This window comes from Delphinus delphis, chromosome X (assembly GCF_949987515.2).
Source record: "Delphinus delphis chromosome X, mDelDel1.2, whole genome shotgun sequence".
In the NCBI taxonomy this organism is placed as follows: Eukaryota; Metazoa; Chordata; class Mammalia; order Artiodactyla; family Delphinidae; genus Delphinus; species Delphinus delphis.
This window is the reverse complement of record NC_082704.1, coordinates 3,491,925-3,779,181: the sequence shown is the minus strand read 5'-3', so window position 1 is coordinate 3,779,181 and position 287,257 is coordinate 3,491,925. Positions and strand designations below refer to the sequence as shown.

Genomic DNA, 287,257 nt, shown 5'->3' with positions numbered 1-287,257 from the left:
TGGAGAGCATTTCTGGAGCCAACCGCTGAGCTCCGTGCAGCTGTGAGGGGTTTGTATCATTTGTAAAGGGAACGGCCATGTTGGAAAAGTAAGCATGAAGCCCAAAGAAGCAAATATTCCTACGTCTACAGCACCGCTTATATATGCCCAGGCACGGGGCCCCTTATACCGATTCCGTCTTTCAAGCAAATGAATGCCCAGGTACCACCTGCCTGTCTTAACCTCTAAAGAGTGGGCTCCATTGTCAATTCCCATCTCCAAAGTCTTTACACTTCAGTGACATCTCCCTTTGTCCAGTGCCACTGGAAAGCCCCTTGAGACGCTTGCTTTTTCGTCCACGTTGCATTTGGCGCAATCATTTACCAGTTTGCTAACAAACTTGTGACCCCGCTGCACCACTGCAAATGATCACATCGCTATCTCTGCTTGAAACAGATTATCCTCCTTCAAACTGTGCACATGCTTCATTGAAATGCTTCATGTGGTTCTGGGTTCTGCCTGTGTATGTATAAGTATGTATCTGTGTATATATACGGATACATATATACGATATACAATATATATATTGAAAGAGAGAGTGAGAGAGTTGAGATTGTTTGGTAGAAACAATCATGGTCCATTAGCAAGTAGAGCTCCTTTGGGCTGGAGTGCCTTGGGAGTGTCTTTTAGGTGCCCATGATTTCCCCCCCACTCTTCTCATTCCTCCTCCTATCTTGCCATCAAAAGTGTTAAGACAGAGCTATCTGCTCACAGAGAATCAGGCTATGTCTCTACAGGTGAGATTGATGGGGAAGAAGCAAAGGTCATATTTAATATGTCACAATTAAAACTGAGACCATTTAAAAATATTTATCAACTCATTAACAAATTTTTAAAAAATCTACTTGTTAACTCGTTGAGTGCCCGCACATTTGGTCAAACGTTATTCTGAGTGTTTCTGTGAGGGTAGTTTTGGATGAGATTAACATTTAAATTGACAGACTGAGTAAAGCAGATTGCTTGCTCCGATGTGGGTGGGCCTCATCCACTCAGTTGAAGGCCTGAAGAGAACAAAAAGCTGACCCTTTCCCAAGTAAGAGGATTCCTCCTGCCCGATGTCTTCCCACTAGGATAGAGGCTTTTTCCTGCCTTCAAACTTGAACTGAAACATTGGTAACCATGGCTAACAATCTAGAGAGATATAACCACCAACTGACAAGGATGGAGGAGAGAGAAAGGAATAGTAAAAACAATTCATCTGAAAGAAGGCAAGAAAGACAGAGAGGACTTGTGAGACTTCTTTATATATTTTAGATATGAATCCCTTATCAGACAAAGGATTTGCAAATATTTTCTCCCAGTGTGGGATTTGTCTTTGCTTCTCTTAGCAGTGTCTTCTGAAAAATAGAACTTTTAATTTTGAGCCTGCTGGCCTTCACAGTAGAACCACACCATCATTTGTCCTATTTCTCCAGCCTTCAGACTCAGACCGGAACTACACCTGGGTCTCCAGCTTGCCTACTCCCCCTGTAGACTTTGGGACTTGTTGGCCTCCATAATCGTAAGACCGTGTGAGCCAATTCCTTATGATAAATCTCTCTGTCTCTGTCTCTCTGTCTCTGTCCTCTCTCTCTGTCTGTCTCTCTCTCTCTCTCTATATATATATCCTATTGGTTCTGTTTCTCTGGAGAACCCTGACTAATACACGATTACGTGTCAACACAACATTTGTCTTATGAAAAATAACTGTATTTTTCTAAACAAAAAATGTAATGAGAAGAGTGGTATTGCTTTACATTTTTGCAAAACTCTTTACTGTCTGGCTGTTGTGTATTGGTTTGATGTGATTTCAAATCCACTTGTTTATGACCTAAGTGAAGTTTTTTTTATTGAAGTATAGCTGATTTACAATATTATGTTCATTTCAGGTGTACAGCATAGTGATTCAGCATTTTTGCAGATTATACTTCATTATGGGTTATTACAAGGTAATAGGTATAATTTCCTGTGCCATACAGTACATCCTCGTTGCTTATCTGGTTTATATAAGGTAGTTTGTATCTGTTAATCCCATATCCCGAATTTTCCCTCCCCTTTCCCTCTCCCCTTTGGTAACAAGTTTGTTTTCTATGTCTGTGAGTCTGTTTCTGTTCTGCACATATATCCATGTGCATTATTTTTTAGATTCCACATATAAGTGATATTATGCAGTATTTGTCTTTCTCTGTCTGACTTATTTCACTTAGTACAATACCCTCCAAGTCCATCCATGTTGCTGCAAATGGCAAAATTTCATTGTTTGTTTTATGGTTAATATTCCATTGTATATATGTACCCCATCTTAATCCAATCATCTGTTGATGGGAACTTGAGTTGCTTCCGTGTCTTGGCTATTGTATGGCCAACCAGACACATGAAGAAAATGCTCAACCGCTAATTACCAGAGAAATGCAAATCAAAACTACGAGATATCACCTCACACCTGTCAGAATGGCCATCACTAAAAAGTCTACAAATAACCAATGTTAGTGGATATGGAGAATAGGGAACCCTGGTACACTGTTTGTTGGAGTGTAAGTTGGCACAGCCACTATGGAAAAGCATATGGAGGGTCCTCAAAAAACTAAAAATAGAGCTACCCTGTGATCCAGCAATTCCACTCCTGAGTATATACCCGAAAAACACAAAAACTCTAATTTGAAAAGATACATGCACCCCAATGTTCACAGCGGCACTGTTTACAATAGTCAAGACATGGAAGCAAGCTAAGTGAAGTTGTTTTAATTCACTTGTTTATAACAAAGACCCCCCCCCCTAAAAAAAAGTTGTTTTTAGAAGTAGAGTTGTTTTGATATCAGAAGGAAGTAAGCCGTGTCAGGATGTCATCATGTCATCTGTTGCCGTTGATAAGCGCTCAGGAGCTCAGCTGCTGAGGGGCCCCGCTGGGGGCTCATCCCTAAGCACAGATGAACTGGCAGCTATGGCTAGGGGGCATGTAGACTATAAACACAAGAGTTTGTGAGGACAAGCCAGAGTTTCAGTCTGGGCAATGCTACCCTTTGCTAATCTACCTCTCCGAAGACCTTGGGACATTAGCTCCTGCCCTGGTAAAGGCAACTACTTTCCTGAAGTGGTTACAAACCAAGCAGTGCCCCTGGAAAGAGATCAGCCCGCTGGTCAACACCACCACGTTGTTCCCTAGCAACATGCTCTAGCAACGAGCGACTTTTATTTTTGTGCTGGAAGCTGGATGTAAACTCTGTTGGCAAAGCCACCCCTCCCAAGAAACCAAAACTCGTAGAAAAGGTACACCTCAACCGGCTTTTGACTTTCTTCCTTTCACCTCCCCTTGCCTGGAACAATGGTGTGATTAATCTATCATTGGATTGGAGTATGTTATTTCTTTTCTGGCTTATTAGGAGACATTATCCTGTATGTTATTGGCTTGTGAAATTACAGTTCCCGCAGTGAATCTGTGTGGGCAAAGACAATCTCAGTCCCTGGGCATAATTTGCTGTCCCCAAAATGAAACACTGGCTTGACAGTAGAAAGCTGGATTCTCCTATCTGCTCCTGCATTCAACCTGTTGTGATCTCACTCATCACGTAGCCTCTGGAAAACTCCACTGTACGGGTGTGAGAGGAGAGTGAAAAAGGCAACTAGCATCTTAGTATCATTGTGAAAATAGTTTCAATCTTTTCAGACCCACTGAAATGTTCTTGGAGACTCCAGGGGTCCCCAGACCACATTTTGAAAACCATTGCCCTAGAGATTATAACACTCATCCTTGACTTATGAAAGTTGGATGTTCATTTGTACCTTTACTCTCTTCCCAGACAATGCAAGGACCTTAAAATGCTTTAATTCTACTTGTCCTCTTCCGTTTCCTATGCTATTGTACTAGCGTACTTTAATTCCGTATATACTTTAAATCCCCCATAATATTAAGATCTCATTCTTATTGTTTTATACAGCCTGTGTTCGTTTACATTTGCCCATCAATTCACCCTTTTACCCACCTTTTCTAGTTGTTCTCATTGAGAAGAATGACCCACATTCCCTAGTCCACCCTTATCAGAAATAGAAACCAAATAAAACTTTAGGTATATCGTGCCTTCCACCTGGAATGATGTTTGCTCCATTGACTCTGTAGCAAAGTCAGAGCCTTCCAAGTCCTTTTATTCATTCCACATTCAGAAGAGATCTATTCAGTGCCTACTGTGCTCCAGGCATTGTTCTAGAAACTTCTGTAATGAGACCAGTACAACTGAGGAACTCAATTCTTAATTTTGTTTAATTTCAATGAATTTAGATCCAGTAGCTACTGGACTGAGCAGCACAGTTTTAGATACTAGAGAGTGAAAATGAGCAAAACGGACAGAGATGCCTGTGGTCCTGGGGCTTATATTCTAGTGGAGGAAGAAGTCCTACCACGAAGAAGTCCTCATCTGAGGCTGTGCCCCCGGACATCTGCCTGAACAGCAGCGGCTCAGGAAATGCAGCTTGACTTGAAGGTGTTAAATGGGTGCAGACTCCCAGAGGAACTTTGATGGGGAGGATCTGAATTATCCACCCAGGAGCATTGGGTAGAGCAGTGGGAAGAGCACACGCTTTTGAAGTTGATGGTCTGCATTAGAATCCAGCCAATGGCCACTTACTAGCTCTGTGACTTTGGGCAAGTGGCTCAACCTCAGTGAGCTTCAGAAATTCCATTTGGGAAGAGGCGTTAACGATGCCCACCTCTCGGAGTGGGTGTGAGAACTGAATGCAGTGCTGGGCACTCAAAAGTGGTTCGAATGTCCATAGACCTTCCCCTCCCCCAAGCCCGTTCTGTTACTTGTGGCCCCTGGACTGCCCAGGCCGCTGATCCTCCAAGGCCTTAAATCTGCAGGTCATTAACACCCCCAGGGAAACCCACATTAGCTGCTTCAAAGGCACAGGGACAAGTCAGGGAGGAGACGGGGCCACTCTGGGACAAAGGGTGCAAATGACAATGAGAGGAGTGTGAGGACTTCCCTGGTGGAGCAGTGGTTAAGAATCCACCTGCTAATGCAGGGGACACGGGTTCGATCCCTGGTCCAGGAAGATCCCACATGCCATGGAGCAACTAAGCCGGCGCGCCACAACTACTGAGCCTGCGCTCTAGAGCCCACAAGCCACAACTACTGAGCCCGTGCGCCACAACTACTGAAGCCCACGTGCCTAGAGCCCGTGCTCCGCAACGAAGAGTAGCCCCCCGCTCGCCGCAACTAGAGAGAAAGCCCACGCGCGGCAATGAAGACCCAAAGCAAAGATAAATAAATAAATACAAAATAATTTAAAAAAAAGAATGTGTCTTTTTTCTGGCCTGAACTCTTGCCCTGGGCATTGGCCCCCTGACCCAGTCGCCCAAAGCAGTGTGGAGACCCCAGAGCAAGCCAGGAGGCAGCCGGGGGAGAGGCCAGCTCCTCCCTGCGTCGTCGGTGTGGAGGGTGCGTGGGCCGGCCAGACCTTGTGGTGGACACTCCTTTCCTCATGTCTACAAAGTAGGATTTCCAGGGAAAGAAAAGTGTCAGCCCTTCTTGTGGGTGCAACTTTGGGCCCAGGAACTTGCCTGTGGTCTGGGGGTGCAGCTCCACATTAGTCCCGCAGGCTGGGGCAGCTGCCCCTGCTCCTTCCTGAGGCCTTCCTTGGACTGGGGACTTGCTATCCCAAAGGATTCCCTGTGATAGTCAGGCCAGGCCCAGAGGAAGGCAGTGAGCCAGGCTTCCCCAGCTGCTGGAGGGAGAGCAGCTGCTAAGCATGCTGGGAAGGGGATCAGACAGGCGCTGGTAGAAATACCCAGCAAAGAAAACAGGAGAGCTGGCTTCAAAATCTGTGAGTTCCAAGAACGAGAAGAACAGCTTGCATTTTGTGTGGGCCTGTGACCGTGACCTCCTCCTACCTCTGGGTCCCCCTCCTCCCTGTGAAACTCAGAACATCTGGATCACCCACCCACCCCGGCCCCCAGTGCCCGCCCCCGCCACTGCCTCGATGGCCCTGTGTTGGTGCCGCTGCTGGCAGGCCCTCTGCTGGGCCTGTACTTCTGTCTGCTTCCCCCCTGCCCCGCTAGCTTGCCACCCGGGTGCGGACAAGGCATGGGTGCTCGCTGTGTTTTTCGTCTCTGGAAAACATCTGGAGCCCACATCTGGTGGCCAGCCCCGAGTCTGCCAAGAACAAGGGCTCAGTGGCTGCCTTCAAGGGCATCCGGTGTGTCCTGCCTCTCTACACGGGAGTAGGTACCACTTCCCTCCAATTCCCCGGGGCAGTCAGAGCCCTGGGAGGACCCAGCAAGTGCCTAGGGAGGGGGTGTGCAGTGAGATGGGTGGAGACATTTGAGGGGGCCTAGCACCCACTCCTTCTTACTGCTCATCATTAGAGCTAGCTTTCTAGCTGCTTCCTCAGTTAAGAAGCAAAGTACCCGCAAGCCCCTCCTCTCCTGGTGAATCATGAGGCCATGTGACCCCCTGGACCGCATTTTATTCATGAAGCCCAGGGTGAGGTCCAGTTTGGAGCCAAGCATCACGGGGTCACATACTGGGCAAAACAGGGAAGATGAAATCGTTTGGGGACAGAAAGCTGGGGTGTAAGTGCGTCTCCTCCTCGCGCTGTGACCTTGAGCAAGGTGGTCTGAACTTGATATTCCTGGCCCGAACTTTGTCCGTGGCCCTGCTCCGTTGGAGATGCGGGAGTTTAGGGATGAGTTCTTGGGTTCTTGAAGAACAGAAACTAGATCCTGCTTCCCACTATGCCACGGAGAGGGCCAAGCAGCTCTGGGTGCCCTCTGCCAGCTCACCTGAGGGCTGCTGTGACTTGAATGCCCACAGACAAACTAGCCCGCTCACCGCACCCGAAGCCACCGTCACCCACCGGCTCTGTAGTGAAGGCCAGGCAGCTTTGGGTGTCTGAGGTACCGGCCCTCTGGCAGGGGCAGGTCCAGGTGACTGCCGTGCCCAGGACAAGGATGCTTCCGGCTGGCAGAACTTCCTGTGGGCGGAGTCTCTCCCCCTCCCCCGGGGTGCCCAGTGCGCAGGGCTTTCAAGAGGAGCAGAATTGGCGCCCCCAAAATATGCGTCCTTGGCATAAGGATTATCTTGACCAGGTTATTTTTAAGAAACGGCGGACCTAGGAGAAACTCTGTCTTACATTTACATTTATAAGAGAAATCTCCACCTGTAAGGGCGTCTCCCTCTCCAGACTGGGAAGAGAAGGAAAACTCTCAAACTCTAAAAACTCTTATCAGTGGATTTAAGACTGAAATCTGCATAACAACCATACCCTTGTTTACCGAGCTTTGCCTGATAACCTCGCGTAACTGGCTCCCTCCGCCCACCGACATCTTCTTTTGTCTTTAGCTGGAGATGATATTTCAGGTGGCAGCTCGGGCCCTTTGTGGGAGTTACTCAGTTTTCCTGGGTCTCTCCCATGTATACAGGAGGAAAAGAAGATATGACACTTCTGCTTGTTTTCCTTCTGTTACGGGGGCGTCTCAGTCAAGAACCTGGAAGGGTAGAGGGAAAATTATTTTTCCTCTCCCATGGCGGGCACGAGAAGCACTGAGAGCTTCGGTGTGAGGACCAAGGCCTTCCCCAAGAGGCCCATCTCCCCTGCTCTCTCATCCCCGGCTTCCCTGGTGCTTCCCCTGCGCCCAGCGCAAAACCTTGACTAAAATCAAGTTCTCCTGTCTGGTGTTGGGGCAATCTGGCTTTCCAGCCACTCATTTTATTTGTATCGCAAATGTTTCTTTTATGGGACCTGATATGTGGAGTTGGGATTGATGAGGGTGCAAGCTGACATTTGATGTATAGACAGGGAACAGAACACACTGGATAAATAACTAACTGAAGTTACAGGGAACCGCTGGCTTAGGGTCCTGGGCTAGCTGTAGGGGGACAGCGGTCAGAGTGGGTTGCTTGTAGCCCAACATCTCTAAGCAACGGTTTTTGTTTGTTTGTTTTTAATGAAGTATAGTTGATTTACAATGTTATGTTAGTTTCAGGTGTACAGCAAACTGATTATGTATATATCCCTTTTCAGATTCTTTTCCATTATAGGTTATCACAAGATATCGAATGCAGTTCCCTGTGCTATACAGTAAGTCCTTGTTGATTATTTTATATACAGGAGTGTGTATCTGTTAATCCCAAACTCCTAATTTATCTCCCTCCCCCCACCTTCCCCTTTGGTAACCATAAATTTGTCTTCTATGTCTGTGAGTCTGTTTCTGCTTTGTAAATAAGTTCATTTGTATCATGTTTTAGATTCCACATATAAGTGATAACATTTGGTATTTGTCTTTCCCTGTCTGGCTTACTTCACTTAGTAAAATGATCTCTAGGTCCATCCATGTTGCTGCAAATGGCATTATCTCATTCTTCTTAATGGCTGAGAAATAGTCCATTGTATATATGCACCACATCTTTATCCATTCATCTGTCGACGGACCTTAAGGGGCAGTTTTTTAAAAAGTGTCTAACGTATTGCACTTTCACAACGCTTCTTCCTTCTCACTGTGGGATGATGAGTGTGTTTGTGCAGGAATTTAACAAGCTGGGGACCACTCCACTGCCTTGTGTCTCATTACAGAAGATCTACAGCTTGGACCAATGGGAATTTCTCCAAGCAGGGCAGTGCACCTCTTTGCTACCCTGGACTTTAATCAGTAAAGGGAAAACTATTGTAAAGCGATGCAAGTTAATTTACCGATGTGCATTGATTTCATGATCATAATCTTCTGCTTCTGCAAGTAAGGGGTTAACTCTACAGGTCAGATGGGTTGGTGCCTGGTGATAATTCAGAGTGTGCTTCACCCGTCTCTCATCTGCACACATCGCCTTTGCTGTCCCTACAGTTTGGACACGCAGCTGACCGGCCCAGAAGCCACAAGGCTGAAGTTCATCTCATCAGTTCAGGAGATGAGCTGATGAGATGCCAAACACTTTTCACTTTTTTGAAGGTCAGTGAAATAACTTATACAGAACACAATTGTTGGGGACTTCCCTGGTGGCACAGTGGATAAGACTCCGCACTCTCAATGCAGGGAGCCCGGGTTCGATTCCTGGTCAGGGACCTAGATCCCACATGCATGCTGCAACTAAGAGTTTGCATGCCACAACTAAGGAGTCCGCCTGCCACGATTAAGACCTAGTGCAACCAAATAAATAAATATTAACACACACACACACACAATTGTTGCTTCTTTTGCTTGTCCCCGAGTCGCTTCATATAGCAAGTTAGTACTCTTTTATTTTATTGGCCTGGGATAAATGGTAACAACAGGTGTCTTGCGGATCCCCTCTCATTGTGGGCTGGGTGCAGAGGCAAAGTAGGGTGGTGGCTCATGGACCTTCCCGACTGTTAACCGCAAATCGGACCTCGACCAAACCTTCCCTTGGAGTGTCCACTCAAGGTAAGGAGGCGTAGGGCTGCTCTTTGCTGTGGGATTCCCAGGAAGGTAGAGGCAGAGACAGGGTGGAACCAAAACCAGCCCAAATTGGAGCAGGCAGCGGACTGCCAGTGCCCAATACACATGCCCAGATGCCAGGGCCAACCAGGAGAAACCAAAGATGGGCTTTCAACACAATGCGGAAAGCCAAGAGGTGCAGCCTGGCGACCTCAGGTGCCAGGGGCATAGGGAGCACTGGAAGAAGGAGAGAAATGGCTGCTGCAGAAGGGATCTAAGGTGAAGAAGTAAAGTGTAGTCAAGAACTAGAGTGCTTTATTCTGTCTGAGGGATCTGTGCCCTCCTTTGGATGGTTGACCCCAAGGCCCCCCAAGATTTCTCATGTTACTTTGGTGGAAGCTGTGGAGCCGATCTGTGTGGGGACCTCACGGCTGGGAGCCAGAGTGATGCCACTTCTAGAGCCACCCATATTTCTGGGCATCCAGATGGTGTGTTCTGTTGGGGAGACAGGTTTGGGGGATGAGGGGCCACATGCGTGTGAGTAGTGCTAGAATTTTCTGAAGGAAATAAGAATGCCTTTCCCATTATGAGTGTGCCTGGTTCTGAAATCTGTTTTCCCCACTTTCAATATAAACTTTGACAGAAAGATTTGTTCATGCTTTCACAAGACTCAGTCCCAGTGAATTCCACCTGTCAAAGTGACTTTTTCAGCACAATAGAGTTTGCTGTATTTTTGACACCTGTTCTGTAGGGGCACTGTCGTATGTAAATTGCTGGAAAAGCCAGTTAATAAAACAATATGATCATTGCTGTCTTTCAGGTGGCATTTGATCTTGTGGGCAGAGGGTTTCCTGTGGGGGCTGGAGACTGGATTCTCCCTACACCTTCTGCCGCCAGCCCCCCACTAGCTCTTGCCTCTCCAGTCCTCCAGCCTCCTCGCTGGTCTCCGTGGGTCCAGACTGGCACTCAGCGGGCAAGGTTCCTTGAGCCCACATCTGCCTGTGATGCTCCCCTGCCTGTAGCCCTTCCATTGCGTCCCACTATTTGGGATAAAGGCCAAACCGGCCACAAAGGGTCCTCCGTGCCCCAGTCTGGCCACACCTCGCTGCTTCCCCAAGTTAATGGCGATGGAGGTGGGTCTTATAGGTGCCTTGGCCACACCCACTCTCAGAGCTGGCCCACTGAGCATCACCTGTCACCATGCACCCCACAGGAGCATCGGGACCAGGACCATTCCTTCATCTCGCCCCCCAGGGAGGCCTGAGGCCAGGAGCCAAGCTGCATGGTCCCTCTCAGCTCTTTCAGGATAACCCCTCTACCTACCACTGCAATATCGTTTACAAGTGTGTGACGGTCCCGAAGCAATGGGGATAGAGAAGAGAACTGTGGTGTAGAAGTCAGAAGTCCTGGGTTCTAATCCCCTCTCAGCAAGTAACTCCCGGGGAGTCAGGGTAGGGGGCGACACTGGTCAGGTTAATTCCCTTCCCTGTGCCTCTGTTTCATCATCTGTGAAATCGGAATACAGTAACAGTACTTAACCTACAGGGGTAGTTGACCTCTCCTCTTCCCGGACCGACTGGGCGAATAAGCACTGAGACTCAGGGCTTTTCTTTTTCATTCACTTTATACTCAATTTTTAATTCAGCTTCTGCCTGTGCACACAGTCAGACCTTCTTGTTTCATTGCAAATCCTTTTAATTCACCACACTCTTCACTGGACCCTACAGCATCACCAGCAGGAGAACTGGCTCTCTCTCATGACCCAGCAACCTCTGGGCCACTAAGGAAGGTCCTTTCTTCAGGATGTAACTGATGGCCTGCTCCATGGGGGTGGGGGGGTGGTGGCTGGGGGGTGTGAGGTCTCCTGGGACAATGCAGGCACATGTGTGAATACGGCTTTGCTCCCTTCCTTTTCCAAGCCCTCTGGCACCACTAGCAGGGAATTGTCTAGAAGACACTGAACTGAACTGGTGAGACAGACCCAGCCTGCTTGGTGGAACCTTCCCAAGCCAGGCTCATGGTCAATTGCTGCTGGGACCGTGGACTCTGGGCCATTCCCGTTCCTGTCTTGCATCCTGCCTCCTTGCTGCCTACTTCCTCCGCCCTCCTCAGGGCCGCCCCACTACCTTCTAGTATCTCCCTTGGTCCAGTGGTGGGAAGCCAGGTCAGGTGGAAACTGCAGCATTGGAAAGAGGAACCCAGGGAACCCAGGGAAGCCTTCACTGGTGGAATATATATGATGACACACACACACACACACACACACACACACACACGTGCACATACATGCACACACGTGCTCACACACACAGCCAGCCTTGTCTTTGCATCTCTGGTCCCCGCGGGCTGGCGGCGGCTGCCCTCCCCGCCTCCAGTCCACCATCCCCCGCTACAGCCCTGCAATCTGTAGGCAAGACTGCTGTGGTGGCCTCCTCTGCCTCTTGGCACGTCCACTGCACAAGACCCTGACCTTGGGATTGACTCCTCCCTGCTTTCCCTTTGATAATTTGTGTTGTTCTCCTTCTGCCATCAAGTGGGGCCCCACTGGGCAAGATGAGGGGCTGCTTGGATGGGCTGACATCATCCCACAGCCTCATTGGCCACCTGACCCTGTCAGTTCATCATTTAGGGCCCCCGTGGAGCCTGGACCCTGGTGGTTGCTACAGGGAAGCCTCAGGCCGCACCCCCAGCCTTGCCGCCTGTTGTCCAGGCAAATGGCTGGACATGGCGGCTGCTTCCCGCTCACTGCTGGCCACCCAGGGAAGCCAAAAAGAGGAAAACAATTCAGCCATTCCGAAAGCATTGTGTCACTCTTGGAAACGTAGTCAACATGCCCATTTGAACCCTCCATGCTTGGGCTTTTCCTTTTCGTAGCTTGGAAAAACATTTCCGTTTCCAAGCCAAACATTTCTCCCCCAGCCCTCTTTGCGAAGCATATGTGGCATTCGGTTTTGGGGTTTTGTTTTGATTACTTTGTTCTAGTTTGTTTTCCAATCTCACAGCAACATCCTCCACTGACTTGGCTCAGATGAACGTCCTGACATCCCAAACTTGAGGCCATTTTTGCAGGGTGCAGTGAGATGGTGAGTCTGCCGTACCAGTTGGTGCTTAACCGGTTCCCATCCACATACCGTGATCCCCATAGGGCTTTCAGGGGGATCTGGGACACGCACCCTGAAGCCCCAGGCCAACCCAGCAGCCATCTGAGAAGACTGGCTTTGCCCAGAGTGGCTCTGACTCTAGGGGCTGAGCCCCTATCATGAGTTTTGTTTTATTCTCAGGCTCCTGTGCTAGTTTCCCCTAACCCTCAGCCCCAAACGCTCAGAGCCAGCAGGGCCCTGGCCGGGAGCGCTCGTGTCAGGCTCGTCACCCACAGAGGGGCGGTACCCGTTCCTTGCTTGCCTCGGCCTTCAGTCCGGCTTGCCGTGTACCGCGATGGATACACAGCTCTCGTTTTTCCTTATTTCTTTTTTGAAAAAGTGGCAAATGGTTTCAGATGTCTTTTAAAAGAGAATACAGGAGGAGAATTGGGTTTTGCTATATTGTGTATTTGAGAGGCATTTTGACATTTATTCAGGAAGAACCCTTTGGATGTTTAGTACCCATCGTCTGGCTATCTTAGCAAGGTGGCTGTATTGGTTTTGCCGGGGCTGTTGTAACAAAGTCCCACAAGCTGGGAGGCTTAGAAAAACAGAAATGTATCGTCTTACAGTTCTGGAGGCCAGAAGTCCAGGATCGAGGTGTCAGCAGGGTTGGCTCCTTCTATAAACTGTGAGGATAGGACCAATTTCAGGCCTCTCTCCATGGCATGCAGACGGCCGTCTTCTCCCTGTGTCTTCACATGGTTGTTCCTCTGTGTGTGTCCCAATCTCCTCTTCCCATAAGGACACCAGTCGTATTGGATTAGACCCACCCTAATGATTTTACTTTGGATTTCCTCTGTAAAGACACTATCTCCAAGTAAGGTCACATTCTGAGGTACTGAGGGGTAGGACTCCAACAAATCCGTTTGGGGGGAAGAGGGGACACAACTGAGCCCCTAACAGTGGCACCCAGAGCCTGGGCACCCTTCGCGGGGGTGGAGTCTTCCTGGGCTCAGGAGCGAGAGGCTCACTCCGTCCCCGGAGCTGCTGTGCTGCCGATTGAGCGGTCACTCCAGAAAAGAGAAGGACATTACTGCCCTCTAGGCCCAAGGGGAGGCTTGGGAGGTAGCCCTGAGGAAAGCGCAGAGGTTCAACAAGGGGCTGATGCCTCAGACGGCAGGGGCCTCTGTCTCTCCTCGCGGACCCGGGAGCAGCTCTGAGCGAGGACTCGGGGCAGGGACTCAGTCTGTGGGCGGCGCAAGAGGGGGCCTGGGACCAGGAGAAAGATGGGGGATAGTGGTTCAAACGTGGGAATTGTGGAAAATCAAAACTGGGGACTCCAGTGTTTTTCATGGCACTGACTTTCCCAAGGTGAGGCTACAAAGCGAGTTGCCACGTGATCCCTTCAGATCGAAATGCTTTGCACACATGGGAAGGAAAGCTCTGAACAGCTTGTGGGGCGTCTGTGCTCTGAGGCCGTGGTGGATGGATTTGGCCTGAGTGAGAAATAGCCGGGCTGAGAGAGCCGCTAGTGCAGTGTCTGCCTATTGGCAGGGCTGCTCCCCCTGTTAGCACACTGGGTCTCCAGCTTGCTTGAGGAGAAGTAGTTGGCCGGAACCTCCGAGTGGTCCAGAGAAACGAGGAAACACATGCTCTCCGCGACGGGCCCCGGCACAGTTAGCCCTACTTCCTTGGAGAAAATGGCTTCTTTCTGGGACTTGAGCTCTTCTGAGTTAAGTTTATAGTGTTGCTAGATCCTTCTGCCCATATGATAGGACCCAACCCCCAGAGGTAGCAACAGTGAAATGGGTTTTTTATGTACTGCAAACAAATTTGGAAATAAATTGAAAATGCTTTTTCCGAACCATTCCGCAGTGGTCGAGGTGACAGCGCTTTGTTTTTTCCCTTCACCAATAACAGTGCTGAGATCTCCTCGCTGGCGAGGATTTGATCTAAATTCAGAAGACAGCCAGCCTCGGTAACAGCTTAGCTCTCACGTTCCTGTGTCTCGTGTTTTTGGTGCTTCTCCTACTGGGGGGGAGGCGCGCGAGGAAGAGCTCCTTGTCTCATGGCCATTCGGCATGGCACGGGGTGCGCAAGGCCCCTCCATCACGTGTCCAAGCCAGACCAGCGAGTGCAGCCTCAAGGCGGCAAAGGGATGGCTCCGGAAGGCGGATCAACGGCACATCTTGGGCGCCACCCCAGCTGTGTTGTGTCTTCACATCTGGCTGAGATGGGGTGTCCCGACAACATCTTCAGACCACAAACCCCTACTTGGGCACACTCCAGAGGCGGAGCCAGGTCACAGCAGGGTCTGTGGTGGCCAAAGGCCCAAGTCCCTGACCGATGTGAATGCTGGCTTCAAAATCTTATCCTTAGGCAGGGAGCTCTGGCTAAAGGCAAGTGTGGGCAAGAAGCCGCAGTGCCCGAGGTCGACAGGGATGTCCCAGGTACAGACTGCAGCACGAGCCTGAGAGAGGCGTGCTCATTCTCCCAGTATCTAGTACCATTTGCTAGCTAACCTTGACACTGACCAAAGTCTGGGCTTGGGGCACAGCTGGGTGGGATCTTGTTCTCCTCAGTGTACCACTGTGGGTTCTCAACTCAGGGGCTGGTGTGGTGCCTGTTTTCCAGCAGGCTCCATCGCAGCCTGGCCGTTTTCCTACCGAGCAACCAAGTCACCCTGTCCAGAGCCGCTCCCTACCACGGGGCCTATTGGAGTGAACTCTGGGCGGACACCCACCCAGCTGGAGCCGACACTCTGTTTAAAGGGACTAAGCTACTTTGTTGGGGCTTTGCTGTGATTGGACACGTGTATTTTGCATGAGATTTGATTTAAATTTAAATCTCATTTGTAATGCCTCAGGGGTAAGGCTTTCCCAACTAAGGAGAAAAAGAAGGCAGTTCTTACCCCTTGGGAGGAATGGAATTGCTGCTTTGAGTGTTGCTGACCTGGGTAGGTTGTTGGTTTGTTTGTTGAAGGTGGCTGTCTGGATGGTTCATTTGTCTTGTTTTAATCTATTTTACTTAGCAGATTGGGGAGAGGTTACTTTTTTAGTTTTACATTTTTTTTAAAGAACAAATTACTTTGGCCATCAGTCTGCGCCCTGCTTCCACCTGGTTGCCATGACAGCAGCTGGGATTCTTGAAGGGCCATTCAGGTACAGGGGGATCCAGAGACCAAGTGACCCCAAAGAATCCTCCCAGCTCTGATGTTTCTGAACTGTATGAACCAAAGGTCAGTTAGTGGAGAAAATGTTTGCAAATCATATATTTGATAGGGTCTTATATCTAGAATATATAAAGAACTCAACGATGAAAAGGCAAATGACCCAATTAAAAACGGGCAAAAGACCTAAATAGACGTCTCTCCAAAGATGATACGCATGTAGCCAATGAGCACGTGAAAACATGTTCCACACCATTAGTCATGAGGAAAAAGCAAGTGCAAATCAAAATCACAATGAGAGGATACTTCACAGCCACTAGGAAGGCTGTCATTTTTTAAAAAGGAAAATAAGTGGCATGAGGATGTGGAGAAATGGAACCTTCACACACCGTTGGTGGGAATGTAAACTGCTGCAGCCACTTTGGAAAACAGTTTGGCAGCTCCTCAAAAAGTTAAACACAGGGCTTCCCTGGTGGCGCAGTGGTTGAGAGTCCGCCTGCCGATGCAGGGGACACGGGTTCGTGCCCCGGTCCGGGAAGATCCCACATGCCGCGGAGCGGCTGGGCCCGTGAGCCATGGCCGCTGAGCCTGCGTGTCCGGAGCCTGTGCTCTGCAACGGGAGAGGCCACAACAGTGAGAGGCCTGCGTACCAATAAAAAAAAAAAAAAAAATTTAAACACAGAGCTACCATATGACCCGGCAATTCCACTCCTAGGTGCATACCCCAAATAACTGAAAACCCGCGGAACCAAGGGGGGCCGACCGTATCTGCGAATTTCTTCTTAGGGTGACAGAGATATTCTGAAAGTAGATAGCGGCGATGATTGCACAACCTTGGGAATACACTAACCACTGTACAGTTTCAAAGGGTGAGTTTTATGGTATGTGAATTATTTCACAAATTTTTTAAATGCAATAAACAAAGTAAAAAAATAAATCAGTTAAGGGTCTTCACTGCCTATCAAAGAAATGCGTGTTTGGTGTTAACTTCAGTGAGATCTGGAATCGGTACCTTTTGGCATCTGTTCTTTTCCAGCTTCTAAAGCTGCCTAACTTCATGGTTAAGAATATATGTTCTGGAGCTAAACAGTCTGTGGTTGGAATTTCAGCGTCCCACTTTATGGCTGTGTGACTTGGGCATGTCAGTTAACCTCTCTGAGCCACCATATCCTCTTGTGTAAAATCAGGGTAATCCTAGCACCCACCTCCCCAGTATTGTTGTGAGGATTAAATACATACAAAAAACCTTCACACAGTGCCTGCTGTACGATTAATACTTAATAAATGGTCACCTCCAGATGACCGGGTTCTGGGGAGGGTACCACAGTGGGCAGTAAACCGGAGCCCTTGATTTGGGGGGGTTCCGGTCCTTTCTATGTCACTTACTAGCTACGACCTTGGGCAATCACCTCCCCTCACTGATCCTCAGTTTCTTCATTTGTAAAAATAGATCAACTCATCCTGCTTTCCCACCTATAATCAGCCTGCTTCTGGGGCCTTTTTAATGAGGAAAAAGTATCTGTCTAGACTGTCTAGTCCGGGATTTCTGTTTCAGAGATCTCGGTTCCATATGTCTCAAAACGGCACCTCCTGGGCCAGCATCTGCCCTCTGTTCTAGCTCAGCTCTGGTCCACTGGAGCCTGGCATGGCCCACATGCCCAAGGAAGGGCTCTCTACCCAAGCAAGGCTACACCCCGTCCTGGGGTGTAGACCAGGGTCCCGGTCCTGACTCTGCCACGGACCCTGTGGGGCGGGGCATGGTCTCGACTCTCCTTTCTGGCCAGACAGGAGCCTGGGCTGGCCGCTGTCTCGGGCCCTTGAGGCTCCCCATCCCTGGCCTTGTTGCTTGTTTTGATCCCCAGTCCGTGCTGACGAGCCCACTCGTGCAGCTCTCATCCGAGCACTCACCATTTCACCCGGCTCCCCAGGTGCTGAAACCTCTACACCGCCGTCAAAGAGTGCTTTTTGCCCTGGCTCAAAGTGCTTCAGAAAACAGTGGTCCCCGGCTGAAGCAAGTGTGAATGGGGGGGTTGACCTAAATGTGACTGGATTTGCGAGTCCCTCCTTGTTGCCTACAAGCCGATCCGAGTGGGGCTCTTGCTTTAAAATTGTTTATTGTGGTAAAATTACATAACATCACATTTAGCATTTTAACCATTGTCCAGCCATCACCACCATCCATCTGCAGAATTCTTTTCATCTTGCGCAACAAAACTCTGTCCCCATGAAACATTAACTCCCCTTTCCCCCTCCCCCAGCCCCTGGCAACCACCCTTCTACTTTCCGTCTCTATGAATCTGACTACTTTAGGGACCTCACAGAAGTGGAATTATACAGTATTTGTCTTTTTGTGACTGACTTCTATCACTTAACAGAAAGTCTTCAAGGTTCATCCATGTTGCAGCAGGTGTCAGAATTTCCTTCCTTTTTTAAGGCTGAATAATATTCCGCTATAGGCACGGAGCACATTTGGTTTATCCATTCGTCCATCAACGGACATTTGGGTTGTTTCCCAAGTGGGACTCTTTTATATAAGGAGTCCAATGGTGCGAGGAGAGAGGGCAAGGGAAAGGGTAGGAAATAGGGTGTCAGCCTATCCCAGGCCTCATCTCTCTTCCGTGCCTCTTGGTCACCTGGCAAAAGCTGGCTCTGGCTGAGGAGGAAAGAAGGCAAAGGAGCCCTTGTGAGAGAAAGATGCTGTGCTAAGAGGCGAGGGGCCCTGTCCCGTCTCTCCTCAGCCAGGCAGCAGTGACTGACATGAGCAACCTTCTAGGATCCTTACTGAAAGAGGGCTGCTGTGATCCTCCCTGTTCTGGAAGCGATTCCACCAACACCCAGCCTTCAACCCTTGATCTAGAAGCTTGCAGGGGAGTGGCCTGCCTGCCAATCAGAGAGCAACTCTGTAGGACAGGAAGGCTTGCATCTGTCTACAAAAGTCTTTAATGCTTAGCATCTGCCAGGCTGATGCTGAGGCTAAAAAGATAAGAACAACGGTACCCGGGTTGGTGCATGTTAAATATGTCACAGCCACGACACAATTTGCAACGGACTTTGAGAGCCCATTGACCAAATCTGAAACTTCTGCTTATATCCAGGATCTTGACTGTACACGTATTTGTGGAGTCACAAAACGTCCTCTCCTTTCTTGTATCCCTGTCCATCTCCAGCATAAGACCCTGACCCCCACGTCCACATCGACGATTGATGGGTTTTCTGAAGCCTTGGCTGACGATTCCCGAACTAAAGGAGTATGCCCTCAGCGGGTCTGTCCGCCGTCCTATGGCCCCCGTCCCCATGTTCAAGACAGATGGGGAAGTGATGGCCCGAATGTCCCAGAGTGACAGCCCATGATTCACAAAGCACGATTATTCTCCCTCGGGTATTTCAGTTGGTCTGGGAAGCCTTTCCATCACAGACTGTGAGTGGCACGAGCATTCTGCCTGATGCGCCCAAATCCAGACACAAACTGCTAATCTTCTGATGAAACTGACCACGTGGAGAGCTCTCTCAGCTCTCAGAGTCCCCACCTGGGGTTCTTCAAGTTAATCACATTTGAAAAAGAGGGTTCAAGACACAAATTTGACCAATTGAGGCTGGGCTGGGCCTCTGGGTGTATAAAGCAAAATGCTGCTCTTTTTCAGAGAAAATGTTTGACGGCTGTGCCCATACACTTCTCCCATGGCTAGCGGTCCAGATGGCTCGGGCTCCTCTAGTCTAGAAGGGCTAGAAGGTGGGCGATGCACTAAGGGTCAGAGAGCAGGGAGCCAGGTCTCCGGATGTGCTCCATAAGGAGTGGGCCCTGGGATTCAGTAACATTTCCTGAGATCCTCCAGCAGGCCTTGTGGGGGGCAAGGTCACCAAGACGAGTTGGGTGAAAATTGGGAAACAGACCAAGGCTGAGCAAGTGAGGCAGGCCCCCGGGGCTGTAACAGGCCAGGGACTCTGAAGACGGCCCCAGCCGGCCCAAAGGTGGGACCGGGACGCCTGGAGATTTGATTCCAGCTTTCCTTTGAGGTCAGCCACTTTTATTTTTCCTGGCCCAGGGCCAGCCCAGGGACAAGGATGGGTGACATGACTGTGCCCTCACCTTTTCCCTCCCCGCCTCTGGTCTAGGACCCTTTCTATAGGCGCCTGAGAGGCAAGTCTACAACGTGGCTTTTTCAGCTGGCCACTCTCCGGGGAGGCTGATGGGGTGAGGGAACAGGAAACACAATTTCTATGGCTGCACAGAGTCTTTTAAGACATTTAAAAAACTATTGAGAAGTGCTGGGAGGGGGCTAGCGGTTCAATGGGCCAGGCAGATAAGGGGACCCCTAAAAGGAGTAAAAAACACCCTGTTAGGTTGAAATGTAAATACAAACTTTTGCATGAATAAAGCACTCAATGAAATGAATAATTTAGTCTAGCCGCGTCTTTTGTTTTGATCCTAAGTGAGAAGACGGTGGCAACTCTTAACAAATGGCCCCCGGTGACTTCCTCGGAGGCCAGGACGTGCCCAAGTGGTGGACTCAGCCCCTCCCCGAGCTTACTGCATTCCCAATTAACACTTTTCAAAATGAAATTTAGGCTGCTTTTTTGCCCTTCTTCCTAATGAGGTTTCTTCCTTCCCCGCTGCCTTGCTACAGAGCGTGATGCTGTCTGAGTGTGTTCATATGGTGCTAGAGTGTGTTATCTGACCTTGATTGGTGTTTGGGGAGCCGATTAAATAGATTACATGGGGGTTACCTTGGCAACCGTCTTCGCTGATTTAGCAATGCGGTTCATTCTTGGACACAGGACTCTCGGCAACTCTGTGATCCCACCGCTGCGCGTTAATCATTAACACCAAGTTGGACATCGGCTCTGCCAGACAGCAGCCAGGAGGAGGCTGGGGAAGGGCTGGACAGTCTTTTTAGCTACGATTGAGGTGGTCACCTCTGGGGGCCCTAAATATGGTGCCACCGGGAAGAGGGTGGCCAGCAACCATCCTGGGATCTGTCTGTCCCTTTGCCCACGGTCCTCAAGGGGGTTGACAAAGATCACATAGTTTGGTCCATTGGGCTACAGATGGGCTTGTCGTGGAGATGCCACCCACGCCCACTTCCGCCCTAAGCTGGCACGGCAGCCATGCTGGTGGTGACCGGTGGCCAGTTTGCCCCTCCGTCATCCCCACGGTACAGCAGGAAAGCAGAGACTGAGGCTCTGTGGTGTGGAGGTTCTGGTCCCGCTCTGCCACTCCATTCATGGTGTGACTTTGGGCAAGTGTCCTCGCCTCCCTCCTAGCACTAGTGTGGACACAGAAAGTGCCTGGTACCCAACCAATGCTAGTGATGATTATTACCCGGCTCCGTGGCTAGCAGAGCGCGTGCCTGTCATTGTATTTTGAGATCATTTTAATTACTTACACTGAAGCCAAAACTCAGTCTGGACCAAAATAATTCTTGTCTATTCGATGGATGTGGCTGAAGCTCTGAGTGGCTAAGGAGTCCGGGTGGCACAGCGGGTAAGTGACAGAGCTGGGAGCAGAACTCAGGATAGGCTGATCCCCATCTTGGGCTCTGGAGCGGTGTCTGCCCGGGAGCAGACAGTTGGCAGGGTCAGAGGTACCCACTGCTCCCCTGTCGTGCATCAGAGAAGTGGCCCCTCCCTGATCTGGTGGCTTGAGGCCCGGGGCAGAGAGCAACCAGAAAAGGAGCCCACAGCCCACCTGAGCCGATAAACGTCAGATGACGAGGGACCGTGCCGCACAGCCAGCTCTCCGGCTCTACGGGACCACTGCTGTCTACTCAGCAGCAACAGGAAAACAAGAGGATTCTGCCCAAAAAACTAGGAAACCCACACACCCATGAAGCACTGCAGGGTTTGCAAAGCATGTTCATGTCCACCTTTATCCTTGACCGATGCAACAACCAGGGCAGGGAATGGAGCAGGGAATCATCTTTCCATTTCATTCCTGAGGGGGCTGAGGGCGAGAGAAGTTACCTCCTAGGCTGTGGACTTTCCGTACGTGCGCTCAGGTTTCATTTTGAAGAGCTGATGCCTCAGTGTTAGCGGAGCTGAAAATGGGCCTCAAGGAGGACAAAGTGCTGGACAAATGGCCCCCAAGTCTTGGAGTTTGTGACTGTCCAAGCTGGGAGCACCCTTGGAGCCCCATCTAAGCCCCGGGTTCTCTTCCTTGTTTACCTGCCCCCCAATCCATGTGGAAGGGGGAAAGAGCGTGGGTTTTATTTTCATTCATTCATTTATTTATTTGGCCGCGCCTCGCAGCTTGCGGGATCTTAGTTCCCCGACCAGTGATTGAACCCGGGCCCCAGCAGTGAGAACGCCGAGTCCTAGCCCCCGGACCGCCAGGGAACTCCCAAGAGCGTGGGCTTTAGAGTCAAGCAAAGTTGAATTTAAACCCTGACTTCGCTGGGCACTCACTTTATTGTTTCCTCCCTGGGAATCAGTTTCCTGGGCTAACAGCTATTTTCATGGGTTGTTATAAAGACTGGAGATAATACATGCAAATTATTTTATCATGTAGGTAATGGAATACTCTGGAACTTTTTTTAAGCAAAAGTTTTCAATAGCATGAGATCTGTGTTTTGAGAGCACGTGAACTTCTATGAAGAAGATAGAATTGGGGGGGGCGGAGTTTAGAATAATCCAGGCAAAAATGATGATGGATTGGACCAGGAGAGTAGCAGTGGAGATGGAGGGAACTGGGTGTATTCTGGACATTTTTAGGTTAGAGAATGGAAAAGACCAGATGAAGGAGGGATAGAAGTCAACAACGACTTGGCTTTCTGACTTGAGCCACTGGGGGTTGGTAGTGTGATGGTATCCCGTGCTAAGATGGGCAGCACTGGGGAAGAGGCAGGTTTGAGGAAAGGGAGAGGAGATGATGCGTTCCGTTTGGGGCAAGTTGATTTGAAGAATCTGTAGCACGTTCGGGGATGACGTCTAGGGGACCACTGGTTCTACAGCCTCTGAGGCTTAGAGCTGGAGATGAAGATGTGGGGACCGTCAGTGAGCAGAGAAATGTAAATTGAAATCATGGAACTGGGTGAACTTGCTCAGGGAGATGAGAGCAGCTGGGAGCCCCAGAAGAGTTGCAGGCCAGGGAGTAACGTGATTGTATGTGCAATTTAGAAAGGTCATGTCATGAGATGTGGAGGCTGAATTGGAGGGAGAGAGATCAGAGGCAGGGCACCACTCCAGAGTTTACTGCCAGTAGAACTGGTCCCAGAGCCAGAACTCCTGCCTCCCGGTCTGATTCAGGTTCCACTTTATCGTTTGGCCACAGGCAGTGGTGTGCTGGAAATGGTTTGTACTGGTTCTCAAAGATGATCAATCCATTTTCTGAACGTTTGGAGCCAGCTGTCAGATGACATCACATTGGTAGTTTGAATCAGCCATGATGGGAGTATTTACACCACGGACATTAACTGTTATGAGCAACCACAAGCCCCAGGTCACTGCAGACACATCTTCCAGGACCTAAGGCTGTGCCCACCGCCGGGGGCTGTGACTTATGGTTTGGTAGCTGCGTGTGAAGAACGTCTGCTTTAGAATTAGACGTTAAAGGGATTTCGGGGCCAGCACTCAGGCCTGAGCCTTAAAAAATTGTTTATAGCACCTGCCCCAGGGATACCCAACTGGTTATGTTGATTTACTGCTGAGATCAATAACCCAAAGAGAATTTCCACTTCCCCCACTTGCCACACCAAGTCTTAAATTATGAGTTAGGGCAAAGGGGGACTCTGTGACATGGGGTCTCATTTCACCTCCACTGTATTACTTTGGATATGGAAGACATTTATCTTGGCCTTTTAACCTGGCTTAGATCATCATGGAAAAGGAGAAACATTGCAACACAAATCCCAAGGAGGAAGATTCAGGGATGTGAGAATTCCAAGCAGTGAAAGACACCATTTAAGAAGGAGAGCAGGGGGGATTCCCTGGCGGTCCAGTGGTTAGGATTCCGCGCTTCCACCGCAGGGGGCACGGGGTGGATCCCTGGTCGGGGAACTAAGATCCCACATGCCTCGTGGAGCGGCAGGAGGAAAAACAAAAAACAAAAGAGAGAGAGAGAGAGAGCAGAGCTCCACAAAAAAATGGTAGATTATTTGCCGTACATCATCTTATTTTGTATGTAAAAGCCAAATGAATTGGGAGGTTTGCAGCCTCTTGGAGTGAAAGGAGTTACAGAGAAGACAGTTTCTGCTGTTCACCCTTAAATAAATAGCTGCTGTTCTTGCTTGTTAAAATGTAAAATTTCCAGATCTAAATGTCAGAGAATTCTAGGAAAAATTGCAAAACCATTACTTCATAAACATGTAATTGTGCTATTACTGGTAAATGTGATGACATTCTATAAATATCACAGTCCAGCCCTCAGAGTCTATAAATAGACCCAGTTAATCACCGGAAATACATTTGATTTTTTGAATTATAATGGAGTCAATAACAGTCTCCATTTTCCAGTGGCAGAGTGCACTCCCAGTCTTGGCAGTACCTTTCCCTCTGCTCGGGCTCCTCCGTGAGATGTAAATGTTCTCCAGCGAGTATTAGGAAGAGGACAGTGGGGGGAGGGGAATCAGAGCCTCAACCCAGAACGCTGGGAAGTGTTTAGACTACGCCACTGAGGCCTGTCGCCCAACACTGGGATAGACGGGTGTTGGCACGGCTGACCGCCCTGCTCAGAGTGCCATTGTTAGGGGTGCGTGGACAGCTGATTAGATAAGCATGGGATGCTGCGGACTCAGAAGTGGATGGAAGGGCCATCTGGAATGCCTTCTATTCAGCGCCAAGCCAGGCCATTGAAACTGAGGGTCCTCAGTGTGTCGCTGATGCTTTCCCAGAATCCCCTGCTATAAACACCTCACTAGGCCACAGACTTGGCTATTTCATAGCTTCACCCATGTCCCCACTTACACAGTAAAGAACGGTGCATGGCTCACTGGAGAAAAGCACGATTCTCCCCTTGCAATACACACATCAGTCCCATCACGCGGTTAGATCAAGAAGTTGGATTGGGAATTCCCTGGTGGTCCAGTGGTTAAGACTCCATGCTTTCACTGCCATGGCCCAGGTTCGATCCCTGGTCGGGGAACTAAGATCCCATAAGCCGTGCGGTGCGCCCCCGCCCCAAGAAAAGAAGTTGGGCATCTTTGGGGGGTCTCAGGGATTCTGTGACCAAAGAGAGTTATAAGCTACTTGTTTTCTGAGTCTCAGTTTCCCCATTTGTAACACTGGAGGGCAGGAGGGCCGTGGTAAGACAGAGCAGTAACTGAGATGGGAGAGTTTTGTTCCAATTCTGACATCACCTTGGGCCATGACCTTGGGCAAGTGTTCTCCTTTCTCTTGGGCTCAGTTTCCCCAACGAGGTTGGAGAAAGGAAGAGGGAGACTCTCAGCCCTTTGACCAATGATTCAGGCCTGTCGGGTGGCTTGGTCAGTCAGCCACCTTTGCTAAGGGAGTCCCTGGAATCTCTTACATTCTGAACACACAGATGAGTTATGATTATTGTTCTAGAAAGACTTTCCTTTGTATATCCCTACCCTTGACTCTATAAAGGATTGGGGGTGGGGCAGGCATTGTCCTATATTAATAAAATAGGAATATTGAGAAAAAGTAAAGAATTAGAGGGAAAGGGAGAAGCAAACCTGATCATTCCAAGAAGTAACATAATTTGGGGACTAAGCATAAAATTTAGCCAGGAGCTTACTGGCAACCAGAGTAAAAAGAGAGAAAACATGGAGAATTCCAGAATTTTCATTATCACAAAAAAAGAAAGCACCTTTTTCCCTTCAAAGGGACATCTTTTTCCCCAATAGCCCCAAGCTCAGAAAGAAAAGCATTTTTTAAAGACCCAGGATTTAGAGTAAAGATACCCGGTGGAACACTAGTCAAGAGTTTCATAACAAACACAGAAGACGTTCATGAGGCTGCTTTGGAGACCGACTTTTTGTCCAGCCTAGGGCTCCGTATTCAAGCAGACCTTCACGGGTGCAGTCGCAGCGGGGGCTGAGTTGGTGGGGTCCCCTGCCTTTTTGGCTCAGGGTCAAAGGTGTTGAGATATGATTGTCTTTTCATGGTGCGCCCCAAGTAAGGTAATTACTTCCCCTTGACAAACATATCCCCTTCACTCTGGGCTGGTAATTGGAAGACGGGTAGGAGACACGGGGTCAGGTCGCAAGGGACTGTACTCAAGTAGAGAGAGAGAGGACTTCTTCCACGGAGCTGCCACATGGGGTCCCAGAGGCACCAGACCTCTTGGAAGAAGGTCCTGCTCTCACTACCCAACGCTGACCAAAGTCAGAGGGGAAAGGAAAGGCCGGCGGAGGCGTCAACAGTGCTCAGCACTCCATGCAGTGCGCTGGTGAGTAAGGACTCGTGCCTTCAGGGCTGGCACCATTCTGCAGGCCATGGGAGTTGGCCTCTTCCCGGGATACTCACAGGGCCCGGGGAGTCCAGGCTCCAGGGGTCTGAATTTCACGTGTCTCAGTGAGGTCCTGAGCCCATTGGGTCGGGAGGTGGTGGGAATGGCAGGCTCTTGGTGACACGGGCCTGTAATGGGTGTTTTGCCTGTGTCACTCAACCTGTGTCCACACAGAAACACGGTCCCTGAGATCCATTCCACAAAGCTATTCTGAGTCCTTACTCCATTTCTGTGCCAGGCAAAGAGGGGCCCGGCTACAAATGAAGCCAGTCATCGCCATGAGTGCACAGCCTAACGGGGGGGACAGCTACGGGAGCAGATCATTCCAACAGGGCAGTGGACAACAGAGAAGAATCCTAAAGAAAGAGTGTGAACCAGTTGACGAGGGGAGCTTGGTGGCCCATGAGGGCCAAGTTGGTGCAGCGCCTTTCAGGCCATTCTAAGGGACTTGGAATTTACCTTGAGGACAATGGGAACCCAAGGAAAGGTTTGGAGCAGAGAAGGGCTAGGTGGAGTTCAAAGCAGAGGTCAAGGACCCGACCAAAGTCACCCGGCTAGTCAGGACAGGGGAAGGGATGGAGGGGCCAGGGCTCACCTCCAGGCCCTTATGCCCCAGCTGGGTCTCTGGGCCACTTTGCCCTGACACTAGCTGCCTGTGCCAGTGAACCTAGAAAAGCTGGGAAGGAATTCTTTAGAAGATATTTAGAACATACACAGTTCTTAAAGGCACACATATTACTGACAATGGCTTCCCCGCCCCGCCGGTCCCCCGCCTCGCACCTCGCTCATGGACGGCCATGCTGCGGCGGGGTTCTGTTTACTCTCATCCAACCTGATGCGCTTTTCAGTTAGAAAATATGAGTGTCCACGGAGACCCAGCTGGCTCTTTGCTCTCTTTGTTTGGAAATTAGAGATATCAGCTAGCAGACTGAAAAGCCCACATCAGATCTACTAAAATCTCTTCCCTTCCAGATTTCATTTTTGCTCCTCAGGAAAGGAGGAGCTGTTCTTTTAGAATGATGGATTTTCTTCCTTTTCAACTCTGGGAGAAGATGGTTCTTCTTACAGAGGCACCTGGTGGGCTCTGTGCTGGGGGGCGCTGAGGGGTGCTGGCAGGACTCACCTTGCCCTCCAGGCCTGGGGCCCCGCAGGTTGCATCTCTGAGGGGCCGCGGTCCCTCCCACCCTCCACCGCCCTTCTCAGTTTGCTCTGTTTCCCAGCAAGGCTGTCCCTGTCTCCTCCCATCCTCTCTACCCGTGCCTGCCCCTACCAAGCCCTCCAGGCATGGCACAGGATCTCAGTGCCTTTCCCCTGGGAAACCTGGGAGGCAATCTGGACCTCTCCTGGGATCATCACCCATGGTGCCTGAAGCGGAAAGGATGAGCGGGATGAAGGCTGCTGTCGATGCCTTTGAGCAAACTCAATTCATGATGCCCCAGCACACACTGGCATGTCCCCGCTCGGCTGATTTCTGGGGATGGCGGTGGAACAAGGCCTCACCGGCCACAGCTGCTTCTCCCATCAGCCCCTCCCCTACCAAGTGCCTCCACTGAGGTATGGAGTTCGTAGCGGAGGGATGTCAATGCCTTCCAGTTTGCGGCCCTCTCTGAGAACCACACGCAGAGGGCATAGTGATTGACTCAAGGTGAGGCCAACCCTAATGCTGAGGAACAGGAAGGAGCTGCAGGTGAGTTTCCCTCAAGGACCACAGGCAGGAATCACCTGGGAGACCGGCAAGTACAGCCCCAAACAGTTCAGGGGGCAGTGGGGAGGCTGGGCACCCAGAGGTGGTAAGTTCACCAAGGAAACTCTCTTCCAAGGAGGGTTGGAGGAGAGAACAGCAGAAGCTGGGAATCTTGTGGGCCAGCGAAGCGAGGTGCCCCATGGAGAGCGCGTCAGAGATGGCCGGGAAGTCCCATTGGGCGAGCACATAAGCTACGAGTCAGGGGCTCAGCTGCACCCAGTCCAGCTCCTTCCTTCCCGCCGAGCAGTTTGGCTTCCTCATCTGTGGAGTGGGGCTAGAAACCCTACCTGGCAGGCCGCGGGGAGGATTCCAATTCTGGAGAAATATGCCGTCCGTGGGGATGCACGCTGCCACTTTGAAGGGCAATTAGCCAACAAGTCACTCAACGAGTCTATTTTGAGCCCCTGCTACGCACACTAGGCTGGGCTTTGGGGAGACTGGACACACCCAACCTCGCTGCCCTTCATTCTCTCTGCAAAAGAAGATATACCCCTTGGCCAGAGAGGGAGAAGGTTCTAGGCAGAGGTGAGAGCAGCTCATTCACTCTTTCTGAATTGAAAAAAAGCCTTTGTGTGGGACAGGGGCTTTGGGGTCTTTGGAGGCTCTTTCTTCCTCTCCCTTGGAGTGACAGCATGTGATGGATTGGAGCCAAGGTGGTGCTGAGGCCGGGCCTGCTCATGGGTGGGCTCTGAGTCGAGTAACCCGGATGTCCAGCCCACCAGCCGGCTTTGCAGTCCCTTTCACCATTCCTCCCTCGGGAACCGTACCTTTCCCCATGTTTGGACCTGCTAATTCATTCATCTGAAATTATCAGATCTGGTCAGAGGTTTAATAGTATGTATTCAGGAACTACATTCTTCAGCTTAAACAAAATTGTGCTCTTCTGAAGCCACAGGCAAGAAGAGAGGCATGCGGCTGCACACTGGACCACCTTGACCTTGCATCCGACCAGGACACATTGTTCTCTGCCTATGGGAATCCCACTTATCTCTTAAGGCCTAGTGTAAGTGCCAACTCCTCTGGAAAGCCTTCCTTGATGGCATGACATGTAAACGATGGACATGGTGCTTGAGCGAGAGTGGATGCTCAAGAAATGTTTGTGCCCATTCCCCTTGCTGAATGCTGCTCTTTCCCCAGGAACTATTCATCTCACCTTCCTCTCTCTTCCCACTGCAGTTTGCTCGTTCTTAGATCTAGGAAACCTTTCATCATTGAAGTTTATGACGGGGCTCAGGACTCAGATAGCTCCGGGGTAACTTCTAGCTGTGTGACCTCAGGCAAGTCATCTCAACCCTGAGACTCAGTTTTCTCATCTGTCAAATAGGAGTGCCAATACCTGCTTCACAGCCTTGTTGGATGGATAGAACGAGATGACAGACAGAAGTCTTTTAGAAGACAGAGTGCCTGGTCTATAGTAAGTATTTAATATGGGTTTGTTGTTCTTCTGGTTGCTCTTATTACTTTAATAAAATATAGGGACTTCTGGGTCCGGCCAGGATAGAATAGCCCCATTCCTCCCAGGTTCTCTCTGCTCAGGCTGCTATAACAGAACACCATAGATTGGGTGGCTTAAAGGACACAAATTTATTATTTATCATAGTTCTGGAGGCTGGGAAGTCCGAGATCAGGGTGCCAGCACTGTTGGGTTCTGGTAAGAGCCCTCTTCCTAGTTTGCAAATGGCTGTCTTCTGTCTTCTCACGTGGTGAAGAGAGAGAGGATGTCTCTCGTGTCTCTTCTTATAAGGGCACTGATCCCATTCATGAAGGTTCCAACCTCATGACATAATTACATCCCAAAGGCCCTGCCTCCAAATAACATCACATTGGGGATTAGGATTTCAACATATGAATCTGGGGGGTGGAGCACACAAACATTCAGCCTGTAGCAAGATTCAATAATCTGAATGACAGTGTATTTCTCTTCAGAAATCATAGAGGTGGGAAGGAGGTGGCATAACATTTTTCAAATGCTAAAAGAAAAGAACTGTCAACCTAGAATTCCATACTCTGAGAAAATAAACTTAAGGAATAAAGGTGAAATGAACAAATTCTCAGATAAAGGAAAACTAAGAGAATATATCACCAGCACACTTACCCTATAAAAAAATGGCTAAAGGAAGTTCTCAAAACAGGAAGTAGATGATAAAATAAGAAAGCCTGGAACATCAGGAATGAAGAACAACAGAAAGAATAACAATACAGGTAATAATAATAATCTATTCCCCTCTTAAGTTTTCAAAATCATGTTAGGTGATTGAATCAAAAGTTATGACACTGTCTGATGGGATTCTAAACACATATAGAGAAAATATCTAAGATAATTATGCTATAAAGTGAGGGAAGGCAAAGGGACATAAACAGAGGTAGGGTTTCTACATTTTACTCAGACAGGTAAAGTGTTGACACCCTTTGTTGACAACCACTAAGAAAACTATATAAATAGATACTCTCAAAAACACTATAGAAAACTCAGAATAGAATTCTAAAAAGGCAGATATTGACAGAGTGGATTGAAACTCATGACCCAACTCTATGATGTCTATAAGAAACTCATTTCAATATAGCGATATAGGCAGGTTGAAAACAAAAGGATGGAGAAACAATCTCGTACAAACATTTATCAAAGGAAAGCAGGACTGACTATGTTAATATCAGATAAAGTAGATTTCAGAGCAAAGAAAATTACCAAAGACAGAGAGGAAGATTATATAATAATAAAAGGGTCAATCCACCAAAAAGACATTTCGATCCTAAATGTGTACACACCAAACAACAGCATTGCAAAATATGTGAAGTAAAAACTGATAAAACTGAGAAGAGAAATAGATACATCCACCATTATAGTTGGAGACGTCAACAGCCCTCTCTCAGTAATTGACAGAACAACTAGACAGAGCATCAGCAAGGATGTAGAAGAACTCAACAGCACCATCACCCAACGAGATCTAATTGATGGTTATAGAACACTTCACCCAACAACAGCAGAATTCTTTTCTAGTGCCTACAGAATATTCACCAAGATAGACCATATTCTGGGCTATAAAACAAATCTAAACAAATTTAAAAGAATGGAAAATATGCATAATATATATCAAAGTAGAAATCAAAATACAACATATCAAACTTTGTGACACACAGCTAAATCAGTGCACAGAAGGAAATTTATAGCACTAAATGCATATATTAGAGAAAAGGGAGAGTCTCAAATAAATAGTCTAGGTTCCTACTTTAAGAACCTAAAAAAGAAGAGCAAAATAAATCCAAATAACAGAAATTAATGAAATTGGAAACAGAAAACAAAACAAAATCAATGAAACAAAAAGCTAGTTTTCTGAAAAGATCATTAAGGTTAACAAACGTCTAGCAATACTGACAAAGAAAAAGACAAGACACAATTTACCGGTATCATGAATGAAACAGGGGCTATCACTACAGACCCTGTGGTTGTCAAAAGAATAACAAGGGAATACTATGAAAAACCTACATACATAAATTTGACCACTTAGATATAAAGGACCAAGTCTTTGAAAAGCAGAAATTACCAAAAGTTACCCACTATGAAAAAATAATATGAATAGCCATAAGACCATTGAAGAAATTGAATCCATAGTTTAAAAAAAGACTCCTGAGAAAGAAATCTCCAGACCCAGATGGCTTAATTGGCATATTCTACCAAAGATTTAAAGAAGAATTAGCACCAATTTCACAGTTTCTTCTAGAAAATAGAAGAGGAAAGAAACTGTAAACTTATTTTATGAGGCCAGTCTTAACCTCAATACTAAAGCTAGACAAATACAGTACAAAAAAAAAAGGAAACTTTATAACAATATCCCTCATACATATAGAAATAAACACTTTAAAAATATGTTAGCAATAGAATTCAGCAATATATGAACATATTTATGCACCAAGTGAGGTTGATTCCAGGTATACAAAGCTGGTTCAGTATTTGAAATCGAGGTAATCCATTATATTAGCAGGCTAAAGAAGAAAAATCACATTGATCAATGCAGAAAAGCATGTGGCAAAATCCAACAGCCTTCCTGATTAAAAAAAAAATCTCTTTCATTTAAGAATAGAGGGTGTTGGGCTTCCCTGGTGGCACAGTGGTTGGGAGTCTGCCTGCCGATGCAGGGGACGTGGGTTCGTGCCCCAGTCCGGGGGGTCCCGCATGCCACGGAGCGGCTGGGCCCGTGGGCCATGGCCGCTGGGCCTGCACGTCCAGAGTCTGTGCTCCGCAGCGGGAGAGGCTGCAGCAGTGAGAGGCCCGCGTACCAAAAAAAAAAAAAAGAATAGAGGGTGTTATGGACTGAATTATGTCTCCCTAAAATTTATATATTGAAGCCCTAACCCCCAATGTGACTGTATTTGGAGAGAGGGCCTTTAAGGAGATAATGAAGTTTTAATGAAGTCATAAGGATGGGACCCCACTCCAATAGGACTGGTGTCCTTATAAAAAGAGAGACACCAGAAATTCATCTCTCTCCCTCTCTCTGTCTCTCTCTCTGTGTCTCTCTCTGTCTCTCTCTCTTCCTCTCTGTCTCCTCTGCATATGCACAGAAGAAAGTGTATGTGAGGACACAACAAGAAGGTGGCATCTACAACCCAAGAAGAGAGAGCTCTCACCAGACACCAGTCCTGCTGGCACCTTGGTCTTGGACTTCTAGTCTCCAGAACTGTGAGAAATAAATTTCTGTTGTTAAACTCACCAAGTCTGTGGTATTCTGTTAGGGCAGCCCAAGCAGATTACGACAAAGGGGAACTTCCTCAACTTGATAAAGAGCATCTACAAAAAAACTTATAGCTAATATTATACTTAATGGTAAAAAAATGAACATTTTCCCTCTAAGATCAGAAAAAGGCTCTTATTCACCATAGGCCTGAAGTTCTAGCCAGCTCAATAAGGCAAGAAAAGGAGGTACCGGGAATATAGATTGCAAAGGAAGAAATAAAACTGTCTCTATTTGCAGGTGGCAAGATTGTCCATGTGAAAAAATTCGAAGGCATCTACAAAATGAGTAATGAGTGAGTTCAGCAATGTTGCAGAATACAAGACCAACAAATAAAAATCAATCCTATTTTTATATACTAGCAACAAGCATGTGGAAACCATGATTAAACACACACACAAAACAAAAACACAATAACCTTTACAATCACTCCTAAAAAAAATACTTAGCTATAAATATAACAACACAAGTACAGTACTTTTATGCTGAAAACTACATTATGCTGATGACAGAAATCAAAGGGGATCTAAATAAATGGAGAAACATACCATGTTCAGAGATTAAAAGACCTTACATAGTAAAGATGTCAATTCTTCCCAAATTCATTCACAGGTTAAATGCAATTCCTATCAAAATCCCAGCAGTAATTTTTTGATAAATATAGACCATATTATCCTTACATTTATATGGAAAAACAAAGGAACTAGAATAATTAAAACAATTTTGGAAAAGAAAAAAGAACGTAGGAGTAATTACTCCATTCAGTATTAAGGCCTGTTGTATAACCGCAGTAATCAGGAGAGTGTGGCTTGGGCAGAGGGATAGACACATAGATCAATGGAAAAGAACAGGGAACCCTGAAATAGACCCACACAAATACATCCAACAGATTTTTGACAAAGTTGCAAAAGCAGTTCAATGGAGGAAGGGCTGTCTTTTCAAGAAATGGTGCTGGAACATCCCTAGGAAAAACGAAAAAGAAAGAAAAAAGAAAAGAAAGAAATCTAGACCTAGTCTCCATACCTTATCCAAAAATGAACTCCAATAGACCTCAATGTAAAGCATACAACTAAAAAACTTTCAGAAGAGAACATAGGAGAAAATCTCCAGGACCCAGGGCTTGGTGAAGAATTCTTAGTCTTGATACCAAAACCACAATCAATAAAGAAAAAAATAGATTAATTGAATTGCATCAAAACTAAATATCTTGTTTGTGAAAGACTCAGCTAAGAGGATGAAAAGACAAGTTACAGACTGGGAGAAAATATTTACAAACCACATGCCTAACAAAAGGCATGTATCAAGAATGTGTAAAGATTGATGACTAATAAGAACCTGCTGTATAAAAAATAAAATAAAAAGAATACGTAAAGAGCTCTCAAATACAAACAATGGGGGAAAAACACTCCCATTAGAAAATAGTCAAAAGATATGAAAAGACATTTCATGGAAGATAATCCACAGACAGTAAATGAAAAGATGCTCGATATCATTAGTCATCAGGGAAGGCAAATTAAAACCCAAATAAGATATCACTGCAAACCTATTAAAATGGCTAAAATAAAAGCAGTGGCAACCCCAAATGCTGGAGTGAATTTTGAGAAATTAGATCACTCAGACATTATTGGTGAGAATTTAACATTGTATAGCCCCTCTGGAAAACAGTTTTGACAGTTCTTTATAAAACTAAACATGGAACTACGACAGAACCCAGCAATTGCTCTTTGGGGCATTTATCCCAGAGAAATGAAAACATTTTTCGCACACACACAAAAAACCTATACACAAATATTCAGAGCAGATTTATTTGTAATAGTTCCAAACTGGAAACAACCCAACTATCCTTCATTGGGTGAACAGATAAACAAATTGTGGGCCACATCCACATCATAGAATACTGCTCAGCAATCACCAGAAATGAACTAATGATATGTGCAACAACTTGGATGGATCTCAAGGGCATTATTCTGAGTGAAAAATAAACAATTTACATAGTATTCTCAAAATTAAAAAATTATGGAGATGGAGAAGAGATTAGTTGTTGCCAGGGGTTAGGGATGGTGGGAGGGAGGGAGGGAGGGAGAGAGAGAAGGTATAGCACAAGGAAGATCTTTGTAGGATGAAATAGTTCTGCATCTGGACTGTAGTGGTGGTTACTGGAGTCTACACATGTGATAAACTGACACAGAACTATACACAAGTTGTACCAATATCAATTTCCTGATTTTGTTATTGTACTGTAGTTACATGAAATGTAACAATTGGGGGAAACTGGGTGAAGGGTACACAGGATCTCTGTGTAGTATCTTTGCAACTTCCTGTGAGTTTACAATAATTTCAAAGTTAAAAAGAAGAAAGTAGGCTCTAAGTTATGCTGTCTTGGGAAGAGAAAGCATGGGCTTTGAAGTTTACCAGGCCTGAGTTTGGAACCTGTCTCAATTTCTTCCTAGTAGGGTGTGAACTTGAGCAAGTTACTTCATTTCTCGGAGCCTTGGCTTCCTGCTTTGGAAAGTGGGACTAATGATAAGGCCCACTCCACAGCATTTGCGAGGAGATCCCAATGGATACGAAACAGAAGTGCTTGGCTAAAGGTCTGGCCCATAATGAACTCTCAGTGCGACGAGCTACCTAATGGGAGCCTGATTTACTGTGACTTGTCGCTTGTGTCGTTTGTCCTGGTGTGAAAGAGGTTGGATGGCAGGGCCATCTTGTCACTAGACGAAAAACACCTTAGAGCGCACACTGCCCGGGACAGCTCCCCCAGCAGGTAGGCCCTGTTCCCGTGGCCTGGTCCCCACGTCCATGCGCCAGGAGCCCTGTAGCAGGGAGGCCTGGTGTGCTGTGAGATCTGTGACCTAGCATGAAAGGTGTGCTGTCTCGAGCTCCCTCAGAATCTGTGCCCCACGACTTGGTTGGGCCCATTAATCATGGCAGGGTTTCAAATTGCTTGTCTGGAAGTGCATAGTGATAACAGATGTTATCGAAGTGTTGTCATGAAGGATGGTCGGGAGTAGAAAGTAATCCTACTGTTTGATTTCTCTGGTGATGTTCTGCTCTCCTCCCCGCTTTTGCGCCAAAATGCCACTTTTCCTTCAAGAGCGGTTCCCCAAGCCTGTCGGTCTTCTCCACTGAGGCTCCAGCCTCCCTCCCTCCCTCTGTCTGCCACCACTTCCCTTCTGACATGCCTACTCTCTACTCTGGACAGAAGCAACCGCTCGTTTTCCCACAGGGAGCCCTCCTGGCCTTGGCCCGGGCTGTTCCCTTGCCCCAGTTGGCTTTCCCCACTCCCATCATGCTCTGCTGCTCCTTCTAAGCCCTCCCTGGCCAGCTGTCCTCCTCTCCCCCAGCATCTGTCTGGGCTCTGTCCCTCCCAAAGTCGTACTGACGGATCCCCAGGCTTCCCTCAGCCCTGCACCCTGAGCTGGTGAGCTCCTGGACACCTAGTGGCTTCTCAATAAATGTTTGTGGAACGAGAGCCCAATGCCCCTGGCTCGCATACAATAAAGAGTGGCCCGAGCCCTGCCAGCGGGCAACTGTGCTTGCAGTGTCCCCACTGACGCCGTGGAAGATGGAGACTTTCCAGTCAACGTGAAGGGGGAGCGAAGGCCAGAGAGTGTGAACTCTGTCATTGGCTTGGCAGTTACCCAGCATGCCCCGGGCCAGGAGGTGGCTGGGCAACTCTGGGCTCACAGACGGCCATTGAGCAAGCCTCATAAAGGGCGTCTGTGTCTCTAGGTCTGACACATCTGGGCCGGGTGCATGCAAAGCCAGTTGATATGCTGCATGGCACAGGCAGTTTCCTGTGAGTTGTTGTAGCCAAAGACCTCTCCCTACCCCCAGCCCTTTAAGCTTCAGGCGGACTCACAGATATTCTATTGGGCTTCTGTGGGCTGAGAGGCAGCAGATGGGGGAAGAGCATTAGACAGGGAGTCCAGAGATCTAGATTCAGTATGCAACTCTAACTGATAAAGACATTTGAGAAAGCGTACGTAGTTCACATATGCAAGTGCGGTACAACAATTGCACACTGGGACATTTACCGCAGAGGAATGAAAATGTACGTTCATGAAGGCTCATAGCAACTTTCTCTGTAATAGTCCCAAACTGGAGCATCATCTGATGGGAATGGTTAAACACGCTGTGGTACATCCATCCAACCACATCATAGTATACAACTCGGCAATGAGAAACAAACCTTTGATACAACAATTTGGATGCATCTTCAGAGAATTATGTTGAATGGAAAGGTTAATCTGTAAAGGTAACATACTATACGATTCCACTTATATAACATTTTTGAAATGACAAAATTTTGGAAACGGAGGATACCTTGGTGGTCGCCAGAGGTTGAAGACGGGTGCGGGTGTGGGAAGAGGGGGTGCTTAGGGGAGGAATCCTCGTGGTGCTAGAATAGTTCAGTATGATGACTGTGGTGGTGGATATACCAACTACACATGGGATACATTTGAATGCCATAGAAAGAAACACACATATACTCACAAATGAGTACAGGTAACACTGGAGAGATGGAAATAAGACCTGTGGGCTGTTATCGGTGTCCAGCATTTCATTGGAGTTGCTAAATGGGGATACTCGACTTCTTCCGTTCCTTCTTCATTTATTAGCTGGAGTACTTTTATAAAAAAAAACTTCCCCTCACCAGCTCTTTGGTTATCCTGAAGTACAGTTTATGTAAGAAAGGCCGGAGAAATGTTTCCCTCTCTCCCTTTATTTACCAGTTTTCCAAAGCAGGAGTTGGTTCCCTAGCATCTTCCAGAGATGAGGACCAAGGAAACCAATGTCTTTTAAAAACATGTTGGTATCATGAGTATCTTGTAGGTTTCAACATAGCTGGTGTGTTTCTTGTTGATGTGCACATTTTCCTAGCTTTGGCCAGTGGGAGATTATGCAGATTGGTTCCTGGGTCCCTTTGCCATAACCCTTGACAGCTTCCTTGCTTTCTGGTGTGACGAGATGTTCTGGGATTGTCTGGTACATTTCCTGCCCCAGACCTGGAATCAGCTATTTCTCCAAGAAGTTCTGGCTCCTTTCAGTGGCGAGTGGTATTTAGAAATCAAGATCTGGGCACTTGAGGTAATATTGCCAGTGGGTTTGCCATTTGTTTCTAGGCTGTTTCAGAGACAAGTAGAACATATTTTTGAGAAAAAATGTTATAAATCCATATCAACACTTCCAATCCAGATTCAGGACTATAGGGTTTTTATTTAACTTTGTCCCTCCAGTGAAACCTGCATACTTGGTTGATTTATCCCACAACTCATGCAACCACAGTCTCAGAATAACAAAACTAACACTACCACCACCCAGATGATTTCAGAAAACACTTTAAGATTTTTTGGGTTTTTTTTTTCCCCCTTAGGTTAAATCCAATTAGGTATGCTCAGTGAAATCACTGCATTTTAAAGTCACTTGGAATCATTCTTCTACCCAGTTTCATGTTATTTTCGATTTTTGTCTTTCATTTTACTTTTGATATTTAAGGACTGCTTTTTAGGTAGTTAAAGTTGTTTTCAAATAATGGAAGAGATTTACCTGGCTCCGAAGTCAGTCTTTGGGAGTTTGGCCTCTTTGTGGCTACGGCCACAGCCCCATTGTGAAGTCTGATTCTTTGGGTTTATTATAATTTCTTGCTCACTCATCAGTCTCTCGCCTGCTTTTGCACCCTGCCACCTGACATACAGCCTGGCGTGTGGAATGGTGCTCAGTGAAGAACCTTGGAGTGAATGTCCCAGCATTTGGAAGAGAGATCATCTCAGTGACACCGCCTCGGGTCTCCTTGCCAATATCCCAGAAAAGGCACATGGCCCTCAGCCCTCTCTTCACTGAGGGAGCATTTCAGCCCGCTCTGCTTAATCCTCCCAACCTCCAACCAGGTTCTCAATGCTTCTAAATGCCCGTGTAACAGGAACCCAAATGTCGGTCTTGGTGTTTCTCTCAAGAGAGCTAGAAGTTGTTGCTTCTATAGAGAACATGTTCTAGAGATGGCCGAAGTTTGTCCCACACATTTTCCATGTTGATACATAGCATTACATTGGGATATGGAATGAAGACCGTCTTGATTTTCCAGCTGTGTGGATTTTAGATTTATTTTGTTTCACATACTAAAGTAAGAAGCCATGAATAGATGTCCCCGAGCTGGAGCATGGAGCCAAGGTTCTGGTTCTGTTCCCAGGATAGAAGCAGCATCATCCCGTCCCGTGGGAAGATGAAGGATTAGCAGCCAGGAGCCCTGGGGTTCGGGGCTGCCCCTGGTTCAGTGGTTCCATCTATGCCCCATGGAGGGAGAATGCGGTGGTTTCTGGGGAGTCTTTAGCTGGACATGGCTTGGGCAGCCTGGCATGGGGCTAAGCCATCTCTAAGTTTCTCAAGATCCCCACGCTACCTCCAATGCCTTGAATTACTAAATTCAACTGCTATCCCCCCACCCCCCAAAATGATATTATTTATCCTGAAAAGTATTCTCTTTCCTCCCGTAGGGACTGCCCACAAGGTATGGAGCTGTAGTCAGGGAAATTAAAATATGCAAATGCAAATGAAAAAAGCTAGGCATTGCTCGCCATGGTGTTCCCAGGGTTTTCTTGAATAGCAACAAATTGAAGAAATGCTATGTGACCAAAGCTTATATCAAGCCTTAAGAAAGAAAAACTCCATTATCTCTGAATACAGCGACACAGTTCAACGTGCACACACAGAGCATCGGGTTCCCTTGGAATATGGGGGTGAGAGCGTCTCCTTTTTCTACCTCTTTTTCCGAATGTAATTAACAGATTACAATTAGCAGAGAAATGTAATTTGCACTACAAACCCTTTCGGCCCAGATTTGGTCCCAGTTTTTGTCCTGTGCGACTTGGTTTGCCAATTCCCAGTTTAAGTTCCAATCTGAGGGAGGGGCTGGGGCAAGAGCAGGGGGAGAGGGTCTCCACAAACCAGCCCCCCTTTACTTGGTCCTTGCTTGTCAGGAGTGGGTTTAAATGCCACCCTCCCGAGACCACCCGGGCTGCTTGGACTTCCCTGGGATTTGCTCATCGTCACGTGGGGTTTGGAATCAGCAGGTGTTGCACTGAATAAGTCTTGCAGTTCACCTCACACCATGGAGTCAAGTTAGCCAAGATCTTCACCTCCAGTATCTTGATAAGAGATGGAGTGCTTACCGAGGAACCTGGGCCATGAAGGCTGAGAGGCAGCATAGCTTACCAATGAGTTCACCATTTCCCTTGAGGTAAGCATTTGCTTTGGGCATTTGGTAACTCCTGATACAAACAAGACTGATGTTTTGACCAGGGCTGGAAACGCCAGCATCATAGCAGAGGACTTTCAATGCTGCCCTGTTAGGGGTAGCTTTGGACACCAGGGGATGGAGAGGAACCCCGTGCTTAGGAGGCAGGAAAAGAGCTGGCAACAACATTCCCACTTCTAAACCAAAGGAAGTCTGAAAAACAGGGACAGTTTACAAGTGTCCTTCCATTTGCCCTAAATGGACAACACAACCTCTCTGAAAGGGTTTATACAGCTTTCTGGTTTTCAGACCCAACTCGGGTGATCTGTGTGCTAATCAGGAAGGCAAATATTTTTGCTACTTCTACAAATCCAGGGTAGAATCCTCAACCCATGCATCTATATTTTACTTAACCAACACATATATAGCATTTAGTGCATGTACAGTACTGTTCCCAGACCTTTCCAAATATTAACTCATTTGATCCTCACAACAGTCCTAGGAAGAAAGTGCGATTATTAGCTAGATCTGGAGGAGAAAACTGAAACGCTGGGGGGCTAAGTGAATGGATACAATTGTGGTACATCCATCCCATGGAATACTACTCAGTAATTAAAAAAGCACAAATTTTGATACTCACGACCTGTATGGATTTCCAGAAAATTATGCTGAATGAAAAAAGCCAATCCTTACATGTTACCTGCTGTATGAGTCCATTTATATAATCTTGAGATGGCAAGATTATAGAAATGGAGAACAGACTAGTGGCTTCCAGGGGTTAAGTATAGGGTGAGGGGGGCAGGGGAAGTAAGTGGGGCTCTGGCAGGGCAACAAGATGATCCTTGTGGTGATGAGACTGTTGTGTGTCTTGACTGTATCAGCGTTGATATCCTATGGTGGTATTACACTCTAGTTTTGTGAGATGTTACCATTATAGCAAACTGGATAAAGAGACGGCAGGATCTCTCTTACAATTGCATGTGAATCTATAATGATCTCAAAATAAAAAGCTTAATTAAAAAATTCATCTCATATGTTGTCTCATCCACAAACCTATCCATGAATGTTTGCCCCACCTTCACCCCTTATTTAAGCCTTACTTAACTCCTCTGTGCCTCAGTGGCCATATCTGCAAAATGGGTATATTACTAGGATCCACCTCTGAGGGATGGCTGTGGAGCCTCCATGGGATATGGCTTCTTCCGTGAGTGCCAAGAGATTGTGACGGGGCTGTGGTCACAAAGAGGTTGAGAGCAAAGGCTAGAAAGGCAGCCGAGCAGATTCCATCCTGGCTCTGCCATGCTCTCAATGGGACCACGGATAAGCCACTTCCTTTCTCTAGGGCACAGATTCTTTCCCTGTAACAGGAACACAAGGGGACCAGGTGACCCAATACCATGGAAAAGAAACTGCTTTGCACAGAGCTGAAGCCTGTCCAGAACCCACACAAGTTACTTTGTTATTCTACCATCTTGCCCCTGACATCCAAGGGTCAGCTAAGTCTATGCACTTGAATTGCTCATCTTGCTAAAGCAACTCTTGTTGAGATTACTTATCAAAGTAATACTTGTAAATAGTTTAAAAAGTCAAATAAACTACCAGACACATATAAAAAATGGCGTCCGTTGCACCGGCCCCATCCCCAATGCCTACTCCATAGAGGCAGCCACTTTCCGCTCTTGTGGCTCTTAATATTCTAGAATGTACTTCCTACCGTGGAAAACAAGGCTTTCTCTCTTGGATCATCCCTCTTCTACCCCAAACTCCCAGTAAAACCATATCACTATTTTTACTTAAATCAGGATTCACTGTTTCCATTATTGGGCTGGCCAGGTCCCCCACAGAGGTGTCCTTCCATCTTTCGCCTGGAAGAGTACAAAGCTGGCTATTGGCATTCTGGAGGCCAAGCAGAGGAGAAGACCAAGAGTCTTCTCACCATCAGTTATGAGGCTTCCAAATAACCTCTGTTTTCAGGAAGCTGCTTCATCCATGCGCTCACCTGCTTACCTCTCCAGCCAGTCAACTTCCTGTCTTCTGTGAGGGCGGTCGTGCCCTTGTTCAGGGAAGAGATCAGAGGGCGACTACTCTGGACACACATCCTGAACCAGTGCTCTTGTCCTCAGCCCCATCTCACCCCACTTTTCAGACCCCACTGCTTCCATTTCCTGCATCTGCCCAGTTGCTGTCTTCTAGTTTGCTGTGTTTCTTCCATCCACTTTCCAGAAGCATCTCTTTCTTGTAGTTGCCTCCTTTCCCCTTTTTTCGCCCCATTTTTTTGGTGGGTATAGGCTTTTCTTTATTTCTTTACCATCATCTGAGTGGGGTTTGGGGCGGGAGCAGAGAGACACTTGGGCATTCAAATCACTGTGTTTACCCCGCAATCCTCAGGAGTCTCTTGAGGCCAAGAGTTTTCCTAAAAGGGGGAAAAATGTACCTTTGGTCTCAACAGCTGGGGCAGTCCCCACGGAGCACTGCTTCCAGGCCGGTATCTTCTCTTGGTTGAATGCAACACATCCGGGCAAGGTTGGTCAATGAAGGGTGTCCAGGGCCTTTGGGGCCTTCTAGACCACAAATCTGACTGATCACAGCAGAATCACCAGACCAGGGAATCACCAGCAGTGGCAGCCACTGAGAGGCTTTCGATTAGGAAAAACAATGGTTTCCCTCAAGGGATATTGATTCTCTTTCAATTCTAAGAAATAACTTTGACCTCAGTGGCTATGGAAGACAGAGGCCACAGGGGGATGCGGGAAGAGGTATCACATTGTGGTAACTCAGTTTTCTTCCCCGCAGAAAAATGCCAGCCCTCTTGTCTGGCGTCACGGCACCTGTGGGGACCAGAGCCACCGCTACCATAGCAATGAAAACACAGACCCATCTGGCATTTTTGGAAACAAAGAGATTGCTGGTAAACACCTGTCTCCCTCTTTCCTCCACCACAGAATGAATATGACTTAGGAAATGGCACCGGGGGCCGAGGTGGCCAGGCCTTAGAAAGCTTTGACATTCTCTGCACATCTCCATGAGCTCCCTGACCAAGTATGGCCAGAGCCCTAAACAGTTGCCATCAGCCCCTTCCTGCTGGCCCAGCAGGCCTGGTATCACTGAGCAATCATGGTGTTCATCCTCCTGAGCCTGGACTCAGCCACTTCCGGTCTGTCGATGTTGGAGCCTAAGGAGAGACCCACGTGCCCTCCTTGTCCTGGAGTCTGAAGGTCTTAGTCATTGAGAGGTGTGTGGGGCCTGCAGGTGTCTGCCACGTGGTCCATCTGTTCCACGCTCCTTGTAGGGTGAGCCACATTAGAGCCTGATCACTGCCAAGGTCAATGGGAGTGGAATCCTCTCCCATCTCAGCCTCCTGGGCATCATGGGCCATGAACCCCCAAATCTGGGTGTGGTGGAGTAACAGAGCACACTCTCTGAGACCCAAGCTGGGAATCAGACCCTCTCTGCGCCCTCAAGAAGCTAAGAGGTAAGCTGGGGATACACACCCTGTCCAGAAACCTTGGCCTCCCGGATGAAGAGACCCAACTCCCAGATGGCTTCAAGGCCCCCATCACTCGTCCCCTGGCCAAGCTTGTCAGTCTCTGGATGCCATTCTTTGCCAAGAATATGGTCAATATGGCACTTTGTGGTCCCAGGAGGGTCACCAGCAATTCCCCAGGCTGGTGTGGTAGGTTCCCTCTGCAACAAAAGTCTGCCCCTGAGCCCCAGGTGGCATTCCCGCCTGGCTGGGACTTTTATTGTTTCTCTTCTGATAGAGGAACGAGGGCAGCCGAGGATAGAGAGGGCTCCAGCTGGGGCTTCAGGGCTCGAAACGAGCAAGAAGCGCTGTATCTGCTTCTTGTCTTACCTGCTCCACTTCCCAGACTGCCCTGAAGGCAGGTACACAGAGGCACGCAGAGCCTGCTCAGCTGGCCAGTCTGGGGCCTCGCTTCCACAACACTGGACTCCAGCAGGCGGGGACCCTGGGGGCCAGGCAGCCCGGCCTGTTTCACAGCTGCAGGCACCAAGCCAGAAACACAAAATTGCAAGCCAGTGAGTCGGCCCCACGCCACGGGGCAGAAGCATTGCTGGCCAGCAGGGCCACCCAAGCGCCCCCTTGCCTTGGGAGCCAGGGACGCTGCCGGAGAGAACACAGGGCTGGCAAATGGGGCTCCAAAGGCCCGATAGAGCCCAAGAGCCTGCCCAGAGCCTAGAGGCTTCGTTGGAGGAAGGCTTCCCACCAGAATGCCTGTGGGGTTCTGGTCCCCAGCTCCTCACAGGCACCCAATCCTGACCCGAAGGCCCAGCCGAGAAGAGACCACTAGCGGGTCTGTGGCCTGGGTCCCAGTTGGAGCTTGTGCTCAGCCCAGGGCCGGGCCCAGGAGAAACCCCATGGTCCTCCGCCGCTCGGGGCTCCGTGCCCTCAGGAATACTGTCAGTTCAGCCTCTTTGAGAGGAGTCAGACCCGAAGAGGAAAGAAATTGTCAGCTGGTCAGGCAGGACTCCAGCTTGGGGAAAGTGAGGAGGGCAGAGGGCTCCAGTTTCTTCTCCATTTCCTGTATATTCTGCACCGCTTTCAATGTTTTAATTGATTACCTCAACCATGCTCATTTCCCTGGACAAATCGGTCTTTACACAGAAGAAGCAATTACCTGGGCCTGTTCCCATCTCAGTCAGCAGAGCGGGCAGGAGCCTCTCTGGGGCCACACAAGATTACATTATCTAAAAAGACTCTGAGATTCAAAATGAGGGCAATTATTTCAGCCTTATAACCTTTTTTGTTTCCCTAAAAATATCTGGCACCAGTGTGGGTCCTACAGGACAAGAGGAACAGTGGCCTAAGTCTACCTGAAGGCCTGAGCTCAAGAGGCTTTGCCTGGTGGCTGTGGGCAATGTGGGCGAACAGCAGATTGGGGGAGGAGAGGGATGGAGAAGGAAGAAATACAGCAGAGTGAAGGGCTGGGTTCACTTTGCAGCTCTGCCACCTGTAGGCTGTGTGGCCTCGGACAAGCTGCTAACCCTCTCTGAGCATCAGCTGACCAATACAGGACAAGTTGCTTAGATTCTCTGCCTTGCCTCCCTTAAAGGAAGGCTGTAGGACCCCACAAGATCATGGATGTCAATGCATTTTGTCAACTCTCAATGCTCTGCCCTTGAGACGACAGCTTAAGTGCTCAGAGGCATCTGTGGGAACAGGAGGCCGCAGGTTTGATGGAGGAACCTTCAGGACCAATGTGGAAGCCACTGAAATTTGGGTCTGGGATGGGGACTAGGGTGAGGCCGATGAGACATTTAAGGAGACCTCACTTCAGGGTTGCACAGTGCCAGGTCAGCACCTGAGAGTGAGTGCCTCAAGACAGTTTGTACCCTTCACACCTCACCGGGTGGCCTAAACAGCAGACGTTTATTTCCCACAGTTCTGGAGGCTAGAAGTCTGAGAACCCAGCATGGTTGGATTCTGGTGAGAGCCCGCTTCCAAGCTTGTAGATGACTTTCTTGTGTCCTCACATGGTGAAGAGCAGAAAGGGAGCAAGCTCTCATGTCTCTTCTTACAAGGGCACTAATCCCATTCATGGGGGCTCCACCCTCACAACCTAATCACCTCCCGAAGGCCCCACCTCCAATAGATGGTATTGAGGGGTAGCATTCAAAATACAAAATTGGAGGAGATACAAACATTCAGCCCATAAGAGTCACACAGCAAGTAAGAGGTCTCACCTCGTGCCCACACTGTGAGGCTCACACCTCTCACCCAGGGTTTCCCAATTGGCCCAGAGGCATGGGATGCTGTGAGGCCACTCATATGGGAAATGAAGGGAGATTAAAGGCCCTGTGAGGTGAGCCCTTGACCAATGGGAGATGGGGGCCTGTAGATACATTCTTCCCCTTTCTCCCCTGAGACACAGTTTATGCAGGGTCGAGCAGTCAGTCAGAAACAGCAGCAACCAACTCGGTAGGGCATCTTGCATGGGCCTTCCCTCCATCCCTTCACTCCCGCTCCCTGGGATCACTCTGCTTCCAGGAAACCCAGACGGAGGCACTCTGGCATCTGGCACAGAGCCTGGCACATGGTAGGTGCTCACTAAACATCAGGAGGAGGTCAGGTGCACTAGAAAGAAGACCTGGAAATCCCAGCCTGGCGTCCCCGTGCAGGCCTGGCTGCGGGCTCAGCCAGAGATCTGGGCAGTGTTTATACATGGACGCTGGGACTCTCCCCTGCTGCTCTCCCATGTGGGAGTTCCCATCACTTTGCAGAAGCTGTGAGTGCCCTGGCCTCAGTCCTCTTGTTGTTCAGACCAGAAAGACTGCAGGGTTTCCCTCAGAGTCTTGTACCCTGAAAAGTGCAGAGTGGGGCAACCCCAGGCTGAAAGTGGTGTGAATAGGGAGGTCACCCAGAGCTGGTCCCTTCTTCCAAGAGTGGGCTCCCTCCAAGGCTGCCAGCTTTGGGGGGCCCTCCAGGGACTTCAGGTATGAGTTTGGTTTGGTTTGGATTTGTCCAGAGTCTGTAGTTGTTGTCTGTAGGAGGGTTGGTCCCAAAGGAGCTTACTCACCACTGCCAGGAGAGGAACGTGCCCTGCAGGGATTGGAGCCCATCCTCCCAGGGCCCAGGCCCAAGGCAGGCTAGGGGGCGACCCCAGGAGGAAGGCACAGCCAGGAGCGGCTCTGTGCCAGGGGCTCCATCTGAGACGCTGCCCTGGGCCCTCTCCTCCTGATCAGCTGCTCCACAGCAGACAATGCCCCCATACCCTGCACTGGCCCAGCCAGGACTACGAAGCCAGCCAAGCCTCCCTGGCCTCCAGCCCCTTCTTGGTGAGAGCTGACAGCCACGGGCTGGCTGAGCACTAGCTCCTGCAGTTCTCTGCGGTGTGGGGAGCACCCTTGTGCTGCCTGCTGAGTGGCCTCGGCTTGCCTTCCTTTGGGGACCATAGGCACTGATCAGCAGCAGTCCTCATCCGGTTTCTAGAAATCCTCCTACGGGTGCGCTGCTCCCTTCTTCCCCTGGGAGCTGTGCCCCTTCTTGGGAGGATGTTCTTCTCTGCCAAGGTCCTTGGCTTGTCAGCAGAGTGGGGTGTGAGGGTCGGTGGCTGGGACCTTCCCCCCGACCCCCGGCCTTTGGAGCAGAGGAAGGCCAGGGTCACAGGGTGGAGACAGAGCTGGAAGACTTCCCTGCACAAGCTGGGGAGAGCTTGGGGCAAAGCTGAGGCAGGTGCTGGGCAGGGGACAGAGTGTGACGCTGTCTCAGGAAGAAGGAGCAGGTCAGGCCAGTGCCAGAGGCCAGGACAGACATGGGGCTGTGTATTAGTTTCCTACGGCTGGTGTAATAAATTGCCACAACCCGAGTGGCTTAAAACAATGCAAATTTCTTCCCTTACAGTTCTGGAGGTCAGAAGTCTAAAATCAAGATGTCAGCAGGGCTGATTTCTCCTGGAGGCTCCGAGGGAGAGTCTGTTTCTTCACCTTTTCCAGCTTCTAGAGGCGCCCACATTCCTTGGCTCGTGGCCCCTTCCTTCAACTTGAAAGCCAGCAGCATAGTGTCTTCAAATCTTTCTTTTCTACCTCTCTCTTCTGCTTATAATGACCTTTGTGATTATTTTGAGCCCACTCAGTTAATTTAGGATAATCTTCCCCTGTCAGGATCCTTAATCACATCTGCAAAGTCCCTTTTGCCATATTAGGTAGAATTTGCAGATTTCGGGGATTAGGACATGGACATCATTGGGGGAAAGGGGTATTATTCAGCCTGTCGTAGGCTGGGAAAGGCTGGGGCCATAGAATGGATAGGCTCCCTCTCTTAGTCTCCTTGCACTACCATAACAAAACACCGTAAACTGGGTGGTTTAAATAACAGAACTTTATTTTTCACAGTTCTGGAGGATGGGAGTCTGAGATCCAGGTGCCAGTATTGTCAGGTTCTGGCGAGACCCCTCTTCCTGGGGCAGACAGACAACTTCTCCCTGTGACCTCACATGGCAGAGAGCAAGAGTAAGCTCTCTGGTGTCTTGCCTTTATAAGAGCACTAACCCCATCATGAGGGCCCCACCCTCATCACCTTATCTAACCCTGATTACTTCCCAAAGGCCTCATCTTCAAATACCATCTCATTGAGAGTTAGGGCTTCAACATATGAATTTTAGGAGGCATAATTCAGTCCATAGCAACCCCCAAGCAAGCCAGAAGCAGCTCCAGGGAGCACCAGTAGGGTAGGAGCAAAAGCCGAGCCCATTGCAACAGGCAGGTAAACAGAGGCCAGAAGCAGCTCATAAGCAGGCCACACACCAGGATCTGGAGATCAGTCAGCAGGGGCCAGAGCTCCAACGCCTAGGCTGAGATGGAATGAACTGGGTTGGGCTTTAAGGACGGCTCCAGGCCCCATGGAGGCTCTCGGGTTCCTGAGGCTGAGCCTGCAAGTTGGGGGCAAACTGCCCCAGAAGTGGGGAGAGGAGGGAAGCAGGGGCTGGGAGCCAGGCAGAGCCTGACCCCAAGCCTTGTCCTCATTCCAAGAGAGCTACAGCTGTGTTTAATTCGGGCATGATTAGATTTGAGAAAGGTCACTCTATCCCTCAGTCAAGTCCATTTTGCCATCAATTATTGAATACCTCTGCCTTCCAGGCCCTGAGCTGGCTGGAGGGGGCTGCAGTGAAGAGCGAGACTTGGTCTCTGCCCTTCATGCTTGCTGGAGAATCAACACAAACACACACACACAGTAACTAAATAACCACGGAAGGGGCAAAATGAATTAAAGTTCTAAAGTAATCAGGAAAGGCTTCCTGGACAGGGCAGCTCCCAGAAAGACTGGGAAAAGATTTGACTTGGCAGAAGGTGACCTGTGTGAGAGGACAAGAGGCACGAGGGTGCAGGGCTGGGCCGTGTGTGGAGTTGTTGAAAGGACTTCCAACTGCCAGTCTGGCCAGGAAAGTAAGACGGATTAGCTGAAGCAGGCAGGGCTTGCAATTCCCCTGCGAGGATTCCGGACTTCATCCTTCACCCAGCGCCTCCCCACCAGGTCCCGAGTGTCTGCAGACAGACTCGGTGGCCGCCACCTAGTCTACCCACACAGCCTTGCCAGCCAGCGTCCTGTTCAACTGATGGGTCAGGCCACTCCTCCCGGTTTGAGTAGCCTCATGTGCTGGACGGCTACGATCACTTTCAAGGTGATCCACAACATATAAGAGGATGGGAAGGACCACTTTGCACAGCAAAGAAATAGGCTGCGTTTTCTTTAGTCTGCTGACAGTGGGGAGGGATGAGGAAACCTGACAGAAGGGTTTCTACTGATCCAGGGCGAGGTATATGAGTGAAGGTTCAGAGTAACTGGCTTGGTAACGGAGGGAAAGACAAGACCAGAGCTTTGTTTCCTTGCCTGTCTAATGGGAGAGTCCAACAGGAAGCAACCCCCTGGAGGCCAAGCTCAGTGCCGTCTCTGTCTGAAGAGTTACATGACTTCATGTGCTGTGTGGACTCTTATTCTTGCCCCCAGTTCTGGGGTCTGATGCTTTGGGGCAACACACAGAATGTATTGTCTGTTCTGCTGCTGTATCACTTTTCAGACCCCTGGGGCATTTTTCTCTTTCTTTCAGGGTTTACGTGTCCATTAATAAACCCAGGTTGTTTTCCAGCCCTAGGTCCGTTGTCATTTAAAGATGCACAGTCGCTAATGCACACCGTTCCTCAGACAGGCATCCTCCCCTTGACTGCGGGGACCTACACCCCAACTCCTTCTGGCGCATCCACCTGGCCGCCCGGAAGTTGCCCACCCGCCCGTGGCAGTGTCGTGCTATAGCCTCAGTTTGTAAAGCAGACGGGGACCTTTGAACATGGGAAGTGGAATCAGGGCCTTCCCAGCATGGCGGCCAGAATCTGGGGCTACTGGGAGATCCTAGAAGTATGTAGTGGGTTGAATGGTGGCCCCCCCAAATATGTCCATGTACTTGTCACCAGAACTTGTAAATATTGCCTTATATGGCAAAAGATGTGATTTAGTTAAGGATTTTGAGATGAAGAGACTATCCTGGCTTATCTGGATAGGCCCTAAATGTCATCACATGTATCCTTACCAAACAGACACACAAGGGAAGACAGCCATGTGGAGACGGAGGCAGAGTCTGGAGTGATGTGGCCACAAGCCAAGGAATGCCTGGGGCCACCGGAAGCTGGAAGAGGCCAGGAAGCATTTCTCCCTAAGGGCCTCCAGGAGGAATGCGGCCATGTTGACACCTTGACTTCAGACTTCTGGCCTCCAGAACTGTAAAAGACATTTCTGTTGTTCTAAGCTACCCAGTTTATGGTACTTGCTCCAGGAGCCACAGAAAAATAATAAAAAACGTACCAAGTTCATGCCAAGGGGACACGACTCTGGCCCTGGTCCCAGCACAAGATTCCCCCTGGAACAAGACCCCACCATAACCCAATCCTGACCAAAAGGCTTTTAGCTCAGACAACTAGAAAGTATCTTTTCTCCTATAGAAAAACCTAACGGCAATCCATGAAAGAGTGAACCCTGCTCTGCAGAGATGCGCTTGGCAGGCTCCTTTGCTGGAATAGATCCGTTCCTCGTGGTGGGTGGCGACAGCCACATCCCTTCAGCGTTCTCACCTAGCAGGTATGCTTGGGGGGCTCGGGACTCCCATAATTGTTTGGGGGAGAGGCACCTGACTCCAGAAGACGAGGGAGGAAATATGAGCATCAAGTGTGGGTGATGCTGAGATGAGGGGGGCAACCAAGGTATCCAACCCCAGGCCCAGGGGCCCCAAAGGGTCCGGGCCAAACAGAACACAGTCAGAGGGAGGGATATGAGATTCTGAAATGAGAGGCCCAGGGCAGGTGCCTCAGAACTTGGCAATGGAGGTGGGCCTTGGCAGCAGGGACCCCTGGCGGCCGGACAAGCCGTGGTGTGCGTTAATAGAGATGGAGCCCCCAGCTCACTCTGGGTCCCGTGCAGTAAGAGGCCTGGTGACAAACAATAGTGTTGTGGGGGAACAGGCCCCAGATGGGAAGGGGACATGGGCCCACAGCATCTGAGGAGGGCACGAGGGCTGTGAATGATGTCCTCAGCTCTCCAGGAGGCTGGCCTGGGACTGAGAGCAAGGTTGTCCTCTGAGGCTTCTGCTGTGGAAGCATCCAGGAGCAGATGGGCATTCCCCACGAGGAAGGGCTCGATGGCAGCAGGGCTACCAAAGGTGAAAGGTTCTGCCGTAGCACGAGTCATCGTTTTCAAGGCCAAGTTGAGCGTGGGTTTAATCATAATTTGCTGCTTTGAGAGGTGGAAAGCAACACCTCGGGAGACCAACGTCGCCTCTCTAGAGCAGCGAGTGGGTCCCCCCGACAGCTGCTCTGCTACCTGCAGAGGTCCTCAAGGAGGAGGTGTCGGGCGACAGCGTGTGTTTTGAACATTGAGGAGCCTCATGTGAAGATTTCAAAGTGGGATCGTGAGGGTCAGTTTGTGCATGACGACAAGGTGAAGGTCATCTTCGTAATCCAGAGTCTGGGTTTTGTTTTCTTAGGGATTTACAAATAAAATTGTGATGCTTTGGGCTTCCCTGGTGGTGCAGTGGTTGAGAGTCCGCCTGCCGATGCAGGGGACACGGGTTCGTGCCCCGGTCCGGGAAGATCCCACATGCCGCAGAGCGGCTGGGCCCGTGAGCCATGGCCGCTGAGCCTGCGCGTCCGGAGCCTGTGCTCCGCAATGGGAGAGGCCACAACAGTGAGAGGCCCGCATACCACAAAAAAAAAAAAAAAAAAAAATTGTGATGCTTGAAAAAACTAAACTAAAATAAAATCCAGAGAGACAGGATACCCATCCTGAACAGGACAGTTGGTATCTTCCTTGGGAAATGGCATTTATTTTTAAATGAGCAGCGGTACCCTTTCCATCTATTCCCGGGGATAAATATAGCAAGGCTGGCTGACACAGTGCTGGTTGTGGTGGCAGCCGCGGGGGCAGCGCTCAGGACCAGGCGGCCAGACCGCGGTGTAGGTGAAGCAGGGGGCTGGCGGGGTCTGGCCCAGGATGCCCAGCGGCTGCTCTCTGCTGAGTGCCCACCACGTGGCGTGCTGCATGCGAGCTAGGTAGGCTGCCACACAGTGAGGGGGCAGAGGGAGTGCCAGCCAGCCTGCCTTCCTGCCAGCCTGCTCTCTCAGCATTTGAGCTGGGCAATCCTAGAAAGACTGAAGCCTACGAAACGGGATGGGGGGAGCCTGGCCCCAGTATCAGCTGGCTAAGAAGAACACACCCCCTGAAGCTGCAGACAGGAAGCATCTTTTGTACATTTGGTGTTAATGCGATGTTATTTAAGTGTGTTCTGGTGGCAGGTGAGAGATTGCCTTGAGGCAGCACACAGCTAGCTAGAAGACAGATTGTCTGCGGCCGGGAGGGCTGGCCAGGGGACCCGAGCCACAGAGTCTGAGGGAGCAAGCCCCACCCACGGGAAGCTGGAGGCCCAAACGAGAGGCCAGGAGAGCCTGGGGATCTGGGACCCAGGAAGACCAGAGCCCAGGAGGCGGCAGAGTGGAGTTGGTCTCAGCCGGCCACCCTCTCCCTCGGTGAGGCCCTTCCCCCTCTCTGGGTCTCAGTTCCCCCATCATGAAGTTGCCTGATTCAGATTGTTCCAGAACATTCCAGCATAGCCAATTCATGACCTTCCCTCCTTTTCTCAGAGAAGGACACTCACGTCAGCCCACCTGTGTTAGTGTCATAGGGCAACCGTAACAAAGTGCCGTCAGCTGGGGAGCTGAAAACAACAGAAACTTATTCTTTTATGGTTCTGGAAGCCAGAAGTCCAAAATCAATGTCGCTGGCTGAAATCAAGGTGTCGGCAAGTTCACACTCCCTCCAGGGGCTCCGGAGTAGATTCGGGGCCTTGCCTCTTCCCGTCTCTGGTGGCTACTGATACTGCTTGGATTTTGGCCACAACCCTCCAATCTCTGCCACCATCTTCACTTGGCTGTCTCCTCTATGTGTCTGTGTCTCTGCCTCTCTCTTCTAAGGACAATTGTGACTGCATTTAGGGCCCATTCAGATAATTCAGAGTAATCTCTTAGCTCATGATTCTTAATCCCATCTGCAAAGTCTTTTTTTTTTTTTTTTTTTTTTTGTCATATAAGGTAACATTCAGTTTCAAGGGATTACAACATGGATATCTTTGGGGAACATTTTTGAGCCTACCATACCACCATTTGGGCTTTCCTTGGTTACTTCTATAGCTTTCTCATGTTGAGTCAAATCTTTCCACAGGATTCACTTGTTCTCAGCTGTCAAAAGTTGGTGGAAAAACACCCAGAGGTCCTTCTCCGTATCCAACATAGCCACATCCTAGTAGATTAAGACAAAATTCCCCTGCGGACCACTCGAGACGTCACCCGGTGGACTCTATCCTTCAACTGGAACCCAGCTGCATCTGTCACAGAATCCAAGCCCAAACACTCTGAAGGCCTCAGAACATTCTTTATAGCATTTGGCAAGGCTACTATGCGTGTGGTGTGTGTGTTTGTCTGGGCTGGGTAGGGACAGTGACCTGCAGAGAACGTTTTGATAACCCTGAGGGTCTGGATGTCAACTGACCTCTTGACCTGTGAGGAGCCCTTCACATCCGAGATCTGGAGCTAAGGCTGAAAAGTTTTGAAACCGAGCAAGGCCACATCACAAGGCTGGAGTGCTAATGGTCTGTGGTAAAGAGCTGCACCAAAGGGAATAGATGAACACAACGTGTGTTAGCAAGGGCAGGAAGCTGAGAGATGTGGGACAGTGCCTACGGGTTAGGGGGCGAAAGGGGGTTACCAGAGGGGAAAATACAGAGAGCCTCAGAACCCAACTCCCTTGTCTGCCTGTCCTGTGCCCCCCATCCCACCACGTAGAGACAACACGCTCAGGAAGGTGGATTTTAAAATGTGAACAGGAATTCAGCCTCCAGCTTCTGCCTACCTTGTGTTGATGTGACTTGAAGGCCACCAGAGATGCTTTCACCATCTCAGTTCTGAAGAACAGAACCTAGGCTCCTGGGATTGGCTTCTCCGATCACAGAGCTGGCCCCGACTGAAGACTGAGGGCAGCTGGGGACGTTGTAAAGTGACCAAAGTCAGGAAGCATGTGATGGTTACTTATATGTGACGACATGGCTAGGCCACAGTGCCCAGATGTTTGGTCCAACACCAGACTGGATGTTGCTGTGAAGGTATTTCTTAGATGTGATTAGAATTTAAACCAACTGACTTTGAGCAAAGCAGATTATCCTCCATAATGTGGGTGGGTCTCTTCCAATCAGTCCATGGCCTGAAGAGCAAAGACTGAGAAAGGAATTCGGTCTCAGACTGTGGCGTAGAAACCCTGCCTAAGTGTCCAGCCTTCAGCCCCAAGACCGTGACATCAACTTTCACCTGAGTGTCCAGCCTGCTGGTCTGTCCTGCAAATTCAAACTTGCCAGCCCCCAGAAGGCATGTGAGCCAATTTCTTAAGATGATAGTTAGATAGAGAGAGAGAGAGAGAGAGAGAGAGAGAGAGAGAGAGAGAGATAGACAGATAGATAGATATAGATAGATAGATATAGATAGATAGATAGATACATAGATATAGATAGATAGAGAGATAGATATAGGTAGATATAGATAGAGAGATAGATAGAGAGATAGATATAGATAGATAGAGATAGATAGAGAGATAGAGAGATAGAGAGATAGATATAGATAGATAGATATAGAGTGATAGAGAAATAGATATAGATAGATAGACAGATAGATAGATAGATAGATAGATAGATGATAGATGGATGATCTCCTTTGGGATCTGTTCCTTGGGAGAATCCTGACTAAGACAAGGCCTAGGTGGTCTTGGAGGGCTTCTGAGTTCTGAGGAGGGAGTGAGTGGGCCATGGACACAGTCCACCCTTCAGAACCCTCCTCTCTCTCAGCCCTCCAAGCAGCCCACCTGCTCCCGGACTCAGCCCCGAGCTGTGAACACATCTGTCCTCCCTTCCAAGCCCTCCTCCCCGTGCATGCTCACATCTGCATTGGGACTTGTCCTCTACAGCCGCTCCCAAGTCTCCCTGGTGGGCCCGGCCCTGAAGAGGTCACCATCCTGGCTCACTTTGAAGAGCTGGGGTTCAAGTTCTAGCCACACCCCTATCACCTCCCACAGAGGAGGACAGAGGAGGACCCTGCATTCCCTGATGGGCATTAACCCATTCAGTTCCCACAATAACCCCAGAAGGTTGGGACCACTGCACCTTCACTTTCAGACGAGGAATACGGGGGCTCAGAAAGTTTCCGTGGCTGCCTATCTGTGACTCAAGAGCCCGTGTTCTTTCTGCTATATCCACCACCCAAGATCACTCTTCTTTGTAGAGTGGCTTAAGAATAAGGTTCAGACTCACAGAAGGGCTGCTACGGAAACGTGCTCTGCCTTCCAAAGGCACGCAGGGCTCGGGCTCAGACGCAAGGGGTGTAACGGATCGGCAGTGGTCACCTATGTTTGGCCGAAGGATGTGGCTGTCAGGATGTAGCTGTCGGGAGCTTGAAGCTCTCGAAAGGCAGAGATCGCTTTGGAAGCAGATTCTACTAGCAGCAGTGACAAACGCCCAGACTCATCCGACCAAGCAGGGGAGGAGTCTAAAGAGAACGGAGCATCTGGGAAAGAGAGAGAGACTTTCTTCCAGTGACAGTGTTGTCATTGAGCTTGGATTCAATAGAGGTGGTGAGGACTCCATGGAGACTGGGACACGCTCTCTGGGGGAAGAAAAGCCTGAATTCAGCTCTGGCCAGGACAGCATCCACGCTCGAAGGAAATTCAAGAGAGACACGGAGAGGTCTCCTGCCAGGGTTCCAGCCATCCCTTCAGGGCCTGGCCAGGGAAGGGGAGAGGAGGACCCGTGAAGCTGGTCCTGGGGCTGTGTGGAGAGAGGCTCGCAGCCACCCAGCTGATCTCCATGTTGCTGGGCCAGTGAGCTTCACCAAAGAGACGATTGGTTGTACTTCCAAAGGCATTTCAGCTCTGAATCAGAATCAACAAGCAGAGCAAGTGAGAAACATTGGATGGAGGGGAAGAATGACCTTGGCTGGGGTAGAAAACACACTCCAGGGAGACGCGCAGAGATCCTGATGATGGGGAAATGCAGACAGATAGGATGAGGGGCTCAGGGCATGCCGGTGGGTCCAGCTGTCCCACCATCGTCCAAGTATCCACTCTTCCTCTGGTCTATGCACTCATCCTTCCGTCCTCCATTCGATGCCTCCCTCCAAGTCTGTCTGAGCCCTGATTCTGGGTGTGGCCCTGGGCTGAGCTCTTTGGTGAGAGGCACGGCGAGGAATCTGACATAGACCCACTGTCTCCCTGCACCTTTGTCCTGACCCGGCAAGTGCTCACAACCCCATCATGCCTCTGCCAGGGAGGCCAGATGAGGGGACCTCATCTCCCTGGAGAACTGACAATAATACCCCTGTGTGGCAGGTGGAAACATTGCCCAAAGATATCAGGCGCTAATCCCCAGAATCTGGGAACATTCCTTTATATGGCCAAAAACTGAGATTAGTTTTAGGATCTTGAGATGGGAAAATGATCCTGGATTATCCAGAGGAACCATAAATGGAATCCCAAGTGTCCTTCTAAGAGGGAGATTTGACACACAAAGAAATTTCCTTCTTTCACAGTCTGGCGTACAGAAGTCCAAACTAAGCTAAGTCAAGGTGTCAGCGGGTTCACAGTCCCTCGGGAAGCTCCAGGGGAGAAATGCGTTCCTCGCTCCCACCAGCTGCTGGTGGCTCCCGGCGTTCCTTGACTTGTGGCCACATCGTACCCCTTGGCCTGGCGCTTTCTGCTGCTGCTCATCTGAGTCACCCTTTGCTGAGCACATGCCAGAGCCTGCATATCGAGATAGGCTCTTCTGGAATCTTGACAACCCACCTGCCAGGGTGTATTCGTTTCCTGTGACAAATGACCACAACTTGGTGGTATTATTGTCAAGAACTGCAAACTCTCTGGCCTCACAGGCCTGGTTAGATGAAAAGCCTCATTGATCTCTGAGGAGAAAGAAGAAACATTAAGTTGATTTGATTCATCAGTAGAAGGCTTGCTTCTTTCTGAGTAGACCTTTGCCACACCAAAGCCACCCTGAGCCCCGTCACCCCACAGTCACCCTCCAATGCTGCAAATTAACTCCCCTCCTGCCTGAGGGAGAAAAACAACAGCAGAGAATTGCTGCGTGTGCACGTGCGTGTGTGTGCGCGTGCGTGCGTGCACGTGTGTGTGCGTGTGTGTGTGTGTGTTTGCGTGGCCGTGCACAACAAACGGCTGGGTTTATTAGATGCTACCAAGAGCCTCACTGTGGATGAATCCTCTTCCCCCGTCTCCTGAGCCACTCCCCACTCGGAGCGAGAAGCAGTTTATTATGAATCTTATCCGATAGCAATATTTCTATTTAGCAGAACATATATAAGCTCGGCTTGCTCCAAAAAGATGTAACGTGAGATATGATTGCCTTAGCCACTGTCTGGGGCCCTGTAATTGAAGCCTTGTAATTAGTCACCAGCTCTGTCCCGCTGGAAGGGCCCTGGGTGGGGTGCGAAGGAGGGGTGGCAAAGGGCCCAGCCACAAGGACCATTTCCCAAACACTGGGGAGAAGGCAGCCAAAGAACCCCTCATTGCCTGGGGACCCCACTGCTACGCCACTGTGCCCCTTTTGGCTAATGCCAAACCTTGGGCCATCCATCCCCTGGTCCCTCTGCAACGGGAGACCATGTGTCAAGAAGCCCCAAGGTCAGATGGGCTGGGGTATTTGCCCCTCATTTTCGCCCTCTACCCACACCCAGGCCTGGCTTTTTGCACATGAGTGAGAGTTGGTCTAGTGAGTGCCAGCCCCCCCCCCCACCCCAACCCCAACCACAACCGAGCCAGGGTAGGAGGCAAACACAAAGCAAATTCTCCTTCACGTCTATGCCAGGCACTGAACTAGATGCTGGTGACTCATCTTCTCAATCACCGGGGGCGCCACATGCACAAGCATTTAAAACCTGCAGAACTTTTAGCAAAAGTCACTTCACCTCTCTGGGCCTCAACGTCCTCACCTGTAAACTGGGGCTAACAAGAATAACAGAAGGTGAGTTTCTAATGAGATAAGACATACGCAAGTGCTTCCAAGAATATAAAGAGGCAGCGAGTGTCATAGGTGAGCCCTGCCACCCTCCACCACGCCCACCAGTGCCCAAGGAGCAAGAGAAGGGCCCAGGAATGCTGCCACACACCTGGTCCTTAGGAAATGCCTGCTGGACTTCGGCTTGCGTCTCAACTTGATGCTTTCGTGGCCTGCCCACCCCTGTCCTTCAGTTTGTGAACCAGGACCCTCTGCTGAGAAGTACAGATAGGAGCCACACTGTCCGAGAAGGTGGGCCTGGGAGAGGTTCCCATTCCCTTCCCTGAGAGGGCATGGAAAGCAGAGCCACTGACTACTCCAAATTGGCCCCGGAAACCACCATGTCTGGGACAAACCTCCTCTGATTTGAAACTCTACACCTGCTGCCCACCCTGTGCCCAGTCTCTGATACCAAGCCCTCGAATTACCTGCTGATAAGCTGAACTCCTCTTGCTATGTCCTGCCTGAGTGTTATTGGGTATCAAGAAAATATGGAACATACAGAGATGTGCCTCGTGTCACAGGACACACTCTACACCAGGAGTTAAGAGCCCTGGGTTCTAGCCTGGCTCTAGTACGTGGTATTTGAGTGACCTCCTTTGGTCTCAGTTGCCTCATCTTTAAAATGGACATAACGTTAATACCTGCCTTACAAGCTCATTATGAGGCTCAAAAAAGATCATTTTCAGCTGGGATGAGATGGATACTTCTTCCTATCTCTCTCACTAAATATGGCAACAACCCCTAGACATTACATATAAAACAAATATATGAAGTCTCTGAAAGGTGGAGGGAAGAAGTAGACCAGCTAGAAACTGAGGGACTTGGGGAACAACACGGTGGTCAGTTCCCTGGGTTTTGGGGGTGTTTTTTTTGCTTCATATGTCCCAGACTTGGAGTTGAAGAAACCAGCAACCCAGAAATATCAATGGGAGCAGATTTTTAAAAAGCCCCAACAAAAGCCTGCTCTCTCTGGCCAAAGGACCAGGAAAGGGAAAGAATAAAAAGACAGAAAGCTTTTAGGAAATAGCTGCTCTAATCTAACCACACATCACAGAAAAACTGTGACCCTCACCACCCCAAACTCCCCGATCTGCAAAGGCTGAGTGGAAAGCCTATACTTCCACCCGCAAGGGTGGTATCAGAGAAGGCCAAGTAGGGAGGTGGGGTCTTACTTGCCCCCCAGCACTAAAGAGACCTCCACCCATCATGCCATGGAGGCCACAGGGGGAGCAGTAAGGAGGAGTCCCTGCCCCTTTCAGCCAGGAAGTAGTCTTTGGAGGTCTAATGGAGAACCTGAGTTCCCACTCACACCCAGCAGTGACAAGGTGTCCATCCTCACCCACCCACCCCCGAGGGATCAAAGGAAATTGAGTGGAAAACCTGAACTTCTAACCCCCTGGCAATAATAAGGCAGCACTCCCCTTCACCCAATGAGCACTGTCAGATAAGGCCTGCTATAAGAGAAGGTTTAAATAAAACCCAGAGCCTCACAACATAATACCTTAAATGTTCAGGATAGAATCAAAATCAATTGTTGCACCAAGAACTAGGAAAATCACAACTTGAATGAGAAAAGAAAATCAACAGACATCAACACTGAGAAAAGCAGATGTTGGAATTATCTGACAAGAATGTGAAAGCAGCTGTCATAAAAAGGCTTCAACAATGACAAACATGCTTGAAACAAATAACAACATGAAAAGCTTAGCCAAGAAATAGAAGATATCAGAAAGAACTAGATGCAATTTTAGATCTGAAAACTGTGATAAGTGAAATGAACATCTCTCTGGACGGACTCAATAGTAGGTTTGAGATAACAGAGGATTTTCAGTGAACTTGAAGATAGAACAATAGAATTTATAGAAAATTGACTGGAAGAAAATGAACAGAGCCCTCGGGGACCTGCGAGTTCCTCTATAATGAAAGATCGTGAAAAAATCATGTCGTTCAAGTCCCAGGAGGAGAGGAAAAAGAATGTGGGTCTGAAAAAGTATTAAAAAATAATGCCTGAAAAATTTTCAAATTTGTCCAAAGATACAAACCTACAGATTCAAGAAGCTGAGTGAACCCCAAGTAGGATAAATTCAAAGAAATATATGCCAAGACACACCACAGTCCTGAAAAAGAAAGACAAAGGACAATTCTTGAAAGGAGTGAAGGAGAATACTTTCCTTATTGGGGAAAAACAATCTGAATGACACCAGACTTCTCATTGGAAACCACGAAGGCCGGAAGGAAGGGACACAACCTTTTTCAAGAACTGTCGGTCTAGAAATCTAAATCCAGAATACACATCTTTTGAGGGAAAACTAAGAGAATTTGTCACCAGTAGACCTACCTTAAAAAGAATGGCTAAAGAAAGGTCTCTAAATAGAAAAGAAATGATAAAAGAAGGAATCTTAGAGCATTAGGAGGAAAAAAGTACAACAGAAAGAGTAAAAATATGAGTAAATACATTAGATTTTCCTCCTCTTGAGTTTTACTGAATTATGCTAATGGCTGCAGCAAAAAATTATAACACGAATAGTACTCTGCTTTAGGCTACCGATTTGTATATACAGCAAGGAAACTGTGTATGGAAATAAAACTGCAAAGAAATATGGCAAAATCTTAACAGTAGTTGTTTCTAGGAGAGGGAATTATGGGTGGTTTCCTCCCTTGGCTTTTTTGTTGATGATTTTTGGTTTTGCCTGATGGTCTCCATAAGCATGCTTGGGTAATTAGAAAATATGAAACACACAGTAGAACAATGAAGAGTTAAATTAGATAAAAGCAGATTGCTCCTGGAGAATAGAGAGGGAAGCGATTCATTACGCTCAGGGGAATTTAGGAGGACTTCATGGAACAGGTGGCATTTGATTTACCACCTAGAAGGATAGATGGGATGGAGAGGGCTGGGGGAGAAATTCCAAGCTGGCAAAATGACAGGGATGAGAAAGTAGAGGACACTTCAGCAAGGATGTGAGGCTAGCCTGGAGGGGTTATGAAGGACATAGGTGAGTCACTACAATTACTGGAAGGTCCCCAAAGGGCCTTCTGTCCTTGGCAGGCCCCAGACTAAAAGGCAAATCATGTGTGAGGTTTGTGGACTGAGAGGACTTCTGGTAAATACGGCGCCTCCTGCTTGGGCCCAAGCTTGAAGTGGATGGATTCTAAGCAAAAGCACACCCACCAGCCACCTTCTTTCACAAAGGAAAGCCAGAGGCTTAGTCCCAGCCCAAGCTAGATTCCACCCTTACCTTCTTGGACTTCCTCCTTCCTCCTTTCCTCTTCTGCTGAGAGTGTAGCTTCCCTCTGGGGGAGCATGACAAACAACCCCATCGTTCTCCCCATCTGCTCTGCCCACCACAGCCAAGCGCCCATTTCCCCTTCTCTCCCCCAGCTCTCTCTATCACATTCTTCTTTACACTAAGACCTGTTCTGACTAGCCTGCCCATCACACAGGTTCACTATCTCTCTCTTAAAATCTCTCTCTCTTAAAATCTCTCTCTCTCCCATACGGTGTCTCTCAGTCTGTGTGAGTATGTCTCTCGCTGTGTGTCTCTGTCTCTCTCTCTGCTTCTGTCTCTCTGTCTCTGTCTCTGTCTCATCCTCTTTCTCAGAGGAGGCAGTTACCGGAGTGAGTCTAAAGAATGTGAAAAAGAGTGAGATTGGAGAAAAAACATTAGAGGTGCCCATCCAGCCAGTAAGAAGGTAGAAAGAGTTGGGACTTTGGGACCAAAATCAAAGTGAAGGTGGCGGTCTGTCCTTGCCTTTGAAAGAAAGCAGGAAGTGTCTTTGCTGGAGGTTTGTTTTGTGACAGGATCTCTGACAGCACATGACAGAGGTTTCTGGGGAGCTGGGCTAGTTCACACCTGGCAAAAGGCTGCGCTGTTCTGCCCTGAAACAGAAAGCAGACGCCCAGACAAGCCAGCCCACTGAGTTGGACTTACAGGGAGTCAAGCCCAGCCTCCTCTGTGGAGAGGCTGTGAGTAGTGGCCCAGAGACCAGGATAGGAGCTGAAGTTCTCAGTCAACCCAGAAGGTGAGCTGTGACACCAGAGCCACGGGAAAGCTGGGGGAGAGAGGTGGGCAGAAGGGATCCTGTGGTAGCCGTGAGAATGCATCCTTGGCCTGGGCCCGGCCCTGCCCTCTGCACTGCGTGAGGCAGCGCGGCGGAGACAGAGCAGGAGTGTTGAGTCGGGCTCGTTCCCGGGAGACACGGCCTCCTCTGGCGGTTGGCTTTTGCTTGAGGGCTCCTCGATGGCTTTGCCAAGACCTCCTTAGACTGTAGGCCAGTCTCGATGTTTCCACACCACCCTCCTTCCCAATCTCCTTCACTCGGGGTCAGACGTGCTCTGTGCTCTGACGGCTCTTCAGACCTCTCCGGCCCCCTCTCCATATTCTCTCACAGGCGTTTCCTCTGATAAGATCCTCACATGATGATGCCATCTTGGCCTCTGCTTCTTGAAGGATCACAGCTAACACAGCATGAGGATTTCTGTGGTGATACTCCCATCAGCTGGGCTCAGGGCAGGAGGCAGGCTGCGGTCCTTCCCTGCTCCGGCCTGGTCTGTCTGTCCAGGATGGACTTTTTGGAGAAACATGCCAGTGATGGGTGAGAGCCATGGGGAGGCCTGAACCCTCGGGTTGGCACGAGGTCCCCAGTCCAGGGTGATCACCAGTGCCAGCTATCTCTCCATCCTACCTGAGATCTCCAGAGCTTGCCTCAAATTCTAGTCTGTCCCACTCCCCTTTCTTCCCACTAACTTTCCCCTTCTCCTGCCTTCTCCCCCTAGTAACCTCAGCCCCTCACCAAGGGACCTAGGGCACACAACGACGTGATGCAGAGAACGGCTTCCAGAGTAAGAAGGCCAGTCTGGGTTCAATTCCAGGATCTACCCCTTATAGGCTGCGTGACCTAGACCAGATTTGCCTGAATGTGCTAAGCCTCAGTTTCCCAGTTTGTAGATTGTGGATAATAATAAGATTGTTGGAAGGTAATCCACACGAAAGTCTCCAAATGAGCTGCCGTTATTACTACTAGAAACATCAACGTCATCATTCTCACTCAGCAGCGAAGAAAGTGCAACTCAGAGAAGCTGAGACTTGCTGAGGTGGGCAGAGCGTTTCATTCATTCATTCATTCAGCATTCACTGAGCACCGCCTCTGGCCAGACGCCAGACTCAATGCTGGGCATTCAGCGGCACAGAAGGAAGAGCTCCGGCCATATGGTTTAAAGTCTGCTCCTGTCTACCCACAATGCTTTTCAAAGCATTTCCGCCACCATTAGCTGATTGGACCCTTGCAACAGTCCTATGGGGTGAGAATGTTTACTGTCCCCATTTTCGAGTTAAGGCCACTGAGGCTCACAGCTAACAAGTGGCAGAACAGAGACGCGTGCAGCCTGCTGATGCCAGTCTGGCGTCCTCTCCTGGGCACTAGGCTGCCTTCTGTGTGGTCAGGGCTGGCTTCATCAATGCTCTCCTAATAGTCAGAAACGCTCCAGGGAGCTTTTATCCTTGCCACCCTCTGAAGGGTTGTGGGTTTTCTTCTGCAGTAGAATAGCTCCCCCCTCTTTCTATCTCTCTCTGTGTGTGTGTGTGTGTGTGTGTGTGTGTCTCAATTCTTAGATCAACAGCTAAATCTGGCCCAGGGCAGTACAGCATAGTGAATGCCATTTTTCTTTAGGCGCTGGGGTTTCCAGTGTCGTCACCCCTGACTAACCCTTCACCGCAGGCAGGATTCTGGCCCAGAAGCCAGGTTGAGGCTGTCCGTGGTGGTGACAGTGGGTGAGGCTCCTTGGGGGGTGGTGGGGGGTGGCCTGGAGCCCAGCCCCCTTCCAGGGCAGCTCTGGAGCTGGCTCCTCCAATAAGCTTTGGAAAAACCAGCTTCCCTGGCCATCAGTCTTCCCAAACTTGCGAGTGCAGTTGTCATCTAGGGGATCTGGGCAGGGCTTCCTGTTTGCAGCCATTGTCAGGGGCACACGAGGCTGCATGGAAGGGGGAGCTCCTCTCGTGTCCCAGATCCCAGGTCCTCAGTCGCACAGGCACCCAGTTCCTGAGGACCTGGGAGGAGCAGCCGATCCTTCCCCACCCTCCTCCAGCCCGTTATCAGCCTAGCAGTTTGTATACTTAATAGTATGACTAAGTGACAATTACATAACTCTCCCGCCTGAAGTTGAGATGGAAAGTGTTGTGGCTGAGAGATTTTTGTTTCTTACTTTCCAAGCTTGCCAGGACAGACGCATGTTAGAGCTCTCACTCTGCTTCGTGAATAAAACAGGATACTTCGCCAAATTCAGAGCACACCTTCTGTCATGTACTTGGACGTCAGGTGGTCCCCTCCCCCGCCCCCCCCGAAGTCATCAGCACACCAGCCCTGACCCAGGGGGAGAGGAAGACCCTGAACTCAGCAACTGGCTTCACAGCTCCTGAATTCCCCTGCAGTGAGGGCAGAGAACACACTTCCTTCGATGACAGGCAACCTGAATGCTGATAACAGGGTCTTCCTGCCCACTTGGCTTCCAGCCGTCTCCTTGGGCGCCAAGCAGGCAGTGCAGCCAGGGCTGTTGGGTGGTGCCCGTAGCCCCCAGCTGGCTCCGCCCCCTCTCCTGCCAGCCAGGGGCCAGGGGGCCAAGTCAGACGCTCCTTTGCCCGCTGACAAGCATATTTCTAAGAGCCTGGGGGAGCTCTGCCACGAGAAAGTTGTGTGGCTTTGGACAAAATCCGTCACCCCCCCTTGCCCCCATCTGCTGTCTGTTAAAGGGAGGAAGCACGGAGCTCGCAGGCTCCTATAGAATAACAAGGAGACCCGATGGCCGCGTGGACGCCAATCTGCATCTCCTGGCTCCCAGCTGTAACGCTCCGTATTGCTTAGTTCCATCTCCGTAAACCCGGAGCTGAGACGTGAGCGTTCTTGTATGCTAAGGTCAACCCTCGTTGTGATTCTTCGTTGCGTGTCTCTGCCTCTAGAGGTTGGGGGTCATTGCCCACATCCATCTGGCTTTGCCAAGTTTGGGCTCCAGCAAAAGTCCTCTGCCAGCCACTCTCCCTCAGCTTGGGAAACAAGTTACGTTGGAGCAGACATTTCAACTCCATGCATGTGCCTTATTAACTCTGAAATCCTCGACGTTGGGCATCAGGGTGAAGCCCTTTCAGCAAAGCGCTGGAGAGGACCTTTCCCTTTCTGCACCCTCAGCCCCTCTTTGCAAAGGGTCCAGCGCACACAGGTCAGCCATCCAGCCCTGGGGGCAGGTTGCAGGTGTGAAGCCTCCTCCCAGAGGTGACAATGGAGGCCAGCACAGCCCTCTCATGGGACGGGGCACTCACGGCTCCAACCCAGATCCCCTTTCCTTGCTGCTGGAAGGCCTCAGGCTCCCTCTGGAAACACTGAGCTCTGTCATGAGGATGGAACTTGGCGTGAGGAGTGTGCTGCATTTTTCCTGGCTGCAGGCGAAGGGTGCAAGGTACTGTTAAAGGCGAGGGTAGGTGTGGGTGAGAACAGAAAAGAAGACGACATGATTCTGTAGAGAGGTGGACATGTCTGCGAAACCTCAGTACAGATAAACTAGGGGTTCATTAAGGGGTGCTGTCAAGATGAGGTTTGACCAGTTCTTATGGGGGCCAGAGATGGTTTCAGTTCCTGAGTCCACAGAAGGCAGACCTGGGCCTGCAAACCGCTGCCCCCGCCTGGCCCACACTGTTCTGTTTCCTGCAGAGAGACCTCGAGGTGTCCATGGCCTGCAGAGCCCCATCCCCTGGGTCTAGAGAAAAGTCAACAGGGGCTCACGGATAAAGGAGTTCTGAAGCCCAAGCAGTTGAAAACCGTGCCTATTCTATCCTCACCTTGGAGAATCCCAACGCACGGAGCACAGAAAAGGCCCTGAGAAGTCCTGCAGTTGAACTTTGAAGAATGTAGCATTTCTCACGTGTAACTGAGTCGGAACATTTTGGTGGGTCACCCCTACTAACGAGGTGTCCATGGAGCGTGATGTGGGAAACGGTGGACACCAGTTGCACGGGAGCAGGAAGAGCCTTGAGCTCGGAGTCAAGAGACTTGCTGGGCGGCCTGGAGCGAGTCCTTCTCCTGCCTGGGCCTCGGTTGGAGCTCACAGCTCTGAGAGTCTCAGCTAAAGAGGGAAAGGAAGGAGACAGTCGGCTGTGGAGCGGGCGTGGGAGTCCAGAGTACCTGGTCCCAGGCCTGACCGCCACTTCCGTGTTCTCTGACCCCCGGACAGGCCCTTTGTCTTCTCTGGGCCTCGGCCTCCTCTCTGAGAAATGAGGGATGAGCTGGCTAGGTGCTATCTGTGGGTCCTCTGCTCTTGCCGGGGGTCATGCATTGGAGAGGACTTGTGCTGGCCTGGTGGCTGGAGGACCTTGGCTCAGGGCACAGTGTGTGGTTTGGGACAAGCTTTACTCCACATCCACTTCCAGACAGGAACCATGGCTCTCTCGACCTATAACTTCCCAAGTGCTTCTGGGGCTGTGGTTTGAAGGAGGGCCCCTGCCTGGTTCCCGTCGATTCCCATGGAGGTGCAGAGCCCCAGGTAGGGCCTCTTGCGTGGGCTATGACCACATTGTTTTGTCCCCTGAAAATGCACATGTCCTAACCCCAAGTACCTCAGAATGTGACCTTATTTAGAAATAGCGTCATTGCAGATGTAATTAGTTAAGATGAGGTCATACAGGAATACGGTGGGTCCATAATCCGATATGAATGGCGTTCTTATATAAAGGGGAAATTTGGAAACATCATACTACAGAAGAATGTCGTGTGAACATGAAGGTGGGCATTGGGGTGATGTTTCTACAAGCCAAGGAAAGCCACAGATTGCTAGAAAACCATGAGAAGCTAGGAGAAAATCATGGAACAGATTCTCCCTCACAGTCTTCAGAGGAATCAACTCTGCCAACATGTTAATCTCAGACTTCCAGCTTCTAGAAGTGCGAGACAATACATTTCTGCTGTTTAAGCCATTCGGTCTGTGGTAGTTTCTTACGGCAGCCACAGCAAACTAATTCACCTACGTTCCCATCTCCTGCCTCTGACTTCTCCCTGCCACTTAGGCTCAGTGGATGGTGTGAGAACTGTGTCCAGGCCATACTTCCCACACCTTCAGGCCAGGAAAGTTTGGCTAAGAGACTTTTTCTATCAGTCAAGTGCAGCTGGCCTGACCAGCCGGAGGCTGACTTGTTCTCCTTTAGATAGTGCAGGATTGAGAGCCTAAACAATGCTCAATGTTTTGACCCATGAATTCTATCTCTTGGATTCTGTCCTGGGAAATTCACTTGTGTACAGGAAAGTTTCACACCCAGAGAGATCCACCTCGGTATAAAATCAAGAAGAACCGGCAACCAACCGAGTACCTACAAATGAGAGTGGGTAAGACAATTAAGCTCTTGGGACTTCCCTGGTGGCAGAGTGGTTAAGACTCCGTGCTCCCAATGCAGGGGGCCCGGGTTCAATCCCTGGTCGGGGAACTAGATCCCGCATGCATGCCGCGTGCCGCAACTAAGACCCGGCACAGCCAAATAAATAAATAGTTTTTAAAAAGACAATAAAGCTCTACCCACTTAATTGGAAGAATATTATCTTAGCTTGCATTCCCCCCAGAAAGAGAGTCTGACACAAGTTTCTTTTGAGAAGTGGTCCCAGGGGATAGGAGGGAGGACCGGAAAGAATGAAACAAGGTGTGTTACTGCATTGGTCACTGCTGTGGGCAACTGCGGCTCAGACCAGCTGGGGACATTCCAAAGACCCAATAGAATGTGTCTTGAATTGTCTTCCCAAGACATGGAAGAGATGAATATTTATCTGTTTATCAAAGAATGCCCCAGTGAGTGTTGACTCGTTTCCAGATTTGTACACGTGCTGAGAGTGGTTAAGCAGACTGCCATGGTAAATTAGCTCTGGGACAGAAAGTAGGGGATGTCTGGTGCAGCTGAGGCGAACGCAGGCCACTACAAAGGAGCAAAAACGTGGGAGGAGAGGACACGAGGGTAATAGATGGCCAACACAGGTACGTAGGCACTATAAGTGATATTTACAACAAAGACGTGATGACACAGAAAATGCTTCCTCCAGCGTGTTAGTGAAGAGAAAAGGGTATGCCCTTGAATGTTCAGTGCGATCACATGTGCATATAAAAATCCAAAACCTGTGCTTAGAAAAAAGACAGGAAGGAAATATGATGAGAAGTTTACGGTTGATCGCCTCTGGGGTGTGAGATCATTTCTGGTTCTTACTTTGTAATTTTCTTCTTTGCATCTTTCTGTATTTCCTAACTTTTCTTTAACGGGTATTGCTTTTCAAATGAGAAAATCACTACAGCAGCAGTCCTCACTCATGAGCAGGCAGCAGGATGACTTGAAGGGCTTGGGAACTCACCCTGGGCCGAAGGCAGCTTCATGGGCGTGGACCTGTGCTTGGTCGAATGCTCTGCTGGTACCTTCCTGAAATTCTCACGGATCTTTGAAGTAGAGGTCCATCATTTACATTTTGCGCTCAGCCCCACCAATGATGTAGCCAGTCCTGGGTGGGCCCTAATCCTAGAATCTCTGCTTCAGTCCGTTTGGGGCTGGAGCAGGGCCTAAGAACTTGCATGTCTAAGGAGCTCTAGGTAATGCTATTACTACTGGTTTGCCAACCGCACTTTGAGGACCACTGTATTAGAATACTAAAAAAGATTGCATTGACTAAATAGCCCCCAGGTGCATTTAAGAATGTGTTTACCGACCATTAACCACTTTGGAATAGAGAAAATATATTGAAGATCAATCAGAAATGAAGACACAGCAGCTCCCAAGTGAGGATGCACGTCAATGAGAAATCCCAGCCTGTGGTGAAAGGACAATGGGGGCCCCCGGACGGCCTGCCTGGCACATGACTTACCATTGGCCCAGGGAGGCGGGGGACTGGGGGTACAGATCTACTTTCTGCAACGCCAGTTAGAAACTGCAGGAGAGCCTGTGACATCCCCAGTGAGCTGCAGCCCGGAAAAGGGAACCCTGCCCATCATTTGGTTTTACTGTCCCAGATGCTGCTAGAAGTCTATCTCTGGCATTGCCCAGAAGGAGGGTCCTGGCAGCAAGAGGAAAGTGCAGGACACAGAGGTGGGAGGGCCTGTCCCCACCCCACTCCCTGGCCCGCTCCCCCCTCACCCATCCCTCCCAGACTTGAGTCTGGTGAGATGGAAGCCTGAGCAACTCTCCTCTGCTCTGCCTGTTTTCCCCATGGGGGGATCACGCAAAGGTGAAGGTGACACCATCAGTAACGTGAGCCAGGCTGCCTCCCAGCCAGTGCCGCTGTCACAAGCTGGACAACCGTCAGTGTTAATCCAAGCAGCTGGGAAGTGAGCCCTCCCAGATCGATGCTAATACCTTCCTGTGTTATTCAAACAGGTCTTGTAAGGGCCAGTGAAGAAATTCACTTTGCCACGCTGGCCACCACGCCAGTGGGCTAATTGGGTGTAGCTCGTGCCTGCTATCGAATCAGGCCTCTTGGGCCCATAAATCAGGGTCAATGATCTCAGCCAACAAGAAGAGTGAGGTGCTGGCAGCCGGGAGCCTCAGGCGCTGCAGTGATGTGGCACTAACCCAACTGGGTGAACTTTGGCAAAGGCCCTTGCCCTCTCTGAGGCTCAGTGTTCGGTCTGCCAGGCCTCAGAGAACAGGTGTACGAGACCCCCTTGGTCGAGGCAGAACGAGGCTGCCCAGCCATGGCAGTGGCTGCCCCTGGAGACATTCTGGCTGAAGACGGAGGTCAATGCCCAGACATGGTACTAGAGAGGGCATCACTGCTGGGGCAGGGGGCTACCAGAGAACCCCGAGGCCTGACCAGCGCCAGGCTTCCAGGGGAGCTGGTGACGGATCTCGAGTCCAGCCAGATTCAGAGCAGCCCCTTCCTGCCCCGGTGCTGGATGACCCGGGAATCTACCCTCCAGTCTTGGTGGTCCCTTCCCCCTGCAGCTCAGAGAGCAGAGGGCCCAGAGCCCAGCAGGCCAGGGCCCGGTCCTCGTGCTACCACATCTTTGCTGGGGGACCATGGACAAGCCGTTCCCCCATGAGCCCCCTCTGTCACATAGGTATTGTAATGGGAGTCCCCCATACCCACAGGGACCATTCTACGAGTCAAATGAGACCATCGGTGTGGACCCCTGTGCAGAGCGCCTGGCTCACGGTAAGGTTTTAAGAGCCCACTCCTTTCTGTATGAGTTTCCTGTGACTGCTGTAACGAATTGCCCCCAACTGGTGGCTTAAAACAGCACACATGTATGCTCTTACTGTGCCAGAGGTCAGGAGACTGAAATGGGTGTCAGCGGGCTAAAATCAGGGTGTCAGCAGGCTGCGTGCCTCTTGGAGGCTCTACGGGAGTCCGATTCCTGCCGCTTCCAGCCTCTGGAGGCGGCCACATCCCTTGACTCCCGGCCCTTCCTCACATCACTCAAGCCTCTGGCTTCCTTTGTCACGTGTCTTAATTCTTCCTCTGACCTTCTTGTAAGGACCCTTATGATTACATTTGGGGTCCACCCAGATAATCCAGGAAATCTCCCCATCTCAAGATCCTTGATATCATCGCATCTGCAAAGTTCCTTTTGCTGTGGAAGGTAACATGTTCCCAGGTTCTGGAGATTAGGGTGCTGACATCTTTGGGGGACCATTGTTCTGCTGACCACGTCTCCTCTTCCGCTGTCCAGGGCCCTCAGAATTACAGTGGGACTCCCATTCCTGGCCAGGCCAGTCAGTCAGAAGCCAACTCAGGGGTGTCAGAGCCAGGAGGGCCCTTAGAAACCACCCATTGCCTCCAGCCCTGTCTATTCCGCCTCCATGAAGGCAGAGACACCAGCTGGTCAAGTTCACTGCCAAACATGACCCCGAACACGTCCCCTGCCCCAGCACGGAGCCTACAGACTTGGCCCTTGGTCCATCTGTGTTGGTTGTACGTTGTGGGATGAACTTGTAGACACTACAGGTAGACGCCTCGTGATCCCCCGAATCCACTTTTCCCCCTTTAACAAGGGGAGCAACAGTTTTACTTATTTCTTTTTAACAAGTTCCTAAGATGTGTTGACTGAGGCCAGAGGAGAGAGTGGATTTGCTCACAAGCACGCAGGGACGGAGCTGGCATTGAACCTGAGTGAGCAGTGTCCCAGGTCAAGTTGCGCTTCCCATTGGCCCCTTGGGAGCAGGTCTGGGACCTGACCAAGGGGACTTGGAAACCGCTCTGGAGAAGGCCCTGTCCCCTGAGGAAAAGGGCTCAGGGCAGCTCGCCAAGGAGCCCCCTCTACCTCCCAGCAGCCCCCGCCTACAGGCTGCGAGTCCCTGCCCCAACTCCAACCCCTCTAATGGGTTCTGAGGTCCCAGGACAAGTTCATTTCTCCCCTGGGGCTGCTCACACCCAGACTGTCCTGCTCACGTTAGCCTGAACCCAGGGGGCAGGTTTCAGCGACTCGGCATTTCCAAGGGGGCCCAGCAAGGGCTGCTGCCTGCAGTTCACACGCACTCTCACACCTGTGCACATTTACACACACGAACACACGCATATCACATATACTCACGTTCACATACTCTCACACACTTGCGCACGCACAGACACACGTGCACACAAGGCCACAGGCCTCTCGCATGGGCCAGAGTCACGGGTGCCTGCCCTCCCCTCACCCCAGAGCTGCAGTCGCTGCGTCATCTGGCTCCACCCTGGGCCCCGTTCCTGGCATCCAGGCCAGTGGCAGTGGGAGTGAGGCAGGGTGAGCAAAGATGAAAGCCTGGACTCCGGTGCCTTCCCATTAGGAACACCGTCCCATCTAGGAGTCCCAGGACAGGACTTTCCATGTCTTTCTGAAAGGGCAACTCAGAGTCTCGGCCTGTGGGATGAATGGGACACTGCGGGTCTATTCAGACTTGGCTTCCGTTCCCAGTGGGGAGTCTTTTGACTGGATGGCCAGGAGCAGAGAGGTCTGGGGTACCGGAGAGGGAAGGGGGGTCGACGTGCACATGCCGTGTGCGTGCGTTTGTGTGGGCGTTCCTTGAGCCTGTTTCTGGATGTGGGTGCATCTGTGGGTGGGCAGGTGTGTGCGTGTGCGCCGGTAGATTTCACGCAGTGCGTGTGTGTGTGTGCGCACGCGCGTGCACGTGTTCACATGCATGCATGTGCCCATGTGCGCATGTGTCTGCGTGTGTGCCTGTGTTACTCAGCTCAGCCAGGCTGCTTATAATGAAATACCATAGACAGGGGCTTAAACAGAAGACATTTATTTCTCACGGTTCTGGAGGCTGGAAGTCCAAGAACAAGGCACTGGCAGATTTGGTTCCTGGTCGTCACCTCTCTTCCTGGCTTATAGATAGATGCCTTCCCACACTGTGTCCTTGCACAGTGGAGAGAGCACGCTGGGCTCTCTTCTTCTCACGAGGACATTAATCCTATCAGGGAAGCTCAACCTTCACGACCTCATCTAAACCTAATCACCTCCCAAAGTCCCCACGTCCTAATGCCATCGCACTGGGGGTTAGGGCTTCAACGTAAACATCTGAGAGGGGCCACAAACATTCAGTCCACAGTGGTGCCTGTGTGCATGTGTGTGTGCCTGCCTGATGCCCACGTCTGCCTATGTCTGCGTGTGTGTACACGTGTGCATGTGTATGTGCCAGACAGTTGGCAGCTCTGCTGGGCAGCCTCCACCGCTGCCCCCTCTAGCCTTCGGAGTGAGATCGCCTCCTGCCTTCTCCAGATAGAGATCTGGAGCTGTGCGCTCGTCCAGCCCTAATCACAAGCCTACGGTCTCCCCCCTCGTGTGGCTGCGGGCATGGTGAACACAGGCAAGGCCAAAGGCGTCCCAGAGCCCCCTGGGGGCTTCCGTGCCCTTTCCGTCTCCACGCTCATCACCCTCTCTGCCTCTCCTCCTGGTAAATCCCTATTTCTCCTTTCAAGCCCAGTCCCATGCCCCCTCCCGGGGAGCCTTGCTGGCCTGGCAGCTTGCACCCCAGAAGGCTTAGTCACTCCCTCGCCTGAGTCCCCACAGTGCTTTTCAAACATCACTCTTACAGCTCTTGCCAAGTGGTACTTTAGATATTTCTGTCTCCACAGCTACCGAGGCAGGGCCTGACGCTGAGTTGCTTCGTCATGCTCACCACCCATTTGCTGAGTAACTGAGAGAATTATTGCCCCATGGAGACTCAGGGGCCATGCCCAGGGGAACACACTTACAAGCCCCTGAGGACACAGAGTCATGGGAGGCGGGGCCAGGGCGACACACTGAGCCATGATCTCTCCATCAAAGCCGCTGCCCCACCCTGGACTGATGGGGACACCAAGGCCCAGAGGGACAGCACCTGACCAGAGTCTCTCCAATTCAGGGTGAACCCGTGTCCCGTGTGGCATAAGAAAGGCCATCCCACAAGCCCTGTCTCACTGCCAGGGAGCTGAGGCTTGGGGAGCTGACTTTCCTGCCAGACACGTGGGCAGCCAACGGACAGACAAGCCAGGTCTGAGGTTCTGGAAATGCCGCCACAGCTCAGGGCGCCACGGCCACGAAGGAGATGAGGCTAAGGTGTTACCCTGGCAGTGAGCGCTGGTTTCTCCAAAGGGAATCGTAAAGAAAGAGCCGCATAGCATATTGCTCGTGCCGGGCAGGAGCCTCCCTGCACCCCTGGCTGCAGGCCCTGTGAACGTGGTGAGCCTTCAAACTGCTCCTTTCAGCGGACACAGGGACGTCTAAATCCCCACAGCTGGACAGGGACCCGAGGCAGAGCCTGGCCAGAAACGGCGAGGCGGCGGTGAGGGCGGGGGAAGGAGTCTTCGGAGGTTTCATTACTTTTTGCTTTGTGATGAGTGGCTCTGAGCCCACGCATTTCTTGAATACATAATAGGGAGCTGGGCAAGACCGCAGAAATAAATTGTATTAACACACAATCACTGCAGTCTCAGACAGGGCCTTCTTTCCCTGGGTCGGGTCAATTAGCAGAATAATGCCAGGCAGGTTTTCATTTTAAAGGGTTTAATTAAAGTTTGGGTACAAGGAACATACAAGCCACCAATCTGTCTTTCAAGGCATGTATTGTCTGGAAATTGATTGTAACTTATGCGTATTTCTAGAAGTGTAATTCCTTGGAAGAAATTGAAGGCATCCTTCTCCACCTCCCCCTACCGGCCCCGCCCTGCCCCTCCCACCAGAACTTAGCAGGGCCTTGCAGTTCAGGGGGTTCTGGGGTCCCTTTGGGAGAGACCGTAGCCCTTGGGATCTAATATGCACTCAGACTGATGCTGGGAGCCCACCTGGCCTTCTTCCTTCACTCAGAAAGCTGGAGGCCACGGAGGCCGCTCTCCACACCCTACGACCGGCCCATGCTGTCTGGGGTGGCAAGGGACAGCCCCTCTGCAGAAACAGGACAGCCCGCGGCGGACCCTGCGGGTCAGGACAGGCCTAGAAGGGGCAGTGCTCCCGAGCTAGCTGGCTGGGAGCCTCCTGTAGCCGGACGATCCGTCAGGAAGGACCAGCTGGATGTTAGCCACCTGCTGGGCGCTGGGTGGGCCGGGCATCCAGACAGGGTCAGCTCCTAAGGACCTTAGAGTACAGCCTGGGTTGGAACACTAGCTCCTGGTGCCAAGCCCCGCTGGGCACTGTGTGGCCTTGCATCACTGTTTTCTTATCTGTACAGTGGCAACAGCAAGAAACTTCCTCCAGGGCTGCTGTGGGGATTCCAGAAGGTGGCGAGCGGGGGAGTCTCAGCCCCGGCCGGAGGGAGGCCGGCCAGCTTTCGTCCTGCTGTACCCTTTGCATCTGCGGCTTCTGGCCACCATCCCCTGCAGAATGCTGGTTGCCCCGGGATGCCCCCCAGGGCCACCACTGTCCACAGTGGGGAGGACGGCTCTGCAGAGTGGGAGCGAGCACCCCGCCCCTAGAGCTGTGATGGGACCGGGGCAGGGGGACACAGAGGGGCGCGAGGCTGGCATGGCCTCCCGTCCCAGGGCAGCAGGCAGCCGGAGCCGACCCAGGGTGGCCCAGGGGACAGGCCCTGGAGCACCTGGAGCCCTGAGCAGGCTGGTCTCAGTCCCCGGGGCCTATGGGAGGGACAGGCAGGGCCCTTCCGGTCGGCCAGCCACCCCGCCCCCGCAAGCTGCTGACAGGTGGAAAGACCAGGCCCACAGGGGCCAGGGCTGTGGCCAAAGTCACCTGCAAGTCAGGGCCACCACGCGGCCCCCGTGTCCCGGGCCAGGGCCTCGGCAGGGCCTCCCCAGGTGCCCGTGGGCTCCGGAAGCTTCGGCAGGCAGCCCCATCGCCAGCAGTAGCTGGTCTAACACTGGGGCCCGGTGGGGTTTTTCTCCTCGGAGACTCTGTCGGCCGGGTCTGGGCAACTCTGGTCACCTGCTGCAGGTGGCTTCGGCCGAGCACACAGTCCCTAAAGGGACAGGGTGCGTCTCAGAAGCCGCGCCCTGGCCCCGCTTTGGTCCTGGTGCTGGCTGATGGGCTTTCCCAGGGGTGCCCGCCCCGCGGCACAGAGACGGCTGGGTTCCTGTCCCCGCAAGGCGGAGCAGGACACGGTGACACAGCCTGCAGAGGCGGCCTCTCCTCCCCTCGGGCTCCCACCTGGCCATCCACAGAGGGCCAGCGGGAGTGGCAGCCGCGGGGCAGAGGACAGGCTTGCGGGCGTGAGACGCCCCCAGGGCAAGCATGAGGATGGAGGCGAGAGAGCAGAGAGAGGCCAGCCTGGCAGGAGCCCTGGGCCCCCCGGGGCCGGCAGCTGAGGCCCCCAGAGGAGCCCCACCCCGGGCAGTGAGGGACCCGAAGGACCAGGCACGGGGCTCCAGGGATCCAGAGAGGTTGGACTGAACCAGAAACCCCGCTGTGGGAACCTGGTGGCCATGGTGACAAGGGAGAAGGTGAGGGTGGGCGAGGGGACCGTCACTCCGTCGGGCTCCCAGCACGGGCTCCCCCGCCCTCCCTCTCCCCTCCGCGCCAGGGTTGGGGCTGAGGATACAGTTTCATAGTTTCCAGCCCTTCTTTCCTCCACCCCAAAATAAAAAGGTGGAATCTGAGAGCCTAAAGAATTCCTTGGATTCCTCCCCTGCCAAATTTAGCCCTGGAATGGGCTGGACTCCTCATGATGGAGCTGCTGAGATTGTCTGGGTAATGACAACAGGCCATCATTTCCGGGAGGGGCTGGCTTTCTGGCCCCAAACCGTAGGATTTAGCAGAGCAAAAGGAGGCCTGAGTGCTGGGGTCTGGGGCCTGCCTGTTAGCAGCCCCCTGAGTGGGGAGGAAGGCTGATGGGTCTGGTCATAGGGCTGGGGCAGGGCTTCGTGCTCCTGGTGGACCTTGGACAGCAGGGCAAGCTGCTGGGAGAATGAAATCCATGCAGCAGCAAAGGGAACCAGTACTTTAGAGGGAGGGGGCTGTCCCAGAGTTCCAGATTCCTCTGGGAAATTCTGGGAAGACCGGCTCAGCTGGCGTGAGCCAAGCCCCCACTTTGCAGAAAGGCAGAGGCACAGACACCTCAGTACGGGGCAGAGAGGCACGAGAAGGTGGTGGGGAGCCACTTGGCCTTGAGGATGTCCTCTCCACTCTGTGCCACGGGGTCTCTATTCAAATGGGACTGCCAACCGGACCTTCCTCACAGGGCAGTCGTCAGGATGACCTCAGACAACCTGGGAAGTGCGAAGCAAGGGAAGACGACAATGGCTGTGATCCCTACAGGCACAAGCAGCAGCAGTGGGCACCCCCTCTCTGCAGAGCCAGGGCTGGAAGCCCACCCTGCCACCCAGACAGCCTCGCCCTCCCGCCCCTTTTTGACACTCTTTGGTGCCCTCCGAGCTCTCTTACGCTGGGGATAGTCAACACCAGGTCCTCTTCCCTTCAAAACCCTCCAAAGCAGTATGGCACGGTGCAAATAAAAATGACCATGGGGGGCTTCCCTGGTGGCGCAGTGGTTAGGAATCCGCCTGCCAATGCAGGGGACATGGGTTCGATCCCTGGTGCGGGAAGATCCCACACGCCACGGAGCAATGAAGCCCGTGTGCCACAACTACTGAGCCTGTGCTCTAGAGCCCACGAGCCACAACTACTGAGCCGCGAGCCATAACCACTGAGCCCGCATGCCACAACTACTGAAGCCCACATGCCTAGAGCCCATGATCCGCAACAAGAGAAGCCACTGCAGTGAGAAGCCCACGCACCACAACGAAGAGTAGCCCCCGCTCGCCACAACTAGAAAAAGTCCGTGCGCAACAACGAAGACCGCACGCAGCAATAAAGACCGAACACAGCCAAAAATAAATAAATAAATATATATTTTAAAAACATGACCGTGGGGGCCCAATGAAGTGGAGTCTGCTCCCAGCTTGGTCACTTACTAGCCAAGTGACATTGGGCAAGTCACATTCCCACCCATTCTAAGTCTCAGCTTCCTTACCTGTAGCATGCAAGCTTCTTGCACACGGGAGGGGCCCCGAGTTGGTTGTTTCCCCCTACATGCTAAACACACCCACATCCACAGCACCCGCCACTGAGGCAGGTCACTCTCTCCTCAGTCCCAGCCCAAAAGGCCCACCCTTCGGGTCCCCGTAACCCTGTCCCACTCCCAAGTGTCAGGAACTCCGGGGCTGAACCTGGCCCTGCCGGCAAGCACGGATGCCAAGGGAAGGTTGATAAATGGTCTTGGTTGTACAGGGCTTGGCCTTCTCTTGACCTCGCCAAAGAGAGGTCAGCTTTGTCACCTGGTTTGCCAAGAGGAAGCCAATGCAGGACCTTGTCATTGGCCGAGTTCATTGGATGAATGAGGTAGGACGTGAGGGATCCAATGCCCCAGCTGCCTCATTCTAACGACACTGTCTTGACTGCGGCGATCCCCAGCCCTTTCAGAACTACTGTAGAACTTCATAGTCTTTGAAACATAACCCTCTTGGAATTCTTTGTTCCTCTTCTTTCTTCCCTGCAGGATGAAAGGGCAATGATGAGGCGGATCTTGTCATCACTTCACCTCCGATGCCCAGCGCCCAAGTTAAGAGTCAACGGATGAATGGATGAATGGAATGGGCGAGCGGTGTCTGGTAATCTGTCGAGAACTGTGCACACCTGAGGGAGCCCAGCGGGCCAAAGGCCGGAACAAGAGCTCAGGCTTCTAAACTGTTCTTCCTGAGACAGCCCAGCACAGGATGCCTCCCTGGAGTGCCTCGGCTGGGCGAGCTCTTCCTTCTAAATTCGGTGTGGGTCAGGGCTGCCTGCCAGGGTGTCTCCTGCATTCCCCGTGATCAGAGTCGAGGCCCGAGGATGCGGCTTCTGCTCTGAGGAAAAGCTGCTACCAGGGCAAGGGCAGCACACGTTTGTACTGCCTCCTGGAATCCTGGCATTTTTCTTTCAGAATAATGGGGGAGTGTGCGCTCCCTGTGAGGGGAAGACAGGGGAACAGTGTTGCTGTGCAGCCCCCTCCCCAGACAACGCAAGAGGACACGCCTGCCATCCTTGTTCAGCTGTTCGAGGTGACCTGTGCCTGGGGTCAGATGACAGAAGGCAAGGGAGGGAGGACAGGATGGAAGAATCTTAGAGGCTACGTCTCCTGAAGTTCTTTCTTTCTTTCTTTCTTTTTTTTTTTTTACATCTTTATTGGAGTATAATTGCTTTACAGTGGTGTGTTAGTTTCTGCTTTATAACAAAGTGACTCAGTTATACATATACATGTGCTCCCATATCTCTTCCCTCTTGCATCTCCCTCCCTCCCACCCTCCCTATCCCACCCCTCCAGGCGGTCACAAAGCACCGAGCTGATCTCCCTGTGCTATGCGGCTGCCTCCCACTAGCTATCTACCTTACGTTTGGTAGTGTATATATGTCCATGCCTCTCTCGCTTTGTCACAGCTCACCCTTCCCGCTCCCCATATCCTCAAGTCCATTCTCTAGTAGGTCTGTGTCTTTATTCCCGTCTTACCCCTAGGTTCTTCATGACATTTTTTTCCTTAAATTCCATATATATGTGTTAGCATACGGTATTTGTTTTTCTCTTTCTGACTTACTTCACTCTGTATGACAGACTCTAGATCCATCCACCTCATTACAAATAGCTCAATTTCGTTTCTTTTTATGGCTGAGTAATTCCTCCCAAGTTCGATCGGTCTCAGCACTACCATCCCTTGCCTCTAGAATGGCGAGCCCTACTTTGGGGTTTTGTTTATTTGTTTTCCACAAGTGTGCAAACAAGCCGTGCTTAGCCACTAGCCGTCTACAGCCAGCTCCTGAGACCCAGCTCCAGAAAGAGTCCTCAATAGAGCTCTCTGGAACGCCTCTCTCATCATACAGATGGGGTCGCTGAGGCCAGAGAGGGGGCAGGCCGCTTCTGAGGTTGCCAGGACAGGCCCAATCCGAGGGCCGTCCCCTCATCAGCCCCCAGCCCAAGCCTGAGCTGAACTCAGTCCTCGTCAGAGCCCGAGGCCTGCATTCCAGCCCAGGGGCCAGCATGGAAGGCACTTTGGGGCATTTCCCTGAAACATGCCCACTTGGGATATGTGTAGCCCACAGTCCTAGCTTGAGGTTCAGGCGCAAGGCTGTTGGAACGGCTCATGAGCAGTGCTGGACGTGGCGGGGTATTGCGGCTCCACAGCCCAACCAGGCAGGAGGTCTGCACGCGCCCCACCACGGGCCTGAGCACACCTGGCCGGGAGATACCACCTGGAGACACTGCCAAACAAATAAGGCCCTGGAGGCTGGGCCCAGGCACGTGCCAAGTTTCTGCTGCCTTTGTAGGAGCATCTCCTGTCGGTGGAGAAATCCTGGGGAAAGGGTGCATAACAGCCCTGCTGGGCTGAGACTGTGGCTGGCCTGGGGCTTTGGCCCCAAAGCCTGACCTGAAAGCCAGAGGGCTGCTGCCCTGAGACCTGTTACTTTCGTTCGGCAGGCTGCTTCGAGCGGTCACTGCACCCCGTGAACTTGGCTATCCCACCTTGGTCACTGGCTAGCCGCCTGCCCTCATCAGTTGAAATTCCACCTCAAGACTGCAGCATCAACCCTGCCTGTGTTTCCAGCCTGCTGGCCTGTCCTGCAAATCTGGGGCCTGCCAGTCCCCCAGAATCCCATGAGCCAATTCCTTGATATATGTTTAGAGCCTACAGGCTCGGTTTCTCTGGACAGCCCTGCCGGCTACAATGAGTAACTGGAGAGTGCTTGGGATGGTGTGTGGGATAGAAGTCAGCCTACACTAGGGCTGGTTGGATAAACACCAGCAGCTGGACCAGGACAGGAGTTGGAGAGTGACGGTGCATGGTCCCCGAGCCCCACGCATCTGCCCACAACCCTCCACTCATCCCCAAGGAAGCTCACGTGCCCAGCAGAGTTCTCCAATTAAGTAGGGAGTGAAGGGAACTTCCCGAATCTCAGGAAATGCTTTCCGAAGCAAACCTGGTCAACAGAAGACTGTGATTCCACCAGATACTCTGCAAAGGCATTTCACGGTACCTTACATTTGGGAAACACTCTATCTCCCTCCTGCAATTCAAAGCCTCCGTTACCTGCTGATGACTCTGAGAAGTCGTACTGGAAAGAGAGCCATTTAACGTTGTTTAAACCAGTATCTCCTGCACTTGTTTGATTTCAGAATCCTTTTCTCTTAGAACAGCTATTCTATTCACATCTGGTAAAACTCGTGTCCCACAGAGCACGTTGCTAAAAATATTGAACTTGGTGTCCTTTAACAGCCTTTCAGCTTCAGCAGGTTAGTATTTTTTAAATTTCTATTAGACTCATAAACCTGGTCGGGTCTCTATTATAGTAATTGTCATTCATTCATCGGGATATGGGGGGATGTTAGGACTGGCTTCTGGCTGAGTGCAAATATCTGTGGCCACAGCACCCTTGGCAGTGGCCCAGGGACTTGGGAACAGCAACCATTTGACTGTCTGGATTTTACAGTCTGACAGCCGATGAGTTGTGTCGTGAGGTACAGGCTCACTGCAGGCTGTGTCCTCCAGGAAAGGTTTACAGCAGGGATTCTGGGCTGCCTGGGGATGGTAGATTTTTTTCAAAGACCTGAGAAAAGTTTTGGAACTTCTCCCCAGAAGAGCACACGGAAGCACACGTGCACGCGTACATCTGCACACAAGATATCCTGCATCCAAATCCAAGGGCCTCATGAATAACCTGGAGCCCTTCCTGGGCTTCCTAGGGGCGTCTGGGCTTGGCTTGAGAACCCCTGGAATAGTCTTGGCCTCCTGGATGGGGCTCATCTCCAAAAACCTTTGACTGCCCTCCCCCCAACAGAAGTCTGGAGACTTCTTTCTTGTCTAGGTGGGAGGTGAGGGGGCAGGAGACTCAACCCCTGCCCTTCAGAGCTGACACATGGGCCCAGAGATGGGCTGGGGCTAAATTCAGAAAGCAACGGGAATTATACGAGGGCATGGCGCAAGAGGGCCGGTCCGGGGCTTCTGCTGAGGGGCTCGAGAATGGTCGGTATTAATCACAAAGATAGCTTCGTAGAGGTGGGGCTTTGAGCTGCGATTTGAAGAATGTGGGTTGTGGCTTAGGGAGATCTAAGACCAGTTGTTGCCTGCACGAGGAACAGCTCAGGCAAAGGCTGGGGGGATGGGAAAAGGGGGACATTTGGGAGAGCGGTAGGGGCAGGAAGAAGGAGGACCCCATAGGGGTCAAGACGAGGGTAAGCGAGAGCTCACAGCAACTCAGGCCTCAAATGGCGGGCCTTTTCGTTCAGCAGACACCCCATGGCCCTACTCTACGCAAAGTCCCCGCCGGCCTGGCAGGCAGGTGGGGCAGGGCGTGCCCTCCATCCACTGGATCCCTCTGGAATCCCCCACGGCAGCTGCCCTGAACCTTCACCACCAGCCTCCCCCGGCCCGCCCGGACTCCGCCAGCAGCGGCTCGGCTTGGACTTTGCAGAGGAGACCGGAGTTGGCCTACTCGAGGCTTCCATGCCCTCGCCACTTCAAAGCCACCGCACCCACCCTCGCCTCCCTTCCGTCTTTCTCTTCAACCTCAGAGGGAAAAGGGCTGCTCCTTCCCCTGTGGGTGGGGACCCCTTCCTCTGGGTCCTGAACCCCATCCTGCCCTGTCTTCTTCAGGGCTTCACTTCTTCTAGAAAGAATGCATGGCTCCAGCTGCCCTGCTTCTCACCCAAACCACCTTGCTCCTAAGGCTGAAACATCCAGCAACCTTGGATGCATCCCCAACCCCTCTACCCCTGAAAAAGCACTCCCGTCAAAGCAGCAGCCCTTTCTCCTGATGAAACTTCTACTCATGCTGCAGGTATCAGCATTACTTAAGGCTGCTGTGATCTCCCGCACTCCCGCCGTACTGGGTACAGCCCCTGCACGGGACACGTGACAGCAGGTACGTAAATGTCCTGTGTTTGTCTCCCAGCCAGTCTGGAAGCGCAGTGAGGGCAGGCATGTGCTTGCTCTTAGCCTGTACTCCTCAGAAAGTCGAAACTGAGACAAAGCCTTATGTGCGAGTATTCTGGGGAGAGAGTGACTCCAGGCAACAGAAGTGAAGGGCAGGGGAGCCACGCAGGGATGGAAGGAAAGTCCATATTGGAGCGTGTTGATTGAGTTGTGGCCGCCGTGAAAGGCGACTGGCTTCTTGAATTTGTGGCACTGTCTAAGCACCGTATGAAATGCATCTCAAGATCATCTACGGTGGAAGAAAAAGGGAAGCAGTTATTTCAGGGGGTGTTAACTCCCCAAACACGAGGGTGCACATGCGTGGGTACTGAGCTCCCACGGTGACTCATCTCTTGGCACCAGAGAAGCCCAAGGAAGGAGGGGAGAAGCAGGTATCATAGGCAGATGAGGCGCTGGCAGGTTGCACCAGTGTGAAGGTGGTCAGAAGCTTCACAGAACCAGTCACCACAGCAGTGGCTGGAATAAGAGATGGGCGAGGCCAAGAGAATCGAAGTGGGGCGTGAAAGGCGTCTGATGCAGCCTTCTCCTTGAACCACTCAGATTGCCTCATATCCTCCGTTACACCCAGCTCCCACATTACCAGATGGGGCTTCCATTTTTTCGAAACATTCAAAATCCGAGACCACTCTACTCAGAGGCCCCTTCGGGGTGCTGGTCAGCTGCAATCTCTGCAGAGATTTAACGCAAGAGGGTTTGTGGGAAAATGACAGTCCCCAGTGCCACAGGTGATGCCTGGGCCGTAATTGCTCGTCCCCTTCGCCCTCCTGCACCCTCTGTTCCTTTGACTGCTCTGTGCTGCTTGCTTTGTGAAGCAACTCAGACCTGTACCGCCCAGGAGTCTAGCCCGTAGCTGCCTTGACCTCAGTGGGCCATGGTTCCTGCAATTGCCTGTTCACACCTTTATTACTGGACACAGAAGCACCAAGCAAACACCTCCATCGAATTCCTTGGGCTGCAAACACATTCCTCCCCGCCACCACTGTATGACAGCAGCCCTAACCCCTCCTTTCTTTTCCTGCTGGCTTGGTTGCACAAGAAACCCACACTGACAAGATGGTCAATGCAGCTTCAAGTTCAATGGAACACTTACTGTGACCCCTGGGGGAGACATTCTGTCCCATCAAACCAGAACTTATCTGCCTGAGACTAAGGCTTCAGGAACAGGAAGCACAAATTCCACAAATGGGTCACTGGGAGTGATGGTGAGAAGGCCCACTCCTCTGTCTGTCCAGCCCTTGGTTTCCAGATCTGTGGGTTCTAGCTATTGGGGACCATATATCAGCCGTTGGATCCATGTACTTACTGTGTCCTGGAGGACAGTGCCTCGACCCCCGTGTTTTGTCCCCATGCTGACATCTTAGATAAGCCTTTAACAGGCTATTCTATCAGGCACGCTACTATGAGTGATTGACTACACGGTCATCCCAGTGAGCCCATTGCTGCACTTTCTTTGCCATGAACATGATTTTCCAAGCATGTTCCCTCCAGACCTCTAGCCAACTGGTATGTTACTTCGCCAAGGCTGCCATAACAAAGTGGTTTAAAGGGCAGAAATGTATTGTCTCCAGGTTCTGGAGACTTGAAGTCCAAAATCAAGGAGTGAGCAGGGTTGGTTCTTCCTGAGGGCCTCTTTCCTTGGCTGCAAGATGGCCGTCTCTCCCTGTGTCTCTTCATCCCATCTTCCCTCTATGCGTGTCTCTGTGTGCAGAGTTCCCCTTTTTATAAGGACACCAGTCATATTGGATTAGGGCCCATCCTACTCCAGTTTGACCTCATCTTAACTAATTACATCTGCAATGACCCTATTTCCAAATAAGGTCATAATCTGAGGCACCAGGGTTAGGACTTCAACATATGAATTTGGAAGGTGGATAAAATTCAATCCATGACCACAAGCTATGTCAATCGCTACCGTCCAGGGGTCTGACCTTTATAAACTACTTCTCCCTCCACATCAAGTTGATGACCAACTCTGCCACTTGCAACTCCACCCATTAAGAGTATTTCCCTTTACCACTCCTCTTTATGTCATCACCGAGTAGGGTTGGAATGAAGCAAGAGTCTACTTCTTTTTCAGCTTTCACGAATACGTTGTGCCAAGCCATCTGACAACCAGGCCCAAATTATTTTATCCTCCATCAGCAGGTCATTGGGAAACTCCATAAAGCTGTAGGTCCGAGCTGATGGAAAGGTGTGGTCAACACAACAGATGTAGATGGCACAGGAATCTGGGCCACCTGTCTGTGCCATTTACTTGAGTCTGTGGACCTTCTTGGATCCAAAGTCCAATTATAATAGTTTTCATCATACAAAGGATATACTTGCCTGACCTTATAACTTATTGGATCTAAAAATACCTAGCTCATGAAGGGCAACTGCAGGCTTATAGTTACTTGGGGTTCCATGGTCAAACACTAAGTCTCTACCAAGGCCCAATAGCACTTGAAGAGCCCTTTTATAAAAGGAGAAAAATCCTCTGCCACAGAAATCATGACCTTTCTCCAAAACCTTAGGAGTCTGTACTTAGGTGTCTCTGCTATTAGAGCTTGCCAAGGACTCCACCCAGCATTCTCATCCACCCCAGATACCTCTAGCACCATCAGACCTGAGTCATTAGGCCCAAGAGGTAGAGAAGTTCAAACTTCAGCCTCAGCCCACTGCAGAGCCCTCCCTCGTTCTAAATTCCACTCAAAACTGGCAACCTCTGAACAATCCAATAAATATCTTAGAGAAAAATTCCCAACTGCATTCTCTGCAGCTTCCAAAATCCAAAAAGACCCATTAAGTGTTGTGTCTCTTTTTTAGTGTGGGTGATTCAAGGTAAAAATAATTTGTCCTTTGTCTTTTTCATGGCATGTTTTAGATGATTAGAACCCTAAAAATTTCTCTGACATGGCAGGCCCATGCATCTTCTTGGGTTCTACCTCCCACCCTCTTATTTGCATGTGTCTTACAAGGACATCTGAGGTACTTGTCACTTGATGCTCACCAGGTCCAATTAGCCTGATGTCAGCAATTTCATCAACATGGTGGATCAGTATGATGCTCTGTGAAATGTCAAGATCAAGGCCCCTACAGACTACGCTGGGACAGAGCTGAGAGCAGAGATTCGCCCAACCGTGGGGTAAATAGTGAATATGTACTGCTGGCCTCCTTGTATAAGGGCAATCTGCTTTTAATTCCACTTACTGATAGGGATTAAAATACAGTAAGTCCCCTACATAGGAACCTTCAAGTTGCGAACTTTCAAAGATGTGCGCGTGCGTTCCGTCAACATCCGGTGTGAGTGACATTGCAGCTTGCCCTCTGACTCCTATTGCTGATGACCCTTCAGCTCTACCATCTCCCACCTCCTCTCCCTCCTCCCATCAGTAACTCTTCTTGCCTGTTCACTCAAGGCCAGCCCCTGGATGCCAGCTGTTGTACTGAACTACTATACTTTTCAAGGTATTATACTGTAAGATTAAAATTGTTTTCATTATTTTTTGTGTTCATTTGTTTTTTATGTATTACTTGTGTGAAAAGTATTATAAACCTATTACAATACAGTACTATATAGCCGATTGTGTCAGTGGGGTACCCAGGCTAACTTTGTTGGACTGACGAACAAATTGGACTTACGAACGCACTCTTGGAACGGAACTCGTTTGTATGTAGGGGACTTACTGTAATGCATTTTACAGACCAATAGCCACACACCAAGTGCCAAAGGATGTTCTGGTCTGCTTTAGTAAAGATAGCACATCCAGTAGTTCAGCCACATCTAGAACGACCACCTAGTTAAGTTTACAGTAAGCAGTCCCCAGTCATCTTCCACAATTCATCCTGGAGCCACATAGGTGAATTGAACAAGGATGTGATGGGGACCACCACCCTTGCATCCTTTAAGTCTTTGATAGTGAAACGAATTTTGGCAATTCCTCCTCTGTTGCTTCTGATTTACTATCTTGGTTGAGGGAGCAGACAGTTTCAGCATTTTCTACTTGATTTTTTTCTATCAAAATAATTCTTACTCCACAAGTCAGGTACCCATGTGAGGGTTCTTCTAGCTGCTAAAGGTATCTATCCCGATTATATACTTGGGAGCCAGGGAAATGACACGGGATGGGTCCACAGACCCATTAGACCATTGGGCCAGAATTCCACCTATCATCTGACTTCAGGAAGTCCCCACTCTAACAAGAAAACCATGATGGCATTTTGGGTTTCCTGATGTTGATGTAAGTTCATACCCTGTATTCAACAGTTCTCAAAAAGTGTAAGTAGTTCCCTTTTCCTAGCACAGTTACCGTCACAAATGTCCGTAGGTCCCTTTGGGGAAAGATTGGGAAAATATTTGTCCTACGGAACTGTGGTGGCACCGTAGGGTTCTTCCACAAGGAAACCAGTCTCCCCTTCAATCTGGGCTTGCGTTTGGAAAGTGACGTAGATCTGGAAACTGAATAGGAAACTGAGGTTTTCACTGTGGTGGCTGACACCCACCTTCTGCTCATAAGCTTTAGATTTTGTTTAAAATTATGCTAATCAAGTGACACCCTGGTTATCAATCCACCTATCTGTCCTAGGAACACATGGTCTGTTGGTCATTGTACAGATCCCAGCAGGTATGGCACCTCAGTTGCTAGTCTGACCTTGCTTCCCATTACAATAATGGCTAAGTGTTGCCACCTGGCCTCTGCCATTCTATCAATAGAATCTCATCATCTCCACTGATACAAAGGAACCCAGCTCCATGGTGGTATCTCCTACTGTAACACTGAACCTAGAGAAGACAGCTACCTACAAAGATTCTCAAATATGCCAGTGCCCCTCTCACATACTGCCCTGATGACAGAAGCGTTCTTTGCCCTACGCAAGGAACACAGTCAAATGGTAGGTTTTCTGATATCACATAACGTATCTGTTCTAACACGTCTCTGAATATTATGCTACCATACCAAGAACGTTAGGGCAACTCCATCTCATTTATTATAGGCTATTGTCTTGTCCAAGTTTCAAGGAACATCCCAGGAGAGTATTAGGACCCTTTCCCAATGCTTTTGTCTGAACATGGAATCCCTGGGCACAAGTGAGTGCCACTATTGTCAATAAATTCTGCCTTGTCAATTCCCTGGGTCCACCGTCTTCAATAGCCAACTCCCATCAGCACTGTCACAATTCTTGCTCGCATGTATTAGCCAGTTTCTGCAATTCTCATGCAAGCTACTTTCTTTCAGAACAAGAACTGTACTTCCAAGCTTAGGCTACACTGAGAGCTAACCCTGGTTAACACCCTGAAGGCAATGAGAGGTAGTGGAGGTTTCCAGAGAGTATGGGGGTTCAACAGTCTCAGGCTTATCCACCCAAATGTCCCCACTCAAGGTCTCCAAGTCCCACTGTTTTCCCATTGAGACCGTGATACAGAAAACTATTGAGGCTCTATTTAATCTCCTTTGCTACATTGTATTTTTACAGTTTGATATTGGGTCGGATTTTCATCATGGTCTGCTCTACTGCTGAAGGACACAAGGATCCCTTTAAATGCTTCCCTCTGGTTTTCACAGGCTGTTTTGAATTGATGGTTGGCTGACCCACGTCTGCCATTTTCTTTACGGCAAGTTTCTCAAAGTAACAGAAGCCAGACAGCCCCCAGATCCTTCTGGTTCCTGTTGTGCCCGTGCTTTCCAGGGCAGAACCACGTGCTTCACAGGTGAGAATCTGAATTACTGTGATGCCACTGCACGTCAGAAGTTACCACACCCCTTTTTCCACCATAAAGGGGGTCCTTATTACCACTGACTAGTTAGAGGTCCAGCTCCCAAATCCCATCCTCAGGATTTCTAAGGCCCTTCACAGTACCAACTACCCAGTTCCCCGGAAAGCAGAACCTAAGACAAAGGGTCACATGCATGTATCTTTATTGGGAAATGGGAGCCCGGAGAGCAGGGGTGGGGGTGAGCAGGGGGGCAAAATAGGGAAGGAGGAAGAGCCAGAACAAGTATATGATATCTAATTATGCACCATGGTGGGTGACTGGTTGTCTGATGCCATATAAGCCTCTGAGAAGCCAAATGAAATATGTCTCGAAACTAGGGGGAGAAGGGGAGCAGTTACCTCTCATCTCCTCTCCCCATTGGCCAGATTCCCTCCGTGGGAGCCTAACTGGCCATCATGTGGCGTGTGCGCATGGCCAACAAGCCGCCCTGGACCTCCATGTCATAGCGGCAAAGGAGACCAGGATAGAGGCGTGCAGCTAAGCACCTGGGGTGAGGTGCTCTCGAGCTGTACCTGCATGAGGTCTGTTGAACCTCCACACAGAAAGAACTAGAGTAAGAGCCAGGTGAGGCTAAGCACATCTGAAATAGCCCTCCCTTTTCCTTCTTTTTCATTGTTTAAAAAAAGACAGAAAACAAAAAAACCAGATCTTTGCTCCACGCCTCGTATGGTGCTGGGGCAAGGTGCTTTTTCTCAGGCTGGAAGCTAGAGCCGGGAATCAGGGACAGGGTCGGGGAAGGAGTTGAACCACCTCGCTTAGGATTCTTTCCAGACCCAGGAAGCTGCTGGTAGGAAGGACCAAGGCCACGAGCAATACAGACTACTGGCCCAGGGGCTTCTGCTCACTTCCTGCCATAGGACGGAGGCCACCACTCTCCAAGCCCGGGAACAATGGGACAGTCAGAAGAAGTAAGAATCCTTTAAGGGAGAATAAAGGAGGGAGACCTCTGGGGAAAAAGGGGGCAGAGCGGGTCCTGAGAGGTGGGAACTGGATCCAGTCAGGGCCATGGAAACAAATCATCAGAGCCGCCACTCAAAGCCCTGTCCGCTCCCATCTGTAGCTAGGGCTGTGGAGGAAGAGGGACGGAGGCGTCTTCGGGAGACAGTGAGTGGAAGGAAACTGCGCAGCAGCAAGCGGCCCTTTGGGCCATGGATGAGCTGCTCGCATCCGAGCCCATGGCCTCAAGCAAATGGATGGAGATCCACAGGCAGGATGCCTTGGATTTGCTGCATCCCACAGTCCCAAGAAACCACAATTGAAAATCAATAATCAGGGACTTCCCTGGTGGCGCATTGGTTAAGAATCCGCCTGCCAATGCAGGGGACACGGGTTCGAGCCCTGGTCCGGGAAGATCCCACATGCCACGGAGCAACTAAGCCCGTGTGCCACAACTACTGAGCCTGCGCTCTAGAGCCTGCGCGCCACAACTACTGAAGCCCACGCTCCTAGAGCCCGTGCTCCGCAACAAGAGAAGCCACCGCAGTGAGAAGCCCGCGCACTGCAATGAAGAGTAGCCCCCGCTCGCCGCAACTAGAGAAAGCCCATGTGCAGCAACGAAGACCCAACGCAGCCAAAAATAAATAAATAAATAAACAAATTTTTTAAAAAAAGAAAATCAATAATCACTAATAAATCACTAATGTTACACAGGCAAAATGGCCATTTCATTATCAGGAACAAGCCCTGAGCAGAGAGCAAGAGAGGTTGGCATGGAGTTTGGCTGGGACAGCGGGTTCTATGCCTCCATCAGGGGCAGGAAATGTTCTGCTTGCTGTTGATCCTACTATAGAGAAACGCGGTCCCTCGTGGCCACACTACAGAATTTACAGTCCAGAACTTTCTTGAGGGTTCTGCTCTGATTCCACCAGCCTGACTGAGCCCACAAAGTGGCATGGTGGGGTGGTGCCCGTGATGTGGCACACTGCCACGTTTGCTCTTCAGGAACGAGGAGCCGCTGTGTGGTTATGGCTTCACAGACAGGGCCAGGACCCCGGAATGAACAATGACACATACTGGGAAGGAGGGCTCCTGTGGGACAGGCCTGGGGACAGGGGCAGGACGGGGAAGAGGCTGAGCCGTCCTCAAGGCTCAGTGTGGCATCACGTCTGGCTTGCTTAGAACCCCACATCTCTAGAGTGATCACTGTGGCCCTCCCAGCCAGCCAGGCATCTGCCACCGCAGCCAGGGGACTTGATTACTAAAGCTGTTTGTTTCGCCGCTGATGCAACGTGACACCAGCCTGTGTGATCTGGCTCCGGGCATCACGTTGCCGGCACACAGCAACGAGATGGAAATTTGGCTGCTGCAAGAGGCACTGATTTTGCCTTCTTCTCTGAATCTCCTTTCTCTGAACAGCAGGGACATTTCAGTCCCATGTAAAGCACACACTCTCTTCCTCCTGGCAAATGCCCAGTACCGTAATTCCCCATATAGTGCCACCTTGGAAGAGCCTCGGGCAGCAGCATGTCAGGGGCAAGAAGACTGCACTGCATCTTAGGTCCCGAGGTGCTGGGGCAGTGATGAGGTGCCCGGAGAGAATGCACTTGGGTACTGAAGCATCTTCTTGGCCTTGCTTGCCTCTGTGCTCAGGAGGAAGGGCTGGGGAGACGAATGGCCCAGCTCACAGGAAGAGTGGCAAGCCACCGCCTTGCCCTTTGGTTTCATTACTCGAATTGCACCAGGTGGCATCTATACTCATTCCGCAAGGCCTGCTGCTTCCCTGCTGGCAGACACACTGTGCAGCCAGGGGGCAGGATGGGAAGGCATAGCTCCAGCTCCAGCACAATCGGAGGCCGCCTGCAACCCAGGATTGGTCTCTCAACCACCAAGGCAAGTGGGGGGACTTTCTGGAAAATGCTGCAGATGGGAGGTCCAAGCCTGTGGAGAGCCAGAAGTGAAGCCCAGAGACGGAAGGGAGCTTGCCCGACGTCCCACACTGGGTCAGGTGCAAGACTGAGCTGGGAACCCGGGGTCTTGCCTCCCGGGCCAGGCCTCTTATCATTTGAAGGAGCTGCCACCAACAGACATCCAGTGTCACTGTCCCCCTCCCCACATACACACATTTATTTGTCCATGTTGCCTGTTGGTGCACTATAGTCATTTCACGTACAGGACTCGCGTTTCCCAGCCCTGTCCCTGGGTGTATGAGCGTGCTTTGCACTGGCAAGCATTTTGCAGCAGCAGCTAGAAACTGGCTGTAGCTGAGTGACAGCTGACACCTGACAGATATGAAGTCACGGAATCCTCACTCCAACCCCGTGAGGTAGGTACCCCAATTAGCCCCATTTTACAGAAGAGGAAACGGAGGCACAGAGAGGGAGGCACAAACTGCCCAAAGTCACACAGCTTCTAAGTGGCAAAGCCTGGATTGAAAGCAGGCTGGCGCCTGGTTGCTTGCCTTTACACTGTGCTACATAATCTCTCACAGGGTCGCAGGGTCGCAGGGCTGGTTTGAGGATCTGATGCGTTAATATATGTCAGGTGCCAGCGCCTGCTGCCAAGGGCCCCTCCAGCTCTGCAGGGCGATACATCTGTTGTCTCTAATGATGAGTGTGAGATGGTCCCTCCTCGTCCTCTCAAGAGTGTCCAGCCCAAGTCCAACGCTCTGCACACAGTAGGTGTTCAGAAAAGGCTCCTCTGTGCAGTTCGTCACTCAGACACACAGGCATTCACATATCGCACAGCAGCTCTGCGCCCGGCCCTGGGCTAAAACCTGATACACAACAGCTGGTGCCTGAAATCCAGCGGCACCCAGTCTAGTGGGGAGGTGGGCGGATCCGCAGTTACAGGCCAGGGCTGTAAGGACCCACCGGAGCGGCAGCTCACCCGCCAGAGCCAGAGGTGCTTTCTGTAAAAAGGCAGCCCCTTCTCCTGACCTTGGGGAGGAGGGGCCGTGGTCCGTGAAGGTGACACAGGCGAGAACGAAGGCTTCAGCCGAGGCCTGATGGCTGAGAGGAGTGGCCCAGGTGAGGAGGGAAAGGACGGCCCTCTGGTCCGCGGGAATACGGAGTGCGCGGCATGCAGGTGTGAAAGAACAAACCCGGAGGGCAGTCCGTTGAGACAGAGGATTATTCACAAGCCTTAAAATCAAAAGGTACATGACTCTTTTTGAATTATGGTTTTCTCAGGGTATATGCCCAGTAGTGGGATTGCTGGGTCATATGGTAGTTCTATTTGTAGCTTTTTAAGGAACCTCCATACTGTTCTCCACAGTGGCTGTATCAATTTACATTCCCACCAACAGTGTAAGAGGGTTCCCTTTTCTCCACACCCTCTCCAGCATTTATTGTTTCTAGATTTTTTGATGATGGCCATTCTGACTGGTGTGAGATGATATCTCATTGTAGTTTTGATTTGCATTTCTCTAATGATTAGTGATGTTGAGCATTCTTTCATGTGTTTGTTGGCAATCTGTATATCTTCTTTGGAGAAATGTCTATTTAGGTCTTCTGCCCATTTTTGGATTGGGTTGTTTGTTTTTTTGTTATTAAGCTGCATGAGCTGCTTATAAATTTTGGAGATTATTGCAGCTCTATTTACAATAGCCCAGAGATGGAAACAACCTAAGTGTCCATCATCGGATGAATGGATAAAGAAGATGTGGCACATATATACAATGGAATATTACTCAGCCATAAAAAGAGACGAAATTGAGCTATTTGTAATGAGGTGGATAGACCTAGAGTCTGTCATACAGAGTGAACGTCAGAAAGAGAAAGACAAATACCATATGCTAACACATATGTAAGGAATTTAAGGGGAAAAATGTCATGAAGAACCTAGGGATAAGACAGGAATAAAGACACAGACTTACTAGAGAATGGACTTGAGGCTATGGGGAGGGGGAAGGGTAAACGGTGACAAAGCGATAAAGAGGCATGGACATATATACACTACCAAAAGTAAGGTAGTTAGCTAGTGGGAAGCAGCCGCATAGCACAGGGAGATCAGCTCGGTGCTTTGTGACCGCCTGGAGGGGTGGGATAGGGAGGGTGGGAGGGAGGGAGACGCAAGCGGGAAGAGATATGGGAATATATGTATATATATAACTGATTCATTTTGTTGTGAAGCTGAAACTAACATACCATTGTAAAGCAATTATACTCCAATAAAGATGTTAAAAAAAAAAAATCAAAAGGAATTTGCCCTGCTAGGTTTCAGACTTTCCTGGGACCCGTGGTCCCTATTTTCCTTCCAATCTCTCCCTTTTGGAATGGGAATGGCTATCCTCTGCCTGTCCCGCTGTATTAGTCAGGGTTCTCCAGAGAAACAGAACCAAGAAGAGATGATAGATAGATACACAGATAAGAGAAAGAAGAGGAGATTTATGATAGAAATTGGCTCACACAGGATGGAGGCCAAGAAGTCCCATCCCCCAGATCTGCCATCTGCAAACTGGAGACCCAGGAAAACCAGCAGCACAATTCAGTCCAAGTCCGGAGGCCTGAGAGCCGGGGAAGCCAATGGGGTAAGTCCCAGAGTCTGAAGGTGGGAGAACCAAGAGCTCTGAAGCTCTAGGGCAGGAAAAGATGGACATCTGAGCCCAAGAGGAGAGAGGGAATCCACCCTTCCTTCACCTGTTTCATTTGGGCTCTCTATGGATTGCATGATGCCCAGGCACACTGGTGAGGGCAGATCTCTTTGCTTAGTCTACTAATTCAAATGCAAATATCTTCCACAAACACCCTCGCAGACACACCCAGAAATAATGCTTTACCAGCTCTCTGGACCTCCCTTAACCCAGTCAAGTTAGCACATAAAAATAACGTTGGCCAGTGTCCTTGTCCCCACGGTGAGCCACAGCCGCCCCCCACCTCTGCGGGAGACCCTCCAACACTAGCAGAGTCCAGGTAGATACGGTAAGGTCCTGATCCATGGGAGCTGTGGTTACAGAAGGCAAAGCCTTTAATGCACTGAAGACCTAAAGTGAAGCCGGAGCACTCGGTCAGCCTCGGCAGCTGGCTGGCTTGCCGAGTGCCTGGTCCTTTCCTCCGTCCGGAATTCTGCCACCCATTGATAGGAAACGATGTCAGGGACCCTTCTGCGATGTCTCTGAAGTATGGGAACAGCGCTACAAGCCTCTGGAACCGACGCTGCGAGTGGCAGAACCAATCGATGGGCTAAATGGGGCCAGAGCACAGCTCCAGAGACAGGAATGGACTCGAAATGTGAATGACATAGGTTTTTGCCATTTTCTTTCTACCATAAAAATAAAAAGTATGTCCCGACAATGCATTTATCAAACAAGTATGGTCCTGATGCTTATGCAAGTCAACATTTCCGAGATGAAAATCCTAAGAAATGGATCTGTGACAAGGATTTCCAAACTGTATTGCCATCATTTGATCTCTTCTGAAAGTATGGAAAATTGTATTCAAAAGCTGGACAAATTGTATAACGGTATGCATTTTTGCTAAAAGGTACTTCAAAAAATGCTATAGTAAATAACAAAAAATCAAATGAGATTGACTTAACTATCAAACATTTTTTAAAAACCATGCTATAATAATAGTTATATGTAATACAGCTCCATATATTTCTTTCATTCTAGTCTAATGGTTTTCAACATTCAAAAATCATGGATTTTGGGGCTTCCCTGGTGGTGAAGTGGTTGAGAACCCACCTGCCAATGCAGCGGATACGGGTTCGAGCCCTGGTCCGGGAAGATCCCACATGCCGCAGAGCAACTGAGCCCGTGCGCCACAACTACTAAGCCTGCACTCTAGAGCCCACGAGCCACAGCTACTGAGCCCGCGCGCCTAGAGCCCGTGCTCCGCAACAAGGGAAGCCACCGCAACGAGAAGCTCATGCACCGCAACGAAGAGTAGCCCCTGCTCGCCACAACTAGAGAAAGGCCCGCGCACAGCAACGAAAACCCAACGCAGCCAAAAGTAAATAAAAAAACAAAAATCCAAATCATGGATCTTGTATGTCAAATTTCTTCTCCAAAATGAACTCAAAGTAGAACTGAAAACTACCTGAAGTACCCTCTCTCTTTAAATTAATTAATACAGTAAATAAATAGTTTTACATAATATAATGAGAAAGTATTGATGGTGTCCAAAAGCTAAAATATTTCTCATTGCTGTATAGATACAGTATAGTTTAAAATACTATATTCAATATGTGTGTTATTTAAAGTGCGAGATGCCTTTAGGGGATTCCAAATAAATAGCGTCTTGGGTCTCTGATGACCAGTTTACAGACTAGAGAAGAACAGAGATACCCACATAAAATTCAAGATCACAAAATAAACTCTCAATGAATGCTGTATTTAATTGCGAAGGCGCTTTAGAGTAGAGAAGTGATTATAATCAACGAGAGACTAATAGGAGGTATTCTGACATCAGCCAAACTTAAAGGAGATATTGGATGAAGACAGAAAAGATTACTACAGTTGAAGGAAAAGAGGCAGGAATGAGAAATTAGGCTAGTTAATTCCCCAGGGGTCCTCCCACACCAAGAACCAGGGGAAAGCTCTGGTCCGTTGGAAAGAACACAAAGTAGATGCAAGCAACTACGTTCCTTAGGTTTACTTAGTATTGCCTCGCCCACATTTATAACTTTGGATGCTCCAACTGGAAGTCAGTATGTCAAATGTAGATAGAAGTGACCACCTTTGAACTCCTCCAAAGGAATACGTGAGGGGAAATATGAAATATTCTGAGCTAATGGAGAAACATACATATAATGCCAAGTGGAATTCCAGTTTCAAAGGTTTATAAAATAAGTACCATTACCCATTGGAGCATTTATGTAGTATTTGTGACTCACAGCATGAAGTAGTCTAAATAAAATTTTTCATGTTTGTGTGTGATTGAAGATTTTAATTCAAAGATACATCCTGTTCGTAATGGCCAAAGGTTGAAAACAACTTGAATACTTCTTAGTATATGTTAAGTTAAATAAATGGTAAGACACATGAAATGCAATACTATGAAGACATTAAAAATGTTAACATGGATCTTTACCTATTAATTTGAAAAAATATCTCCAATATATTTCTAAGAAAAAAAAGCTGGATTCAAAGGAAAAACAAAATAACCTTTACACCCATCTTGGAAGCAGATAACTTGTTGCTTGGTTTCACAAGTGAAGAGGAATTTTGGCCCAGGATGAACGATACCCTGAGTCTCACCGATACCTGATTTAGACGACACGTGGATGAGATTTTGGACTGAGAGTTGATGCTGAATTGGGTTAAGACTTTTGCGGGTGTTGGGATGGGATGTTGGATGTATTTTTCATGTGAGAAAGACACAAACTTTGTGGGGGGCCAGAGGGCAGACTGCGATGGGTTGAATTGTGTCCCAGAAAAATTCATATGTTGGAGTTCTAACTGCCAGTACTTCAGAATGTGACTTTATTTGGAACTAGGATCACTGCAGATGTAATTAATTAAGTTAAGGCGAGGTGATACTGCTGTAGGGTGGGGCCCTAATCCGATACTGCCTGTGTCCTTATAAAAATGGGGAAATTTAGACAGAGGGCGTGCAGTGAAAGAAGAAAATGTAAAGCGACACAGGGAGATGATAGCCATCTACAAGCCAAGGAGAGAAGCCTGGAACAAAGCCTTCCCTCACAACCTTCAGAAAGAACCAAGCCTGCCCACACCTTGATCTCAGACATCTGGCCTCCAGAACTGGTAGCTAATGCATTTCTGTTGCTTAAGCCCCCAGACCGTGGTACTTTGTTATGGCAGCCCGAGCAGACTACGAGATTTTGGTATTTGGGGGCAGCGACTTTTCCCTGAGGGTAATAGGGAGCCATAGAAATATTTTGAGCAAAAGGGGGGAATGAGGTAAAGTGTGTGTTCTAGAAATTTACCCTAGCTACTGTGAGGAGGATGCACTGGAGTGTGCGAGACCAGAGGCAGGGAGAACATTTACGACATGTTGCTGGACTCTAGACGAAAGTGGTTGGCTGCCTAATATAATAGTGATAATTAGTAGTTGCGGTACACTTATTTTTACAACTAACACTAGCCCATCACTTCTGTTGCGCCAGGTGCTTTCACATGGATTATTATGTTTAACTCTTGCAACAAGCCGATGAGACAGGCGCTGTGGTATCTCCACGTTGCAGACTAGGAAACTTGCCCCAGGCCGCACGGTAAGCAGTGGGCCCGGGATTTGAACCGGGCGGTCTGGCTCTGATGCCCGCATGCAATGGAATGTTGGTAAGTGTCCCTGATTTGCGGCATTTGCCCATTTCTGTGGTGTAGCTACTCCCACCACGGCCAATTTCAAGCTACCAAGAGTCATCAACAAGTTCATAAAATCGCTAAAGATGTAGCAGTCCTTTCTCACGAGCTGGCGCAAGCCAGCCAACTAGCAAAGCGCCAAAGCGCCGGGCTCAGAGCTGGTAACATGCGAAGAAGTGCGTGTTCCTTCCCAATCCCCTGGTGAGCTTTGTCTTAATGGGATTTTGTGGAGGCTGCTGGGTCCCAGGCCACCTAGGACATTCGGATCTCGGTTTCACCGGTGAGTAGCTGTGTGATCTCAGACAAGTTGCTGAACGTCTCTGAGCCTCAGTTTGCTCAACTCTGAAATTAGTTCTTATGAGGCTTCATTGAGCCCACGATGTGAAGCACAGGGACTGGTGTACCCAGAGTTTGGGCTGCTTTTATTGTTAAGATGATCGTGTTTCCAAACGTAGAACAGCGGGAACACGTTGTCCGTTTTTTGTCCCCCACCCCCACCCCACCCCCGCTGACGTCTGCCTGGATAGCACGCCTGCTCGATGCTGGGCTCCGGCTGGTTCCCTGGTGTTACGTCATATTAACCTTCTGAAAGGTTGTAGTGATGGTGCAGCAGTAGCCTAGCTGGTTGCTAGGACAGCCACAGGCCTGGGTTTTGTTGTGTGTGTGTGTTTTTCCCCTAATCACAAAATTGCAAATGGTCTGAAGGGTCCTAGAATAGTGGATGGGGCCTCTTCCCATGTGGGGCCCGAGTCGTGCCTGTGCTATTGGAAAAAAATGTCATTGCATAAAGAGTAATAATTAGCAAGCCATCTGCATACTTTTTTCTATATAAAAGCTCTGACAATGTCTTTCAGTTGTGTGTATGGTGCAAGAGGAAAACTGGCAGCCATCTGGATTTACGTTAATTCCCTAAATTATTTCTCCATCTCTGTTTCAATAACCATTTCCCGTCCTTATCTATGCTTTGATGATATTACCTGTGGCATTCTGGAAGTGGCATTTATGGTAAGCAAGGAGCTGCAGGGGAAAAATTGACTTGTAGCCACGGCTTTCTGGTTTCATGGTGAAATCAATGCAAGCCATTCTACAGCCCTTTAATTAACTGCTCGCTTGCTAATGAGGGCTTTTTTCTTAAAGGTTCCTATTTTTTAAACAGTGAGGTCACCAGGAAATTACAATCAATATTTTAACAATTTCCCATTTGTTTCCATTGTGAGTCGTAAAAATTCCTACCGCCACCATCGTCCCTGAGAAAATTAAAATTGTTTCAGAACATGGTGAAGAGAAATAATTCAACTCGAAATAATACTTCAACTCAAAATGATTTCCCAGTGGCTCTCGTCCACCCCCCCAGGGCAAAATGCCACGTGTGCTCCGCAAGTGCCCCAATCTGGCTCCTCACCTGGCACAGAATCACCCTTTGCCAGACATATCAAAACACTCACCGTTTGCCCAGTGTCATACAGGGTTCCGACCCATGTGCAGGCCTGGGCTTTCATCCTAACACGTTTCACCTGAAAGTCAACATCTTTCATTCAATACCTGCCTCCTGTCTTTGGGGGTGTTTGGGGTACATAACAGTAGCCTCTTCTCTGAGGACAAACATCCTATGGGCCAGGCGCCCTGCCAAGGGTGGTCCCGTACAGAGAGGGTTGCAACTCTGACTGCACCCCAGTAAGGCAGGTCCCACTATGACCCCATTTGACAAAGCAGACACCCAAGGCTCAGAAGCTTATACAGCTGGGAGATAGCAGATCCTTACAGCACAGCCTCCCAGGTCAAGTTGTACTTCCTCCGCGTGGGCTAGTCACCACCCTGGGACTCCCCACGGGCATTTGTCTGTCCAGGTGCCTGTTGCTTGTGGCCTCCAGTCTGCTGGGGTCAGAAAACACTGGTCATCAGGCTTAGGACTCTATGCAGCGGAGGAGTTAAGAAGCCCTGAGCGGATGCTCCAGGAGCCTAGGGCTCAGAGCCTGGGCTGTGGGGTGTGGCCTCTGCATGGTGGGAAGAGGGGGGGGGGCGCATAGCTGCAGGGGGCCAGGAGCCAGGGGAGAGGCCGGAGGAGCAGGTGGAGGGGTGACCTCCAGGTGGGCACAGCCAACAGCCTCTGCACGTGCGCAGCAGCTGGGAGACGGGTGGGAAACGTCAGGTGTTGTGGCGAGCCCTGCAACGTGCATCACCCCACTTCTTCCCTCTGGGTCCAGATTCCGTCATTTGGAGGGCACCCTGAACCCCCCTTTGCCCCAGCCATGGGTCAGCAGTGAGTTCTTCAGGGAAGCTTTGGGGGAACCCCAAACGTCTCTGGTAAAATAGTGAAACGGGAAGAGCTTAGGGCAAAGGCCTGCAGAGTCAGAGAGGTACAGACAGGCTCGTGGCTGGCGGAGCGAGGGAGGGCACCAGTGCCTGCTGCAACTTGGGCCAGGCTTCACGGAGGAGGAGCCTTTTGAGATGAGCCCTGAAAGTCAGGTGGGATTTTGACAGGACAGCTGGCATTCTAGGCGTGGGAAGTACATAAGCAAAGGTAGAGAGGCCAGAAGAACCAGAGTTGTTCGATGTCCAATCAACAGTCCAGCCGGGCAGGAGGCCCAGAAGCACGTGTGGAAACACCAGGAGATGAACCTGGACACGGAGGCTGGGGCCACCTGTGGAACACCAGGCTGAGGAGTTGGGATTTAGAGCTGTGGGCAGTAGGGAGCCACAGGAGGCTTTGGACAAGGGTGTGCGATGAACGGTGCAGCTGGGTGTGTGTTTCTTACTGGCAGTCCGCGTGCCTGCTCTCCAGGGGCCCCGACCTGTGCCGCACACAGAACTCCAGAAGCTGCCCAGTTAAGGTCCCAACATCGGTCACATAAACTTGGGAAAACTTCGTGTATGTTCACAGGACCATGCCCATGAATGACAGGTGGCTGCTGACTGTTTTCATATCTCTTGAGCTCCAGGTTTGGGTCAGACCAAAGGCAGGGCCCACACTGGCCTTGGCATGGTGCTCCTGGACCCCCATAGCCCAAGCCCAAGCCTTTGATTGGCAGCTGGGCACCAAAAGGGCCAGGAGATTCCCCCAGGAGAAGGGCAGCCCCTGGAGAACCTGTGGGATTCCTTTCCTTGCCGGGAGCCGCTGTGGAAGCAGCCCAAGCTTTGAGGCCCAGTTGCTTACTGCTCGGCCACTCTCCAGCTGCTTGACCCAGGACATGCCCCTTAGCCTCTCCAAGCCTCCCATTTCCTCATCGAGAACTCGGAGATGACAATGGCTAACACCACAATGGGTACATGGACTCATGTGGGTAAAGTACATGGTACACCTTGATCCATGGAGGGAGCTGTTAGCGCCAGACCCGGTCCACATTTGGAGTGACAAAAGGGTCTCACAGCCAGTCTACTCACTGAGAACAAAGCCCTCACCCTCACTGTCTCTGGCCTCCTCTCCCATTTCTCCATCAAACTTGGAATACCCAAGGTGACAACTAGAAGGGAACCTCTGTTTCCAACAGTAACTGAAAGAATCCCAACGCATCTGGGCCACAGTGCCCCTTGGTGACATGACCTGAGACTGGTTTCATCACGTGAATGCAAAGCTCTTTGCCTGACCTCCATCCTTCTTAAGGACACCACGAACCTCCTGAAAATGTAATGACAGCTATGGGCCCCTTCCCCAGCGTATGTGTACAATCCTGTGGCCCCCAGAGTTTCCTGAAAACTTCCAGGAAAATAGAATTCTACTAACATTCAGTGAGCAGATATTCCCTGCCAGGTACCGTGCCAGGAGCTAGGAATACAGCAGTGAGCAAAACAGACACTGATCGAGGCCCTCTTGGGATCTAACCTATAGAGGAGGTCAGCTAGCATTAAGTACTAAAGAGAAAACAAAGCAGGGAAGGGGAGAGGAAGCGCCAGAGATGGGTGTGGGGCTTTGAATTGTTACATAGGTTGGCCAGGTGACGGTTGTGTCAAGATGAAAGGAAATGAGGGAGCTGGCCCAGTGGATATCTGGGAAAGTGCATTCCAACAGAGGGAACAGCCAGTGCAAAGGCCCTAAGGAGGGATGTGCCTGGTGTGTTGAGGAAGAGTCAGGAGGCCTGGAGCAGGGTGAGAGCGAGGGCAAGAAGGATGATGATGTCATCCAGGTGTGGGGATGGGGGCATGTCTGCTAGGCCACCAGAAGCACTTTAGTTTACAGAGGAGCTGCTGCAGGTGCTCAGAGAACAGAGACCTTACTGGGGTGGGGAGGGAGGATGAGGGAGGTAGGAAATGGCAAACTGTTAGGTGGCTACTGGAATAATCCAGGTAGGAGATGCTGATGGCTGAGCCCAGAGGGTAGCAGTGGACGTGTGGGGGGGGGGCGGGGGAGAAGGCTGGGAGTGTGGATGCATCTTGAGGATGGAGACAACAGAACTGTCTGCTTCTCTGGATGTGGGGTGTGAGCAAAAGAGAAAAAAAAATGAGAGAATTCAGCCTGGGCAATTTGCAGGACGGAGCGTCATGGACTCGGGTGGCAGGCCATGGGAGAAGCCGGTTTCAGAAATGTTCAGGAGCTCAGCTCAGGCTGCGTGCGGCTCAAGATGTCCGGCAGCCATCCAGGTGGTGGTGCGAAACGGGCCGTTCATCCTCTGGCACAGGTGCGGCTGTGATCTCACAGGCTCCCAGGACCCACGGGGGGAGTGGGCATCACCCGCTCCGCTGGGGAAGCAGACGGGAAGGGACATGAGGGTGGAGTGAAGGTTTCTGGGAACAGATCCCCATTTTCCACCGCACTTTGAGGCGGGCGGGAATCAAATTTTAAAAGCACTGGGCCATGCTCGGTAATAGACACAGTTATTCCTGGTTCCGTTTTGTTTAATCCGATTCTCTTCAAGACATGAACTCGCCCTCGGCCCGCGGGAAGCCGGCCGACACGAACTCGCTCTAGGATGACCACCCCCCTCCCCGCAGTAGCCCAACAGGCCGGGGACGGGGACTCCATCGCGGCCTTGTCGGGAGTGAAGGTGAGGGCTGCGATCAGTTCAGTCACCGGAGAGCAATACCCTCTCCTGGCCGCTGGCCTTCTCCAGGGCAGCCCCGGCTGGGCCCGGCCAAGGTGGATTCCTACCCAGCAGCCCCGCTGAGCCGCGGACCCCCGCCGCGCCCGCTGGGCCGCGCTCGCCCCGCTACCGGGGCCGCGGAGCAGGAGTCCGACACCTGTGCCCCACGGTGGGGCCCGGCCGCCGCTCCTCAGTCAGGAAACTTGGGCAAACGCTCAGAGGCAAGCGCCCGGCTCCGTCGCGCCTACGCAGTCCACGAAAGGACTTCGCTCGGTTCTGGGAGGGGGCCCCGCGCTTCCCGCGGGCCGAGGGCGTGGGCGTGGAGGGAAGGAGGGGCCGCGTGGGCGGTTGGCCCACCCCTTTATTCCCGGCCCGCAACTCGGCCGAGTGTGACCAGATGTGCTGGTGACAGGTCGCTCCTCAGAGGTGCAGGCGGGAGCCCAGAGCCCGCTCTGGGGCTGCTGCGCTCGGCGCTGCTGCTGTCGGACCGGACGCGGCGTCCGCGAACTGAGCTCGCTCCCTGCCGCCGCCCGGGAAGTGCAGGTTAGGAAACGCAGCCCGGTTGGGGACCCCGGAGGAGGGGCGCGAGCCAGCCCCCGGGGAGACGGGGAGAGGAGCCACCGGCCTCCGCGCCCGGGCAGAGGGAGGACGGCGCGCTCCGGCTCGCCGCCGGGCAGCTCACGAGGAACCCGTGTTCCTGCAGAAGCCGCAGGTGTCTGCCCCGGGATAACCCCGCGCCGCGAGAGGCCAGGCCGGCCCAGCTCCCGCGGGGGCTCCGCCGGCCCGAGGCCAGAGAGGCGGGAGACTGGCTGGCGCGCCCGGGCTCCTCGGCGGGCGGCACAGACAGGGTCCGCACCTGGGCGGGGGCGGGGGCGGAGGAATGCAAGGAGGAGGAGGGGGCGGGGGCCCGCCGGGCGGAGGGGGGCCGCTAGGCCAGGAGCGGGGCGGGTGCAGTTCGGCAGTCGCCACCTGAGAGCCCTGGTCCCCACTGCCGTCACAGCGGGTCGCCTTGGCCGTCTGGGCGGGAGCCAGCGGGCAGACGCGGCGGCCGTGAGACCGGCGCTCCTCTGCCCGCAGCCGTCCGCGGAAGGTGAGCACCCTTCCGGGGCGAGGGGGAGGAGGCCGGGCCGCTGCTCGAGGTCGGTCTCTGCCGAGGACGGGAAAAGGGGGAGGGGGGGATGGAAATGGCTACTTGACGCTGACACCCCGGTCCGGGTGACGATCGGGGGTCCTTCGGGGAGCTGCCATCTCTCTCATTCTCTTTCTCTCGCCAGGGCCTCTCGGGGATTCGGTCTCTCCCTGTCTCTCGTCTCCCTCGGTCTCGGTCCGTCTGGAGCGCTCTCCGGCCCTGTCGCCGGTGAGTGCTGGCTCTCCCGCTCTCCCTGCTCGTTCCGCGTCCGTCAGGGGCGCGCTCACCAGCTCGCTCGGCCCAGAAGCGGGAAGTCTACCTGCCGTGAGCCGGCTTCCCGAGCGCGCGGGGCTCCGCCTGCCGCCCTCGGGCGAGCTCCATCCGCTCGTGCCCGGGGGCGCACGGCCACCCCGCTGTCGCCTCTCGCCAGCAGCGCACCGTCTAGGCGGGCCACCTGCTACCTAAGGCACCGACCGCCTCCCGCTGCGTGCGGAGCCACCGAGGTGAGTGTGCGCGTGCCCCTTCCTTCCCTCCCGCTGCTGCCCGGCTGCCCTGGCTCGAGTTGAGTGGAGAAACGAGGCAACCGCGGCGAAGCCAGCCTGCGGCCGCTTTCCTTTCCAAAGAGTGGCCGGAGGGCCCGGTAGGCCCCTCGGGCGGCCGCCGCGCTTCTGCTAACCCCGGCCCCCTCCGGGCCTGGAAACTCGGCGTTTCGGGGCTCGGGGCCGGCGGGGTCGCGGGCGGGGCGGCGTGGCTTCCCCTTTAAGGCCAGAGCCGCTCGTCGCCGCGAGTGTGAGGGTGTGTGAGTGTGCGGCGTGCGTGTCTCCTCCTCCCCGAGTGACACAGCAGTGAGAAATGCCTATCAGTAACTTAAACCCCCGAAACTCCACCTTCCGGGCGCGCGGCGCGGAGCCGGGCGGTGGGAATGGAGCGAGCAGATTGAGGCCGCCGCTGCAGCGCCGCCGGCATGAACTTGGCTGCGAGCTGAAGCGGCCGGAGGCGGGCGGGCGCGGGGGCACCGGCCGCTAGCCAGAGGTGATCTGCAATCGGGCCGGGCCGCTCGGCGGGCGCCGGAGGCCAGACTGCCCGCGCCGGTGGCCGCCCGCCCCTCGGGCATTGCCCCCGCCGCCGCCGCGGGAGCTCCGCAGCACGGTAAGGCTGAGGGCGGGCGCGGGAGGTCCGACTGCTCTGGGGGCGCCGGGCTGCACTTGTGGCCCGCACTTGTGGTCCCCGTCGCGGAGAAGCGGGGGCCCGGGGATACTGAGAGCCGGGGGACCCCGAAGTTTGCTCCGAGCACACGGCCCACCTGGCGCTGCGCGTGGTCGCCCCCTTCTCGGACTGGCTGGGCCGAGCTCAGCGCAGCTCGCATCGCCCGGGACTGTGGCCTGTGCCTGCACCCCGGCGCCCGCCGGGCGTCTGGAATCGGGTAGGGGCAGTCGAGTACCGAGAAGGGAAGGCAGAGGGGCGCGGGCCACGAGGGCTCCCCCGGCCGCGCCGGGCTACCGGGAGGCTCCCGCTCCGACCCGGCGCACCCCGGGCCGCTCGCAGCCCGGATGCCACCGGCGACGCTGCCATCGCATACCGGCTCCCAGAGCTCGGGCCAGTCGGCAGTGGGCGCTGGGCGCAGGATTTCCCCCAACCCCACCCGTACCCAGTTTGCCGCCACCGAGCGGGAGTGTGGAGTGTGCGCGCGCCGAGCCCGCCGCCTTTCGCTCCCTCCCCTGCCAAATTCTCTGGAGAGCAGCCCTGAGCAGAGCTGGCGGCTCGAGGCAGCCCCGACTGGGCTCCTGCCCGGAGCTCCCAGCGCCCCCGCGCCCCGAGCTCCCAGGCCTCGGAGCGGCAGCACAGCCCGGCGCCCGGCGCCCGGCGCCAGCGAGGGCGGGCGGGAAGCCCCCCGGAGCGCCGCCAAATACTTTTCACGGCCAGTTGGCTCGGCCAGGCTCCGTCCCGATGCAGCGTGTCCGAAGCCGCTTGGAAAGCTGGCCATACGGTCTGATTTTGATCCGTGATTAAATTCGGACTGAGCAGACACTAATAGGATTAGCTTGCAGAAAACTGCCCTGAAGTCGTCGGAACCTGAGCAAACAGACGCACTTCGGGCCGGGGGCTTCGCCCCGCCGCGCTTCTGCAGCTGGGTGCGGCCGAGCGGGACACCCCGAGTGTGGGTGGGAGTGTGTGCGCGGGCGGGAGCACAGGATGGCTGAGGGAGGTGGAGAGAAGCGACTCCACTTGCTGGGGTGGCTTGTCGTTTTTTGGCAGCAGGAGGAATTCTCCCCCCCCCCCGGCCCCAGGGCGCCGTCCCCACGGCGAACGTGCCCTTTGCGGGTAGCCAACCAAGGCCAGCTCCGGGACATTGTGAGGGCGAGCGAGCTGGGCGTACGAGAGGCGGCCGCGCTGGAACAAAGACGCAAAGTCTCCCCGAGCCTGAGCAATTTCGAAAGAGTTGGTTGGGAAGAGGGCCCGAGTCTCCCGGGGGAGACCCCCGCGGGGATCGCGCCGCCCCCGCCGGCCCGGGCCCCGCGGCCGGGCGATCCCGTTCCCAGGCTGCGGCAAGCCGGAGGGCAGCATCGCAGCGGGGCAGCCCAGCCCTCCGCAGGCGTGGGCCGCCTCCCGGGTGCCCACGGGCCGGGTGGTGTCGGCCTCGCTCCCGCTGGGGCTTCCCGGCCGCCGCCGCCGCCGCTCGGGGCTCCCGGAGGCCGCGCAGCTTCTTCCCCCACTCCACCTCTTCTTGTCTTTATAGATTCCCCCCTCCCTCCCACCCCCGCCGCCGTTGCTGCCGCCGACAATCCGCTTTATAAAAAGCCCCTTTGTTTCCCTGGAGGCTGGAGAGAGGGAAGGGAAAAGGGACGCAGAGGCAGGGGGCGGGGGCGAGCCGCCCGGGACAGGAGGGCAAGTGTAGGCGGTGGGGAGGAGGCTGGGTCTCGAATCCCCTCCGCAGGAACCCCAGAAGGCGTGGGGAGCCCCCGGCTCCTGGCGCCTGCAGCGGGCCCGGCAGCCGGGCGGTGGACACCCGGGGCCCCCGCGGCCCGGACGGCTGGGCTGGCGGCTCGGCTAGCGGGCGGGCGCGGAGGCCAGAGGCGGCGCACGCTCGGCGGGTTGGGCAGACGCCGCTCGCCGCTGCGCTCGCCGGGCGCGGGCATAGGGGGCGCTCTTTCCTCGGTTTCGCTTTGCAGCCCGCGCCCCTCGCCGCCTAGACTCAGGGCGGCTGTCGCACCTGCCGGTGGCCAAGACGACGGCTGAGACGACGGCGGCGACTCTGAGGCTAACGCCACCCCGCGGCTGCGCTCCTCCCTCCTCCCGCGCCCTCCTGCCACCCCCAGCCCCCTACACAGGGGCTCAAACGCTCCGCGGGGCCTCTTTGTTTGCACGGAGGGAGGGCGTTGGAACTGCCACCTCCGAGGTTCGTGTAGCTCGGGCAGGCGGTAGGGACGAGGATGCACCTCCGGAACGTGCGTCAGCCTACCGCCTCTGACGGAGCCAAGGCCCTGCACTTGGGGGTGTCCGGGACCCACGGGTTCCCGGCACTAGCTGGAGTGAGGATTCAGCCGGCCCCTATCCCTTACACCTGCCCTGCCCCCCAAACTTGCGGGAACTCGGACTTGCGCGGAGGAATGTTAAACATAATGTTTGGAGTAACCTTTAGCCAGCCTGTCGGCCTGGCCGGCCCCGCCCCCGACCCCCGGACCGGTCCGCCTCTCTACTTGTAAAGTTTGTTCGGAAGGGGAATACTGACAATAAGAAAAATTGACAAATAAGGAGAAGTGGGCGGGGCCCAAACTCGACTGGTAGGTCTCCTGAGCGAAGTCAAATTCCTCCCGGTCTCTCGCCAGCTCCACCCCCTCTTCCCATTTAATCTCCCGGCGACACAGTGTGTGTGCCTTTTCACATATCTTTCCCCTGCTCCGCTCTCCTCCGATCTCTGGAGGGTATTCGTAAGTGCTGGTCGAACATTTGTTCTCTGGTCTTTGGAACAGAAGGAAGCGTTAACTCCCCCCCACCCTCGAAACACACACATCCCAACTGCATCTAAAACCACAAGAAAGTACTCAAAGGGTAAACTGTGGGCTCTACCTTCTCCTCCCCCTTTGTGCTTCCCTTCTGGAACACGATCATTGGAAAATAAAGCTGCTGATGTGCGAGATGGAACATATGGTTCCTCCATAAGAGAGAAGCTGAAATGGCCTTGAACCTGCCGGACAGACCAGCTGTTTGCTGCCAGCCAGAGCAGCTAATCAGCTTCTTCCCCTTAAAGTAACAGCCCTCTTTGCTCTTGATGACCAGTTTGCATATTAAATAGGATATTCTCCAGAGGAGAAACGTGATGGGCTCCTATATTGCTTTGTGCTTTGGTAGTTCTGCAAAGCTGGTCCCCTGCCCTGAGGGCTGCCTTGGCCTCACCCCACTCGTGCCTCCAGCGTTTGAGTGTGTTTCCTTCCACACTGATGTACTAACGTTGCCCAAAGTGGAACCTGGGAAGGAGGCGGGAAAGGGGAAAGAGAGCCAGGCTGAGAGATTCCCAGATGCCCAGGAGGAAGTCTCTGTTTTGTTGGTACTGGCTTTAGAAAAACTAGCAGTTCTCTCCCCACCCCTTAAAAATATCACAAAGAGCTGCAGCTCTTCCTTATAAGATCTGCTTAAAAATCATCCTCTTCCGGCTGTGACCATTTTCAGTTTTCCTTCAGTACAGTGCGTTTGAGAAGGGGGGGGGGGAAACAGTTTGGCATTGGAAGAAGAAAGGCTTGAGGAGATACGAGGAAATTCCATGTTAGGAAATCATTAGCAAAGGGTGACTTCGTCTGTTTTCCTGCCACTGACGCTGACAGTGACACAGATGTGTGGGTTGAAACAGGAACGTCATTGAATTTTTAAACTCAACCAGAAAATAGCCTGTTGCTTGGGTGGGAGCGGGGCCATACATTCACTGCATCTTAAGGTAGGAGATTTACTGTTGTTGATTCTTTTCACTAAGGAAAGGGATTTTGTCAAGCTTAGCCAGCACATTTAATATCATTTTTTCCCTTTTAAGTGGATCACCCAAAGGCTTAAAATGCACCTGTTAATAGATCAGCCCTAGGAAATCAACTGCTGTCTGTTTAGGCTTCTGAAATGGGCAGAAACTGACCTTAGGCAAGTGGTCCTTCTGACGGTAGAACCACTCTCCTCCTTTAAGGGGGCTTCCTATCTGCAGTAAACTTTTTTACGATTCTGATTTTTTCTTTCTGCAGCGCTGCATCAGAGAGATAATTAGCCTAGGAGCTGGGAAACTTGTGTTCTAGAACAGTCTCCCAACTAATTAGCACAGTGGTCTTGGGCAAGTCAGTCCTCCCTCCTTGTCCCTCTACCACCACGACCTCGGAGTCCGAGTCCCTTCCAGCTCTGACATACTGTGATTTGTGAATGAAATAGTCATTTTCTGGGAAACTGAAATGCTGTCGGGGATAGCAGCTAGATAGATAAAGAAATGGGACTGAGATTTTGAGGGGCAGCGAGAAGAGGGAGGAGGAAAAAAGGACAGAAGGTCAATCCAAACAACATGGAAGTCGAAATTGTTCCCTCTCTGTATCTTTCACCCATGTGAACATCTAACCCAGAAGCCTGGATGGTGGAGGCTGGGAAGCGACCCTGAGGGCTTCCTGTCCGGTACCCTTAATCTGGTGGTCTCAGGACCTACTGACGGCAGGCCTTCTCATCATTGGGTTGGTTTCCAGATAACGAGATCCAAACTCTCTGAAATTAGACTGGCATGTTTCCAAAGGACTCATCTAATATAGAACAGATTTGCTGCTTTGCAGTTATTCAGCAAAGGTTTCAAGGACAAAAAGGCCTTCCCTCTCCACACATGTGCCCCACTGGAGTATATGGGCTCTGAACTCACTGCTGAACCTTTTCTTCCTAGACCACCTGGGTATTTTTTAAAAATCACATTACCAACCTGGAGGACGCAGCAGCCATGCAAGGATCTGCCACTGTCCTGCTTCATGTTAATATTGATTTTTTTTTAACGGATGGGGGGGGTAGACATTATGAAGGAGGACCTTTTATCCTCTGAGCTCTTTAGCAATTATCTTGCTGCCGTAAATGTTGATACACATATAATGGATGTAACTAAAAAATCTCCTTATCCAAGCAGAAGAGGCTGAGTGTTTGTTGGAGCAGATAGAATGCTGAGAGTGTGAATAGACCGACCCAGATGTGCTGGGGAGGGAGATAAACGATGGGGGAACAGGAGTCAGTTACTATGGATCAGCACAATAAACCAATTCCCATCATACACCTCTCACAACGCCAGCCACCGACGTAACCTAGGCAGCAGCAGTCAACTGTACGGCAGGAAAGGAGCGTCACGAAGCTCAGTTGGAACAATCTGATTTTTCAGACATTGAGTCCTGAAACATCTTCCAGACTTTGAGAGAGAAACTTCATAAATCTGTGTGAACCTGACGGGGTTTTATGGCAGTGTTTATTACTTGTTTCTGTCATCACTGTGTCATCATTTCATCTGCAAATGTAGCAAAGGAGGAACAGCGGGGAGCCCTCGGGCAGCGAGTCAGGGGCGGGTCACTGTGGGGATGAGGGGCGTGGCTTGTGTTAACACTGTTTACCTGGGAGGAGTTCGATGCACAGTCCCAGTGGGGTCCTGCTCACAAATGACCAGCCTGGGCGACTGAAGCCCCAGGAGCATTTTCTGCAGGGGGAGAGGATGGAAGCAAAAAGAGTTGGGTTCCCTCCCTCCCCCACCCCATTGCTTGCTTTCTTCTCCCCATTCACAGAACCTCTCCAGTTTCCTTAGGGCCTCAAGTCCCCCCACCTAAAATCTGACCTCTTCATGATTTCCAAAGCAATCAGATTTGTCACAGCCCAGAAAGCTCCCCCGGAGTGAGGCATAGCGAGGGGCTTTGCTGACTGTGGGCTCTGCAGAGTGAAGGCTTCCAGAGACAGGGCTTAAGTCCCGCCCCGGCTGCCCTCTGACCCTGGCGCACACAGTGCCCCTTTACATACAGCCCAGTCCCAGCCTCGAAGTGGGGTCCCAGCCACTTCCCCTCCCGGTGTGCCCTGCTGCTGGCTCTGCCCAGTAAATAATCATCACGTGCGGTTTGGGAAATGCCACTTTCTTAAGGCTGAGGGTTGTTCCATGAGGCCCAGAGGAGGATGGGGCCGATCGTGGGATTTCATCACGTGCTTCCCCCTTTCCTCCACCTGTGGAAATACCTGGACTCGAGGCCACAGGGACACAGTTCTGCTGATTCTAGAAGAAGCCACTGGACGCCGCGGGGCCTGAGATAGTGAATGGCATCTGCGTCAGAAGGGCCTGGTGGCCCCGGCTGGCGCCTCCCCTCTTTGGAGGGCAAGTGTGGGCCTTTGGGAACTGGAGACAGGACAAAAACCAAGTCAGGTCACCCTGAATGATTGGGACAATCTCAGGTCCTCTGTCCAGTTGTCCCGAGTCCCCCTCCCCCATCCTTAACAGTGCTTTTCTGTTGTGCCCAGCGTTTGAACCTGAAACCCCCACGTGACATGGAGGGCGAGGGGAGAGGATCCAGCTTTGACTTCCTTTTCGCGGGCCCAGTAGCCAGCTGACCCGAGTTCCTGCACAGAGTGGGCATCGACGAACCAAGGCACTACATACTCAGATGCTGAAAGAATTTTCAAGCTGCAGGAGTAAAGCCCTGTGACTTTACAAGAGAAAAAGTAGGGCCCAGAGAGGGGGCCCGACTTTCCTGAGGAGACACAGTGAGGGGAGCCCTAAGGAGATAGAACTCCGGTCTCCTGCTCTCAGTCAAGTACTTGGGTCCGGAATGCCCACTTGGCGCCCATGCTGTGGGCACGCGGGCTTCCCTTTTTGAGGAAGAGCAGGTATGACAGGAGATGCAGCGCGAGGAGAAGGACCAGGTTTAATTGTGGGGTAATGGGATTTGCCCTGGATCAGTGTGTGCTTTGCTTAGCATCGTTAGGATGGCGGAGGGGCATGCTGGCATCAGAAGCCAACGCTTAGAAGCAGTTGAAATCGGAGGTTGTAAATGAAGGATCAGACTGGGGCTCAGGCTTTGGTGCCTCCGAAAGGCGTGTGTCACGTCTTGTTTTCAAGTTGCTGACAGAGAGCTGGGCCGCCAGCCCCTTGGAGGGCTCGGCTGGGTGGGCTTTGTTGGCAGTGGCGACGGTTGTTTGGGCTTTGCTCTTAATGAGATCTCAGTGTCAAGATCTGTCTCTGGAAGTTGCAGTGCCGACCTCGGAATTCTAAGTGGGAGAGTAGTTTCGGTGCAGTTGCCGGCGTCACACGCTTTGCGTGTCTAATTCTCAAAGACTGGCGTGCGTTATGCTGGGTTTGGGGCGGAGGGAGTTCCTAAGCCGCTTGTCTGTCAAGGATTAATTTAACCTCTAATTACTACATTTTCTTCGCAGTTTGCTGCACAAACATGTTGTAACAAAAGCTCAAAGAAGTATGCCATTTCCTTTCGCCGCCGCTCTCCAATTCGTCTGGGGGGGATACGGAGTCAAATCGGACACACTTGGTGTTAAAATAATGGTGCTGACATTCGAATGAAAGTGAACGATCTGGTTGTTTCTAGTGACCCCCCAGCGATGGGGTACAGAGTATTATGGTTATATGCTATGATTGTATATTATTATCGTGGTCCTCGCAGGCCTCAAAACGAGCCCTGAAAATATGGGAGAGTGTCGCCACATCAATCCCACTGGGGCAGCCAGTACTCCCGACACGTGGCCCGTGTGTTGCCTTTGGAGCGTGACTAATGCCCTGCACTGGAGGCCAGCCTGGAAGCGCTTCCTGCCCGCTAATAGGGCAAGGTGGCGAGGTCTGGACCCTCAGTAGAGGTGAGGCCATTATCAAATTGGAGCCTCCCGAGGGCCTGCTCCCTAGGCAGAACCCGTTCAGAGCGCAGCGACAGTGAAATTGCAAGATTAAGCTACAGGGATTCTCCAAGCAGGCTGTTCTCCCTCCTCCTCCCTGTGCCCCACCCCCGCCAGAGCAGCAGCCTTCCCCAAACAGCGGCAGCGACTGTGGCAGTCAGAGGCCCGTTTCCCACCCCGGGGTGGCTGGAAAGTCTGGCTTCTCAGAGCCGGGGCAGGAGGCCTTCGCGGCATCCTTTGCTTTCTCTTTCCAAGTGCACGGAAATAGACTTGTGGGATGAGAGTGCCGAGCTGGTGAGCCAGTTGTGGGGCTTTGCCTCCCGGCCCGGCAGTCGTGGAGAGCCAGACTCGTACACTCTCGCACACGCACCCCTATCTCAGGAGCCCAGAAGCATGATTGCTCTTCGTTTCCTCCCACAAAGGAGAGGCACTTTGCCTTTTCGAGCACGTTTTGTCCCAGGAGTCGAGAACAAGATGCTGACATTGTTTCTCTTAGTATCCTCAGCCCATCCTTTCTGCAAGGCGGGACCCAGATAGAAAGGGCTAGGTCTGCAGCCCTTGTTCCCCCCATGGCTGAGGACAGGCTGCCTGGCCTTTTCAGTCATGCCTTGGGGTTGGCCCTCTGCAAAATTCTGAGCAAACTCGTTTGGGTTCAGTCCCCCCATTTTTCCCTTCCTGGGTCCTAGACCTGTCCCCTCGCCCTTAGCTGCAAAGGCACCATCCTCAGCCCTGTGTGTCTTAATGTGACTCCCTTACTTGGGAGAATCTGGAACCTCTGACTTGAATTATGGTAAGTAAGGGTTTGCCATGCCTTGGAGAGCATGTGCTCTTCAGTGCTCGGGTAGGAGGGGTTCAAGGGTTAGGGAGGGCCTCTGGGCCCCCCCCCTCCCCAAGTGGCATCATGCCCACGTAAAGCTGGTTCTGTCCATGAGATTGGAACACGGCCAGGCTCACCTGGCTGCCAAGCCTCTTCTGAGCTTGGTTTCAGGGAAGCCGACCTTAGCTGGTCTCCTGATTCCTGTCTCTCTGGAGCAGGGGCAGCTCTGTGCCTTTTGTGGGTCACGGACTTCTTTGCGAATTATATGCAAAGTTGTGTCTAATTGCAGGGGCTCATAGATCCTTCTAGAAGCCCATTCATGGTTCCCTCAGGGATCCTTCGAGACAGGTTAAGAACACCTCAGCATGGTGCCTTGGGCTGTGCCAGATTGCGGGGTCACCGCTGGTTACCACACGGGCAGAAACGCTGTGCTGTGGTGGGAAGAACAGTGCGCTTTGCCATTGGTGCCTGTTGACCAGCTGCGGGATTTTAATCAAGTCCGTGAAATATGAGAAGGCTGGCCCCGCCCAGTGCAATGGCATCGTGGGAGATTCCAACTAGACGGTGTTGGAGAGACCGCAAGACGGCAAGCTCGGCCACGCTCTTGGGTTGCTGACTTACCATTTGGCCTGTGAAATTAAACAAAAGAAAGGCAGGTCTCTTTTGAGGTGAACAGTCCTTTTGTCCCTTCTTTGACATTACGACCAGCCTTTGACCAACAGCTGAAGCCTGTGCGCCTGGAGCCCGTGCTCTGCGGCGGGAGAGGCCACGACAATGAGGAGCCCGTGCACTGCTCGCTGCAACTAGAGAAGGCCCGTGCACAGCAGCGAAGACCCAACGCAGCCAAAAATAAAAACAAATAAATAAATAAATTGAAAAAACATACCCAAGGTGAAAGAACTTATGCCAATTAATGATGTGTCATGGATACAAGAGTGAACAAAACAGAAAAAACCCTCGTGGATGATAGTCTAGTGGGGGAGACAAACAATAGGCAAGATTAATAAGTAAAAACTATAGTATGTTTGAGGCAATGTGTCTTGAAGCAAAATAAATCAGGGAAGGGAGTTGGGGGACGTCACGTAAGGGTGCACTTTTTTTTTTCTCCTTAGGAGGTACTTTATTTTTTTTTCTATTAAAGTATAGTTGATTTACAATGTTGTGTTAGTTTCTGGTGTATAGCAACTATTCTTTTTCAGAGGCTTTTCCACTGTAGTTTATTACAAGATATTGAAGATAGTTGTCTGTGCTATACAGTAGAAACTTGTTGCTTGTCTATTTTATATATGTTAGTTTATCTGCTAATCCCATACTCCTAACTTATCCTTCCCCCACCCTTTTCCCATTTGGTAACCATTAAGTTTGTTTTCTATGTCTGTGAGCCTGTTTCTGCTTTGCAAATAAGTTCATCTGTATCATTTTTCTAGATTCCACATATAAGTGATATCACACGATATTTGTCTTTCTGTCTCACTTATTTAGTATGATAAGCTCTAGGTCCACACATGTTGCTGCAAATGGCAATATTTCATTCTTTTCTTAACGGCTGAGTAATATTCCATTGTGTATATATACCACATCTTTATTTATTCATCTGTCAGTGGGCACTTAGGTTCTTTCCATGTCTTGGCTATTGTAAACAGTGCTGCTGTGAACATTGGGGTGCATGTATCTTTTCAAATTAGAGTTCTTGTCTTTTCTGGACATATTCCCAGGAGTGGGATTGCTGGGTCATATGGTAGTTCTATTTGTAGTTTTTTAAGGAACCTCCATACTGTTCTCCATAGTGGCTACACCAATTTACATTCCCACCAACAGTGTAGGAGGGTTCCCTTTTCTCCACACCTTCTCCAGCATTTATTATTTGTAGATTTTTTGATCATGGCCATTCTAGCCGGTGTGAGGTGATACCCCATTGTACTCTTGACTTGCATTTCTCCAGTAATTAGCAATAGTGAGCATGTTTTCATGTGCCTGTTTGCCATCTGTGTGTCTTCTTTGGAGAGATGTCTATTTAGGTCTTCTGTCCATTTTTTGATTGGGTTTTTTTTTTTGATACTGAGCTGTATGAGCTGTTTGTATATTTTGGAGATTAATCCCTTGTTGGTCACATTGCTTGCAAATATTTTCTCCCATTCCAATTCATTTTGTTTGTAGTTTGCTGTGCAAAAACTTTTAGTTTAATTAGGTCCCATTTATTTATTTTTGCTTTTATTTCCATTACTCTAGGAGACAGATTCAAAAAAATATTGTTGCGATTTACGTCAGAGAGTGTTCTGCCTATGTTCTCTTCTAGGAGTTTTATGGTGTCATGTCTTATATTTAAGTTTTTAAGCTATTTTGAGAGTTTCTTTTTGTGTATGGTGTGAGGGTGTGTTCTAACTTCATTGATTTACATGCGGCTGTCCAGCTTTCCCAACACCTCTTGCTGAAGAGACTGTCTTTTCTCCATTGCATAGTCTTGCCTCCTTTGTCTAAAATTAATTGACCATAGGTGTGTGGGTTTATTTCTGGGCTCTATTCTGTTCCATTGATCTATGTGTTTGTTTTTGTGCCAATACCACACTGTTTTGATTACTGTAGCCTTGTAGTATTGTCTGAAGTCTGGGAGGGTTATGCTTCCAGCTTTGTTCTTTTCCCTCATGATTGCTTTGTCAATTCTGGGTCTTTTGCAGTTCCGTATAAATTTTAGGATTATGTGTTCCAGTTCTGTGAGAAATGTCATGGGTAATTTGATAGGGATGGCATTAAGTCTGTAGATTGCTTTGGGTAGTCTGGCCATTTTGACAATGTTAATTCTTCTAATCCAGGAGCACAGGATATCTTTCAATTTCTTTGAATCATCTTCAATTTCATTTATCAATGTTCTATAGTTCTCAGAGTATAAGTCTTTTACCTCAAGGGTACACTTTTAAGTAGGATGGCCAGCAAGGACCTTGAAGCGAAGGTAAGATCTGAGCAAAAACTTGTAAAACCATTTATCAACTAGGCCAGTTCTGCCCACTAGAAATATAATGCAAGCCATAAGTACGAGCCACACATATACAATTTTAAATTTTCTAGTGGCCACATTAAAAAAGTAAAAAAGAAACATGAAATTAACTTGAATAATATGTTTTATTTAACCCAATCTATCTAAAATTATGATTTCAGCATGTAATCAGTCCAAAAAATGTTGAGATATTGTACACAGTTTTTGTTTTATGATGCTAAGTCCTCACATTCCAGTGTATGGTTTGCACTTACGGCACATCTCAGTTCAGACTAACCACATTGCAAGCGCTCAGTAGCCACATGTGGCCAGTGGCTACCATATTGGAAAGCACACAACTAGACTATTCAAGTTAAACGTTCTCATTTTAGTAGGTCACTGATGAACTGTACTTTATAGAGTGCTTTCTTTGCTGACTGGGCTGAAATTATTTAAAACAGATAATATTGCTAATCATCATTAACTTACATAAGTTTTTTCACCATGGGTATTTAGTAGCCTTTTATATCTTAAGTCTCATATGTCTACTGTCCATCCATCCATCCACCCATCCATCCATCCATCCATTCTCCAAATTGGCTCTACTGGAAAGGAGCCCTCTGATTCTCAGTTTTTCTGCCTCGTGGTCTGGGTTCTGAACGCGGACCTAGAGGGAGTTCAGTGGACCAGCTGGTGTCCGCCACACTAAGCCGGGCTTGAGGGTCATTGGAGACAGGTCGTTTGTTGGGAAGAGGCTCCAGTTTTGACTTGAAATTTATCAAAACATCAGTTAGCATTCCCGGAATGCCTGTGTGTACCTGATACTCCTGTCCCGTTGCCTCTTGTAAACCCATGCATCAACTGTGAATATTTTCTAACGGTTGGCCCTCCGGCCTCTAGTCTACACTATCTCTCTGGTGGGTTAATTGATCACTTCTAAGCTTCTTAAATTTAAGTTTTAGCTTGACATAAATTCAGACTTCAAGAAAAGTTGGGACTTCCCTGGTGGCACAGTGGTTAAGAATCCACCTGCCAATGCAGGGGACACGGGTTGGAGCCCTGGTCTGGGAAGATCCCACATGCCGCAGAGCAACTAAGCCCCCGCGCCACAACTACTGAAACCCACGTGCCACAACTACTGAAGCCCACGCACCTAGAGCCCGTGCTCCGCAACAAGAGAAGCCACCACAATGAGAAGCCCATGCACTGCAACGAAGAGTAGCCCCCGCTCACTGCAACTAGAGAAAGCCTGCGCGCAGCAGCGAAGACCCAATGCAGCCAAAAATTAATTAATTAATTAATTTTAAAAAACAACAACGAAAAAGAAAAGCTGTAAGAATAATACAAATAATTTCTTTTTTCTTATTTTTTGAATTTTATTTTTTTTATACAGCAGGTTCTTATTAGTTATCTACTTTATACATATTAGTGTATATATGTCAACCCCAATCTCCCAATTCATCCCACCATCACCACCCACACCCCTGCTTCCCCCACCTTGGTGTCCATAAATTTGTTCTCTACATCTGTGTCTCTATTTCTGCCTTGCATACCGGTTGATCTGTACCATTTTTCTAGATGAGTTCAAATAATTTCTGAATATCTTTCTACTCAATTCCACAAATATTAACATTTTACCACATTTTCTCTGTTTATCTGCTCCCCCCTACACACACACACGTGCACGCACACACACACACACACACACACACACACACACACGCACATACATTTCTTTTTCTAAATTGTGTGATAATACATTGCAGACACAATGCACTTTTATCTCAAAACACTTGAATGTATATTTCCTAAGAATAAGACATTCTCTTGCATAAGCACGGAACGTTGATCAAAATCAGGAAGCTAACATTGGTACCAGTCTAATCTAAAGACCTTCTTCGGATATTAGTGATTGTCCCAATAATGTCCTTTATCACAAAAGAAAATTCAGGATTATACGGTGCATTCGGTCATTATGTCTCTTACATCTCCTTTAAACTGGGACAGTTCTTCAGTTTATCTTTGTGTCATTGATATTTGTGAAGAGTACAGGCCAGTCATTTTGCAGAATGTCCCTTATTTGGGGTTTGTCTGATGTTTCCTCATGATTACATTCACGTTCTGCACTTGCTTAATGCGGTCGTTGGCCATGTTTCTCCACAATCAAATTACTATTTTTTCCTTGGTAATTAATAAGGATCTTATGGGAATATATTTTGAAAATATGTCGATAAATTGTTACTCTGCAAAGTTTCACTCCCTAGCTTAACATCCATCAATGATCCTTGCCTGAGGCAAGTTTATCATTCTGGTTGCCAAATAATGAATTTCTAATTCCATTATCCCTTCTATATTTGGCTTTCTACTGGAAGAGAGTGTTCTTTCCGCCACCATTTATTTACTTCTGTCTTTATTTATATCAGGTGAACTCATGGATTATGATTTTTTATTCAGTGAGTTATAATCCTTGACTATTGTTATTTATTTTGATGTTCAAATTGTCCCAGGTTTGGCCAGTGGGAACCCCTTTATGTTGGCTCTTAGGTCTTTTTGACATGTCCCTAGTCATTCTCTGAGCATGGCCTTAATTTCTGGCACAACAAGATGCTCCAGGCTCATCCATACATTTTCTGCTCCAGCCCTAAAAATCAGCCATTTTTCCAAGGAGGCTTAGTTTCTTTTGGTGGAGAATAGTATTTAGAAATCAAAGTGTGGGAACTAAGTGTGTGCTCACTTCTACAGGAGTGCTATTGCTAGTAGACCGTCTCAGTCCACAAAGCTAGGAAATTAAGTAATTAATTATCTCCATCAATATTTCATTTTATTTTATTCATTTTTATTATTGTGGTAATCTATCACTTACCTACCTATCTATAAACCATGAGTTCACACTGTTACCTCAAAATTCCAGTCCAACACCAGAGTTTGTTCTGTCTTTCCCCTTTCCATATTTGTAAACCCTTCCATGACAGAAATCTCTCAGCTATTATCCCTAATAGATTTACTTACTTACTGAATTCTAGAATACACAGAAAGGAGTTTCAGAATTGCTAATCCATAAGTCTATGGAAAGAAGCCTACTAACTAAACTGTGTTTGGCTTAAGGGTGTGTTGCCCGAAGACTGTTACCAAATCACCTGGGCTACTTCTTCATCCCCCCCCCCCACAACTTGCCCCCATGTGCTCATTTGAATATGGTTCAGTTCACCTGTTTCTGTTTCGATCCCTCTGAGGATTTTTATTTCCCCATCTTTGTTCATTTTAATTATTTTAGCATGTGAAATAACGTAATTCCAAAGGTTAAATCTGTGCCTTCCATTCGTGCCCTCTAAGTAACCAACCTCGTTCTTTTTCCTGGGTTTCTTTTTGCACAAATGAGTGGGTATCTGTGTATTTTCCTCTACCCCTTTCATTCTTACATGAAGGTAGTAGTGTACTATAGATACTCTTTTGGGCTTTGCTTAAAGTGACAGTATGTCCTAGCAATCACTGTATCAATTCATAGAGATCTTCCTCATGCATTTATTACAGCTGCATAGTTTGGCATTGTGTTGATGGACTATAGCGAATTCGACCACCCTCCTATGTTTGAGCATGTATGTTGTTTCCAGTATTTAGCGATTATAACAATGCCGTAAGGCAACCACATGCAGATGTATTTTTCATTTTGTTGGAGGTGCATCTTCAGGGTAGATTCCTAGAAGTGACATTTGTGTGTCGAAAAGTAAACACGTAGGTAGTTTTCTTAGGTATTGCCTAATTCCCCTTCTGAAAGGTTGTATCAATTTGTATTCCTACCAGCAATGCGTGAGAGTGCCTTTTCCCCTAAAGCTTCGCCAACAAAATGTTTGCTATACTTTTTAATTTTTTGTAAATCTGATAGGTGAGAAATGGTATCTCAGTAATTTTAATTAGCATTTTTCTAATTATGAGTGACTTGGAACATCTTTTTATTTTTTTTACATACTTGTCCATTGTCTGATATGTTATTTGAAAATATTTTCTTCCAGTCTGTAGCTTGTCCTTTCAGTCTTTTAACAGGGTCTTTCGCAGGGAACTTGTTTTATGGACCATACTTCTGTTGTGGAGTCTAAGAATTCTTCATAAAGCCCTACATCACCAAGATTTTCTCAGTTTTGAAAAAGTTTTATAGCCGTACATTTTACATTTAAGATTGTGATCTATTTCAAGTTAATTTTTGTATAAGGTGTGAGATTTAGATTGAGGTTCATTTTTTTTTTGCCCACGGATGGCCAGTTGCTCCAACACCATTTGTTGAAAAGGCTGTGCCTCTATTGAATTACTTTTGCATCTTTGTCAAAAATTAATGGGGCACATCTGCGTGGGTCTATTTCTGCTCCATTAATCTATGTGCCTATTCTTCTGCCAATATCACACACTCTTGATTAATGTTTTTTATGTAATAAACATTGATATCAGGTACAGTGACTCCTATTTTATTCTTGTTTTTCAAAATTGTTTTATTCTGGGACCTGAACCCTTCCGTATAAGTTTTAGAATAAGCTTGTCTTGGCTACAAAAAAAAAAAAATCTTGCTGAGATTTTTATGGGAATTGCATTAACATCGTAGATCAATTTGAGGGCAATTGAAATATTTACTATGTTGAGTCTTCTAATCAATAAACTCAGTGTGTCTCTTCATTATTTAGATCTTCATTTCTTTCATAAGCAGTTTGTAGTATTCTGGATACAGATTCTGTGCACATTTTCTTAGATTTACTTTGCATTTTCTTTGGAGCAATTGTAAATGGTATTGTGTTTTTTGAACACAGCTTTATTGATATAGTTCACATACCACAAAATTCATTTAAAGTGTTCAATTCAGTGCTTTGTAGTATATTCAGAGTTGTGCAACCATCACCACTACCTAATTTCAGAACATTTTAGTTACCCCCCAAAGAAACCACATCCCATTAGCAGCCATTCCCATTTCTCCTCACCCTCAGCCCTTAGCAACCAGTGATCTGTTTAGGTGTCTATGGGTCTGACTTTTCTATACATTCCTATAAATGGAGCCATACAATAGGCAGCCTTTTGTGACTGATTTCTTTCCCCTTTACCATAATATTTTCAAGTTTCACCCATGTCTTAGCATGGATTACTACTTCATCCTTTTTCATTGCCAAATAATCCATTGTATCATTCGTCAGTTGATTGAAATGTGGATTGTTACCACTTTTTGACCATGATGAATAAAGGTGCTATGAACATCCGTGTACAATTTTTTGTGTAGGGATAGCTTTCATTTCTCTTGTGTAGATACCTAGGAGTGGAATTTCTGGATCATATGGCGGTACTATGTTTAACATTTTGAGGAACTGCCAGACTGTTTTGCAAAGTAGTTGTACCATTTTACAATCTCACCAACAATATATAAGGGTTTCAATTTTTCCACATCCTCACCAACACTTGTAATTTCCTGTCTTTTGCATTATAGCCACTGATGTCAGTCCACTGTTCATGTGTTTATTGACCATTTGTATACCTTCTTTGGAGAAATATTTGTTCAGATCCTTTGCTCATTTTAAAATTGGGGTGTTTGTCTTTCTATTGTTGATTTTTAAGTGTTCTTTATATATCCCGAATACTAGACCTCTAACTATTATACGTTATACGAATTGCAAATCTTCTCTGAGTCATTTTTCCACTTTCTTGATGGTTTTATTTGTAGCGCAAAACTTTTAATTTTGATGTAGTCTAATTTATCTATTTTTTCTTTTATCACTTGTGCTTTTGATGCCAATATCCAAAAAAAAACCATTGCCTAATTCAAGATCACAAAGATTTACTCCTTCGTTTCTTCTATGACTTTGATAGTTTTAGTTATTACATTTAGGTCTGTCTTCCATTTTGAGTTAATATTTGTGTAGAGTGAAAAAAGGGTCGAACATCATTCTTTTGCATGTGGATATCGAGTTGTCACAGCACCATTTATTGCAAAGACTATTATTTTGTCTCGGCACTCCTGTCAAAAATCAATTGAACATAAATGTAAGATTTATTTCTTGACGCTCATTTCTTTTATCTATTTTTAAATTTAACTATAGTTGATTTACAATATTGTGTTATTTCAGGTTATAGGTTATTACAAGATAATGAATATAGTTCCCTGTGCTATACAGTACATCTTTGTTGTCTATTTTATATATAGTGGTGTGTGTCTGTTAATCCCATACTCCTAATTTATCCCCCCCTCCCCTTTCCCCTTTGGTAACCATAAGTTTGTTTTCTATGTTTGTGAGTCTGTTTCTGTTTTGTAAATAAGTTGATTTGTGTCATTTTTTTTTAGATTCTACATATAACTGGTATCATAGAATATTTGTCTTTCTCTGTCTGACTTAGTATGATCATCTCTAGGTCCGTCCATGTTGCTGCAAATGGCAATATTTCATTCTTTTTTATGGCTGAGTAATATTCCATTATATATATATATATATATATATATATATATATATATATATATATATATATATATGAACACACACGCATACCACATCTATCCATCTGTAGGTGGACATTTAGGTTGCTTCCATGTCTTGGCTATTGTGAATAGTACTGATGTGAACATTGGGTTGCATGTATGTTTTTGAACTAAGAGTTTTCTCTGAATACATGCCCACGAGTGGGATTGCTAGATCATATGGTAACTCTGTTTTTAGTTTTTCAAGGAACCTTCATTCTGTTTTCCATAGTGGCTGCACCAATTTACATTCCCACCAACAGTGTAGGAGGGTTCTCTTTTCTCCACACTCTCTCAGCATTTATTACTTGTAGACTTCTTGATGATGGCCATTCTGACTGATGTGAGGTGATACCTCACTGTAGTTTTGATTTGCATTTCTCTAATGATTAGTGATGTTGAGCATCTTTTCATGTGCCTATTGGCCATCTGTATGTCTTCTTTGGAGAAATGTCTATTAAGGTCTTCTGCCCATTGTTTGATTAGGTTGTTTTTTTGATACTGAGTCGTATGAGCTTTCTGTATATTTTGGAAATTAACCCCTTGTTGGTTGCATCATTTGCAAAATATTTTTTCCCAGTCTGTAGATCGTCTTTTCATTTTGTTCATGGTTTCCTTTGCTGTGCAAAAGCTTATACATTTGATTAGGTCTTGGCCCTCATTTCTTTGTCATTGATCTATATACATCTGTCCTTATGCCAGTAGAGTACTGTGTTTTTAATTAAAAAATTTTTAATTTGGAATCAAACATTTCCAAATGTTTGTTGTTAGAATATAAAAATGTGATTGGTTTTTGTTTGTGGATCTTATATCCTGCAACCTTGCTGAGCTCGCGTATTAGTTCTAGGAGTTATTTTGTCAAGTCTTTGGAATCTTCCGTATGGGCAATCATGTCATCTGCAGATAGAGACAGATGTAGCTCCTCCTTTCTGATTTGTATGGCTTTTACTTCATTCTCGTAGCTTATTACACTAGCTAGAACTACAGGTACTTCGTTGAATAGCAGTGGTGAGAGCAGACATCCTTGCCTTGTTTCTGATCGTGGGGATAAAGCATCCGGTCTGTCTCCGTTAAGTATAATGTTAGCTGTAGAGTTTGTAGATGCTTTACATCAAGTTGACGAAGGTTCTTCTTTATTTAGTCTTACTTTTATGAGAGTTCTTTTTTTATTGTGACTGGGCGTTGAATTTGTCAAATACTTTTTCCGCATCATTGATATAATCATGTGGTTTTTCTTTTTTAGCCTGTTGATATTGTGGATAACATGGATTAATTTTTTTCTTATTTCACTGTTTTTTTAAACTAAAGTATAGTTGATTTACAATATTGTGTTAGTTTCACATGTACAGCAAAGTGATTTGGTGTATATTTATATATTCTTTTTTTCAGTTCTTTTCCATTATAGGTTCTTATAAGATATTGAATATAGTTTCCTGTGCTATACAGTAAATGCTTGTTGTTTATCTAACTTATATATAGTAGTGTGTATCTGTTAATCTCATACTCCTAATTTATCCCTTCCTCTTTCCCTGTTGGTAACCATAAGTCTTTTCTATGTCTGTGAGTCTGTTTCTGTATTGTAAATAAGTTCATTTGTACTATTTTTTTAGATTCCACATACAAGTGATATCATATATTTGTCTTTCTCTGGATTAATTTTTTTAAGGTGAAACAGCCTTGGAATCCTGGGATAGACCTCACTTAGTCATTATGTATTATTCCTTTTATATATTCCTGGATTTGATTTGCTAATTTTTTTTTAATTCAAGTTTTTAAAATTGGCTTGTAATTTTCTTTTTCTGTGCTGTGGTTGACTGGTTTTGGTATCAGAGTCATAAAATGAAATGGGGAGTTTTCCTGCCTTTTCTATTTTCTGAAAGAGATTGTGTGAAAGCAGTACTGATTCTTCTTTAAACATCTGGTAAAATTCTCCCATGAAACCACCTAGGTTTGGAGATTTCCTTTCTGAGGATTTTTAAACTACAAATTAATCTCCTTAGTAGTTATAGGGTGACTTGGGTTCTATAATTCATATTGTGTGAGTCGTGGTAGTTTGCTAATAATTTCTTGAGGATTTTTGCATCTATGTTCATAATGGGCCTTGGCCTCTAGTTTTCTTTTTTTGTACTGTCTTTATCTGGTTTTTATATCAGGGTAATGCTAACCTCATGAAATGAATTGGAAAGTCTTCCCTTTAGTTTCTGGAAGAGAATGTATAGAATTGGTTTTAATTTATCTTTAATGTTTGGTAGAATTCTATAATGAAACCATCTGGATCTGGTGTCTTGGGGGAAAGTTTTTAAACTATGAATTCATTTTCCTTAAGAGTGATAGTGATAAGGCTATTCAAATAATCTATTTTGGTAGTTTGTGGTTTGCAAGGAATTGGTCCATTTCATCTAAGTTGTCAAATTTAATGTGTATAGAGTTTTTCGTAATATTCCCTTATTATCCTTTTGATGTCTGCCAGGTCGTGTAAGTGTTATCCCCTTCATTTCTGATACTGGTCATTTTTCTCTTCTTTATTTTCAGTCTTGCCAGAGGTCAATTTTACTGATCTTTTCAAAGAACTGGCTTTTTGTACATGGACTTTTCTCTATTGTTTTTCTGTTTCCAGTTTTTTTTTATCCTATCTTTATTTCTTACCTTCTGCTGCTTTGGGTTTACTTTGCACTTCTTTTCCAAGGTTCTTGAGGTATAAGCTTAGATTATTGATTTAGGTTAGTTACTAAATTGAGACCATTCCTCTTTTCCAATATACGCATTTGGCGCTATACATTTCCCTCTTCACACTGCTTTAGCCGTGTCCCACATATTTTTATAAGTTGTGTCTTCATTTTCATTCAGTTCAATGCCATTTTTTATTTCCTTTGAGACGTCCTCTTTGACCCATGGATTACTTAGAAGTGTGGTGTTTAATTTTCAAGTTTTTGGAGATTTTCCAGTTTTCTTTCTGTTGCTGATGTCTAGTACGATTCCATTGTGATTAAAGAACATACTCTGAAGAACAAAAAAGAACATACTCTGTGTGATTTCCATTCTTTTACATTTGTTGAGGTGTGTTTTAGGGCCCAAGATGTGGTCTATCTATCTTGCCATATGTTCTGTGGGCTCTTGAAACAAGTGTGTAATCACCTGTTGTGCGTGGAGTGTTTTATAAATGAAATATTCTTGAGTTCATCTTTGTTGTTGCCAACTAGTGATCGTATCTGTTGCGGAGTGTGGGGTGTTGGAGTCCCCAACTATAATGTGAATTTGTCTATGTGTCCTGTTAGCTCTCAGTTTTTGCTTCATGGGTTTTGAGACTCTTTTGTTTGGTACATCATGTCTTACTAGTGGATTGATTTTTTTTATCATTATGTAATGTCTGTCTATTTCCAATAATTTGCTTTGCTCTGAAGTCTTTTTCTGATATTAATATAGCCACTACTGCTTTTTAAAACATTAATGTTTGCATGGTATATCTTTGTTTCCATCCTTTTACTTTCAACCTACCTGTGCTGTTGTTGTATTTGGAGTATCTTCTAGATAGAATATAGTAAGGTTCTTTTTAAAAAAAATCTACTTTGCTACTGTCAGTCTTTTAATTGGTATATTTATACCACATAAATGTAAGGTGATTGTTGATATGCTCCAGCTTAAGTGTGCTATTTTATTATTTGTTTCCTGTTTGCTTCTTCTTGTTCTTTTTTCTTGCATTCCTGTGGGTTACTTAGACATATTTTAGGATTCCATCTTGATTTTTATTTACTATTTTTGAGTATATCACATTGCATAGTTTTCTTAGTGGTTACTCTAATAACAGTGTGCATAAGTAATTTATCACAGTCCACAGTCTACATTTTATCACTTTAAGTATAGAAATATTAATTCCATCTAAATCCCTTTAACCTCCCCACTTTTAAAATAAAATTGTGTTAACCATTTCTTTTGTATACATTGAGTATCAGATGAGATGGTGTTATAATTTTTGCTTCACCCATCAAATGTGATTTAAGAAACTCGTGAGAATCGTTTATTATGCTTATCACTATTTTTACCTGTTCTGAATTTCTTCATTCCTTTATGAAGTTTGAGATCTTTTTCTGTTATCATTTCCTTTCTGCTTAGAGAACTTCCTTTAGCCATCCTTTAATAGTGGGATTATTAGCAACAACATCTCTTAGTTTTCCTTCATCTGAAAACGTCTTGATTTCCCTTTCATTCCTGAAGGATATTTTTGGCCAAATATATAATTTGGAGTGGACAGTTCCTTGATTTCAGCACTTGAAAAATGTTATGCTTCTTCCTTCTGCACCCCATGGTTCCTGAAAAGAAATCCCCTGTCATTTGACTTGAGAGCTCTCTATACATAATGTGTCATTACTGGCTGGTCGTTCTCAAGATTTTTTCTTTGTCTTTTAGTTTTCAGAAGTTTCATTCTGAAGTGTCTTGGCATGGATTTCTTTGGAAATCCTGTTTGGGATTATCTTGGATTCTGGAGTCTGTGGGTTTATGGTTTTGCCAAATTTTGAAAATTTTCAGCCATTATTTCTTTGACTAATTTTTCAATCTTTCTCCTCTTCTTCTGGGCCTCCAATGATGCAAATGTTTGAACTTTTGTCGCCCCATTTCCCTGAGGGCTACCTCCTCCTCCTTTTTTAGTTTATTTTCTCTCTGTCCTTCAGATTGGCCAAATTCTATTGCTATGTCCTCAAGTTCACCAGTTCTGTCTTCTCTCATCTCCACTCTACTCTAAGTCCATTCAGTGGGTTACTTTATTTTTTTATTTTATTTTTCAGTTCTATAATTTCCACTTGGTTGTTTTTTATAACTTTTATTTATTTGCTGAGATTTTCTATTTTGTTAATTTGACTCAAGACTATTTGTAATTTCTTGTTGAGCATTTTTATGATAATTGCTTTAAAGTTCTTCCTGAATAATTCCAAAATTTGAATAATGTTGGTGTTGGCATTTGTTGATCATCATTTGTCATTCACACTGTGATTTTTCTGGTTCTTGTTATGATGAGTGATGTTTTTTTAAAAAAAATCATATCCTAGACATTTTGCATACTATATATGAGACCTTGGATGGTATTCCATCTCACTTTTAGGCAGGCAGTCCCCCTGTTGAGGTGTAATGTGAGAGCTTACTGGGTATGTATGTTTAATTTTTTGCTGGGCCCTGCTAACACCACCCTGGCAAAAGTAGAGAGCTGAACTGACAAAGCTTTACTGCTGATGGCTAGAGTAGATTTAGCCACCCCTGGGCTGTGCCGATACCTTCCTTGGCAAAGTGGAGCATGGACTTGCCTCGCCTTGCCTCACCTAGCCTCTGAGTGGGGTGTAAGCTCAGCTCCCCACTAGGTCCTGCTGGGGAGGGGGGACGTGGAGGCCTGACCCACATTGTCATTTTGCTGCAAGGTGAGAGCAGAATCTCAGATCCCTGCTGGGTCCAGCTGACATCAGGCCAGGACGGGGGACAAGAGGGCAGTGTCAGCCTCTGCCTCACTCTGCTTCATTCAGTCTTGTTGCAGGTGAGGGTGTGGAGGTTCAGTTCCTCACTGGTCCTTTTTTTTTTTTTTTTTTTGCGGTACGCGGGCCTCTCGTTGTTGTGGCCTCTCCCATTGCGGAGCACAGGCTCCAGACGCGCAGGCTCAGCGGCCATGGCTCACGGGCCCAGCCGCTCCGCGGCATGTGGGATCTTCCCGGACTGGGGCACAAACCCGTGTCCCCTGCATCGGCAGGCGGACTCTCAACCACTGTGCCACCAGGGAAGCCCTTCACTGGTCCTTTTTAACTCACACCAGTGGTCAGGTGGAAAGCGGAGTCCTGTCCAGCCCCGACTTGCAAGACCTTGTTCAGTTTCATCAGTGCTGGTTGGGGGTGGATGTTAAGCTTCCCATATGATCTCACCGATACCTGGGGAGGGGAGGACTTGGTCAAGTCTAGTGCTGATGAGCTGCAACTCACAACACCTCCTTCAGCCTGCCAGGTGGATGTGGGGGCTCAGCTCCCCTCAGGACCTTGGGGACACTACCCGGGTGAGGGATTGGGAACATGCTTAGACCCCTGACACCTCTGGGTGGAGGAATCAGAGTGGCGCAACCTGCTTACGTGAGGGTGGGGCTGGGGTGTGGTGGAACCCACTTTGCCTGGCGGAAAACACAGGATGGGGATGGCTTTTCTGTTGGTGTTGGCTAGAGCAGGGTGAGTATGTTCAGGAAAGTTTTCTGTCATGTAGGCTACCTTCTTCACAGTCCTTTGATTGAGGGGAAGGGCTTTTACTAGAGAGAGAGAGAGAGAGAGAGAGAGAGAGAGAGAGAGTGTGTGTGTGTGTGTGTGTGCGTGCGTGCATGCGTGCACGTGTGCCTGTACCCGTTGGTGGTTCTGTGTTGGAGGCTTCTGCAGCAATTTGTCCAGGATGTGACAGTCAGCGAGGCAACCCAGGAAACTCCCCGCTGTCCTGTGCCTCAAGTCTCTAGGTCCTTCGACTGACTGACTCTTCTTTTTACCTCGTAGAATCTGCTTATGCTTGTTTGTTGTATTATGTCCAGGTTTTGCTTGTTTGTCTCTGCAATTTGCTTCTGAAAACATTTCTAATTGTGGTAAAATACACATAACGTGAAATTTATCGTCTTAACCATTTGCAAGTGTACAGTTCAATATTATTAAGTATATTCATGTTGTTAGACAATGTGCAAGGTTTTTTTTTAATTACAGAGGGAGGACCTGGGAGGAACGGGGCTACTCCATCTTGGTCAGAACCAGAAGAGTCCTATAGTATGTTTCCCTGGCTATTCTTGTATGTTTGCTTTTTTCGTATGAAATTTAGTATCAACTTGTCTAGCCGCGTTAAGAAGCTTGTTGGTATTTTTATTGGGATTGCATTTGATATTTATAAACTAAGTAAGTGAGAACTGACATCTTTATGACGTTGAGTCACCCTATTCAAAAGCAAAAAGTGTCTTTCCGTTTGTTCAGGTCTCCTTTCAAGTCTTTCCGGAGTGTTTTAGCATTTCCTTCAGAGAGGTTTTGTACATGCTTGTTATGTTTCTTCCTAAGGGTGCCACTTTCTTTGTTGTTTTTGTAAATGGAGTTTCCTTTCTTATCATGTGTGTCTCCTCCCTAAGGTTAGTTGGGTATAGGAAGTAAACCTGTAACTCTCACGCCTGGATCTTCAGCGTGTCGTGTGAGCTTAAGACCCAGATTTGTCACAGTCCGTCCCACCTGCTTACCTGGTAGCTCTGTTACACCCTCAGCTCCCTGAGTGCAACTCCTCTTCCTCCCTGTTCACCCTCACCCTCACTCCAGTAATAGTAAACACTCACCAGAAACTGGGGCGTTACTTCCAACTCGTCGTTTTACACCCCCTCACTAGCTAATTGGTCACGAAGTCCTGATTCTCTGGCATTTTAGAAGCTGTGATCATGTAATCTCCGAGTCAGACAGGATCATAAAGTTTTCTAGCCTAACCACACTTCTGATGCCCAAATTCTCTATTCAGTGTCTCCATTCAGTGGTCTCCTGGCACACGCTTGAACGTACATTTCCAGGGGCCGGAAAGTCACTCCTTTATGTGGCAGTCCATTTTATTTCTGGCCGTGTCTGACTGCACATACATATATATTTCAAATTCATCACCTTCTTTCTAAAATCATTCCCCGTGTGCTTGGTTCTCCTACCAGATGGTTCTGGCCAGGGCTCTGCCAGGCTCCGGGACACGCAGACTGAAGGGTGAATTTCCTTGGCTAACGTCCAGACCACTTTCTGACCCCAGCCTTCCTCTCCCACATCATCTCCAGCTACTCTGAGGTTGGGGGAAGGGAGAGGGAGAGAGAGAGAAGAAAGCGGAGAAGGAGGAAGGATCGAGAAAACATTAGCTTTCCAAAGGCCCTTATCGACAGTGGTTGCGAATATCCCTTCTTTCTTCCTCTATCCGTGGAGCTGAAGAGAACGGGCAGCACCGGCCTCTTTAGTACCAAGACAGTCAGTGATAGTTACCCTGCGGCATTCATTTTATTGACGTATAGTTTATTTACAGCGTTGTGTTAATTTCTGCTGTACAGCAAAGCGATTCAGTTATACACATATATACATTCTTTTGCATATTCTTTTCCATAATGGTTTATCCCAGGATACTGAATAGAGTTCCCTGCGCTGTACAGTAGGACCTTGTTGTTTATCCATCCTATATATACTAGTTTGCATCTGCTCATCCCAAACTTCCACTCCATCCCTCCCCACCCCCCCTCCCCCTTGGCGACCACAAGGCTGTTCTCTGTGTCTGTGAGTCTGTTTCTGCTTCATAGATAAGTTCATTTGTGTCATATTTTAGGTTCCACTTATAAGTGACATCCTATGGTATTTGTCTTTCTCTGCCTGGCTTACTTCACTTCTTAGTATGACGATCTCTAGTTGCGTCCATGTTGCTGCAAATACACTGGGGCATTTTTTTTTTTTTTACACTGGGGCATTTCTGATGTGGACTCAATAATGGATGTTCAGCAGTCATTTCCTACTCCCCTGACACAGTTGGAGTGTGCGACACACATATGCTGCCATCAGGGAGCTTCCAGGCTAGTGGAAGAGACAGGCCAATAAATAAATGTATCAGTGGCCACAGTGCAAACCAAACAGAAGGCGGCCTCCTCTGTGGACCCCGATAGCGCATTCTTTCTTCGGAAGGCGTTGGTTATTTGCAGCCGTGCAGTGGAATTCTTTCTAGAAGGTTAGTTCCTTTAGGGCAGGGACTGCCTCTGGATCTTCCACTGTCTCTTTCCCCATCAGAATCCCATTCACTCGTTAGGGTCTCACTCATATGTCACTTCTTCTGGAAAGCTCTCTGTCATCTCCTTTGTCAGAATTCAGTCCACAGCATCTCCTCAGCATGTGGACCAGGCGAGGCACTGAATATGAGATGCTGGGGAGGGATGCCTTCTGCCGTGCAGCAGCTCACCATCAGGCCGGGCTTTGTCACCCTCACGGCCTTCGATTTTGCTTTCCAGCACCATCTGATGTGTGTCATAGGTCGACCTCTCCCACTGAGCCCAGTGCCCAGCCCAGAGTAAGCTCTCAGGGGGTCAGATGGATGGATGCTAGAAAGGTCCAAACCAAGTATTCACATTCAGGGAAAGGAGGGGGACGTACGGCTCAGAGGCCATGCGCAATGAGTAGCGGGTCATGCCGGGCAGAAGGCGTCCCCCAAGCAGGTTGGCCTTTGCTTAGGCTCTCAGGTGGCAAATTCGGGACCAGCAGGGGGTCCAGAAGCCCAAAGGCAGGCCAGGGAGGGGCCGTGCTTTGGAACTTTCCCCAGAGGGAGTGTGGAGCCACCCAGATTTTTGAGCCGGGAAGGTGGTCAGATCAGTGTTTGGGAAAGATTGCTCTGACTGCAGCGTAGACGACAAAGCGGGAAGCAGAGACTGGAGGCAGGAGAGGTTCCCTGGGAGGAGTGTGGCAGGGTTCCAGGGGAAAGATGATGAGGCTAACCCAGGGCAGTGGAAGCAGACAGACGCTCAAGGGGCACAATCGACAGATGACTACCGCTCCAAAGACGGGTTCACGGGTGTTTCACCCGTACAGAGATGTGGGCGAGAATCTGCGATAGAACTACCGTTGTCAACAACTCAGAGACTTGAATGGTGTCGTGGGTTGAATTGTGTTCCCCCCAAAAGATATGTTGTGAAGTCCTAACTTCCACAGCCTAAGCCTGGGAAATAAGGTCTTTGCAGATGTAACCAAGTCAAGGCAAGGTCATTAGAATGGGCCCTAAGCCCGTATGACTGGTGTCCTTCTAAGAAGAGGGAAAGTTGGACACAGACACGCAGAGAGAAGAAGGCCCCGTGAAGACGGAGACAGACATGCAGTGATGTATCTAGAAGCCAAGGAACACCAAAGGCTGCTGGCAGCACCAGAAGCTGGAAGAGAGGCCTGGACCGGACTCTCCCTCATCGCCTCCAGCCTCCAACCCTGTTGACGCGCTCATTTCTGACCCCTGGCTTCCCAAACTGTGAAGGAATCAATTTCTGTTGTTTTCAGGCCACTGGTTTGTGGTGATTTTTTATGGCGGCCACAGAAAACTAATATGAATGGTACGAAAGAACAATTGAATGGGCTCTCAGGGACTCTCGAGGGGGTTTAGGAGGAGATATTCACGGTGTAGAAATCTGTCAGCGATTATACTGGTGGCTTGGGAAGAGATCGTCTTATATTTGTAACCCAGCTTGTCCCATTGCTCTCTAAAGAGATGCTCATTAGAACAAAAAAATACTGGGTGTTGCTCAGAACTTGTCACGTGCTGTTGTCAGAGACACAAAATGGTAACCTAAGAGATTACAAATTCCTTCTGCCCTGTGGCTTAAGTGGTAACCTCCTGGGCACAGACCGGAAGTTCCCTGAGAAGGTTAGTCACCACAGCCCATACACTGGGATAGACCTCAGAAAAGGAGTGACATACAGAGCCATGCGACGTGGATGGACCTCCACAACGTGGTGCCAAAGACCAGAAGCCAGGCACTGATGATCACATACTGTATGACCCGTTATAGGAAATGTCCAGAAGAGCCACAAGGCAAACTAATGGTTGCCAGGGGTGAGGACTGGGGGGTGGGGAGCGACAGCTCACGGGTACGAGGTTTCCTTTTTGGCTCAGGAAGACATCGGGGGACCAGGTAGATGTGATGGCTGTGCAACATTGTGAATGCCCCTGAATTGTACACTTTAAAATGGCTAACTTGACAGGGAGATCAGCTCTGTGCTTTGTGACCACCTAGAGGGGTGGGATAGGGAGGGTGGGAGGGAGATGCGAGAGGGAGGGGATATGGGGATATATGTATGTGTATAGCTGATTCACTTCGTTATAAAGCAGAAACTGGACGTCCGTGGTGGCGCAGTGGTTAAGAATCCGCCTGCCAATGCAGGGGACACGGGTTCTATCCCTGGTCTAGGAAGATCCCACATGCTGCAGAGCAACTAAGCCCGTGCACCACAACTTCTGAGCCTGCTCTCTAGAGCCGTGAGCCACAACTACTGAGCCCACAAGCCACAACTACTGAAGCCCACATGCCTAGAGCCCATGCTCTGCAACAAGAGAAGCCACCACAGTGAGAAGCCCGTGCACTGCAACAAAGAGTAGCCCCTGCTCGCTGCAAATAGAGAAAGCCCACAAACACATGAAAGGATGCTCAACATCATCACTAATTAGAGAAATGCAAATCAAAACTACAGTGAGATATCATCTCACAGCGGTCAGAATGGCCATCACCAAAAAATCTAGAAACAATAAATGCTGGAGAGGGTGTGGAGAAAAGGAACACTCTTGCACTGCTGGTGGGAATGTGAATTGATACAGCCACTATGGAGAACAGTATGGAGGTTCCTTAAAAAACTACAAATAGAACTACCATACGACCCAGCAATCTCACTACTGGGCATATACCCTGAGAAAACCATAATTCAAAAAGAGTCATGTACCAAAATGTTCATTGCAGCTCTATTTACAATAGCCAGGACATGGAAGCAACCTAAGTGTCCATCGACAGATGAATGGATAAAGAAGATGTGGCACATATATACAATGGAATATTACTCAGCTGTAAAAAGAAACGAAATTGAGCTATTTGTAATGAGGTGGATAGACCTAGAGTCTGTCATACAGAGTGAAGTAAGTCAGAAAGAGAAAGACAAATACCGTATGCTAACACATATATATGGAATTTAAGGAAAAAAATGTCATGAAAAACCTAGGGGCAAGACGGGAATAGAGACACAGACCTACTAGAGAATGGACTTGAGGATATGGGGAGGGGGAAGGGTGAGCTGTGACAAAGCGAGAGAGAGGCATGGACATATGTACACTACCAAACGTAAAATAGATGGCTGGTGGGAAGCAGCCGCATGGCACAGGGAGATCAGTTCGGTGCTTTGTGACCACCTAGAGGGGTGGGATAGGGAGGGTGGGAGGGAGGGAGACGCAAGAGGGAGGGGATATGGGTATATATGTATACGTATAACTGATTCACTTTGTCATACAGCAGAAACTAACGCACCATTGTAAAGCAACTATACTCCAATAAAGATGTTAAAAAATAAATAAAATAAAATGGCCAACTTGGTTATGTGATTTTTACCCCAATAAACAAAATTATTGCGGGCTTGAAACCAACCATATTTTATTATTTGGTTTCTGAAAATTTGGAGATCAGTAATCCTGTCTGTGGCCCTGAGGAGGGCCGGGCAGCCCAGAGGGCCCGAGTGAGCGGACACTGACTCTCATTTGGAATGAAGGGCAAGGTCACCAGACCCTCCTGGGCATCACTTCTGGGTGGATTGAGTGCCCCCTGTGGTGGACAGGGTGTAGAATGGCAGTGGAAAGAGGCCAGGCCCAATGCATTCGTGCCATCGCTTGCTGGGAGCCCTCCACAAAGTCCAAGTGAAATTATACGGGAGACTCGCCCAGAAAGCTGGGAAAGTATAGACTGAGCAAAGTGCATTGACACATCCTATGAAAGGCCGAACACTGCGCACACTCCCATGCTCTGAGGTTCTGGAAACTGAGCTGCTGGTGGGATGGTGTCAGCGCTTTGCTGAGGTGTAATTGACAGACAATTACTATACATAGTTGAAGCACCATTGGATTAGTTCTGTCACGTGTATACATCACCACAGTCCATAATGAAGATACTCATCACCTCCCAGGGTTTCCTTATGCCCGTTGGTAATCCCTCCCTCTTGCGCCTCTCCACCACCTCCAGGCGACCAGTGATCTGTTTTCTGTCAATCCTGAGTAGCTTGCATTTTCTGGAGTTTTGTATAAATGGAATCAGAGAATAGGGATTCTTTTATTTATCCATTCACCTGTTGATGGGTATTTGGGTTTTATCCAGTTTGGGGCGACCATCAATACAATGGCTGTCAACATAAACATACAAGTGTTTGCGTGGACATACTCTTTCGTTTCTCTTAGGTTAAATACCCAGCAGTAGGATGCTTGGGTCATAAGGTGTATTTCTTAACTTTTGAGGACACGTTCCCAGGTTTTTCGAAGTAGTTGTACCATATCACATTCCATGCTGGTGTGATTTTTTTAAATCCATGGCTTTCTATGGGGTTGGCAGAAGTCCGTGGCTTTTCACAGGTTCTGCATCAAATTAGACATTGGGCTTGATCCAGAAATAACCTTTGGTCTATATTATGAAACAAGATGGGAAGGAGGGGCAAATGGTGAAGGGAAAACCGAATGAGGGGGTCAGAGGTTTCGGGAAGGGAGGGGCCGGCGAAGTGCTCAGAGCCTGCTCTAGCTGCCTGCTGAAGAAACCGAAAGTTCCTGGAGAATGAGTGGACCGTTTTTCTGGGCGCCCACTTCTAGGCCCTGGAGCCCATCTGTGTGGCCATGTTATTGCCTGCTTTTGGGAACCCGTTGCAACCGGGCGGCATCCTCTTGGCCTCTAACTTGGAATGAGTTTCTTAGAAAGAGAGGGCAGTTGTGCCGTTACCTGTTTTCCACCCTTGGAGCGCTGTTTTGTAAACCCTTCTTTTTCCTGTTATTTCTTTAAAGCCTGACCGGAGAGAGGCAAGGTGGAGAGGGGGCTTGGATGACCCCACGCCTTCTATAAGTCCCCTACCGGAGGGACAGAGACCTTTGTGCCCGGCATTGCTCTGTGGCTTTCAGGGGTTGTGTTTGGTACTTGACTTCAATGAGTAGAACTTGAGTCCAGTTCCAGGGCCCCATCCTAGCCCTTGACTTGCAGAAAGGAGTGTGTTGCAGACATTTCATATCAAAGCTCTCATCTCTGCATCTCTGAAATTTACACGACCAGCACCTACGGGAGTCTTTCCCACCCTGGCGCAGTACCGTCTGGTAGGCCTGCCCTTTAGCCAAGCACGTGTGCTGGGTGCCTTTCCCATCATGCTAAGAAGAGCAATGACAGCAGTTGATCCTCTGGAGCAGACCTGCTCCTAGGGTGGCTTTAAAAGAGCACCTGATGGGTAAATTCTATTATTATTGCCGTTTACAAAGGAGGGCGCTGGGCTTCCCTGGTGGCGCAGTGGTTGGGAGTCTGCCTGCCGATGCAGGGGACACGGGTTCGTGCCCCGGTCCGGGAAGATCCCACATGCCGCGGAGCGGCTGGGCCCGTGAGCCATGGCCGCTGAGCCTGCGCATCCGGAGCCTGTGCTCCGCCACGGGAGAGGCCACAACAGTGAGAGGCCCGCGTACCGCAAAAAAACAAAACAAAACAAAGGAGGGCGCTGAGGCACGGAAAGGGTCAAGTCTTTGATCCCTGTCACATGGCCAGGGAGTGGCAGAGCTGTTCAGAAGAAAAAGAATTCGTGCAAGGACCTCCTTTTCCAGCAAGATGAAATCCAAACATGCAAGTCAGGAAGGAAAGGCACGCTGCTCTCGGACCTCCATCACCTCGCAGAGCCTGGGGAAAAATGAGCGAAAACAAGCGCCGCCCAAACTGAACTGCTCCCAAAATCCCAAACTGCAGCTTTGCTTCGTTAGTCTGTTAAAATACGGGTGCCCCGGGCTCCTCTGGGTGCCGATGGGGTCCCTTGATGCTCAGCCATTATTGCCTGGATGACCCACCCTGTTCATATTTTTCCACTAAAATAGGAACACACTCGTTCTAGAATTTCTCTGTGGCAGACATTGGCCAGGTTTGGGCCCCCACCAAGGGGATGCAGGCAGAGGAGCAGGGCTTGCCGGATAGCCTGCGAGAGCCGTCAGGGGCCTGCCTCAGCCTCTCCCTTGCCTGTCCCTCAGCGCCCTCTCCACTCCAGTTTCCATCTCAGAAAGCTGCTTCTCAGCTATTTCCCAGGAAGGACTGACTCATGATCCCAAGCTGTCTCACTCGGGAAGAATGTTGGAGTGCCCGTCGATGATCCCAGGCCATGGGCACAGCCTCTGTCCGAATGGGCCCAGCCATTCTAAATAAACAAGTAGCCCGTTTCTGGAAACCAGACATGGAGCTCTCAGGAGAACCTCTAACTAGCCATCAAAAGGCTCATTATACCTGGGCATGGGGCACGGAGGGCTGTAGGTCATAGGGTCCTTACAGCAATTGTGATGGGTGGTTTCTGAGCTCGCTGGGGCCAAGCTGGTTCTCAACCTGGAAGGGAAGATGCTTAGTACTGGGTGCTGGTGAAATGCCTCTCAAAGGCTGGGATTCTTAACTCTTTTTGTGCTATGGTTGCCCTTGGCTTTCCGGTGCAACTTAGGGACCTCTGTCAAAAAGAAAGAAATAAATGTTTTTAAATGCACGAAAGAAAACAATGCTATCGCAAAGGATAGCAGTCAGGTCAAAATAGTATCAAAATAGTTATTAACAAAACAAATTTGTGACATTTATAGACGTCTTTCTTAACACAGTAAATAAGATCTAGCAGTAGGTCTCATAATTACTGTAACTTCAAATTGTGATATTTGGAGATCCCTGCTACGACTGTAATGTGAAATAAAAATATCTGTGATTTCTCTTGGCGACACAGTCACAGGTTCTGTAAATATTACTGTGGTTTGTTGCCAACATTCATAATTGAAGGAAATGCTAAATTTCTGTTAGAGGTTAATGAAAATAGAAATGTAATTTTTTTCCTCATTCGAGTTTACAGACTCGCTGGGTTCTGTTCATGAGCCCTAGGTTAAGAGTCCCCTGCTAAGGCAACACTGAAACCTATTTAATTAGGTGGGATCTTTTTCCCCTGATTCCTCAGCTGAGTGAAACTGTCGACCTTACACCTTTCTCTTGTACTGCACTTTCCTCTTACTGCCAAAGCACAAGCAGGGAACTTAGATTCCAGTCCAGCTCCCCCACTTATGAGCTGTGTGACTTTGGGTGGATTGCTGAACCTCTCTGAACATCAGTCTTCTCCTCTGCGAAACAGGGATGATAACAGGACCTATCTCCTAGTGTTGACACAAGAATTAAATGAGATAATACTTGTCAAACATCCTGGCACTGCGTTGGTCCTTCATAAAGGTCAGCTAAAATAATTATTATTATGGAAAGAATTTATCAACCAAAAGGCAGCACGTGTGGACCACTATAGCAACCTGCCTTATTCTTTGGTGATTTATCTCTTTGCTGTCTCCATGATCCCAGAATAGAACGCATAGGATACACAGACAGCGGAGGGGGCAGTGGTGCAGTGGAGTTGGTTCATACTGGCTCCCCAAAGCCAACTGTTTTCAGGAAATTTACCAGCTGGTTGATATCATGTTGGTAGCTCAAAATCAGCCACAGTAAGAATATGAGAATAGTTTCAACAGAAATCATCAAGTGCTGTGACAGAGCTCTTGTTTTTCTTTGTTTTTTTTTTTTTAATTGGGGTATCGTTGTTTTACAGTGTTGTGTTACTTTCTGCGTACGGCGAAGTGGAGTTCCCTGTGCTATACAGCAGTTTCTTATTAGTTATCTATTTTATACATATAAGTGTATATATGTGTGACAGAGCTTTTAATCAGAGCTATTTTTTCCCTGGAAAGCTGCTTGTTCAACATTTACCTGCACACTACTTGCTGGGGGGTGGGGGCGATGGGAGGCCACTCTTATCACAGTGATGTGGGGCAACCTATACTGTGTCTGGGAAAAGCCTAAAACATCAGATGGGTTTGGGGGGAGAAAACTAAGTGTTTCTTGTGGTCCAAGTTAAGTTCATTTTCAGTCTATTGGTTCTTCCATCTACACAGTTTTAGATCAAGGAAAGAACAGGTTTTTCTTAACGAATGTTCTCAGTTCTTGATAATTACTTCCATTTCAGCAATTCTGTAAAAGGATCTATTCTCAGATGAGGAAAAAAGAAATCTCTGTTCTCTTTATCTGCAGAGTACAAGTTTTTTCTTTTTAACTTACAATCCAGTATTTCTATGTCCTGGTCAGCTCTTATCTGTGAGATTCCAGTGTGTCCTTCCCAGAGAGTTTTGTAAAGACGCACAGCAGAAAAGTGACTTGGCTGACTGTGCAGCCCTGTTAGCGTTCCTTGAGTCCAAATGTTGGCTTAGACGGTGTTTTCGGAACTCGTAAGTGGATGTTTATGTCTGCGAATGGCAGCGCAGCATGAACTGTTTTCAGACGCTTCTCTGCTAGCTTGCCACAGCCTATAAGCCATTTGTATATACTGCTCTCCACTTGTGAAAGGAAATACGATGGCAAGAGAACTTAAAGCTACGGAGACGTAGAATCCGGCAGAGGAGGAGGGTGATGGAGTCGTCAGCTCCCTCCCGACCTGGCAAAGACCAGGCAGCCTCTCTTGTGGGGATGCTATGGGGTGCTCCAAAAGGGAAAGTGTACCCGTTTTCCAAAATGTCTTTTTTAAGTGTAAGTTTCACATTTAGGAAGTGGGGGGAAGGGAAATGAGCATTTTATAAAGTAAGCCAGAGAAATTGGCTCCTAGAGTTGACATAGAAATGGTGTGTGGATGTGGCTGTCAGAAATTGAGCCTGACCTTGAACTTGACAGGAGTAAGCCTGAGCCTCGGAACTGGGTGTGTCCCTTCCCCTCTTGTTTGGCTAGTGTCCTGTGTGTTTTGGGCCCTGATGGGAAAGGAACTTCCTGGAGGGCGCAGAGCAGGGGCCCACCTTACATTGTTTGTCATCCAGAGACGACACTGAGGCCCAGAAAGGGCCAGGGACTGCCGAAGCCCCACAGCGAGGGAGCAGCAAAACCTTTCAAAGCCCGGCCTCCTGACTCCTAGGCCGGCTCGTAGTTCTGTCCCAGTAGAATGTCTGCAGCCTGCGTTGGTCTCTTTTGCTCTCTGTCACCCAAAAGTGTTTGCAGCCGAGTAATTTTTGAATGTTGAGACCCTTTTCAGGGTCATCCGCTGCAAGGGGGGATTCCCGGCCCCTGCTCATCACTGGTCGCTGTGTACCTGCCCCATGCCCGGCTCTCTTCTAGGGACTGGCAGATAGCATGGGCTCGTATTCTAGTCAGGAGAGACTGGACAGAAAAAGAGTCAGCGTGGCTGTCTGCGCCATGACAACATTTCACCCCACCCAACGGCTTGGCCACTGTGGCCAGGTTCCCCTCTGCCAGGACCTGGAGGGGGGTCTAGAGGAAGACAGTGCCACTAGCTGTTTGGTGGGGCTCACCACACGTCAGCGACTGTTTAAAGCACATTACAGATACCGTGCCTTTGATCTTCACCACAACCCTACGGGGCATATGCTATTACTATCATCTCTTTTACTGATACGGAAACAGATGCACAGAGAGGTTGAGTAACTTCCCCAAAGCCACACAGCTAATGAGCAGCAGAGCTGAGATTCAAACCCAGGCAGTTGGGCACCAGAGTCCATGCTTTAACTGCTCGGCTACTGCACTCTCAGGATGGGACAGTATCTGAAGTCACCACGTTCAAGGAAGGCCCAGGCCAGGGTCCAGCCCTAGGTCCTCCCTACTAAGGGTGAGTACCTTCACCCTGGAAGGAGCTCCGAGACAGCCAGGTGCTAGCTGGGTGTCACCAGGCCTGGCCAGTGCCCCGTTCCCCTTTCTCAGCCCAAACACCTCTGCCGGGGAAGGAAGCCCAGCTCCGTTTGCTTCACAGAATCACGATGAGGCTCTGAGGCGCCAGCCCTGATCACACCAGCTCCCCACCCAAAAGTGTATTAGCACTGACTACCCTCCACCGTCACTCTGGGTTCCAAGCTGGGGCACCAGGTTTTGCAGAGAATGGGAGACCGTTGTCATGCCGGGCGAGCTGGTTACCAGCACCGCCTGTACCAAGGAGCAGTCTTGCAGGCTGCAAGGCCATTTCAGCCTTTGGTGCGCACGGTGCCTCTTGGGTTTGGCCTCCAAGCCAGGTGGGGAGGCTCTAGCCGAGGCCGCTGTGGTGAGCAGGGACATCGTGAGCAACAAGCTGGACCAGAGGCTGCCCAGAGGCTGTTTGTCACTGTGTCTGGGAGGCTGTCACCACTTCCCACACTGCCCTGATCTCAAGCTTGCCCTACAGACCTGCCCAGTGGGACCCTTTGCTGCCAAGGTGGCTTTCTCTGGCCCATTTCCTTCTTCCCTGGGTCCCAGGAAGCCAGCTGTCGCAAGCTGTCAGAGCCCCGGGAGCAGAAACTGCACTTCCTGACAGGAGAAGCAGGCGGGCCACAAGTGAACTGAGTCCACTTTGTATGACTGGCCTGTTTGCTTTGCACGTCACATTATTTCGAGTCAGATTTAGGGAATCAAATTTGAGTCATTAAAACCATATGATTGGGCTTCACTGGTGGCACAGTGGTTAAGAATCCACCTCTGGGCTTCCCTGGTGGCGCAGTGGTTGAGAGTACGCCTGCCGATGCGGGGGACACGGGTTCGTGCCCCGGTCTCGGAAGATCCCATGTGCCGCGGAGCGGCTGGGCCCGTGAGCCACGGCCACTGAGCCTGCGCGTCCGGAGCCTGTGCTCCGCAACGGGAGAGGCCACAGCAGTGAGAGGCCCGCGTACCGCAAAAAAAAAAAAAAAAAGAATCCACCTGCCAATGCAGGGGACACGGGTTCGAGCCCTGGTCCAGGAAGATCGCACATGCCGCAGAGCAACTAAGCCCATGCAACACAACTACTGAACCTGCGCTCTAGAGCCCACAAGCCACAACTACTGAGCCCATGTGCCACAACTACTGAAGCCTGTGTGCCTGCAGCCCGTGCTGCGCAACAAGAGAAGCCACCGCAAGGAGAAGCCCACGCACTGCAAGGAAGAGTAGCCCCCGCTCACCACAACTAGAGAAAGTCTGTGTGCAGCAACGAAGACCCAACGCGGCCAAAAATAAATAAATAAAATTAATCAATTAAAAAAACAAAAACATAAGATCTAGAACCATATTAAAAGTCAAGGATTGAAAATGACCGCACGGAATGTTCGAAAGCTAATATGGTGTTAATGTGGTCATACTGATTTTCATGGAAGGAAACATAGTCACTCGTAAGGAGGAGGAATTAGCAAATCAGCAGATCAGCGGCCCTGGGATGCTATTTTGTGCGACCCTGAGGCCCATGACCCGACGTCGGAACACCTCAAACAATCCTGACTGTGAAGAAAATCCTGTTAGTTATTCACTGGGGAACAGCGTGTGAAGCTCTCCCCTGTCCTAACACTGTGTCCTCAGCCGGCGCCCTGCCCCTTCCAGGCTCTGGCTGACTCAACCATCCCCCAGGACAGAGACCCGCTCCCCGCCTCGCAGGGCCACCTCCAGACTCAGCCTCTCCCCTTCCTGCATCCCTCAAGGTGGCCTGTCCTTCTCGGCCAGCTCCCTGCCATTCTGCAGCCCTTTGTGTCCTGTGGCCAGTCCCTCCCCTGGTCCAGCTGTGCACCTTGTTGGCAACTAGAGCTCAGCCCAGTGGATGCGGCCTGGGTGGATGGGCTTTGCCTCAGGTCCATATGGAGCTGTGACAACCTCCGCCACTAATTTGATCTCTCCGTCTCTCATAAATAGCCTGACAAGTTTGTTTTTAATCGAACTGAATACTATTCATTGTATTCCAATTGCTATACTCCTTTAGCTACCTCAGGCATCACAAACCCAACTTTGGAATTTTTGAGGTATGCACTTGCTGGTCCCTATCTTTCTTTCTTTTTAAATTCTTTTATTGAAGTATAGTTAATTCACAATGTTGTTTTAGTTTCTGGTGTACGGCAGAGTGACTGTTATACATACACATATATATATATATATATATATATATATATATATTCTTTTTCATATTCTTTTCCATTACACGTTATTACAATATACTGAGTAGAGTTTCCTGTGCTATACAGTAGGTCCTTGTTGTTCATCTATTTTATATATAGTAGTGTGTATCTGTTAATCCCAGACTCCTAATTTATCCCTCCCGCCACCTTTCCCCTTTGGTAACCAGAAGTTTGTTTTCTATGTCTGTGAGTCTGTTTCTGTTTTGTAAATAAGTTCGTTTGTGCATGTTTTATTAGATTCCACATGTAAGTGATATCATATGGTATTTGTCTTTCTCTGTCTGACTTGCTTCACTTAGTACGGTAATCTCGAGGTCCATCCATGTTGCTGTGAATGGCATTGTTTCATTCTTTTTTATGGCTGAGTAGTATTCCAGTGTATGTATAGAGCACATCTTCTTTCTAGTTACTGCAGATGATCAGATCAGCTCTCCTACTTATTCAGGGACCTTGAGAAATCATCTGAGATGTCTTTTTGTTCCCTTGCTCCCGCTTGGCTTCTCTTGAACAGTATTTCTCAGATTCCCTCCCTTCTGTGTAAGTATCACGTGCTTCCTGTTTTGGAAACGCAGCGATTGACACTCACTGGGCGGCTTTGAGCCCAGGGCAAGTCATCATAAGCCTGCTCTGACCGCTTCGGAGTTTGTTATGGAGGTGTGGCTCTCCCCTCCCCCGGTTACCCGAGAACACTGTTCTGAAGACAGAAGGTAAAGTCAGGAAAGTGGAGAGAGGCATGAGACAGGGAAGGAGAGAAGAAACCCTGTTCCATGAGCAAGAAACAACCAGTTGTAAGCTCAGAGCTCCAGACCATCTGGAGAGGCAGCAGCATCGGACAGAAGCAGCCGAGATGCATCTGAGTCAGAGGCGGAGCACAGGGGGAATGTGACCTGAGACAGAGTAGAAGGTAAAGAGACCCCATACCCAGGGAGTCCCGCGCTCGTGAAGAGACTCATTCCCACAGAAGGAGAACCCAGGCTCTTGGGAGAAAAACTTCAGGCTTCTTTGCAGAAGAGAATGCCCTTCAACCTGGGAGTGATAGACCAGCTGGTGAGATGGTTCAGCTAGACTAGAAGATGGTGATGGATGAAGGGGTTTGGGAGGCTGCCTGCTCACTGAGGACCGAGGTGAATGACAGGCCTGGGCACAGAGGGAGGGAGAGCATTCTGGAATCACGCAGAACTGCCAAAAAGGGCCATAAACCACCAGATGGGCAGCTACTTCCAGATTTCCAGAAAAGAAATTCCTTAAACTGGATAGCGTATGTGGTTCCAGCCAGCTTGCTGCGGCTCCCTGGGAAAATTGTAGAACACGTTCCTAGAGCAATCGCGAGGGAGTGGGTAGTTAGACAAGAAGCCAGCAAAAAGCGGGTCCGAAACGAAAGCAGAAGGAGCAGGTCTCCCTCAGAGCCGCCACTGGCTCACGGGAGCAGCGCGTCCGGTTAGAATCTTCTCTCCTGCTGGAGGAGCAGGTAGGGCAGAGAAAAGCAGGCAAGTGTTTGGACCTCAGCAAAGCCTTTGGCAGCGGCAGTTGTGGAATCCTCGTTTACAGCCCAGTTACGTGATGTGTGACCAATGAAAGGAGTGAATCCAAAGGCCGTGGATCATGGATTCGTGTCCCCCCTTAGAGAGGGGAGTCTCGAGGCAGGTTTGGCCCTGACGTAGCGCCAGAGGGTGATGAGTTCTCTGTAGCGGGAAGTTAGAATCCAAAGACATCTTGACGAGCTCAAGATTGACATGCGAGATTGAACACGGACAAATGGTAAGGTCCTATATTTGGGTCCTGAATCCATGTGTCCAAGAATAGGATGGGGGAACCTGGGTTTGAGAACAGCTTCTAGTTGACCGTGATCGTGATTCAGCAGTGAGCTGGGCCTGCCGTCAGGGTGACCATGGCCTCAGGCTGCAGCGTCTGCCATGGCCCACTGGGTGTGAAGGCGCAGTGGCTGCCGTGGCCGCCCCTGGAGCCTGGAGCTCCCCACTTCCCATCCAGCGATATACACAAGCAGAGGTCGTCAAGCTGGGGAAAGACAGGCTGATGAGCAGCTTCCAAATTACAGGCAGTGTAACCAGTGACCTCCCCGAGCTGGGACTAGAACCCAGGGCTCCTGATTCCAGCTTCAGAGCTTTGCAGTGAGCGGCTGAGTACAACCCCGCAGGCGGCATCGTAATCTGCCGCGTTCCAAATACCAAGCCTTGGGCTCATTTCATTCTGATTCTTCTGAGTGTATTGACAGATGCTTTGAGAGTTGGAAAACACTTTCATGGAAAGCAGAGACCCTATCGGCCTCTAACTTCCAGTGCCCAAGGGAAACTCAGCAGAGATCCTCTCTCATAAAAAGCAATTTCTTATATGACTATGAAATGAATTTCATGAACCACCATAGGCTTCTTAACCATTAAAAAAAAAACCTTATTAAAACAATACGTTTTGGATATGCACCAAGGTTACAGAGGTAACAGGACTTTACTGAGCCTTAACTTCGCTGCAGTACAAAATGAAAAGTTTGTCTCTTTTCTTATACCTTCTCTACGATTCTCTCATACTTGCTTAGTATAAGGAAAAAGAGGAAGGATGAATCAGTATGACACAGGCAGCTTGATTGGATGAATAAACGGATGGCTGACGGGATGAAAGAACTGCAAAGTCTTGGCACAGAAGTGTTTATTTGGAGCGTTTCTGAATTCCAAATCAACTCTGTGCACATTTGAGCATCAGGAACGGGTGATACTCCATCTGAGTCTTGAGCTCTGTGGGTCTGTAATGGTCTTAGGAATATGCCTTTTAATCTTTAGCTGTTGGAACCCTTAAACCACAGAAATATACATTTGTATTTGACCCACAATGGAGTTAGGTGGTCCTGATTTGGGTTTTGAAGAAATCAGTTTAGAAGAATACAGTAGATAAAATCAAGGAGAAACCAGAACTTCATGTTTCCTGGCTGCCTCCTCAGGTGCACAGAGCTTGAAGCAGGACTTGGTTCGTGTTCCCGAACCTTCTTCCTCCTGGTAAACTAGCACACTGCACAGGGCCCCTCCCCCCAGCCCACCCCACCCCCAGTTTTAAGCTCCAGCCAAGGGTATCGTTTTTTTTCTGACTCAGGGAAGACACTTTTGATCAAGCAAAAATAATGTCCTATTTGCCCTGGTATTAGCACTTGGGCTTCTGGGTTGGAACAGTCTTTGCTTGATAAATAGGCTAACTTTGCATAGGGCTGGCCATAGACATCGACTTGTGTAGTTTGAACTGTGGAGATCCGCACTTACTCTCAACCCAAGTAGCCTACCAAAAGCATTCACGTCAGTGTTCCCCTCCAGCTCCAGCTCTTCTAGAAGCCGGAATCGGGCCATGTGTTCAACATTGCTCTTGCCTGTTAGATTGCATTTGTCTTTAATGCCTGCTTCTATGCATTTTGTTAACTGTGTTCTCGAAGGGAAGTGACTGGGGACCAGTACTGAAACGCACAGCCATTTTCCCACTTTCTTCAGTAACTGGAGCCATTGTTGCCAACTTGTGATAGATAAATATCTTTGAAATTAGATTGTTTCCTCCAAAGCTGATGCTAGCAGCCTTGACTGTTTTCTTTCATTTATGAAATAATATCTAAAATATTTGCAGAGAAGGATTTCCAAGAATGGAGAGAATTTATTGCGTCAGAGTAAGTACTGAAGGCACATTTGCTCCCATCAAATGGGATTTCACATGAAATCTCTAAGTGCAACGGTAAGGTTTTTCTTATTCGAAATCCATCAGGAGAGTGGAATGTATCCAGGAAGGCAATTTTTTTTTTTTTTTTTTTTTTTTTGGCTGCGTTGGGTCTTCGTTGCTGCGCGCGGGCTTCTCTCTAGTTGCGGCGAGCAGGGGCTACTCTTTGTTGCGCTGCGCTGGCTTCTCATTGCAGTGGCTTCTCTTGTTGCGGAGCATGGGCTCTAGGCGCGTGGGCTTCGGTAGTTGTGGCACGTGGGCTTCAGTAGTTGTGGCTCACGGGCTCTAGGGCGCAGGCTCAGTAGTTGTGGCGCACGGGCTTCGTTGCTCTGTGGCATGTGGGATCCTCCCGGACCAGGGCTCGAACCCGTGTTCCCTGCATTGGCAGGCAGATTCTTAACCACTGCGCCACCAGGGAAGTCCCCAGGAAGGCAGTTTAAACATGAACTCTTCACAAATCTTTTCTAGCCTAATGGTCTTTATTTAAAAAAAAACAAAAAGGCTGCTCTTTTATCTCACTGCTCCTTAGGCCACTTGTTACGTACCCTCCCCTCCCCCGATATGCCTTCTTAGGTAATTTTCTCAGTTGGACCCGTCACAGTGTAGATGGAGACAGAAGGCTGGACCGTGCGTGCAGACCTCGGGGACACCTCTGTGCAATGCCCGGTGACAAGTGCCACATTTCGTAGCCGTGGCCTTCCTTGTTTCCTCCCACTTTCTTTTTAGAGCACTCTGGACTCTGAGGTTGCTGAATTCTTGAGCCTTGTCCTAATTCATGATGCAGGGCTCTGATCCCCAGATGGCCTTGTTTAGAATCTGGGGGCGGGGGTCACACGCGTGTTTGGCTGAATGTGGAAAGAGGGGACCCCAAACTCTGCCCGGCCCCACTAGGATTCCGAAGGCGGCTGAGGGGCTTTCCAACAGCCGCTGAAGGGAAGTCTGTACGCTCCGGCTGGGGACTCATAGTGGGTGGAGACCCATTGAGGCAGCGCCAGCCGGCAGGGCTCATAGGGTCACCCAGGCCAGACTCTTTCGTCTGTTGAAAGAAAGTGAACCCCGGAGAGGTGAAGCGGCGCGCTCGTCGGCCTTGGCAGGGGGAGGCAGCAACCTCAGTGCCGCCGACACTTTGAAGAGAGGCGGGGTCGCTGGACGGCCTGGGAGGCGGCCTCGGATATTAATTAGGCTCCTTGGGTCAGTACCTTTTAGAATGTGGACCAGAGGGTGAGCGTTAGATGGGGCGCCTGTGTCCAGCCCAGCCCACCGCAGTCTCGGGAGTCAGTGAACCTGACGTGTGGCGTCAACTCTCCCTGCCCATCGTTCCTCATCCGAGGATCTGCCCCATTCCAGTCTCTGCCTTGATTTCCCTCTCTGCTCACGAAGAGGGTTACCTTACAATCTCTAGTTTGCCTCCCAAAACTAAGATTCTAGGACTCTAACCAAGCGTCACTATAAAGGGGCAGGGGACAAAAGGGACTGCTTCCTTTTGTTCAGTTCATTTGCTCAGAGGTGCTGAAAGGGGCTGCCTTCCCCCAGAGCCTCTGTCACAGGGACTTTCAGGTTCAAGTCATCATCTGACCCTCATACGGTACACGTGAAAGGCGAAGAGCAAAGGGCATCAGCCCTGCTTTGCAGACGAGGAATCTGAGGGTCAGAGAGTCAATGATTGCTTTAAGATATAAGTGCAAGCCAGGTCGCCTGGCTCCGGTGTTCAGCCCACACTTTCTCCCAGGTCCCCAGCTACAGACGCTTTGCAAACCTTCACGCGCCTGCTTCGGCCTGCTGTGACAGCTGGCATCAGGGCCCAAGTGGCACACGTTGATAAGTTGTTTCTACACGCTGAAGCTATTGCATGCCGAAATTGCCACAAAACCAAGCCACTTCCTCCCTAGCCCAGCATCTCCAGTTATTGCACGATAAGTCTAGGGACAGCATTGTTTAAAAGATCATTTCGAGGGGAAAAGAATCTTGCTTTCATATCTGCCTCAGGGCCACAGCTGAGGGGAGAGCAGGGGCAGGAAGGGAGGCGAGCACCTTAGGTTCCCTCCTCTCTGCTGGCGGTGCCGGAGCCGCCCGAGGGCTGCTGAGCAGAAGCCCAGCTGGATGGCAAGGTAGAGGGGCCAGGCACCCACTGATGGAGACATGATGGACTGATGGACTGATGGAGACATCCCCCACTTAGAAAGGGAGCCTTTCCCCCTGGGCCTCTAGTGCTTGAGTACTTTCTAGGACAGAGAGAGAGAGAGAGAGAGAGTCTCTGTGCCTGTCTTTGTGTGTCTCTATATGTGTGTGCCCGTGTGTATCTGTCTGCATGCTTGTGTGTGTCTGTGTGTGCCTCTGTATTTGTATGTCTTTGTGTCTGTGTGCATGTCTCTGTGTGCACGTGTGTGTCTATCTGTATGTGCGTTTGTGTGTACCTGTGTGACTGTGTGCATCTGTGTCTGTGTGCGTACCACCGTGTGAGTGGCGTGGTTTGGCCCTGCAGAGGACACCGGGACGGTTTCCTGACGCCCACCCACCCCCAGGCCAACCGCAACCTTGGTGATCAGCTGTGGGGAAGCTTAGGGGAACTCGGCTTGTGGGCGTTCAGCACACAGGAAAGCCAGCACCTAGAAGGGCCGTCGGGACTACCACTTTAAATCCCAGGGCTCTTTCAATTTTCAAAGCACATGATGTCCGGAACAGAAAAAGATGATGCTGAACAAGTTCAGGGAGAAATGAGGTCTTGACGAAACTTGGCCTCACATCACCTTGAGGCTGTTTCTGCTGCAGTCGATCACGTGACAAGATCAGCATTGTTAACCCTGCTGTAAGGCTGTCTCAGTCTGCCCTCATTTCTGTGTGTCCCCAAGTTCCAGAAAACTCTGTTCTCTGCTTGTTGTCATGGATGGACACTGTGTGCTGCTCGGTCTTAGAGTCGAATCCGTTTCCGGGCAGGGCCAGCTGGAGACACAGTGATCCCAGCTGACTTGTTGGTTTGGGCAAGTCTCGTCTCCTTAAAGCAGGATTCTGCAGTCCGAGCCCACTGTGTGGGATCGCAGAACATTTGTACTTGCCAGGAAGCCCCAGCCCCAAGCTGATTCATCACTGAGTGGCATGGGACGGTCAGGGGAGTGTGTGGCGGACAGGCATTTGTAACCTCAGTGGCGTGACATCCCAAATCCGAAAGGAGGGAGACTCGGGAGGTCCCTGGCAGTGGCAGCAGCGATGTCAAAATTCAAGTCAACCAGATCTTGAGGTATTATTTCCAAACCAACTTTGTAAGTTGTTTATCGATGACGTGGGTCACTAGGGAAAGGTTGCGGCACCACTGTGTCATTAAGGGAAGAAAAGGCCTGTTGACACCCCATTTCAAAAGGAGCTAGTCCTGCTAAGAGTGCAAGATACAAACATTTTTTTTCTCCCCAAACTTAAAAGATGTGGCTTCATCGTTTCTCTGAAAGGAACAACTTTCTAAAACCCCAAGTTAGATTAAGGAGTGATAATAATTTGGGCTTTATTTAAAAAGCTTAATTAGTATATAATTTACATACCATATAATTCACTCTTTGAAAGTATACAATTCAATGTGTTTCACTGTTTTGACTTGTCTGTTCTGGACATTTCATATAAATGAAAGCATACGTCATGTGGTCTTTTGCGCCTGGCATCTTTCACTTGGCATGATGCTGTCAGGGCTCATCCACGTTGTAGCGTGTACCAGTACTTCATGACTTTTTATGGCTGCGTAATACTCCATTGTATGGAGAGACCACATTTTGCTTATCCAGTCACCAGCTGATGGACATTTGGGTTGTTTCCACCTCTTGGCTATCATGAATAGCGCTTCTGTGAACACTCATGTACAAGCTTTGGTGTAGACATGTTTTCACTTCTCTTGGATATATACCCGAGAGCGGAATTGCTGGCCCATATGGCTATTCTATGTTTAACTTATTCTGGAACTGCCAAGCTGCTTTCCAGAATGGCTGCACCATTTACATTCCCACCAGCAATATGTGACGGTTCCAATTTCTCCACATCACTTTGGGCTTTTTCAAGTCAACTTTTACAAATGGAAAGTGGTGTGTTTTAGAATATTGTATTTATTAACACAAGGCTATAATTATATGCCTTGTGGCTCTTGAATACCGTCAAAGCGGTCCTTTCAAACGCACAGAAATATTGAACAATGTGTTACGCCTTCCTGAAGACACATGGGCTCCAACCCAACGAGTCACCAAGGCTCTAGGCTGAGGGTCACGAGTCACCAAGGCTCTAGGCTGAGGGACTCCTTCAAATGGTTCTAGGGCAGCCGCCACCCAAGCTTGAATCCGTTCACACGCAGTGGTAGCTGTTAGACTTCTGTACAGAACTTTGTGTTTTACACATGAAGAAACTCACTCTTCAAGGTTAAGCAGCTTTCCCAGAGCCCCATAACTCATGACCTAGAAGCCAGCCCTCCTGCTTCACGGCCTCTCCTTGGGCTCCGAGGCCCTGACTCTCCTAACATCTAGAAGGCCGGCCTTCTTCACTCTCGACCCGCCTGTCTCCAGCCTGGGCTCTGCCTGCCTCTCCCAGGACTGGCTCCCGCTGGACCGGGGCATCTCACTTGACTCCTTACACCTTCACACCAAGATTGCCCGTGGCAGATCGAGATTAGCAGCATCCAGTTCCTTTCGAGCGGGGTCACGTGCTGCGATTACAGCCCAAAGTGCCCACGACTGACGGCAGTGAGTTTCTGGATCTGTTCCCCACGAGGCGTCCTCTGCTGGAGGTCTGGACGGTAGTAGTGGCCTTAGTCTCCTGGCCTGTATTCAGCCCGCCATCAGGCCGTGTGACTCTGCACTAGAGGTCCCTCCTTCCCACTGCTTCCTCTCGCTTTCCACGTGGCCCTGCAGCCCAGTTTTGTCTACAAAAGTTTGTGATGCGTGCTCCACTTCAGAGCTGCTTGGGATCAGAGGATTCCCGGCTGCAGCTTCATGGGGCAGACAGGGTAATAACGGTCCAGAATAGGGCGTTCTCTAAGTGCCGAGAGCCAAAGCCAGCCCTGGGCTCAGAACGCTCTAGCTCCTAGTAATCCAAACAAGAGAGGATCCTTCACGACCAGAGAGTAAACAAGCCCCAGAGCCCCCGGAGGGAGCCCCCCCTGGCACAGGCCAGCCCTCAGTGGCATCCACGCCTTTGCTATAGAAAGATTTTTATCCCCAGTGTATGAGTTCGCTAGGGCTGCCATGGGAAGGTTCCACAGACTGGGCGGCTTAAACCGTAGACAAGAATTTTCTCACGGTCTTGGAAGGTAAAGTCTGAGATCAAGGTGTCAGGAGGACTGCACTCCCTCTGAAGGTGCCACAGGAGGATCCATTCCAGCTCTCTTCTAGTGCGTGCTAGTTCCTTGCCGTATGACAGCATAACTCCAGTCTTCACGTGGCCTTTGCCTGTGTGCGTGCCCCTGTGTCCAAATTTCCCCTTTTTATAAGGACACCCGTCGTACCGAATTAGGGGCCCACCCTACTCCAGTATGACCTCATCTTAACCAGTCACATCTGCAATGACCCTATTTCCAGATAAGGTCTCATTCAGAAATACTGAAGTTTAGGACTTCAACACATGAATGGGGAGGGGGAGACACAATTCAACGTTAACACCGGTGTACACGTCTGAAGACAGATTTGAATTATTTTGCCATCGACATTACCTTTACCCGACTAGATGGGTTCGATTCCTCTGTAAGCCCATTTGAAGTCCAGAGATCTTTTGGCTTTTTCTTTGGTTTGGAAGCTAAATTTCACCCTTGAAAAAATGAGGACCTAATATCCAATGTCTTCTATCCTGACCAAAACTATGCCCAATAAGCCAGAGACCCAGGATGGGACATCGTGGTCTCAGAGACTCCTTTGGCAGTGGCAGAGCAGGACCTGTCTCGTCACCTCATCTGGGGAGCGCAGAGGAAGAAGCAACTAAGATGGGGGATGCACTCGGGGATGTGGGGCGCACCCAGCTTGGCTTCACAATGCAGCTCACCTTTATACCTTCCAGTCCGAAGCCCGAGGCTCTTTCTGCTGCTTAGTTCCTGGGGGGCAGGGGACTGGGACTCTTTTGCACTTGGAAAGGTTTCAGTCCTTCAGTGTTGCTCCATCCTCACGCTCGGCTTGCCTCCTTGCCAAGCGCCTCTGATTCGGTTCTTCGTTTCCTTCCTCTGTCACGTCCAGACTCGGGGGGCAACAACGTAGATCTGACCCTGACTGGCACTTTGACGTGGACGTCAGGCGTCTGGCAGAATCACAGGTCTGGGCAGCAAGAGGTCCAGTAGTAGAGGCTTTGGCTAAGATGGAGAGGGGTGAGCCAGTGATAACCCTGGGGGCCCTCGGGTGCCTCCAGAGCCCAGGCTGACGGGGCAAGAGAGACTGCCCTCAGGCCTCTGCTCCGAACCTGAAGTGTGAGTACAGCCCTCACCCACCGCGCTCCCCACATGAACAGGCTCCAGAGCCCCAGAGCAAAGCCTCTCCCTGGAGCATCGACTTACCTGATGATGGGTGGCGGGGGGGGGGGCATTTTCTTTCTGTATTAAACCTGACACGGATATAGAAAACTGAATTCACATGGACGTCTGAGGGTGAAATCCAAAGTGTGTACGGCAGATGATTTGGGGGTTCATCCACAGTCCTGGATTGTGCTTGGGGGAGAAACATTGCTGAGGATTGGTTTCTTTTTATGGGGGATATAGGCTTCCTGTTCAGGTGTTCGTGGATGCTTCTGGGGGGGGGAGGTAGCACACCCCTGCTGTGGCAGGAAGGTCTGCCCAAGGGCTGTTTCCCAGGCCCAGATTCATCTCCAGGGAAAGAGGAAACGATATCATGGCCACAGAGGCTGGTGTGCCGACGGCAGGAGACGCCTTCTGACTTGGACCAAACAAAGTCAATTTCCAGGCAAGGAACTCTCACCTGCGTTTCCGCTGTTGGCCACGCTCTCCAGCCCTGGGCCCAGCCAGTATCCAAACTCGGCGATGCGGTGCTGAGTCAGTAGGCCGCTCCTGCAGACCAGAGCATCAGGCCCTTATCCTCGGAGCTCTGGCTGCTACCTCTACCTGTCCTCTCTACATTGGCTGCTGGGAACCGCAAAGGGGCGGGTCAAGAAATCAGTAGAGTGGAGGCTTTAAGAGCCAAAGCGGCGTTTTCTTTTTTTAATTTTGCCTTTTTTTCTTTGGAGCTAAATGGGTAGCTTGTTTGGTATTGGTAGGTTTTGTGTTGCCAGTGCTAAAATGAGATCTGGGCCTCCATCCCTCACACAGGCTCGAGATGCTGGGCCAGGGAGTTAGTGACGCTTCAGCAGCAAATGAGGTCTCCTTTTTCCATCTTTATTTGGGTGCACTGTATATTATATGACATTTTGTCCTCGTTAGGGTGTCTAGTTTTTGAGTGTGGTCACAGCTGAGGCCTTGGGCTTGGCCCCTGAAACACTCAACAAAGATTTGGGTGGGACTTGTATTTTCAAGAATAAAAAGGTCTGCACAAACTTCTGTACATTGCTTGAGAAAAGAATGCCACTTGGGGGCTCCCCTGGTGGCGCAGTGCTTAAGAATCTGCCTGCCAGTGCAGGGGACACGGGTTCGAGCCCTGGTCCGGGAAGATCCCACATGCCGTGGAGCAACTAAGCCCATGCGTCACAACTACTGAGCCTATGCTTTAGAGCCCAAGAGCTACAACTACTGAAGCCCATGCGCCTAGAACCCGTGCTCTGCAACAAAAGAAGACACTGCAACAAGAAGCCCATGCACCACAATGAAGAGTACCCCCACCCCGCTCCCCGCAACTAGAGAAAACCCACGCATGAATGAAGACCCAAGGCAGCCAAAAATAAATACATAAGTAACTTTTTAAAAAATGCTACCTTGTACGTGCCCCAGAAGCAATAAGAAGAATGTGTCCCCGTGGGTCTGGACACTGAAATCTTTTTTGAATAGAAGTTAGCTATTCTTTTATGAAATAATTATAGATTCACTGGAAGTTGCAAACAGGGTACAGAGAGGCCCTGGATTGTATCAAAACCAGAAAATTGATACTGCTGCAGGTTTTTCTGAGGACATAAATTTTCATTTCTCTGGAATAAAGGCCCTAGAGTGCAAGTGCTGTGTCATCCTACAGCTGCGTGGCTAGTTTTACATTTCCCACCAGCAGTGAGTGGTCCAGTTTCTCCACTTTCTGACCAGCTTTTGGTGTTCCCACTGCTGTTTATTTTAGCCATTCTGATAGGTAAGTAGTGGTATCTCATTGTGGCTTTAATTTGCAATTCTCTAATGGTTAATGATACTGAACATCTTTGTATGTGCTTATTTGCCTTCCGCAGAAACTCTTCAGTGGAATGTCTTTTCATGTCTTTCTCCCATTTTCTAATTGGGTAGTTTGTTTTCCTACTGTTGAGTTTTTGAGATTCTTTATATATTCTAGATACTACTCCTTTATCAGATAGGAGGTTTGCAGATATTTTCTCCTAGTCGTGTTTTTCATCCTATTCACAGGGTCTTTCACAGAGCAAAAGATCTTACTTTTGATAAGGTCTAATTTATCAATATTTCCTTTTATGAGTCACACTTTTGCTGTCAAGTCTAAGAAAGAACTTTTTGCCTAGCTCTACATCCCGAAGATTTTCTCCTACCTTTTTCTAAAACTTATGTAATTTTACACATTTAACTATATGGTCCATTTTGAGTTAACTTTTGTGTAAGGTATGAGGTTGAGTTTGAAGTTCATTTTTTGCCTATAGATGTTCAGTTCTTCCAGAACCATGTGTTGAAAATGCTACCATTCCTGCACTGAATTGCTTTTGCATTTTTGTCAAAAATCAGTTGGGCATATTTGTGTGGGTCTATTTCTGGAATCTCTGTTCTGTTCCAGTAATCTATGTGTCTGTCCCTCTGCCAACACCACACCATCTTCTCTAATGCAGTCATATGATAAGTCTTGAAACCGGGTAGGTTGATTCCTTCCACTTGATTCTTCTTTGTCAAAATTGTTTCAGCTCTTCTACTTCCTTTGCAATTTCCATAAAAATTTTAGAATAATTTTGTCTATATCTGCAAAAAATCGTGCTGGGATTTTGATAGGAATTGGTTACAGCTGTATATCAATTTGAGAAAAATTGACATCTTTAGAATGTTGAGCCTTTCATTCTGTGAACACAGAGTATCCCTCCATACATTTAGATCATCTTTGATCTTTCATGAGTGTTGCATAGCTTTTAGCATGCAAATTCTATGCATGTTTTGCTTGGCTTTCACCTAAGAAGTTTTTGAGCAATAGTAAGCGGCATCGTATTTTTAATTCCAGCGCCCATGTGTTAATTGCTGGTATTTATAAGTGCAATTGATTTTTTAAATTTATTTATTTATTTTGGCTGCGCACGGGTTTTCTCTAGTTGCAGCAAGCGGGGGCTACTCTTCGTTGCAGTGCACGGCTTCCCACTGCAGTGGCTTCTCTTGTTGTGGAGCACGGGCTCTAGGTGTGTGGGTTTCAGTAGCTGCAGCACGTGGGCTCAGTAGTTGTGGCTCACGGGCTCTAGGGCGGAGGCTCAGTAGTTGTGGCGCACGGGCTTAGTTGCTCTGCAGCATGTGGGATCTTCCCAGACCAGGGATCGAATCTGTGTCCCCCGCATTGGCAGGCGGATTCTTAACCACTGCGCCACCAGGGAAGTCCCAGAGCAATTGATTTTTTTTTTTTTTTTTTTTGTGGTACGTGGGCTTCTCACTGTTGTGGCCTCTCCCATTGCGGAGCACAGGCTCCGGACGCGCAGGCCCAGCAGCCATGGCTCACGGGCCCAGCCGCTCCGCCTCATGTGGGATCTTCCCGGACCGGGACGCAAACCCGTGTCCCCTGCATCGGCAGGCGGACTCTCAACCACTGAGCCACCAGGGAAGCCCGCAATTGATTTTTATATGTTGATCTTGTATCCTGAGAACTTCCTGAACTTACATTTAAGTTCCAGGAGTTACTTTGTAAATTTGTTAAGATTTCCACGTAGACAATCATATCACCTATAAGTATAGTTTTGCTTCTAATATGTATGCCTTTTATTAGTTCTCTTGCCTTAATGAACTAGCTAGAACTTCCAGTACTGTGTTTTTGTTTTATTGAGATATATTTGACACACAACATGGTGTAAGTTTAAGATGTACAACATACAGATTTGATACAAGCAGTGAAGAGAGCAGATATCCTTGCCTTGTTACCAATCGTGGAGGGAAAGCATTCAGTCTTTAATCATTAAGTGTGAAGTTAGCTGTAGATATATTGTAGATGTTCTTTATCAAGTTGAGGAAGTTCCCCTCTAATTCTGGTTTTCTGAGAGTTTTCATCGTGAATGGGTGTTGAATTTTGTGAAGTCCGTTTTCTGCATCACATAATACGGTCATATGATTTTAATTGAACTTGTGGTTTTGAGATAATTGTAGATTCACATGCAGGTGTAAGAAATAATGCAAATAGGGCTTCCCTGGTGGCGCAGTGGTTGAGAATCTGCTTGCTAATGCAGGGGACATGGGTTCGAGCCCCAGTCTGGGAGGATCCCACATGCCGCGGAGCAACTAGGCCTGTGAGCCACAACTACTGATCCTGCGCGTCTGGAGCCTGTGCTCCACAACAAGAAAGGCCACGATAGTGAGAGGCCCGTGCACCACGATGAAGAGTGGCCCCCACTTGCCACACTAGAGAAAGCCCTTGCCCAGAAATGAAGAACTAACACAGCAAAAGTAAATAAATTAATTAATAAACTCCTACCCCCAACATCTTATTTAAAAAAAAAAAAAGAAAGAATGCAAATAGATCCCATGTACCCTTTAGCCAGCTTCGCCTAATGATAACATCTTGCAAAACTGTAGTATAATATCACAAGCAGGATGCTGAATGGGTACAGTCAAGGTACAGAACATTTCCATCTCCACATGAATCCCTCATTTTGCCCGTTTATGGACACATCCACTTCCTTCCCACACCAACCTCCTCCTTACCCTTTGGCAATGTCTAATCAGTCCATTTCTATAGTTTTGTCATTTTAAGAATTATATAAATGGAATCACACAGTATGTAAGTTTGGGGGGTTGCCTTTTTTTTTTCACTCAGCGTAATTCTCTGCAGATTCATCCAGGTCATTATATATATATCAACAGTCGTGTCTTTTTTTTGCTGAGGAGTGTACCATGGTATACAGGTGCCAGTTTGTTTAATCCTTCGTTCATTGAAAGATTTCTGGGTTGTTTCCAGTTTGGGGCTATCATGAATAAATCTACTATAAACACTTGTTTACAAATTTTTGTATGACTACAAGTTTTCATTCCTGTGGGATAAATACCCAGTAGTGCAATTGCTGGGTCATGTAGGAGTTGCATGTTCGGTTTTTAAGAAAGTACCAGTTTTCATTCCCTCCAACAATGTATGAGTAATCCAGTTTCTCCCGTTGTTGCCAGTATTTGGTGGTATTGATTTTTTTAAATGAAGGTGAAATTCACGTAACAATTCAGCGGCATCAGTACATCCACAATGTACTAAGCCATCATGTATTACTTCAACTTCTTAAAAATTTGGTAGATTGTTTTATAGTCCAAAATATGTCTATCTTGGTATGTATTTCTTGGATGCTTGAAAAGAATGTAAATTTTCCTGTTTCTTGGTGGAGTGTTCTATAAATGTCAATTAGATCCTATTAGATGGTGGTGGTGTTGCGTTCTATATCTTGCTGATTTTCTGTCTAATTGTTCTATCAACTGTTGAGAGAGGACATTGAAGTCTCCACTATAAATGTCAATTTCTCCTTTCAGTTATGTTCATTTTTGCTCCATATATCTTGTAGCTCTGTGGTTTGGTGTGTACACATTTAAGATTACTTTTTCTTCTTGGAAGATTGACCCTTTTTCCGTAATGTAATGCCCCTCTCTGTGCCTGGTAATTTTCTTTGTTCTGAAGTTACTTTATCTGGTATTACTAGAGCCACCCCTGCTCCTTTTTGTTTTAATTAACAATTGCGTGTTTTTTCATCCTTTTACTTTCTACATGCCCGTATCATTATATTTGAGGTGAGCATCTTGCAGACATCATATAGTTGGCTTATGTTTTTTTATTGACTGTCAATTTCTGTCTTTTAATAGCTGTATTTAGATCCTTTTCACTTAATGTACTTATTGATGTTAGTGCTTAATTCTGCCAATTTATTTTTAATTTCTGTTTGCTCTCTATTTTTGTTTCTCTATTTTCTTTTTCCTGTCTTCCTGTGGGTGACCTGAATATTTTTTAGAGTTCCATTTGATGATTCATGTACAGTGTTTTGCATGTTTCTTTTCGTATACCATTTTTCTTGCTGGCTCTAGGTATTACATCGTATATAAATAACTTATAAGCATCTACTGATGTCAACATTTTACCAGTTGAAGTGAAGTATAGAAACCTTACCTCTCTTTCCACTGCTTTACCACCCTCCTCTGTTTATAATGTAATCGTTAACTATTTCTCCCACATACATTTAGAACCACAGCACTGTTATAATTGGTGCTTCAACACCAAACATAATTTAGAAAACTTGAAAGGAAAAGGAAAGTCTATTCTATTTACCCATATTTTTTCTCTTTCCATTGTTCTTTCTTCCTTGGTGATGTCCAGAATTTCTTCTTTTATCATTTCCTTTCTGTTCAGAGAACTTCCTTTAGTCATTCTCTTAGGAGAGGTCTGTTGTTAACAAAGTCTTTTAGTTTTCCTTTTTAGTTTCCCTTCATCTAAGAATGTCTTGATTCCCCTTCCATACCTGAAGCATATCTCTCAGCACTTATTTAGATCTTCTGTTTTAGCTGACTTCCTCTGACAATGCTCTGGCAGAGAAAGGGGGAGCACACTCTCTCATTTCTGCCAGGTAGCTATAGAAATCCAGGTTCCCCACTTAGCCTTCCTTGACACCGGGGAGGTCGGGGCTTCTCATTACTGCTGGGCAGTGGTGACAGTTCCAGCTCCCCACTGGGCTTCCACTAATGCCACCCTGGCTGGGGTAGGTAGGAGTGCCTCATTACTGTTCCCCATGTGATCTCCACTGACACTGGAAGGGATGGGATGTGGACCTATTACCACTGTGCCGGGGCAAAGGTCCTGGCTCTCTGTGAGGTCTCTTCTAACACCACCCTAGCAGGGACAGGGAGAGATGACTCATTACCGCTCTGTGGGAGTGGATTCTAGGTCCCCAGCTGGCCTTTACTGATGGGGCTGGGTGGGAACACCCTTTTTTCTATGGTGTTTAGCTGAATTAGAGTGGTTCTTGTATAAAAGTTTTCGGTCTTGGGAGGCTGCCCCTCTCCCAGTCCTTTGGCTTTTGCTGGAGCCTTTTTGTCTCTGTTCACTGGCACTTTGGATTGTTGGCTTCCGGTCCTGATCTGGGATCTATGAGGCAGAATGAAAACCCAGGGAGCTCGCCACCGCGGTGTTCCTTAGGGCCCAAGGTCCCTACCAGCCTGCTTTCTTCTCTCCACCTTTCAGGGTCTTCTTATGTTTGTTTTATATGTAATGTCCAGAGGTTTCGGTTGTACTCAGTGGGAGAATGGGGAAAGTACTTCTCCATTTTTCCAGAGCCAGGCATCTGGACATGGAAATTATAGACCTGGTTTTGTACTGCCAAGTAGATCTATGGGAAGGAGAGCTTCCCTCGCATATGAATGTCTTAGCAGAGCTCCTATTCCACGTTTACATTGTGAGAACAAAAAGAAATGAAACAAAACAAAACGAAAAAAGTCCGCTGTACCTGGGTTTGCACGTGTCCGCTCATCTGTCATGGAGGGCATAAATTGGGGCAGCCGTGATGGCAGCCAGCTCGGTTAGTTTTTTGTAAACCAGTGCACCAGGTTTTCATGAGCCCCTTCCGACGTCCATTGCTTCTTTCCATTGACTGTCAGGTTATGACCTGTCAGCTCACTTGGCTGGGTGCTAACGGGCAGAGTGGGGAGTTGCTCCTTCTATGGGCCAAAGGCTTCAGTAGAGCTGAAGGGGCAATAAGCCATCACGTGATCCAACCGCCATGGTTTTCATATTAAAAAAAAAACCTGTGTCAGAAAACAGAAAAGCCTTTCCCCAGATCTCACTGCGTACCACACAAGCAAAGCCAGACCCAGGAGCCCCATTCCCTGCCTTTAAGCCCGCTGTTATTTAAGGTACATTGGGCTGCTTCTCCACCCATCCCTCAGCTCTCCAGTGAACTTCACTCTGCCCCATGGCCAGGGACTGCGGTCTCATCCCAGCCAAGTGCCTCCCAGAGGTGCCCTTCATCCCTGGAGGTGGGAGGGGCTCCATGAGGGTGGTGGGGTGGGAAGAGAGACAGGAAAATGAACGTGGCTGACTCCACCTAAACCTGTCCTCAGAATGCAAGTCTGTGATTCACGGGGTCAATGGTCTCATCTTCATATCTGAAAGACAGTGTACTTTTTGTCTCCCTAAGCCCTGTGTCTAGGTCGTTTGGGAAGCGCCTTGGAGAGTCAAGAATAAAATTGCAGGTCAAACAATGGATGACTGGAAAAGTCGGCTTGTAATCAAGAGCATGCTTCCCCATTTCGCCATGGTGGGAAATCGTCAGGAGCCCAGAAAGCTCCAGGAATCGGTCAGACAATGGGCTATCGGGGGGGAGGGGGGTTTTGAATGCTTCTAATCTTAAACTTGAACGTAATATGTGTTATTGAAATTCTCTGTGCGAACTTGGTGGCAAGCAACCAGCCCAAAATGTAAGGCACTGAAATCTGACCTAGAAGGGATCTAGGAGATGAGCTGACCTTGCCCCTTGTGAGTTTTTGGAAGAGCAGGAAATAGAGTCCAAGGTTCCATGTGGATTCCCAGTCCAGCTCTCTCTGCACTGCACCCGTTCAACTGGAAAGAGATGAAGGGTGAAAAGGGAAAAAGACCTACTTTTTACCTTAATAGAAACCAGGAATGTGGGGATGACAGGCACTAGATATATTATATTAGCTTCCTAGTACCACTGAGAACAGGAAGCCGGTGAGTAGGGCACAGAAAGCTATTCCCATTCGATTCTCTGGCCCTGATGTCCTTTCAAAAACTCATTTGACAAATTTCTGCTTTCTTCCCTTGGAACTCAGATGTCATCCATGGGTCCGAAACTCAGGGTTAGGGATTCCAGAGAGCCATTGGTTGGTTGAATCTGACAATAAAAGCCTGCAACCTTGCCAGTCTACCAGGGTTAGCTCAGTTAATAGGAGGTGCCGCAAACACAATGGCTGTTATCTCAGTGTATTAGGTCCACAAAGGAGTGGCTCACTTAATCTCTGCAATTAATAGAGCAGAGAGGAAATGGCTCTTCTAGACCCGTGGGTCTGCTTCCTTCCCGTTCAGAGAACTGGGAGCTGGGGGCTCTGAGGTAATGTCATTTCACATAACTAGAGGGCCTGGCTTCTCCAATTCCAAGGGCAATCCACTTTCAGTAAGTCAGTTTTCTATTTAGTTGAGGATTCTGATCTGTGCACAAGTGTGCGGGGACATTGTTGAAATCCTGTTGCTGTCTTTTGCCCTGGTTGTCTACCACCAACAATGTACTGAAAATGTGGTATCCAGTTGAGGCATTTACAAAACTTTGTTTACTGGAGTTCCAGCTCTCACAGAGATGGCGGGAAGATGGGATGGCAGAGAGGGAGCAATTTCTTTGGCCTGTCCTGCCAGCCCTTCCGTCAGGCATCTTTCCATGGCAATCTCTACCCTCCATCCTAATTACCCTTTTGAGTTCTTGCTTCTCTTTTATGGTCAAGAACTAAGTCAGTGAAGGAAAGCCTCTCGGTAATGCGTCCAGAGTTCATGGTCAGTTTCAACGGGACTTGCAGTTTCTCCTTTGTTTCACGCTTGTTTCCAACCCTAGGGGAAAAGACTGGGTGGGTTGTAGATGCAGGATCCTCTTCCCCTTCCCCCCATGTGCCCCACCAACACCCTTTTAAAAAGTGTGACTAGTAAGTAATCGTTTTGGTTTTGATAAGTGTAGATCTCAGCGCAGGATGGGTTTTTCCTAGAACAGGTTCTTAGAGCTGCCACCCGTGCCCTCACTCTGGAGAAGCGGCCCTTGCTCACGCCATTTCCGGGCTAGGCTTCTCTTTGTAGGTGGCCTTCAGAGTCCTTTGTAAATCTTGCCAAAAATTCACATTCATTGCTTTAGAGTCACACCTCGGTCTTGATCAAAATCAGCCCTTCTCCCTCCTCCGTGGCACACCGTATTCTCCGCCAGTGGCTCAGAGTGAGCTGTTTCTGAAAAGCCAAGCTGTCCTAGAAGACCATGGATTTGTCCCAGTGGAGGGGATCCAAAAACCAAGGTTGGGCTCCAAAAGGTCAAAATCACATTCATCTTCCTGGAAGATGCACATGGCCTCTGAGGAGCTGACACCTAGGGCACCCGCTCCTTTGGCTCTGCCTGATGGGTATGCTGGGAGCCAGGCACTGCTGATGCAGCCAGTTCTGGTTTGAGCAGTTCCTGGTTTGAGCACAGCTGACTTCTCGCAGCTGGTCAATCCCTGCAGCTTCAAGGAAGGTACCTGGTGCGCACACGGAGCTCTGCTCCACACGCTGAGTGGCTCAGCAGCCCCGTGTTTGTGGACAGACGGACAGATTCAAAGCAGAATGGCCAGTCAGTTCACCATGACACCTGCTATCCGTATGAGTTAATACAGGGCCCAGGATGGCAACAGCAGAAAGCAGTCCTTTGTGGGAGCTGGACTGGCACCTCCCAGGTGTGGCCTGGACTGGATCTCGGCTGTTTCCAACGCTTGCTCTCCCTCGGGTACTTTTATAACATCCAGGGATGACAACCCACACCCCAGCCCCAGGAAACTCTGTGCCTCTGGAAGCCCTTCCCTAGCACCACCCTCCCTTGTCCTGGCAACATCCTCAGCGTAGAGGTCTGACACAGACATTCAGCTTACCTGTTTGTTTTTGTCCTTTCCCAAGAAACAGACTAACAACAACAACAACAAAAAACAAATTTCAAGTCAAGTTTTGTTAATAAAATTATATCAGTCCCAAAGGAGAGTTCTTTGAAACAGCCCTGGGATTTACATGTGAAGTTTTTTTTTTTAACATCTTTATTGGAGTATAATTGCTTTACAATGTTGTGTTAGTTTCTGCTTTATAACAAAGTGAATCAGCTATACGTATACACATATCCCCATATCCGTCCCTCTTGGGTCTCCCTCCCACCCTCCCTATCCCACCCCTGTAGGTGGACACAGAGCACCGAGCTGATCTCCCTGTGCTATGCGGCTGCTTCCCACTAGCTATCTATTTTACGTTTGGTAGTGTATATATGTCCATGCCACTCTCTCACTTTGTCCCAGCTTACCCTTCCCCCTCCCCATATCCTCAAGTCCATTCTCTACATCTGCATCTTTATTCCCGTCCTGCCCCTAGGTTCATTAGAATCTTTTTTTTTTTTTTTTAGATTCCATACATATGTGTTAGCATACAGAATTTGTTTTTCTCTTTCTGACTTACTTCACTCTGTAGGACAGACTCTAGGCCCATCCACCTCACTACAAATAACTCAATTTCGTTTCTTTTACGGCTGAGTAGTATTCCATTGTATATATGTGCCACATCTTCTTTATCCATTCATCTCTCAATGGACACTTAGGTTGATTCCATGTCCTGGCTGTTGTAAATAGTGCTGCAATGAACATTGTGGTACACGTCTCTTTTTGAATTATGGTTTTCTCAGGGTATATGCCCAGTAGTGGTATTGCTGGGTCATATGGTAGTTCTATTTTTAGTTTTTTAAGGAACCTCCATACTGTTCTGCATAGTGGCTGTATCAATTTACATTCCCACCAACAGTGCAAGAGTGTTCCCTTTTCTCCACACACTCTCCAGCATTTATTGTTTGTAGATTTTTTGATGATGGCCATTCTGACCGGTGTGAGGTGATACCAATGGCATTTTTCACAGAACTAGAACAAGAAATTTTACAATTTGTATGGAAACACAAGAGACCCCAAATAGCCAAAGCAATCTTGAGAAAGAAAAACAGAGCTGGAGGAATCAGGCTCCCTGAGTTCAGACTATACTACAAAGCTACAGTAATCCAGACAGTATGGTACTAGCACAAAAACAGAAACATAGATCAGTGCAACAGGATAGAAAGCCCAGAAATAAACCCATGCACATATGGTCACCTTATCTTTGATAAAGGAGGCAAGAATACACAATGGAGAAAAGACAGCCTCTTCAATAAGTGGTGCTGGGAACACTGGACAGCTACATGTAAAAGAATGAAATTAGAACACTCCCTAACACCATACACAAAACATAAACTCAAAATGGATTAAAGACCTAAATATAAGGCCAGACACTATAAGACTCTTAGAGGGAAACATAGGCAGAACACTCTATGACATAAATCACAGCAAGATCCTTTTTGACCCACCTCCTAGAGAAATGGAAATAAAAACAAAAATGAACAAATGGGACCTATTGCATAGCAAAGGAAACCATAAATAAGACAGAAAGGCAACCCTCAGAATGGGAGAAAATATTTATTAATGGAGCAACTGACAAAGGATTAATCTCCAAAATTTACAAGCAGCTCACGCAGCTCAATATCAAAAAAATGAACAACCCAATCCAAAAATGGACAGAAGACCTAAATAGACATTTCTCCATGTGAATTACTGAGAGTTCCCTTGCAGGAAAACGTGCGTCTGATGTGACGATTTTTCTTGGCCTAAGACCAGGGCCCAGGACACCTGATTCCAGTCTTGCTTCTGCTCCTAACTAGCCGTGGGGCTTTGTCCATCCTTTGCCCACTCTCAGGACAAAGATCAAATGAACCAGGAGTAAGAATAGCTACCTTTAGTTGAGTGTTGACTAGGCGCTGCACACTTGCTGAGCATTTGGGCTGCCTTATTTCCTGTAATCCTTAGGATAACCCTGAGATGAAGAGGTTAGCTCCAGGAAACTGAGGCTCAGAGAGGTTAAGCAACTTGACAAAGTCACAGAGACAAGGCGCAGCAGAGCTCAGAGCCTGCTTTCTTCACCACTGTGCTCTGCTGCCTCTTGGATCTGAAGCATGTTGAAAACCACAAAGCTGCAAGCACATATCAGGTGGGAGCAGTTGTCGTAAGAAAGTGCAGCACCCTGTCAGCATTCGTTCATTCACTCAGCAGCCTGATGGCTTAATGACTCGTGGTCTGGAGTCTTACCTTTTGAACACTCGGGCATCCACCCAAGCTTAATAAGGCGTCCAGTCTCTGCAGTGAGTGTATGGAGTTTTAACAGGAGGCAGAATGTTTGCTCCCTCCTTTTGAAGTTAAGATCTCCGCTCCTCCCCCAGAACGGTGAGTGGATTGATTACTAGTGCACAAATCTCTAAAATACTAGCACTCCAGACGGGAGCGCTTCAGAGCCCACGTGGAATTGGAGCCCAGTCGTCTCCGTCTCAGTCTGCACCCAAAGTTGCGAAGATTCCCCAGCTCTGAGCAGCCGCCTATTCCGTTCATAAGGCAGCTCCAGAGAAAATGGAGGCGTTAAGGGCATTAGACGTACAGTCGGAGAAGGAACGGGATGCTGCGCTCACGGCGCACCTTCTGTGTGTCGTCATGGGATGATAACGAATGGCTGACTCTCTAGTTACCATGAGTTGGCATGTCCAATCTTCCTTCCGACCTTCCCAGCCGTTGCCCCTCTTTATGGATGAGGACGCTTAGATCCAAGAAATCCAGTGACTTGTAATAAGATGCTCATGGCGAAGGTGGGGAGCTCTATCAAGGGTCCCCATTCGGGTGGCCCCAAGCGCAGCCTGCTTTCCACCTGCAGTATGACCTAAACCAACGACTCACCCCTTCTTCTCCTTCTTGTCACCTCGAATGCAAATGGAGCTGAGGAAGGGGCAGAAAGTCGTCCTGTCTGTCCCTCTGCTTTAGACTGGTGACCTTAGGTATGCCCGGTAGGAGGAGGGCCGTTCACCGGCTGCCGTGGCGTGTGATCAGGTTGGGGGTTTGTGCCCCTCATCCTCGGAAGCACACACTTTTCTTTGCAAAAAGCACAGGGGACTCAGGAGACCTCAAATTTCATTCCAGAGCTCTAACTAGCACTTTGTGAGCCCTTGGGTAAGTCCCTTTGCTCCTGAGGTCAGAGGGCCTGCATATCTCAGGCCTCCTGCCACATTTCCAGGTTCCTCCTGTGTGCCCAGCCCTGTGCTAGACCATGGGCTACAGCAGCTCCCAGTCAAGGGGTAGGTAGACTCTTCCCAGGCTTCCTGCACTGGGAACAGATGTGTCCTACTCTGTAGTTCTGCCTGTCCTCCTCGGAAGCCGGGAGGAGAGGATGGCCAAGTGGCTCTCTTGTGCACGTTCCTTTGTAGACAATAGCTCGTCTACTCCTGTGACACAGAGACTAATATTTCCACTTCACCCGGGAGGAGACCGAGGGACTTTCCCAATGTTGCGCGGGCAGTAGGTTGGAAATTCCGATCTCAAACCCAGGTGCCCTGACCAGCATCGTCCACTGCCCAGCCTGTGAGCCGAGAGCCAGGCTAATTAAAACCCCACAGGGAGTAGGGACAGCCAGCCAGGACCTGGGCTGGGTTGTGTAAACAGCTCTCTTGGAAGCCTGGAGAGGCAGCCCAGTGTCCCCTGCTTCATGTCGGCTGTGGGCAGGGTGCACTGGCCCCAGGAGAGGGGAGCAGGGTGTATGGCCCCGGCTTCCAGGAGCCGGCGGGTCCAGGAATCAGCTCACTGGGGAGGCAGCTGTCCCAGACAGTGACTGGGATGCGGCATGAGGCTGTGCCCTCTGCCCACGTCAGATGATGATGAACAAGGTGTGGATATGAACGCAGTGTAAACCACACAGGGTATTACCGCTGTGAGCACTTTTTTTTTAATGATCAGAGATTGGCATTGGCTCAGAAAGGCGATGAGAGACGAGTGTCCTTGGAGCTCAGGTAGAGACACAGGGCCCCTGAGGATATCTCAGGCTCATCAGCAGCCCCGCTGCCCGAGGAGCGCTGGATTGACGGTGTAGCTCTGAGCATTCTGGGTCAAAGCCTGCAGTGCGTATGTGACTTTCTATTTGGGGATCCTCCCCACGGAGCGCGCAGCTGTTCGCTCCTTTTCCTCCCGCCCCCTCCTCCTGCAGTGAGGGCCCGGCCCTGTTCCAGACACCCCGCCGGGCTGGGCCACCAGGCAGAGGCCTTGCCTTCGGCTCTTCTGCGAAGGCTGCACGCTGCTCGGCTGGCCGGACACCAGTGGGCTCTGCGTCGGGGTCCCACCTGGGTAGCCCCGTCCAGCAAAGCGGTGACCTGAAAATCGCAGTCTGTTCGCAGGGGGAGCTGCCGGGAGGGGAGGTCTGTTTGGCAGCTGGCACCCACTGGCATCTGGGCGCTCGACACTGCCTATTTCTGAACTTCTAGGAGCCCTCGTTAGCTGTGTCTGCGTTCCTGCCTGGCCTCTGCCCACAGCTTCCTTGACATCAGGCCCGAGGTGACAGGTGTCTGGAGCTTGAGCTGCCCGGGGGAGGGGGACCCCAGGTCAGGGTGTCAGGAGAGTCTGGCTGAGCCGACACTCGGGCACGACCTCCATCTAGGGTGTGCGCAAACCAGGGGGGGCAGCCCTGGGGCGCAGACCCAGGGGTCCTCAGACTCTGGCTTGGCCTGTGCAGGCTGAGGCCCCTGGCTTTTGTTGAAAATCCCCAGCTGGAGAGCTCAACGTGGCTCTGACTGCAGACAGATATTTGGGTCATAAGCTGCCCCTGGGGTACCCAGTTTTAGACCTCAGGTTGGGCAGGGCACAGGAAGCACGCACTTCTGAAGATTAGGCTACAGGTGCTGATTTCTGCAGTCGACATAGAAGAATTTGTCAAAACCCTGCCTGCTGCTCCGTGGCCTTTCCTTTCTCCTCATCTACCACCTCCCCTGACTCACCAGATCGCCAGCCCCAAAGTACCAAAGTTAAAAAGACAGGCCGGAGCCCAGGCCGGACTCGACCCCTGAGGGCCCAGACCCAAGGCCCAGGCGAGGCTGCCGCCACCCCTCCCTCCCTGCCCCCTCACCCCCCCCGCCCTTCCTCACAAACCCCCTTTGTGTGCCTCCCTCTGGTGCTGCAGGGTGCGGTCCCTCTTCTGACTCCGTCCAGAGCTGTTTCTCCAGGCCGGTCGCCCCCCTCCAAGCCTGTCAGCTGGCACACAGGCACTCTCGTGACCCTGAGTAAATGCTCGGTGGACAGTGGTTGCCCTTCCTCTTGGCCAGAAGGTCCCTTAGAAATCGTCCAGGTCACCTCCTTTGTTGACCACAGGAGGCCCAGACACACGAAGGAGAAGGCGTGTCCTTCACGGGGCCAGTTAGTGAATTCATCACAGTTTCTGAAAAGCGATTGCCTCTGGGCCTTGTGCTGGGAATGGAAGAGAACAGGATCATTTGTAGGAAACCTTCTGCTCCAGGGCTTAATTCACATCTGCAGATGCCAGCTGAGCCCTGTCACGACACTAGGTGCTACGGGGGTGCAGAGATGAGGAGGAAACAGCCCCAGTCTTCTGAGAGCTGCGTTGTGGAGGCCTGGGTTGGAAGGGGTGGGACTCGAGGCCGAGTTATCCTAGAGACCCTTGAAGGCCCGAGGGAGGAGGGTGTGCTTTCATCTGCTGGACAAGGTGCGAATTGTTGACGAGGATACGAAGGCTGGAAGAGCAAGCAGACGGCCAGGCATTCTGGAGGAGGCGGTGTCCTGTTTCATGGAACCCGTGGCGCACCCAACAGATGGGCAGTAATAATAACCATCGTTAGCGCAGGTTAAACGTGGCGTTTGAGACTGCTACGTGCCTCGTGCATTCAGAAATGGTCACCTAACTTGTACGATGGTAGAAATCTTGAAGCTTTTCAGCTCCGAAAATGTTGCCTGCCACTGTCTTGTGAACAGTAGGCCTACGTGGCCCCCTGCAGTGTGAGGGGGGCGATTTGGAAATAGCCTCTGTGCCTTGGGGAAGGCGCTCAGCCTGTGCTGTAGGTCAGGGCTTGGTAAAGTCCCCCCCGGGCAGCCTGTTCTTGCAAATGAAGTTTTATTAGCACAAGCCATACCTAGTCATTAACATATCATCTGGAGTTGCAACAGGGACCACTTGGTCTGCAAAGCCTAAGAGAGTTACTCTTTGGGTCTTTACAGAAAGTTGACGACCCCCTGATCTAGGTCACTGGGTTTGGGATCATATTTTCTGAGGCCGTAGTTTCCTCCCATAAGTGGGTGCTCGGCTCTGTGCCACCTGAGGGACAATCACAGATCCTGGCACCTCTCCAGGCATTCTGCTTCCTCTCCTGTGCCACAGCTGGCCTGACCCCCCTCTGGACCTATCCCTTTCTCTCTCCCATCAGCACCCAGCCAGACCTTTTACAAACAGATGGAGCCGACCACTCCTCGGTATAACCCCCCACCCAGTGGTTTCCCACCGCAGACATCTGACAGTCCACCCGCTTCCCAGGGCTGCGGGTCCATCCGTGAGCCATGGCTGTCCCCCAGCTCTCTGCGCACCAAGCACAGTGGCCACCTGCCCGTTCTTGGAGCGTGCCGAGAGCTTTCCCCCAGGGCCTCTCCCTTCTGCCTTCCTGCCTGGAGCGCTCTGCCCCGAGTCCTTCTCCTGGCCACTCTGTCACATCCCCTTCACTCTGTTCTTGTTCTTGCTGTCTTCATACCGTCTGTTCCACTAGAACTCCAGCTCCGTCTCATTCTGGTTCCCCGCTCCTCGCCCGGCATGTGCTCATTCTGAGGGGATCTCTGTTCTGGGCCCCCTAGACAGCCCTGCTTTGCACAGTTAGAAGCCTCCATCTCTGTAGTGGACAGGTGCTCAGTGCCACTCGCTAGCTGCCTCCTTTTCTAAAATAAACTTGAGGCAATAAAGTTGTCTAGTGTTAGGGCTGTCTGTGTGACGCTGTCAGACAATCTCAACATTTTCTTGCCTCTTTTTCTCCTTTAAGTCAAGCCTTTGGGCTTTAGAACAATGAACTTGGCCTATATAAAGTACCTCCAGGAAGTCAGCCCCCAAACACCAACATCCAACATCTGCCTTCTGAATATATGGCTTCAAAGAGCTAAGTGCACGGTAGCAAAGTGCTGTCCATCCTATGTTTTTAAGCCACATGACAGCCAAGGAACTTAGAAATGCCTTGCCCTTTCCTGTAGTTAAATCTGACATAAAATTACTTTATTGGCAGCATTTTAACAAACAAAACTCTCCTGTGTTTTCACCGGTAATTCAGCTTCAATTTTCCGAGTGAGAAAAAAGTAATTACGAATGATGGCAAGGAGACAGTTTTGAGGTCTCTGTTAATAACACATTCAGGGCGAGTCCTCTTTCTCCGGCCCACTCAGGGCAGCTTCTTACGGTGAGGTGGAGCAAGAAGGAATCACTCTGTAGGAGTAGCCCCTTGACTGTCAGCACTCCGGCCACTACCAATACCAGCATCACTACCCCTCCACATCCACCACCAGCACCATCACCACCAACCACCTCCACCACCAGCATCACCACCTCCACCACCAACAGCATCACCACCACCTCCACCACCAACACCATCACCACCAACCACCTCCCCCACCAGCATCACCACCTCCACCACCAACACCATCTCCTACACCAACACCATCTCCACCATCACCACCTCCACCACCAACACCATCTCCTACACCAGCACCATCTCCACCGCCACCACCTCCACCACCAACACCATCATCACCACCACCTCCACCACCAACACCATCACCACCACCTCCACCACCAACACCAACACCATCACCACCAACCACCTCCCCCACCAGCATCACCACCTCCACCACCAACACCATCTTCTACACCAGCACCATCTCCACCACCAACACCTCCACCACCAACACCATCTCCTACACCAACACTGTCTCCACCACCATCACCTCCACCACCAACACCATCTCCTACACCAACACCGTCTCCACCTCCACCACCAACACCATCTCGACCACTACCGTCACCACCACCATCTCCTACACCACCACCACCACCACCACCATCTCCTACACCAACACCATCTCCACCACCACCACCTCCACCACCACCACCTCCACCACCAACACCATCTCCACCATCAGCACCGTCACCACCACCACCATCACACACACACAGACACACACACAGGGGCAATTTTTCAGGTTCTATGACATGCTCCCTGATGTAATCACAGACACCTTCCACACACAGTGTGTAATCTACTCTTGTTGCTGTGGGATTTGGGACTGTGGAGCATCACCATGTGTTTGTGGGCAAAATTACGCTAGGACTCCTTACAAGAAAGGCCAGCGCCTCCGAGTACTACACCTTTAAGACAGATAGGTTTGGATGAGAGATCTTAACTTCATAAAAGGATTTCCTTTCCATGGCAGATTCTCGTTGCATTTTATTATGATTTGGTTGACGAAAGTTAGCCTTGCACACAGCTGTTCAGGAATGCAGCCAATGAGTAAAGGCAGATCTGCCTTGAATGGCAAATGCCGCTGAGTAACTATGTTACAGGCTATTTTAGGACCACCAAGAATGTGTTTGCATTTTCGAGAGTGGAAAGAGAGAGACTATTTACTTGGTACGAACACCATGCCAGGCACTACGCGCACTTTCCACCTCTAAGCTCACGTGATCCTGGTAACAAATTTGTGGGGTGGCCTCAACGCTCCCCATCTTGGCTGCACAGCACTGTGAATGTACCAGAGGCCGCTGAATTGTACACTTGCAAAAGCTTAATTTCATGCTCTGCGAATTTTGCCTCAATTTCAAAAAGAGAGGACCTAAGTCATTTCACAGTGTATGCATATGTTAAATCGTCACGTTGCACGCTTTTCAAAAAATCACGTTGTACTTCAATACATATAATTTTGAGCTGTCGATCATACCTCAGTAAAGCTGGAAAAAAGAGAGGACCTAGACCATGGGGAGGGTCTGTGCACTGACCTGAAGCTCCTTAGCCCATGTCCCCTCCCAGCCTCTGCTTCTGTGGCATCAGAGCTCAAGCAGCCTTACTCAAAGGTCTGCTAACTAGGGTGCGTACATTTGCAGGCCATTAGTGTATTTTAGAGCCAGAAGTTGGCACCTAGCCACTAAAATGTGCTTGTTCAGTAAGCACGTGACCTCCAGAATACACCGGACTAACCGGGTGTCTCTGGATTCTTCCCCCACCTACACAGCTGTTGGGTTTCTCATGCAGGGAACTTCCTGCCATGGTCTAAAGCCTGTCGCCATTTTATTTAGCCCATTGTTGGGACACAGGCAGAAGCAAAGTTTCCTTCTGCTTAAGCTTCAGGACTGGCCTTCGAACCTTACGAAGCCTGGGACGTAATTCTGTTCTCTGAACCTTACATTCCCTTTCATAAAGGGGTGCCTCGCATCGTCTAAGCTTCAATCCCCACGAAGCAGAGGGCGTGGAGAGCTATTTGGGGAAGATCATAATTTGACCCCAGCTGGTCTGGGGCAAGTTGTGCTTTCTTTAACATGGTCTGGCAAGGACGCTCGTGAACCACGAGGCTCTCCTTGGCCTATCTGCACCCCGGGGAGAGAGGCCCTCTTAGGTGGGGGACAAGAGCATTCATCTTTGCTCTGCAGGAGCAGAAAGAAAGTCATAGCATCAGCTTACCAAAGCTGGGACCCATTCACTGTGTGGGTGGGGAAACTGAGGCTCAGAGTGGGGTCGGGACCTATGAGAGGTCACACCACAAGGTATCAATACTTAGAAGCAGAGCCCTGGGAGAAGTGAGAAAGTTGGGCTTAAATGAACTCCGAGGGCCCTTCTGCCCTTTTCATATATAGAAACCCAGGTCTGCCCAGTGGCCCTGGTGGTCTCCAACCTCGGCTCTGCCTTCGCTCTTCCTCTTCCCTGCATGTTTCCTGCTGCGTCAGCCTAATTCAGGTGAAACACAGATGACCCTTGTTACCCCGAGTCCTGCACAGACAGACTCATCTGGGCTGGGACAATGCCCTCGCCTTTGACCTTCAGCTTCTAGCCTGGCTCCACAGGCAGTACCTGCTTGATCTCTCGGCCAACCTCATCAAATGCAGGTGCTTGAAACCAACTCCATCTTTCTCTTCTCCCCGCAAGTGGTCATCTTTATCCCACTAATGATGCTACATTAGTGGGATAAAGGGAAGGCCTTTGGAGGAAACGGGGGCAGGGTTTCTTCCAGTGGAAAGAGGCCAACCTGTCAGTCAGAGACACTGGCCCACGGGCACATCTCTTCCTGGCTCTCAACCTCATGAGCCCTCACGTGAATGGGAGGGACCGGCCTGTCACTAAGGGCCTGGCAGTTCTGACAGCCTCTAGGAGTGCCAGGCTCGCACTCAAGGAACGCCTGGTCAATGACGGAACACTTGGAGGTGTCTCGGGGTGGAACCGCTGAATTATGAGCCCGTTAAGTCCACATGCATCTATCTTTTTGGGGCCATTCTTAGAGTTGCCAGTTCTTCCAGCTGGTATGTCTACACTACAGAAAGGGAGAACACAGTTCTCCAAAACCCCCAGGTCTGCTCATTTCTGCATTTGTTGGGGCCGCTCTGGTTGAAGCTTGTTGAAGCCACAGCCCTCATGTTGGGAAGCCTGAGGGTGCAGACAGTGTGGTGGAGCCCAGAGTGGTGGGCGATGGCGAACAGCAGAAGGTGGAATTTTACAGGCAGCGCCGCTGGCCGTCAGGTCGATGCCATCAGCGCCAGGCTGCTCGTCTCTCTCCACTCTCACCCCATGTCCCGATTCTAGAGCATTTGTCCTTATTTGCCAGAGAGCAAGCCGAGGCCCACACTGGAGGGCACTGGGGCAGCCTGGGGACCCAGGGCCTGGAGAGTGACATCAGTGACAGTGACTGCTTCTGACGTGCACTCCTCAAAGATGCTGTGAGGCACCCAGGGCAGGCCGAGGACTCATTTTACAGAAGAAAACTTGAGGCTCATAGAGGGGGAGTGGCTTGCCCACAGTCACACAGCAGATGGAGGAGCTAGGGCTTCCATCAGGTCTTTTGGTGCCTACTCCAGTGCTCCTCCCTCCAGCCCAGCCCGCCTCTACCTGCAGCGCGTGCAGCCTCTGTCACTTCGGGGCAAGCCCAGGGCGCCAATATATCCCCTCCTTCTAGGGTGAGATTCTTACTCCAAACCACCTGTTAGCAGAGATTCATTCCTGAGACAAACCGACTCCTCTTGAAGCCAGTCAGGATTCCCTGCAGTTCCCATCCACCCTGGGATTCTCCAGAACCTCAGGTCTTGCAATTCTGGAAATGCTGAAAGTCCTGTTTGTTCTACAGAAAGACCCGTTTGTGGGGACTTCGTTCTGGAAAACAACCGTGCAAATGATACACCAGCTCAAGTACAGGCAGTTGTCGGTGCTCATCTGATCCCATGTCTACACGCAGGCAGATTCCCTCTCTCTCCCTCCTTCCCTCCTTGTCTCTCTTCCTGCAAACCCAGTCCTGCTGCATCGTGTCTCATCTGTTCTCCTTTCTTCTGAGCAAGTCTACCGGGGAACACTCCTGTCTCAGAGGGCTTGAAATCCCAGCTAGTTGGCCAGCGTGAGCTTCTTGGAAACTCCCAGGGAGCATGTGTAACAGTACCGAGGAAAGGTGTTGATGGAGCATGGGTGGGCTCGTGTGAGAGACACTGAGAGAAGCAGAAGCAGAAGCAGATTGGCCGGGGCTGCACCGCAGGAGGCGCTACTGACAGAGGAAGGGGAGACTAAATACACCACAGGCAATTTCCAGCTTTTGGACAATCTTGCCCGGGGCTCTCTGGAGGGAAAAACGAGGCTCCCTGAGCCAATCTGTCCTGCACACCTTCGGCTTCCTGCATTCTTACCCAGGAGGGACTGTGCATAATTTTGCTGGCCTTTTGTAGATGTCTGTGATAAAACTCCAGCTAGAGTGTTCAAAATCAAGTGCTTATAGCAACCTGCCAGACTTCTTTGGGAAGAGTTATATATATATATATATATATATATATATATATATATATATATATATATATATGTTCTTCTCCTTAGGCCCATTTTCTGAGCCTGGACTGTACTCTTGTAATCTAGACCCTTTCCCAAGAAAGCTTTGCCCTTTTTGCCGTTCTGGACTAAAAAACTGTAGAAAGGGAAGAATTGCCATATGTCATTGTTCAGACAGAACCAGAAATAATGTTGACTTCAGAGCTGAACTTGGCCTCTATCAGAAGGGTTGCCTTTGTTTTCTCATTATTTAGGGGGTGGGGAAGGCATCACATGCTTTGAAATGCATTTTAATGAATGTTTATAAGGTCGTGGGGATCACATTGGTGGCTTTGTCTGCCCGATTATGAAATGGGACTCCGCCGGCACTGGTGCATGGAGATAAAGTCATTCCTTTCTAAAAGACACCAGGACACCGTCCCTCATTCCCCTTCCCCGCCCTACCACTGCCCGGACCTGTGAGGGCTGGGCCTCCTGGGGTCTAGTGTTGGTGTTGGCCGCTAACTAGCCATGGGACCACAAGCAAATCACCACCCATTCTGTTTTCTGTAAAAAGTGAAGGTTGACGTGTGTTGTCTAGCAATCCTGCTAGTGGCTACTGATTCACTTATGGTAAAAAAAAAAACAAAAAACAAATGTTCTCCCAGTGAGTGGGCAGGGTCACGTGTAGTACAAGGCCTGAAGGAAGTAGGGGCTGGCCGGGAGCTGGGACCCATAGCTTGCTGTACAGAGTCCACAGAGACTGGAAAACGGCACATAGGTAAAGCTGTTTAGAAGGGTCTGGAAGTTTGGTGGGGACCTGCCACCACCAACGTGATGCTGAGAGGGGAAGTCATTCCGGGGTAGCAAGCTCTCTGCTGCACTTGATCTAGAAGGGTGGCCACGGGGTTCAGTCAAGCCCAACAGCCCAGACAGGTTGGCCTCGGTGGTGGCCGCAGCCTGGGTCTAGGGGCGAAATGAACTCGTAGTAGATGTCAACACAGCCGCCTCCCCTCGGCTTGCTGAGGCTTGCCTGGGGATCCGGCCATCCGGCCAAGGTGCTTTAGGCAATCTGTTGAAAGCCCTCCCCAGTGAAATCCGAAATGCAGAGCTGCAGCCTCTAGCAAAGTGGAGTCTCGTTTAGTCCGCGGAGAAAGCAAAGCTGGGAAGAGGCTCCTGCCTGCCCCACCGCTGAGACTGCGGCGTCAACCGGCGCCCCCCATTGCACCCCCAGGGACAGCAAGGCCAGCCTGCCCGCCGACTAGGGAGCCTCCCACAGCATTCAGGGAAGCCAGCACCAGCGGCGTCCGGCTGCAGGCTTGGCACAGCAAGGGTAGCACCTGCTCCAGCAGATGGTGTCCACCAGCAGCACGGCAGCCCCCAGCACCTCGCAGGGGCATCCTGGGGTCCGCTGTGGGGTTGAGGGCCTGAAAAGTCGGGGGCACACACTCTCACTTCAGAGGGCTGGAGACCCTTTTCCTTCGCCAGTGGTTCCCAGTATTAACTTTAGCATCTGGGGGTCATGTCCCACCTTCCCCACCTCCTACCACCTTAGTCCCAACGGGATAATGGCAGACCAACAATTAAATGAAAGCCCTAGTATCTGCCAGGGAGTCCAGGCCGGTCCAACTCACAGCTCCTGCCCTCCCTCCCATCCCCCAAGCCCATCCTTCCCCCGCCTGGTCCTATGCAGACTTCACTGGCATTAAACTCTCCTCGAACAGCGCCTTGGGCACGGCCATCGCCAGCTCAGACCCCGGCAGGGGATCCTATGTAAAGCCCACACTGAGTCGTTCCTTACTGATCCATTTTAGACATTTCTGTTCTCAATATAATGGATTTAAGTCTTTGGGAGAACGTAGAAGAGACCAAATTTCAGCCTGAAATGCAGTGACTTCTCTGTGGCCCATGATTGATTGAATGAACGGCCAGGAAAACACGAGGCAGAGCTCGCTGGGCGCTGAGTCATCTGTGTTCATTGGTCCATGGATTCATTCAGCTTCTGTTTACTGAGCACCTGCCGTGGGCCAAATACCTAGTGAGCGCTCCTGGGCGGGAGAGTGGAGCAGATGACTGGAGAGACCTCTTCCTGTGCCCACTCGACCTCACCCCCCAACCCCTTCCTGCCTGCCCGGTGGTAGTCAGATCTCAGATGAATCTGGTGGCGGACCTGCCCCTCAAAGCGCCCTTGGCCGGGTGGTGGACATCTCACAAAGAAAGGCAGAGAAGTAGGCACGTCCCCTCGCTAAGAGAGGGGGAGCCCTTTCTGCGGGGATGGGGCGGTCAGTGGGGGAGGATGGAGGCTGCGGGTCGGGGAACAGCCGAGTGACGGTGGCAGGCCCTGGGGCCCTCTAGCTGAGCCGCTCGGGGCAAGCCTTGCCCATCCCAGGGTCTCAGGGTCCCTCCCTGTCTTTAAAGGCCAGGGTTGGACTCCCAGAGCACTTCCAGATCTGCCCTCTGTAATGCCAGATACTAGTTAATGAGGGTCCTCTAGGTACCACGGAATCCGTCCCGTTTCGTGTAATAGTCCAAGCAGCATCATGAGATGAGAACTGAAATGACGCTCATTTTACAAATGAAGAAACAGAACTCAAGAGATTCTGTGCGGAGGCCAATACGTAGTGGTTGCATCTGCCTCGGGACCAGGGCCCTAGGCCATCCTGCCTGCACCCGTGCTCTCAAGCTGGCAGTCCGCTGAGAGCCAGCCAGGGAGCCGTAACAAACCTTGGGTTCCTGGGCCCCGGCCCGGAGGAGACTGAAGCAGTTCAGCTGTGGTAGGAGAGCCTGGGAATCTGGGGGTTTCTAAGTGCATCTGATGGCTGCCAAGGCTCCAGATGTGCAGCCCTAGGGGATCTTTTGACGTTCACTCTGCTGTAAGAGTCATGACCACTGTCGTGCTAGTAGGTGGCCCTCGCGCACGCCTTGACCCTCCAGTGAGGCAAGCGTAAGGGGACGTCAGAGGATCCGCACCGGATGTCCCAGTAAGACTTCAAAGCTGGAAAGAGGTTTCTTCGTGCAAAAGTGCTTCAGGGGAAATGGATCTGGTAGAGCGCTGGCCTTTAGGCGATTTCCAAGCCCATCTCCTCCCACACATAATCCTGCGCTCCACTCCCTTCCCCTTCACTGCAGGTCATGGTCATTTACAAGACAGCCACGGATGACTGTGTGAAGCCTTGAAAGTGTAGGAAATACTGCATCAGTAACTTCTTTGATTTGTTCCCAAAGGCTAGGCTTTTATAAATGGCGGGCAGTTCCCCCAGTGCAGATCACAGATCGGGGCCCTTTCCTGTTGTTTCCTATCTCCCCGACCTGAGGATACATCTGCACAGAGGCATTTCTTAATTAGATAGCTTTCTACTTTTTTGGTGGAGGAGTGTAAGTCATTCCATTAAAAACAAGCTTCTATAGAAAAATACAGAGAACAGAAAGTGAGTTTCCAGTCACCCCCAAAAGACGACTACTCCAAAGAGTTGCATATACTTTCTTGCAAGGTGTTTTTGTGCACTCGTAGGAATGTGTGTGTGTGTGCATGCACGTGTGTGTGTGTGTGTGTACAGATCAATGGAACCGTGCTATAGTGACTGTTACGCAGTTGTGTCACGCTCCAAACAGTGTCTCTCAGACAGCTGCCCAAAAGAACACGCCAGATCTACTTCACTCCTCCAAAGCCTCTGCTTTATCCCATTTTCTCACTCACTAGAGCCTGATGCATTTAACCGAGACAGGGAAGCAACCTAAAAGTTCAACGTCTACGTCACGCTTTTCCTTTTTAAAAATCAGGTTAGCAGTAGACAGGTGGGAATTGCAAGTTTCTTAGCGATTCTCCTTTGCCCTCCAATGTCTGCATAGTTCCGCTGAAAGCTCCTTTAAGTGGGCAGAGAATATCCTTCGCGTGACTTTCTGTAGTGTTTGGTGTAGAGACAGCGTAATGCTTTATTTGAACTGTAACGCAACAGTCTAAATGAAAGACAGCAACAAAACAACAAGCATCATGGTTCTAAAAATAGGCTGTATTGTATAGTTTTGACAACTCTTTCTAAGTCTTGAAACTGAGAGATCTGTTTTATCTTGCAAGTTTCCTGTTCAATAGCTTTAATGTGCCAAGCCTTTATAAACATTCCTCTGCCTCCCCCCTTCCCTCTCCCTCCCTCCCTCTCTCCCCCCTCCCTCCCTCCCTCCCTCCCTTCCTTCCCATCCCTCTTTTCTCTTCCAGCCACAGGGAACCATTAAGAGGAGGCAGGAAGGAGAAACTTTCCAGCTTTCAGGCATGGCCGAAGGAGGTTACCCTAATAAAATTAAGAGACCATGCCTTGAAGACGTCACGCTTTCGATGGGCCCCGGCGCCCATCATCCCAGCACAGCCTGTGCAGAGCTGCAGGTTCCTGCGTTACCCATGAACCCCGGCTCTGCAGCGATGGGAGCGGCTGGTCATTCATTACTTCTCGAAAATAACCCCATGAACGGCAGCGTAATGGGCTCACCGTTTGTGGTACCACCAACTGCGGAAATGGGACTGAAAGGCCCCCCTCTTTCTTACTATGACAAGACCAACACTGTGCCTGCTGTGGACCAGGAGCTTCAAGATCTGCTGGAGGAGCTAACAAAAATTCAAGAACCTTCTCCGAGTGAGCTCGACCTTGAAAAAATCCTGGGGAGCAAGCCGGAAGAACCGCTGGTCTTAGATCACCCCCCGGCAACCCTAGGCGTGACTCCCAAGCCTGCGGTTCAGATGCCACACTTGGAGAGCCTTGGTTCCAGCAAGGACTTCGCTTCAAGTTGCAGCCAGGTCCCGGGGGTGTCGCTTCAAATCCCGCCCTCCTCTGCGGGGATCAGCTACGTCATTCCCTCCACCAGTAAGCAGATGGTCTCCCCCAGTTCTTCAACAGCACAGGCCAAGAGCCAGGTCCAGGCGCCGCTCCCTGCGGCTGCCTTGCCACCGCTCCCGGTGCCTCAGTGGCATCACGCCCACCAGCTGAAGGTGCTGGCGGCCAGCAAGCAGGGCTGTAGTACGAAGCAGCAGGGCCCCGCTCCCAGTTGGTCCGGCCTGCCTCTTCCCGGCCTCTCCCCGCCTTACCGCCCGCTGCCCTCACCACAGCCGCTGCAGCCGTTCAGCCCTCAGGGCCTCATGGTGTCCTGCATGTCATCGAGCTCTCCCAATGCCTTATTGTCCAGCGTGGCGCCCAGCAGCGGCGCTGCCCTGGGGCCGGCCATGACCTATGCCCCCGAGAAGCTCCCCAGCCCCGCGCTCCAGCAGCAGCCGCAGTTCAGCCCGCAGCCCTCCATCCTTGCCAACCTGGTGTCCTCCACCATCAAACAGCCTCAAGGGCACCTGATATCCACTCTGCCCACCAGCAACCCGGGGCCCTCCACTCCCTACCGCCCAGAGAAGCTGTCCAGCCCCGGGCTGCCGCAGCAGTCCTTCACCCCACAGTGCCCCCTGATCCGGAGTCTCACTCCCACCAGCAATCCGCTCGGCCCGCAGCAGCCGCAGCTGCAGCTGCCGCCACCTCCGCCCCCGCCAGCCAGTACCCTCCTCAAGCCCATGGCCACCAGCTCGCCCAGAACCCTGAGCCTGATCATGCAGCAGGGGCTGGCCGCCCCCAGCCCGGGAGCCCCGGAGCCTTTTCCTTTCGGCCACACCAAGCCCTTGTCACATTTCGTCTCTGAGCCGGGCCCCCCGAAGATGCCCTCGGTGCCCGCCGCGTCTCGGCAGCCTGCCCTGCTCCACTACCTGCAGCAGCCGACGCTGACGCCGGCCTCTTCTGCCACGGCCTCGTCCACGGCCACAGCCAGCCTGCAGCTGCAGCAGCAGCCGGACGCCGCTTCGTTCCTTCTGCAGCACGTGACGCAGCAGCCGCAGCGTGTTCAGCGGTCGGTGGCCTCGGATTCCATGCCTTCTCTGCCCAGACAGGTAAGCCGGTCTCATCTCTGGTTGCGTCCCTTGGTTTTGGAAATAAGAACCACGTTTCATGTATTGAGAGCCGCCTTTGGAGGCAGATCCAGGCTGTAGCCCTCTTTGAGAGTGGACTTCACTCTGGAAAAGTCTATTGAAGCCAACTTACTCTGCGCAGTCGAAGCGCAGTATTCATGAGGTCAAGGTTAGGGTTTCAGTTCCTGTGCAGGTTGCTTAGCTTCCCTGGGAGAAAAGTTCACCCACAAGGTGCCGCCAGGGGAAGGAACCAGGGCAGACGAGTCAGAATCACACAGAACTGGGCTGTGAGGCACGTCCCCTCACCCAGGACCAGTGAAGCCTTCATAGGATGCAAGGAAATGGCACTGAAGCATTTAAATTTTCTCCCAGCTGGCATGAGGCTGCACACCGAGCCTTCTAGAAGTGTCACAGCAAACGTCTGCTGGGCAGCGGCAGCGTGCCATCCACCCCTGCACCAGGTGCTGAGGCAGGTCCTAAATGAAACTGTCAGAGACGTGTCAGGTAGTTACTCTTACCATCCCCGTTTTACAGACGAAGTAACTGAGGCTCAGAGTGTTGAAATGACTCGCCCAGAGTCACACAGTTAGCGAGAGGCCCAGCAGCAACTTGAAGGCAGGCGGGCTTGCTCCAGAGCCCGTGCTCTTCTCAAAATCCCCATGATGTCTCTCTCATCTCCTACAGTCTTGTCAGTCACTCAGTTCAGCTACTTCTCCCTGGGCAGTGTCTATCATAGTTCCCACTTTTCACTTGTTCTGACCCCTGCCTGTATTAGTTACCTATGGCCGCGTAACAAGTTAGCCCGTAACTACTGCTTAAAACAAGACACATACGTAACTTCACAGTTTCTGGGGGCTGGGAATCCTGGCACAGCTTAGCAGGGCCCTCTGGCCCCAGGTCTCTCTCACAAGGTTGCAGTCATCTTAAGGCTCAACTGGGAAGGACTGGCTTCCAGACTCACTGCTGTGGTTGTTGGCAGGAAGCAGTTCCTTGTGGGTTGTTGGACTGAGGTCTCAGTCCCTCATGAGCTGCTGGCCAGAGGCCTCCCTTGGTTCCTTGCCACGTGGACCTCTTCATAGAGCCTCTCACAACATGACAGCCAGCTTCGTCAGAGCAAGCAAGAGAGAATGTGCCAGGAAGAGAGGCAGGGGGAGTGCCAGCAGGTCAGAAGTCACAGTCTGTATAACCTAGCCTGGGAAGTGACATTGCATCACGTGTGCAGTATTCTGTTCATTAGACGCGAGCATGAAGATGTGAGTACCAGCAGGGGATTACAGGCTGGGGAGGGTACCAGAGATCCCTGGGGACCACGTCAGATGTCTCCCTGCCCCGAATACCATCTTTCGTGCTTCCTCTTTTCCATTGCTCTCAGGCCTGCCCGAGTTCAGGCCCTCTTGATTCTTCGTCCGAACTCGTACAGTTGATTCTTAAACTGGTTGTTCCAATAAACCATCCGTTTCTCTGAGAATTACCTTGCTGTGACACAGACCTGACCATGTTCACACTTGCTCGGAAGATTCTGGAGGCCCGTAAGCTGTGACTCCATCTACCTCCTTAGACTCGGTGTCCCTCGGGCCCCAAAGTGCTTGCAACTCCTGGCCCACTCTGCGCCCTTGGCCTTGGCTCCCACTGTTGCCTGTGTCCGGCCTTCCCTGCCCACCTTTGCTCTCCTGTCCCACTCTTACAGGTCCTAAGGCTCTGTCACTATCACCCCCCGCCCCCGGGAAGCTTTGCCCCAGCTGTCCTCTGCACTTCCGCCTCCCACTCTGCCTCCTTCTTCTGTAGAGAAGCCAAGGAGTAGGTGGCTGTAAAGTGCTTGTCTGGGAATGTGGCCCAAGGGAAGCTCCCAGTGGGGGCTGACCTCTTTGCTGAGGGCCCTGGATGACCATGGCCGCGGCAGTCCCCGGAGGAGAGACACCGTGTCTTTTTCATCCAGGTCTCGTGGAGTATCACCAGGCAGAGTACTCCACGCCAGGGGTCGGTCCTTCGAGGGGAGCGCCCGTGGGGGTGGCCAGGGTGAGCGGCCGGCCCTTGTCCACAGTTCAGGAGCACTTTGGTTTGGTTTTGTTATAGGCCTGTTGCCAGCTGTTTTCGTGGACTTCTGCAGCTGGCTTGGGGGAGTGCCAGCTTCAGCACTGGAGCCCTTATCCTAGCAGGAAAGAGCCTCAGCCCGGAGCCGTGTCACCGTCTAACATTGTGAGCCTTTTTGGTTTCTTTTGTGTTCAGTGGGGAACATGTGTAGCCTGACTGTTGCTTCGGAGCCAGACCAGCTGGCTCACAGAGAGAAGCCTTAATGATTAGGGTCGTGAGAATCACACCCGACTGATTCCCTAGGTGGGGCTGGAGAAAGTGTCCGGGAGAAAGCGCGTGCAGCCAAGCTCCGCAGGTCAGGAGGGGCTCAGGTGATCTCCGCCGACAGAGGCAAGAGGCTGGGCTCCCCGATGGGATGCTCTTGCCGCCAGGAGCTGCCTTCCCGGCCAGCACTAGCCAGTGCCCAGGGGCTGAGTGTGCTACCTGGGACTTCACCTGCCTTTTCTTGTCTTAGTCCTCAGAGGTAGGGGCTGTTATCATTCTCTTTAAAGTTGAGAAGACTGAGACACAGAGAAGTCCCCAGAGTTGCCCACAGTCACACAGCAAGTCGGGGCCAGAGCAGGGAGTCCGGCTAGAGAGCCCACACTTGTAACCCCACGCACGGGGGCCTCCAGAGCCCTCTGTTCCTGCCTTGACCTCCTAACTGTTGCCTCTTCTACAAAGTGGGTGTGATGGTAGGTTGTTTGAGGATTAAAAGCGTCGATTCAGCGCGTCGAAAGCACTCCAAACAGAGCCTGGCGCAAAACCTGCCAACGAAAGCCTGACTCCTCGTCCTAAGTCTCCAGATCTGTTTCCTGGGGGCTAAGGTGGTTCTCAAACCTGGGGCTGTGTCAGGACAGAATATGAGCAGTGCTGTCTCCAGACCCCACGCCTGCCAGTGAGATGGACGGCAGTGGCGGGGCTCACTAGCTTCGTGGGCTCTTCTTGTCCCAGGCCCTGCCCCGCCTAGCCCACCGCAGGCCCGCTGGGCGAGGGGAACGGGCCGCCTCGGCGCTTTCACGCTGGCTCCGCCCCGCTTCCCAGCACCCTGCTCCGTGCACGGCATTCTTTTAGGCAAAATGCACTGACGAAGCCTCCAAACGGGCACGTCAGCAGCTCCGCTGTTCCTTCCCATGGCCTTTCCGCATTCAGTTTAAGGCCTAAGAACCCAGCTCTGGTCACTTGGCCAGGAGAAGGTGGAAGAAAGGAAGAGGCGAGTGTTTGAGGCCCCCGTGGTGAGGAAGTACATGCTTCTTGCTCCCAGCAGGGAGAACTTGCTGTGTTTTACTGATGGCCAAGCTGAGCCTCGGGAAACACTCGTTACCCCCTGGACGGCGTTGACTAGCTCGTCGCACCTCCGTGGACGGTAGCGGTTACCACGGAAGGACTGGGCATTCATCTTAAACCAGAAATGCCAAGTCCAGCTGCCGCAAGGAGCTCATTCTTATGTTCAGACTAGCCTTTCTCAGCTTGGGGGATTTCACTTACCAGTTACGTGAGTGATCCAATTTCAGTGACCCGCTTGCTTGCCCTGAAGGTAAGAGGTAAATGCCATCTGGCATCAGGGCCTGTTCAGCAGTTCAGCATGGCAGGGGCGCTGGAGGCAGACAGACTGGGGTTCAAGTCCGGACACCAACTCTAAGTGGGCATTGTGCCAGGAGCAGTGTTACTTAAGCCCCCTGAGCCTTAGCTGTACCTGGGGAGAGGGATGGGCCCCATCGCGTAGGGCCTTGAAAGACAGGAGATGCTGAACCGATACCGCTCAGACCCCTGCCCGGCCCACACTCTGCACCCAGGCACGGCAGGCGTGGGCTCCCGGACTTGGATCTGGAAGCCCTGGGGTCAGACGCGTTTCCAAATTCAGAACTTTGGGGACTTTAGAAAAGTAATATGGTGCATATAGCAAATATGACACAACCCTCCGGTGGAATCTGGGGCACATTTTATTATTTTTGCAGAGAAATATGAATATTTAACGAAGCCCAGGTCAAGTTTTGTTCCCAAATAAATTTTGGCACCGAATTTACGGAACTAAAATAGGTTTGCAGAGCTTTGGGGCTTGAAGTTACAGATAAGGGAGGTGGACCTAGAATTATTAAGGAAGGGACTATGGAGTTGTGACACCCAGCCCTGGTGTGGTGACTTCCAAGGCCCCCAAATCTCCTCACTGTATTCCCCACCCTACTCCCAAGGCTGCGTGACTCCTCTCTGTTTTTAATCGAAGCGAGGCAAAATGAATTTTGTTTCCATAATGGAATGCCCCTTCTCGCTGAAAACCATTGAGGATACCGTAGGGTGTTGTGAACATCACGGTTAGGACTTCAATTGGACTATCAGCCACTGGCTGAGGAACTGACATTTACTCAAAGACAGAAACAGTTCTGTCCAGGAGATGAGACCTGTGCTCTGGAAGAGTCGGGGAAGCAAGAGGCAGCAAGGGCGCCCTGGGTGCACGTGCGACTGCAGAGCTGGGAGTGTAGCATGGCGGGGAGGAGGGACGAGGATGGTGGCCAGTTGGAATAAGAACAAAAAAGCCTGAAATCTGATCCTTGAGGCAGGCTTGGGGTGGGGGGTGGGGGGTGGGCAGCTGCAGAGAAATAGACCAGAGGCGCGTGATATCGTTTGGAGAGATTTTGAGAGGGGCGAGAGCGGGGACCTGAGCCTGCCTCTGGGAAGGCTGGACGAGCCCTCGCCTGCGTCTGCCCCGTCTTCCGCCTTGAATGCCAGCCGCCCGTCTCCCATGCTTAGGCAGCAGTGAGCACCCAGCCATGGTGGAGGCGCGGGCTCATTAGGAGAACTTGCCATCCACCCTCCTGGAGGGCTGGGCCTAGGAGGGGGATCTGGGCACCTCGGCCTGAAGTGGGACCGTGAGGAAGCCCTCTCGTCACCCTCACCCGTGGGTGCCTCTTGTCCCTGGGAACTGAGCCTCTGAAGCGCAGCACCCCCGGCACCCAGGGCCTGGAGGGAGACAGCACAGAGCCAGGGACAGCGGGGCCTTGGCCCTTGCTTCCTGGCAGGGTGCGGGCCCCGGGACTGGGCTTGAGGCTTGGATCGCTGAGGTCCAAATCCCGGCTCTGCCGCTGTTTCATCTGGCACGCTCCTTCCTCTCTCCGTGCCTCAGTCTCTCCATCTGCAAAATGAAGATACTTGTATACCTATCAAATGGGGCTGCTGAGAGGATTCAACGAGGTGAGGTAAACGTGCCTGGCCCAGGGCCTGGCACACAATCCCGCTCCACCGATGTTAGCTCTACTGTGTCGAGAAAGCTCTTGAAACTCGGCACTCAGTGGAATGCGTTTAGACTGCCAGGCTCCTCTCCGGCTCCCAGTGTTGGTGGCTCGCAGAGGAGGGGCGGGGAAGTGCGCTCCAGCCGTGGGGTGTCAGGGAGGCCAAGTGGCGGACACAGACTGGTGACCCCCGAAAGGAGCAGAGCAGCCAGGCCCGGCTGCAGCTTCCCGAGCACCCTGGCCAGTGGGGAGGGGACGGTGCTGGCCATTCTCCCTCCAAGCACAGGCGGCAGAGGGAGCCACGCAGGGGGCTGCACCATCCCGCGTGTGTGCTGAGTAACAAACGGCAGTAACACATTCTGCCTGCATTCAGCTGGGCCCCAATCCCGCCGCTTGCAACAGGCCGAGGGCTGCCTGGGTTTCTAGATCCAGAGGGACTGCTGCTGATGGGCGGAGAGAAAGAATGAAGGGCAAGTGAGGGCCAGCCTTGCCAGCCACCCGGCGCCAACGCCGCCAGGAGCACTGGTTCATCGTGGTCACTTGGTTTGGACTTCCGAGGTTGGACTCGACTGCTCGGTAGAGCAGAACCGTGAATAACTGCTGTCTCGATTAACACTGCAAATTAAAATCTTTCCCTTCACACCGTGACCTCCCATTGAAAACCAAAATGATAAAACCAGGTTAGTTAGACCGAGAGAATTCCCTCATCTTGTCAAAGTTATGCCGGCTCCATTTTCCACTGGAGGAAGAGAGTCAGGAGAAATGGCAGCGTGAGTCTGCTCCTAGCCTCAACATCGTTCATGACCCTTTAAAAGCAAGTGACCACTATCTTGCCAGATGTACCGCACATTGTCAAGGAAGGGCCTGTGACCTTGGACTTGAAAGTTCTTTCACCAGCTTCCCTTAATTCTTCTGCTGTTTTGAGGCTAAGAGGCAGGGCAGGGCGGCACTGCTCCCCGTGTAATGAGGAAAGTTTCTTCGCCTTTGTCTTTTACAAATCCTGGTGAGAAGCATCACAGATTTCATTTCAAAGGTTAGTACTGCTGAAGTGCAAGAGCAGAGGCCTCTGGGGGAAGCTCTGGGCTGAACTAAGGAAGAAGCGGGGCAGGAAAGTCAGATTTCAAAGAGCCCATGTGTCTGAGCTCCAGCCTCGCCTTGCACACGTCTTCTCTACCAGACATGAGGACATTTTCCTGAATAAGCATCTTTATTTTGTTTTTATATTATTATTATTTTAAAAATTTATTTATTTATTCATTTTTGGCTGTGTTGGGTCGTAGTTGCGGCACGCGGGCTTCTCTCTAGTTGTGGCGCTCAGGCTCAGTAGTTGCGGCGCGTGGGTTTAGTTGCCCTGCGGCACGTGGGATCCCCAACCAGGGATCGAACCGGTGTCCCCTGCATTGCAAGATGGATTCTCAACCACTGGACCACCAAGGAAGTCCCTAAGCATCTTTATTTTGTATTTAAGCATGATTGTACATGCAAGCTTAGTTTTTCCTTTCTTTTTTTAAATTGGGCAGCAAAGAACTATTTAATTTGGTGAAACATTTTTTAGCTGCTTTGGGAGGAAATATAATTAGACAAAGATGCACACGTGCCCTGTATGCCAGCTGTTGTACTGTACTACAGTACTGTTCAACGTACTGTACTGTAAGATTAAAAATGTTTTCTTGGGACTTGCCTGGTGGTACAGTGGTTAAGAATCCGCTTGCCGGGACTTCCCCGGTGGTTCAGTGGTTAAGAATCCGCCTGCCAATGCGGGGGACATGGGTTTGAGCCCTGGTCCGGGAAGATCCCACATGCCACGGAGCAACTAAGCCCGCGTGCCACAACTACTGAGCCTGCGCCCTAGAGCCCATGCTCTGCACAAGAGAAGCCACTGCAATGAGAAGCCTGCGCATCTCAATGAAGAGTAGCCCCTGCTCGCCACAACTAGAAAAAGCTCGCATGCAGCAACGAAAACCCAACGCAGCCAAAAATAAATTAATTAATTAATTTTTTTAAAAATCTGCCTGCCAATGCAGGCGACACAGGTTCAATCCCTGGTCCGAGAAGATCCCACATGCCACTGGGCAACTAAGCTCGTGCACCACAACTACTGAGCCTGCGCTCTAGAGCCCGCGAGCCACAACTACTGAAGCCCGTGCGCCTAGAGCCCGTGCTCTGCAACAAGAGAAGCCACCACGATGAGAAGCCCGCGCACTGCGACGAAGAGTAGCCCCCGCTCGCTGCAACTAAAGAAAGCCCGCGCGCAGCAGTGAAGACCCAATGCAGCCAAAAATAAATAAATCAATGATTTTTTTAAAAAAAATTTCTTTATTTTTTGTCTTTGTTAGTTTTTTCTGTATTATTTGTGTGAAAAATACTATAAACCTATTACAGTACAGTACTATATAGCCAATTGTGTTAGTTGGGTACCTAGGCTAACTTTGTTGGATCTCAAGCAAATTGGACTTACGAATGCACTCTCAGAACAGAACTCATTCATATGTAGGGGACTTACTGTAATATACATTTTGATAATTTAGAGACCGACATCTCTGTGTTGAATAAGTTTTGTTTTAACCACTCTGAATTGCCAGGAAATGAAAGTCTGTTTGGCAAAACGCAGGCTCCGAACTTGGTACTAATGCTACCAAGAATCAGATTTTTTTTTCAGTTTCTTTTTTGGTTTCTAAGTACCATTAATGATCCTCCACCTCAAAGCTATGTCCCTTTTTCAAAAAGTGGAAATTTTAAATGAGCTGCCTATCAAATGCTAACTTTTTAAACACCAAGCTTTTTCTGTGTCGGAGGCTGAGGAATAAGTGAGACGTCGCATTGCAATGAGGCAGCGTTACTTTTTGCCCCTGGAGTAATGATCCATCACTTAGTAAGGTCAACACCAAAATTAACGTGGATGCACAAAGCCCCCCAGTTCAGATGCCTCCTTAATGGCGATCACTAGCCTTAATTTTTAATTGTTTGACAATTGACCCATGAGAGCTGGAAAGGCAGCCATTTTCAGAAACCTCCCGTGAAGTTTTTGTTTGGTTTTTTGTTTGTTCCTTTTGTCTTTACATATCTGAAAAGGAACACTAAACTTTGCTGAAGTTGGGGTGCCCAAAAGTGAGACTTTTAAAAATGAAATATGTAGATTATTTTATACTAAGTTCATTGAAACCCGCTGCATATTTGTCACTGTAAAGCAAGGAAAGGAATCTGATTTCAGTTTTCAAAGAGTCGAAGAGGACAGAAATAAATCATTGTGTTATGTTCCTTTAAACTGTAACTGCTTATGAATATCTACAAACCCAAAATGTAGACTACCTCAAGGAGAGGCCGTCCATTTCCACGCATAAAACAGGTTTGAAAGTGAAGTGGTCAGCTACTGTTGTGACCCCAAGTGAAAAGTTAGCAAAATAGAAAAAATGTCTAGGGCAGATGGAGGGTCACAGTGGATTTGCACCGTTCAGCTGTGACCCTAACACCTACAGCCAACATTGTCGCTGAGTGCAGGATGGCGCCAGAGGAGCAATGCAGGTCAGAGATGTGACCCTTGGGGCGAGCAAGGGATGTGTCCTAAGGGGGCTGCACTGCATCCTTGCCCCTCCTTCCTGCACCCTCCCCAGCTTCCCTCTCTCAAACCCATTCATGGCCCCGTAGCACAAATTTATGGAAACCTCTCCTAAGCCCGTTTATACTTTCAGCCTCTTCTGTCCCTTGGGGGTTGTCAAATCCCACAACCTGGGCCTGCTGGGCAAAGCAACAGTGTGCGTATGCTCCGAACTTGTGTCTTGTGAGCTTGAAGGGAGCGGCGAATGAAAGCAGCCCACCCCACCCCACCCCCAGAGAAAGAGTTTCTGCTTCTTCCTAAGGAGTTGAAAAAGTTTAGGTTTTGATTTGCTGTTGTTGGATGAGGGCTTATCATGTTAGCTTCTCCCAGCCAAATCAGTGAGGTTGTTGAGAGCTAAAAGCAGCGTAAAGGTCCAAAGAGATCACACCTCCACCCCAGGCCCGCGTGCGTGCATGGTGGTCCTGAGAGCCCATGCAGTGCCCCGAGCTGAGCCTTCCCTGGCTCCTGACTCCCAGTGGAATAACACCTTCTAAGACAGAGAGTGGAAGAAAGGGGCAGCATTTCTCCATTTCTTTCATCCTTCGGTCCTTCGCCCCATGTGAACCGAGTTTCATGTTAGATTAGAAAGTGGGCAGCGTGGACTCACACGGAGCCCGTAGACCTTGACTCAGTGATGGAGAGCTAGGTGCACGGGAAAAGGGGAAGTGGGCAGTCCAGGAAATGATCACAAAGTCCTGGCCTAAATGTGACCTTCAGAGCCTGAAAGATGCATAGCCGTACTTCATCAGAAATTACTCCAACTCTCGCTTTGCTTTTGGGAGCTTTGGATTTGAAGCTAAGTGCAGAGGTTCTATCTGGCCTTACCCCCTGCAGCATGCTACCATGTTTGGCCCTTTTTGAGCAGAGGAAGTGAGCAGAATTGTGGGGACCCAGACTTTTCTACAGGCCCATGTCTGGGTGGCACGTGAAAAGAATTTGCCAAGCCAGCTGACTCAGGAGGCCAGTAGATGAAAGTGGACTCCTTATTGACAGTTTTGCATAATGATCATTTATTTCCATGTGACAAAGCTTTGAAAGATGTGGGAGGCCTCCAACCACCCTTGAGTGGCAGTAAGTGGGAACAATTCCATGACCTTTCCCTCTATCAGGCAACACTTTCAAAGATGAGCTCTAGAAAACGTGAACAGGCAAAGCTCTCAAACATGGCTTTCTAGTTTCATGTCGTCAAAAAACAAAATCTTGACACCCATTAGGATGGCTATCATTTTTTAAAAAATAGGAAAAACTAGTGTTGGTGAGATGTGGAGAAACTGGAAACCATATGCACTGTTAGTAGGAATGTAGGATGGTACAGCTGCCGTGGAAAACAGTAGGGTGGTTCCTCAAAACATTAAACATGCAATTACCATATGGCCTAACAATTCCATTCTTGGGTATATACCCAAAAGAATTGAAAGCAGGTTCTTGAACAGATATCTGTTCACCAGTGTTCATAGCAGCATTTTCACAATGTCCAAAAGGTAGACGCAACCAAAATGTCCACAGAGAGAAGAATGGATGGACAGAATGTGACCCGTCCACGCAGTGGAATATTATTGAGCCTTTAAAGGAGGGAAATTCCGATACCTGTTACAACATGGGTGAACTTTGAAGACATTATGCTGAGTGAAATCAGCCGTCAATCAACAAAAGGACATATACCATGTTATTCTACTTATAACAGGGACCTAGGAGTCAGATTCATAGAGACAGAAAGCAGAGTGGTCCTTGCTTGGGGCCGGGGCACTGGGGGTTAATGCCTAATGGGGACAGAGTTTCAGTTTGGGAAGATGAAAAAGTCCTGGAGATGGATGGTGGCGATGGCTGCAGGACACTGCGAATGTACTTAATGCCACGGAACTAGGCACTTAAAATGGTCAGTTTGTGGGCTTCCCTGGTGGCGCAGCGGTTGAGAGTCCGCCTGCCGATGCAGGGGACATGGGTTCGTGCCCCGGTCCGGGAAGATCCCACATGCCGCGAAGCGGCTGGGCCCGTGAGCCATGGCCGCTGAGCCTGCGCATCCGGAGCCTGTGCTCCGCAATGGGAGAGGCCACGACAGTGAGAGGCCCGCGTACCACAAAATAAATAAAATTAAATTAAAAAGTCAGTTTAACAGCAAGAAAAAAAGAAAAGGAAAAACAAATTTTAAAACATGAGCTAATCCTCTCCTAGTCAAGGCAGTATTTAATTTTGATAATATTAACGTGTGATGTCGAGGTGGCAGCAGCTGAGCTGCCTGTCTTCCTTCATGGAGAGGAGAGTACTGACTGCACAGGTACCTTACCCATGTTTCTGTGCAGGCCGGCTGCACTTCTTAGATGCCTTAGTGACACGTGTGCACTTAGGGAATGCATGCACTTCCCCTTTTCACTCAGTGCATGCGTGTTAACATGCCCGGCGTAGGGTTCCTGGGCATAGCCAACGCTTAGAAAGAACTTTCCTGATAAATCGATCACAACTTCTGTCCTTTTCTGGGCATTTTAGAGAAATGACAACATGTGGATGGGGGAACAAAGAAGTGATATAGACAGAATGGAGTCTCTGCTCCGGAATGGGGTAAGAAAGCCCACTGGCTTCATGGGTTCTCTGGTGCATGTGCAAGCCTAGAAATACTAGGATGGCTCACAGTTTGCTGATTAATACAAGAGCCAACAGAACAATGCGAGGGACTCACTGTCTGTGCACAGTGTCCCTCTGGAGCAAGTGCTAGGCCCTGGGGGAGAGTTCTGGAAAGAGTTAAGGGTCTCGGCTACAGTGCGAACCAGGCTTGACCCTGACACACAAAGTAGGAAACAGGAGCCTCTAGTCATTGTTCAAATGACTTTTGGGAAGTTGACACACCTGGTCACTGTGTCCCCACTCACACCCCAGCTCTCAAGACCTTCGGTTTCTGCCTTTCAGGGCCTGGCAGTGTCCACTTTTTAATCAGAGTCATTTGTGTCTTGCCTGTGCCCCCATTTGCTAGCAGATTCCTCAGGCATATGATGTCTTGTCTAGGTCTGTAAACGTGAGCTCAAGGAGCCTTTGAACGAATGACTGGAAGAAGGCAGGAAGGAATCAACCTATAAACCGATTGCATCTGCTGGCCTCTGAGAATTAAGCTCCTGAGATTGTTTTGAGTGTTTTAGAGTAACTATTGGTAGAAATCCCCAATCCTTGAAGCCCAGGAGGCTGATGAACTCAGATTCTTGTGTTGGACTGAAGGGAGAGCTCCGCCTCTGCACGCAGGGTCCCTACCCCGTGACTGTGACTGTGAGACATTTTCTGGTCCAGTTGGGGCTCTTGTCTGCCAACAGCACGAGGACAGGCACTTGCCTACAATTCTACAAGTGCACTATCTGAATACATTTGATTTCTTCAAACTCTAACAAATAACACCGTTTTGGATCTCCAGGGGTAATTTGCACTGGTTGTTCTGTTGCAGCGGTAGCGGTTGTTTCATGCCTTTTAGAAGGACAAACAAGACCTCTGGCTGCTATTTCACATACCACAATGATAGCAGCACATGATATAAGAAAAGAAAAAAAAGCTGGCTTAGAAATTCAGGCCACTCATTCCATTGCTTTTTTCCCCAGTTCAGATTCGCTTATGCCGCTCTGGGGCGGCACTGTTATTCCTAACGTAACCCAATCAATTTCAGTTTTGAAGGCTGCTCAGTGTATGTTCTTGTCCTGTCAGACTTTAAATGTTAACTTATAAGAACAGTTGGTTGTATTTGAATAAGCTTTCCCCATTGGTTTAAAAGAATTAAAAGGTTTTTTTTTTTTTTTTTTTACTAGTTCATGAGCACAGATTTTTATATCCTTTGTGGAAATGATCTTTGGGGGTTTCGTTTTGATTTGTTTGTTTTTGTCATTTTGACAGCTGTATTGTTAGCTTCTTCTATTTGCTTGGTTCACTTTTCATTTGGAAGTGTCTTCTTTAGCAGAATAATTACATCACAGAGATTCCTTCCTGGCACCCTCCAGAAAGATCTCCTGATGTCCCCTATTGCTATATCAGCTGTTATAGTTCGAGATTGGTACAGATCAAAGTAGCAGAATGGGGTTGAAAAGGGCAGCCTCTGGCAATGGCCTTGACCCTGCCGATTCCCTCTGAACTCCTAGAGCTCCAGCATCGTATAGATCTGCTCTGCCTGGCCCTTTCCTCAGCAGCCGGTGGGCAGTACTGCTCTTCCAAGCGCTGTAGTTACCCCATCCTCACTGCAAAAGGCAGGATTGCAACAGAGGACCCATCCTTTGATGAAACTATGTCAGCCGACTATCAGAATGACCTCATGGCCTCAGGAACTGACCAGACTCCGCTGCGAGCAACAGATATGCTGTGACTCGTCAGAGCTAGAATAACGTCCAGTTTAGAGTTTAGAATCCTTCTCCATATGCCCCATTTTTGGAAACAAATGACAAAATCGTGAGGTTGATCAACATTGTAGTCCAGATTGACATATATACACTAATATGTACAAAATGGGTAACTAATAAGAACCTCCTGTATAGAAAAATAAATAAAATTTTAAAAATTAAAAAAAAGACATTGTAGTCCAATATGCTCTCTGAGAATTCAGAGCCCTTCAGAGGTTTAAAGACAACTGGGATGTTCCCACTGAATCTTCCCTGCCACCCCCAATTCTCTGCCCGTTTCCTGACTATTTCTCTCTGAACTGAGCACAGGGCATTGGCGTGAGGCCCTCTGGGTGGGTAAGGCTTTACTGGACTGACCCAAGTGCTCCAGGTGCATGAGCCCTGCGCAGGGGAGAGCAGGAAGGTCATTCCCACTCTGCAGTAGATCAAGGGTGTTTTTTTTGGCACTCCTTTTTTTTATTGTAGTATAGTTGATTTGCAATGTTGTGTTGGTTGCAGGTGTACAGCAAAGTGATTCATTTATATATGTTTTTTCAGATTCTTTTCCATTATAGGTTATTACGGGATATTGAGTATAGTTCCCTGTGCTGTACAGTAGGTCCTTGTTGTTTATCTATTTTATATACCGTAGTGTATATCTGCTAATCGATAAAGTTTTGATATAATATTGGACTAGGGTTTGAGAAAGAGAATGAACCCTCCTAGAGCCATCAGCACCCGAGTCACCGACACCTCTTACAGGCTTTTAATATTTTTGTTTACAGTTATTACCTCTGAAATCAAATCTCGACTTTCTGGTATGGTCTTGGACTTTTCAAGGGATTTAAAAATTTAGGAGTTCGGTGCCAGTAATTTGCTAATTTGCTATAGATGAATTCCAGTTTGGATCATCAATTATTTTCTTCACAGAAAGCCACAAAGTACATATTCGAGTTAGCGTCGGAATTGAATTTGATCCAGGAATTCATAATGTTGTTAAGCTAGATTATTGCTGCTAAAACGTGGATCACATTCAACTAATGCAAAATAGAGTATTTAAGAGCTTGAGTACCACACTTGAGATCTGAGCGAAGAGCCCAAGGTTGCAATGTGGGATCCGCACTCGATGCGTTTGCTTGATCATGTTGTACAGACAGCTTAGGCATTCATCTTTAGATGAACTGGTCTGTGGGTAAAGGAAGATGACTCAAGGCTGAGCAGGGTCCCACAGGCCCCAGGCTTCATCGTCAGAGATGGGCTGTCCTCCAGCGTGAGGCTGGATGTGTGACGCAGACGTCGTGAAGGTCTGAGGGGCCAGGCTAGAGTCTTTGGCAGTTAGGATGTATTGAGTCGCAAATAGCAGGAAATAATAAAGGGAACTGACTTCAACAATAAAGGGAACTGACTGAGTCCCGTAAGTGGAAGGCCGGCTCTTGGGCAAACTTCAGGTAGTGTCACCGAGGATGCCGTCTCCTCCCTGCCGTCTATCCGGCCTTCCGGAGCACTGGCTTCGTCTTCAGGCCGGCTCCCCCTTGTGGGCACATGATAGCCCTCAGCACCTCCAGGGGCTGCAGGCCTCCTCCTGCCCTCATCCAGGGGAGCAGAAGAGAGAGCTGCTTTGAGAAGCTGTCAGAAGAGCAAAGAAGTGTCTTTCCCAGAAAGCCTCTGGCACTTTGGGCTCAGTGGCCTGAATGGATCACACGCCTACCATTCTGCTTCGTGTAAGCGGAGCTCGGTGCCCAGCCTCTGCAAGCCCAGGTGGAGCGAGGTTTCCCCAAAGCACATAGGCACGTGGGGCAAGTGAGGACGCCTGAACGGAAACTGTGGAAGGCAATGAGAGCAAGAGAGCTAGGCGCCAGCTTAGCCATCAGTTGTCTTTGCTGCAATCGACCTCTTTGGCCATCCACAGCCATACCCTCCCTCCTTCCCATGCGCGTGCCTCCCGAAATGCTCACTCCTCCAGAAAACCTATGTACTCCCTCCCCAGAGGGGTTCAGTTCCGATCCAGAAACTGCAGATGTCGTGCCATCCCCTCAGTTTGGTCAGAGCATAGCCCCTCCTGTTCCCGGGACCCCCGGCCATCACACTCACCTTGGCAGAGAAAAAGCAGAAGTACAGGACAGGAGGAAAAAAAAAAAAAAAAAAAAGGAGCTCCCGTTTGGAAAGGAGCAATTGGAAAGCAGCGCACGGTGGTCAAGAGCCCAGCATCCACGGGCTTAGGGGTTCCTTGCTTCTCCGGGTCTCAGTCTCCTCTTCTGTATAACAAGAAGGTTGGATTAAAGCTGTGGTTCTCTCTGGAGTGTGTCCTGGAGGATCTGTGAAAGTGCAGAGTCCTGGGCTCCACCTGCAGAGTTTCTGATTCGGTAGGTCTGGGTGGGACCCAGACATGTGCATTTCTAACAGCTGCTGCTGGCCCAGCGACTCCCACGTTGAGAACCTCTGGTGTAGATGAGTTCCACAGGCCCTGCTGATTCTGACGTTTGGGACTCAGCTTTTTCTTAGCTACCTCTTCCGTTCTACATTGATTTACAACAGATTGTTTTATAAATGGGACACACCCTACTCTACCATGTGAATAGCTAAGAACATCTCAGACCCCCAGCTTCGGTTTGTTATCTGATTTCCAGCAAGTGGGCTTAAGGCTTCAGGAAAGCCAACAACTTTCTTGAATTTAATAAGTTAGGAATAGAAATACGAAGACTGTTCATCCGTCTTCCCCGCCCCCATCCACTGCAGCACGATGTTCTTTGGGTTGACTCCGTGTGACTCCAGAAAGCAGCCCTTTTTCCAGGGAGAACCCAGATCCTTAGGCCTCATTTTGAAAGCCTCCTCCCTACATAATCTGCGTATCCATCGGGTCTTGGGATAGGAGTGGCACTGGGTGAAGCTGTGATGTAGCTAAAGTTGACTTGAGAACTTTGCCAATTGTCTGCCCAGGACCCCCTCACCTGGACAACATCTCTTTGTCCTTCAGGTCACAGCTTAAAGTTCAGTTCCCCCAGGAAGCCTCCTCTAACTAACCCCTCACCCCAGCCAGGCTGGGTTCTCCTGTTGCCTGTTCTCTGCAGTGTTCCCGTATAGCACTTAGCACCGTTGTTACAAATCCCGTTTAAGTGATGTGCATTACACGAACGTGCCTGCTCTACAAGGGCAACGCCATCTCTGCTTTATCCACCAGTGTTATCACAGCACAGGGCCTGGATCCTGGTGGGTGCTCAGTAAATACGTGTTGCACGAATGCTATAAGAGGCGGGCTGTGAGCAGATTCCAGCCACCGTATTTTATTACGAGGAAAGCTATCAAACGGTCTATACTATACGTTCTACTGTGTGCAGTGATGGTTGCTCCAAAGGAACGAAACAGACAAGCCGTCAGAAGAAACAAACACACGGATAGAGCGCCTCAGCGTCCCTGGCAACTACAGCCAAGTATTTCATACCCCTCCTGCCTTCTCTCTGGGAACCTGGCACCTGGGAACTAGGTATCTCCCTACCAGGCACCCTGGGCCTCCTCTCTCCAGACAGCAGCTTCCTGAACACCCAGCTTCACCCCTCCCACACCCATAGTTTGGAGATAGGCATTTGGGTGAAGTCAGTGGAAGCCCCCGCAGCTCACAGCATGCCCCACCCAGCAGGGCCTAGAGAGCTGGTCTGGGCGAAGCCCACATTTTCCCCCTGGGGTGGTGTGAGTCTAGCGAGGCCCTGAAATGCCTGGCCCCAGGCAACAGCCCGAGTCTCCTGACTCCTGGCTCAGACTCTGGGCTCACAAATTCTGCATCTTGAAGCAGACGGGTGGCTTCAGATATAGGAATGAGATATGAACATCGTACGCTTTTTATCCCCAATGCTGTAATTCCCTACTATTATCCCTACTATTATTACCTATTATTATTATCCCCAATGCTGTAATTCCCTACTATTATTCCCTACTATAATGAAATTCAACCAAACCTGAAAATTCTTTATTGAGAGAAAGCAGATGAAGTCTACAAACTGACCAGAAGTATACCCTGCAGATATTGACTTTGAAGGAGGTCTGTCTGGCTCCCGGAGCCCTTCTTCCTTTTGAACAGTCCTATAATCCACACATTTGCTGGATTGCAAGGCCCTGATGAAGGAGAGACAGCAGTATGGTGGAGACCAGAACCTTCTCCACAGGACAAAGTGTGCTGTGTTTACTGAGAGTTGCTGGACTTGGGCAGGTGGAGACAGTCTAGAGCCCAACTAACGCCCAAGTTAGCCAGGAACCCTGGAAAGCAGATTAGTCTGGGGTTTCCCCATTGTCTTTTTCAAAACAACCAATTCATAAGTGGGGCAAGGAAGGAAAGTCACCAAAAAAGATATGTAGCCCAGGGCTTCCCTGGTGGCGCAGTGGTTGAGAGTCCGCCTGCCGAGGCAGGGGACGCGGGTTCGTGCCCCGGTCCGGGAAGATCCCACGTGCCGCGGAGCGGCTAGGCCCGTGAGCCATGGCCACTGAGCCTGCGCGTCCGGAGCCTGTGCTCCGCAACGGGGGAGGCCGCAGCAGTGAGAGGCTCGCGTACTGCAAAAAAAAAAAAAAAAGATATGTAGCCCAAAAAATCTACAGAAACTATAATAAAGCTTCCACAAAAATTAACTCTCTGAGCTGTGAGGCAAGTGCTTGAGGAAGGAGACAGGTGAGCACTTCTCATTTTGCTCACTGCTCACCGTGGTCATTCACTGGGGCAGCGTGGGAGGGTCAGAGGGTGAGGAAAAAGGGTTTCCTCTTATGTCTGGCAGAGAGAAGAACTAAGTAACCAAGTGCTCCTTTGTGCCTGTTTGGACCTACCAAAAGGCAGACACCAGTATGACACTAGACATGCAAGAAATGTATGGGGCAGGGAGAGCCTGTGAAGGCTAAAGGGAGAGAGAGCAAGAGAAGGTGGGGAGGGCTTCCCTGGTGGCGGAGTGGTTGAGAGTCCACCTGCCGATGCAGGGGACATGGGTTCGTGCCCCGGTCCGGGAAGATCTCACATGCCACGGAGTGGCTGGGCCCGTGAGCCATGGCCGCTGGGCCTGCACGTCCGGAGCCTGTGCTCCACAACAGGAGAGGCCACAACAGTGAGAGGCCCGCGTACCACAAAAAAAAAAAAAAGAGAGAAGGTGGGGAGAGCCTCAAACCACAAAGCAGGTGGCCTGTGACGACTGTGGGACAGAGGAGGACTGGGTATGAGGAGTCTCAGACAGCAACTCCAAGAAAGGTTCAGCCAGGCCCATGGAGAATTCTTACATCATTTTACAGATGGGGACACTGAGACCTTAAAAGGAGAAGGTAGACGACAAACAAATTTTATGAACAGAGATGCAAAAGTTCTCAACAAGACCCTAGCAAACCGAACCCAGTGACATATGAAAAGCATTATGCACCATAAGCAGGTGGGATTTATCCCAGGAATGCAAGGCTGGTTCAACCTGTGACAATCAATCAATGTGATGAACAATATGAACAGAACAAAGGACAAAAACAAAACCACATAATCATCTCAGCAGACGCAAAAGGGAAAGGGACTTCCTTAAGCTCATAAAATGAATAGCAAAGCCCAGACTAAACTCAGGTCACCTGACTTCCAGGCCAGAGCTCTTAATAGTAGTCGGGGTGGGGATGGAGGGTGGAACTGGCCCTCGCAACTGCATACGCTGCACTGAGCCCCATATTGGGGACTTGCCCCTTGTCCTTTCATCCGGTCCTCACGACAGCCCCTGGCAGCGGGCGCTATGTCATCCCTACTTACTGCGTAAGGAGGCTGAGGCTTCGAGAGATAAGATGACTTACCTGAGGCCACCCAGCTGCCGAGCGCATGAAGGAGCTAAGCCTAGACCTCGGGTTTCCTGCCTCCCACTCTGGAACTTTCCCTTGCCCTTCACTGCTCTCCTCGCTGATTGGTGCTGCTGGCTTAACCCGATTCCATTAGTTCTCAGCTCACCTACTGCCAAGTCAAGTAGATGGGTTTTTGCTGTAAGCGGATGGGAATGTCCTCCAAATTCCCTGGGGAAAGAGCCCCCTCTCCTATGCCAGTACGTGACAACTCTCAGAGTCCAGGTTGTTGACCTACATCCGTGTCATCTGGGTTAAGTGGCCGTTTATGAGGACGGCAGAACTGTAAAGCGAGCGGCACTGGGGAGGGCAGAGGCCAAATGGTTGGAAGGTGGAGGGCAGCGCGGAGAAGAGGGGGATGAGACTGTCCTTTGCTCCTGGACATGCTGAGGACCAGGCCGGCTGGCCTCTGGTGGAGGCCGTCGCAGTGAAAGCTCTCGCTTCCAGATGAAACAAGAAAAAGAAGGCAGAGGTTTCAGAGAGTCGGGTAGAGAGAGCGATGCAGTTGGGTCAGGACTCGGAAGGCACCTTGGACTGGGCATCTGGAGTGGTGAGTTCTAGTCTTCTCTGATTTGGGGCAAGGCTCTTCCCTACCATGAGACTCAGGGTCCATACCTACCAGGGTCCTCAGAGGGTGGCGTTGCAGGGCTCCACGCTCAGAGACTGAGTCCCTGCAAAACAGTGCGGATAGACGCTCTCTGTAGGTCTCTCTGACACTCGGCCTCTCTGTCTTTAACTTGCTTGGTGATCTCTTTGCCCCCAATATTTTAATTGTGGTAAAATACGCATCATGTCAAATTTACCATCTTAGCCAGTTTCAAGAGTACAGTTCAGTGGTATTAAGCGCATTCAGACTGTTGTGCCCTCCATCACCATCAGCCATCCCTAGACCTCTTTTCATCATGTACAACTGAAACTCTGTCCCTATGAAACAATAACACCCCATGACCCACTCCCCTCCGTCCCCAGCAACCACCAATGCTCACCTGGCAGGGGAGAGAACGTGATCAGGAAGATGGTTTTCCTAGGGTGAGGCTTAGCCATTGTTTGGTAATCTTGAGCAAACCATGGGCCCTCTCCTTCTCCTCTTGAGAAAGATGACTTGAGTAGGTGATCTCTCATTTCCCTCGAGTTACGAAAAGCACGTTAGTGGTTAGTGTCGTAGGGAGAGGAGTTAGCCCCAGGGAGACAGAATGGGTCAGAAGAAGACAGAAGGTGAGGCCTTCAGTAAAAGGAAAGCAGAGAATGATGCCCTGCTCCCATACCAGTGGGGAAGGAAGAAAACCCAGGTTGCTGTGAGAGAGAGGCGTAGCAGGAAGGCACAGGCTCATTTGTCATTGGAATACCTGCTTGTGTATCTATATGGACAAAATCTTCCAGGGAAGAAGGAAGACCCCAAATCCTGAGCCCTGGAATGGTTGGCATTCCTGACAAGAATTCAGACTGTCAACACCAGGCCACCCGAAACCCCATGAAGAGTGTGCTGATCCCACCCCGTTCCCCAGCAACTGGAGCATCTCCAGAAAGATCTGGGATCGGCAACAGAAAAGAAAAGAAGATCTAAATTCCAAAGTGACTTTTTAAACCTAAATGATGATGATTTTACATGAACTTGTTGTTCCTTTGACACACCATCATATTTTCTACTTACATGAGTCCTGGTTTGTTTTTTAATCTATAGGATAGCTACAGAGGAGCATATAAAACAAAATAATAAAACCAACACCCGTGTACCCGCCAGGACAGATTAAGAAATAGAACACTCACAGTATCTTAGAAGCCCTCCCTCTTCCCAGAGAGAGATAGCAGCTATCTGAGTGCCAACGCTAGGAACCTACCCACGGCTCCTTGGTGACCTTCGAGCTCATTCTAGTTAGATTAGGGGCATCACCAGTCTCTTCAGGTCGTTATTTTCTGCATAGATTCCCACAGATGGGTCGTCCCATCTCTTTCGTGTTCATCCTTACCAGTTTCAATCTTAGATGGAGACCTTGTCTTTTTTCAATATGTTTTAAGATCTTCTGATTACAAGAACAATATATGCTCTTTGTAGTAAACTTTGAAAATGCAGAAAAGTGTAGCGAAAACACAAATCCCATGAGATAACAAAATACATAAATATACAATGTATAAATTAGCCAGGGATAACCGCTGTTAACATGCTGGAATACACATTATTTTTTTTCTGTGCCATAATATGTATTTCACATGACTGGCGTTAAGCTGTGTAATGTAGCTTTTTCCTTTTATTGTGAAACGTGGCATAGATACAGGAAAGTATGCAAGGCCTATATGAACAGTTTGAAGAAGTATAAAGTGAAAACCTGTGTCACTACTGGTTAGGTTGAGAAATAGAACATGGTCGACCCCCGAGTAGACCCCGCACCCCTGCTGCCATGTGCCCCTTCTGGTAGAATTAACCACTATCTTGATTCCAACGTTCTCTTGCTTTTCTATGTAGTTCCACTACTTATTCACGAGCTCTTCAACAAGCGATCGATTTGTTTTGAAGAACCAAGTGGCAGGCACCATCTAGGTGCTTAGGCAGCAAAGGGTCACGGTGCCACCATTCAGTGGAGGCTTCCAGAAGAGAAGCTGCTCCCCTCTTAGGGAAGTCAGTGACTAAAGGTACCACGGATCCGGCCATGTGTAAAGCCCACCGCCGTCAGGGCTCCTGGTGGAGTCATGGGCGTGGTACCGGACAGACAGAAGGAATCTGGCCCGAGGGCTTTATCTCGCCACAGCCTGCCTCCAGGCCCTCCAGCTTCCAGGTGGAGGTCAACAGAGAACACCTCTGTGGGGTGAAGCAAATCCGGGCAGCAGGATGTGGAAGACAGAGCAGGAAATTCAGCAGCAAATGGTCAAGCCAGATCTCTGCCAGAGACGAGGAGAGGCAGATACCCAGGGCTGTGGAGGCGGGATGGCCATCCAGGCATCTGCCTCACTGTGTTGGCCACCCACGTGCACTTCACCTGCCAGTTCCAGAGGCCACCTGGGGCTGCTTTTCCTGAGCCTGCCACGTAGACCAAGCTGCCTTTCCACTTTCCCCTCTGCCATTCTGTGATTCAGCTTCCCTGGGGCCGTGGAGTCAGTTAACCCTGGCCTAGCTGCCTTTGAGCTTGGGCTAATGCATTCGCCTTATCCTTGCAGGATTGTGTCTTTGAAAACCAAACCAGGCCAACCCCTCACAGGACTTTTAGTGGGGCTTTGCGAGGGACTGAATTTAGGTGCATGCATTAGGTCTGCCGTCTCGATCCGGAAGTCTCCAAAGGAAATCCTGCCGCGCCCTTCCTCGGTTGCCTGAATGTGATGGTCAGTCGGATGGCTTCTTTGGAACCCCGGGGCCTGTCAGCAGTGCTTACTGCACGCAGTGGGGAGACACTGGACAGGATGGGGGGAGGATTCGGTGCGCATAAGCAGAAGGGTTATGCTTTGGACATGGTAGCTGTTCATCATCGTCACCTTCGTCATCATGAGACGATAGGAGCCTTGCAGAAGCTGTCAGAGCCTGGCTCCAGAGGCTCTGGACTCTCGAGAGCTTTGGTATCCTTTGACCCAGTCCGTGACGCTCCTTGTAGCAGTGCCCTTGACCTCACCTTGCTCGTAGGCTGATTCCCAGGGGCCCAAGTAGCCTGACCAGACGTGCAGTCTTCCTTGTCTATAACCCAGCGTTACCAATGATGGGCACAGCCCTGGCCACTCTGCAAAAATGCCCCACGGAAAACAGCTCCAGACATTTAAACTTGGAAATACTAACATTCAATTATACACAGTTTTTTGAAGTTTTAACAAAACCAGATGTATTAAGTTTGCAATTATAGTTTGAAATATTTAGTGAAATTTACAAGTTTAAATGTGATGTTTACATTTTTAAGCTTATTTGATTTTTTTTAACATCTTTATTGGGGTATAATTGCTTTACAATGGTGTGTTAGTTTCTGCTTTATAACAAAGTGGATCAGTTATACAGATACATATGTTCCCATATCTCTTCCCTCTTGCGTCTCCCTCCCTCCCACCCTCCCTATCCCACCCTACCAAACGTAGGGTAGATAGCTAGTGGGAAGCAGCCGCATAGCACAGGGAGATCAGCTCGGTGCTTTGTGACCGCCTGGAGGGGTGGGATAGGGAGGTCAATTATACACATTTATACAGGAAAAGTCCAGAAAAGCTGAAAGGAAACTTTTACAAAATGCAAATTTACAGAAGAGATCCAGCGAATGATAGGATTGGCGCTACCTTAGAGGTTTTCCTGCAGAATCTCTCTAGTGACCCTCCCACTCCCTGTACCACATGTATCAGAACAGAAATCCCTCAACTTGGAGTTCTCATTTTAGGATACAGTTGTTACAAAAGGAAGACAACACCTGGGTCACACGATAGCCCACCCAGCAGCCCTTGCACAGCTGTGAGACCCTAGCAGCACTCCAGAATCTTCTTGCTGCTGGTCTGCCTCTATATCACATTAGCAAAAGTTTCAGTTGGGCAATTGGATCAAGCAAAACTCAGGGCCTGGGCTTTGTAGTCAGACAATGTCTGGGTTCTAGTCCAGGCCCTGGCACTTACTAACGATTGACCTCGAGCAAGCTAGTTGCTTAACCTTTCTCTTTGTGCCTCAGTTTCCTCATCTTTACAATGGGATCATACCAGTGCCTCCCTCTTCGGATTGTTCTAAGAATTAAGTAATTGAAATGACTCCAGGGAAGGGCTGAACCCAGTGCCTTAGATTAAGTTCTCAATAAATGTTTCTAATATTATCATCGTTGTTTGTTATTATTATTAGTCTGTTTTACCAAGAGATAGGAAAAGTGATAGCTCCGCTGAGCTATGGCCAGACCACGCCTTAGAGCATGTTCAGTTCTAGGAGGAGTGGATCAAGATGGTGGAATAGAAGGACGTGCAGCTCACCTCCTCCCACAGGACAGTGCCTGGAACGTTGTAAAAGGGCTTGATACACGGCAGAGGTATTATTGTTAATTAAGACTACCACTGACTAACCTTCAGAGAATACAGCACGCAGGCACTACACGTGTGTTAGTTAATTCGGTGACTCCTCATAACCTCCGCCACTCTCTGAATGACGCACTCCTATGACTTCCCCTTTACAGATGAGAATATTAAGGCACAGAAAGGTTAAGTGGCTTCCCCCAATCACCTAGCTAAGAAGTGGCAAATCCATGATTCAAGCCCAGACCCTCTCTCTCCAGAGCCTGCACTCTTCGCCAGTATGGTGAAGAGCTGTGCTCTCCGTTACTGTCACCAGCATTCACAGGTGACTATTTAAATTCATTAAAAGTGAATACAATTAAGAACTCAGTTCTTCATGTGCGCTAGACACATTTCAGGTGCTCTATTGTCGCATGTGGTCAGTGGCTACCGTATTGGACAGCGCAGGTATAGAGCATTCTGTTCTTTCTGGGAGGATGACTCAGCATCATCTCAAGGTTCTGTGGGACTGTGCTGCTCTGTTGAGCTTCTACGATTCTGTTTCTTACAAAATCTCAGGCTTGAGTTGTATAGCTTTTTCCTAGTGTTATTAATAGATGCATGCTTGCGATATATTGAAATCGCATTTGCATTTGGCCAAGTAGTGTAATGGCAAGTAAGAGGCCAAGAAGTCTGACTCACATTACACTTCCCTGGTTTCCCAAAGCATGACTTCACATTTACGAAGTCGTCTCCTGTCACCTCTGTTTGACAAGTCTGCACATTCATGCATTTGCCCAGAGACCCAGCTTCTTCCGCAGCTCTGCCTTGCCCTCTTTGAGCTCTCTGCCTAGCATTTAGTACCCTAGCGTGTTCATCTCACTCGTGGCTTGAACAGCTGGGGCTGGCTTCTGAAGTCAGCCCAGCCGTGAGTGACCTTGGCCTCCGAGAGTCTCTGGCACACGCACCAAGTCTCCAGTTCCTTCTTGTGGGCTCTCTCTGCTCGCCTCTGTTACACGGTTAGTAAAGCAAAGGAGGAGTGAAGCAGGATTTGTTGTCTAGACATCAACGAGCTCCCAGAAGCCAGTGGAATTACAGTACACAACTGTGACCTTGTGAACGCGCGTGTATTTCCTTCCGACCTCCACGGCGAAGACTGGACCGAGATCGAATCCGGTCAATAACTGATAAAGCCAGAGCAGGTACCCGCTTCTTGCAAAGCGTCTGAGTGTCTGTGCAGGTTAGTCATAATCTGAGCGCCTTACACCGCAGCCCATTTGCTCTACGGTGAGGTCACAGAATAGCCAACAGCGTGGTCACTCCAGTGTAGATGAAGGACACCGACTGCTTCTCTCCGTGCGCAGAGAAGGAGCCTCTTCTCCCAAACCCAGCAGTTGCTTGGGTTTAGTCACTCTGTTAATCAGGTCCAGGTCTGTACCCACTCTCCTGCGTGTGTCCTGGTAAAGCTATCTCCACTTCCTCGTCTTGTAAACTGGGGACAGTCTCAAATGTATGTGTGTGTGCACGGTTAGTGCGGTAAATGCTAGCTGACGTTATTTCCACGGTGTGATGATCTCTGTTCTACTGATGGGCTTGAAAAGAGATGAGTAAATGTGTTTAAAATGAGGGTCAAGGCTCACTTTTATCATTAACGTTCATCCCTAAAAGAAGCCAGCACAGTGCTCACTGGACTAGCATATCCCGAGCGCCTGGGATATCGTGCCAAGCTCATAACAGATACAGTCAGTTGAATTTTCCAAATATTTGCTGAACCCTCTGCCTGTGCCAGGCACTGTCTGGGCACCAGAGGGATTTAAAGATGATTAAGACTTGGCCCGACAAGGATGTTCAGTCAGCCAGAGGAGCTGGACCAAAGGAGAGGCAGAATTCCCAGGGTGGATCTCCAAGGACATGCAGGGTTCCAGACGGGAAACTTGGAGAAAGGGCTCTCTGGGCTACCGAAGCAAGGAGCGCGATCACAGGGGACTGAACGCGGGCGGCAGCCTGTCTGGGGAACTCCAAGGACATGGGTATGACTGCGGGGTAGTGTACCTGACACCATGGGACAGGAAACCTGCCTGCCAAGAAGGCAGGAGGCCAAGGAACAAAGAGCCCTAATTGCAAAGTTTAGCAGGACGTGCTTGGGGCTCTAAGTGGCTGCAAGCCATTAGAGGGACCCAGGGACAACCTCGTTCCAGCAAGTTCTCTAGCGATCACGGGAAGCCCAGTGGGGGTGAGCTCCGTGAAATCGGGCACCAGCATCGGGCACTATCCATCCCAGGGTCTGATCATCTGAAATTTGGAATCACGCGGAGCCGGCCAGTCCGAGAGGTAGTAATCGTGCCCACCAATCATGGACTGGCTTTGCTTTTCTGAGATTTTCAGTGATTCCAAAGACAGAGGTGGGTTTACCTTATGTGTGGAAACCTCTAGGCATTGAAAAGTGCCAACCACTTTTTCTTTGGAAGCTGGACCTCCCACTTAACAGGGCGTGTAACAGCAGTTTCTTTTCCAAAGTAAATAAAACAGAGAAGACACACGAGCGTCAGCTACAAAGCTCCTTGTCGGTCAGAGTCAAGACTGAATCTCATCTAGTTTATTTCTTTTCTTTTTTTAACCAAGGATTACACCGGTCCGCGAAGCGCCTGCTCCCATTCTGCTCCACTTGAATGGGTGGCTGCAGCCCCGTTCCCAGCTGCCGCCGAAACAGAACTGCCCGCACCGTCGGGGCATCTTCTGCTGCTGGTAATTTCCATGTACCATCTGCAGGGTTTTTTCTGCCTGATGAACTACCGAGGCGCTGTGAGCGTATGTTCATGCTGATGGGGGTTCTTGCTTCCTGACCCGTCACTAATATCCTACAAGTCACATGAAGCTACCAGGGATTCCTGAGCAAAAGCTTAAAATGCTTCAGTTCCCTACAAATAAGCCCCACTCATTGCTTTCAGTCTGTGTCGTCACGGGGTGGGCAAGGAATCAGACCTCTAGGAATAGTTGCATATCGGGATCGTAAAAACTCCTACATGGCTATAAAATAGTGTCTTGAATTATCAAGGCGCTAGGAATGCAGGCACAAAGAATAGTCCATTGTAGAGATGACCTTGGTCCAAGGACAAATTGGAGCTTGACTAAGCGAAGCTTCAGGTGGCCAGTGAGCTCAGCTCTGCACGAATGCACCAGCCCAAGGGGAGGGGCGCCGGGCCCTCTGTAGTTGGCTTATCGTCAGAATGGCAAAGAAAGTTTTCCTTCCCACGTGCAGTGAGTTCACTTGCTAAGCGCATTTCACGTGGTTTTTTGGTTTTGTTTTTCTCTGGGGAGAGGGGTGTCATCTCTAAAGCTCTCCAAGCAGTTAGGTTTTCTTCCTAATCCCATCTTTGAGTATTCATAACGTGTTCTTAAAATTTTGCCTGGAGATCCCTTGTAAAATCCGGCCTGTACTTTTCTTAATGACACACTTGAACAGTTTCTACATTTCAAAGCCTGTTTTCCATATGACAAGCTAATCACACACATGCACACACCGTGCCAGACTTCATGTGGACCTGGGAACCAGGCAAACCTGGATTTGCATCCTCCCCTGCTACTAACTAGCTGTGTGACTTTGGGCAACTTCCTTAACTTCTCTGGGCCTCAGTGTCCTCCTCTGTAAAATAAGGACAGTAATCGTTCCTGCCTCATATACAGCTGTTGCAAGTGTTGAGTGAGACTGAGTATTGAAAGCACTTGGGTTAGTGCCTGGTACGTAGCAAACGCTCGATAAATTCAGTGGTGGCAGTTTTTATCGTTAATTCAACTACGGCATCCAAATATCTACTGGCCTGTCATCCGTCACAGAGGCTTGCCCACGGTAGGCGCTTAGTCGTGTTTATTGTCATGAATTGAATTGACTCCGACTGTTTAGATTCGGAGGATAAATATTTCCCTTTCGACTGGGCTGTTTGATAGACACAGGTGATCACTCAGAGCTCAGGTGTTAAAAGCACGACAACGAAGAGGCTGCTTCACGTAGAAAGACCTTCTCCTCAAGGCAGGCTCCCCCTGGTCCTCTTGGGCACCCCTGTGGCCGAGCGCTCGCTGCGCTCTGCAGGATGTCAGAGCCGTCTCGGCAGCTCCTTGGAGTCTTGAGGCTTCCTGTGACGTGGATATCAAGTGTGAGGGTTTTTAATTGCCTTTGGCTGAAAGAATTGGGTCAGATGTTCAATTCGGGTGAAATCCCTGCCTTCTAAAATATGACGGAAAGGGGAGGGGCCACTCACACGCAAGTCCTGAAACGTGGGGGCCCCGGCAAGGTGAAGTGCAGTGAGGGCTGCCGCTCAGGGCTGGGCTGCTGTGAGGTTTCCACATGACTGCTTGGTTTTGCACTCACCATTTGGTTTTGCAGATTCCTCAGCATGTGTCTACACACACGTACCTACACACCAGTTTAGAATGGTGTGCTCTGGGGGGGGAGGGGCGTGGGGAGGGATCGGGATTGGTCAAGGTCATTGCTGATGACGTAGCTTGACTCCCATTTCCAACAAGACAGTGACTGATGGAGGCAGAGGCTCCTTAACTGAGACCCACGGATGGGTAGTAAGTGGTCCAGAAAACCCCTGAGATTATACGTAAGATGTCGGTGGGCTGGGAAGGGGGAGACACCAGCGTAAGTGCTTTTTCTGTGGAGAGAGACCATAGCTCTTAGCCGATTCTCAAAGGAGTCTGTGACCCAAGACAACCAAGACCACAAAGCTGTTGGGTTTGGTTGGCCCAGACCACTTGGTGTGTCTCACCGAGCACCCAGACGACCCCGCTAGGCGGTCAGGGCAGTGACAGGAGCATTCAGAGGCATGTCGTGGCCACGCCGCTGATGGACTCTTCAATGGTTGTTGTAGACTCATGTAGACAAAGCCTGCAAGCTTGGGGAAGCCAGGCCCCCCCAGGTCAGCCTCGGGCGACAGCCCCCATCCTGCCAGGCCCTGGGGAGTGAGTCCTTCCTGCCCGGCAGCTCCTTTGCTCAGGAGCTGGCCCGAGTCACCTCCTCGTACAGCACCTCAGAGGCAGCGCCCTGGGGCGGCTGGGATCCGAAGGCCTGGAGGCAGGTGCCCGCTCCACCGCTGCCTAGCTGCGACGCTGTCGGTAAGTCACTCCCCCAGCCTCGCTTTCCTCATCTGTCAGCTGGGCACGGTCCCCTGCTCAGCCTGCCCGCCTGCCGCACACGGTTGTTGGGAGGCAGAGAGGAGGTGACAGCCCGGCCCGTAAAGCTCTGTTCACCTAGGAGGGATTTCTAGCAGAGAGACCACCCAGGCAAGCAGACTGCTCCGGCATCGCAGCCTCATCTTCGGGGCACTGAGTGGTGATCGCCCTGGGCGCAGTTGCTCCCTCCCGGCTGTTGGCCTTCCAGCACCCCAGTTCATTCCCTGCCTGTCTGTCCCTGCGGCCAGGCTGTGAGTCCGTGGGGCACAGGGGCTGCGCTTCTGCACCTCCGAATCCCACCCCCCACGTCCGCCCCGACCCCGTGCCTGCCTGCTCCATAGCCGGTGGGCGCTCGGGAACTGCCTCTCCCTCCAGCGGTCTGCTGTGGACTCCGCACCCCGAGGTGTTCTTTGACCCCACCTGGGACTCACGCACCCCAAGAAGTGGGAAGTTGGATCGCCCCACTGGAGGACTGGTAGCCCCGGGGGAGGGCAGGCAGAAGGAAGCCCAGATTCTCAAAGAAATGCCTTGACTTGCCCTAAGGAGTCACGTTAGTGGGCATGAGAGAAAGATGGTGGACGCCAGCCGGAGCGGGCCTTTGCAGAGAATTTCACTGGGCTCGTGGAGTTGTTGTTCTGGCGCGTGAAATATCAGTGTGTACGGGATGTCAGGCCTCTCTGCAGAGAAAGCTAGAGAAATGAGCATTGGCTGAGTGATAGTGATCGGAAGATGCTCATCCGGCTGAAAGGACCTCCGGGATTCTGGCCTTTAATGGAAATGCTGCTTCGGTACGTGAGGCCTCGCTCTCCCCATCCCACCTGCCTCGGCCCGCAAGAACAAGCAGTGCTTTCCATTCAAGGGCTATCGATTTTTCTCTCTCTTTTTTTTCCCCCTTTTCTCTGTGTGCTCTCACGGTGCTCTCCGGCTTGTCCAGTACAAAGCTGCCAGGGAAACAGAATTAACAAAATGGACTGGGGCATCGTCCACTCAGGATGTCTCTGAGTTCCACCCTGGTCTGACCTGTTTTTCCCTGTCCCCAAAACGCAAAAAATGAGCGATCCAAGCTAGCTTGCCTCGAGAGAATTCATTTCCCCATCTTATTATCTCTCTTCAAAGCCAAGCCAGGCCTTCCACCCTGCACTGGAGGTGGGGGGCGGGCGGAGGCTTGGCCCTCAGATCTTCCCTACGAAGCTTTGGAAGTTGGGCCCACCTCGGGGGGCTTTGAGGGACAGGACCTCCAGCTCAGCCATGACTCAGGAAGACCAGACACAGTGTGAGACGGAGGATGCAGGCTCCCCAGGGGAAGAAGAAAGGCGAGCTGCAAAGACATTTGTTTCCTTTGCGGCCAGATCAATCCTAGCACGTAGACCCAGCCCTTCCGGGACCAGGCAGCCCTGAAACCGCCGAGATGGAGGTGGAGTCAGGAGAGAGTTCGTACAGCTGGAGGTCAACTGCAAAGGCAGAAAATGGAAAAGAGAAAAGTCGTTTTCGATGGCGTTGATTTTGTGAAGTGCCCGGTGGCAGCTTCAGATCGGTTCAAACCCAAGGGCAGCATCATGACAGTGCGGGTGGTCCCTGTCTCCTGCTCCAGAGGCCCCAAGGGTCAAAGAAAGACCTCAGCAGGCCACTGGCGCCCGGCGTCCGGGTGTGGCACGTTCCCATGTGCCCTGAGGGCCCCACGGCCTGCGCCTGGGTTTCTGCCGTGCCGCCCAACTCCCCGTCCCGTCACTCTGTCGTGTTCTCTTTAGTAGATGCGCCACCATTGGCAATGACTTTCTGTGACTGATTGCTTGCGTCTTGTCAGTTGCCCCCTCCGTTGTAAGCTTCATGAGAGTAGAGACACACAGTGCCACCCCATGCCTGTGACAGAGCCTGGCCCATGGTAGACCCGTGAGAAATGCCCATCAGCTGACTGACAGAGGGGCTCACCGGGCTGCCAGGTAAACCCTATATCTTCCCACCCGGAGTCAGGGAGGCTGCCCTCCGGGCAGGGAAAGGCATTGAGCAGAGGCCCGAGGAAAGGGCAGGTGTGTGGCCGCCCCTCCCCCTGCCCTGGCCTTGGCCTCTGAGGTCCGCAGGGAAGAGTGGCGGCCTGATGACCCACTCAGCACTCCCATGTGGAGGCACTCTGGAGAAACTGAGTCACGGGCTCAGAGAGTTAGGAGCGGGGGTTAGGAAACACTGAAGCTGGCCTGCCATTCGCTGTGGGCAGCCCGTTTCTGAAGGACACCTGAGGAGAGTTTTAGCCTAAGAGCATCCACGCCCCCTCAAACAGGGCTTCGGGTCTGAGGAGTCCCCATCCACAGGCGTGTGGGAGTCCCTAGAATTCAGATCTCCATGCAGAACGCTGTCTTCCCGTCATTTCAAAGGAAAAGTCACAAGAGTGGGTGAGTTGTTTCCAAATCTGCCTTCCCAAAACCACAAAAGAAGGTGCTTTTCCTATTGGAGGAGGAAACCAACCAACCCACCCACACACTGGAGCTCGCTAACCTTTGACCCTTTAACACAGAGGCGAGTGGCTTCTGCTGTGGCAGGCTGGCTCTGCGTGGGGCACCCAGGGCCTTGTCTACTGGGAAGGGAGCAAGGAGCTGCCTGGTGCTGGAAAAAGAAAAACCCTCCCTCTGCCCCTCCTCCCCCTCCCCTCCTCCCCTCCCCCTCCCCTCCCCCTCCCCTCCCCCTCCCCTCCTCCCCTCCCCTCCCCCTCCCCTCCCCTCCACCTCCCCTCCTCCCCTCCCCCTCCTCCCCTCCCCCTCCTCCCCTCCCCCCTCCCCCTCCTCCCCCTTTCTCCTCCTCTTCCTCCTCTCTATCTCCCTCTCCCCCTCCCCTCACTCTCTCCCTTCTCTGTCATCCCATCTCTCTCCCTCCCCCCTCCTTCCCTCTCTTAACTCTGCTGCACAAAATAAGGCTTCACGTCCATCCCCGCATTCCCCCAGAGCTGTTCCCTTGGATCCCCTCCCCAGTCAGAATGCTCTCCTCTTGGGGATCGTGGGGCAAGTAACTTCAGGCCGAATCTGCCCAAGACGCAGGAACCCTGTGCGCGCATCTGCCTCTGCCTCATCCCCATCCAGTTAGAGCGTCCCTGGGTCTCATGAAGTGGTTGAATCAGTAATGAGACTGTTCTCGGCCTGCAGTGGGGAGAGGACGCGTCAGGTGCGTGCTCTGGGGCTCACAGGAGACATCCTCCTGTCGTGGCCAAAGCGTGAGGCCCATAGGGCGGCCTGGCCTCCCCGGGAGGGCCCAGTGTTGGGCTCTCTGCTGTGTTGGGGTTCGGGCCGGCCCTTTGCCCGTCTGTCCTGCCTGTGCCTATAGCACCCGCAGGTGAACGCTAGCCCTCAGGTGAGCCCCCAGAGCTTCCTGGTGCATCGGCAGGAAGTTCCTCGAAAGGCAGCCCCGGGACTTCCTGGATCACCATCCTGGCTGAGGCCTGTCTGTGAAGGTGGCCCCTTGGCCAGGTGGGAGGAGGAGCCAGGGCCCTCGTTCCTGGGGAGACATCCTTCCGGGGACCACGTGGGGAAGCACACCTAGGCTCACACAGGCCCACCCGACGCCGCCCCGCCGGCGTCACCCGGTACAGCAGCACCCAGCTCCGTGACAGCCGACCACAGCCCTAGGAAAGGCAGGCCTTGGGTGAGCTCCTCCACGACCACGGTGGTGGAAAGCCACAGGTTGCCTGGGCCATCCTTCAGTGCGTCCATCACTAAGCAGCCCCTTTCAGCCGCTGCTTCCTCCTGGTCACTGAAAACATTTGTCATTTCCTGTTTTCTCCATTTTCCAACGATTCTAATTGTCAGTGTCAAAAGGCAACAACTGTTTTCTTGGGGCTTATCTTTGGAGCACATTGATTCAGAACAAAGGATGGGGGCCTCTGTCTGCAAAACAAAGGAAGCAGCCTCCTCGGGAGGCCTGGAGAGAATGCTCTGGCTGCTCTGCCAGGGACAACAGGACAGGCCGGGAGCAGAGGGCTGGCGGTGCCCCCCCCCCCCCCCCCCCGATGCCCCAGCAGCGTGAAGAGAGCCCTGCTTGACGGCGACACCCCAGGCCGGCGTCGGCCGTGCCCTTCGGACTCGGCAGCTTCTGTAGCCGTGCCGCTCCGCAGACTCGCGCTTAAACTCTGGATCCTCTGGGTTTCTCTGCTTCCTTGGATGAACGCCGGCCAGCATCCCGTTGTCCCTGTAACTGTGGACCGTTCGAGAAGCACTCCCTTTCATCTGGCAGACACTGCCCACTTCCTCCACTCTGACCTCTGCCCCAGCCTCGCCTTCACTTTGGTTTCCCAGGCCCCGGGGGCGTCTTTCCTCTCTACCTCCCTCCCTTTGGACTCTTCTGCCTGTCCCCTGCTTTGTCTTTCGTGGCACTCTGTAGCCTCCACCTGCCCTTCCCCCACTCCGTACAACTTTCTGTTATTTGATGCACCTAATGGAGCAGCTGGTGGGGATGGAGTTAGGGCTGGTATAGACAGCAGGGCACAGGAGCCGGTTCCTGGAAGCAGCGGGCTGGGGAAGCAGAAGCAGTGGATCTGCAGTTAGGAGACGCTGCACTTCCCCAGCCGTGTCACCTTGAGCAAGTCACTTACCCTCTGTGAGCCTCAGTTGTCACGTCAGTAAGCTGGGACCATAGGTCTTCTACCCAGATCTCCTAGGGCTGGTGGGAGGTTCGATGGCAAGAACAGAGGTGAGAGGGCTGCCTTCAGAAAGGCCTGCCCACCCTGAGCAGCTCAGGCAGAGCACAGGGCTCCCCCAGCTCCCCCAGTTCCCGATGGGGTGGCCTTGGGTGGTCATGCGACCCCTGTGCTCCTGAGGTCCTGTCTCCCCACCCCACGCTTTAGCAGGAAGACGGCAGCTCCAGGGCTGAAGAGCGACATCCCTGGCACCCACCTCCCAGCAGCCCCGGGGGAAGGGGGGCAAGAGCTCGGACAGGAAGCAGGCTGAGGGTGGGAAGCTGACATCGCTTGTGGTGTGGTCCGCCCACTGCCACGTGTTTGTCCTCTCTGCCTTGGCAGGAACCGAGGCCGAGAACTGCCCGACAGGCCCGGGCGCCGGGCTCTCTCCCAAGCGCCGGCCCTCCGAGTGCAGAGAAGCAGGCCCCGGGCAGCCTGTGTTGTCGGGTCAAGTCTTCTGGCATCTGGGGGGCGGGGGACGCAGTTCCGAAAGTAAACTCAGGGAGGCGTGCTCCCGACAGAGCTGCCTTGCTTGGTGGCGCACGAGGAAGCAGACTCCTTGAGAAGGGGACAGAGGCGGCAGCGGGTGAGCACTGGACTGGGAAGCAGACCTGGGGCCCAGTCACAGCCTGGCGCCGAACGGCTGAGGGGCTTGGGGCCAGTTGTGCCTTCTCCCGGCCCTCAGCTGGCTGGCTCGCGGCTGTCCCCTTAGCGGCTCCCAGCCTCAGGGCTGGGACTGCAGCCGTGGAACGTGGCTCCTCCCCCTGCCCACCCAGCTTGCGGATGGAGACCGGGAGCCCGTTCCCATCGCCCATGTGCGGCCAATCAGGCAAGCGAAGGGAAGCTGGGACTGAGTGGCTACTCCGGGCGTCGGCCAGTGCGTCCATCTGATCATGTGATCATCGCGCCCTTCGTGCCAGGACCACCTGGAACAAGCCTTGGCCCTTTCCCCATGACAGCCCCGACATCCCTGGTTCGCTCAGCCATTCTTTGCCCTCGTGGTTGGGAGTCCAAGCCCTACCTCCATCACTTAGTGTCCTCCGAGTGCGGCCAGTTTGTCTGGGTCTCCCTGAGGCTGGCATGCCCAAACTCTTGTCAGCACCGTAGACGTGGTCTGGCCAAGGCAGAGTAGTGTAGGACTGTCACCTGCCTCCTTCTACATACTCTGCTTCTACTAATGCAGCCTAATGTCACATTTGCTCTTTTGGTGACCACATCTCACTGCTGCCCCATCCTGAGCAGAAGGATGTCCAGAATGCCTAAATCTTTCTTCTCCGTGCTCTTGCTGTTAAGCTCTGTGTCTCCCGCCCTATCCTACGCTGTCGCAGTTGGTTTTTTAACCCAGGTGCAGAATCCTACTTTTATTTATACCTGCGGAGTTTTGCTTGGGAGGGTGGGGCATGCATGCGAGTGTGTGTTGGTGTATTCACTCATGCTTTCTGCTACACCAAAGCCAAGTCCTGAGTCCCCACACAGAGATCCCAAGGCTAGTATTTCTTGGTAGCCCTAATCTGACACTTCTTTCTCATCTTCCATTTAGCAAGAGAAGCAGAAATCAGGTCTTATGGCAATGATCCCTGAACAGCGGAGTGCATATCTCGCCCAACAGATGAGTCAATTTCAAGGTAAGCACTTAAACTCGATGTTCTCGAAAGGGCGGGCCAGGGGGAGTGTGTGTGAGGTTGGGGGAGGATTCATTCCAGCAGAAACAGTTACTGAGATGTTTCTGAAAAGCACTGAGGGAAAGAGAGGAGGTCTGCAAGGCACTTCCAGGGCAGCCTGGTTGGATCCGTCACGTGGAAAGCTTAAGTAGAGTCCCAGTGAAACGCTCAGTCTTAATGACTCTGCAATCGCTGTTTGATTCAAGAGATTGATTCACCCAGGGCATCTAGGACTGTAATCAACACTGACTGGCCGCAGATACAGCTGTTAGCCAAAAACCAGACACGGTCTCTGCCGGACTAGCAGGGGAAACATGCGTTAAGCAGTCCTCCCCAGCCAATAGTGACATTGGACCAGGCCAAGGGTATTCTTGCCTGGGGTTTGGGGGAAGCTGCTTGCCCTCCAACAGGTGTTCAGCAGCTTCACTGTAGCCCAGTGGCCAGCAATGGCCCATTGCTCCTGCATTCTCTTGCAAAACCCCGTGTTCCTTTGGGTCTGATACCAGCTGAATGTCCCACCTGTCCAGGCTGGAGTGGCATGTCAGGCACACTTCAGCCGCAGGGACAGGACGGACAAGTTCCAGAAAGGCCAGTGTCAAGGACTGGGCATCCTTCAGGGGGTGGGCGGTGCCAGGCCTGCGTACGGATACTGAGTAGAAAAGTAGACCCAGACCCTGGCTTCATGGAGCTTACAAACTACTGGCATTTTCAGTCCAACATGATCTGCTCTTGGGTGGAGGGGGAGCCATGAGCACAGACCCAGGGGGTCTAGGAGGGCTTCCCCCAAGAACTGCAGTCCGGGCTGAGGGTGGAGGAACCAGGGGAGCAGGAGATGCTCGGGAAGAGCCCAGGGCGGAAGGTGAGAGGTCAGTGCTGGGCCGGTGGCTCCCCGCCAGCAGCTGCGGCCCAAGTTGAAGATGCCTTTGGAACTGACCCCCACTTCTCTCTTTCTGTAGCCGTCCAAGATCAAGTCACCTCCAAGTGTAGCCGGACCAAGGCAAGCTCCCCACCCAACCAACCCATGATGCCACCCGGAGCTGCGCTCCTCCAGAGCACTCTGAGCCCAGGAATGGTCCCGCCCGCCAGGCACCAGAGCCGGGAGGGCGTGGGCCTGATGTCACCAAGTCCAGGCAAGCAGCACGGGACTTTCAGCTCCAGCCCCCCGTTTCCCACACCCTTGCGCTTGAGCCACAACCCCGCGGGCAGCCTCGGGTCCACCTGCCGGCGCACGCGGATTCCCAAGGCCGCCCCCACGGGAGTGCCCCTGCCCGGCTTCTGTCCCAGCCCCCTGGGCAGCCAGCCCCTGAGTCCCCACCAGCTCAGACAGCCCTGCGTGCCGAGAGTGCCCACCGTGCTCCACAACGCTGCCTGGGTGGCAGCAGCAGCAGCAGCTGTGAGCACCGCGGTGTTGAGGGGGCCACCCCCGAGGCAAGCAGCCCATGGCGTCCAGCAGCATTTCCATAGCAACTCCCTCTTTGCCAAGGCCCCCGTGAGGGTCCCCCAGGGAGCCCCAGTGTTTCCATCACAACAGGCAGTTGTGTCCCCCAGTCAGGTGGCCCCGGGAGGCAGACCCAGCCAGAAGGTGGGCGCTGCCCCCGCCAACCCCAGCTTCAGCCTGCTGGGCCACCAGAGCCTCAGACAGAGCCCGCTGCGGGGTCCCGTGCCTGTGCCGCACGCCACCAAGTCCCTCCAGCAAGGCATGGCCAGCTTCAGGCCCGTGAGTCCCATCCAGGGCATCGAGCCACCAAGCTATGTGGCTGCCACCGCCGCCGCCGCCTCCACTGTCGCTGCCAGCCCGTCCCCTGGTCCCTTCAACAGCGTGGGGAGCCCCCCTGAGTTGCCACCCTATGCCTTGTTGCCCCAGGCCTCACTGAACGATCTCATTTCACCCCCTGACTGCACTGAGGTGGATTTCATCGAAGCTCTCTTGAAAGGCCCCGGCGTGAGCCCAGATGAAGACTGGGTGTGCAACCTGAGGCTGATCGATGACATTCTAGAACAGCACGCTGCTGCCCAGACTGCCGCAGCCCAGAGTGCCGGCCACATCCCTGAGCAGGCTGGCCACATCCCCCAGAATGTTGGCGAGCTTTAAATGCCCAGAGAAACCTCCACGGGGCCATCACTCCGGGGAGCGGTGTGAGTCCACAGCAAATTCGCAGCTGGTCCCACGTAGCCACACGCTTGTTGCCTCATTACGATTTGAGGGGCGTCAGCCCACGCCCACCCCTCTCGCTACCTGTGACGAAATGGAAAGCTGGTGATTTTTCAAGCTACCTGTACATATCTGAACATTTTGTAAATGGTTTTCCTAAACATTCACGACAGAAGTATTTATACTTCGTTTTGTGACTTTGTAAATAAAGTGACGGCTTTCCTTTCAGTAGAGCTGTGTCCATTATGCATTGTCTATGTTTATTCTACATTGTTGCAAATACGCAGACTGTGTCGCTCACTCCAGCCATACCTTATCAACCAGGTGGTGGAGTCACATACGCTTTAGATGCAGTGGTGGATGTGATCAAGAGGTGTTGTGCAAACTGACAAATACCAAATCGAAACTCACTTGGCCATGTATTTCCATTTCCACTAAAACTTCTGTCGCCCTGTGTGGTTCTTAACCTCTTTCGCAAACCTTTCAGTCTCTGCTAGCTCCTTCCTGACGAGCATATTACAGCACAAGCCGTTTGATCGTTAAGTGCCCCTCAGAGGAATTATTTGCCCGGAGGCCGGAGAGTTCTGTGGATTTGGGAGAAGCAAGGAGGTAATGTGTGAGCTGGGCACCGTCTGAGGATCTTGAGTCTCCTCCCTTTATCCCTCAGACGGTTGGCACTACTCCAGCAGCACCTTGCGGGATGGAGGTGAGATGTTCCCGGTTTAAAGCCTTTCGGTATTTGTTTTGATGTAAGGCTCTGTGGTCTGGGGGAAAATGGGTCTGTAAACATTAATTGTTGATTCGGGCTTTGTCTTTGATGGTTTCTATCTGCAATTATCGTCATGTATATTTAAGTGTCTGTTATAGAAAACCCACACCCACTGTCCTGTAAACTCTTCTCAGTGTCCAGACTCTGTGTAATCACATTTTAATTGCCGCCTCGTATTTCGCCTCTACATTTGAAATCTGGCGTCTGTTTCCAACCAGTGCGTTTTTTCTTCGTACTGTAATAAACAACCAGGAGAAAAGTGCCTCTATGTGTTCATTTCTCTTCAGTATGTACAAACCCCTGTCAGCTAAGCCCGCTAGTGTCTTCGGGCCTTTCTGAGGCCACTCCCTGTCTCGGGATGCTTGGCCGCCGAGGGGAGAGGGGTGAGAAGTTTGTGTAGCGTGAGCCGCGATCCTTTCACGTCACAGCATAGAAGCACATCATTTCTGACTCGAACGCCTCCTTCTACAGAGGACGAAACAGGGGAGCCGCTAAGGTGACTCTGCGCTGGGGGCAGGGGGCAGGGGGAGGCTTGCGCGGAGAATCTAGACTCTCCCACCACCATCCTCTTTCCACTGAGAGGGTGACAGGCCCAACTAAAGATCCAGCTCCTCCCACGTAAGGGGGACCCACATAGGGCGGCTGGAGGTTGTCCATCACTTCACAGAGAGAGTCAGGAAGAGCCTGGTGAAGGCGTGGTCCCGGGAGAGAAGGGTCTTCCCGCCTCCTCGTCCCCTGGCCCTCCCCCAGAGTCTACGCTAAGGCCAGCCCCGTTCGTCCTTAGCACTGGAGCGGGCAGAGCTCAGCGGCGCGGGGTGCTGAGCGGACGGGATGCAGCGGCTGTGCCGTCGTCCCGGCCCGTCGGCCCGTCGAGCTCCAGGAGCCCCGCCCCTGGAGCCCCGCCCCGACCTGCTACCCAATCCCCGCTCGGCCTCCTCCTCTCCCCGCCCTCCCCGCCAGCAGTTGCAGGCAGCATCTTGGCTGCAGGCTGTTACCAATTTAAACTGCACGAAAACACACACACACACCGTGTGCTGTAAGAGCGCAGCTGAAGCACCAGCTGGGATCAGGGGTGGGCCAGATTGAATACACACATTTAATCCCCTAACAGGCAGGGAGAGTGTATATCCTCATCCTCAAGGTACAAAATGTTCCAACACCTTTTGGAACTTTGGGGGCTGAGGAAGCCAGGTACACTGAGGCAGGCCTGTCCTGTCCTGTCCAGCAGAGCCTGAAATGCTCTAAGGAGATGCCGCCACGCGCCACTCTCAGTGGCTGTGACTGAGGGCAGAGATCCACAGGGGGAAGCAGGCCTCCGTAGTCCGTGGGCCAGAGGGGTGGTGGAAACAGTCATGGCCCCAAAGCCCGGGCAATTGGCCCACCTGCTCACAAGGCCCCTCCTGCTTCCTGCAGAGCGTTCCTCTTAGGTCTGGGGAAGGGATACGTCCCGCGGGCGTCCCTCAGCGCCAATCACGACTCTGTGTCTCGGGCTCGACCTCTGTTCCCCCAGTGTTGACAAGCGCCCCACCCCTCCTGTCCCTTCTCCTCAGCGGGCCCAGGGGCAGGAAGGGTCGGACCCACCTGCCCAGAGACTGTTGTTCACAGCCAGCCAGTGAGGGTGTTGAAAGCCAGCCCGTGAAGCGGGGCCTCCTCAGCCTGCCACGGGGCTTCGGGAGCCACAGCTGTCCCCACTCAGCTCTGCCAGCCCTCAGAGTCCCGAAATAAAAGCTGAGCTTGGCCTGCTGAACTGTCCCGCCTCCCATTCCCAGAGGGTTCACTTCTCACCTCAACCACGTGGTGACCTCAAGGCTGAGCCAGTGTGGGCAGCACCCACGCCCAGCACTTCCTGCTACCTGACCCCAGCCTGGCCTCACTACCCCCTGGTCGCCCCAGGCTGCTCTGCCCAGAGATGCCAGCCCCCACCGTTCTGCCTCTCTCCTGCACCCCCTGCACCGTCAGCCTCTCCTCTCCTGGATTCTTCCCAGGGGCTTTGACCTGGGCTACGTGAGAAGGGTCCTCACTGCCTCAGGCCAGCCAGCTCCAGCTCTAACGCCCTGCTGCCACTCCGTGCACTCACTCCTCAGCCCAGAGCCATGTGGCTCCTCCCCGAGGACACTGGCCAAAGGACCAACTCCCTCCAGGCCTAAACCCAACGGAAGCTTCTCAGTTCTCAGTGGACTTGCCCCTTTAGCAGCATAGGACTCTCCCTCCTTCCAGAACAGGACTGCCCCCGGGCTCCTGGGAGCCACAGTCCCCTGGGACGCTTCTTCCCCTCTGAGGTCCATCCTCTCCTGTCGCTCTGTAAGGGGATGCTGCTCCTTCTGTAGCTTCCTCTCACCCAACTAGGGCTTCTCCCTCTCTCCCTATTTTCCAGTTCCTTCTCCTGGGAGACGAGCAGGTCCCTGAGCCCGCATCCAGCATCCCAGCATCTCAGCATCTTGATGGTCCAGCCACAAAGAGCATCGTATGTCTGGGCAGGGCCCTAAGTTTCAGTCCCCAGGGGATCGCTGCTGGACCGGTCTGCACGTTGGGCTGAAGACTTCTAGGCCCCTTGAAGAAAAAGTGAAAGAGTTTGGAGGCTGCCGGATGCTCCCCACCAAGAGGGTTCACCTTCAGCCTGCATCAGACAGCAGCCTTGATGGGAACCCCTCCCAGGCCCTGGCCTGCTCAGGCCCTTCACTGGGAGGGCTGGGAGGGGCTTGCGGGTGGGACCTGAGGCCTCCCCACAAAGACCCGCAGTCACCAGCTGGGAGGCTGGTGACTACGCACCCTGTCCCATCACCCCGCTCCCCAACTCTGAGGCCAGCCCCCGGGGTAAAGGCCAGAAGTCCCCAGGGAGGTGTGTGAGACCCCCGGAGCCTCCGTCCTCCCTTAGAGCAGGCTCAGGCCCCTGGAGGTCTGTTTATCATCTGTCCCCCTTCAGCCTAGAAAGTCAGGGGATCTGGCAGTGGACACGAGGTTCGGGAAAAGCACGTGCTGTTGGCTTCTCCAGTGTGTGGCCATTCCGTGATGCAACAAGCATGCTTGCGCCAGGCACCGGGAGGTACACAGACATGGTCCCAGCCTCATGGAGTACACCATGGGGTGCGTCTGTCAAGGTCATGCACAGAAACAGAACCGGGGGAGATGGGGGTGGCGGGGGAGGGGTGTGTGTGTGGGTGTGTGTTCTCCACAGCCACACGATCTGCCATCTGCAAGCCGGCGCCCCAGGAAAGCCGGGAGTGTCATTCCTGAGGCCGGAGAACCAGGGGCGCCGGTGGTGTAAATCCCAGTCTGGGGTCTGAAATCCACAGGACAAGCTATCAGGAAGAGCAGGCTGGAAACTCAGGCAGGAGTTGACACTGCGGTCCACAGACAGAATTTTCTCTTCCTCGAGGAAACCTCAGTTTTGCCCTTAAGGCCTTTCAGCTGATGGGCTGAGGCCCACCCAGATTATTCAGGGCAGTCTCCCTCACCTTACGTGACTATAGCTGTTAACCCCATCTGCAGAATACCTTCACAGCAGCAGATCAGTATTTGATTAAATAACTGGCCCATATGGCCAAGCCAAGTTGACAGGGGGACAGATGATTGACACATTAACAAAGAAAATAATAACAAGTTGCATTAAGGTCTACAAAGGAAACACAAAAGGGGCAGAGAGTAAGAGACCCCAGTGTGGTGGCGCTGGTGGGGACACTTGGGAAAGACAACTCTCAGGGAGTGAAATTTGAGCTGAGATGAAAGGATGGGAGGGAGCAAGCCATGCAAAGAGCTCGGGCAGGGATATTCCGGGAAGAGGAAAAAGCACGTACAAATGCAGGGAGGAAGGGAAAAGAAGTCGGTGGGTGGGTCCAGTGAGCAAGATCGGGCCGGGGGGGGGGGGGGGGGGGGGGGGGGGGGGGGGGAAGGGGGGGGCGGTGTGGAGGAGGGCAGGGCCCTGGAGGCTGTCTCGATTCCTCAAGGGAAGTCTTGGGTCACTCCTGTACCCATGTGGAGGATGGACTCCAGAAAGAATGAGGGCAGCCAGTGTGGAAGGCCTCCTTCTCCATGAGGACTCCCCCTGGACATCTCCAGTTCTGGAGGTCTAAGCTGAACTCCTCATCATGCCTGCAAGCCTGGGCATCCTCCTGGTCAGTGGAAAGCAGTCATCATACCCTGCTAAGGGACCCAAATCCACTTGGTCTCCAAGTCCAGACCTGGGAGTCATCCTCGATGTTTGTCTTTCCCTCACCCCTCTGTATCCTGGGAAGATGGGATTTCTCCCCCACATCCATCTGCAAAATCTCTGTGATCACAGTAAAAATCCCAGCAGGGTTAATTTCTGGAACATGACAAAATGATTCAAGGTGACTCATCCGGTGGGTCAACAAGACAAGAATAGCCAGGAAACTTCTAAAAAGAAGACTCAAGAAAGGGTTCTAGCACTACCAGATATTAAAATGTATCGTGAAGCTACTGTATTTAAAACAACGTGGCCCTGACACAGGAAAAGACAGATGAGTCAGTGGAAAGGAAATAGATAAAAAGCATAATGGGAATTAAGACAATGAGCAAGGTGGCGTTTCAAATACACAGTGCTGGAAAAACTGACTGGCCATCTGCACAATAAGTCTGTGTCTTCTACCTCACTCCTGACATCAAGATAAATTCAGACGATTTGAAGATTAAAATAGAAAAAAGAACCCAGAAAAGCACTATAAGGAAACGAGGGTGGGTATTTTTATAATATCAGGGTCGATCAACCTTCTCCTATCGTGACATGAAATCCAGAAGCCATAAAGGAAAAGACTGATAAAATTGCCCACATAGAATTTTGAAACTTGCATACAGAAAAACACACCATGAAAGTCAGAAGATAAATGACAAATTTAGAAAACAAAGATTTGGAACACATGACAGACAAAGGGTGATTTACTCAATACTTACAAATAAAAGTAGTAGATTGTCTCCAAAAAGACAACTACGAGAATTCATGACACTTTGATTCACAGTAACCAAAACCTGCAAACAGGTGTCTATCAATAGGAGAAGGGGTAAACCAACTCCAGTGTATCCATGCGATGCAATACCAGCATCAACACAGAGGGCTACTCCTCGGCCACGTGTCAAACGCGTTATGCTGCCAGAAAGAAGCCAGACACAAAAACACACGTACTGTATGATTCCATTTATATAAAGTGGCAAAATAGACAAAAGTCATCTGTGGTAAAAAAAAAAAAAAACAGAACAAGTATGGGGGTTGACTGAAAAGGGGCACAAGGGAATTTTCTGGAGTGATGGTCAATTCTCTGTCTTGCTAAGGATGTGGGTTACACGCGTGTAACTCAGAGAATGGTTCACTGCAGATCAGGATATCTTGTTGTTAAGTACATTTTGCCTAAAATAGAAAAATCTTAAATATTGAACTCTAGTTAATGATCTGCTAGAGTGCTTAGGGGTGAAGTATACTCATGTCTGCAACTGACTTCGAAACACATAAAAAAAGATGCTTGATGGATGGATAGAGGGATGGGTAGAGAGACAGAGTGATCAAGCAAGTAGAAAAATGTGTTAATCTTAGAATCTAGGAGGTGGGTCTATAAGGATTCAATATACATTTCTTCGAACTTTTCTGATGACTTATAAATTTCATAATCAAATATTGGGGGAAAATAATTTTTAAAAGTACAAGGGTGCTTTTTGTTTGTTTGGTTTGTTTTTTGTTTGTTTGTTTTTTTGCGGTACGCGGGCCTCTCACTGTTGTGGCCTCTCCCGTTGCGGAGCACAGGCTCCGGACGCGCAGGCTCAGCGGCCATAGCTCATGGGTCCAGCCGCTCCGCAGCATGTGGGATTCTCCCGGACCAGGGCGTGAACCCGTGTCCCCTGCATCGGCAGGCGGACTCTCAACCACTGTGCCACCAGGGAAGCCCAAGGGTGCTTTTTAAATACAAATCTAGCAATTTGAGGTGGAAGAAAAAGGCCATAGAGACCAAGTTTGCATTTGGGAGAAGGAAGAAGAAGTTTGGTTTTCCTACAGTCTGTAGTTTTATTTTTTTTTTAATTTTTATTGAAATATAGTTGATTTACAATGTATTAGTTTCAGGTGTACAGCAAGATGATTCAGTTATGCTATATATGTATCCATTTTCAGATTCTTTTCCCTTATAGGTTATTAAAAGATATTGAGTAGAGTTCCCTGTGCTACGCAGTAGGTCCTCGCTGGTTATCTCTTTTATATGTAGTAGTGTGTATATGTCAATCCCAATCTCCTAATGTATCCCTCCCCCCCACCTTTCCCCTTTGGTAGCCATAAGTTTGTTTTCTATGTCTGTCAATATTTTTTTCACTGTACTTTTTAAATGTTTCTATCTTCATCTTCTTAGTTAAAGTATTTACCTTGATAAGCATTTATTCTTTTGTATGTACTACATAAAAAATTAAAATAGAGCTCTTTCAAATCACTAAGAGAAAGACTAACTGCCCAAGGAGGAGGAAATGAGCAAAGGACACGACACAAGTAGTCAGTTAACAGAAGAGACGGAAATTGCCAGTGAATACAGAGAGGATGCTAAACCTCCCTGTAATGAAAGGAAGGCCAATAACACCAATGATGCTCTGTCAAGCCCTTTCTATCAGAATCACCTCAAACGTCACAACAAATAATAGTCGGTGAAGCTGGGGCCTGGGTACACAGGTGTTCTCTCTCCTCCACTCAGGAGTGGAGGACAAACTCATGCAACTTTTGTGGGCACAGTTTGGCAATTATTGGGATAGAGGAAAGGATATAGGCTAGAGATCAGATTGGATACAGGTGTGAATGTCCATGTTGCCTTGCAAAGATGCTTTCTAGGAATTGAAAGCAATGAGGAATGAACAACTAGCAACAAGATGCAGGATTTTGCCAAAGAATCTTTTTTTTTTAACATCTTTATTGGAGTCTAATTGCTTTACAATGGTGTGTTAGTTTCTGCTTTATAATAAAGTGAATCAGTTATACATAAACATATGTCCCCATATCTCTTCCCTCTTGCATCTCCCTCCCTCCCACCCTCCCTATCCTACCCCTCTAGGTGGTCACAAAGCACCGAGCTGATCTCGCTGTGCCATGCGGCGGCTTCCCACTAGCTATCTATTTTACGTTTGGTAGTGTATATATGTCCATGCCACTCTCTCACTTTGTCCCAGCTTACCCTTCCCCCTCCCCATATCCTCAAGTCCATTCTCTAGTAGGTCTGTGTCTTTATTCCCGTCTTGCCCCTAGGTTCTTCATGACCATTTTTTTTCTTTTTTCCTTTTTTTCTCTTTTTTAGATTCCATATATATGTGCTAGCATACAGTATTTGTTTTTCTCTTTCTGACTTACCTCACTCTGTAGGACAGACTCTAGGGCCATCCACCTCACTATAAATAACTCAATTTCATTTCGTTTTATGGCTGAGTAATATTCCATTTTATATATGTGCCACATCTTCTTTATCCATTCATCTGTTGATTGATACTTAGGTTGCCTCCATGTCCTGGCTATTGTAAACAGAGCTGCAATGAACATTTTGGTACATGACTCTTTTTGAATTATGGTTTTCTCAGGGTATATGCCCAGTAGAGGGATTGCTGTGTCGTATGGTAGTTCTATTTGTAGTTTTTTAAGGAACCTCTATACTGTTCTCCGTAGTGGCTGTATCAATTTACATTCCTACCAACCATGCAAGAGGGTTCCCTTTTCTCCACATCCTCTCCAGCATTTATTGTTTGTAAATTTTTTGATGATGGCCATTCTGACAGGTGTGAGATGATATCTCATTGTAGTTTTGATTTGCATTTCTCTAGTGATTAATGATGTTGAGCATTCTTTCATGTGCTCGTTGGCAACCTGTATATCTTCTTTGGAGAAATGTCTATTTAGGTCTTCTGCCCATTTTTGGATTGGGTTGTTTGTTTTTTTGATATTGAGCTGCATGAGCTGCTTGTAAATTTTGGAGATTAATCCTTTGGCAGTTGCTTCATTTGCAAATAGTTTCTCCCATTTGGAGGGTTGTCTTTTGGTCTTGTTTATGGTTTCCTTTGCTGTGCAAAAGCTTTTAAGTTTCATTAGGTCCCATCTGTTTATTTTTGTTTTTATTTCCATTTCTCTAGGAGGTGGGTCAAAAAGGATCTTGCTGTGATTTATGTCATAGAGTGTTCTGCCTATGTTTTCCTCTAAGAGTTTGATAGTGTCTGGCCTTACATTTAGGTCTTTAATCCATTTGGAGTTTATTTTTGTGTATGGTGTTAGGGAGTGTTCTAGTCTCATTCTTTTACATGTAGCTGTCCAGTTTTCCCAGCACCACTTATTGAAGAGGCTGTCTTTTCTCCACTGTATATTCTTGCCTCCCTTATCAAAGATAAGGTGACCAGATGTGCGTGGGTTTATCTCTGGGCTTTCTAACCTGTTCCATTGATCTATATTTCTGTTTTTGTGCCAGTACCATACTGTCTGGATTACTGTAGCTTTGTAGTATAGTCTGAAGTCAGGGAGCCTGATTCCTCCAGCTCCGTTTATCTTTCTCAAGATTGCTTTGGCTGTTCGGGGTCTTTTGTGTTTCCATACAAATTGTGAAATTTTTTGTTCTAGTTCTGTGAAAAATGCCAGTGGTAATTTGATAGGGATTGCATTGAATCTGTAGATTGCTTTGGGTAGTAGAGTCATTTTCCCAATGTTGATTCTTCCAATCCAAGAACATGGTATATCTCTCCTTCTCTTTGTATCATCTTTAATTTTTTTCATCAGTGTCTTATAATTTTCTGCATACAGGTCTTTTGTCTCCTTAGGTAGGTTTATTCCTAGATATTTTATTCTTTTTGTTGCAGTGGTAAATGGGAGTGTTTTCTTAATTTCACTTTCAGATTTTTCATCATTAGTGTATGGGAATGCAACAGATTTCTGTGCATTAATTTTGTATCCTGCTACTTTACCGAATTCATTGATTAGCTCTAGTAGTTTTCTGGTAGCATCTTTAGGATTCTCTATGTATAGTATCATGTCATCTGCAAACAATGACAGCTTTACTTTTTCCTTTCCGATTTGGATTTCTTTTATTTCTTTTTCTTCTCTGATTGCTGTGGCTAAAACTTCCAAAACTATGTTGAATAAAAGTGGTGAGAGTGGACATCCCTGTGTTGTTCCTGATCTTAGTGAAAATGATTTCAGTTTTTCACCACTGAGGATGATGTTGGCTGTTGGTTTGTCATATATGGCCTTTATTATGTTGAGGAAAGTTCCTCCTGTGTCTACTTTCTGGAGAGTTTTTATCATACATGGGTGTTGAATTTTGTCCAAAGCTTTTTCTGCATCTATTGAGATGATCATATAGTTTTTCTCCTTCAGTTTGTTAATATAGTGTTTCATATTGATTTTGCATATATTGAAGAATCCTTGCATTTCTGGGATAAACCCCACTTGATCATGGTGTATGATCCTTTTAATGTGCTGTTGGATTCTGTTTGCTAGTATTTTGTTGAGGATTTTTGTATTATGTTCATCAGTGATATTGGCCTGTAGTTTTCTTTCTTTGTGACATCTTTTTCTGGTTTTGGTATCAGGGTGATGGTGGCCTTGTCAAATCATTTAAAGCTTGTGTTTCCTTATTTATTTTCATTTGGATGATCTGTCCATTGGTGAAAGTGGGGTGTTAAAGTCCCCTACTATGATTGTGTTACTGTCGATTATCCTTTTTATGGTTTTAGTATTTGCCTTATATATTGAGGTGCTCCTATGCTGAGTGCATAAATATTTGCAATTGTTATGTCTTCTTCTTGGATCGATCCCTTGATCATTATGTAGTGTCCTTCTTTGTCTCTTGTAATAGTCTTTATTTTAAAGTCTGTTTTTTCTGATATGAGAGTTGCTACTCCAGCTTTCTTTTGACTTCCATTGGAATGGAATATCTTTTTCCATCCCCTCCCTTTCAGTCTGTATGTGTCCCTAGGTCTGAAGTGGGTCCTTTTAGACAGCATGTATACAGATCTTGTTTTTTTATCCATTCAGCCAGTCTATGTCTTTTGGTGGGAGCATTTAATCCATTTACATTTAAGTTAGTTATTGATATGTATGTTCCTATTACCAATTTTTTAATTGTTTTGGGTTTGTTATTGTAGGTCTTTTCCTTCTCTTGTGTTTCAAAGAAGCTTATTAGCAGCAGGTTTGATTCAATTTCAGGGCCAGTACCCAAACTTTCCACTAGTAATGTTAGGTTCACGATGGGGCAAGCTGGTAGGTTTCTTCAATGGCAGTTGTCTTTTTTCCTTCCCAGGTCTGTCTTTCTCCCTTCTATGTTATCTACAGTCTACAGTTATCTTCATAGGGGCTTCCCTGTTGGTCCAACGGTTAAACCTCTGTGCTTCCAATGCAGGGGACACAGGTCCGGTCCCTGGTCGGGGAACTAAGATCCCACATGCCACACAGAGCAGCCAAAAAATAAGTAAATAAATACAGTTATCTACATAGTTGGAATGTCTTTCAGATTTTAATGTGCTTAGTCCCTTTGTACTGATTCACCCTTCTTTGTCACATCACATGTGTGTCTTCAGATTCTAAAGTGGATAATAAGCGTAGACCCAGTATCAAGTGTATAGTATAAAGCAAAATACTGTTGGGGCAAAGAGATGTGGAAATAGACATTGGTGATTTGACATTGTATAGTTTAAGTAAACATGATCGCATCAAGGTAAGTGTTTTCTGCTCCATACCAGTTGTCTTTCCATTTTCAGTACCAAATATATGTGTTTAAAGGAACCTACCATTAAAAACTCAGTTTCCCTTAAAAAACAAAGGGCGTGGCAGGAGCCCCCCTCCGCCCCCGCCCCATGCACATACCTGAGACCCACCACAGTGCAAGCCCTGCTTCTCCCTGCCCTCCATGCCCTGCCCACCCACTACTCTGCATCTTCACTTCAATCTGCCTTTCAAATGGTAGGAAAGGAAGTGGGCTTCAAGGCACTACTCCCTCCTCTGTAACCTCCCCTGAGACAGGGATGCCTGAAGAAGCCAGGCCAGGCTCGCCACTTGACACTGACATAGGGGACCTGTAAGGAGAGAACATACACACACACACACACACACACACACACACACACACACACACACACCACACACAAACACACACACACACACACACACACACACACACACACGAGTGATATTTTCATAAGAGTTCTTGCCACCTGCAGTAACCCGGTCTGCTCATCAGGACGAAGGTCCCCGAGCCGTTCCCAGAGGTTATCCCTGGCGCAGGAGCAAGGAGGGCTCCTGCTTTGCTGCTGTGGTTTCAGAAACGTGGAGCCCTGCCTTCCAGCAGATTTCGTTTGTCCCAGAGTCAGCTGGCCCACTTGTGAAAGGGCTTCAGACTAGGCCTTCACGAAGCTGACATGGCACTGGGGCTGTTGATTTCAGCCCAGGGCTTTCCAGATCCCACTGCAAAAGGCTCTCACCATGGCCCGTCTGCCTGGCCTCGGCTCCAGCCTGCAGGTCACCGCCACGGCCCAGGCCAGCTCCATCTCTTTTCTTCTGGCATGGAGGTTCCTCCTTCTCTTTCCAGCCCCCTCCCCATGTCTGTAGTGCCTCCCCCTGAATGGAGGCTTCACTGTTGGAAGATCTAGAGCCCCACCACCGCCGCAGCAGCGAATGCTGGTTCTTTGTAAATTGAATCTTCTGGTCATCGGAGAAGCAAGGTCCAGGGCACAGAGCCTTCACGGAGGTGCAGCCTCCTTGCGTCGCTTTGGATTTTTCTAAATTAATTAATTAATTAATATTTGTTTTTGGCTGCGTTCGATCTTCATTTCTGTGCACATGCTATCTCTAGTTTCCGCCAGCAGGGGCTACTCTTCATTATGGTGCACAGGCTTATTGTAGTGGTTTCTCTTCTTTTTTTTTTTTTTTTTTGCGGTACGCGGGCCTCTCACTGCTGTGGCCTCTCCCGCCGCAAAGCACAGGCTCCGGACGCGCAGGCTCAGCGGCTATGGCTCACGGGCCCAGCCGCTGCGGTGGCTTCTCTTGTTGCGGAGCACGGGCTCTAGGCACGCGGGCTTCAGTAATTGTGGCACACAGGCTCAGTAGTCGTGGCTCATGGGCTTAGGTGCTCCACAACATGTGGGATCTTCCCGGACCAGGGATCGAAGCCGTGTCCCCTGCTTTGGCAGGTGGATTCTTAACCACTGCGCCACCAGGGAAGTCCTTTGCCTTTGGATTTGATAAATCGATCTGCTTGCATTCAACAACATGGCCCACGATTAGGAACAAATGAGGAGACATCACACAGAGCCCCGGCTGCCCTGCCTGCCTGCCCGCCCAGAGCCCTGCCTCCTTCCAAGTGGCCATGGCTACAAAGCTCCTCTGGGGACCAAGGGGACAGGCTTGGCAAGATGACCACTTGGGCCTGCAAGCAGAAGTGGGAGTGCTTGGCAAGGGTGGACTCCAGCCAAAGGCAAGTGCCCGGCTGGCCCAGGGTCTCATGGGACCTGGACAGAGTCTGTGAGTCAAGGGGCAGCACAGGGCAGCCGTGAAGCCGGGGAACTTTGGCGCCAGAGCCCCCGGGTTCAAATCAAGTCTCCACCTCCTGATACCTGTGGGACCTGGGGCAGGTCAGGTCAGCAAACCACTTCAGCTTCCTGTGCCTCAGTTTCCCCATCTGAAGATATAACAGTATCTCTGGACTTCCCTGGTGGTGTGGTGGTTAAGAATCCGCCTGCCAATGCAGGGGACACGGGTTCGAGCCCTGGTCCGGGAAGATCCCACGTGCCACGGAGCAACTAAGCCCGTGCGCCACAACTACTGAGCCTGCGCTCTAGAGCCCGCAAGCCACAACAGCTGAGCCCACGCACTGCAACTACTGAAGCCTGTGCGTCTACAGCCCATGCTCCACAGCAAGAGAAGCCACCGCAACGAGAAGCCCGCACACCGCAACGAAGAGTAGCCCCCGCTCACCGCAACTAGAGAAAGCCCATGCGCAGCGACAAAGACCCAACACAGCCAAAACATTTTTAAAAATTGTTTTAATTTAAAAATTTTTTAAAAACTAATAGTATCTCCACCTCAGAGGGCTGTTGTGAGAAGGAAAAGAGCCAATACCTTCCCCAAACAATTCAACATAGAGTTCCACCACTTGAAAGTCCTGGGCAATAGCCAAGAGAAATGAAAACAAACGTCCGTGCAAAAAGCTGTGCACCAATGTTCATAGCAGCATTGCTCATAGTGGCCAGAAAGTGGAAACAACCCGTGTGTTCATCGATGGAGCAGTAAGCAAAATGTGGTCTCTCCAAACAGTGGAATATTATTCAGCCTTTAAAAGGAATTAAATTCTGATTCATGCTACAACTTGGATGAACCTTAACAATATGGTAAGTGAAAGAAGACAGTCACAGAATCTCACATATTATATAATTTAATTCATTTGAAAGTCCAGGATAGGCAAATCCAAGGAGACGGAAAGTAAATTAGTGGGTGCCAAGGACTGGGGGCTATGGAGGGGTAGGGGAGTGACAGCTGAAGGGTATAAGGTTTCTTTTTGTGGTAATGAAAACCTTCTAAAATTGACTGTGGTGATAGTCGCACAGATCTGCGAATCGACTCAAAGCCATTGACTTGTACCCTTTAAATGGGTAAACTGTATGTTATGTGAAGTATATCTCAACAAAACTGGTTTAAAAAAAACCAAAAATGTTATGTTACTGAAAATAAACTGTCACTTCAAAAACCTGTCCTTTCCCATTGAGTTAAATTCTAAAAAAGGAAGAAGCAACACACGTGAAGCCTGGAGAATACTGCTGGACACCAGCCACTTCCCTCTCCTGTGAGCCTCACCGCCGCAGGGAATTTGAACGCAGAGCCCAGGCACCCGATTCCCCACCCCTGGGCCCAGCCTGGCACTGACTGGGCTGCGACGATCAAGGCATCAGACCGGGGCCTTGCCCAGGAGGGGACCTTCGGTTCAGGGGAGGGCAGAGGCCCTTGAGAGAGGAGAGGGTAGGGTGGGTCAGGGAGCCTCAACCAAGCAACTGGTAGGGAAATTTACCAGACACAGATGGCCACCTTGACCTCCTTCCCTCCCACGTCCACCTCGAGTCTTCTGGGAGTACACGATCAAGAGCCAGGGTCAGCCTGACCCTGGAGACAGAATTCCCCAGGGGAGCTGGAGGCTGCCACCCTGCCCTGTCTCACGTGGCTGTTCCCACGTGGTGATGTTAGCGGGACCCTTTGCAGGGTGAGATTGTCCCTTGAATGAGCAATAAATAATGGATTGAGTTGGTCTTCTACCTCTAGCAGCTGCTCATATTAAACCTGCCTCCCTAAGCAAGGAACCCATCTCCTCTGGGGTCACCAAGTGCCAAGCAGGGCTCAAAACACGCCCCTTGCTCCACCCTTGGCATCTTCCGAGCCCTCATCTCTTCCTGAGCTTTGGCTCTCCTGGCACTTTTCCAGCAGTCTGTGCCCATCACGCCCGGGACAACCCCACACCAGCCGGGGAACAAACTCTGCCACCTGCCTTGTACGTGCTTCTTTCAAACGGGAGCTCGCTCGTTTCATTAGTTGCTTCCTTTTATTCTTCAAGGAGATGATTTGTAATCGTAAAGACAAAATGTCCTTCCTTGGGCAAAATGTCACACTAAAAATTTATTAATATGTTTTTCTCAATCACATTTCCTTGTGGGAGATATTCCACCCACAGTATTCCAATCACGGGAAGAAGATAACAAGAAAGATAAAGACAACTTTTGATACGTCAAATAGGATTTTTTGTGTCCATGACCAGACAATGGCCTGGAAAACCAGGCTTTATCTGGTGATCTCCGGTGGCCTCGGCCTGCAGCAGCTTGAAGCAGGGCTTTGGTTCCCGGCCAGAGATGGAGGTCAGGCAGCGGCAGTGAGAGAGCTGAACCCTAACCACCAGACCACCAGGGACCAGTGGCCAGTGACAAGGCCCTGGCCCATCAGCTGTGTAGGAATGAATTTCCACATAGAGAAGGAAAGTAGTGAAGCAAGTAACATGTTTATTAGGAGGGAAAAGAGTACAGTACGTGTGGATAGACACACGGGCAGGCTCAGAGAGAGTCGCGCCCGTGTGGTGGTTTGAATCACTTTTATGGGGCATTTCTTCCGGGTTTCCTCTGGCCAGTCATCTTGCTTTGCCTGGTTCTGAGTCCGTATTTAGTGTAACTCAGGGTCCTCCCCTGTGTGCGTGTGCATCTCTTAGCCAAGATGGATTCTAGTGAAGAGGCCTATGGGTAGTTGACGGCACTTACTATGAGGTGGCGCCCCCTCCCTTTTTCACCTCCAAGGAACCTTTCTGCGCATGTGTAGTCGAGGAGGTCTCCTTGATTTCGAGAATGAGGACTATGTGGTCTTTTATCTCTTATCTGGGCAGGGCCCAGCCTCCTCCATCATCCTGCTTCTATGGAGTTTCTGCTCTTATGGAGTTTCTGTCCACAGGGGAGAAACTGTTCAGCCTGGGGTCCATCTATCTCCTGCCTCACTGTGACGGTCAGCTTTACATGTCACCTTGGCTAGACTGTAGTGGGAAAAGGAAGAAAGAGCGAGAAGTAGACCAGCAAGTCTCACCTCCCCACTTGGGGCTAGAGTCCCGTGCAGGCTACGTGTGGGCTGGGATCACACTGGAAGGTGGTCCAGGGAAGCTGAAAGCTAAAAGAACTCCCCACTCCCCATCTGAGAGCCATCTGAGAGCATTTCGTTAAATGCCCTTGCTGCAGGGCATCCCAGTTGGACAGAAATGAAGCCCATATGCATGGCCAGTGTCGACGGTTCTTGGATTCCTGTTCTAACTCTAGCAGGCAAATACGACAGTACCTGGCAGGCACCCACACAGTCACAGTGCGGTGTGGGGCACGTGCTCATAAAAGTCAGCAGAACACAAGTCTGTCATCAAAATGGCCTGCTACAAACCCGAAAAAGGCAGGCCACACTAGAACATCAAAAAGACTCCAGGGGGGCTTCCCTGGTGGCGCAGTGGTTGAGAGTCTGCCTGCCGATGCAGGGGACACGGGTTCGAGTCCTGGTCTGGGAAGATCCCACATGCCACGGAACAGCTAAGCCCGTGCGCCACAACTACTGAGCCTGCGCGTCTAGAGCCTGTGCTATGCAACAAGAAAGTCCGCGATAGTGAGAGGCCCGCACACCGCGATGAAGAGTGGCCCCTGCTTGCCGCAACTAGAGAAAGCCCTCGCACAGAAACGAAGACCCAACACAGCCATAAATTAATTAATTAATTAATTTAAAAAAAAAAGACTCCAGGCAGTCTCCAAAAATGTTCCTTGACGAAGCAGAGCTTCAATTCACCCATAAAGTCAACTGGACACCTCTGCGATTCTTCTGGGCTCCATGGATGCCTTAAAGACATGGTGGCCGTATTCTCCCATCCACCAAAGAGGCTCATGTTCTGCTGGGTGCAGCTATGACAAGGGCAGGAGTGCGGGGCACTCAATGTCACGTTCTGATTTGAGTTCGTTGCCAACGTTTTTAAAAATGGAAGGTTTCCCCCCAAAATTCTGATAAGAGATTTTGTCTTTGGCTTAAAATATCTTTGCGTCTCAAGTTCTTTTCAATACGGATCATAGTGCTTGCTGTGTTTTCTCTGTGAATGCCCGGCACTGGGCTGAGCGTTTTTAATGGGTGCCTGGTGAGGTGGAAGCTTGCCCCTCTGCCAGTCTCTTCAAGATCCTTGGAGAAGCTTTTTGTTTGTTTGTTTTGGGGTTTGTTTTTTTTTTTGATCATCAGAGAGTCCCAGGCCTCACCCCTCATAGTTCTGGGAAAATGAGAGAAGGATCCCACAGAGCCTGACAAAGGCTGTCTCTCTTCAAAACTCTCGATGCACAGAGCTGAGCCGGGCTGGGCTGGGCTCCAGGCCCCAAGAGAGGGGCTCAGAGGTGCCAGGGACAAGCTGCCCAAGGGTTGGGGAGAGGAAAGAAGCAGAGCCTGGGAACCTGGCAGGGGCAGCCCAGGGAGCTTTCCTGAGTCTCTCAAACCCAGGCTGGAAGAAGCAGAAATGAACATAAGGCAAAGTGCAGGGCCCCCAAAGTCATGTTTTCCCAAACAATATCTTAACGGCAGAAGCACGTTGGCTATTTCTTGGTATTTGACATTTGCTCTGGTGAATAGAGGCCACGTGGCCCAGGGGGAAGGCTGCATGCAGGCTCTGGGTTTGAGTCACAGCTCAGTCCCTTTCTGGCGGTGTGATCCTGGGCAACTCAGGTGCCTCGATCAAGGTTCCCCAGCCAGGAAGGGCCAATCCAAGATGCAGACGCCCAAAGCCAGGGCTATCAACCATGATACCACATTGCCCAGTAGTGATGCCAGGAGATGGTGTTATCTGTCTTCCTAATTAGAATAATAGCAACCCACACCCTCTGAGCCCCGCACACTGTCCATTGTCCAGCTACACCCCCTAAGTACATGTGTTTTTCCACTTCCCTAAACAACTGTTTCACATTTTCACCTCCCTCCCACCCACAAGTAGAAACAATCAGACCAGAACTGTCTCATCTCTGGTCGCCATACCTACCAAGGACTCATAAGTGTAACCACTCGCCGGCCTTCCCTGCTGTTACCACAGGAGACCTGGCCCCTTGGCCCTCCCCAGGATGCTGGATGTCAGTCACGTCACCTTCGAAAGAGCTTTGCTCCTACAGTTATGCTCTTCCACTGCTGCACTGTCAATCGCTCCCTTCTCTGCATGGTTCTCTAGTATCTCCCTCCCCCAACTCCTTATCTCCCTTGAGGTAACTGCCTCGCTTCCCCGCTTCCTTTCACAGCATAAATTCTTAGAAGAGTCATCTATACAGCCTGCTGTCATTTCTTCATTCCCACTGTCTCCCCAGTCCACTCCAGTCGGGTTCCCAGTGCCATCAGTTCACCACGTCAGTTCTTATAAAAGTCACCAGTCGAGGTTCTGCAGATGAGACGCTCGGCAGGTCCTGAGTGGTCCCTGCAAGGCTCCTGGCGTGAAGACTTCAGGGGACTTCCTCAGGTGTCTAGTTCAGGCTTCACAAAGTTTGAGGAGAGGGTCCAGTGTCTGTTGTCCTTCAGACAGACCTCCCGGATGGTTAAGAACTCTTCCTGTGGGCATCAGGAACTCAGGAACTCCAGTTGCAAATGATACCCGAGAGGACTTGCGGAAAACCAAGGTTTGCCCATGGCAGGAAGGGGACAGGTGGTCCCCTGCTGCTGGCGGGAAGTCACCACCTGCCAGGGCCGGCCAGAAGCTGACCTCTGCCGTAGGCCACATTCCTCCTCTGCTCTGCTCCTGCCACTGCCCACCGCCTCTGGCAGCCGTGCCACTGCAAGGTGTCCCTGAAGGGGCAGCAGCGAGTGGACCTCACCAAAGGACTAGAGTCTCCCACTAAACCCGCCACCAGTGCCCTTCGACTCACCCCCCCACCCACCGTGGGGACGTGTGACATCACACTTGCTCTATGAACTTGGGCAGGTTCCCCTCCCTCCCTGGGCGTCAGTTTCCTCACCTAGAGACGAAGGGGTTTGATCCAATCCTCAAGTTCTTTCTAGCACCAACACTCAGCTCCGCAGGGTGGTTCTATTCTGGGGCCCTGGAGCCAGACTATCTGGGTTTGAATTTGGCCGCTGCCACTTCCTAACTACATTATCCCAAAGCTACTCACCTCCTCTAAACCCCAGTCTACTCATCAGTAAAATGGGCGTCATAATGAAACCTGCCCTGGAGAATGCTTGCAAGGATCAAGTGAGATTCCTCACGCAGGAAAGCAGCTGTCGCAGGAGTGCTCCAGGAGGGTGAGCGATTCGCATCTTTTTATCACACGGTCCCGATTGTCCTGAAATGCACCTACCACCTACGGGACTGCAGAAAAATGCTGACCAACCTCAAACCTGCAACCGCTGTGCAGGAGGGGCGGCCTCCCTTCATAAATCCTTTGAGAAGGAGCCAATCAAAATCGATTTCATTTTTCACAGTGGCAGGACCTGGGGACTGGGGAGCCCACCACGCACAGCCAGCTCTCCCGCGGTCTGGGGGAGGTGGCTGGGAGGAGAGGTCTGTTTACTCAGCATCTGGGCACTTGGCTGGATTCTGCATTCCCGGGGAGGCTGTTTCTTGGTACAGCATTGATTATTCTAATCAAGGCACATCAGTGCTCTAACTGTTAAACAGAAATAGGGTAGAGCAGTGTAACAGTGTGGCTGAAAGGAATGAAATCGCAGGTGCTTCCCCAAGAGGAGTCTCAAATAAATGAGCGGTTAGCACGCAGCAAAGGCAATCATAGAAACCTTAGGCTCTAACTGACACAGACCGCACGAACGAGGAGGCACGTTTCCAGGGAAGGGCTCCACGTGCCCCGCCCAGCAGTTGCTCTTCAAGGCGCAGTCTGGAGGCTTCCAACAAACATAGAAGCCTGGGCCAGAATGATGTCTCTCCCAGTCTAGGGAAAGCCAGAGATGGGTGGGACGATGAAATGTAGGAAGCGTGCCCATAGAAACCGAACCCAGGTGCCACTAGGGAGGCTCTGGGGCTCTGGGTAGTAGACCAATGGGAATCCTTCTGGAAGAAAGGCTGGGATATCAAAATTAGGACTCTAGAACAAACTGGGGAGCTGAAACCTACTCTGGACTTGGCCTGGGCTGGGGGTGGGATGGGAAATGGGAGACCAAGGCATGTGAAGCAGCAGGAGGTGGCCCTGAGCAAAGGCACCCTGGGAGGGTGGTACTGGGGTCGGTCACTCCAAGTCCTCCGTGGAGGCCCAGCATATTGGGATCAAAGGCGGCCTTTGGTACCAGATGAATTTAAATTTCCACTTCACTTCTGTTATGGGTTGAATTGCATAGCCCTGTCCACCCCAAAATCCATATGTTACAATCCTAACCCCCAGGACCTCGGAATGTAAACTTCTTTGGAAATAGGGTCGTTGCAGATGTGATTAGGTAAGATGAGGTCCTAGAGGAGTAGGGGGGGCCCCTCACCCAATACAACTGGCGTCCTTAAAAGAAGGGGAAATTTGGACACAGACAAGCACACAGGGAGAAGACAGTCAAGTGAAGATGACGGCAGACATTGGGGGGATGCTTCTAGAAGCCAAGGACCATCAAAGATGGCCAGCAACATACTAGATGCTTGGAGAGAGACCTGGAGCAGACTCTCCCTCACAGCCCTTAGAAAAGACCAACCCTGCCCACCCCTCGATCTCAGACTTCCAGCCTCCAGAACTGGGAGACAATACATTTCTGTTGTTTACAGTGTGGGGGACTTTGTTATCATAGCCCCAGAAAACTAATACAACCTCCCTCCGCAATTTGACTTCACCCTTGAGAAGATCGTTGGGCCCTTGAGCAGGTGATGTTAATACTCGGGGATGTTGACACCTGCTCAAAGACTGGTGTGAGGACGAGAGACTAAGGAAGGACAGCGGCCCCTGCCAGAGTCCTGCCTGGGCCCGGGAACCAGACCACCGCCCCACATGGAGGCCCCGGTGTCACCGTGGCCAAGCGAGCAGAATAGGCTGTCAGGTTGAGTCAGTCTACTGCTTGGGGTCAGGTAGAGTCCAGACCGGGGAAGGCTGACCCAGAAGCTGGGGTGGCCAGAGAGGAGGGAGGGAGGGCGCTTCTCCAAGGGTGGGAGCAGCCATTCAACACTCAGTGTCCAAACTAGAGCCTTCCTGGGCCCTCAGGTCCCCCTCTCCCTTCTGCCCCAAAGCCCCAGAGGCCCCCGAACTTCACGCATAGTTGCGAGGAAGATGGCAGGGAATCATGGGGATAAAAGCTCAGCCCAGTGTCTGGCCCAGCAGACGCCCCATAAGCGCAGGAACACACACACACCTCCACCAGACAACAAGAGCAGGCACTTCCGATGGGGATGCCCATGGGGGGAGGTGGTTGGGTTCCTGCCCCAGACCTCGGGAGAGCTGTGCGTGGTGGGCTCCCCAGTCCCCAGGTCCTGCCACTGTGAAAAATGAAATCGATTTTTTTAACATCTTTATTGGGGTATAATTGCTTTACAATGGTGTGTTAGTTTCTGCTTTATAACAAAGTGAATCAGTTATACATATACATATGTTCCCATACCTCTTCCCTCTTGCTTATCCCTCCCTCCCACCCTGCCTATCCCACCCCTCCAGGCTGTCACAAAGCACCGAGCCAATATCCCTGTGCCATGCGGCTGCTTCCCACTAGCTATCTACCTTACTACGTTTGTTAGTGTGTATAAGTCCATGACTCTCTCTCGCTCCGTCACAGCTCACCCTTCCCCCTCCCCATAACCTCAAGTCCGTTCCCTAGGAGGTCTGCGTCTTTATTCCTGCCTTACCCCTAGGTTCTTCATGACATTTTTTTTCTTAAATTCCATATATATGTGTTAGCATACTGTATTTGTCTTTTTCTTTCTGACTTACTTCACTGTGTATGACAGACTCTAAGTCTATCCACCTCATTACAAATAGCTCAATTTCATTTCTTTTTATGGCTGAGTAATATTCCATTGTATATACAATGAAATCAATTTTGATTGGATCCTTCTCAAAGGATTTACGAAGGGAGGCCACCCCTCCTGCACAGCAGCTGCAGGTTTGAGGTTGGTCAGCATTTTTCTGCAGTCCCGTAGGTGGTAGGTGCATTTCAGGACTGCCATCCTTCCTTAGTCTCTCATCCTGCACCCATCTCAAAGGTAGGCGTCATTCCCAAGCATTAGAATCACCTGCTCAATTATACACATGCATGTGTCATATGTATGTGTATAACTGAATCACTTCGCTGTAAACCTGAAACTAGCACAATGTTGTAAATCAACTATAATCCAATATAAAATAAAAATTAAATTAAAAAAAGAAAAGAATTGCTTGCTCAAGTTCCCAGGGGTCTCATCCATGGGGAGGGAGGTCAAGCTATGGAGGGAAGGGGGACGGAAATTCAAGCCCATCTGACGCTAAAGGCCACCTTCCCCAGGCCCCCCCAACATGCCAGTGCCCCTCATGTTTTTCACCTGTGTCTCCCTAACAACTGAACAGAGTAAGATGCAGCCCCCAAGGATGGGCTGGGCCATAGCCCAAAGTTGCCCTTTTGATACCTTATGTTATAGCTCAAAAATCCATATGGAGTTTGCATTCGAAGGCATACTACATCCATGTTTGTTTAAACAGAAAAACCTAATCTTTACATTACTGACCAGTTAAAGTAACTATTCGCCCCAGTTTTGGAGCAAAATTTACCCTCCAGGAAGACAGGGCATAGGCTGTAGGGATCCCAGCTGGAGAAAGCTGGCGTTGCTCCAGGCTGCCTTTCAGTGCTAAGTGCTCACCACTTCCCCCTCCCAGCACTGGCCCCTGTTCCTCCTGGTGGCCCCATGCCGTCCCTGCCTGGCCGTCTGTGCTCCTGGCCCCTGTGAGGGCTCAAGGTCTTGCATACCTCAGCCAGGCAGCAACCCAGGGCCCCTACATGCCCCCAGGCCTGGCAATGGGCCCTGCATCCCACCACCTGAGATGCCAGGGCTGTGCTTGGGCGATCTGAGGCATTTGGTGGGCTCCGTATGGCTCACCTCTCCTGCCCTTGAAGACATCCTTGACGGTGGAATGCTCACTCACTCATGCCCTGGATCAGTACTCTATGCCAGGTCCTTGGCCAGGAGCTGGGGTGTAAGGAAGTGATCACAGGGTCATGGTGGAAAAAGACATGATAGTACAGGATGGTAGGTTGGTAGGTGTCTTGGCCAAGGCAAGCTCCGGGGGCTGTGAAACCGCAAGGGAGGAGGCCAGGCCTGGCCAGGGCCAGGGGTGCCGGGGGAGGGGTCACGCCTGGAGGAAGTGATGTATATGATGAGGCAAGAAGGACCCCTAAGGGTCTGGGGAAGGAAAAGCGTTCCAGGTGAAGCCAACAGCACGTGCTCCTGCCAGTGTGCTGACCTTTCAATAATCAGAGAACCGACCACCCCTTTCAGCTAAGGATCTCCAAGTACCTCCACGTGTGTGCTATGAGAACCAGGCTGGCAGGCCAGATTAGCACCCGCGAGCACATGAGCGGCTCGTGCGCCCACCTGGCATCCCAGCTTGCCAAAGTAGGGCCCATTGGCCCAGTTCAGGGATCCGGGGGGAAGGGAGGGTGTGGCAGGGGAAGGGGGCTGCTATGGACTGAATGTGTCCTCCCAAAATTCACACATCAAGGCCCTTCCCTCCACTGTGATGGTATTTGGAGGTGAAGCCTTTGGGAAGTAATTAGGATTAGATGAGGTCATGAGGGTGGAGCCTCGTGAATGGGATTAGCGCCCTTATAAGGGTCATGAGAGACAGCTTGCTTCCTCTCTGTTCTCTTCCATGTGAGGATACAACAAAAAGTCAGCTGTCTGCAACCTGGAAGAGGACTGTCACCAGAACTCGACCGTGCGGGCACCCTGATCTCAGCTTCCAGGCTCCGAAACAGTGAGAAATAAATTTCTGTTGTTCATAAGCCACCCAGTCTGTGCTACTTTGTTATAGCAGCCCGAATGGACTAGGAGAGTGGCGAACCACAGAGTGCCCAGAAAGTCACTCAAGGCTGCTGGACATATACGCACAGGATTTTTGTAAATCAAATGCTGTCTTCCCCTCCACAGTGACTGTGATTTCAAGGGATTTTAGGTTCACAGCGGAGGGAGGGGTTCTCCAGCTGCCTGAGTCAAGCCCCCAAGGGTTTACCCAGAGTGGCCCCGAGGGGGTCTCCTGGGCTCAGGACTGTCTAGCACATGTGCATGCATGAGGGCACCAGCAGAACCCTGGGGAAAGCCTGGCCAAGGGAGGGGGGCGGGAGGCTAGCCTAGCATCATTTGCCTTCTCCCAGCGCCATCAGGACGCACGCCAGAGCCTCCCCTGCAGCAAGCGTGGGGGCCATGGGGAGATGTGAATGGATTGGTCCTGTGGCAACGGCTGGAGGCTGGGGAGGGATGCCTTCCTAGTCCAACTCTCCGGACACTGAATGATCACAAGTGCGCCGTGAGGGCAGAGACCTGGCGGGGTCTCCATGCCCAGCTCGATGCCTGGCACATAGTAGGTGCCCGACAGAGATTTGTCACATGAATAAGTGGATGGGCGGATGCAGGGATGGGGAGGGGACACAGGCGATACAGGGCAGGCTGGGAGAGGATGGGGAGAGCTACAGGAAAAGCGGGCTTGCACTCTGAAGGGGTCCTCGGAATGCAGGGAGGTGTGCTGGGCAGCCCACCGAGCACACCAAGCAATGCTCATGAGAATCCTCTCCCGGCTCTCCCCCTCCCTCCCTCATTGCAGATGGTCCACCGGAGGCTTAGGGAGCTAAGGCCCCTTGCTCAGGGCACCAAGCGACTAAGTGGCAGAGATGAGATTCGAGCACAGGCTGAGCCTCAGGGTCCACTGAGCACGAAATGGGGAGTTGAAGAGGCAGAGCTCCTGTCCCCAGCTCCCAGCCCCAGCAGGTCCATTGTCATCCATCTTTCTGCAGGGACACGCCTGTGTTTTCCCTGGAAAGAGGGCTCTGCAGCTTTTGCACTGCGCTGCACCCTGACTTCGGCCTCAACTGAGCTTTGCTCTCTCCAGGCACAGCCGCAGAGTCTCCACCCCTCAGGCAGCACCCGTCTTCCTGCGCCCCCAACCCAGTGGCCTCTGGGAATCAGGGTGATGACTCCCACGTCACTGCGTGTCTGGAAGGAGATCCAGCGCCTGGTGCAGCCCCTAGCGCAGGGCCTGGCATTGAGAAAGTTCTCCGGGAACGGGCACTGCTAGCATGACCCTGGAGTATTATTAATAACCAGAGGGCACCAGTGTGTGTCAAATCCAGAGGGTGAGACAGGACAGGCAGGCAAAGGAGTGAGGTCAGTGGCCAGGAAAGGCCAGTGTGAGGGAGGGGGGATGGGTCAGACCTGGTGCGGGCCCAGCTGCTTAAAGGAGCCACACCAGGCTGGCCTCTGGTCACCCAGGGCTCCCTGTGGCTGCAGCTCAGGACTTCTAGATGGGAGGAGAGTTCTGGGGACGTCAAGCTGCTCCGAGCGCTCACACGCAGGCACATCCCACTTCAACTCTGGCCTCTACACACCAGGACCTGCCCGTAGCAATGGCCTGCCCTCACACCCACTCCTTCCTATCCCTAGCATTCCACCCGCCCAACTACTCGCTCACTCATCCTCTCCTTCATTCAACAAGTAACGCAAAGCAGCTCTTCTGGGACGGTCCCTAGGGCCACAGAGCATCCAAGACAGCCGCCCCGCCACCCCCCATCTTCCCAGAGATCATAGTGAGAAAAAAGCCCTCCATGAACACACAGTGGCAGCGCTGTCATGGTAAGGAGGCTCAGGGGCTGGGGGAGCCCCGAGAAGGGAAGGCCTGACTCAGCCTGGGGTGAGGGGCGGGGACTGGGTGGGGCCTGGCCACACATGCAATTCTGAAGTTCAGGGTGAAAAGTGGGAGCCTAGGTTCAAGCCACATGGCACGTGGCCTTTCCTTCCATGACGGTCACTGATCCACGGGTGAGCCTGTGAGCTCAGCGGGCCCATCGAAACCTTTACTGGCTCTTTCATCCGTGGATGCAAACGAGAAGTCACGGAGCCAGAACTGCTATCCGCTGTCATACCAGGGGCCCCGGGGGAGTCGGCCTTTGGATGAGCGCTGTGGCTGACAGCAAAGAGGGGCAGAAGACTCGGAGCGCTTGATGATACCGTGGGGCCTGCCCTACCTTTGGACTTCCTGTTATGAGTTAATAACTAACTTTCCTTCTTGTTTAAATTTTGAAAGAAAAGTGGGCATAGTGACGTTGCAAGTTGAGGTGATGGACAAAGGCCAGGAAGCCGTGGTCGGGGAGGCTCCATGGGCCTGAGCTGTTAGCAGGGTGACAGGGCCTGAGCGGGCTCTTATGCCAAAGTCCGGTGATTCCTGGCATGAGGCTGCCCGCCATGTTCTTGCCTTCACCTGAAACGGAGGCCTGATGACGACCTGCAATCCTGAGGCTAAAGGGGCTTTGGGTAGAGAAGACTGCTTTTTTTTTTTTTTAAATAGAGGCGAAATTCATATGACATAAAATTAACCATTTAAAATAAATCAATGGGGCTTCCCTGGTGGCGCAGTGGTTGAGAGTCCGCCTGCCGATGCAGGGGACGCGGGTTCGTGCCCCGGTCCGGGAAGATCCCACGTGCCGCGGAGCGGCTGGGCCCGTGAGCCATGGCCGCTGAGCCTGCGCGTCCGGAGCCTGTGCTCCGCAACGGGAGAGGCCACAACAGCGAGAGGCCCGCATACCGCTAAATAAATAAATAAATACAAAAAATAAAATAAAATAAATCAATGGGACTTCCCTGGCGGTCCAGCGGTTAAGACTCTGCGCTTCCACTGCAGGGGACGTGGGTTCGATCCCTGGTCGGGGAAATAAGATCCTATCAGTATATGCAGCGTGGCGCAGACAAAAAAAAAAAAAAAAAAAATCAGTGGCATTTAGTATATTCACAGTGTTGTTCAACTAACATCTCTACCTATGTTTAAAACATTTCCATCACCCCAAAAGGAAACCCTGTGTCCATTAAGCCATTAGTCCCCATCCTACCCCCAGGCCTTGGCAGCCAGTAATCTACTTTCTGTCTCTATTTTGGACATTTCATTTAAATGGAATCATACATTAAGTGGCCTTTTATATCTGATTTCTTTTACTTAGTGTAATGCTTTCAAGGTTGATCCATGGTGTACCATGGATCAATACTTTATTACTTCTTTTAAAATTTAGATATAATTGACATATTATATTAGTTTCAGGTGTACAACATACTGATTTCATACTTCATGTTTTAATAGTTTAATAAAAGACCACATTTTATACATTCATACATTGATGGACATTGGGGTTGTTTCTGCCTTTTGGCTATTGTGAATAATGGTGTTATGAACATTCGTGCACAAGTTTTTGCTTGAACATCTATCTTCAATTCTTTGGGTATAAACCTAGGGGTGGAATTGCTGAGTCACAGGGTAACTCTACGCGCTTAACGTTTGGAGAAACTGTTACCGAGTCCAAGCTTGAACTACTCACCACACAACAGGCCAATAAATCGAGAGACGAGTTGCTGGGGCAAAGAATATCGACTTTATTCGGAAAGCCAGCAGACCGAGAAGATGGTGGACTCGTGTCCCGAAGAACCATCTTCCCCAAGTTAGAATTCAGGCTTCTTCTATATTAAAAGGAGAGGGGGTATGGTTGGTTGCTGCAAACTTCTTGGTGTTAGAATCCTTTGTTCTTGCAGCTGTCCAAGTAGGTCAAGTCATGATGTTCCTGGCAAACCTCCAACGAGACAAATGGTATTCTCTGTTCTGCAACTTTTTATCTCTGTATGAATGGAAAAGGTCAGAGCCTTGAGAATGGTCTATGCTGTATATTTCAGGCTAGAGGCAACATTCTTAACTTGTAGCAAAAGCAATAGAAGAAGAAGGTTAAAGTATGGAAACCAATTGAATATGGAGTCAGATTTGTTCTTCCCTATTACACTTCTCCCACCAGGCAGTGAGAGGAGCCCCCCATCCCTGTGGCTGCAGCTGAGAGACAATTACCAGGAGTTGCATCTGAAGAGGTTCAGTCCCCGCAGGCTGATAGCCCAGAGCCTGGTCTTCAAATCCCAAAGGGCAACGTGGGGTGGGGAGGCCAGGCTAGAAGGAACTTCCCAAGGGGCTGCTACAGGAGGAGTTATGAAGGGGGACTGCCATGGAGCCGTCAGCTTGTGAGCCAGTGTTCCTGGGGTGCCGCGGCCTTGCTTACTCACCTCCTTGCAAACCCTCACTTGCAACAGGGATCCTCGTCGTGGGCTGAGCCCCAGCTCCAGTACCTGCCTTGTTACTCCAGGTCCCATGGAGGCAGGATCACTTCTCTGAGCCACAACCCACATGGCTGGGGTCCTTCCCTTTGGGTGGTCCTTGAGAGCCCCTTCCCCTGGGGGCCAGACCACATCCTGGGGCCACTGGGTCAGGACATGCAACACACAGCCACTACTGGCCTTCTCTGTGCCAGGCCCTGGGCTGTGAGCTGAGGATTCAGCAAGAACGATTTCACTCATGCATTGACTTGACCTCCATGTGTTGAGAACCTTCCACATGCCAGGGATAGGAACTGGATATAGGAAAGGCCAGGCCAGGCATGACCCCTGACCTCGTGAATCCCACATTCAGGAGGAAAGGACAAGAAGAAATTTAAAAATACCATTGGTGGCGCAGTGGTTAAGAAACCACCTGTCAATGCAGGGGACACAGGTTCGAGCCCTGGTCTGGGAAGATCCCACATGCCACGGAGCCCTCAAGCTACAACTACTGAACCCTGCACGCCTGGAGCCCGTGCTCCACAGCAAAGAGAAGCCACTGCAAAGGGAAGCCCGCGCACCACAACGAAGAGTAGCCCCTGCTCGTCGCAACTAGAGAGAGCCCGTGCGCAGCAATGAAGACCCAACGCAGCCAAAAATAAATAAATAAAATTATATTAAAAAATACCACAATGAGATACTACTTCACACCCACAGGATGACTCTAATCAAAATGACAAATAATAACAACTGTTGGCAAGAATGTGGAGAAATTGCAGAACTTGTGCACTGCTGGTGGGAAGGTGAAAGGGTGCAGCCGCTTTGGAAAACAGTTCAGCAGTTGTTCAAAAAGTTAAACATTGAGTCATCATTTGAGCCAGCAATTCTACTCCTAGCTCTAGACCTAAAATAATTGAAAACAGACGTTCACACCAAAAACCTGTGCACCAATGTTCATAGCAGCGTATTTCACAATAGCCAAAAGGTGAAAACAACCCAAAAGTCCATCCGCTGGTGACTGGGAAAGCAAAATGTGTTAGACACACACAATGGACTGTAATTCAGCCATGAAAAGGAAGGAAGTACTAACACCTGCTACAACATGGAGGAACCCTGAAAACGTTATGCTGCGTGAAAGTAGCCAGACACAGAAGGCCACGTATTGTATGATGCCATTTATGCGTAATGTCCAGAATGGGCAAATCCAGACAGATAGCAGATAGTGGTTTCCAGGGGCTGGGGGAGGGGGTCATGGAGAGTGACTGCTAAAGGGGATTGGGTTTCCTTTTGGGGTGATGGGAATATTTTGGAACTAGGTAGAGGTGACGGTTGCACAGCACTGTGAATATACTAACTGCCACTGAACTGTACAGGTTAAGATGGTTATGTGAATGTCACCTCCGTGAAAACCAAATACATGACTTGATTTCAGTAGCGAGTAGTGCTGTGTAGACATTGAAAAAAGAAGAACCAGGGTGGGGTGGGTTTTAGCCAGGGAGGTCCATGAAGGCCTCTCAGAGGAAATGACATTTAAGCTAAGACTTGAAAGTAATAAGCCTGTCACACTTAGAGCTGAGAGAAGGCCACTCCAGGACAACAAGATGAGATAGATGTGGACTCCACCTTCGCAGCCCAGTGGGGGAGACGTGCTGAGTGACAGTGAAATCACTCCGAAAGCAACAGGCACGGAGTACTGGGGGCACACGCAGGAGGGTGCCGACTCTGTCTGGGTGAGCAGGTGAGGGCAGGGAAGGAAACGATTCCTGAGCTGGCCCTTGAAGAATGGGGCGACTCAGCCAGGGCAAGAGGAAGGGGTGTTCACGGAACGCAGGTTCGTGTGCCGGACGCACAGTGAGGCCGAGCAAACCGAAATGCCAGAGTTTGGAGCAGAGAAAGGTTTATTACAGGGTCATGCAAGAAGACAGGTGGCTCCTGGCCCCAAACCCCCCCAGTTCTCAAAGGGGTTCGGCAAAGCATTTTTTTTTTTTTAGGTAGAAACTTTATTACCCCAAGCTTTTTTTTTTTTAACATCTTTATTGGTGTATAATTGCTTTACAATGGTGTGTTAGTTTCTGCTTTATAACAAAGTGAATCAGTTATACATATACATATGTTCCCATATCTCTTCCCTCTTGCGTCTCCCTCCCTCCCACCCTCCCTATCCCACCCCTCCAGGTGGTCACAAAGCACCCAGCTGATCTTCCTGTGCTATGCGGCTGCTTAAAGGCAAGGTGAGGGAGGGGAAAGGTTGGTTGCGGCAGACTTCTGGGTGCTGGAATCCTTCGTTCCTGCCGCTGTCCACACAAGTCAGGTCACGATGTTCCTGTAAACCTCCAACAGAACAAATGTTATTCTCTGTTCTACAACTTTGTATCTCTATATGAATGGACTCTTAAAGGTCAGAGTCCTGAGAATGGTCTATCCTGTATATTTCAGGCTATGGGCAACATCCTCTTACAAAAGGTGCAGAGCCAGCATGGCTAAGCACAGGCAACAGAGCACAAAGGGTTAAAGTAAAAGGAGCAGATCTCATGTGGAGTCAGACTCGCTCTTCCCTGTTAGAAGGGAAAGCCTTGAACTCCTAAGACCACACCGCTGCCCCCACTGAGAAACAGCGTCGCTTCCTGGTCCCCAGCCCCAGCCAACGCCAGTCACGTCGCTGCACAGCCGCCAACTGGCAGGTGCTTTGGCGGCATCTATGAGGCATCTTGGCCACTCGCTGGGTCAGAGCGGGTCTGGGAGGGGAGGGCAGAGCAAGTCTTCTCAGACCTGCTTTTTCCTGCATGCTCATGACGTTTGGGGGAGTGGAGTCCAGGTGAAGAGGCGGGGCCCATGCTTCATGAGTTACGTGCGGGTTACGTGCACAGTTATTTTGGGCACATAGCTAATCCTACTGCCACATTCCTACCCAGGCCTGAAGACCAAGGGTTTTCTGCAGTGGCCCGCAGCCTGCATACGATGTGCTGTGAGCCCTTGACCTTCAGTGTGTTTATACAGCCACCAGGCCCATGCTATGGGGGACGGGGTGTTACTGGCCAAGTTTTGCAATATGAATGTTGGTCAGTCTTTTTGCTCTGAGACAAAGGACAATATCCTGAGAAGTCTCTTTCCTGCCACTAGCGAATGCATGAAAACGGTGAGTGAAAAGACAATCTCTGCACAGACCTCAGGGATCACCTCGCCTATCCCCCCTCATTTACCAAATGGGGAAACTGAGGCCTGCAGCAGGGATTGAGCAAGGTGGCAGGCAGAAGGGTCACAGGGCAGGGGGCTGGAGGGGGAAGAATTTAGGCACTGGATTCAGAGAGAACGGAGTCTGAACCACAGCCTCACCATGTGCTTGCTGTATGACACCACACAAGGCTTTTCCCTGTCTGGGCCTCAGTTTCCCCATCTGTAAAATGGGAATAACGGCATGGCCTCTCAGAGTTGCTGTGCAGAAGTTATGTGGCATAAAAGGCCCGATGCTTCAGAGGTACTCGGGAAACTGAACTACCCTTCTTTGTTTTTCAATATCTGTTGCGTAGTCCAGCGCTCAAGCCACTTGACTCACTGGCCTTTGTACTTGGAACATCCAAATAGCCCAGCGGAACAGGGACCTCTGGAGAGGCAAATGGCCACTGCGCATCCCATCCCGAGTGTATTTCAAACAGGCCACGGGGTGGTGGGCACCAACCATGAGAAGGCGTGGCGCAGAGAAAGATGAAAGAGCCACTTGTCTACGAGTCAATATCCCTTTCAGAACCCAGGCATGTTCCGGGTCAACATCAGTGGAGCAAGGCAGAGCCGCAGTCCACCGCTCTGTTTTCTTTTGAGTGACATGGAATGCTCTTTTTCTATGCAAAGAAAAACAGAACAACCCATGCCATTGTTCTGACATCAATTCAAAGTGCCTTGGGTGGGAGCAGTCCCCTCCCTCTCCACTCCCCCAAGGTTGAGTCCCTTCCAATCCCCAGCGGCTGGACAAGCTCCAGCTAGGTTTGCCAGGGAAAATGCAGGGAGTCCAGTTACATGAGATTTTCAGAGAAACAATAAATAGTGTTGTAGTGTAAGTATGTCCCAAAGATGGTATGGAACATACTTATACTACAAAATTATTCATTGTTTATCTGACACTTAAATTTAACTGTGCATCCTGTATTTTTATTTGCTAAAACTGGAAACCCCGGCTCCGGCCAAACCAGCTGGGAGTTAGACCGGCTCCTGGCCACAAATCTGGGTCACTAGGCAAATTGCAGTGGGGTTTCAAGGCTGCCTGAGCTCCAGCCCCGGCTGCCCAGCCCTCCAGAAGCAGCCATCTTGTGGATGCCACTGAACTAGGGGGACAGCCAAGCACGCTGATTCCTGTCTGTGGGTTCAGCTCCCAGGAAGGCAGTTCTCCACACCCAGCTCTAAAAGGGACCCAACTGGTCTCGGTGGTGGGGACTTTTGAACTACTACCCCACACTGGTCAGCCTCCCTCCCTTCCCCAGCAGCAGCCTGGAAGCCCAGCCCTGCCCAGCTCACTCAGCGCCTTTCCCGGGAATGCCTACTCGCACCAGGCTGTCTGAGAGGCTTTGGAGCTCGATGCGGCGGCGAGCAAAGAAGACCCAGCCCCTGCGCTCCAGCAGCCCCAGGACTACCATCTGTCAAGGCCCACTTCTGTGCCAGACACTTTATAGGAATCACGTTGAGGCCTCGTAATGATCCTAGTGCTATTATGACCATCCAGTTTTATAGATGCAGATAAAGAGGCTCAAAGACAGAAGCAAGGGTGTGGGGATGCCAGGATTTCAACCCAGGTTTCTCAGACTCCAGGAGACTGGACCTGCCCAGAGGGTGGAACTATGACACAAAGTGCAGGAGGTCCAGGGGAGGGAGGGGTCCGTGCCTCTGGTGGAAGAAGGAGGTCCAGCAGCTGGCTTTGCTGAGCTGGAGGGCCCCTAAAGTGTGGCAGTGTGGACCCCATGAGGGTCCCTGCCTGAGGACAGCGGTGCTGGAAGGAGTGGACATTGGGACAAGAAGGAGACTTGTATTATCGTATTGTTCAGGCTTCCGGTACCCCCTCCAGAGGGGGCACTGTGGTTATTTGGCTTGAGGTCACCCCTTTTGGGAACAAGAGAACAGCAGCAAACGTCGCACTTCACTGGAGAATGCTCACAGCCCCTCAGATGGAGACACCCACAATGATGACCGGGAAGCATCCCCCAGGAGGCCAGTCCTCAGCCTCTGCGGCACTTGCCGAGGCCTCATGCATGCATGCGTTCATTCATTCATTCAACCGTTCACGTGTTTCTTCAGCAACAAATACTTGGGAAGCACCTACTAGGTGCGAGCTGTGAGGTGCGGGCTGAGCGATCCAGCGCCGCCTAGCTGATCGCGAACGACAATGGGGTCCCCTCACTAACCGTCCCCTAGGCTTTGGGTACCTCTCTGCCCCTCTTCCGGGCTCCAGGTATGTGGAACAGGTAGGAGGGGGCCTCCGAAGCTGCCCCCGGCACATCAGAGAGTGGCTCCCCGGGAGGGAGGGCAGGCCGGCTGCTGAGGGGCCGCCTCCCCTTCCCCAACGGGCCGCACTGGGAGTCCCGTTCCCGGCGGACTCGGCTAGAGGGGGAGGCCCAGCCGGTTGCGGGCAGCCCGTCCCCTGCCCGCCCCCTCTTCCCCACAGCGCCCCGGAAAAGCACGGCCCTCCCAGGGCCTCGGCGGCTACCCGTGCCCTTGACCGCGGGCCTCGCCTCCTCCCTATTGGCCGCCGGGTCACGTGCGCGGCCGCCCTGACCAGCGGGCGGCAGCTCCGAGCGGCCGCCGAGCCGAGTTCTCGCAAGTCCCCCGCGCGCAGCCGCCCCTTCGGGCCCCCGCCTCGCTCCGCCGCCGGCTCGCTGCTCGCTCCCCCGCTACGTGCGCCCCTTCTGCGTCCCTCAGCCTCCCTCCCGCTGCCCTCCGGCCCGCGGACTTACAGCCGGTCACTGTCAACTCAGCTCAGCCCCTCCACGGGAGCTGGGGACCCGGCAGCTCCGAAGTGTTAGTGGAGATGGGTAGCAGACACGGTGGGCCAGTCGCCGTGAACGCAACCGCTGATGCAAGCCAAGTGTGTTTACTGAGCATCTGCTGGGTGAGCGGGGGCGGGGGGGGGGCGGGGATAGAGTAGGGCTGGAAACTGGTAAGATTCCTGCCCTTAGGGACCCGCCATTCTAGTGGCCCAGCCCTTTGTTTTTAGATGCCGTCAGAGACTCATTTATCTCTGTGGGTGTTCCTTTGAGCTCTCCCCACCCTAGGTCCCGACTTCTGCTGGGCATTTTACGGAGGGCTGGCTGGAGAGAGTGGGGGGACAAGAGTGAAGATGAATCGCCCCAGCCCACAAGAAGCTCCCAAAGCCCAGTGGAGAGTAAGACGAGAAAAGCCCTAATTAGACTGGAAGCCAGGAAGTGCTGTGCCCAAGGCCTGACTCTGCGCGCCCAGAGGATGCAGTGTGAGCGGGCCTGGGCTTTCTGCTGACACCAGTCATTTCAGGCTCCAGCGCGGGCTGCGAGCGGGACTCGCTGCCCTGTGCAAACACCAAGGTGGGGTGTGAATCGTGGGGTTGCAGGGTGCGAGGTATGGGGTTAAATACAGGACGTCCAGGTACGTTTAAATGACAGAGACGCAAACAAACAAGCGGGGTGAGGGCCAGGGCGTCGCTTTGGTATAAGTATATCGCAAATACTGCATGGGATGCACTTACACTAAAAATAGTCATTGTTTACATGAGATTCAAATGTAACTGGGCAACTGTATTTTTATTTTCTAAATCTGGGAATTTTGGGGAGTGCCGTGTGGGAATGGCCCAAAGGGGTGGGGGGCATTGACTAGAGTCCCCAGTCTGGCGATCCCCCCTAAAATGAAACTGTCTCTACAGCGACTTGGAGCCCTGGAACGAGTGGCGACTGTTGTCCAATAGTGCCCTGGACCCTGTGTGATAAAGGAGGGGCAGCCCCCGGTGGGGGAGGGGAGGAAGAGAGGAATTAGGAGGAGTCCCACCCACGGAATGAAGGCCTGAAGGGTTAGAGGCTTCCTGGAGAGGATTTCTAGAAGGGGCTCCCGAGCTCCACACCAGCGATGCCCTGAGGACTCCGAGGGGCTGGGGAATTCGTCATTTTCCCCAGCAGGGCTTGGGGTCGAGTTGGGGAAGGGAGCATGAGTAGCTTTGGTCCTGACACCACCTCGGGGCTCCCGGGGTGCAAGTGTGGCCCCCAGGAACTGCAGCAGCTCTCTAAATCCCGAGAAGCAGTGAAAATAGAGAAAAGGGGGTATCAGGGCACAGATGTTGTCTGGACATGGGTTATACGGGGCCCGGGACGCACAAAGTGTACAAGGTCACACAAAGTGCACATGGCCCACATAAAACCAGAATTTAATTTGGATATAATAAAAGATGCGAACAGGAGGAAATTGCAAACTAGCAATGATTTTGTTTGCTTTGGCACAAGTTGGAAGCATTTTAGAGGGGGACAGTATTTTAAAGGTCTAGATCGCTCCACTCCTGAGACAGGCACACACACACACACACACACACACACACACACACACACACCTGCCCCGAGCAAGGTAGGGGCAATGCCTTCCTTCTAGCTCCCATAAATTTACTGTAGGAATTGGAGGCCTTGGGAAGTAGCCCATCCATCTTAGAAGTGACCGTTAAACAACCACAATGAACAAGCAGATGGCACCATGCTCGCCCTCTCCACAGTGGAGGGCACATGCATGGGCTCTGGACAGGATCGGCCTGGCTTCAATTTGCTTTCGGTGCCACTTAAGAGCCGCGTGACCTTAGGATGGCCCCCGACCCTCTCTGAACTTCTGTTTCCTCATCTCTAAAATGGGTCTAATGATCGCCCTGACCTTGCGGGGCAGTTGTGAGGATTTCATAAGATGCTATATGGGAAGCTATGTTCAGGGCTCAAGAAATGGACCCTCTTGTCAGAGTCAGAGCAAACACATGGCCCACAGACAGGAAGCTGTGGGAGTCAGGCTGGGGGCATTTTGTTCGCACAGTTACCACTCTTCGCTCTGCACTCTTCACTGAGTGGAGACCCACCTGGCACGGGCTCGACTGCACCCCACTTCCTGTTGGCCTAGTGGATGCCGCGAGGTGGAGGGTGCAGAATGGATGGCTCCGTGTGGGGAGAGGGGAGTGGGGCTGTGCTGGTTAATGTTTATCCACCAAGGTTGCGCTGGCCAGCCTGGGTTGGTCAGGCGGGGGTGTGTGGAGGGCTGGAGCTGCTGCTGAGATCACCGTGTGCAAAGCATGTTTGCCGTGAGACAGAAGGCGGGGGGGTGGGTGGGTGGGGGAAGTGATCCAGACTTGTCCGCCCGCACTCTTGTTTAGATTCTCCCAGTGGCCTTCTGGAGCAGAGGGGCACCAGCACTCATGCTCTGAGCGAGCAGGTGAGGAAAAGGCCGAGAAGCAACAAGAAGCAGCCCACTTCTCTGCTCCAGCTGGGTTGGTGCCGCACCACGTCGTGCCGTGTGTGGGTGGAAACGGCTGTGGTCTGTCCCTCTTTTAGTGAGAGAAGGCTAAATAAGGGGTCTGCAGAGCCTTGCTGGGAGGCCTTTGTAGAGCTGCTGGAACAAGCAACCACAAACTGGGCGGCTCAAAACGACAGAAACTTATTGTCTCAGTTCTAGAGGCTAGAAGTCCAAAATTAAGGAGACAGCAGGGTCGTGCTGTGTCTGAAGGTTCTAGAGGATGATCCGTCCCTGTCTCTTCCGGCTTCTGGTGGCCTCAGGTGTTCCTTAGCTTGGGGCTGAATCACTCCAATCTCTTCCTCCATCTCCACGTGGCCTTCTTTTCTGTGTCTCTGCGTCCTCTCCCCTTCTTACAAGAACGCCAGCCACTGGATGCAGGGCCCACACAAAAGCCAGGACGGTTTCATCTCGAGATCCTTAACTAGCTACATCTGCAAAGACCCTATTTCCAAATAAGGTCACATTCTGAGGTTCTGTCTGGACATGAACGGCGGGGGCAGGCAGTTACTATCCAACCCACTACATACTCCTAACTGAAATTTGTGCCAAAGTAAGCATTTCAGATTTAATCTTTATTAGCTATTATTTATGAGAATATTGTTAATTGACAAAAATGTGCTTCAAAGTGGTTTCCATCATCACCAAATTCCCCTCTAATGGTGTTACCTCAGAAACACACCCTGACCACTGCTGTATGCGGGTCCCCAGAACAGTACCAGGTATATAGTAGGTGCTCAATAAACATTTGCCAGATGAGTAAATATAATGAAATCCATTTAATGGCCCAAAGGACTTGCCCTTCGAGTGAGAGAAGCCAGTCATGGGCACAAAGTCCCAGGTTTTCCCAGCTATTAACAGAAGAGTACAGGGCATGTTTTCAGACAACTCTGACAAGTGTAAACGCAGTCCAGGCTGAGCCCTTCCGGTCTGCCCTGCCCACCCTCTGGGCAGTCACCAGGGTACTTCCTGGGGCACCAGGAGCCATGTGGAAACCCTGGTCGTAAGTCAGGAATCAAAGGCAAATGAGATTTTTCAGTGCTGGTTGTGCATCACACACAGCACCAAGGCATTGACAACCACCCCTAAAGTTCACCCTGTGAAATGACACAGCTTTTTATTCTGCTCCCCCCAAAGCATGCACTGAGAGTCAGCCTACACGGTGTACTTTAACAGGTTAACAATTGTTATCTCGCAAGGCAGGTGGTGAAAATGGTTTTCGAGTGAGGAACTACCCTTTCTATTAAAGGGGTCCCATTGTTTTCAGGACGCATATTTTGCTTTCTTTGATTTCCCAAAGGGAAGTGCAATACGAAGAAAAGATATTTTTGTAAATGTGAGGAGGAAAAAAAGCCCCTGAAGCACTGTCCATCTCTAATTGGACCAAATTGAAGGGCTGGGCTGCCAGGGTGACTGTTTTGAAACAGATCGTGCTACGTGCCAGCCTACCAACTGGCAGTAATCCCCCATGACCTTCAGGATGGTCTAGACTCTTTAGCCTGTCATTCTTTCACAGCTGTCTCCATCTTCTGCCTCACTGTTAAGGGTTGAATTGTGTACCCCCCCAAAAGATGTTGAAGTCCTAACCCCTAGTACCTGTGAATGTGACTGTCTTTGGAAATAGGGTCTCTACAGAGGTAACAAGTTAAGATGAGGTCTTCAGAGTGGTCCCTCGTCCAATGACTGGTGTCCTCATAAAAAAGGGACATCTGAACACAGAGACAGATGCACATAGAACGCCATGTGATGATCCAAGTGATACTGCCACAAACAAGCCAAGGGAACCCCCAGAAGCTGGGAGAAAGGCCAGCTTGATCTCAGGCTTCTGGCCTCCAGAACCCGGAGGATACATTTCTGTTGCTTAAGCCACTCGGTTTGTTGTACTTTGTTCCCGAAGCCCTAATGCACTCACCTTCCGCGGATCCCTCCCCCACCCTCAAAGCTCACACTCTAACTGCTCTGTTCCCTACACCGCTCCCAGCAGCCTCGCCACTTCCATCGTGTGCTTTGGCTCGGAGGAATCACACATCCGGGTTTCCAGGAAGAGTCCCGGCTTATGCCCGTCGTCGCAGCATAAAGGTGAACAGTGCCCCTTTTCAAAGGCATCCTGATTTGGACGCTGTACCAGTGGTCCCACTAGCTTGAGTGAGCCTCCTCTCCTTTTCTACCTGGTAAACTTCCACTCGTTGGTCAAAGCCCATTTTGAACATCACTGCTTCTGTGAAACATAACCAGCCTCAGCGAGGTTCTCATCAATCTGTCCTCTGGGTCCCCAGGGCAGTTTATACATTTCCAGCTCACAACGCTTTTCACTACGTCATGTCAGTTCAAATAAGCTCTTCTCAGGATGACTCCCTGATGTCCTGACTGGCCCAGAGCCCTGGCCATTGCTTTCATGGTACCATGGACTCCACTCCCTTCATGGTCTGTAGCCCGGGCTGTAATGAGCTATTTGGGGGAGTCTTATCGTCATGGTAATCCAGTATTTGCTCCCACCCCCTGGTGGCAGGCACGAGGTCTGTGTCCTGGCACACAATTTGAATGAAGAAACATCACAAGCGACTATTTAGGTTCTTGTCCTCCCTGTAAAGCTGTCATCTCTTGCCGATCTTGGCTGTGTCTTCATCCTCTCTCTGCCCTTTAGCACCTGCTACTGTGTCTAGAACATCCAAGGGCTCGATGCCTGTTTACTGAGATCGTGTTTTATTTAAGAACGTAACTCAGTGGCTGAACAATACTAAGAGTCAAAAAGGGATATTTTATGTTCTTCCCTCCCTGCGGCAATACCATGTGATGTTGGGGCCTTCCTGGACAATAAACGCAACTGGGACAATCGTAGGTCTCGGAGTGACTGTTCTACTGGGATGGAGAAGTGATACAGTGACAGTAGTCTGCTGTCCAGCAATAGTTGCAGGGTGGGGGAAGGTGTGGGAAATGGCCCATTTCAGCCCCTGATCCAGATGCTTTCAGGCAAGAGCCATTGTAGAAACACAGGACTAGTGACTCCTCATGTGTATTTTAGTCCTTGAGAGTTTATAAAACGTTTTCACTTAAATGAACTATGTTGAATCTCACACCTCTATAAACTAATGAGGGCAGGGAAAGGAGCAGTGGAAGCGGCCTTTATTTCAAAGGGTCAAATAGCATGTCTTCAGAGTCCTGCCGTTTAAAGAGAGCTGGGCTGTCCAGGAGGGAGCTTGAGTTTATAGCTGAAAACTGGGGTTTTGGTCCCAGCTCTGCCACCCACCCACACGGTTACCTTGAGCTACCGGTAGCCTCTCTGAGCCTTGGTTTCTTCATCTGTAAAAGAGGTACGATCATCTTATTAATTTGTCCCTGAGTGCTGTTGTGTGGACCAGAGAAGAAGAGGGGTTGAGAGGGCCTGGGGAACTTGAAAGCACTGGGTATATTAGGAGCCATCCAAGGTGGCCTTCCTAATGAACCCAGAGAGAAAAGAGAAGGAAAGAAGTATGGTACTGGCATTAGGCTAGACATATGGATCAATGGACTAGAATGAAGGGTCCAGAAAGAAACACGTACACATATATGGTCATTGATTTTCAACAAGGGTGCCAAGACCATTCAGTGGGAAAGAATAATCTTTTCGACCAGTGGTGCTGAAACCACTGGATATCCACATGCATAAGTATGAACTTGGAGCCCTACCTCACATCAAACACAAAAATTAACTCAGAGTGGCTCATAGACCTACACATGAGAACTAAAACTAAAACTCTTCTAAGAAAACATAGTGGCAAATCTTCATGACTTTGGATTTGACAATGATTTCTTAGATATGGAACCAAAAGCATAAGTGACAAAAGAAAAAAAAATAGACAAATTAGACTTCATCAAAATGAAAAACATTTGTATTTTAACAGAAACCATCCAGAAAGTGAAAATACAACTCACAGAATGGGAGAAAATTTTGCAAATCATATATCTGATAACAGACTTGTACCCAGAATATATAAAGAATTCTTGCAACTCAACAATAGAAAAGTAAGTAACTCCATTTTTTTAAATGGGCAAAAGATCTAAATAGACATTTCTCCATAAATGATGTGCAAATGGCCAGTGAGCAAATGAAAATACGGTAAATATCATTAGTCACGAGGAAATGCAATTCAAAACCACCATGTGGTACCATTTCATGCCCACTAGGATGTCTAGAATGAAAAAGATGGACAATGACAAGCATTGGGGAGGATGTGGAGACACTGGAACGCTGATGCATTGCTGGTGAGGATGTAAAATGGTGCAGCCACTTTGGGAACCAGTCTGGGAGTTCTTCTAAATGTTAAACATGAGAGTCACCATATGACCCAGCAATGCCAATCCTAGGTGTATGTCCAAGAGAAATGAAAACGTAGGTCCACACAAAAAATTGTGCACAAGTATTCATAGCACCGTTATTCATAAGAGACAACAAGTGGAAACAGCCCCAATGTTCACCTATGGATGAATGGATAAGCAAAATGTGGTAGGTATAGACATACGTTGGAATATTATTTAGCCATAAAAAGAAATGAAGGGACTTCCCTGGTGGTGCAGTGGTTAAGAATCCGCCTGCCAGTGCAGGGGACACGGGTTCAAGCCCTGGTCCGGGAAGATCCCACATGCCGCGGAGCAACTAAGCCCGTGTGCCACAACTACTGAGCCTGCGCTCTAGAGCCAGTGAGCCACAACTACTGAGCCCGCGTGCCACAACTACTGAAGCCCGCACACCTAGAGCCCGTGCTCTGCAACAACAGAAGCCACCATAATGAGAAGCCCGTGCACCACAACGAAGAGTAGCCCCAGCTCGATACAACTAGAGAAAGCCCACGCACAGCAACGAAGACCCAATGCAACCTAAATAAAATTAAAAAAAAGAAATGAAGTACATACCTGAAACTAATATAATATTGTAAATCAACTATACTTCAATTAAAAAAAAACTGAACTACTGATTTATGTTACAACATGGATGAACCTTACAAACATTATACTAGGTCAAAGAAGCCAGACGCAAAGGGTCACACATTGTACGATTTCATTTCTATGAAATGTCCAGAACAGGCAGCTCCATAGAGAAAGAGAATTCATTGGTGGTTTCCAGGGGGTAGTGGGGAGGGAGAAATGGGGAGTGACCGCTCACGGATATGGGGATTCTTTCGGGGGTGATAAAATATTCTGGACTTAGTGGTGGTGGTTGGAGAGCTCCGTGACTACACTAAAAACTATTGGATTGTACCTTTTACATGGGTGACTTTTATCGTGTAGAAATTATATCTCAATAAAACTGTTAACAGAGAGCATGGGCCACGTTCTGTGTTGGGGGCAGGGGCAAGGATTTGGGAGGGGGAGCTTAGCCCAAGCTGGTTCCCACGTTTAGCACTGAGGCCCGGGCTCTGCCGGTGTTCCCTTAGCAGTCTGAAAAGTTGCCAGCACTCTCATTCCCCAGCATTTCAGCTTTGTTCCCATAAGCCCCATGGTGTGAGGAAGGGCAGGTGGGTGGTCTGCAGCTGTCACTAGAAACACCCGTAGTTTACTCCCTAGAGGCCCCATAGGGGCAGCGGTAGGGCTGAGATGGCTGAGGCTCCATCCTGCTCACAAATAGCTACCCCTGGAGGCCCCCACTTGAAGACTCATAGGGTTAACAAGCTCCTTTGGGGGGGTGCACATGCCCCCCCCCCCCGCCATTGGCTGAGGACTTCTTTGAAGTGATCCCTGGAAGCTCTAACTGGGAATGGAGCGCCTCGCTCAGACTCTCTCTGGGGCACTTTTCCAAAGAATTCCCCCCAGCTCCCCACCCCTGATAGGTGTGACCCTCAGGAGGCCGCTTCTAGGGCGATTCCATTGCATCCTGCTCCTCTGCACACCCCAGCCTTCTCCCTGGTGTTTTTCCTCCGGAGTGGAGAGGAAGGGGCTAGAAGACATTCTGGGAAAGGATCTCCCTCCACAAGTCCCGTGAGTTTTTGGCAGTGACACAAAGAAGAGGTGGTAGTATTTATTTTGGAAAGGACCTGTGTTCTTGCTTCCCTCATCCTTCTAGTTGCCTGGGACTGGGGCTCTTGGCTAATTCTGGCTCCCTGTGGGAGGCTTTGTTTCTGAAGCAGGACACAGGACCTCCAGTCCTGGGTGGAAGCTGACCTTGTCAGTGTACAATCACATCTGAAATGGACCATGAAGGACCTTGTCAACGAGTCTAGGTTTTTGGTCCCCTTAGCTCAGACTACAGTGGAGCCTTAATTAATCTTTTAAACAAATAGTGTTGTAATACTCACAAGCATCAAATTTACCATTCAACCATTTTTAAGTGTACAGTTCAGTAATGTTAAGTACATTCACATTGTTATGCAATTGTGAAGGGTTCTAACTTCATCTTGAAAAACTGAAACCCTGTACCCATTAATCAATAACTCCACATCCCTCTCCCCGCAGCTCCTGGTAATCACCATTTAACTCTCTGTCACTATGAACTGGATTACTCTAGGTACCTCACATAACTGTAACTGGAATCATACAATACTTGTCCTTTTGGGCCTGACTTCTTTCACTTAGCATAATGTTTTCAAGGTTCATCCGTGTTGTAGCAAATGTCAGAATTTCCTTCCTTTTTAAGGTTGAATAATATTCCATTGTGTGGGTAGCCCACATTTTGCTTGTCCATTCATCCATGGATGGGCACTTGAGTTGCTTCCACCTTCTGGCTATTGTGAATATTGTTGCTATGAACATGGGTATACAAAAATCTCTTTGTAACTCTGCTTTCAATTCTTTTGGGTAGATACCCAGAATGGAATTGCTGCATCATATAGCAATTCTCTGTTTAACTTTTCAAGGAGCCACAGTACACTTTTCCATAGTGGCTGCACCACTTTACATTCCTACTGACGGTGCCCAAGGTTTCCATTCCTCCACATCCTCGCCAACACTGGTTACTGTCTGGGGTTTTGTTTGTTTGTTTGTTTTTGATAGTAGCCTAATAGGTGTGATGTGGTATCCCATTGTGGTTTCGATTTGCATTTCCCTAATGATTAGCAATGTCGAGCATCTTTTCCTTTGCCTTTGGCCTTCTGTATATCTTCTTTGGAGAAATGTCAATTCAAGTCCTTTGCCCATTTTTTAAGTGGGTTATTTGATTTTTTCTTGTTGAGTTATAGGAGTCCTTTATGCATTCAGGGTATTAATCCTTCACCAGATATGCAATTTGCAAAACTTTCTCCCATATCGTAGGTTACCTTTTCACTCTGTTGATTGTGTCCTTTGATGCACAGACGTTTTCAATTTTGATGTAGTCTAATTTATCTATTTTTACTTTTGTTGCCTGTGCTTTGGGTGTCATATCTAAGAAGTCCATGTCAAAATTTCCCTCTGTTTTCTTCTAAGAGTTTTATAGTTTTAACTCTAACATTTAAGCCTTTGATCCATTTTGAGTTAATTTTTGTGTATGGTGTAAGAGAAGGGTTCAACTTCATTATTTTGCCTGTGGATATCCAGTTTTCCCTGCACCATTTATTGAAAAGATTGTCCTTTCCCTACTGAATGGTCTTGGCAACCTTGTTAATAATAATTTGACCCTATATGTGAGGATTTGTTTCTAGGCTTTCTAGTCTATCCCTTGGTTTATATGTCTCTCTTTATGCCAGTACTACACTGTTTTGATTACTGTAGCTTTGTAGTATGCTTTAAAATCAGGAACTGTGAGCCCTCCAACTTCGTTCTACTTTTTCAAGATTGCTTTGGCTACTTGGGGGTCCCTTGAAATTCCATATGAATTTTAGGATGGATTTTTCTATTTCTGCAAAAATAAAATGTCATTGGGATTTCGATAGAGATTGCATTAAATCTGTATATCGCTTTGGGTACTACTGATATCTTAATAATATTAAATCTTTGAATCCATGAACACAGATGTCTTTCCATTTATTTGCCTTTAATTTTTTCAGCAATGTTTTGTAGTTTTCCGTGTACAAGTCTCTCACCTCCTTGGTTAAGTTTATTCCTAAGTATTTTATTCTTTTTGATTAATTAATCTTAAATAACAAAATTTGATTCAGGTTCAGCAAATATTTGCTGAGATTCATGTTTTTCCCCTTTCATTTCTCCCCTTCTCATATATTCTTGTTCAGTTTCAATCTTGGGTCTCCAAATCTCTCAGTGTTTGAAAATAGCATACCGTTTACCTCAACATGAATCAGGCCAGCCCCTTTAAATAAAAAGATAAAGCTCTTTTTAAAAATCTGTTTTGAATAAAACACACTTGAATGTATCATGAAATAGTTCCTCATGGGGCTTACTTCCTCAAAATAATTTTAGTGTAAGAAACTGAGATTTTAAAATAAAACTCATAATTGGGGGCAGAGGGAAGGTATCTTGTGAGTTGGCCTTTCTTCCCAGTGGCTTTGTTTTGATGTGTGATCTGACTGGGGCCTGGGGCAATTTTCTCACCAGGCTGCTTGTGGACTAAACCTCAAAGCCATCCCTGAACACCCTCTATTTGCCTAGTGATGATGAGGGAGACAAATGGAGATGGCCCTTGGAAACACTGTGATGTCATAACAATAATCTCCTCATGTCTGGTCCCTGTGTCTAAGAGGCCCTGAGACAAAGAAATCTGGGTTTCTCTCTGTGTGTGTTTTCTTGTCCCATTCCTTGGCTCTGACTTCCACCCAGCACCTGGGAAAATAGACCCTGCTGACCAGCGGGGCCCCTCCGAGGAGGCCCTGACTCAACCCTGAGTTTCGCAGGGAACTGGAAGGGAAACGGCAGCAACAGCACCCTGGTCTACAGATAAACACAGGGTCCAGGTGGACGCCCACAGTATCCTGGAGTCCCTCCGTGTGCGCCACAGGTCATTGGCAATTCCCAGAGAGAAGGAGGGGGGAAACTTCTTGTCCCTGGGGCCCACAAGTGTCATGCTCCACCCAGGTAAGCACTCCTCATCCCAGCCCCACGGGGCTGGGCCACCATCTTCTCCTGGTGGTGGCCATTCCCTAGCCCCACCCAAGGTTTTGCCTTACAGCACACCCTTGGTATGTGTAGGGCAAGCATCGCCACCCTCTACACTTCAAGGCCCTGGGCCCCTTATAAACAACCAACCAAGCAAACCAAACAAACGAACAGAAACATAGGAACAATTGTGGGCAGCCTCAGGAACCTTCCCTGAGGCTACTTCCTCCCGCCCTTTAAACCTCAACTTTACTGAAGTATAATTTCTCTACAATGAAATGCACCTATTTTGTGTTTAGAGCTTAATAAGTTTGCGGCATTGGTGTACAGCCACGTAATCACCATCACAATCAAAGTACAGAATGTTTCCATCACCCCCCAAACTCCCTTCTTTGTCCCTTGGCAGTCAATCCCCTTCCCATACCTCTGGCCCCACAAATCTGCTTTCTGTCAGTATAGTTTTGCCTTTCCCCAAATGTAATATACGTGGAATCATACAGTATATAACATCTTGTATATTATGTATTCTGCTTAGCATAACATTTTTGAGATTCATTCCTGTCGTAGCGCGTTTCAGCGGTTCCTCCTTTTTATCGCTGAGTAGTATTCCATTGTGTGGACCTATCCCCGTTTAGCCATTCATCAGCTGGTGGGAATCTGAGATGCTTACCTTTTTGACAATTATTTTTAAAAGGCTACTATGAATACTTGAATACAAGTCTTTTTAGAAACATAAGTTTCCTTGTGTCTTACATGAGTCGTGTGTGCATTTAACTTTAGAATTCACTGCCAAACTCTTTTCCACAGTGGCTGCACCATTCTGCTGAGGCTACTTTTTAAATAAAGGGCGGGGTGGGGAGGAGGCAGCAGAAGGACTTGGCGGTTCTTTTAGAAGCAGAAGTTAGTCGTAGGCATTCATGTGTTTATTCTGCGCAACAAGCTTATGAAGTAGATATTAATATCCCCGTTTCACAGATGAGGAAATCCAGGTTCCGAGAGATGTACTTGCCCAAAGTCACACACCCAACAAATGGAAGAGCTAGAACGAGCCCAGGGGCCTTCGTGCCAATGCCCAGGGGCCTGCCCCCGCCCTCTCCCACCTCTCTTCCCATCAGCCACCTGGCAGCTTGGGCACACTGCTGCCTTGACACTCTAGCGCACACTCACCTCTATCCCTGCTGTGCTAGGACACAGCAACCCTGGGAAGTGGCCTTTGACTCCTTTTTTCAGAGGAAGCAGCTAACGATCAGAGGGGTGAAGTGACATTCCCAAGGCTAACAGCTTGTCTATAGAATTGCTGGGACTGGCATCCAGGTTTCCTGATTCCAAGCACTTTCTGCCAGAGCCCAGTTCCCTGTAGCTACACCGAAAAGTTTTCATTTCTGACCACTTCCGTCTCCAGCTTTCTCCTTCATAGGGACGCCCTTCCCTTTCCTCCAACTTCCTCCACTTCAGGCCCAACGGAGGGAACCTGGTAGAATAAGGTGATCGCAGCCCCCAGCCTGCATCAAGCCGAGGCGGGGTGGGGACCGCAGGGGTCAGAGTATCATCACCAGGGCCCTTGGGGTGAGTGTGCTGAGGGAGAGAAGTAGGAAATAGGCCATTTCCTCTCTCAGGCCTGCTTCTCCCCCAGGAGGCTGAGGGTGGGAGAAGGGGCATAACTAGCCAGGCCAATGGTGTAGGCCCGTCCTGGTTCTGCCTGCTTTACTTCCCCCAACTTGGGGGAACAGGATGGAGCCCAGAACCTAGGAGGCACCTCTAGTCTGTGCCTTAGCAAAAGCAGGCGGCCATTGGTGGGGTGGGTGCGGGATGCCCTACCCAGAAAGCTTATCGGAGAAGCAGCCTCTGTCAGGCCTACTGCTGTTCCCTCTCCGTTGTGCAGAAGCCCCTGACTGGGAGGCCTGCCATCTCTCCACAGGCCCCTGCATTTGAGGTGTGTGCGCACCTGTGAAACACGAGGAAGCCTGAAGAACCCCCAACACACACACACACACTCACACATATACTTTGACCTGTGAGCTGCAGCCCCAGCCTGAGGGAGAGCGGGACTTGGTCAAGACTACCGCCAGCTCGCCAGGGCACGGTGGGAACTCCTCTGCAGGCTTCAGCCTGTACAGTTTTCCAAGTGCTTTCACTTCTCTTCCCTGCGAGATCCTGTGATCCCGCACCTACGCTGTGAGGAAGGCGGGCAGGGGTCTCGCCCTCCATTTCACAGGCCAGAAGACTGGTCTTCTCTCCCGGCCCTTTCTGCTTGGGCCGCCTCCTTCTGGAGCTGGGCTGGGCCGGGGCTGGACCCAGGTTGGAGGTGGTGGAGAAATCTTTTTCAGTAACCACCTCCTTAGGACGAGGAGTGTCCTTGCTCTGTGCCCTGCCCCTCGCCCCCCACTCCCACTGAGCGAAGGGTTTCAGCCTCATCCTTGAACGCAGTGCCTACGGTAGGCAAGGCCGCCCACCCAGCGGCCGTCCTCCCTCCATCCAACCACAGGTCCCTCTCGCCCTCTGCTCCAAGACTCACAGGTTCGGGGAATCTGGTTACTGACGCAATGCATGCGATCAAGAAGCTTTTACTGAGCACTCTTTGAAATCGGGTACAAAAGTGAATGTGCTTCAAAGAAGTTCCCAGTCTGGGGAGAGGAGTTGACAGGGAAGAAGGGTAAGCACTTCTCATCAGTGCTCTGAGAAGGGCTCTGGGGGAGGGGGGAGCTTCTAATTCTGCCTGGTCCCGAGCAAGTGCTATTCTGCTCCTTTCTAGGAGTCTGGTCAATCCAGGAGAAAGGAAGAACAAGCGTAAGGGGCTGGAGGGAGGAAAGAACAGTGGTGCATCCTGAGAATAGAAAGAAGTTCCCTGTGATTACACCAGAACTTGGAGTGAAGAGAGAAGGAAGAGGCACATTGGGAGAAGTGGCTGAAGAGTAGGTGGGGTTCGCGTCTGAAGGGCCTTGTTACTCAGATGAGGAATCTTGACTCTTCAATAGCGTTAATATGTGTGTGTGTGTGTATATATATATATAATGATATATGGTTATTTACACACACAGACACACATATAGTGGTATCGTGTTTTTAGATGCTGGAGTACTAAGAATAGAAGAAAGGAAAAGAAAAAAAGACAATTTCAGGAAGATAGTTCAGTGTGTAATTAGAAAAAAATACTCATAGAATATCTGTAATATTTGTCTTTTTTTCTTTTCCTTTCTTTTTCCTGGGTTAATAGTCGCCTGTCCCAAACCTCAAAAAAGTAGAAGGAACTTTGTCCTGAAATGTTTACTTTCACTAAGTCTCAAGAGAGTTCTTGTAAAGGTGCTGACGTAGCATGAAGGACACCAGAGTCAGTGAAATTTTTTTCCCTTACAGTATCTCAACTTCACGCAGCCAACCCTATGAGCCCCCAAATAGCTCAATTTAGCGACAGCCGCTAAAGTTTTATCTAGAGAAGTTTTCCCTCTGGGTTTCCCCCTTATTGGAGAAAAACAGGGAGACGCAAAGAATAATTCTCGGACTACACTTCCCAGCGGCCTCCGCTCGGCGCCTAGTCCAACTTCCCTTAACAGGGGTGGTCCCTAGCATCTTGGTCCCGCCCATTCCCGGCACCGTATTTAGAACTACAACTCCTAGCTGTCTCCACGCGCCGGGCCCCCGAAACAAGGTTTCCCAGCAGCCTCCAGGGCGAAGAGCCCCGCCCCTCGGGGGCTGCTCCCCAAACTTGGCCGGCGCCCTCTACCCGCCCCGCCCCCGGCACGTGACACACCCCCACCAACCGGCGCGCGGAGGAGGGCGGCGGGCGGTGGCCGAGGGAGGGGAGGCCGCAGGGGGCGGGCCCTGGAGGGGGCGGAGCGGGGCCCGGGAGCCGAGCAGCCTGGCAACGGCGGTGGCGCCCGGACCCCGAGGTGGGTGCGCGGTCGCGGCTGGCCTGGCTCCGAGCCGGGCGCTGCGGGGACCTGTGGTGGGGGGTGGGGCCGGGAGGAGGAAGTTGGGACTCCCGGGGCCGGCAAGTCCCACGGGGCCTCGCAGCACCCGCGGAGGTGGGCGGGGGGAGGGGGGTTAGCCCGAGTGCCTTCGCTGTCCCGGCCGGCTTGGGCTGAGGCCGGGGAGCAGCAGGCAGGTGCCTCCGGCTTCCCTCGTTCTCCCCGCCCAAGGTCCCGGGCCGGCGGCGGGCGAAGGTAGGGACAGGAATCGGGCCGGGAGGCTGGGGGAGTGGGGGCGTCGCGGCCGCTGCCCGGACTTTCCTTCCCCGTCCCAGGGCGGCGAGCGGGCCGAGCGGCCGCCCTGCCTCCCCGGCGACGCGCCGCGGCTGGTCTTCACCCTGGCCCTCCGGGCGGGGCGGGAGCCTGCCGCATCCCCCGTGGGTCCTGCGGAGGGGCCGTAGCCCGGCAGTGTCCGCGAAGACTCGATCGGCGCTCCTGGACAGTGTTTCTGTGCCATGCACGGGAGGTTTGTCTGCTTTTGCAACAGTTGAGGGAAGATCTGAGGAGGGAACGGTTAGTTCCCTGATACGCAGTCGGAAGTATGCACAGGCACGAGCAAGCGCCCTTTGCCGGGTTGCCTCCCTTAACTGTCTTGCTGCGCTCAGGAAGTGAAAACTAATTTTAGTTTTTGCCTAAGCAAATATGAAATCAGTCTGCTGAAAAACCTATATCACGGGCTTTATAGACGCATGCAAAGTGTGAAGCGAAGTGGATTGAGACTGGTTTTTAAACAGACATAGTAGACCTTCACAAGAATGGAATCATGCCGTATTAGAATTGACTGGGACCTTTAAGTTTATATTGTTTCCCCGTTAGGGAAGCTAAGGCCCAGAGAGGTTAACTAATGTGACAACTTAATGGCAACTTAAAGGCAAAGCTAATATCACAAGTCAGGTTTCTGGGGGCATCTCAGCATCTGTGTAGCCTGGGTAGTTTTTATCACAGCTCAGTTTTGTTCCTTGTGAAGTATCCACCGTAGAGTCTAGAGACCGAGCCAGCGATTTTGTTGTAGTCCAAACCATGTTTGAATTACCCTCAAAACCAGTTTACCAGCCAAATAAGACTCTTGGGCTTGTTCATTTATAGACAGCTTTCCCTTTCATCCAACATATATATTGGGCATGATCACTTGTTCACCAGATTTGACTCTGAATGACTTTTGGCTGTTTCACAAAACCCAATATACCCTTGAGAGATTCCACAGCATGGAGTAGGTTCAAACCAGAGGTCCTGCCACTGTGTAGCAGCTTCCCGAGGTACTTGAAAGTGGAGAGCGTCCGTAGGGGCTTTTAGAGTCTAGTATGGTTATTCAACGATTGGTCTCCTTACCTTAAAATTCTAACTTGTATTTATTAAGTTGTCAGTGGTTTCATTCATTAAACGCAGAATGCCCATGCTGTGCCCGCAGTGTCCTGAGTGCTGGGAAGACGGCAGACGGCACCACTGACAAGGTCCCTGCCTTACAGAGCTTCTGTGTGGGGAAGCGGACAATAAAAAAATAAACAATGATAGATTTTCCGGCGGAGTTGAGCGCTATGAGGAAGAATAGAGCTCTGAAACTCTGACATGACCATGCAGCAGGCCAGCATGATTGAGCGGGGGTTGGGTATCACTTAGCATCGCTAGTGTTAGATGGCCAGCGGCGGCTCCATTAAAGCAAATCGCCAAATCCAAAAGTAAATCTGTCTGAATCCGGGAGATCCTACGGGGTCATCATTTCTCCAGCCATTGCCTCTTGGATGATAAGTTTGTCACAGCCTCATTTTTACTTGCGTTTTCCCCTCCCATGCAAACAGTAAGTGGTTTCAAACACCCAGGGAGGCGCCCTTCAAATCCCTCGCAGTCTCAGTAGCTGCCTCACTCCAGCTACAGAAGGCCCTGCTGACCGAGGTCAGGGTTAGGTGTTGATCCCATGCCAGTGTCTGCTGGCTGCGAGCTACCTGACACAAGGATTTCTCTTCCCGCACATTGGTTTGTACTGGGAACCTATCATGTGAAGGGATCCTCATTCCTTGTGTTGTGTGCTTTGTAAAGAAACTAGTTCAATTTGAAAGTAGCTCTAGAGTCAAGAGGCGCCCAACTTCCCCAGAAGAGTGCCAATGAAATGGCATTAGTGATAACTTACCATAGAGTTTCATCTGCTTAGTACCTTTTCAGTTCTTTCCTTTTCTGTATGTTCAGTGGCTTCAAAGCAAATGTTTTCATTTTTATAGGTTCCGAAAAATCATTAAAGTTACCCAAAAAATACGCCCATATTCTTTGTTCCAAAATGAAAGGAGGATTAACAGAATGTAGTTACTTTAAAAACCACTGAAAGAACATGGGGTTCTTGCTCTTACTGGGGGCTCCAAAATAAGGAGAAAAGCGGAGCCTCTTCAAGGCTTAGGCGACATTTTGAACTGGTGGCCAAGGATTTCAAAAGGCCAGAGTTTTTCTTATTTCCAGAGTTTTTTCAATTTTATCAGAGAATAAGAGGTTGTTTTCATTACTTGCTAGTAATTTCCCTTCCCTGTTTCTGACCTCTTTGAAGTTCTGCTTTCTTTCTTTTCTAGTTTCTCTGTTCATTATTCCTTTTTGGCAGATGGGGGGACAGGGGCTGTCGTTCACCTTCAAGGTGTTTACTCAGGATTTGAATCCTATCTAACTTTGGGCGAGTTCCATACCTCTGTGCCTCAGCTTCCTTGTCTGTAAAATGAAGATACTAACAACAGTACCTTCCTCCCGGGGCTGTTGGCCTGCCTGCGTGGTAAGGCATGTTAGGTGCTTACAGTAGCATCTTACACATAGTAGGCACTCAAGAAATGTTAACTGTTATTGACTTGAGCTACATGGAACTCCTTTCTTTTAAAGAAAAAAAAATGATTCTAACCATGTCCCAGTAAACTTTGGGAAACCCAGTAAAGCATGATTTTCTAGACATTTCCCTGCATTTCATTGTTGACCCGAGCTTTGAGTTTCAGGTGACATTGGCAGCAGCTCACACAGTTCCTGCACGGCTAAGTTCTCTAAAGAGAACTTTCTGTTTGGACTCAGAAATTACTCGAGCCCATATTTTGTTTGTTGCTACAGACAGGAATAGAGCAAGAGAGGCTTTCTTCCAGTTCCTCTCCCTCGAGAGCCAGAGAGGACCAGGAGACCCAGTTGGGGTTAGTCGAGTGAGATCCAGTTGCCATCCTGTAGTCAGAGGATGGTTTCTCATGGTAAATGTTTACAACGGATTTATCCACATGACCACCAGGAGAGTTGCATCCTTTTCTTTTTAAGAATGTAGCAGGCATCTCTTTAGAAAATCGGCATCGTGCACTAGTGCTTTCTATTTCTACCCGGAGGAACAAAGAGTGGTAAAGGAGCCTTGTGTCTGTGGGAGGTGGTAGGAAGCCCCTTCTTAACTCCATGACACTGGACAAGTCATTTCGCCTCGCTGCTGGTGCTTCCTCCATTTGTAAGATAGAGCTAAGACAGCCTGCACCACCAAGCTCCCAGAACTCTTCAGAGAATCCAGTGTGCACCAACGTCCTTTGCAGACTGTACGGCGTTATTATTATTGCATCTGTGGGCGTTATTATTATTGCATCCGTGCGTTATATAAGCCGTCGCTATTTGGAGAACTGGTGTGAGAGGGCAGCATCCTTCCTGTTCTTGGCCCATCTGCCCCCGAGCTGTAGGTGTGGCCTCTCTGACCCCCACCCCCAGCTGCTGTCAGCACTGAAATATGCAAGTGTTTTGTTACCTCTCTCAGACCTGAAGCCATTGGTACACTTTGTGAGCTTCCATTTTGTTTATTCCTAAAATGATAGTACTGTGTAGCCAACAATCCCAGGGCGATAACGAGGCGATCTCTGCACCAGGGAATATTGCCTGCCTTTCCTGTCTCCGAATGGAAGCCTTTCCTTTTTTAAATCAACACTTTACCTTAGCTCCACAATGCAGCTTGAGGCCCTGCCGAGTTCCTCCACTCCTGGGGACGGGATGGGAAGAAATCCAGGGACTTGATTGCTCTCCGGGTCCACAGCACCTTCCCTGTTCGAACAGGATGGGTGCCGAGTGCTCCTTTCTTGTTACTTGAATTTGTTCCTCGGTATCTTGAAATGACTCCATAAGTAGCTTTGAAATTTCATGTATGTTTAGTATTGCTCTTCCTTGACTCTCTTGTGATATGTAACACCTGTGTATTTCAGCAGTAATTTTTTTCATCTTCCAAGCTTGTAATAAAGAGGGCTGAGGTTGAAGACGTTTTTCCTGGGCAGGTGAAACCTAACATGGCCCTGTACACGCAGCGGACATTTAGTGAATGTTCTTTGACTTGAACTGGACAAGGGGGCATAGCTTAGAATTGTTGGGATGTGTTCATTTCAACAAATTCTGTTATCTTTCTGGAGATCAGAGTATGGGATGAGTGTACAAGATGAAAGGGAGCTCATGCTTAGTCTTTCTTTCCATGGTCAGTTAGCAAATGAATAAGAAAGCACTGAGTCCAGTGGGGCGAGAGGTCCCACACGTTGCTTTCCTACCTTTTTCTTCCCAGCTTCTGGACTTTTAGACTATTGTCACCAGTAGTTTGAGTTTAGGTTTGTTTTTTGCTTTGCTTGTTGGTACGTTTGGGGGTGGGAAGGGGTAAGGGAAGTTGAAGGTAATAATTGAAAGTAAAAGTAGAAGTAACTTGTTTGTAACTCATTCAGCTCGTATTCCCTTGCCTACAGACCTCGGGGACACGGTGTTGCCCTTTCCTTACCTTGTGATAATTGTTATATATTGCTGTCTTGTCCTTGGGCATTTTGCGAGGAGCCTCTTCCAACAGAAGGGGCTGCTCCGCCAGGGGGTCCTACTTTCACCTTTACAGGAGCTCTTGAGGTGGAGGTGGGTCATACAGGGGATTCTTAGCGTCAGGTGGTGTGGCTTGAAATGCCCTTGTATGACCCTCAAGTTCCTTTATGGCCCTGGGACGACTTAGGCGGGGACTGAGCTGTCAGGGTTCATTCCAGCAGGCCAGGAATCCGCCCGAACAGTTTTACTGGAAGAGGAAATGTACCTGCGCAGCAGTGAGCAGCTGCGACCTGTCAGTACTAACCGTGCGTCACAGTGAGAAGGAAGATTGCACTCGGTTTCAGTGAGACCCCAGGAGGGTGCTGCCGTTGACACTGGTTGTGTGGCAGGCAGGACAGAAGAACCCCCAATCCAGATTCCATTTTGAGCTTCCTGGTCCTGAGATGTTCTTGCACATGTCGGTGCTCCTGGATCTGTCAGAGACGGTGGGAGTCGCTGCCACTCTCCCAGGTGGAGGACAGTCGGAGCTGGCCCTCACCTCTCTGTAGCCCTTGCTGCGAGACATAATAACTGATTTTTTAAAGTTGAGGCTGAATGTAACCCTGCCACCATTTCCTTTCTTCACTATTATCAACTCTGAAATGATATGATCCTTTCTCCAGAGCTTCCCATCATGTCTGTGCCACAAAACAGTTTTTCCTTGTGGATAAAATTGTTCTGATGCCTCTGCTCCTGGGAGCTTAGGAGAAATGCAGAATCTTAGGCCCCTGTAGACCTACACAACCAGAATCTGCAGGCTAACAAGACCCCCAGGTGATCTGTATGTAAATTAAAGTTTGAGAAAGTTGGTCTAAGTAGCAGTTCGCATCCCGGCTTCCGGATCCTTTGGGACCAGGCTGTTCATTAGAAAAATAATTCAAGCCACATGTGTAATCCCGTTTTCCTAGTAGCCGCATTAAAAAAGACAGATGAAATCAATTTTTATAATATATATTATTCAACCCAGTATGTCCAAAATATTATCATTTCAACATGCAATCAGTATGATAATTAGTGAGACGTTCCCCTCCCCTTATTTGCACTAAGTTGTGGAAATCCAGCAGGTGTTTTACACCTACAGCACGCCTGTTGGGACTAGCCATATTTCAGGCTCCACATACTAGTAGCTCCAAGTGTTGGACAGTATAGCTTTGAGAGATACAGTTTGGCCTTGATTTGTTGATGATGTCATCAGATTTGCTGTCCATGCTCAAAGAGCAGTTAGAGCTTCTGCTGCCTGGGTAGTAACTTGCATTAACGTTCGGTGTAATCGGTGCAGAGCCCTTTGCCCGGTGCTACCGCGTACATCTCATCTGAATCCTCACAACTTTGTTTCAGAGAGTTCTTCTCAGGGTTTCAGCTTGGTAACCTGTAGTGAAAAATCGCCATCGGTAGACGTGTGGAATGCAAGCTTCTTTCTCGGGGGCATCTTCAAAGGACTCAAGGGACGCCTCTCCTCTGGCTCAGGGCGGAAATGGAAGCTTCCTTGCGCGCTGCGGACCTGCAGACCCGTGGTTGGCCACGCTGGCTGCTCATTAGAATCACCTGGGGAGCCTTAACGACCTGCTGCCCCAGCCCCACCCAGACATTCAGATTTATTTGATGGGGTGGGAGGGAAGAGATCAGACATCTGCATTTTAAAGAAGTGCTCTGGGTGATTCTGGCGTGCCGCCCAGCTCGAGAGCAGCTGTCCGCAGCTTTGCTGCGCCGATAACCACCCGGACTTGGGGTTGAAGTGCAGATCCTGACTCAGGGGGACGGGGACGGGCGGAGAGCCCTCCTCCCGCAGGGGACGCGGGTGCTGGAGCCGCGGCCCGAGCTCTGACTCCGAGGAACCTGCGCTCCAGAATCACCTGAGGGCGGTTCCCAAGCTCCAAGTTCCCTGGCAGCTAGCCTGGAGTTTCTGATTCAGGAGGTTTGGGGTGGGGCCCGGGATCTGTACTGAAGAAGGCGCGATGTTTTCCATATTACACCACAAAGTATTATGTTGACTTTAGGGTTTGCGTAGGCGCATTTCTAGTGCACTTTTTTGGGGGGCGGGGTGGTGCAAATGGATGTTGAGTTTTATCAACCCCCGTTTCTGCCTTTATGGAGATTTGTCCCTCACCCTTTAAACCTGTTAATGCGATGGGCTATTTTAAGGGATTTTCTAATATAACTTGGTAGCGTTAACCAGGTTTGCATTGCTGGCATGGACGCGTTTCTTACTGCTGGGTTTGTTTGGTAATATTTTCTCCAGGATCTTTACATCTGTATTTGTGAGTGAGATTGGGCTTTAATTTTACTTTCCTCTACTGTCTTTGTCTAGCTTAGTATCGTTTTGCTAGCCTTATACAGTGAGTGAGAGCATTCCCTTTTTCTGGTCTCTGGAAGATTGTATAAAACTGGAGTTATTCGTTCCTTGAATATTTAGTAGAACTTGCCCCAGAGCCAGCTGTGCCTGGTGCTTTTGGTGTGGGAAGGTTTAAACTACCAGTTAATATCTGCCGGATCTGTACTTACGTCCGTCTTTTCATTCTTAAATCTTCATATTGTTTGTGCCTTCTCTCTTTCTTCTTGATGAGCCTTACCAAAGGTTTGTCTAGTTGTGGTTATGCACTGTGAGGTTTGTCACTATGTAGAAAGGAATGAGCAGTGTTATATTCTCCAGCGTCTTTTTGATTAACTTTAATGAAATGATATGATTTGAAAGTCAGATTTTTATCAAGGTATATTCTGAAAAGCTTTTCTTTCACTCCTGTCTCCTGCCAGCCATGCTGTTTCTTCCAGCCACTCCAATCAATATTATTAGTTTTTAGTTCATTTTTCTGTGTTTCTTCTTTTGCACATTTGAGCTAGTGCGCACGTGCGTGCGCCCCCCCACACTTTCACACTTACTGCATTTCCTTCCTTTTCTTACACCAAAAAAGCATACTACATAACACTATTCAGCCTCTTGCTTTCTTTTTTTTAAAATAAATTTATTTATTTTTGGCTGCATTGGGTGTTCGTTGCTGTGCACGGGCTTTCTCAAGTTGCAGGGAGCGGGGGGCCCCTCTTCGTTGCGTTGCGCAGGCTTCTCATTGCGGTGGCTTCTCTTGTGGAGCACGGGCTCTAGGTGCGCGGACTTCAGTAGCTGTGGCCCGCGGGCTCAGTAGTTGTGGCCCGCAGGCTCTAGGGCGCAGGCTTAGTAGTTACGGCGCATGGGCTTAGTTGCTCCGCGGCACGTGGGATCTTCCCGGACCAGGGCTCGAACCTATGTCTCCTGCATTGGCAGGTGGATTCTTAACCACTGTACCGCTAGGGAAGTCCCAGCCTCTTGCTGTCTTCACTTAAAATATACCCTTGAAATCTTTTTTTTTTTTTTTTTTGCGGTACGCGGGCCTCTCACTGCTGTGGCCTCTCCCGTTGCGGAGCACAGGCTCCGGATGCTCAGGCTCAACAGCCATGGCTCACGGGCCCAGCTGCTCCGCGGCATGTGGGATCCTCCCGGACCGGGGCACGAACCCGTGTCCCCTGCATTGGCAGGCGGACTCTCAACCACTGCGCCACCAGGGAAGCCCCCTTGAAATCTTTTTGTCTTCATTTTCTCTTCTTTCTTTGGATTTATTCTGCTGCTTGGATGTTTCAAAACACAGTATTTTATTATTATTTAGTTCTAATATATTCTGATTTCCATTGTGATTATTTCATTCACAATGGAGTTGTTTAGAAGTTTATTTTTAAATTTACAAAAGTTTTCTAGGTATTTTAAAAACCGATTTCTAAGTTAACTGCATGATGGTCAGAGAATGTGGTCTGAATACTAGTAGTTCTTTGAAGTGATTTGATGGTAGGTTTATATAGATAGTATTTTGTGGTTGGCTTCTTTCATTTAGTGTAAAGCTTTTTATATTCATCCATGTTTTGTCATTCATCATGTATCAGCAGTTGTTGACTTTCTTTTGCTAAGTACTATTCCATAGTTTGGCTGTAACAGTATGTCCATGCACTAGTTGAGGAACATTTGAGTTAATTCCGTTTTTTGGCCATTATGAATAAAGCTGCTATGAACATTTGCTTACAAGTCCTTGTGTGGACTCATATTTTCATTTGTCTTGTGTAAATACTTAGGTGTGGCATTGCCAGGCCATATGCTTTGTGTATGTTTAACTTTACAAGAAACTGTCACGCTATTCTCCAGTGTCTGTGCAGTTTTGCGTTCTCATCCCACTGGCAAAGTGAAGTATGAGAGTTCTGCTTGGGCCACGTTCTCACTAACATTTGTTACTGTCTGTCCCGTTAAATTGTAGCCATTGCAGTGGGTGTGTCATAGTAGTTCATTGTGCGTGTTCCTAATGACTAATGATGGTGAGTATGTCTTGTGCTTGTTGAGCATTTGTATATCTCCTTTGATGAAGTGTCCGCTCAGATCTTTTGCCTGTTTCTTACTGGATTGTCTGTCAGTTCTTTATATATTGATATTTTGGATACAGGCCTTTATTAGATAGGTCATTTGCAAGTACTTTCTCCTGAACTGTGATTTACAGTTTCATTTTCTAAACTGTGCCTTTGAAAGAGCAAAGGTTTTTAATTTTGATGAAGTCCAGTTTATTGGGTTTTTTTTCTCTTATGGTTTATGCTTTTTGTGCTCTAAAAAAACTTTGCCTAAGTTCACAAAGATTCCCCCTGTGTCTCCCTCTAGACTTTTGCAGTTTTAGCTCTTTGTTTAGACCTATTTGGGCAGATAGACCCTAGGGTGGCACCCCTGATTTCTGCCCTCCACCCCCATGTTCATACCCTGTGTAATCCCTTCCCTTGAGTATACAGCTTTCTGAGACCTTGAGCAGAGGATCCCAGTAAGGCATGCCCAGACTCCTGACCCATGACCCACACAAACTGTGAGATAATTAACCTGTGTTGTTTACAGCTATTAAGTTTGTTATACAACAGTATAAAACTAATACTTATGTGCTTCACTTCAAGTTAATTTTGCATATTGTGTGAAGTAAGGGTCAAGATTCACTTATTTCCATATGGACATCAAATTGTTCCAGCATCATTTGTGGAAAAGACTGTCCTTTTCCCATTGAATAACCTTGTTACCTTTGTTGGAAGTCAATTAACCATTGCTAGGACCTCCAAAAGGTGGGCCTAATTCTGCAGTCTGTTCTGTTCCATTGATCTATATGTCTAATCTTATGATGCCAGAACCACACAGTCTTGATTACTGAGGCATTATAGTAAGTTTGGAAATCGGGTAGTGGAAGTACTCCAACTTTGTTCTTTTTTATTCCCCCTCCCCCCCTCAAGACTATTTTGGCTATTCTTGGTTCCATATAAATTTCAGAATCATCATGTCAATTTCTATGACAAAGCCTACTGGGATTTGGTAGAGATTGCATTGAATCTGTGGATCAATATTGACATCATAACAATGTTGAGTGTTCTGATCCTTGAGCATGATATGTTTCTCCATGTATTTAGGTTGTCTTTACTTTTTCTCAGCAGTGTTTTACAGTTTTCAGTGTATGGATCTTGTACACATTTTTGTTAAATGCATCCCTAAATATTTCATTTTTTAAATTATGCAGATGATACTTTTATACTTCAGTGTTCATTTGTCCATTGCTAATGATACAAATACATTTTTTATGTTGATATTGTAGATCATGCTGACTTACTAAATTTATTTACTAGTTCTACTAGTTTTTCTCTAGTATTCTTAGGATTTTTTACACAAGTGACCATGTCTGCAAATACAATTTTAAGTCTTCCTGTCAATATGTTATGTCCTTTATTTCTTTTTCTTGTCTTATTAAAGTTGCTAGGATCTCTAAAATATATCAAATGCAAGCCATAAGACCAACCATCCTTGCCTTATTCCCACACTTGGTGGGAAAGCATTGCATCTTTCACCATTAAGTAGATGTTAGTTATAGGTTTTCCATCGGTTACTTTATCTATTCCTAGTTTGCTGAGATTTTTTTTAAAGAATCAGTATTAGATGTTGAATTATGTTTGTAGAAGCTATGTCTCAGATATAATCTTCAGGAAGATAGTACACCTCATGAATAGCCCTGTTGACTCTACATATCACCACATTCACACTATTATCAACCACCACTACCCAGCTTTTCCTCCATCTGGAGCTTGGGGATATTTTTATTTTTCTGTGGATCAGCGCATACAGTCATCCCTCAGTATCCATGAGGGATTGGTTCCAGGACCCGCTGTGGATGCCAGAACCCATGGATGCTCAAGTGCCATCGTCAGCCCTCTGGATCTCTGGGTTCTGCATCCGTAGATATGGAAGGCCGACTGTATTGCTCCTTCAAAAGCCATGGCAATTCTGTGTCGGAGTCATGTGTCATTGTTATGGTACTGGAATTTCTTCATCTTCTTTCTTTGCCATTCTTTTGACACGGTTTTGGTTCCTCTTCATCTCCTTGCCTTTTTTATTTCTGCCTTTTTTTCTTTGATTATTTCTTCCACATCTATGAAAACTTCCTCCATGCTAATAGTGCCAAGTTCTTGAAGTGTGTGCATGTGTGTGTGTGTCTGTAGCAGGGATGGGTAGCCACTTGTATTTGTGGCTGGAATAATAGGTAACTGCCCCAAGTAGGAAGATAACCGTTGTCCATACTGTGGGTCACTGCAAGTCTCTTTCTGAAACTACAAGGCTTCTAGCGAAGCCAGTCTTTGGAGATTCCCTTTAGACACTCCTTTAACTACTATGGCAAAGTGCCTATTGCCCAGGCTACGAGTCCTGCTGCTGATCTTTGTTAACCCTCAAGGCCAACCTGCTCTTGTAAATTAGGACTAATTAAGAAGTATCAAGCCCAGCATTTTTAACAATTGGGAGATCCTAGGCAACATTCAGAAACCTCACCTGCTCCTTTTTCTTCTAGCCCATGTAGAGAAGGGATGGGTAGCTCCAAATCAAAATTTTCCAGCCCAGTTTTTGGAACTCTTCTTTGGAATTGCCTTCGGAGACCATGACCATGACAACTTTTACAAAATATCCTCAATGGAGTCAAATCTCTGAGTAAAGACTTGGCATTTGCCTTCAGTCCCAAATCATTTTGAGGCCCATCTATTAAATAAAGAGAGTGGGCACTCATGGGAAGCATTGTTTTTTGTTTAAAAATTGAGATATGCATCGCTTCTCGGCCTTTGAGCTAAGATCAAGTGTAAAAATTGAGATATGGTAAAAGTCATGAGATGGTGTCTTATCTAGCTTTAAGCTCTAAAAGCATTTTCAAAAGAATTGGAAGAATACTTTGCATAGTGACAGTGTCCCCGGAATAAGTACACACCATCAAAAGGGACGACTTTGTAGAATAACTCAACTAGCTACATGTGCTCTGATAGACATTTTTAACCCTTATTAAATTTTGTCCTTTTTAATATAATTTGAAAAGACTCTTCCACAATACAAAGTACTACTGCAGTCAAACAAGAAGGAATATACTGGCTCAGGGCCTCACAGACATGGATTTGGAGGGGAAAGTCACTATTTGGTTAATCATATTTAAAATGAAGTCTAGTGTTCTTATTTGTGACCAGATTTTATTACAGAGATGGAATTCCAAAAAAAAATTTTTTTATTCAGCTGTATAAGCAGGAGGCATAACGTTTTCATTTTTTAATTTGATCATCAATTAGAGAATTTAGAGCAACAGACATCTGTTAGTGGGTATAGTGGGTAAGAGAACCAGACTGCCTGGGTTTGAATTCCAGTTTCGAAAGTTCTTGGTGGACATGTTTAACCTTCCTGTTCTCAGGGTTGTGTGTTTTCATATGAAGGAGTATTAGTAGTTGCCTTATGAGGTTGTTGGCAGTATTGAAGGAGTTCATCTGTGCTTAGAACAATGCCTAGCACGTAGCAGAAAATCAGTAAATGGAAGCCAATTTGCTTTAATTGTCTATTTAACTTACACCTGTTCGTTGTCTTTATTGCTGTTTAACTTGTCTTATATTTATTCAGCTCCCCAACTCCGTTGCTAGCTCCTTGAAGACCTATCTCAGTTTTTTTTTTTAGAATTTCTCACCATGCTCCAGAGTAGTTGCCTAGTACGCATTTGTTGACTGATATTTGACCTCTTTGGAAACAGGATTAAATAATTGTATATGTCGAGTAAGGAGTATCTCAGAAATGATTAGCCTGGTGTCATTTCATTATTTCTTCTAAGAAGCTATATTAATATTTCCGTGCTGGTTAACTTAATAGGTGTTCAGTGAATGTTTATATATGGATTGACAAGCTAAATTGTTCTGGTAACCGTATGTCGACCTTTTTGTAGATTGTTAATTTCTGAAGCTAACCTCTTGCTTGCTCTGCTTTGGATTGTGTCCTCATAGAAGATATGCTGGTAGGCTTAGCCCCCTGTAACTCAGAATGTCATCTTATTTGGAAATGGGGTCACTGCAGATATAACTAGTTGAGGTCATACTGGAGTAGGGTGGATCCTTAATCCAGTATGGCTGGTGTCCTTATAAGAAAGGAGAACACCATGTGAAGAGACAGAGACACACAGGGACAGCACCATGTGACCACAGAGGCAGAGATTTGGAGTGATGCAGCTGCAAGCCGAGGAATGCCAGCAACCAGCAGAAGCTAGGGGGAGGCAAGGAAGGCTCCTACCCGGGAGCCTTCACAGGAGCATGGCCCTGCCAACGTCCTGATTGCAAACTTGTAGCCTCCAGAACTGTGAGGGAAGAAATTTCTGTTGTAAGCCATCCAGTGTGTGGTACTTTGTTTCAGCAGCCCCAAGAAACTCAGACTCCCATCCATTATCTTGCCCTTTTCCCCTTTGCTGCTTGAATTAGAGTGTTGACAACCCTGCAATTTCATTTCCTCTCAAATGGTTGATTTGCCTCCATTTTCTCCCATTATCCATCTTTCCCATATATTTTGAAATTTAAAAAAAAAGTTTCCTGCAAGGTCAGACAAAGGTGTTGGAAAACCTGGCACACAAATGCCGTCGCAGTTCTGACACGTGTGCCAGAAGCTGTTCGGAACGTAATAGCGGTGTCTGCAGCCCGTTCACGTGGCCGCTGAGGAGAGCATGGCAAGCAGCGTGTGGAACGGTGGACCGCTCTGCAGCAGGGAAGAGGAGCAGGGCCCGGCGCCCCACGTCCACATCCGTGGCTCTTACAGCAGTGCCGTGTGAGAAGAGCAAGGGCCCGCAGAATGTGTAACCATTCCTCCTACGTATAAAAGTTCAAAACCACGCACACTCAACGTATTATTTGGGGATATATCCATATGTAGAAAATGATACAGGTATGCGAGGGAGTCATCAACACAAAGATCAGCCCTAGGGAGGGAGGTTGGAGCACCTTTAATGCCCAGGGGCTGTCTCCAAGATCACGCAGGTTTCTGAGGGTGGAAGTGTATTCACTGCCTCATCAGCTGAGGGCCCAGGCTGCTCCTCACGGCATCGCAGTGGGAACCAGCCCCTGGCCTTAGGAAGCTCTGATCTAACAGAGAGACATAAAATGTCAATGGCTAGGTAAGTGCAGTACAGCATGAGAAGTGAAATGTTAGAAATTTCTACAACATACAGAGAAATGAAGCATGTGCGTTGTATGTGCGCGTGTGTACACGGGCAGAAGCCTCCTCTGTCTTGAAGCTCCTGCTTCTCCTCCCAGTGAACGTGCCTGGAGGAATTGGGCTGAATGGCAGGTGCTCATCTCCAACCTTCTCTCCTCTCTTTGTTTTTCTAGAAACTGCGCATCTGCTCTTCAGTTTCTTTCCAATCCTTCCCCCCGCAGTGCTAATTCCAGTTGGAGGTTTCAGCGTTAGTAATGCCCAGTCTGGGAAGGTCTGTGGGAAGTTCGATGTTCTGAACCAGCGCCTTCCTCACTATTATAGCTGTGGCTCTTAGGTGTTTACTCTTACCTTCAACAATTACCTTTTTTTTTTTTTTTTTTTTTGCGGTATGCGGGCCTCTCACTGTTGTGGCCTCTCTCGTTGCGGAGCACAGGCTCCGGACGCGCAGGCTCAGCGGCCATGGCTCACGGGCCCAGCCGCTCTGCGGCACGTGGGATCTTCCCGGACCGGGGCACGAACTCATGTCCCCTGCATCGGCAGGCGGACTCTCAACCACTGCGCCACCAGGGAAGCCCAACAATTACCATTTTAACTTCTGTGTAAGAAGGTACTTTTCACTTATAAATTGAAAATACGCTTTTGGGGAATAGTTTCTGCCCGGGGAAAATAGTTCTGTCATGGAGCAGATCAGCTGGGCTCATGAGTTTGGGAATTGGCAGGTGGATGGGGAACTTGATCTTGTTCCTATTTTAAAACTTTGTTTACTGGCAGGTATTTGGTGGTTACAAAATCCATTGGTGAATTTAATGATCTAAGTGTATATAAAATTGCTAGGTAGCCTTTTTACATTAAAAAAAGTTAACCTGCTGGTAGGTGGCTTTTCTAATAGTTGCTTTAGCATACCAATTTTAAGTTACGAAGCATTTCTAAAGTTACCCTGTTCCATGGCCACAGCGCATGCCGCTGGAGCCAATCAGCTGTCTTGAAGACGTGCCATTTGTCATGAGGGGACCAAGGACTAGGCTGAGTGGATCAGCTCAAATCCATCACTAACCACTGGAAAAAATGATTCAAAATGCATTCTTCACTGAATCTGAATTATAGTGTTTTTAGCCAAAAGGTCTTGACAACATTTAAAGAAGTGGACGTAAGTGTATTGTGATCTTTAAAGTGAATAGTAAATATCAAAATGATACAAAGAGTGAGTTTCTAAATGAAATACTGTTTAAGATTTTATAATTTCCAAACAAGAGTCATCAAAACAATGTCCCTTGAGCCCTGAGATTTGATTTGGCTGAGTTAAATCAAGAGGCTCTAACAGGGCTTCCCTGGTGGCGCAGTGGTTGAGAGTCCGCCTGCCGATGCAGGGGACACGGGTTCGTGCCCCGGTCCGGGAAGATCCCACACGCCACGGAGCGGCTGGGCCCGTGAGCCATGGCCGCTGAGCCTGCGCGTCCGGAGCCTGTGCTCTGCAACGGGAGAGGCCACAACAGTGAGAGGCCCGCATACCGCCAAAAAAAAAAAGGGGGGGGGCTCTAACACATGTGTTGGAGGTATCTTTTTGGACAATAAGCCGCTTACATTGACAGGGGGTACTCTTTTGGAATAACTACAGTTAGATCTACTCTGAGACCTCTAGTGTATTTCGATATCCTTGAGTCACAATAGAAGGCAAAGAGGCAAGATCTCCGTGTTAGGGATCCCATGGAAAGTTTCCCTGGGCTAGGAGTCGAGTGTTGTCTTTTTTTTTTTTTTTTTTTTAATGGAAGTAGGCATGCTTTGAGAATAACCTGCTTTAAGGCTGTCTAGAGCTTTGCCAAGATTAGGTGGATTATCTCAGAAAATGTGTGCAGAGTGGTTAGGCAGTGTTAGATATTGTATATTTTATGGAAAATCCGGCCTAGTGTGTCAGCGCCACTTTGAGGAATGACTTCAAAGCGTCTCTTGTAAGAGGAAGGGACCTGGTATTTGAGTGCCTCTGTTTTGCCCTCTGCCATGCCAGCATTTTACACGTTACTTATCACCGCCCCATGAAGTAGGTAGTATCATGCCCACTTCACAGACAGAGAACTGCAGTCTGTCCAAGGTCGAATGACTATTATTAACCAAGTGACAAAATTGGGATTTGAAAGCCAAACTGGTCCGAATACAGATTCCCTTCCTCTTTTCAACTGTGTCACACGATTTTGCAGCTGGTCATAGTGCGATTTTACAAGGTATAAGCTACGAATGGTGGGGTTAATGGCTTATATATTAGTTTAAAAGTCTGTCATACAGAGTGAAGTAAGTCAGAAAGAGAAGAACAAATACCATAAGCTAACACATATATGTGGAATCTAAAAAAAAAGGTTCTGAAGAATCTAGGGGCAGGAAAGGAATAAAGATGCAGATGTAGAGAATGGACTTGAGGAGACAGGGAGGGGCAAGGGTCAGCTGGGACGAAGTGAGAGTGGCATGGACTTATATATACTACCAAATGTAAAATAGCTAGCTAGTGGGAAGCAGCCGCATAGCACAGGGAGATCAGCTCGGTGCTTTGTGACCACCTAGAGGGGTGGGAGGGAGACGCAAGAGGGAGGGGTTATAGGGATATATGTATACATATAGCTGATTCACTTTGTTATACAGCAGAAACTAACACAACAATGTAAAGCAATTATACTCCAATAAAGATGTTAAAAAAAGTGCACATAGACTGCTGGTAGAAGTATTAATAAAACAATATAAAAGATTTTAAAATAGGACATGACTATTATTTACTTTGGCTGAAGAAATTTCACTTGGAAATAACTTTATTTTGATAGTTTAAGGCAGAGGGTGGCAGCCCGTTTTTGTAAATAAAATCGTTCTGGAATACAGCCACACCCCTGTATTTCCCTATTGCCTGTAGCTGTCACAAAGCCTAAAATAGTTACTCTCTGGCCCTTCACAGAAAAAGTTTGCAACCCTTGTTCAAAGAAAAATGTATGAAGATGAAATAAACTCCTACTTTTGCAGTTCATTGTTTGTCTTCATGTGGGATGAGCAAGTATAGAGGTTGAATTGATCGTCCCTGGTCTCTGAATGGCTGGGGCATGAACATCTCTCTTTGGTGCAGGGTGGTTTGGTTGAGCGCATCTTAACACATCTTTTTCATTTCTTGCCTCCGAGGTGGCCTACAGTCAGAGCAACTTTTTTTTTTTTAACATCTTTATTGGAGTATAATTGCTTTGCAATGGTGTGTTAGTTTCTGCTTTATAGCAAAGTGAATCTGTTATACATATACATATGTTCCCATATCTCTTCCCTCTTCAATCTCCCTGCCTCCCACCCTCCCTATCCCACCCCTCCAGGCGGTCACAAAGCACCTAGCTGATCTCCCTGAGCTATGCGGCTGCTTCCCACTAGCTATCTATTTTACGTTTGGTAGTGTATATATGTCCATGCCACTCTCTCACTTTGTCACAGCTTACCCTTCCCCCTCCCCATGTCCTCAAGTCCATTCTCTAGTAGGTCTGTGTCTTTATTCCCATCTTACCCCTAGGTTCTTCATGACCTTTTTTTTTCCCCTTAGATTCCATATATATGTGTTAGCATATGGTATTTGTCTTTCTCTTTCTGACTTACTTCACTCTGTATGACAGACTCTAGGTCCATCCACCTCACTACAAATAACTCAATTTCGTTTCTTTTTATGGCTGAGTAATATTCCATTGTATATATGCGCAACATCTTCTTTATCCATTCATCCAATGATGGACACT

At 49.8% G+C, this 287,257-nt stretch overlaps 2 protein-coding genes across 4 annotated transcripts in view; both read left to right on the top strand.

Annotated features, from left to right (window-relative positions):
- The first annotated feature begins 104,282 nt into the window (after positions 1 to 104,282).
- On the top strand, positions 104,283 to 220,338 carry MAMLD1 (mastermind like domain containing 1). Its single transcript, XM_060002920.1, has 5 exons — positions 104,283 to 104,491; positions 161,267 to 161,425; positions 179,970 to 181,667; positions 217,045 to 217,129; positions 218,122 to 220,338. The coding sequence occupies exons 2-5, from the start codon at positions 161,330 to 161,332 to the stop codon at positions 219,255 to 219,257; spliced, it is 3,015 nt and encodes a 1,004-aa protein (XP_059858903.1). The 5' UTR covers positions 104,283 to 104,491; positions 161,267 to 161,329; the 3' UTR covers positions 219,258 to 220,338.
- Positions 220,339 to 269,063: 48,725 nt separating this feature from the next.
- The window catches only part of MTM1 (myotubularin 1), a 95,590-nt gene continuing 77,396 nt past the window's right edge, over positions 269,064 to 287,257 (top strand). Inside the window, exon 1 of one of the 3 annotated variants that reach the window (XM_060002724.1) lies at positions 269,064 to 269,116. The gene's annotated coding sequence lies outside the window, so the exon portion shown is untranslated. Of the gene's footprint in view, positions 269,117 to 275,180; positions 275,913 to 287,257 lie in introns of those variants that run through there. The other 2 variants (XM_060002722.1, XM_060002720.1) reach the window with 2 other exon arrangements.

Coding starts and splice junctions, on each gene's coding strand:
- MAMLD1 (XM_060002920.1), top strand. CDS start 161,330: ATGGATGACTGGAAAAGTCGGCTTGTAATCAAGAGCATGCTTCCCCAT. Junction 161,426..179,969: donor CCAGAAAGCTCCAGGAATCG/GTCAGACAATGG, acceptor TTTCTCTTCCAG/CCACAGGGAACCATTAAGAG. Junction 217,130..218,121: donor ACAGATGAGTCAATTTCAAG/GTAAGCACTTAA, acceptor CTCTTTCTGTAG/CCGTCCAAGATCAAGTCACC.